This window comes from Nasonia vitripennis (genome assembly GCF_009193385.2).
Source record: "Nasonia vitripennis strain AsymCx chromosome 3 unlocalized genomic scaffold, Nvit_psr_1.1 chr3_random0006, whole genome shotgun sequence".
Taxonomy (NCBI): Eukaryota; Metazoa; Arthropoda; class Insecta; order Hymenoptera; family Pteromalidae; genus Nasonia; species Nasonia vitripennis.
In genome coordinates this window covers 4,047-292,404 of record NW_022279625.1, presented here as the reverse complement: position 1 = coordinate 292,404, position 288,358 = coordinate 4,047, and the positions used below count along the sequence as shown (strand labels likewise).

Sequence of the window (288,358 nt, the reverse complement as noted above, 5' to 3'; positions counted from 1 at the left end):
CATTAGCAAACAGGCAGTTAGCAATTGCGCAATTTTTACACAAAGTTGATTTTATTTTCTATTATGACAACGTCAGCAACAAATTTCTAAGGATATGGTACTTGATGTCTAGAAAAGCCTCCACAAAGACCATATCATTAGCAGCTGTAAACTTGTTTTTTTCTAGCTTAATACATCAATATCTAAGCTATAAGTCTATGGAAACTGTGGCTCGATAGTGCTTTTACACTAACCCTATTCTTAGCAGGCCCATTTAAGTTATTTATTGTAATTTATTACACAAACAATGATGATGACCCCTATAGACATTAGCAAACAGGCAGTTAGCAATTGCACAATTTTTACACAAAGTTGATTTTATTTTCTATTATGACTACGTCAGCAACAAATTTCTAAGGATATGGAACCTGATGTCTAGAAAAGCCTCCACAAAGACCATATCATTAGCAGCTGTAAACTTGTTTTTTTCTAGCTTAATACATCAATATCTAAGCTATAAGTCTATGGAAACTGTGGCTCGATAGTGCTTTTACACTAACCCTATTCTTAGCAGGCCCATTTGAGTTATTTATTGTAATTTATTACACAAACAACGATGATGATCCCTATAGACATTAGCAAACAGGCAGTTAGCAATTGCGCAATTTTTACACAAAGTTGATTTTATTTTCTATTATGACTACGTTAGCAACAAATTTCTAAGGATATGGTACTTGATGTCTAGAAAAGCCTCCACAAAGACCATATCATTAGCAGCTGTAAACTTGTTTTTTTCTAGCTTAATACATCAATATCTAAGCCCTAAGTCTATGGAAAATGTGGTTCAGAAGTGATTTTACACTAACCCTATTCTTAGCAGGCACATTTGAGTTATTTATTTTAATTTGATACACAAACAATGATGATGATCCCTATAGACATTAGCAAACAGCCAGTTAGCAATTGCACAATTTTTACACAAAGTTGATTTTATTTTCTATTATGACTACGTCAGCAACAAATTTCTAAGGATATGGAACCTGATGTCTAGAAAAGCCTCCACAAAGACCATATCATTAGCAGCTGTAAACTTGTTTTTTTTTCTAGCTTAATACATCAATATCTAAGCCCTAAGTCTATGGAAAATGTGGTTCAGAAGTGATTTTACACTAACCCTATTCTTAGCAGGCCCATTTGAGATATTTATTGTAATTTATTACACAAACAATGATGATGATCCCTATATACATTAGTAAACAGGCGGTTAGGAATTGCACAATTTTTGATTTTATTTTCTACTATGACTACGTTAGCAACAAATTTCTAAGGATATGGTACTTGATGTCTAGAAAAGCCTCCACAAAGACCATATCATTAGCAGCTGTAAACTTGTTTTTTTCTAGCTTAATACATCAATATCTAAGCTATAAGTCTATGGAAACTGTGGCTCGATAGTGCTTTTACACTAACCCTATTCTTAGCAGGCCCATTTAAGTTATTTATTGTAATTTATTACACAAACAATGATGATGACCCCTATAGACATTAGCAAACAGGCAGTTAGCAATTGCACACTTTTTACACAAAGTTGATTTTATTTTCTATTATGACTACGTTAGCAACAAATTTCTAAGGATATGGAACCTGATGTCTAGAAAAGCCTCCACAAAGACCATATCATTAGCAGCTGTAAACTTGTTTTTTTCTAGCTTAATACATCAATATCTAAGCTATAAGTCTATGGAAACTGTGGCTCGATAGTGCATTTACAGTAACCATACTCTTAGCAGGCTCATTTGAGTTATTTATTGTAATTTGATACACAAACAACGATGATGATCCCTATAGACATTAGCAAAGAGGCAGTTAGGAATTGCGCAATTTTTACACAGTGGTGAATATTTTGCATTATGACTATGTCAGGAACGAAATTATAAGGATACGGAACAAGATGTTTAGAAAAGCCTCACAAAGACCATATCATTAGCAGCTATAAACTTGTTTTTTTTCTAGCTTAATACTTCAATATCTAAGCCCTAAGTCTATGGAGACTGTGGTTCTCAAGCGATTTTACACTAACCCTATTCTTAGCAGGCTCATTTGAGTTATTTATTTTAATTTGATACACAAACAACGATGTTGATCCCTATAGACATTAGAAAACAGGCAATTAGCAATTGCGCAATTTTTACACAAAGTTGATTTTATTTTCTATTATGACAACGTCAGCAACAAATTTCTAAGGATATGGTACTTGATGTCTAGAAAAGCCTCCACAAAGACCATATCATTAGCAGCTGTAAACTTGTTTTTTTCTAGCTTAATACATCAATATCTAAGCTATAAGTCTATGGAAACTGTGGCTCGATAGTGCTTTTACACTAACCCTATTCTTAGCAGGCCCATTTAAGTTATTTATTGTAATTTATTACACAAACAATGATGATGACCCCTATAGACATTAGCAAACAGGCAGTTAGCAATTGCACAATTTTTACACAAAGTTGATTTTATTTTCTATTATGACAACGTCAGCAACAAATTTCTAAGGATATGGTACTTGATGTCTAGAAAAGCCTCCACAAAGACCATATCATTAGCAGCTGTAAACTTGTTTTTTTCTAGCTTAATACATCAATATCTAAGCCCTAAGTCTATGGAAAATGTGGTTCAGAAGTGATTTTACACTAACCCTATTCTTAGCAGGCCCATTTGAGTTATTTATTTTAATTTGATACACAAACAATGATGATGATCCCTATAGACATTAGCAAACAGCCAGTTAGCAATTGCACAATTTTTACACAAAGTTGATTTTATTTTCTATTATGACAACGTCAGCAACAAATTTCTAAGGATATGGTACTTGATGTCTAGAAAAGTCTCCACAAAGACCATATCATTAGCAGCTGTAAACTTGTTTTTTTTTCTAGCTTAATACATCAATATCTAAGCCCTAAGTCTATGGAAAATGTGGCTCGATAGTGCATTTACAGTAACCATACTCTTAGCAGGCTCATTTGAGTTATTTATTGTAATTTGATACACAAACAACGATGATGATCCCTATAGACATTAGCAAAGAGGCAGTTAGGAATTGCGCAATTTTTACACAGTGGTGAATATTTTGCATTATGACTATGTCATGAACGAAATTATAAGGATACGGAACAGGATGTTTAGAAAAGCCTCCACAAAGACCATATCATTAGCAGCTGTAAACTTGTTTTCTTTTCTAGCTTAATACTTCAATATCTAAGCCCTAAGTCTATGGAGACTGTGGTTCTGAAGTGATTTTACACTAACCCTATTCTTAGCAGGCCCATTTGAGTTATTTATTGTAATTTATTACACAAACAACGATGTTGATCCTTATAGACATTAGTAAACAGGCGGTTAGGAATTGCACAATTTTTGATTTTATTTTCTACTATGACTACGTTAGCAACAAATTTCTAAGGATATGGAACCTGAAGTCTAGAAAAGTCTCCACAAAGACCATATCATTAGCAGCTGTAAACTTGTTTTTTTTTCTAGCTTAATACTTGAATATCTAAGCCCTATGTCTATGGAGACTGTGGTTCTGAAGTGATTTTACACTAACCCTATTCTTAGCAGGCTCATTTGAGTTCTTTATTTTAATTTGATACACAAATAACGATGTTGATCCCTATAGAGATTAGCAAATAGGCAGTTGGGAATTGCGCAATTTTTACACAAAGTTGATTTTATTTTCTATTATGACTACGTTTTTACACAGAGGTGAATATTTTGCATTATGACTATGTCATGAACGAAATTATAAGGATACGGAACAGGATGTTTAGAAAAGCCTCCACAAAGACCATATCATTAGCAGCTGTAAACTTGTTTTCTTTTCTAGCTTAATACTTTCAATATCTAAGCCCTAAGTCTATGGAGACTGTGGTTCTGAAGTGATTTTACACTAACCCTATTCTTAGCAGGCCCATTTGAGTTATTTATTGTAATTTATTACACAAACAACGATGTTGATCCTTATAGAGATTAGCAAACAGGCGGTTAGGAATTGCACAATTTTTGATTTTATTTTCTACTATGACTACGTTAGCAACAAATTTCTAAGGATATGGAACCTGATGTCTAGAAAAGCCTCCACAAAGACCATATCATTAGCAGCTGTAAACTTGTTTTTTTTTCTAGCTTAATACATCAATATCTAAGCCCTAAGTCTATGGAAAATGTGGTTCAGAAGTGATTTTACACTAACCCTATTCTTAGCAGGCCCATTTGAGATATTTATTGTAATTTATTACACAAACAATGATGATGATCCCTATAGACATTAGTAAACAGGCGGTTAGGAATTGCACAATTTTTGATTTTATTTTCTACTATGACTACGTTAGCAACAAATTTCTAAGGATATGGAACCTGAAGTCTAGAAAAGTCTCCACAAAGACCATATCATTAGCAGCTGTAAACTTGTTTTTTTTTCTAGCTTAATACTTGAATATCTAAGCCCTATGTCTATGGAGACTGTGGTTCTGAAGTGATTTTACACTAACCCTATTCTTAGCAGGCTCATTTGAGTTCTTTATTTTAATTTGATACACAAACAACGATGTTGATCCCTATAGAGATTAGCAAATAGGCAGTTGGGAATTGCGCAATTTTTACACAAAGTTGATTTTATTTTCTATTATGACTACGTTTTTACACAGAGGTGAATATTTTGCATTATGACTATGTCATGAACGAAATTATAAGGATACGGAACAGGATGTTTAGAAAAGCCTCCACAAAGACCATATCATTAGCAGCTGTAAACATATTTTTTTCTAGCTTAATACATCAATATCTAAGCCCTAAGTCTATGGAAAATGTGGCTCGATAGTGCATTTACAGTAACCATACTCTTAGCAGGCTCATTTGAGTTATTTATTGTAATTTGATACACAAACAACGATGATGATCCCTATAGACATTAGCAAAGAGGCAGTTAGGAATTGCGCAATTTTTACACAGTGGTGAATATTTTGCATTATGACTATGCCAGGAACGAAATTATAAGGATACGGAACAGATGTTAGAAAAGCCTCCACAAAGACCATATCATTAGCAGCTGTAAACTATTTTTTTCTAGCTTAATACTTCAATATCTAAGCCCTAAGTCTATGGAGACTGTGGTTCTCAAGCGATTTTACACTAACCCTATTCTTAGCAGGCTCATTTGAGTTATTTATTGTAATTTATTACACAAACAACGATGTTGATCCCTATAGACATTAGCAAACAGGCAGTTAGCAATTGCACAATTTTTACACAAAGTTGATTTTATTTTCTATTATGACTACGTCAGCAACAAATTTCTAAGCATATGGAACCTGATGTCTAGAAAAGCCTCCACAAAGACCATATCATTGCAGCTGTAAACTTGTTTTTTTTTTCTAGCTTAATACTTCAATATCTAAGCCCTAAGTCTATGGAGACTGTGGTTCTGAAGTGATTTTACACTAACCCTATTCTTAGCAGTCTCATTTGAGTTATTTATTTAATTTGATACACAAACAACGATGTTGATCCCTATAGAGATTAGCAAATAGGCAGTTGTGAATTGCGCAATTTTTACACAAAGTTGATTTTATTTTCTATTATGACTACGTTTTACACAGAGGTGAATATTTTGCATTATGACTATGTCATGAACGAAATTATAAGGATACGGAACAGGATGTTTAGAAAAGCCTCCACAAAGACCATATCATTAGCAGCTGTAAACATATTTTTTTCTAGCTTAATACATCAATATCTAAGCCCTAAGTCTATGGAAAATGTGGCTCGATAGTGCATTTACAGTAACCATACTCTTAGCAGGCTCATTTGAGTTATTTATTGTAATTTGATACACAAACAACGATGATGATCCCTATAGACATTAGCAAAGAGGCAGTTAGGAATTGCGCAATTTTTACACAGTGGTGAATATTTTGCATTATGACTATGTCAGGAACGAAATTATAAGGATACGGAACAAGATGTTTAGAAAAGCCTCCACAAAGACCATATCATTAGCAGCTGTAAACATATTTTTTTCTAGCTTAATACTTCAATATCAAGCCCTAAGTCTATGGAGACTGTGGTTCTCAAGCGATTTTACACTAACCCTATTCTTAGCAGGCTCATTTGAGTTATTTATTTTAATTTGATACACAAACAACGATGTTGATCCCTATAGACATTAGAAAACAGGCAATTAGCAATTGCGCAATTTTTACACAAAGTTGATTTTATTTTCTATTATGACAACGTCAGCAACAAATTTCTAAGGATATGGTACTTGATGTCTAGGAAAGCCTCCACAAAGACCATATCATTAGCAGCTGTAAACTTGTTTTTTTCTAGCTTAATACATCAATATCTAAGCTATAAGTCTATGGAAACTGTGGCTCGATAGTGCTTTTACACTAACCCTATTCTTAGCAGGCCCATTTAAGTTATTTATTGTAATTTATTACACAAACAATGATGATGACCCCTATAGACATTAGCAAACAGGCAGTTAGCAATTGCACAATTTTTACACAAAGTTGATTTTATTTTCTATTATGACAACGTCAGCAACAAATTTCTAAGGATATGGTACTTGATGTCTAGAAAAGCCTCCACAAAGACCATATCATTAGCAGCTGTAAACTTGTTTTTTTCTAGCTTAATACATCAATATCTAAGCCCTAAGTCTATGGAAAATGTGGTTCAGAAGTGATTTTACACTAACCCTATTCTTAGCAGGCCCATTTGAGTTATTTATTTTAATTTGATACACAAACAATGATGATGATCCCTATAGACATTAGCAAACAGCCAGTTAGCAATTGCACAATTTTTACACAAAGTTGATTTTATTTTCTATTATGACTACGTCAGCAACAAATTTCTAAGGATATGGAACCTGATGTCTAGAAAAGCCTCCACAAAGACCATATCATTAGCAGCTGTAAACTTGTTTTCTTTTCTAGCTTAATACTTCAATATCTAAGCCCTAAGTCTATGGAGACTGTGGTTCTGAAGTGATTTTACACTAACCCTATTCTTAGCAGGCCCATTTGAGTTATTTATTGTAATTTATTACACAAACAACGATGTTGATCCTTATAGAGATTAGCAAACAGGCGGTTAGGAATTGCACAATTTTTGATTTTATTTTCTACTATGACTACGTTAGCAACAAATTTCTAAGGATATGGAACCTGAAGTCTAGAAAAGTCTCCACAAAGACCATATCATTAGCAGCTGTAAACTTGTTTTTTTTTCTAGCTTAATACATCAATATCTAAGCCCTAAGTCTATGGAAAATGTGGTTCAGAAGTGATTTTACACTAACCCTATTCTTAGCAGGCCCATTTGAGATATTTATTGTAATTTATTACACAAACAATGATGATGATCCCTATAGACATTAGTAAACAGGCGGTTAGGAATTGCACAATTTTTGATTTTATTTTCTACTATGACTACGTTAGCAACAAATTTCTAAGGATATGGAACCTGAAGTCTAGAAAAGTCTCCACAAAGACCATATCATTAGCAGCTGTAAACTTGTTTTTTTTTCTAGCTTAATACTTGAATATCTAAGCCCTAAGTCTATGGAGACTGTGGTTCTCAAGCGATTTTACACTAACCCTATTCTTAGCAGGCTCATTTGAGTTATTTATTTTAATTTGATACACAAACAACGATGTTGATCCCTATAGACATTAGAAAACAGGCAATTAGCAATTGCGCAATTTTTACACAAAGTTGATTTTATTTTCTATTATGACAACGTCAGCAACAAATTTCTAAGGATATGGTACTTGATGTTTAGAAAAGCCTCCACAAAGACCATATCATTAGCAGCTGTAAACATATTTTTTTCTAGCTTAATACATCAATATCTAAGCCCTAAGTCTATGGAAAATGTGGCTCGATAGTGCATTTACAGTAACCATACTCTTAGCAGGCTCATTTGAGTTATTTATTGTAATTTGATACACAAACAACGATGATGATCCCTATAGACATTAGCAAAGAGGCAGTTAGGAATTGCGCAATTTTTACACAGTGGTGAATATTTTGCATTATGACTATGTCAGGAACGAAATTATAAGGATACGGAACAAGATGTTTAGAAAAGCCTCCACAAAGACCATATCATTAGCAGCTATAAACTTGTTTTTTTTCTAGCTTAATACTTCAATATCTAAGCCCTAAGTCTATGGAGACTGTGGTTCTCAAGCGATTTTACACTAACCCTATTCTTAGCAGGCTCATTTGAGTTATTTATTTTAATTTGATACACAAACAACGATGTTGATCCCTATAGACATTAGAAAACAGGCAATTAGCAATTGCACAATTTTTACACAAAGTTGATTTTATTTTCTATTATGACGTCAGCAACAAATTTCTAAGGATATGGTACTTGATGTCTAGAAAAGCCTCCACAAAGACCATATCATTAGCAGCTGTAAACTTGTTTTTTTCTAGCTTAATACATCAATATCTAAGCTATAAGTCTATGGAAACTGTGGCTCGATAGTGCTTTTACACTAACCCTATTCTTAGCAGGCCCATTTAAGTTATTTATTGTAATTTATTACACAAACAACGATGTTGATCCCTATAGACATTAGCAAACAGGCAGTTAGCAATTGCACAATTTTTACACAAAGTTGATTTTATTTTCTATTATGACTACGTCAGCAACAAATTTCTAAGCATATGGAACCTGATGTCTAGAAAAGCCTCCACAAAGACCATATCATTTGCAGCTGTAAACTTGTTTTTTTTTTTCTAGCTTAATACTTCAATATCTAAGCCCTAAGTCTATGGAGACTGTGGTTCTGAAGTGATTTTACACTAACCCTATTCTTAGCAGTCTCATTTGAGTTATTTAATTTAATTTGATACACAAACAACGATGTTGATCCCTATAGAGATTAGCAAATAGGCAGTTGTGAATTGCGCAATTTTTACACAAAGTTGATTTTATTTTCTATTATGACTACGTTTTTACACAGAGGTGAATATTTTGCATTATGACTATGTCATGAACGAAATTATAAGGATACGGAACAGGATGTTTAGAAAAGCCTCCACAAAGACCATATCATTAGCAGCTGTAAACTATTTTTTTTCTAGCTTAATACATCAATATCTAAGCCCTAAGTCTATGGAAAATGTGGCTCGAAGTGCATTTACAGTAACCATACTCTTAGCAGGCTCATTTGAGTTATTTATTGTAATTTGATACACAAACAACGATGATGATCCCTATAGACATTAGCAAAGAGGCAGTTAGGAATTGCGCAATTTTTACACAGTGGTGAATATTTTGCATTATGACTATGTCAGGAACGAAATTATAAGGATACGGAACAAGATGTTTAGAAAAGCCTCCACAAAGACCATATCATTAGCAGCTGTAAACATATTTTTTTCTAGCTTAATACTTCAATATCCAAGCCCTAAGTCTATGGAGACTGTGGTTCTCAAGCGATTTTACACTAACCCTATTCTTAGCAGGCTCATTTGAGTTATTTATTTTAATTTGATACACAAACAACGATGTTGATCCCTATAGACATTAGAAAACAGGCAATTAGCAATTGCGCAATTTTTACACAAAGTTGATTTTATTTTCTATTATGACAACGTCAGCAACAAATTTCTAAGGATATGGTACTTGATGTCTAGGAAAGCCTCCACAAAGACCATATCATTAGCAGCTGTAAACTTGTTTTTTTCTAGCTTAATACATCAATATCTAAGCTATAAGTCTATGGAAACTGTGGCTCGATAGTGCTTTTACACTAACCCTATTCTTAGCAGGCCCATTTAAGTTATTTATTGTAATTTATTACACAAACAATGATGATGACCCCTATAGACATTAGCAAACAGGCAGTTAGCAATTGCACAATTTTTACACAAAGTTGATTTTATTTTCTATTATGACAACGTCAGCAACAAATTTCTAAGGATATGGTACTTGATGTCTAGAAAAGCCTCCACAAAGACCATATCATTAGCAGCTGTAAACTTGTTTTTTTCTAGCTTAATACATCAATATCTAAGCCCTAAGTCTATGGAAAATGTGGTTCAGAAGTGATTTTACACTAACCCTATTCTTAGCAGGCCCATTTGAGTTATTTATTTTAATTTGATACACAAACAATGATGATGATCCCTATAGACATTAGCAAACAGCCAGTTAGCAATTGCACAATTTTTACACAAAGTTGATTTTATTTTCTATTATGACTACGTCAGCAACAAATTTCTAAGGATATGGAACCTGATGTCTAGAAAAGCCTCCACAAAGACCATATCATTAGCAGCTGTAAACTTGTTTTCTTTTCTAGCTTAATACTTCAATATCTAAGCCCTAAGTCTATGGAGACTGTGGTTCTGAAGTGATTTTACACTAACCCTATTCTTAGCAGGCCCATTTGAGTTATTTATTGTAATTTATTACACAAACAACGATGTTGATCCTTATAGAGATTAGCAAACAGGCGGTTAGGAATTGCACAAGTTTTGATTTTATTTTCTACTATGACTACGTTAGCAACAAATTTCTAAGGATATGGAACCTGAAGTCTAGAAAAGTCTCCACAAAGACCATATCATTAGCAGCTGTAAACTTGTTTTTTTTTCTAGCTTAATACATCAATATCTAAGCCCTAAGTCTATGGAAAATGTGGTTCAGAAGTGATTTTACACTAACCCTATTCTTAGCAGGCCCATTTGAGATATTTATTGTAATTTATTACACAAACAACGATGATGATCCCTATAGACATTAGCAAAGAGGCAGTTAGGAATTGCGCAATTTTTACACAGTGGTGAATATTTTGCATTATGACTATGTCAGGAACGAAATTATAAGGATACGGAACAAGATGTTTAGAAAAGCCTCCACAAAGACCATATCATTAGCAGCTGTAAACATATTTTTTTCTAGCTTAATACTTCAATATCCAAGCCCTAAGTCTATGGAGACTGTGGTTCTCAAGCGATTTTACACTAACCCTATTCTTAGCAGGCTCATTTGAGTTATTTATTTTAATTTGATACACAAACAACGATGTTGATCCCTATAGACATTAGAAAACAGGCAATTAGCAATTGCGCAATTTTTACACAAAGTTGATTTTATTTTCTATTATGACAACGTCAGCAACAAATTTCTAAGGATATGGTACTTGATGTCTAGGAAAGCCTCCACAAAGACCATATCATTAGCAGCTGTAAACTTGTTTTTTTCTAGCTTAATACATCAATATCTAAGCTATAAGTCTATGGAAACTGTGGCTCGATAGTGCTTTTACACTAACCCTATTCTTAGCAGGCCCATTTAAGTTATTTATTGTAATTTATTACACAAACAATGATGATGACCCTATAGACATTAGCAAACAGGCAGTTAGCAATTGCACAATTTTTACACAAAGTTGATTTTATTTTCTATTATGACAACGTCAGCAACAAATTTCTAAGGATATGGTACTTGATGTCTAGAAAAGCCTCCACAAAGACCATATCATTAGCAGCTGTAAACTTGTTTTTTTCTAGCTTAATACATCAATATCTAAGCCCTAAGTCTATGGAAAATGTGGTTCAGAAGTGATTTTACACTAACCCTATTCTTAGCAGGCCCATTTGAGTTATTTATTTTAATTTGATACACAAACAATGATGATGATCCCTATAGACATTAGCAAACAGCCAGTTAGCAATTGCACAATTTTTACACAAAGTTGATTTTATTTTCTATTATGACTACGTCAGCAACAAATTTCTAAGGATATGGAACCTGATGTCTAGAAAAGCCTCCACAAAGACCATATCATTAGCAGCTGTAAACTTGTTTTCTTTTCTAGCTTAATACTTCAATATCTAAGCCCTAAGTCTATGGAGACTGTGGTTCTGAAGTGATTTTACACTAACCCTATTCTTAGCAGGCCCATTTGAGTTATTTATTGTAATTTATTACACAAACAACGATGTTGATCCTTATAGAGATTAGCAAACAGGCGGTTAGGAATTGCACAATTTTTGATTTTATTTTCTACTATGACTACGTTAGCAACAAATTTCTAAGGATATGGAACCTGAAGTCTAGAAAAGTCTCCACAAAGACCATATCATTAGCAGCTGTAAACTTGTTTTTTTTTCTAGCTTAATACATCAATATCTAAGCCCTAAGTCTATGGAAAATGTGGTTCAGAAGTGATTTTACACTAACCCTATTCTTAGCAGGCCCATTTGAGATATTTATTGTAATTTATTACACAAACAATGATGATGATCCCTATAGACATTAGTAAACAGGCGGTTAGGAATTGCACAATTTTTGATTTTATTTTCTACTATGACTACGTTAGCAACAAATTTCTAAGGATATGGAACCTGAAGTCTAGAAAAGTCTCCACAAAGACCATATCATTAGCAGCTGTAAACTTGTTTTTTTTTCTAGCTTAATACTTGAATATCTAAGCCCTAAGTCTATGGAGACTGTGGTTCTCAAGCGATTTTACACTAACCCTATTCTTAGCAGGCTCATTTGAGTTATTTATTTTAATTTGATACACAAACAACGATGTTGATCCCTATAGACATTAGAAAACAGGCAATTAGCAATTGCGCAATTTTTACACAAAGTTGATTTTATTTTCTATTATGACAACGTCAGCAACAAATTTCTAAGGATATGGTACTTGATGTTTAGAAAAGCCTCCACAAAGACCATATCATTAGCAGCTGTAAACATATTTTTTTTCTAGCTTAATACATCAATATCTAAGCCCTAAGTCTATGGAAAATGTGGCTCGATAGTGCATTTACAGTAACCATACTCTTAGCAGGCTCATTTGAGTTATTTATTGTAATTTGATACACAAACAACGATGATGATCCCTATAGACATTAGCAAAGAGGCAGTTAGGAATTGCGCAATTTTTACACAGTGGTGAATATTTTGCATTATGACTATGTCAGGAACGAAATTATAAGGATACGGAACAAGATGTTTAGAAAAGCCTCCACAAAGACCATATCATTAGCAGCTATAAACTTGTTTTTTTTCTAGCTTAATACTTCAATATCTAAGCCCTAAGTCTATGGAGACTGTGGTTCTCAAGCGATTTTACACTAACCCTATTCTTAGCAGGCTCATTTGAGTTATTTATTTTAATTTGATACACAAACAACGATGTTGATCCCTATAGACATTAGAAACAGGCAATTAGCAATTGCACAATTTTTACACAAAGTTGATTTTATTTTCTATTATGACGTCAGCAACAAATTTCTAAGGATATGGTACTTGATGTCTAGAAAAGCCTCCACAAAGACCATATCATTAGCAGCTGTAAACTTGTTTTTTTCTAGCTTAATACATCAATATCTAAGCCTTAAGTCTATGGAAAATGTGGTTCAGAAGTGATTTTACACTAACCCTATTCTTAGCAGGCCCATTTGAGTTATTTATTTTAATTTGATACACAAACAATGATGATGATCCCTATAGACATTAGCAAACAGCCAGTTAGCAATTGCACAATTTTTACACAAAGTTGATTTTATTTTCTATTATGACTACGTCAGCAACAAATTTCTAAGGATATGGAACCTGATGTCTAGAAAAGCCTCCACAAAGACCATATCATTAGCAGCTGTAAACTTGTTTTTTTTCTAGCTTAATACTTTCAATATCTAAGCCCTAAGTCTATGGAGACTGTGGTTCTGAAGTGATTTTACACTAACCCTATTCTTAGCAGGCCCATTTGAGTTATTTATTGTAATTTATTACACAAACAACGATGTTGATCCTTATAGAGATTAGCAAACAGGCAATTAGCAATTGCGCAATTTTTACACAAAGTTGATTTTATTTTCTATTATGACAACGTCAGCAACAAATTTCTAAGGATATGGTACTTGATGTTTAGAAAAGCCTCCACAAAGACCATATCATTAGCAGCTGTAAACATATTTTTTTCTAGCTTAATACATCAATATCTAAGCCCTAAGTCTATGGAAAATGTGGCTCGATAGTGCATTTACAGTAACCATACTCTTAGCAGGCTCATTTGAGTTATTTATTGTAATTTGATACACAAACAACGATGATGATCCCTATAGACATTAGCAAAGAGGCAGTTAGGAATTGCGCAATTTTTACACAGTGGTGAATATTTTGCATTATGACTATGTCAGGAACGAAATTATAAGGATACGGAACAAGATGTTTAGAAAAGCCTCCACAAAGACCATATCATTAGCAGCTATAAACTTGTTTTTTTTCTAGCTTAATACTTCAATATCTAAGCCCTAAGTCTATGGAGACTGTGGTTCTCAAGCGATTTTACACTAACCCTATTCTTAGCAGGCTCATTTGAGTTATTTATTTTAATTTGATACACAAACAACGATGTTGATCCCTATAGACATTAGAAAACAGGCAATTAGCAATTGCACAATTTTTACACAAAGTTGATTTTATTTTCTATTATGACAACGTCAGCAACAAATTTCTAAGGATATGGTACTTGATGTCTAGAAAAGCCTCCACAAAGACCATATCATTAGCAGCTGTAAACTTGTTTTTTTCTAGCTTAATACATCAATATCTAAGCCCTAAGTCTATGGAAAATGTGGTTCAGAAGTGATTTTACACTAACCCTATTCTTAGCAGGCCCATTTGAGTTATTTATTGTAATTTAATACACAAACAACGATGTTGATCCTTATAGAGATTAGCAAACAGGCGGTTAGGAATTGCACAATTTTTGATTTTATTTTCTACTATGACTACGTTAGCAACAAATTTCTAAGGATATGGAACCTGAAGTCTAGAAAAGTCTCCACAAAGACCATATCATTAGCAGCTGTAAACTTGTTTTTTTTTCTAGCTTAATACATCAATATCTAAGCCCTAAGTCTATGGAAAATGTGGTTCAGAAGTGATTTTACACTAACCCTATTCTTAGCAGGCCCATTTGAGATATTTATTGTAATTTATTACACAAACAATGATGATGATCCCTATAGACATTAGTAAACAGGCGGTTAGGAATTGCACAATTTTTGATTTTATTTTCTACTATGACTACGTTAGCAACAAATTTCTAAGGATATGGAACCTGAAGTCTAGAAAAGTCTCCACAAAGACCATATCATTAGCAGCTGTAAACTTGTTTTTTTTCTAGCTTAATACTTGAATATCTAAGCCCTATGTCTATGGAGACTGTGGTTCTGAAGTGATTTTACACTAACCCTATTCTTAGCAGGCTCATTTGAGTTCTTTATTTTAATTTGATACACAAACAACGAAGTTGATCCCTATAGAGATTAGCAAATAGGCAGTTGGGAATTGCGCAATTTTTACACAAAGTTGATTTTATTTTCTATTATGACTACGTTTTTACACAGAGGTGAATATTTTGCATTATGACTATGTCATGAACGAAATTATAAGGATACGGAACAGGATGTTTAGAAAAGCCTCCACAAAGACCATATCATTAGCAGCTGTAAACTTGTTTTCTTTTCTAGCTTAATACTTTCAATATCTAAGCCCTAAGTCTATGGAGACTGTGGTTCTGAAGTGATTTTACACTAACCCTATTCTTAGCAGGCCCATTTGAGTTATTTATTGTAATTTATTACACAAACAACGATGTTGATCCTTATAGAGATTAGCAAACAGGCGGTTAGGAATTGCACAATTTTTGATTTTATTTTCTACTATGACTACGTTAGCAACAAATTTCTAAGGATATGGAACCTGAAGTCTAGAAAAGTCTCCACAAAGACCATATCATTAGCAGCTGTAAACTTGTTTTTTTTTCTAGCTTAATACATCAATATCTAAGCCCTAAGTCTATGGAAAATGTGGTTCAGAAGTGATTTTACACTAACCCTATTCTTAGCAGGCCCATTTGAGATATTTATTGTAATTTATTACACAAACAATGATGATGATCCCTATAGACATTAGTAAACAGGCGGTTAGGAATTGCACAATTTTTGATTTTATTTTCTACTATGACTACGTTAGCAACAAATTTCTAAGGATATGGAACCTGAAGTCTAGAAAAGTCTCCACAAAGACCATATCATTAGCAGCTGTAAACTTGTTTTTTTCTAGCTTAATACATCAATATCTAAGCTATAAGTCTATGGAAACTGTGGCTCGATAGTGCTTTTACACTAACCCTATTCTTAGCAGGCCCATTTAAGTTATTTATTGTAATTTATTACACAAACAATGATGATGACCCCTATAGACATTAGCAAACAGGCAATTAGCAATTGCGCAATTTTTACACAAAGTTGATTTTATTTTCTATTATGACAACGTCAGCAACAAATTTCTAAGGATATGGTACTTGATGTCTAGAAAAGCCTCCACAAAGACCATATCATTAGCAGCTGTAAACTTGTTTTTTTCTAGCTTAATACTTGAATACCTAAGCCCTATGTCTATGGAGACTGTGGTTCTGAAGTGATTTTACACTAACCCTATTCTTAGCAGGCTCATTTGAGTTCTTTATTTTAATTTGATACACAAACAACGATGTTGATCCCTATAGAGATTAGCAAATAGGCAGTTGGGAATTGCGCAATTTTTACACAAAGTTGATTTTATTTTCTATTATGACTACGTTTTTACACAGAGGTGAATATTTTGCATTATGACTATGTCATGAACGAAATTATAAGGATACGGAACAGGATGTTTAGAAAAGCCTCCACAAAGACCATATCATTAGCAGCTGTAAACATATTTTTTTCTAGCTTAATACATCAATATCTAAGCCCTAAGTCTATGGAAAATGTGGTTCTCAAGCGATTTTACACTAACCCTATTCTTAGCAGGCTCATTTGAGTTATTTATTTTAATTTGATACACAAACAACGATGTTGATCCCTATAGACATTAGAAAATAGGCAATTAGCAATTGCGCAATTTTTACACAAAGTTGATTTTATTTTCTATTATGACAACGTCAGCAACAAATTTCTAAGGATATGGTACTTGATGTCTAGAAAAGCCTCCACAAAGACCATATCATTAGCAGCTGTAAACTTGTTTTTTTCTAGCTTAATACATCAATATCTAAGCTATAAGTCTATGGAAACTGTGGCTCGATAGTGCTTTTACACTAACCCTATTCTTAGCAGGCCCATTTAAGTTATTTATTGTAATTTATTACACAAACAATGATGATGACCCCTATAGACATTAGCAAACAGGCAGTTAGCAATTGCACAATTTTTACACAAAGTTGATTTTATTTTCTATTATGACAACGTCAGCAACAAATTTCTAAGGATATGGTACTTGATGTCTAGAAAAGCCTCCACAAAGACCATATCATTAGCAGCTGTAAACTTGTTTTTTTCTAGCTTAATACATCAATATCTAAGCCCTAAGTCTATGGAAAATGTGGTTCAGAAGTGATTTTACACTAACCCTATTCTTAGCAGGCCCATTTGAGTTATTTATTTTAATTTGATACACAAACAATGATGATGATCCCTATAGACATTAGCAAACAGCCAGTTAGCAATTGCACAATTTTTACACAAAGTTGATTTTATTTTCTATTATGACTACGTCAGCAACAAATTTCTAAGGATATGGAACCTGATGTCTAGAAAAGCCTCCACAAAGACCATATCATTAGCAGCTGTAAACTTGTTTTTTTTTCTAGCTTAATACATCAATATCTAAGCCCTAAGTCTATGGAAAATGTGGTTCAGAAGTGATTTTACACTAACCCTATTCTTAGCAGGCCCATTTGAGATATTTATTGTAATTTATTACACAAACAATGATGATGATCCCTATAGACATTAGTAAACAGGCGGTTAGGAATTGCACAATTTTTGATTTTATTTTCTACTATGACTACGTTAGCAACAAATTTCTAAGGATATGGAACCTGAAGTCTAGAAAAGTCTCCACAAAGACCATATCATTAGCAGCTGTAAACTTGTTTTTTTTTCTAGCTTAATACTTGAATATCTAAGCCCTATGTCTATGGAGACTGTGGTTCTGAAGTGATTTTACACTAACCCTATTCTTAGCAGGCTCATTTGAGTTCTTTATTTTAATTTGATACACAAACAACGATGTTGATCCCTATAGAGATTAGCAAATAGGCAGTTGGGAATTGCGCAATTTTTACACAAAGTTGATTTTATTTTCTATTATGACTACGTTTTTACACAGAGGTGAATATTTTGCATTATGACTATGTCATGAACGAAATTATAAGGATACGGAACAGGATGTTTAGAAAAGCCTCCACAAAGACCATATCATTAGCAGCTGTAAACTTGTTTTTTTTTCTAGCTTAATACATCAATATCTAAGCCCTAAGTCTATGGAAAATGTGGTTCTCAAGCGATTTTACACTAACCCTATTCTTAGCAGGCTCATTTGAGTTATTTATTTTAATTTGATACACAAACAACGATGTTGATCCCTATAGACATTAGAAAATAGGCAATTAGCAATTGCGCAATTTTTACACAAAGTTGATTTTATTTTCTATTATGACAACGTCAGCAACAAATTTCTAAGGATATGGTACTTGATGTCTAGAAAAGCCTCCACAAAGACCATATCATTAGCAGCTGTAAACTTGTTTTTTTCTAGCTTAATACATCAATATCTAAGCTATAAGTCTATGGAAACTGTGGCTCGATAGTGCTTTTACACTAACCCTATTCTTAGCAGGCCCATTTAAGTTATTTATTGTAATTTATTACACAAACAATGATGATGACCCCTATAGACATTAGCAAACAGGCAGTTAGCAATTGCACAATTTTTACACAAAGTTGATTTTATTTTCTATTATGACAACGTCAGCAACAAATTTCTAAGGATATGGTACTTGATGTCTAGAAAAGTCTCCACAAAGACCATATCATTAGCAGCTGTAAACTTGTTTTTTTTCTAGCTTAATACTTGAATATCTAAGCCCTATGTCTATGGAGACTGTGGTTCTGAAGTGATTTTACACTAACCCTATTCTTAGCAGGCTCATTTGAGTTCTTTATTTTAATTTGATACACAAACAACGATGTTGATCCCTATAGAGATTAGCAAATAGGCAGTTGGGAATTGCGCAATTTTTACACAAAGTTGATTTTATTTTCTATTATGACTACGTTTTTACACAGAGGTGAATATTTTGCATTATGACTATGTCATGAACGAAATTATAAGGATACGGAACAGGATGTTTAGAAAAGCCTCCACAAAGACCATATCATTAGCAGCTGTAAACTTGTTTTCTTTTCTAGCTTAATACTTTCAATATCTAAGCCCTAAGTCTATGGAGACTGTGGTTCTGAAGTGATTTTACACTAACCCTATTCTTAGCAGGCCCATTTGAGTTATTTATTGTAATTTATTACACAAACAACGATGTTGATCCTTATAGAGATTAGCAAACAGGCGGTTAGGAATTGCACAATTTTTGATTTTATTTTCTACTATGACTACGTTAGCAACAAATTTCTAAGGATATGGAACCTGAAGTCTAGAAAAGTCTCCACAAAGACCATATCATTAGCAGCTGTAAACTTGTTTTTTTTTCTAGCTTAATACATCAATATCTAAGCCCTAAGTCTATGGAAAATGTGGTTTAGAAGTGATTTTACACTAACCCTATTCTTAGCAGGCCCATTTGAGATATTTATTGTAATTTATTACACAAACAATGATGATGATCCCTATAGACATTAGTAAACAGGCGGTTAGGAATTGCACAATTTTTGATTTTATTTTCTACTATGACTACGTTAGCAACAAATTTCTAAGGATATGGAACCTGAAGTCTAGAAAAGTCTCCACAAAGACCATATCATTAGCAGCTGTAAACTTGTTTTTTTTCTAGCTTAATACTTGAATATCTAAGCCCTATGTCTATGGAGACTGTGGTTCTGAAGTGATTTTACACTAACCCTATTCTTAGCAGGCTCATTTGAGTTCTTTATTTTAATTTGATACACAAACAACGATGTTGATCCCTATAGAGATTAGCAAATAGGCAGTTGGGAATTGCGCAATTTTTACACAAAGTTGATTTTATTTTCTATTATGACTACGTTTTTACACAGAGGTGAATATTTTGCATTATGACTATGTCATGAACGAAATTATAAGGATACGGAACAGGATGTTTAGAAAAGCCTCCACAAAGACCATATCATTAGCAGCTGTAAACTTGTTTTCTTTTCTAGCTTAATACTTTCAATATCTAAGCCCTAAGTCTATGGAGACTGTGGTTCTGAAGTGATTTTACACTAACCCTATTCTTAGCAGGCCCATTTGAGTTATTTATTGTAATTTATTACACAAACAACGATGTTGATCCTTATAGACATTAGTAAACAGGCGGTTAGGAATTGCACAATTTTTGATTTTATTTTCTACTATGACTACGTTAGCAACAAATTTCTAAGGATATGGAACCTGAAGTCTAGAAAAGTCTCCACAAAGACCATATCATTAGCAGCTGTAAACTTGTTTTTTTTTCTAGCTTAATACTTGAATATCTAAGCCCTATGTCTATGGAGACTGTGGTTCTGAAGTGATTTTACACTAACCCTATTCTTAGCAGGCTCATTTGAGTTCTTTATTTTAATTTGATACACAAACAACGATGTTGATCCCTATAGAGATTAGCAAATAGGCAGTTGGGAATTGCGCAATTTTTACACAAAGTTGATTTTATTTTCTATTATGACTACGTTTTTACACAGAGGTGAATATTTTGCATTATGACTATGTCATGAACGAAATTATAAGGATACGGAACAGGATGTTTAGAAAAGCCTCCACAAAGACCATATCATTAGCAGCTGTAAACTTGTTTTCTTTTCTAGCTTAATACTTTCAATATCTAAGCCCTAAGTCTATGGAGACTGTGGTTCTGAAGTGATTTTACACTAACCCTATTCTTAGCAGGCCCATTTGAGTTATTTATTGTAATTTATTACACAAACAACGATGTTGATCCTTATAGAGATTAGCAAACAGGCGGTTAGGAATTGCACAATTTTTGATTTTATTTTCTACTATGACTACGTTAGCAACAAATTTCTAAGGATATGGAACCTGAAGTCTAGAAAAGTCTCCACAAAGACCATATCATTAGCAGCTGTAAACTTGTTTTTTTTTCTAGCTTAATACATCAATATCTAAGCCCTAAGTCTATGGAAAATGTGGTTCAGAAGTGATTTTACACTAACCCTATTCTTAGCAGGCCCATTTGAGATATTTATTGTAATTTATTACACAAACAATGATGATGATCCCTATAGACATTAGTAAACAGGCGGTTAGGAATTGCACAATTTTTGATTTTATTTTCTACTATGACTACGTTAGCAACAAATTTCTAAGGATATGGAACCTGAAGTCTAGAAAAGTCTCCACAAAGACCATATCATTAGCAGCTGTAAACTTGTTTTTTTTTCTAGCTTAATACTTGAATATCTAAGCCCTATGTCTATGGAGACTGTGGTTCTGAAGTGATTTTACACTAACCCTATTCTTAGCAGGCTCATTTGAGTTCTTTATTTTAATTTGATACACAAACAACGATGTTGATCCCTATAGAGATTAGCAAATAGGCAGTTGGGAATTGCGCAATTTTTACACAAAGTTGATTTTATTTTCTATTATGACTACGTTTTTACACAGAGGTGAATATTTTGCATTATGACTATGTCATGAACGAAATTATAAGGATACGGAACAGGATGTTTAGAAAAGCCTCCACAAAGACCATATCATTAGCAGCTGTAAACTTGTTTTCTTTTCTAGCTTAATACTTTCAATATCTAAGCCCTAAGTCTATGGAGACTGTGGTTCTGAAGTGATTTTACACTAACCCTATTCTTAGCAGGCCCATTTGAGTTATTTATTGTAATTTATTACACAAACAACGATGTTGATCCTTATAGACATTAGTAAACAGGCGGTTAGGAATTGCACAATTTTTGATTTTATTTTCTACTATGACTACGTTAGCAACAAATTTCTAAGGATATGGAACCTGAAGTCTAGAAAAGTCTCCACAAAGACCATATCATTAGCAGCTGTAAACTTGTTTTTTTTTCTAGCTTAATACTTGAATATCTAAGCCCTATGTCTATGGAGACTGTGGTTCTGAAGTGATTTTACACTAACCCTATTCTTAGCAGGCTCATTTGAGTTCTTTATTTTAATTTGATACACAAACAACGATGTTGATCCCTATAGAGATTAGCAAATAGGCAGTTGGGAATTGCGCAATTTTTACACAAAGTTGATTTTATTTTCTATTATGACTACGTTTTTACACAGAGGTGAATATTTTGCATTATGACTATGTCATGAACGAAATTATAAGGATACGGAACAGGATGTTTAGAAAAGCCTCCACAAAGACCATATCATTAGCAGCTGTAAACTTGTTTTCTTTTCTAGCTTAATACTTTCAATATCTAAGCCCTAAGTCTATGGAGACTGTGGTTCTGAAGTGATTTTACACTAACCCTATTCTTAGCAGGCCCATTTGAGTTATTTATTGTAATTTATTACACAAACAACGATGTTGATCCTTATAGAGATTAGCAAACAGGCGGTTAGGAATTGCACAATTTTTGATTTTATTTTCTACTATGACTACGTTAGCAACAAATTTCTAAGGATATGGAACCTGAAGTCTAGAAAAGTCTCCACAAAGACCATATCATTAGCAGCTGTAAACTTGTTTTTTTTCTAGCTTAATACTTGAATATCTAAGCCCTAAGTCTATGGAAATGTGGTTTAGAAGTGATTTTACACTAACCCTATTCTTAGCAGGCCCATTTGAGATATTTATTGTAATTTATTACACAAACAATGATGATGATCCCTATAGACATTAGTAAACAGGCGGTTAGGAATTGCACAATTTTTGATTTTATTTTCTACTATGACTACGTTAGCAACAAATTTCTAAGGATATGGAACCTGAAGTCTAGAAAAGTCTCCACAAAGACCATATCATTAGCAGCTGTAAACTTGTTTTTTTTCTAGCTTAATACTTGAATATCTAAGCCCTATGTCTATGGAGACTGTGGTTCTGAAGTGATTTTACACTAACCCTATTCTTAGCAGGCTCATTTGAGTTCTTTATTTTAATTTGATACACAAACAACGATGTTGATCCCTATAGAGATTAGCAAATAGGCAGTTGGGAATTGCGCAATTTTTACACAAAGTTGATTTTATTTTCTATTATGACTTTTTACAGGTGAATTTTGCATTATGACTATGTCATGAACAAATTATAAGGATACGGAACAGATGTTTAGAAAAGCCTCCACAAAGACCATATCATTAGCAGCTGTAAACTTGTTTTTTTCTAGCTTAATACTTCAATATCTAAGCCCTAAGTCTATGGAGACTGTGGTTCTGAAGTGATTTTACACTAACCCTATTCTTAGCAGGCCCATTTGAGTTATTTATTGTAATTTATTACACAAACAACGATGTTGATCCTATAGACATTAGTAAACAGGCGGTTAGGAATTGCACAATTTTTGATTTTATTTTCTACTATGACTACGTTAGCAACAAATTTCTAAGGATATGGAACCTGAAGTCTAGAAAAGTCTCCACAAAGACCATATCATTAGCAGCTGTAAACTTGTTTTTTTTCTAGCTTAATACTTGAATATCTAAGCCCTATGTCTATGGAGACTGTGGTTCTGAAGTGATTTTACACTAACCCTATTCTTAGCAGGCTCATTTGAGTTCTTTATTTTAATTTGATACACAAACAACGATGTTGATCCCTATAGAGATTAGCAAATAGGCAGTTGGGAATTGCGCAATTTTTACACAAAGTTGATTTTATTTTCTATTATGACTACGTTTTTACACAGAGGTGAATATTTTGCATTATGACTATGTCATGAACGAAATTATAAGGATACGGAACAGGATGTTTAGAAAAGCCTCCACAAAGACCATATCATTAGCAGCTGTAAACTTGTTTTTTTTCTAGCTTAATACTTCAATATCTAAGCCCTAAGTCTATGGAGACTGTGGTTCTGAAGTGATTTTACACTAACCCTATTCTTAGCAGGCTCATTTGAGTTATTTATTGTAATTTATTACACAAACAACGATGTTGATCCTATAGAGATTAGCAAACAGGCGTTAGGAATTGCACAATTTTTTGATTTTATTTTCTACTATGACTACGTTAGCAACAAATTTCTAAGGATATGGAACCTGAAGTCTAGAAAAGTCTCCACAAAGACCATATCATTAGCAGCTGTAAACTTGTTTTTTTTTCTAGCTTAATACATCAATATCTAAGCCCTAAGTCTATGGAAAATGTGGTTCAGAAGTGATTTTACACTAACCCTATTCTTAGCAGGCCCATTTGAGATATTTATTGTAATTTATTACACAAACAATGATGATGATCCCTATAGACATTAGTAAACAGGCGGTTAGGAATTGCACAATTTTTGATTTTATTTTCTACTATGACTACGTTAGCAACAAATTTCTAAGGATATGGAACCTGAAGTCTAGAAAAGTCTCCACAAAGACCATATCATTAGCAGCTGTAAACTTGTTTTTTTTCTAGCTTAATACTTGAATATCTAAGCCCTATGTCTATGGAGACTGTGGTTCTGAAGTGATTTTACACTAACCCTATTCTTAGCAGGCTCATTTGAGTTCTTTATTTAATTTGATACACAAACAACGATGTTGATCCCTATAGAGATTAGCAAATAGGCAGTTGGGAATTGCGCAATTTTTACACAAAGTTGATTTTATTTTCTATTATGACTACGTTTTTACACAGAGGTGAATATTTTGCATTATGACTATGTCATGAACGAAATTATAAGGATACGGAACAGGATGTTTAGAAAAGCCTCCACAAAGACCATATCATTAGCAGCTGTAAACTTGTTTTTTTTTCTAGCTTAATACATCAATATCTAAGCCTAAGTCTATGGAAATGTGGTTCTCAAGCGATTTTACACTAACCCTATTCTTAGCAGGCTCATTTGAGTTATTTATTTTAATTTGATACACAAACAACGATGTTGATCCCTATAGACATTAGAAAATAGGCAATTAGCAATTGCGCAATTTTTACACAAAGTTGATTTTATTTTCTATTATGACAACGTCAGCAACAAATTTCTAAGGATATGGTACTTGATGTCTAGAAAAGCCTCCACAAAGACCATATCATTAGCAGCTGTAAACTTGTTTTTTTCTAGCTTAATACATCAATATCTAAGCTATAAGTCTATGGAAACTGTGGCTCGATAGTGCTTTTACACTAACCCTATTCTTAGCAGGCCCATTTAAGTTATTTATTGTAATTTATTACACAAACAATGATGATGACCCTATAGACATTAGCAAACAGGCAGTTAGCAATTGCACAATTTTTACACAAAGTTGATTTTATTTTCTATTATGACTACGTCAGCAACAAATTTCTAAGGATATGGAACCTGATGTCTAGAAAAGCCTCCACAAAGACCATATCATTAGCAGCTGTAAACTTGTTTTTTTCTAGCTTAATACATCAATATCTAAGCTATAAGTCTATGGAAACTGTGGCTCGATAGTGCTTTTACACTAACCCTATTCTTAGCAGGCCCATTTGAGTTATTTATTGTAATTTATTACACAAACAATGATGATGATCCCTATAGACATTAGCAAACAGGCAGTTAGCAATTGCACAATTTTTACACAAAGTTGATTTTATTTTCTATTATGACTACGTTAGCAACAAATTTCTAAGGATATGGAACTGATGTCTAGAAAAGCCTCCACAAAGACCATATCATTAGCAGCTGTAAACTTGTTTTTTTTCTAGCTTAATACATCAATATCTAAGCCCTAAGTCTATGGAAACTGTGGTTCGAAGTGATTTTACACTAACCCTATTCTTAGCAGGCCCATTTGAGTTATTTATTGTAATTTATTACACAAACAATGATGATGATCCCTATAGACATTAGCAAACAGGCAGTTAGAATTGCACAATTTTACACAGTTGATTTTATTTTCTATTATGACTACGTTAGCAACAAATTTCTAAGGATATGGAACCTGAATGTCTAGAAAAGCTCCACAAAGACCATATCATTAGCAGCTGTAAACTTGTTTTTTTTCTAGCTTAATACATCAATATCTAAGCCCTAAGTCTATGGAAATGTGGTTCGAAGTGATTTTACACTAACCCTATTCTTAGCAGGCCATTTGAGTTATTTATTTAATTTGATACACAAACAACGATGATGATCCCTATAGACATTAGCAAAAGGCAGTTAGCAATTGCGCAATTTTTACACAAAGTTGATTTTATTTTCTATTATGACTACGTCAGCAACAAATTTCTAAGGATATGGAACCTGATGTCTAGAAAAGCCTCCACAAAGACCATATCATTAGCAGCTGTAAACTTGTTTTTTTTCTAGCTTAATACTTCAATATCTAAGCCCTAAGTCTATGGAGACTGTGGTTCTGAAGTGATTTTACACTAACCCTATTCTTAGCAGGCCCATTTGAGTTATTTATTGTAATTTATTACACAAACAACGATGTTGATCCTATAGAGATTAGCAAACAGGCGTTAGGAATTGCACAATTTTTGATTTTATTTTCTATTATGACAACGTCAGCAACAAATTTCTAAGGATATGGAACATGATGTCTAGAAAAGCCTCCACAAAGACCATATCATTAGCAGCTGTAAACTTGTTTTTTTCTAGCTTAATACATCAATATCTAAGCCCTATGTCTATGGAAACTGTGGTTCGAAGTGATTTTACACTAACCCTATTCTTAGCAGGCTCATTTGAGTTCTTTATTTTAATTTGATACACAAACAACGATGTTGATCCCTATAGACATTAGCAAACAGGCAGTTAGCAATTGCACAATTTTTACACAAAGTTGATTTTATTTTCTATTATGACTACGTCAGCAACAAATTTCTAAGGATATGGAACCTGATGTCTAGAAAAGCCTCCACAAAGACCATATCATTAGCAGCTGTAAACTTTTTTTTTTCTAGCTTAATACATCAATATCTAAGCTATAAGTCTATGGAAACTGTGGCTCGATAGTGCTTTTACACTAACCCCATTCTTAGCAGGCCCATTTCAGTTATTTATTGTAATTTATTACACAAACAACGATGATGATCCCTATAGACATTAGCAAACAGGCAGTTAGCAATTGCGCAATTTTTACACAAAGTTGATTTTATTTTCTATTATGACTACGTTAGCAACAAATTTCTAAGGATATGGTACTTGATGTCTAGAAAAGCCTCCACAAAGACCATATCATTAGCAGCTGTAAACTTGTTTTTTTCTAGCTTAATACATCAATATCTAAGCTATAAGTCTATGGAAACTGTGGCTCGATAGTGCTTTTACACTAACCCTATTCTTAGCAGGCCCATTTAAGTTATTTATTGTAATTTATTACACAAACAATGATGATGACCCCTATAGACATTAGCAAACAGGCAGTTAGCAATTGCACAATTTTTACACAAGTTGATTTTATTTTCTATTATGACTACGTCAGCAACAAATTTCTAAGGATATGGAACCTGATGTCTAGAAAAGCCTCCACAAAGACCATATCATTAGCAGCTGTAAACTTGTTTTTTTCTAGCTTAATACATCAATATCTAAGCTATAGTCTATGGAAACTGTGGCTCGATAGTGCATTTACAGTAACCATATCTTAGCAGGCTCATTTGAGTTATTTATTGTAATTTGATACACAAACAACGATGATGATCCCTATAGACATTAGCAAAGAGGCAGTTAGGAATTGCGCAATTTTTACACAGTGGTGAATATTTTGCATTATAACTATGTCAGGAACGAAATTATAAGGATACGGAACAAGATGTTTAGAAAAGCCTCCACAAAGACCATATCATTAGCAGCTATAAACTTGTTTTTTTTCTAGCTTAATACTTCAATATCTAAGCCCTAAGTCTATGGAGACTGTGGTTCTCAAGCGATTTTACACTAACCCTATTCTTAGCAGGCTCATTTGAGTTATTTATTTTAATTTGATACACAAACAACGATGTTGATCCCTATAGACATTAGAAAACAGGCAATTAGCAATTGCGCAATTTTTACACAAAGTTGATTTTATTTTCTATTATGACAACGTCAGCAACAAATTTCTAAGGATATGGTACTTGAAGTCTAGAAAAGCCTCCACAAAGACCATATCATTAGCAGCTGTAAACTTGTTTTTTTCTAGCTTAATACATCAATATCTAAGCTATAAGTCTATGGAAACTGTGGCTCGATAGTGCTTTTACACTAACCCTATTCTTAGCAGGCCCATTTAAGTTATTTATTGTAATTTATTACACAAACAATGATGATGACCCCTATAGACATTAGCAAACAGGCAGTTAGCAATTGCACAATTTTTACACAAAGTTGATTTTATTTTCTATTATGACAACGTCAGCAACAAATTTCTAAGGATATGGTACTTGATGTCTAGAAAAGCCTCCACAAAGACCATATCATTAGCAGCTGTAAACTTGTTTTTTTCTAGCTTAATACTTGAATATCTAAGCCCTATGTCTATGGAAAATGTGGTTCAGAAGTGATTTTACACTAACCCTATTCTTAGCAGGCACATTTGAGTTATTTATTTTAATTTATTACACAAACAATGATGATGATCCCTATAGACATTAGTAAACAGGCGGTTAGGAATTGCACAATTTTTGATTTTATTTTCTACTATGACTACGTTAGCAACAAATTTCTAAGGATATGGAACCTGAAGTCTAGAAAAGTCTCCACAAAGACCATATCATTAGCAGCTGTAAACTTGTTTTTTTTTCTAGCTTAATACTTGAATATCTAAGCCCTATGTCTATGGAGACTGTGGTTCTGAAGTGATTTTACACTAACCCTATTCTTAGCAGGCTCATTTGAGTTCTTTATTTTAATTTGATACACAAACAACGATGTTGATCCCTATAGAGATTAGCAAATAGGCAGTTGGGAATTGCGCAATTTTTACACAAAGTTGATTTTATTTTCTATTATGACTACGTTTTTACACAGAGGTGAATATTTTGCATTATGACTATGTCATGAACGAAATTATAAGGATACGGAACAGGATGTTTAGAAAAGCCTCCACAAAGACCATATCATTAGCAGCTGTAAACATATTTTTTTCTAGCTTAATACATCAATATCTAAGCCCTAAGTCTATGGAAAATGTGGTTCTCAAGCGATTTTACACTAACCCTATTCTTAGCAGGCTCATTTGAGTTATTTATTTTAATTTGATACACAAACAACGATGTTGATCCCTATAGACATTAGAAAATAGGCAATTAGCAATTGCGCAATTTTTACACAAAGTTGATTTTATTTTCTATTATGACAACGTCAGCAACAAATTTCTAAGGATATGGTACTTGATGTCTAGAAAAGCCTCCACAAAGACCATATCATTAGCAGATGTAAACTTGTTTTTTTCTAGCTTAATACATCAATATCTAAGCTATAAGTCTATGGAAACTGTGGCTCGATAGTGCTTTTACACTAACCCTATTCTTAGCAGGCCCATTTAAGTTATTTATTGTAATTTATTACACAAACAACGATGTTGATCCCTATAGACATTAGAAAATAGGCAATTAGCAATTGCGCAATTTTTACACAAAGTTGATTTTATTTTCTATTATGACAACGTCAGCAACAAATTTCTAAGGATATGGTACTTGATGTCTAGAAAAGCCTCCACAAAGACCATATCATTAGCAGATGTAAACTTGTTTTTTTCTAGCTTAATACATCAATATCTAAGCTATAAGTCTATGGAAACTGTGGCTCGATAGTGCTTTTACACTAACCCTATTCTTAGCAGGCCCATTTGAGTTATTTATTGTAATTTATTACACAAACAACGATGATGATCCCTATAGACATTAGCAAACAGGCAGTTAGCAATTGCGCAATTTTTACACAAAGTTGATTTTATTTTCTATTATGACTACGTTTTTTTCTAGCTTAATACATCAATATCTAAGCTATAAGTCTATGGAAACTGTGGCTCGATAGTGCATTTACAGTAACCATACTCTTAGCAGGCTCATTTGAGTTATTTATTGTAATTTGATACACAAACAACGATGATGATCCCTATAGACATTAGCAAAGAGGCAGTTAGGAATTGCGCAATTTTTACACAGTGGTGAATATTTTGCATTATGACTATGTCAGGAACGAAATTATAAGGATACGGAACAAGATGTTTAGAAAAGCCTCCACAAATACCATATCATTAGCAGCTATAAACTTGTTTTTTTTCTAGCTTAATACTTCAATATCTAAGCCCTAAGTCTATGGAGACTGTGGTTCTCAAGCGATTTTACACTAACCCTATTCTTAGCAGGCTCATTTGAGTTATTTATTTTAATTTGATACACAAACAACGATGTTGATCCCTATAGACATTAGAAAACAGGCAATTAGCAATTGCGCAATTTTTACACAAAGTTGATTTTATTTTCTATTATGACAACGTCAGCAACAAATTTCTAAGGATATGGTACTTGATGTCTAGAAAAGCCTCCACAAAGACCATATCATTAGCAGCTGTAAACTTGTTTTTTTTTCTAGCTTAATACATCAATATCTAAGCCCTAAGTCTATGGAAAATGTGGTTCAGAAGTGATTTTACACTAACCCTATTCTTAGCAGGCCCATTTGAGTTATTTATTTTAATTTGATACACAAACAATGATGATGATCCCTATAGACATTAGCAAACAGCCAGTTAGCAATTGCACAATTTTTACACAAAGTTGATTTTATTTTCTATTATGACTACGTCAGCAACAAATTTCTAAGGATATGGAACCTGATGTCTAGAAAAGCCTCCACAAAGACCATATCATTAGCAGCTGTAAACTTGTTTTCTTTTCTAGCTTAATACTTGAATATCTAAGCCCTAAGTCTATGGAGACTGTGGTTCTGAAGTGATTTTACACTAACCCTATTCTTAGCAGGCCCATTTGAGTTATTTATTGTAATTTATTACACAAACAACGATGTTGATCCTTATAGAGATTAGCAAACAGGCGGTTAGGAATTGCACAATTTTTGATTTTATTTTCTACTATGACTACGTTAGCAACAAATTTCTAAGGATATGGAACATGAATTCTAGAAAAGTCTCCACAAAGACCATATCATTAGCAGCTGTAAACTTGTTTTTTTTCTAGCTTAATACATCAATATCTAAGCCCTATGTCTATGGAGACTGTGGTTCTGAAGTGATTTTACACTAACCCTATTCTTAGCAGGCTCATTTGAGTTCTTTATTTTAATTTGATACACAAACAACGATGTTGATCCCTATAGACATTAGCAAACAGCCAGTTAGCAATTGCACAATTTTTACACAAAGTTGATTTTATTTTCTATTATGACTACGTCAGCAACAAATTTCTAAGGATATGGAACCTGATGTCTAGAAAAGCCTCCACAAAGACCATATCATTAGCAGCTGTAAACTTGTTTTTTTTTCTAGCTTAATACATCAATATCTAAGCCCTAAGTCTATGGAAAATGTGGTTCAGAAGTGATTTTACACTAACCCTATTCTTAGCAGGCCCATTTGAGATATTTATTGTAATTTATTACACAAACAACGATGTTGATCCCTATAGACATTAGAAAACAGGCAATTAGCAATTGCGCAATTTTTACACAAAGTTGATTTTATTTTCTATTATGACAACGTCAGCAACAAATTTCTAAGGATATGGTACTTGATGTCTAGAAAAGCCTCCACAAAGACCATATCATTAGCAGCTGTAAACTTGTTTTTTTTCTAGCTTAATACTTCAATATCTAAGCCCTAAGTCTATGGAGACTGTGGTTCTCAAGCGATTTTACACTAACCCTATTCTTAGCAGGCTCATTTGAGTTATTTATTTTAATTTGATACACAAACAACGATGTTGATCCCTATAGACATTAGAAAACAGGCAATTAGCAATTGCGCAATTTTTACACAAAGTTGATTTTATTTTCTATTATGACAACGTCAGCAACAAATTTCTAAGGATATGGTACTTGATGTCTAGAAAAGCCTCCACAAAGACCATATCATTAGCAGCTGTAAACTTGTTTTTTTCTAGCTTAATACATCAATATCTAAGCTATAAGTCTATGGAAACTGTGGCTCGATAGTGCTTTTACACTAACCCTATTCTTAGCAGGCCCATTGAAGTTATTTATTGTAATTTATTACACAAACAATGATGATGACCCCTATAGACATTAGCAAACAGGCAGTTAGCAATTGCACAATTTTTACACAATGTTGATTTTATTTTCTATTATGACAACGTCAGCAACAAATTTCTAAGGATATGGTACTTGATGTCTAGAAAAGCCTCCACAAAGACCATATCATTAGCAGCTGTAAACTTGTTTTTTTTTCTAGCTTAATACATCAATATCTAAGCCCTAAGTCTATGGAAAATGTGGTTCAGAAGTGATTTTACACTAACCCTATTCTTAGCAGGCTCATTTGAGTTCTTTATTTTAATTTGATACACAAACAATGATGATGATCCCTATAGACATTAGCAAACAGGCAGTTAGCAATTGCACAATTTTTACACAAAGTTGATTTTATTTTCTATTATGACTACGTTTTTACACAAAGTTGATTTTATTTTCTATTATGACAACGTCAGCAACAAATTTCTAAGGATATGGTACTTGATGTCTAGAAAAGCCTCCACAAAGACCATATCATTAGCAGCTGTAAACTTGTTTTTTTTTTAGCTTAATACATCAATATCTAAGCCCTAAGTCTATGGAGACTGTGGTTCTGACGTGATTTTACACTAACCCTATTCTTAGCAGGCTCATTTGAGTTCTTTATTTTAATTTGATACACAAACAACGATGTTGATCCCTATAGAGATTAGTAAACAGGCGGTTAGGAATTGCACAATTTTTGATTTTATTTTCTACTATGACTACGTTAGCAACAAATTTCTAAGGATATGGAACCTGAAGTCTAGAAAAGTCTCCACAAAGACCATATCATTAGCAGCTGTAAACTTGTTTTTTATTCTATCTTAATACATCAATATCTAAGCCCTAAGTCTATGGAAAATGTGGTTCAGAAGTGATTTTACACTAACCCTATTCTTAGCAGGCCCATTTGAGTTATTTATTGTAATTTATTACACAAACAACGATGTTGATCCCTATAGACATTAGCAAACAGGCAGTTAGCAATTGCACAATTTTTACACAAAGTTGATTTTATTTTCTATTATGACTACGTCAGCAACAAATTTCTAAGGATATGGAACCTGATGTCTAGAAAAGCCTCCACAAAGACCATATCATTAGCAGCTGTAAACTTGTTTTTTTTCTAGCTTAATACATCAATATCTAAGCCCTAAGTCTATGGAAAATGTGGTTCAGAAGTGATTTTACACTAACCCTATTCTTAGCAGGCCCATTTGAGTTATTTATTGTAATTTATTACACAAACAATGATGATGATCCCTATAGACATTAGTAAACAGGCGGTTAGGAATTGCACAATTTTTGATTTTATTTTCTACTATGACTACGTTAGCAACAAATTTCTAAGAATATGGAACCTGAAGTCTAGAAAAGTCTCCACAAAGACCATATCATTAGCAGCTGTAAACTTGTTTTTTTTCTAGCTTAATACATCAATATCTAAGCCCTAAGTCTATGGAAAATGTGGTTCAGAAGTGATTTTACACTAACCCTATTCTTAGCAGGCCCATTTGAGTTATTTATTGTAATTTATTACACAAACAATGATGATGATCCCTATAGACATTAGCAAACAGGCAGTTAGCAATTGCACAATTTTTACACAAAGTTGATTTTATTTTCTATTATGACTACGTCAGCAACAAATTTCTAAGGATATGGAACCTGATATCTAGAAAAGCCTCCACAAAGACCATATCATTAGCAGCTGTAAACTTGTTTTTTTTCTAGCTTAATACATCAATATCTAAGCCCTAAGTCTATGGAAAATGTGGTTCAGTAGTGATTTTACACTAACCCTATTCTTAGCAGGCCCATTTGAGATATTTATTGTAATTTATTACACAAACAATGATGATGATCCCTATAGACATTAGTAAACAGGCGGTTAGGAATTGCACAATTTTTGATTTTATTTTCTACTATGACTACGTTAGCAACAAATTTCTAAGAATATGGAACCTGAAGTCTAGAAAAGTCTCCACAAAGACCATATCATTAGCAGCTGTAAACTTGTTTTTTTTCTAGCTTAATACATCAATATCTAAGCCCTAAGTCTATGGAAAATGTGGTTCAGAAGTGATTTTACACTAACCCTATTCTTAGCAGGCCCATTTGAGTTATTTATTGTAATTTATTACACAAACAATGATGATGATCCCTATAGACATTAGCAAACAGGCAGTTAGCAATTGCACAATTTTTACACAAAGTTGATTTTATTTTCTATTATGACTACGTTAGCAACAAATTTCTAAGGATATGGAACCTGATGTCTAGAAAAGCCTCCACAAAGACCATATCATTAGCAGCTGTAAACTTGTTTTTTTTCTAGCTTAATACATCAATATCTAAGCCCTAAGTCTATGGAAAATGTGGTTCAGAAGTGATTTTACACTAACCCTATTCTTAGCAGGCCCATTTGAGATATTTATTGTAATTTATTACACAAACAATGATGATGATCCCTATAGACATTAGTAAACAGGCGGTTAGGAATTGCACAATTTTTGATTTTATTTTCTACTATGACTACGTTAGCAACAAATTTCTAAGAATATGGAACCTGAAGTCTAGAAAAGTCTCCACAAAGACCATATCATTAGCAGCTGTAAACTTGTTTTTTTTTTCTAGCTTAATACTTCAATATCTAAGCCCTAAGTCTATGGAGACTGTGGTTCTGAAGTGATTTTACACTAACCCTATTCTTAGCAGTCTCATTTGAGTTATTTAATTTAATTTGATACATAAACAACGATGTTGATCTCTATAGACATTAGCAAACAGGCAGTTAGCAATTGCACAATTTTTACACAAAGTTGATTTTATTTTCTATTATGACTACGTCAGCAACAAATTTCTAAGGATATGGAACCTGATGTCTAGAAAAGCCTCCACAAAGACCATATCATTAGCAGCTGTAAACTTGTTTTTTTTCTAGCTTAATACATCAATATCTAAGCCCTAAGTCTATGGAAAATGTGGTTCAGAAGTGATTTTACACTAACCCTATTCTTAGCAGGCCCATTTGAGATATTTATTGTAATTTATTACACAAACAATGATGATGATCCCTATAGACATTAGTAAACAGGCGGCTAGGAATTGCACAATTTTTGATTTTATTTTCTACTATGACTACGTTAGCAACAAATTTCTAAGAATATGGAACCTGAAGTCTAGAAAAGTCTCCACAAAGACCATATCATTAGCAGCTGTAAACTTGTTTTTTTTTTCTAGCTTAATACATCAATATCTAAGCCCTAAGTCTATGGAAAATGTGGTTCAGAAGTGATTTTACACTAACCCTATTCTTAGCAGGCCCATTTGAGTTATTTATTGTAATTTATTACACAAAAGATGATGATGATCCCTATAGACATTAGCAAACAGGCAGTTAGCAATTGCACAATTTTTACACAAAGTTGATTTTATTTTCTATTATGACTACGTTTTTACACAGAGGTGAATATTTTGCATTATGACTATGTCAGGAACGAAATTATAAGGATATGGAACCTGATGTCTAGAAAAGCCTCCACAAAGACCATATCATTAGCAGCTGTAAACATATTTTTTTCTAGCTTAATACATCAATATCTAAGCCCTAAGTCTATGGAAAATGTGGTTCAGAAGTGATTTTACACTAACCCTATTCTTAGCAGGCCCATTTATTTGAGTTATTTATTGTAATTTATTACACAAACAATGATGATGATCCCTATAGACATTAGCAAACAGGCAGTTAGCAATTGCACAATTTTTACACAAAGTTGATTTTATTTTCAATAATGACTACGTCAGCAACAAATTTCTAAGGATATGGAACCTGATGTCTAGAAAAGCCTCCACAAAGACCATATCATTAGCAGCTGTAAACTTGTTTTTTTTCTAGCTTAATACATCAATATCTAAGCCCTAAGTCTATGGAAAATGTGGTTCAGAAGTGATTTTACACTAACCCTATTCTTAGCAGGCCCATTTGAGATATTTATTGTAATTTATTACACAAACAATGATGATGATCCCTATAGACATTAGTAAACAGGCGGTTAGGAATTGCACAATTTTTGATTTTATTTTCTACTATGACTACGTTAGCAACAAATTTCTAAGGATATGGAACCTGAAGTCTAGAAAAGTCTCCACAAAGACCATATCATTAGCAGCTGTAAACTTGTTTTTTTTTTTCTAGCTTAATACTTCAATATCTAAGCCCTAAGTCTATGGAGACTGTGGTTCAGAAGTGATTTTACACTAACCCTATTCTTAGCAGTCTCATTTGAGTTATTTAATTTAATTTGATACATAAACAACGATGTTGATCCCTATAGAGATTAGCAAATAGGCAGTTGGGAATTGCGCAATTTTTACACAGAGATGATTTTTGTTGCATTATGAATATGCCAGCAACAAATTTATAAGGATATGGAACCTGATGTCTAGAAAAGCCTCCACAAAGACCATATCATTAGCAGCTGTAAACTTGTTTTTTTTTCTAGCTTAATACATCAATATCTAAGCCCTAAGTCTATGGAAAATGTGGTTCAGAAGTGATTTTACACTAACCCTATTCTTAGCAGGCTCATTTGAGTTCTTTATTTTAATTTGATACACAAACAATGATGATGATCCCTATAGACATTAGCAAACAGGCAGTTAGCAATTGCACAATTTTTACACAAAGTTGATTTTATTTTCTATTATGACTACGTTTTTACACAGAGGTGAATATTTTGCATTATGACTATGTCAGGAACGAAATTATAAGGATATGGAACCTGATGTCTAGAAAAGCCTCCACAAAGACCATATCATTAGCAGCTGTAAACTTGTTTTTTTTCTAGCTTAATACATCAATATCTAAGCCCTAAGTCTATGGAGACTGTGGTTCTGACGTGATTTTACACTAACCCTATTCTTAGCAGGCTCATTTGAGTTCTTTATTTTAATTTGATACACAAACAACGATGTTGATCCCTATAGAGATTAGTAAACAGGCTGTTAGGAATTGCACAATTTTTGATTTTATTTTCTACTATGACTACGTTAGCAACAAATTTCTAAGGATATGGAACCTGAAGTCTAGAAAAGTCTCCACAAAGACCATATCATTAGCAGCTGTAAACTTGTTTTCTTTTCTAGCTTAATACATCAATATCTAAGCCCTAAGTCTATGGAAAATGTGGTTCAGAAGTGATTTTACACTAACCCTATTCTTAGCAGGCCCATTTGAGTTATTTATTGTAATTTATTACACAAAAGATGATGATGATCCCTATAGACATTAGCAAACAGGCAGTTAGCAATTGCACAATTTTTACACAAAGTTGATTTTATTTTCTATTATGACTACGTCAGCAACAAATTTCTAAGGATATGGAACCTGATGTCTAGAAAAGCCTCCACAAAGACCATATCATTAGCAGCTGTAAACTTGTTTTTTTTTCTAGCTTAATAAATCAATATCTAAGTCCTAAGTCTATGGAAAATGTGGTTCAGAAGTGATTTTACACTAACCCTATTCTTAGCAGGCCCATTTGAGTTATTTATTGTAATTTATTACACAAACAACGATGTTGATCCCTATAGACATTAGCAAACAGGCAGTTAGCAATTGCACAATTTTTACACAAAGTTGATTTTATTTTCTATTATGACTACGTCAGCAACAAATTTCTAAGGATATGGAACCTGATGTCTAGAAAAGCCTCCACAAAGACCATATCATTAGCAGCTGTAAACTTGTTTTTTTTCTAGCTTAATACATCAATATCTAAGCCCTAAGTCTATGGAAAATGTGGTTCAGTAGTGATTTTACACTAACCCTATTCTTAGCAGGCCCATTTGAGATATTTATTGTAATTTATTACACAAACAATGATGATGATCCCTATAGACATTAGTAAACAGGCGGTTAGGAATTGCACAATTTTTGATTTTATTTTCTACTATGACTACGTTAGCAACAAATTTCTAAGAATATGGAACCTGAAGTCTAGAAAAGTCTCCACAAAGACCATATCATTAGCAGCTGTAAACTTGTTTTTTTTCTAGCTTAATACATCAATATCTAAGCCCTAAGTCTATGGAAAATGTGGTTCAGAAGTGATTTTACACTAACCCTATTCTTAGCAGGCCCATTTGAGTTATTTATTGTAATTTATTACACAAACAATGATGATGATCCCTATAGACATTAGTAAACAGGCGGTTAGGAATTGCACAATTTTTGATTTTATTTTCTACTATGACTACGTTAGCAACAAATTTCTAAGAATATGGAACCTGAAGTCTAGAAAAGTCTCCACAAAGACCATATCATTAGCAGCTGTAAACTTGTTTTTTTTCTAGCTTAATACATCAATATCTAAGCCCTAAGTCTATGGAAGATGTGGTTCAGAAGTGATTTTACACTAACCCTATTCTTAGCAGGCCCATTTGAGTTATTTATTGTAATTTATTACACAAACAATGATGATGATCCCTATAGACATTAGCAAACAGGCAGTTAGCAATTGCACAATTTTTACACAAAGTTGATTTTATTTTCTATTATGACTACGTTAGCAACAAATTTCTAAGGATATGGAACCTGATGTCTAGAAAAGCCTCCACAAAGACCATATCATTAGCAGCTGTAAACTTGTTTTCTTTTCTAGTTTAATACATCAATATCTAAGCCCTAAGTCTATGGAAAATGTGGTTCAGAAGTGATTTTACACTAACCCTATTCTTAGCAGGCCCATTTGAGTTATTTATTGTAATTTATTACACAAACAATGATGATGATCCCTATAGACATTAGCAAACAGGCAGTTAGCAATTGCACAATTTTTACACAAAGTTGATTTTATTTTCTATTATGACTACGTCAGCAACAAATTTCTAAGGATATGGAACCTGATGTCTAGAAAAGCCTCCACAAAGACCATATCATTAGCAGCTGTAAACTTGTTTTTTTTCTAGCTTAATACATCAATATCTAAGCCCTAAGTCTATGGAAAATGTGGTTCAGAAGTGATTTTACACTAACCCTATTCTTAGCAGGCCCATTTGAGATATTTATTGTAATTTATTACACAAACAATGATGATGATCCCTATAGACATTAGTAAACAGGCGGTTAGGAATTGCACAATTTTTGATTTTATTTTCTACTATGACTACGTTAGCAACAAATTTCTAAGAATATGGAACCTGAAGTCTAGAAAAGTCTCCACAAAGACCATATCATTAGCAGCTGTAAACTTGTTTTTTTTTTCTAGCTTAATACTTCAATATCTAAGCCCTAAGTCTATGGAGACTGTGGTTCTGAAGTGATTTTACACTAACCCTATTCTTAGCAGTCTCATTTGAGTTATTTAATTTAATTTGATACATAAACAACGATGTTGATCCCTATAGAGATTAGCAAATAGGCAGTTGGGAATTGCGCAATTTTTACACAGAGATGATTTTTGTTGCATTATGACTATGCCAGCAACAAATTTATAAGGATATGGAACCTGATGTCTAGAAAAGCCTCCACAAAGACCATATCATTAGCAGCTGTAAACATATTTTTTTCTAGCTTAATACATCAATATCTAAGCCCTAAGTCTATGGAAAATGTGGTTCAGAAGTGATTTTACACTAACCCTATTCTTAGCAGGCCCATTTATTTGAGTTATTTATTGTAATTTATTACACAAACAATGATGATGATCCCTATAGACATTAGCAAACAAGCAGTTAGCAATTGCACAATTTTTACACAAAGTTGATTTTATTTTCAATAATGACTACGTCAGCAACAAATTTCTAAGGATATGGAACCTGATGTCTAGAAAAGCCTCCACAAAGACCATATCATTAGCAGCTGTAAACTTGTTTTTTTTTCTAGCTTAATACATCAATATCTAAGCCCTAAGTCTATGGAAAATGTGGTTCAGAAGTGATTTTACACTAACCCTATTCTTAGCAGGCCCATTTGAGATATTTATTGTAATTTATTACACAAACAATGATGATGATCCCTATAGACATTAGTAAACAGGCGGTTAGGAATTGCACAATTTTTGATTTTATTTTCTACTATGACTACGTTAGCAACAAATTTCTAAGGATATGGAACCTGAAGTCTAGAAAAGTCTCCACAAAGACCATATCATTAGCAGCTGTAAACTTGTTTTTTTTTTTCTAGCTTAATACATCAATATCTAAGCCCTAAGTCTATGGAAAATGTGGTTCAGAAGTGATTTTACACTAACCCTATTCTTAGCAGGCCCATTTGAGTTATGTATTGTAATTTATTACACAAACAATGATGATGATCCCTATAGACATTAGCAAATAGGCAGTTGGGAATTGCGCAATTTGTACACAAAGTTGATTTTATTTTCTATTATGACTACGTTTTTACACAGAGGTGAATATTTTGCATTATGACTATGTCATGAACGAAATTATAAGGATACGGAACAGGATGTTTAGAAAAGCCTCCACAAAGACGATATCATTAGCAGCTGTAAACATATTTTTTTCTAGCTTAATACATCAATATCTAAGCCCTAAGTCTATGGAAAATGTGGCTCGATAGTGCATTTACAGTAACCATACTCTTAGCAGGCTCATTTGAGTTATTTATTGTAATTTGATACACAAACAACGATGATGATCCCTATAGACATTAGTAAACAGGCGGTTAGGAATTGCACAATTTTTGATTTTATTTTCTACTATGACTACGTTAGCAACAAATTTCTAAGGATATGGAACCTGAAGTCTAGAAAAGTCTCCACAAAGACCATATCATTAGCAGCTGTAAACTTGTTTTTTTTTTCTAGCTTAATACATCAATATCTAAGCCCTAAGTCTATGGAAAATGTGGCTCGATAGTGCTTTTACACTAACCCTATTCTTAGCAGGCCCATTTAAGTTATTTATTGTAATTTATTACACAAACAATGATGATGACCCCTATAGACATTAGCAAACAGGCAGTTAGCAATTGCACAATTATTACACAAAGTTGATTTTATTTTCTAATATGACTACGTCAGCAACAAATTTCTAAGGATATGGAACCTGATGTCTAGAAAAGCCTCCACAAAGACCATATCATTAGCAGCTGTAAACATGTTTTTTTCTAGCTTAATACATCAATATCTAAGCCCTAAGTCTATGGAAGATGTGGTTCAGAAGTGATTTTACACTAACCCTATTCTTAGCAGGCCCATTTGAGTTATTTATTGTAATTTATTACACAAACAATGATGATGATCCCTATAGACATTAGCAAACAGGCAGTTAGCAATTGCACAATTATTACACAAAGTTGATTTTATTTTCTAATATGACTACGTCAGCAACAAATTTCTAAGGATATGGAACCTGATGTCTAGAAAAGTCTCCACAAAGACCATATCATTAGCAGCTGTAAACATGTTTTTTTCTAGCTTAATACTTCAATATCTAAGCCCTAAGTCTATGGAGACTGTGGTTCTGAAGTGATTTTACACTAACCCTATTCTTAGCAGTCTCATTTGAGTTATTTAATTTAATTTGATACATAAACAACGATGTTGATCCCTATAGAGATTAGCAAATAGGCAGTTGGGAATTGCGCAATTTTTACACAGAGATGATTTTTGTTGCATTATGACTATGCCAGCAACAAATTTATAAGGATATGGAACCTGATGTCTAGAAAAGCCTCCACAAAGACCATATCATTAGCAGCTGTAAACATATTTTTTTCTAGCTTAATACATCAATATCTAAGCCCTAAGTCTAGGGAAAATGTGGTTCAGAAGTGATTTTACACTAACCCTATTCTTAGCAGGCCCATTTGAGATATTTATTGTAATTTATTACACAAACAATGATGATGATCCCTATAGACATTAGTAAACAGGCGGTTAGGAATTGCACAATTTTTGATTTTATTTTCTACTATGACTACGTTAGCAACAAATTTCTAAGGATATGGATCTGAAGTCTAGAAAAGTCTCCACAAAGACCATATCATTAGCAGCTGTAAACTTGTTTTTTTTTCTAGCTTAATACATCAATATCTAAGCCCTAAGTCTATGGAAAATGTGGTTCAGAAGTGATTTTACACTAACCCTATTCTTAGCAGGCTCATTTGAATTCTTTATTTTAATTTGATACACAAACAATGATGATGATCCCTATAGACATTAGCAAACAGGCAGTTAGCAATTGCACAATTTTTACACAAAGGTGATTTTATTTTCTATTATGACTACGTTTTTACACAGAGGTGAATATTTTGCATTATGACTATGTCAGGAACGAAATTATAAGGATACGGAACAAGATGTTTAGAAAAGCCTCCACAAAGACCATATCATTAGCATCTGTAAACATGTTTTTTTCTAGCTTAATACATCAATATCTAAGCCCTAAGTCTATGGAGACTGTGGTTCTGACGTGATTTTACACTAACCCTATTCTTAGCAGGCTCATTTGAGTTCTTTATTTTAATTTGATACACAAACAACGATGTTGATCCCTATAGACATTAGTAAACAGGCGGTTAGGAATTGCACAATTTTTGATTTTATTTTCTACTATGACTACGTTAGCAACAAATTTCTAAGGATATGGAACCTGAAGTCTAGAAAAGTCTCCACAAAGACCATATCATTAGCAGCTGTAAACTTGTTTTCTTTTCTAGCTTAATACATCAATATCTAAGCCCTAAGTCTATGGAGACTGTGGTTCTGAAGTGATTTTACACTAACCCTATTCATAGCAGGCCCATTTGAGATATTTATTGTAATTTATTACACAAACAATGATGATGATCCCTATAGACATTAGTAAACAGGCGGTTAGGAATTGCACAATTTTTGATTTTATTTTCTACTATGACTACGTTAGCAACAAATTTCTAAGGATATGGAACCTGAAGTCTAGAAAAGTCTCCACAAAGACCATATCATTAGCAGCTGTAAACTATTTTTTTTTTTCTAGCTTAATACATCAATATCTAAGCTATAAGTCTATGGAAACTGTGGCTCGATAGTGCTTTTACACTAACCCTATTCTTAGCAGGCCCATTTGAGTTATTTATTGTAATTTATTACACAAACAACGATGATGATCCCTATAGACATTAGCAAACAGGCAGTTAGCAATTGCACAATTTTTACACAAAGTTGATTTTATTTTCTATTATGACTACGTTAGTAACAAATTTCTAAGGATATGGAACCTGAAGTCTAGAAAAGTCTCCACAAAGACCATATCATTAGCAGCTGTAAACTTGCTTTTTTTTCTAGCTTAATACTTCAATATCTAAGCCCTAAGTCTATGGAAAATGTGGTTCTGACGTGATTTTACACTAACCCTATTCTTAGCAGGCTCATTTGAGTTCTTTATTTTAATTTGATACACAAACAACGATGTTGATCCCTATAGAGATTAGCAAATAGGCAGTTGGGAATTGCGCAATTTTTACACATAGTTGATTTTATTTTCTATTATGACTACGTTTTTACATAGAGGTGAATATTTTGCATTATGACTATGTCAGGAACGAAATTATAAGGATACGGAACAAGATGTTTAGAAAAGCCTCCACAAAGACCATATCATTGGCAGCTGTAAACATGTTTTTTTCTAGCTTAATACATCAATATCTAAGCCCTAAGTCTATGGAAAATGTGGTTCAGAAGTGATTTTACACTAACCCTATTCTTAGCAGGCCCATTTGAGTTATTTATTGTAATTTATTACACAAACAATGATGATGATCCCTATAGACATTAGCAAACAGGCAGTTAGCAATTGCACAATTTTTACACAAAGTTGATTTTATTTTCTATTATGACTACGTCAGCAACAAATTTCTAAGGATATGGAACCTGATGTCTAGAAAAGCCTCCACAAAGACCATATCATTATCAGCTGTAAACTTGTTTTTTTCTAGCTTAATACATCAATATCTAAGCTATAAGTCTATGGAAACTGTGGCTCGATAGTGCTTTTACACTAACCCTATTCTTAGCAGGCCCATTTGAGTTATTTATTGTAATTTATTACACAAACAACGATGATGATCCCTATAGACATTAGCAAACAGGCAGTTAGCAATTGCACAAATTTTTACACAAAGTTGATTTTATTTTCTATTATGACTACGTTAGTAACAAATTTCTAAGGATATGGAACCTGAAGGCTAGAAAAGTCTCCACAAAGACCATATCATTAGCAGCTGTAAACTTGCTTTTTTTTCTAGCTTAATACTTCAATATCTAAGCCCTAAGTCTATGGAAAATGTGGTTCTGACGTGATTTTACACTAACCCTATTCTTAGCAGGCTCATTTGAGTTCTTTATTTTAATTTGATACACAAACAACGATGTTGATCCCTATAGAGATTAGCAAATAGGCAGTTGGGAATTGCGCAATTTTTACACAAAGTTGATTTTATTTTCTATTATGACTACGTTTTACATAGAGGTGAATATTTGCATTATGACTAGTCAGGAACGAAATTATAAGGATACGGAACAAGATGTTTAGAAAAGCCTCCACAAAGACCATATCATTGGCAGCTGTAAACATGTTTTTTTCTAGCTTAATACATCAATATCTAAGCCCTAAGTCTATGGAAAATGTGGTTCAGAAGTGATTTTACACTAACCCTATTCTTAGCAGGCCCATTTGAGTTATTTATTGTAATTTATTACACAAACAATGATGATGATCCCTATAGACATTAGAAAACAGGCAGTTAGCAATTGCGCAATTTTTACACAAAGTTGATTTTATTTTCTATTATGACAACGTCAGCAACAAATTTCTAAGGATATGGAACCTGAAGTCTAGAAAAGTCTCCACAAAGACCATATCATTATCAGCTGTAAACATATTTTTTTCTAGCTTAATACATCAATATCTAAGCCCTAAGTCTATGGAAAATGTGGCTCGATGGTGCTTTTACACTAACCATATTCTTAGCAGGCTCATTTGAGTTATTTATTGTAAATTGATACACAAAAAACGATGATGATCCCTATAAGCATTAGCAAAAAGGCAGTTAGGAATTGCGCAATTTTTACACAGAGGTGAATATTTTGCATTATGACTATGTCAGGAACGAAATTATAAGGATACGGAACAAGATGTTTAGAAAAGCCTCCACAAAGACCATATCATTAGCAGCTATAAACTTGTTTTTTTTCTAGCTTAATACTTCAATATCTAAGCCCTAAGTCTATGGAAAATGTGGTTCTGAAGTGATTTTACACTAACACTATTCTTAGCAGGCTCATTTGAGTTATTTATTTTAATTTGATACACAAACAATGATGATGATCCCTATAGAGATTAGCAAACAGGCGGTTAGGAATTGCACAATTTTTGATTTTATTTTCTATTATGACTACGGTGGCAACAAATTTCTAAGGATATGGAACCTGATGTCTAGAAAAGCCTCCACAAAGACCATATTATTAGCAGCTGTAAATATGTTTTTTTCTGGCTTAATACATCAATATCTCAGGTATGAGTCTATGGAAACTGTGGCTCGGTAGTGCTTTTACACAAACCATATTCTTAGCAGGCTCATTTGAGTTATTTATTGTAATTTGATACAAAAACAACGATGAGGATCCCTATAAGCATTAGCAAAAAGGCAGTTAGGAATTGCGCAATTTTTACACAGAGGTTATTTTATTTCTATTATTACTACGTAAGCAACTAATTTCTAAGAATATGGAACCTGATGTCTAGAAAAGCCTCCACAAAAACCATATCATTAGCAGCTGTAAACATGTTTTTTTCTAGCTTAATACATCAATAACAATGCCCTAAGTCTATGGAGACTGTGGCTCGACAGTGCTTTTACACTAACCATATTCTTAGCAGGCTCATTTGAGTTATTTATTGTAAATTGATACACAAAAAACGATGATGATCCCTATAAGCATTAGCAAAAAGGCAGTTAGGAATTGCGCAATTTTTACACAGAGGTGATTTTATTACTATTATTACTACGTCAGCAACAAATTTCTAAGGATATGGAACCTGATGTCTAGAAAAGTCTCCACAAAGACCATCTCATTAGCAGCTGTAAACATGTTTTTTTCTAGCTTAACACATCAATATCTTAGCCCTAAGTCTATGGAAAATGTGGTTCAGAAGTGATTTTACACTAACCCTATTCTTAGCAGGCCCATTTGAGATATTTATTGTAATTTATTACACAAACAATGATGATGATCCCTATAGACATTAGTAAACAGGCGGTTAGGAATTGCACAATTTTTGATTTTATTTTCTACTATGACTACGTTAGCAACAAATTTCTAAGAATATGGAACCTGAAGTCTAGAAAAGTCTCCACAAAGACCATATCATTAGCAGCTGTAAACTTGTTTTTTTTTCTAGCTTAATACATCAATATCTAAGCCCTAAGTCTATGGAGACTGTGGTTCTGAAGTGATTTTACACTAACCCTATTCTTAGCAGTCTCATTTGAGTTATTTAATTTAAATTGATACATAAACAACGATGTTGATCCCTATAGAGATTAGCAAATAGGCAGTTGGGAATTGCGCAATTTTTACACAGAGATGATTTTTGTTGCATTATGACTATGCAGCAACAAATTTATAAGGATATGGAACCTGATCTCTAGAAAAGCCTCCACAAAGACCATATCATTAGCAGCTGTAAACTTGTTTTTTTCTAGCTTAATACATCAATATCTAAGCCCTAAGTCTATGGAAAATGTGGTTCAGAAGTGATTTTACACTAACCCTATTCTTAGCAGGCTCATTTGAGTTATTTATTTTAATTTGATACACAACCAACGATGTTGATCCCTATAGACATTAGAAAACAGGCAGTTAGCAATTGCGCAATTTTTACACAAAGTTGATTTTATTTTCTATTATGACTACGTTTTTACACAGAGGTGAATATTTGCATTATGACTATGTCAGGAACGAAATTATAAGGATACGGAACAAGATGTTTAGAAAAGCCTCCACAAAGACCATATCATTAGCAGCTGTAAACTTGTTTTTTTCTAGCTTAATACATCAATATCTAAGCCCTAAGTCTATGGAGACTGTGGTTCTGAAGTGATTTTGCACTATCCCTATTCTTAGCAGGCCCATTTGAGTTATTTATTGTAATTTATTACACAAACAACGATGTTGATCCTTATAGAGATTAGCAAACAGGCGGTTAGGAATTGCACAATTTTTGATTTTGTTTTCTATTATGACTACGTTAGCAACAAATTTCTAAGGATATGTAACCTGAAGTCTAGAAAAGTCTCCACAAAGACCATATCATTAGCAGCTGTAAACTTGTTTTTTTCTAGCTTAATACATCAATATCTAAGCCCTAAGTCTATGGAGACTGTGGTTCTGAAGTGATTTTACACTAACCCTATTCTTAGCAGGCTCATTTGAGTTCTTTATTTAATTTGATACACAAACAACGATGTTGATCCCTATAGAGATTAGCAAATAGGCAGTTGGGAATTGCGCAATTTTTACACAGAGATGATTTTTGTTGCATTATGACTATGCCAGCAACAAATTTATAAGGATATGGAACCTGATGTCTAGAATAGCCTCCACAAAGACCATATCATTAGCAGCTGTAAACTTTTTTTTTTTCTAGCTTAATACATCAATATCTAAGCCCTAAGTCTATGGAAAATGTGGTTCAGAAGTGATTTTACACTAACCCTATTCTTAGCAGGCTCATTTGAGTTCTTTATTTTAATTTGATACACAAACAATGATGATGATCCCTATAGACATTAGCAAACAGGCAGTTAGCAATTGCACAATTTTTATACAAAGTTGATTTTATTTTCTATTATGACTACGTCAGCAACAAATTTCTAAGGATATGGAACCTGATGTCTAGAAAAGCCTCCACAAAGACCATATCATTAGCAGCTGTAAACTTGTTTTTTTTCTAGCTTAATACATCAATATCTAAGCCCTAAGTCTATGGAAAATGTGGTTCAGAAGTGATTTTACACTAACCCTATTCTTAGCAGGCCCATTTGAGTTATTTATTGTAATTTATTACACAAACAATGATGATGATCCCTATAGTCATTAGTAAACAGGCGGTTAGGAATTGCACAATTTTTGATTTTATTTTCTACTATGACTACGTTAGCAACAAATTTCTAAGGATATGGAACCTGAAGTCTAGAAAAGTCTCCACAAAGACCATATCATTAGCAGCTGTAAACTTGTTTTTTTTCTAGCTTAATACATCAATATCTAAGCCCTAAGTCTATGGAAAATGTGGTTCAGAAGTGATTTTACACTAACCCTATTCTTAGCAGGCCCATTTGAGTTATTTATTGTAATTTATTACACAAACAACGATGTTGATCCCTATAGACATTAGCAAACAGGCAGTTAGCAAATGCACAATTTTTACACAAAGTTGATTTTATTTTCTATTGTGACTACGTTAGTAACAAATTTCTAAGGATATGGAACCTGAAGTCTAGAAAAGTCTCCACAAAGACCATATCATTAGCAGCTGTAAACTTGCTTTTTTTTCTAGCTTAATACTTCAATATCTAAGCCCTAAGTCTATGGAGACTGTGGTTCTGACGTGATTATACACTAACCCTATTCTTAGAAGGCCCATTTGAGTTATTTATTGTAATTTATTACACAAACAATGATGATGATCCCTATAGACATTAGCAAACAGGCAGTTAGCAATTGCACAATTTTTACACAAAGTTGATTTTATTTTCTATTATGACTACGTTAATAACAAATTTCTAAGGATATGGAACCTGAAGTCTAGAAAAGTCTCCACAAAGACCATATCATTAGCAGCTGTAAACTTGCTTTTTTTTCTAGCTTAATACTTCAATATCTAAGCCCTAAGTCTATGGAAAATGTGGTTCTGACGTGATTTTACACTAACCCTATTCTTAGCAGGCTCATTTGAGTTCTTTATTTTAATTTGATACACAAACAACGATGTTGATCCCTATAGAGATTAGCAAATAGGCAGTTGGGAATTGCGCAATTTTTACACAAAGTTGATTTTATTTTCTATTATGACTACGTTTTTACATAGAGGTGAATATTTTGCATTATGACTATGTCAGGAACGAAATTATAAGGATACGGAACAAGATGTTTAGAAAAGCCTCCACAAAGACCATATCATTGGCAGCTGTAAACATGTTTTTTTCTAGCTTAATACATCAATATCTAAGCCCTAAGTCTATGGAAAATGTGGCTCGATGGTGCTTTTACAGTAACCATACTCTTAGCAGGCTCATTTGAGTTATTTATTGTAATTTGATACACAAACAACGATGATGATCCCTATAGACATTAGCAAAGAGGCAGTTAGGAATTGCGCAATTTTTACACAGAGGTGAATATTTTGCATTATGACTATGTCAGGAACGAAATTATAAGGATACGGAACAAGATGTTTAGAAAAGCCTCCACAAAGACCATATCATTGGCAGCTGTAAACATGTTTTTTTCTAGCTTAATACATCAATATCTAAGCCCTAAGTCTATGGAAAATGTGGCTCGATGGTGCTTTTACAGTAACCATACTCTTAGCAGGCTCATTTGAGTTATTTATTGTAATTTGATACACAAACAACGATGTTGATCCCTATAGAGATTAGCAAATAGGCAGTTGGGAATTGCGCAATTTTTACACAAAGTTGATTTTATTTTCTATTATGACTACGTTTTTACATAGAGGTGAATATTTTGCATTATGACTATGTCAGGAACGAAATTATAAGGATACGGAACAAGATGTTTAGAAAAGCCTCCACAAAGACCATATCATTATCAGCTGTAAACTTGTTTTTTTCTAGCTTAATACTTCAATATCTAAGCCCTAAGTCTATGGAAAATGTGGTTCTGAAGTGATTTTACACTAACACTATTCTTAGCAGGCTCATTTGAGTTATTTATTTTAATTTGATACACAAACAATGATGATGATCCCTATAGAGATTAGCAAACAGGCGGTTAGGAATTGCACAATTTTTGATTTTATTTTCTATTATGACTACGGTGGCAACAAATTTCTAAGGATATGGAACCTGATGTCTAGAAAAGCCTCCACAAAGACCATATTATTAGCAGCTGTAAATATGTTTTTTTCTGGCTTAATACATCAATATCTCAGGTATGAGTCTATGGAAACTGTGGCTCGGTAGTGCTTTTACACAAACCATATTCTTAGCAGGCTCATTTGAGTTATTTATTTTAATTTGATACACAACCAACGATGTTGATCCCTATAGACATTAGAAAACAGGCAGTTAGCAATTGCGCAATTTTTACACAAAGTTGATTTTATTTCAATTATTACTACGTAAGCAACAAATTTCTAACGATATGGAACCTGATGTCTAGAAAAGCCTCCACAAAGACCATATCATTAGCAGTTGTAAACATGTTTATTTCTAGCTTAATACATCAATATCTAAGCCCTAAGTCTATGGAAAATGTGGTTCAGAAGTGATTTTACACTAACCCTATTCTTAGCAGGCCCATTTGAGATATTTATTGTAATTTATTACACAAACAATGATGATGATCCCTATAGACATTAGTAAACAGGCGGTTAGGAATTGCACAATTTTTGATTTTATTTTCTACTATGACTACGTTAGCAACAAATTTCTAAGAATATGGAACCTGAAGTCTAGAAAAGTCTCCACAAAGACCATATCATTAGCAGCTGTAAACTTGTTTTTTTTTCTAGCTTAATACATCAATATCTAAGCCCTAAGTCTATGGAGACTGTGGTTCTGAAGTGATTTTACACTAACCCTATTCTTAGCAGTCTCATTTGAGTTATTTAATTTAAATTGATACATAAACAACGATGTTGATCCCTATAGAGATTAGCAAATAGGCAGTTGGGAATTGCGCAATTTTTACACAGAGATGATTTTTGTTGCATTATGACTATGCCAGCAACAAATTTATAAGGATATGGAACCTGATCTCTAGAAAAGCCTCCACAAAGACCATATCATTAGCAGCTGTAAACTTGTTTTTTTTCTAGCTTAATACATCAATATCTAAGCCCTAAGTCTATGGAAAATGTGGTTCAGAAGTGATTTTACACTAACCCTATTCTTAGCAGGCTCATTTGAGTTATTTATTTTAATTTGATACACAACCAACGATGTTGATCCCTATAGACATTAGAAAACAGGCAGTTAGCAATTGCGCAATTTTTACACAAAGTTGATTTTATTTTCTATTATGACTACGTTTTTACACAGAGGTGAATATTTTGCATTATGACTATGTCAGGAACGAAATTATAAGGATACGGAACAAGATGTTTAGAAAAGCCTCCACAAAGACCATATCATTAGCAGCTGTAAACTTGTTTTTTTCTAGCTTAATACATCAATATCTAAGCCCTAAGTCTATGGAGACTGTGGTTCTGAAGTGATTTTGCACTATCCCTATTCTTAGCAGGCCCATTTGAGTTATTTATTGTAATTTATTACACAAACAACGATGTTGATCCTTATAGAGATTAGCAAACAGGCGGTTAGGAATTGCACAATTTTTGATTTTGTTTTCTATTATGACTACGTTAGCAACAAATTTCTAAGGATATGTAACCTGAAGTCTAGAAAAGTCTCCACAAAGACCATATCATTAGCAGCTGTAAACTTGTTTTTTTCTAGCTTAATACATCAATATCTAAGCCCTAAGTCTATGGAGACTGTGGTTCTGAAGTGATTTTACACTAACCCTATTCTTAGCAGGCTCATTTGAGTTCTTTATTTTAATTTGATACACAAACAACGATGTTGATCCCTATAGAGATTAGCAAATAGGCAGTTGGGAATTGCGCAATTTTTACACAGAGATGATTTTTGTTGCATTATGACTATGCCAGCAACAAATTTATAAGGATATGGAACCTGATGTCTAGAATAGCCTCCACAAAGACCATATCATTAGCAGCTGTAAACTTTTTTTTTTTCTAGCTTAATACATCAATATCTAAGCCCTAAGTCTATGGAAAATGTGGTTCAGAAGTGATTTTACACTAACCCTATTCTTAGCAGGCTCATTTGAGTTCTTTATTTTAATTTGATACACAAACAATGATGATGATCCCTATAGACATTAGCAAACAGGCAGTTAGCAATTGCACAATTTTTATACAAAGTTGATTTTATTTTCTATTATGACTACGTCAGCAACAAATTTCTAAGGATATGGAACCTGATGTCTAGAAAAGCCTCCACAAAGACCATATCATTAGCAGCTGTAAACTTGTTTTTTTTCTAGCTTAATACATCAATATCTAAGCCCTAAGTCTATGGAAAATGTGGTTCAGAAGTGATTTTACACTAACCCTATTCTTAGCAGGCCCATTTGAGTTATTTATTGTAATTTATTACACAAACAATGATGATGATCCCTATAGTCATTAGTAAACAGGCGGTTAGGAATTGCACAATTTTTGATTTTATTTTCTACTATGACTACGTTAGCAACAAATTTCTAAGGATATGGAACCTGAAGTCTAGAAAAGTCTCCACAAAGACCATATCATTAGCAGCTGTAAACTTGTTTTTTTTTCTAGCTTAATACATCAATATCTAAGCCCTAAGTCTATGGAAAATGTGGTTCAGAAGTGATTTTACACTAACCCTATTCTTAGCAGGCCCATTTGAGTTATTTATTGTAATTTATTACACAAACAACGATGTTGATCCCTATAGACATTAGCAAACAGGCAGTTAGCAAATGCACAATTTTTACACAAAGTTGATTTTATTTTCTATTGTGACTACGTTAGTAACAAATTTCTAAGGATATGGAACCTGAAGTCTAGAAAAGTCTCCACAAAGACCATATCATTAGCAGCTGTAAACTTGCTTTTTTTTCTAGCTTAATACTTCAATATCTAAGCCCTAAGTCTATGGAGACTGTGGTTCTGACGTGATTATACACTAACCCTATTCTTAGAAGGCCCATTTGAGTTATTTATTGTAATTTATTACACAAACAATGATGATGATCCCTATAGACATTAGCAAACAGGCAGTTAGCAATTGCACAATTTTTACACAAAGTTGATTTTATTTTCTATTATGACTACGTTAATAACAAATTTCTAAGGATATGGAACCTGAAGTCTAGAAAAGTCTCCACAAAGACCATATCATTAGCAGCTGTAAACTTGCTTTTTTTTCTAGCTTAATACTTCAATATCTAAGCCCTAAGTCTATGGAAAATGTGGTTCTGACGTGATTTTACACTAACCCTATTCTTAGCAGGCTCATTTGAGTTCTTTATTTTAATTTGATACACAAACAACGATGATGATCCCTATAGACATTAGCAAAGAGGCAGTTAGGAATTGCGCAATTTTTACACAGAGGTGAATATTTTGCATTATGACTATGTCAGGAACGAAATTATAAGGATACGGAACAAGATGTTTAGAAAAGCCTCCACAAAGACCATATCATTGGCAGCTGTAAACATGTTTTTTTCTAGCTTAATACATCAATATCTAAGCCCTAAGTCTATGGAAAATGTGGCTCGATGGTGCTTTTACAGTAACCATACTCTTAGCAGGCTCATTTGAGTTATTTATTGTAATTTGATACACAAACAACGATGTTGATCCCTATAGAGATTAGCAAATAGGCAGTTGGGAATTGCGCAATTTTTACACAAAGTTGATTTTATTTTCTATTTTGACTACGTTTTTACATAGAGGTGAATATTTTGCATTATGACTATGTCAGGAACGAAATTATAAGGATACGGAACAAGATGTTTAGAAAAGCCTCCACAAAGACCATATCATTATCAGCTGTAAACTTGTTTTTTTCTAGCTTAATACTTCAATATCTAAGCCCTAAGTCTATGGAAAATGTGGTTCTGAAGTGATTTTACACTAACACTATTCTTAGCAGGCTCATTTGAGTTATTTATTTCAATTTGATACACAAACAATGATGATGATCCCTATAGAGATTAGCAAACAGGCGGTTAGGAATTGCACAATTTTTGATTTTATTTTCTATTATGACTACGGTGGCAACAAATTTCTAAGGATATGGAACCTGATGTCTAGAAAAGCCTCCACAAAGACCATATTATTAGCAGCTGTAAATATGTTTTTTTCTGGCTTAATACATCAATATCTCAGGTATGAGTCTATGGAAACTGTGGCTCGGTAGTGCTTTTACACAAACCATATTCTTAGCAGGCTCATTTGAGTTATTTATTGTAATTTGATACAAAAACAACGATGAGGATCCCTATAAGCATTAGCAAACAGGCAGTTAGCAATTGCGCAATTTTTACACAAAGTTGATTTTATTTTCTATTATGACAACGTCAGCAACAAATTTCTAAGGATATGGAACCTGAAGTCTAGAAAAGTCTCCACAAAGACCATATCATTATCAGCTGTAAACATATTTTTTTCTAGCTTAATACATCAATATCTAAGCCCTAAGTCTATGGAAAATGTGGCTCGATGGTGCTTTTACAGTAACCATACTCTTAGCAGGCTCATTTGAGTTATTTATTGTAATTTGATACACAAACAACGATGATGATCCCTATAGACATTAGCAAAGAGGCAGTTAGGAATTGCGCAATTTTTACACAGAGGTGAATATTTTGCATTATGACTATGTCAGGAACGAAATTATAAGGATACGGAACAAGATGTTTAGAAAAGCCTCCACAAAGACCATATCATTATCAGCTGTAAACTTGTTTTTTTCTAGCTTAATACTTCAATATCTAAGCCCTAAGTCTATGGAAAATGTGGTTCTGAAGTGATTTTACACTAACCCTATTCTTAGCAGGCTCATTTGAGTTATTTATTTTAATTTGATACACAACCAACGATGTTGATCCCTATAGACATTAGAAAACAGGCAGTTAGCAATTGCGCAATTTTTACACAAAGTTGATTTTATTTTCTATTATGACTACGTTTTTACACAGAGGTGAATATTTTGCATTATGACTATGTCAGGAACGAAATTATAAGGATACGGAACAAGATGTTTAGAAAAGCCTCCACAAAGACCATATCATTAGCAGCTGTAAACTTGTTTTCTTTTCTAGCTTAATACTTTCAATATCTAAGCCCTAAGTCTATGGAGACTGTGGTTCTGAAGTGATTTTACACTAACCCTATTCTTAGCAGGCCCATTTGAGTTATTTATTGTAATTTATTACACAAACAACGATGAGGATCCCTATAAGCATTAGCAAAAAGGCAGTTAGGAATTGCGCAATTTTTACACAGAGGTTATTTTATTTCTATTATTACTACGTAAGCAACTAATTTCTAAGAATATGGAACCTGATGTCTAGAAAAGCCTCCACAAAGACCATATTATTAGCAGCTGTAAATATGTTTTTTTCTGGCTTAATACATCAATATCTCAGGTATGAGTCTATGGAAACTGTGGCTCGGTAGTGCTTTTACACAAACCATATTCTTAGCAGGCTCATTTGAGTTATTTATTGTAATTTGATTCAAAAACAACGATGAGGATCCCTATAAGCATTAGCAAAAAGGCAGTTAGGAATTGCGCAATTTTTACACAGAGGTTATTTTATTTCTATTATTACTACGTAAGCAACTAATTTCTAAGAATATGGAACCTGATGTCTAGAAAAGCCTCCACAAAGACCATATCATTAGCAGCTGTAAACATGTTTTTTTCTAGCTTAATACATCAATAACAATGCCCTAAGTCTATGGAGACTGTGGCTCGACAGTGCTTTTACACTAACCATATTCTTAGCAGGCTCATTTGAGTTATTTATTGTAAATTGATACACAAAAAACGATGATGATCCCTATAAGCATTAGCAAAAAGGCAGTTAGGAATTGCGCAATTTTTACACAGAGGTGATTTTATTACTATTATTACTACGTCAGCAACAAATTTCTAAGGATATGGAACCTGATGTCTTGAAAAGTCTCCACAAAGACCATCTCATTTATTTTCTATTATGACTACGGCAGTAACTAATTTCTAAGGTTATGGAACCAGATATTTAGAAAAGCCTCCACAAATACCATCTCATTAGCAGCTGTAAACATGTTTTCTCTAGCTTAACACATCAATATCTAAGCTTTAAGTCTATGGAAACTGTGGTTCGGCAGTGCTTTTACACTAACCATATTCTTAGCAGGCTCATGTGAGTTATTTATTTTAACCTGATACACAAACAACAATGAGGGTCGCTATAGACATTAGCAAAGAGGCAGTTAGGAAATGCACAGTTTTTACACAGGGTTGATTTTTTTTTTCTATTATGACTACGTCAGCAACAAATTTCTAAGGATATGGAACCTGATGTCTAGAAAAGTCTCCACAAAGACCATCTCATTAGCAGCTGTAAACATGTTTTTTCCTAGCTTAACACATCAATATCTTAGCCCTAAGTCTATGGAAACTGTGACTCGGCAGTGCTTTTACACTAACCCCATTCTTAGCAGGCTCACGTGAGTTATTTATTGTAATTTGATACACAAACAATGATGATGATCCCTATAGACATTAGCAAACAGGCAGTTAGCAATTGCACAATTTTTACACAAAGTTGATTTTATTTTCTATTATGACTACGTTTTTACACAGAGGTGAATATTTTGCATTATGACTATGTCAGGAACGAAATTATAAGGATACGGAACAAGATGTTTAGAAAAGCCTCCACAAAGACCATACCATTAGCAGCTGTAAACATGTTTTTTTCTAGCTTAATACATCAATATCTAAGCCCTAAGTCTATGGAGACTGTGGTTCTGACGTGATTTTACACTAACCCTATTCTTAGCAGGCTCATTTGAGTTCTTTATTTTAATTTGATACACAAACAACGATGTTGATCCCTATAGAGATTAGCAAATAGGCAGTTGGGAATTGCGCAATTTTTACACAAAGTTGATTTTATTTTCTATTATGACTACGTTTTTACACAGAGGTGAATATTTTGCATTATGACTATGTCAGGAACGAAATTATAAGGATACGGAACAAGATGTTTAGAAAACCCTCCACAAAGACCATATCATTAGCAGCTATAAACTTGTTTTTTTCTAGCTTAATACTTCAATATCTAAGCCCTAAGTCTATGGAGACTGTGGTTCTCAAGTGATTTTACACTAACCCTATTCTTAGCAGGCTCATTTGAGTTATTTATTTTAATTTGATACACAACCAACGATGTTGATCCCTATAGACATTAGAAAACAGGCAGTTAGCAATTGCGCAATTTTTACACAAAGTTGATTTTATTTCTATTAATACTACGTAAGCAACAAATTTCTAAGGATATGGAACCTGAAGTCTAGAAAAGTCTCCACAAAGACCATATCATTAGCAGCTGTAAACTTGTTTTTTTTCTAGCTTAATACATCAATATCTAAGCCCTAAGTCTATGGAGACTGTGGTTCTGAAGTGATTTTGCACTATCCCTATTCTTAGCAGGCCCATTTGAGTTATTTATTGTAATTTATTACACAAACAACGATGTTGATCCTTATAGAGATTAGCAAACAGGCGGTTAGGAATTGCACAATTTTTGATTTTATTTTCTATTATGACTACGTTAGCAACAAATTTCTAAGGATATGTAACCTGAAGTCTAGAAAAGTCTCCACAAAGACCATATCATTAGCAGCTGTAAACTTGTTTTTTTTCTAGCTTAATACATCAATATCTAAGCCCTAAGTCTATGGAGACTGTGGTTCTGAAGTGATTTTACACTAACCCTATTCTTAGCAGGCTCATTTGAGTTCTTTATTTTAATTTGATACACAAACAACGATGTTGATCCCTATAGAGATTAGCAAATAGGCAGTTGGGAATTGCGCAATTTTTACACAGAGATGATTTTTATTGCATTATGACTATGCCAGCAACAAATTTATAAGGATATGGAACCTGATGTCTAGAAAAGCCTCCACAAAGACCATATCATTAGCAGCTGTAAACTTGTTTTTTTTCTGGCTTAATACATCAATATCTCAGGTATGAGTCTATGGAAACTGTGGCTCGGTAGTGCTTTTACACAAACCATATTCTTAGCAGGCTCATTTGAGTTATTTATTGTAATTTATTACACAAACAATGATGATGATCCCTATAGACATTAGCAAACAGGCAGTTAGCAATTGCACAATTTTTACACAAAGTTGATTTTATTTTCTATTATGACTACTTTAGCAACAAATTTCTAAGGATATGGAACCTGAAGTCTAGAAAAGTCTCCACAAAGACCATATCATTAGCAGCTGTAAACTTGTTTTTTTTTTTCTAGCTTAATACTTCAATATCTAAGCCCTAAGTCTATGGAGACTGTGGTTCTGAAGTGATTTTACACTAACCCTATTCTTAGCAGGCCCATTTGAGTTATTTATTGTAATTTATTACACAAACAATGATGATGATCCCTATAGACATTAGCAAACAGGCAGTTAGCAATTGCACAATTTTTACACAAAGTTGATTTTATTTTCTATTATGACTACTTTAGCAACAAATTTCTAAGGATATGGAACCTGAAGTCTAGAAAAGTCTCCACAAAGACCATATCATTAGCAGCTGTAAACTTGTTTTTTTTTTTCTAGCTTAATACTTCAATATCTAAGCCCTAAGTCTATGGAGACTGTGGTTCTGAAGTGATTTTACACTAACCCTATTCTTAGCAGTCTCATTTGAGTTATTTAATTTAATTTGATACATAAACAACGATGTTGATCCCTATAGAGATTAGCAAATAGGCAGTTGGGAATTGCGCAATTTTTACACAGAGATGATTTTTGTTGCATTATGACTATGCCAGCAACAAATTTATAAGGATATGGAACCTGTTGTCTAGAAAAGCCTCCACAAAGACCATATCATTAGCAGCTGTAAACTTGTTTTTTTTTCTAGCTTAATACATCAATATCTAAGCCCTAAGTCTATGGAGACTGTGGTTCTGACGTGATTTTACACTAACCCTATTCTTAGCAGGCTCATTTGAGTTCTTTATTTTAATTTGATACACAAACAACGATGTTGATCCCTATAGAGATTAGTAAACAGGCGGTTAGGAATTGCAAAATTTTTGATTTTATTTTCTACTATGACTACGTTAGCAACAAATTTCTAAGGATATGGAACCTGAAGTCTAGAAAAGTCTCCACAAAGACCATATCATTAGCAGCTGTAAACTTGTTTTCTTTTCTAGCTTAATACATCAATATCTAAGCCCTAAGTCTATGGAAAATGTGGTTCAGAAGTGATTTTACACTAACCCTATTCTTAGCAGGCCCATTTGAGTTATTTATTGTAATTTATTACAAAAACAATGATGATGATCCCTATAGACATTAGCAAACAGGCAGTTAGCAATTGCACAATTTTTACACAAAGTTGATTTTATTTTCTATTATGACTACGTCAGCAACAAATTTCTAAGGATATGGAACCTGATGTCTAGAAAAGCCTCCACAAAGACCATATCATTAGCAGCTGTAAACTTGTTTTTTTTCTAGCTTAATACATCAATATCTAAGCCCTAAGTCTATGGAAAATGTGGTTAAGAAGTGATTTTACACTAACCCTATTCTTAGCAGGCCCATTTGAGATATTTATTGTAATTTATTACACAAACAATGATGATGATCCCTATAGACATTAGTAAACAGGCGGTTAGGAATTGCACAATTTTTGATTTTATTTTCTACTATGACTACGTTAGCAACAAATTTCTAAGAATATGGAACCTGAAGTCTAGAAAAGTCTCCACAAAGACCATATCATTAGCAGCTGTAAACTTGTTTTTTTTTCTAGCTTAATACATCAATATCTAAGCCCTAAGTCTATGGAAAATGTGGTTCAGAAGTGATTTTACACTAACCCTATTCTTAGCAGGCCCATTTGAGTTATTTATTGTAATTTATTACACAAACAATGATGATGATCCCTATAGACATTAGCAAACAGGCAGTTAGCAATTGCACAATTTTTACACAAAGTTGATTTTATTTTCTATTATGACTACGTTAGCAACAAATTTCTAAGGATATGGAACCTGATATCTAGAAAAGCCTCCACAAAGACCATATCATTAGCAGCTGTAAACTTGTTTTTTTTTTCTAGCTAACAAATTTATCAACGGAAAAAGAACTTGACCCTCTAAAAACACCAAAGATAACGAATAATCCAATCAGTGAAACCCCCATTGCCGACGGAAAAAGAGAAATTACCGAGGAAGAGATTATAAAAGAGACCGAAGAAATTGAAAATCGATTTGTCGGAAAATTAAAAGAGGAACTAAGCAATCACGTAGAAGAGGAAGTTTTAGACAATTATTTTATAAAACGAGAAAACGTTTTGGCACTAGGTGACAAATTATTAAGGAGCGGAAAAAAATTCTCGCATATTTTTAAATTTTTAAGAAATCAATTTTCTTCCATTTGGGTAAACCCGCCCGTAAAACAGAGTCCCGTCGAATATATACTCAACTCCTGCCGGAGAATTAGCCGACTCGGTTTTTGCCGACGCGAGAATCTCGAAAAGACGCCCGTTTTTTAACGTCGATTTAAATAAAAGCGACAGTGATCTATACGACCAAAACGACGACTCTAACGATTTGAAAAAGATGGCTCCGCAAATAAAAGGTATCTCGCTCAAAGACACATTAGAACTAATTCCCAGATTTAATGGCTCGAATATCTCAATTGAACAATTTATCGACGGCTGTACAGAAGCAAAAGAAATACTTCCGCCAGGCGTCGAAGAAGATTTTTTTCACGAGGGCAAAAATTTATAAATAGACTGCGAGATATAGAAAAAGAGATTCGTAAGACTGCGGCGCGCGAAAAAAGCATTACCGTACCAGACACACTCGACGCCGATCTCGAAAAAGATTATATTAAATTTTTCATACGAGTGACGAATATGATTACGAACCTGTATATTCATCACGAAATGCGAATCAGGAAGTCGTATCGGAGAGGCTTTCACAAGAAAACGCAACAATGAAGGTACAGCGGAAACATCAAGAAAATAATTACTCGAGCGATATAATTACAGTCGAGAAAACTAAACAAGGAATAAAGAGTCAAGGCTTAGATAATTTAAATGAAGTCACCTGTACGGCCGCTCCACGGGAGGTCGAGACCGACGGGAAAAGGTATACCGAGGCGGTGAAAATTGTAAAGGCCGAGCCTCTGCCACAAAGGAAGAGTCGGGAGGAACAATTTATAAGACAACCACAGCTCGAGAGTTGGACGGATTGTACGAGTGAGTCTGAGGATAAAGAAAAACCGGCGGAAAAATTATTTGAGATTGAAGGAAAAGGTGTCTCTAACAAATTAAAAGAAGACACGTTTTCGGGAGATATTACGAAAAACAAGTATACTCATCACCAAGGAAATAAGTCAAAAGTTGACGAGTTATATAAAAAGAAAAGTTCGGGAAGTGCTGTTGAAGACATAAAAAAGGATAAAGTACAAAAGGTTAATGATACTGTATATCGAGGAAAAATTACGAAGATATCTAAGGATAATGAAGCAAATGAAACCGAATTTTGTGTACTTACGCGTCAAGAAGACGACGTTTTTCAAATGGAAATAATCAGACAAATTAAGGAAATTGAATCACGCGCACTCGAACGCAAAGATAGCGATGATCGAGGCGTAGGTATAAATATTGAATTTTGCGCGCTCACACGCGAGGATAGCGATGGTCGAGGCGCAGGTATAAATGGTAAACTGTGTGCGCTTACACGCCAAGGGGGCGATGTTGAAGACACAAATACTTATATAGAATATAAAGAAAACGAGTTGTATACGCTCGATCGCCCAGAGTGCGATACACGAGGCGTATATACAAATAATGATTTTGAAAAGGATAAAAATTATGCAGTTACACGCCGAGAGAGCGTTAATCAAGGCACGGAAATTAGTAACAAGGTTCAAGATGAAAAATTTTGTATAATTATTTATCATAGAAATGACGTCAATAGCTCAAGCGAATAGTGTGTGAAAAATTCAAACGAGAGTAATTTTAATATTGTTGAAATCAAAGAAGAAAATCCAATCAAATCAATATATAACAAAGGAGAGGAAGAATGTATTTATATAGTTACACAGCCAGAAAGCGATACTGAAGATTATACCTTGTCTAATAATGATGTGAGAGAAGGAGATTATTGTAAAAATATATATCATGAAAAGAGAAAATTACTTGAAAACGAAGATATGAAGTCACCGAATTATTACTGTCCTAAACGAAACACAGGTAGTAAGTATACACCTGCAGCCGAGAACCAAGCGAAAAATTGTAAGGCAAAAGGCGAAGTATCGTACAGGAAAACGCCCAGTACTGACTCCTCGATCGATATACAGAGTAACAAGATCTCGAAGATCAATAAAACAGTTCGTTTTCGGGAGAAGGAGTTTCCCAAAATGTATGATATTAATCGAGATAATTTTTGTAAAAAGAATAACGAGTGTAATGAAGTTATGGATATAAAAATCGAAAACGTTAGTAACAATGATAACCGGAATATAGCACACAAGGGTGTCGTACCAAAAGTCAGAAAATAAAATGAGAGCACATAAAAGGAAAAACGACAGTTCCCCTACTAGCAGAAAAAAATGAAGTTTCGTTCGAAAATTTCGAAGATAACTCGATACAAGCAGACAAAGACGACAGGAGTGTAAAACGTACAAAAAAAGATAATAAGCCAAGTGAATATGATAAGTAGAAAAGCAAGTCTACTATATACACATTTGATACAATGCAAGAGGCATTAGATACGGTTCCTATAACAAAAAGGGTTGAAAACATAAACCGAGAGTTTCCGACGGAAAGCTCAAATGAGTTAAGCGAGGAAGAAAAATATACACGAGAGACTGATCGAGAATATTTACGTGAATGCGAGGAAATAAACAAATTACTACATAACTAAAAGAATTCGTATGGTATACGAAGTAATGGAGTACAGGGACTGTTCATAATTGTTGTAATATTGAGTAAATATTATAATCTCGATTCATGATCAAAATGGCACTTGTCGCGCCATCTATTGGTCGACGACGATTTTGTGCAACGAGACGAGCTCACGCGAGAGCGACCGTACCGCGCATGCCTCGCGTATACACTCTAAACGCTGATTATACTGTACACGCTGTTCTCCTTTTCTTGCCTGTAAGACTCCGAGCCGAGCGGACGTACTGCCGACTATGGCTATTGCCATATATAAATAAATTACTATTATTCATTTAACATTAACCTCAGTTTTCTCAATTTACCTACGGATTCCAACAATAATAACCAGCGACGTAGATTATGTATACACAGACGAGACATCTAAATGCGTCACGCTTATAGAAACGAACGAAGCCGAACTCCCTCGACCGGAGAGAGTCAAGGCGCTGCTACGGCTTAGTCATCTCGAACCCGAAGAGAGAGAGGCTATTGAAACTCTAATTGAGACCTATCACGAGCAGTTTCACCTGCCAGGGGAAAAACTCACGACCAAGCATTTAATACAACACCGAATCCCTACTATAAGCAATCGTCCAATAAATATTAAACCATACCGACCACCGAACGCATATCGAGAACCAATCAATAAACAAATTAAAGAATTTTTAGATCACGGATTAATTGTGCCTTCATGCTCCGATTATAATAGTCCGCTTTGGTGTCGCAGGAAAAAGGACGACAGTCATGGCAATCCGCGATACCGTATAGTCCTAGATTTTCGCGCATTAAACGAGGATACGTTAGCCGACAATTACCCATTACCAAATATCAATGATTTACTTGACAAGCTCGGCGGTTCGAAATATTTCACCATGCTAGATCCTGCATCCGGATTTTATCAAGCCCCCTTGCATCCGGCCGACCGCTATAAACAGCATTTACCACAACAATGGGATTTTTCGAGTGGACACGCTGTCCAATGGGACTCAAAGGAGCCCCTGCGACCTTTCAAAGGCTGGTTGACACAATTATTCATAATACGCCCATCAAAGAAGAAAGCGTCGTTTCACCTGAAGACGCGAAGGAATTAAACTCGGGACCATTAGAAGTATGTGTGTATCTCGATGACATAATAGTTTATGCTAAAGATATAAAAGAACATAATGACAAATTTGCAAAATTATTGAAACGTTTGAAGGCCGCGAATATTAAAATACAACCCGATAAATGCGATTTTTGACGTCGCGAGGTTGCATATTAGGTCAAGTAATTAGTGAGGAAGGAGTAGGACCGGATCCCAAAAAGCTCGAAGCTGTGCGAAAATTTCCGCAGGCCAAAACCATTAAAAATATACGCCAGTTTTTAGAACTAGCAGGGTATTATCGACGATTTATTGATAACTTTTCAAAAATCGCCAAGCCACTTAGTAACTTGCTCAAACAGAATGTTGCTTTTAAATGGGACTATCAAGCACAAAGGGCTTTTGATATTTAAAAAAAAAATTATGCGAAGAACCTGTGTTAATTTACCCAGACTTCTCAAAGCCATTTATATTAACAAGCGACAGCAGTGGATTCTGTATTGGGTGTGTTATCTCCCAAGGAGAAATAGAACAAGATCGCACGATCGCATATGCGTCACGAGTTCTCAACGACGCCGAGACTCGATACGATACATATACTAGAGAAGCGTTAGCCATCGTGTTCGGAATTCGGCATTTTCGACATTATTTATTAGGACGCAAATTTACAGTATGTACCGATCAACGATCGTTGATTTATTTTCGCAACTCCCGTGATCCAGATTCGAGAGTAAGCAAGTGGCGAGCCACAACGAGACAGAGAAATTTGCATTTCTCCGGAAACCCAGAACAACGTCCCGTCCGTAGACTCGGAGAAGAAAAGCAAAAATTATGGAAAAATTTTCGTCGAATGTAAAGAGCAATTATTCATGCGCAGACAACTATTTATATTTTTTAACTTCAACCGGCACACCGTGTGACATGGGAGCGCAGCTGTTAGACAAACGCAAGGAGCTGCCGCGCCTGAAAAATTTATCCGTAGGAAAATTACAAGTTATGCCGAAGAGCAATAAACATCATTTAATAATAACGCTACGAGGAGAAGAAAATGAAAGCATATCGACGGTAATCGAAAATTTAGTTGCCGGACTGAAAGAGTTAAAAACGTTTATTATTAAGAAAGAATTGCAGTCAATTAGTATAGCAAAAAGCAAAGTAATTGAGAATGTTTCCTGGGAAAGTATACTTGTAAAAATTTGAACAATACTCCAAGGTTTAAAAGTGAAAATAATTATCTGCCGAGGAACTATAATTTATCCAACTATAGATGAACGCATAAAAAAAATTATCGAGGAAGCACATGGCTCAGCGATCGGCGGCCATAAGGGCGTAACCAAGAGCAATAAGCGGATCAAGCAAAAATATTATTGGAAAAATATGAAAATCGACATGCAAATGTATATCCGAAAATGTTTGCCTTGCCAATTAAAAAAGCTCGTAAGAGTAAAAACAAAACAACCTATGGTGATAACAGATACACCTGTACAAGCATTCGATAAGATCGCAATGGATATCGTGGGGCGTTTCCAAAAACCGCAGACGGTCATGATAATATATTAACGATACAATGCTGTCTGACAAAATATTCATTAGCAATAGCACTTCAAGACGCTACTGCAAGGTCCGTCGCCGACGCGCTAATCAAACGTTTTATATGTATTTTCGGCGCGCCCACAGCGATCCTAACAGATCAAGGAATAAATTTTTTAAGTAAGCTTATGAAAAGAGTGGCAAAGAAATTTAGAATCACGCGGTTTAAGACGGCCGCTTTTCACCCGCAATCTAACGGATCCATCGAAAGAAGCCACCACGTACTTAGCGAATATCTGAAACAATTCATATCGCAAGACGAGCAATGGGTCTAATGGTTAGAGATGACCACCTTTTCATACAACAATTCGGTGCACGAGGGACTTTCTTATTCCCTCCATGAATTAGTGTTTGGGAGACTAGCACGCCTCCCGTCGAGCGATCCGCTCAGCCAGAGGATCGACTACCTACCTATGACGAATATATAGTCGAGCTTACTGCTCGACTCAACAATGTACAAGCGATCGCCAGAGAAAAGCTAATCGCAGCCAAGTGGTGAGCCAAATACTATTATGACCGAACCGCGAATCCACAAAATTTTAAAAGAGGTGACTACATATGGTTATTAAGAGGAGGAAAAATTCATAAATTAAAAAATCAATATGAAGGCCCTTATTTGGTCGTTGATATATTGCGCAACAGTAATATTAAAATCCAGATAGGACTAAATAAATTCAAGGTAGTACATGTCACTCGAGTAAGAATATCTTATATTGGACCGTCTAAATAAAACCATTTTTCTTTCTCATTCTTCCGTAAAATTATAATAATTTCAAGATTAAACATCCTAAATTGTAAGAATTTTTTTTAAAGATTTCCAATTCAATTAAAGTACCCCAACCTTCGGCATACAACTCGCTAAATAGAAATAACTGTGTATAACATTTATATTATTATCAGTAGTATATGTGCAAGGATAGGGATAAGATGGCGGCCAAAGAGGGGAGGTAAGAGCCTCAGTCGGCGTACAAGGATGGGGACAAAGATGGCCGCCATTGTAGGGAACAGCTGACGCTCGTACAAGGTTAGGTCCAAGATGGTGGACAGAGTGGTTGGTTTGTGTACCTCTCCCCTCTAGCCAGCGATATAGCGTGGCTGTAGCGTCTGTGGGAGTTACCCCCTCCCTTCAGCAGCTGTCAATGCATCGTGTACATGTGGCGTCCTTTTAACTATGTGTTGGTGAGGTAGATTTCTGTACCTTCTAACACGTATGCATACATATGTGTACACGTCCGTATGTATGCATATGTGTACACACATCTCCACATTCAGGCATATGTGTGTGTGCACGCGAGCACCTGCTCGAAAGCGTCTATACACGCTCATATGAATATTATAATAATAATAATAATAATTATTATAATAATAATAAATATCAATAATAATTACGTAAAACTAAATAAATAATAGGTGCAGGATATATGTTCAGTTTCGGTAAATAAGGAAAAATGTAATAATAAATAATTTTTAAACAATTGCAAATGTCTTTTACATTAATTTATTCAGAAAAGTAGTATAAAATTTTATAATATTTATTTTTAATAATAGTTATAATAGTGATAATTGGAATGTTACATACAAATTGTTTATAATATTTTAGGTTTACATGATTGAATACAATATTTCGAATGACGTTTATGACCACTACCTACATGATATTTATATTTACTACTATTTTTAAATTTGAATGTGAAACCACGAAGACGGTTATAAAAACGTTCTACAATTTTATCATTTCTCCTATAATCAGTAGTGAATAATTTACAAAATCTCTCTAATGAATAACCACGTTTCATATAGTCTAAAAACATCAGACAAAACTGACCACACACTTTAGAGTTTAGACTTTGTAATTGTAGAGTATTCCACTCATAAAAAATAGTATTACGCTGCACTGCTCTTATATGGTGTGGAAAAACAGGCGGTACTCCATAGCTGTCAAAAAAGACTCCGTGGCCCGTCTGTCAATGTATAAAGCGACCCAATGAGATCCAGGCTGTGTGTGTATATCTGTATTAAATATGCATCCCATCGGTCTCGTCAATGTCCGAGGAATCCTGTCGGCAGGGAATACACCCGCTGAAGGTATTCTTAATAAGCGTACAGCATCCCGTATTTGACTCGTGTTCATCTTGTATATACGTAGAGTTTGTTTTAGGCGACGGTACTGAGTTTGTATAATAGCCACTGTTCGAAACCTCGTCGTATATTGGTTCTTCTAATGTGCGGCCAGGTGTTGGAGGTCTTGTATATTTAATATTTTTCTTCTGTTGTTTTGAATAATAATAATCCAGAGTACTAGATGGTTCAACATGTATACTCGTTGAAGACCCGCTAGCTCCTGTACAATCAGCGGGTGTTCGATAAACGAGTCTTGGATCCGAATAACTGTAGTGAGCATCCAGGGCAGTCAAAAGAGCAATGTTCTTGTTAACCCATGCTTTAAGTCTGTAGGCATTATTTAAAGCACAATTATGAGTACCGTGATGTAGAGATCCGTGATAACAGCAGAAAATATCTCGTTTAAAATCTCGGTAAATAATATATGTAGATGGACAATTATAATCCTCTAAATTTTCTATATGGCGTGTAGTTATACTTTGTATAAGTTTTGTCTCTTCAGCACCACGAGCAAAAATCTGTCTTGCTGTTCTTGCTAATTCTCTAAGATTAGCGTGTAGCTGACGGTATGGAATATCTCCTTCGAACCACTCTATACCGTGAACGTTACTTGTAAGCCAATTATTGTGTACTTGTATTTTGATAGGTAAGTCTGAGAATGAATGGGGTGCAGTCGCGATCCAGTGAGTGATATACTCTTTATTTAAAGAAACAACAGCAACTTCTTTGATCATGAACTTGTCAGCACTGTCACGAAAACCCAAAACGTCGACTATATAATCCATAATCTCGAGCTGTTGTAGATGTGTAGAGTAGGAAGCACAAGACCTTTCTAACTGCTGGTCATATTAAGGAGTTGTAATTTATACCTAATGCCGTACAACGTAATGAGTTTTGTTATCAGTAGGAGGCCTAAGTTACGTAGTGAAAAGGGCTAATTAGTGGTCATTATATACAGTAAGTGAATCATAAAATTTCTAATAGCTAGCCTCCAAAATCAACGATGACTTGACGAGTTGAGTCAATCTCAAGAATATTGTCGTATTCGGCATATACAATGCAATTAACCGATTGTTGTAGAACACTTTCGAATCGTAATTCTAAACGAATGGTGCCATTTTTTATCAGATTCCAGTGTGTATTACAATTTGCAGATAGATCAGATGTGAGGTCAAACGCGTATAAACAATAACCGTGGGGATAATCTGTCCTCGATATATCGTTTCCATCGTTTGCAAAATGAATACCCGTGCCACTAAATAATGTATGATAAGCATCTACATATCTATCTGGATAGTTTGGCTGTATAGCTCTACTAGGTATTTGTATCCCGTCTACACTCATTGCCAAGTAGTTTAAGTTGAAATGTTGAAAATTGAACGGATTCTCTTTTTTACTGCCGTTAAAAGCTTTATTTGAAACTAAGCCTATTATTATACGTTTTGGTATTTGACCGAGAATAATGTTGTCTAAAGTTTCTCCGGTTATACCAGTGTGTAAAGTAAAGGATTTTACTTCAACACGCGTTAAAGGATATTTAGCTGTACCTTTAGATAAAGCTTTTGAGTGTGTAAGCAAAATCCCGGGATTAATCTTAGCACGCCGTACTCGTAATGAAGCATCCAGAATTTTCACTTTTACATTTTCAGCCTCGTAGTTTATTAAACAAAAAGCATCTTTGGAACGTATAAGACGAACTCTAACTTCTACTCCATTGAGGAGAAATTTCTCCTGATTGAAAACATCAGCGTGTAAATGGCCCAGTACATCAATAGTTTTATCAGCATTAGTGTAGTCACGACGAGCACCAGCCCCTAAATTAGTGGAAAAAACTGTTTTTCCATCACTGCTAGGTATCTGTAGAGCTGCATCCATATGGCCAGGTGTATCATTACACCATAGAGCACACGTCAAATGGGATTTTTTAGCTTCTTCTGAATAATTAAGTAATGTTTCTATGTATGCACGATAAGCGTACGCGGTACTCGGAGGTGAAACTGCTTTTTGATTAAAAAATACGTCCACTTGGTTAAAAATACTATGCAGGAAGTTGTTAACAGGAGCAACTAAAGTCTTATCTTCTATGGGTGAATCTCCTTTTTCAAGACGTACACTGAGATTTATCATAGTATGAGCCAAATCAATATAATCATCTGAGTTTCCAGGAATAAGAAATTCTAAATATGAATCTTCAGAAATACTAGTCACAGGTTTATACTCAATCCAATGAGTACCTTCTATAGACGTCTGAGTAGGCGGTAGAGTGAATAAATCAAGTTCTGATTTTGTACACTCGCAAGAGTGAGCGTGAAGAAAAGCCATTTTTCTTAAGCGGGACCAAAAATCACGTACTGAACGCGTTTTCTTCTTAATATTCCGTGTCTTTCTTTTCTTGCTTGATTTTTGACTGACTTTCTTTGTTTTCCTCGTCTTTGCTTTACGTGTAGTGTGCTTTCTACGCTGGTTAACTTTCGACTGACGTTTACGCCGTTGTTCTCTACTTTTATAACCAGATCCCTCCATGAGACTCTCTATTTTTTCTTCAGCTTTTCTTTTCAAATTTAGACCTGATTCACGGGCTCGCGAACGTAGAGCTTGTTTGAATGTGGATTTATTTTCACTTACATCATCTATTATATGCATGCCTGCTCTGAGTGCTTCTCTTCCTACTGCGCGAGCACCTCGTTTCAGAAATGGCAACGCCCTACGAAAGAGACCTCCGAGAAAACTACCTATACCACCATGACCCTTCTGATACGGGGCTCCTGTATATACATGCTCGACACCACCACTACCAACTTGCGCCTCATAATAATAATCGTAATGCGTCATGTTAAATAAAGTTATGTTATTTGTCTAAAATGAAGTGTCACCGTCGACGTTCCACACTCAAATGGTATTACAAGGCCCAGATGATCTCTTATATCTATTGTAATGGTTCGAAAGCAATTCCTTATTAAAGGTACGTAGTTTACAGGTGTAAAAGTTTGATACTGATTAGAAGCAAATACATAATCCTTGTAATTGACAGGGACTATACGCAGTAGAGCTGCTTGTACGTCACCAACAATCGTTGGTTCACATACATCTGTATAAATATACAATTGTCTTGGTAGTGCATTCAGAATACTAGCAGGGCGAGTTGCTATAGCAGGATTACTGTCTACTTTTATACGTTCAGAAACCTCAGCAAATCCTAGTATATCTAATGCAGCACGACTCATCTGCACTGAATGTTCAAAATTGCAGAGCTCATCACTGCATGTGCGTTCGGCAAAAACGTAGGTATTGTTATGTTCAATTAAAAATCTAAATATCATATGTGAATTGTTTATTAATAGAATTTCATTTAAATGCTCTAAAAATTCTATAAAATTATTATAAACGCCATAGGGAATAGATGCGGTTACTTCTAGGTTATGAGCCGGTTGGTTGCCGTATATATCTCTATATAAAGGTGATATAGTTGAAAACATTGTTATATCTCTATCTTCTTTTCTTAAATGTAAAAATGAGCGCGGGAAGTGTATTTCAGAAATTCCTACTTCCCACGAGCCGTGCAAATTGATTTCTTGAGGTAGCTTCGTGACATAACAGGCAGTGGTGTTCTCTGGATATACTTTCATACTACTATTACTAGGTAAAATCATATAAAACTGTTTTTTTTTTAATTTTGTTTAGATTTTTTTTATATCTTTAGCAGGTATCCAAGAATTAAATTTACTAGGGTAGCCAACCCAGCTAACAAAATATTTTTTTCTTTTTACCTTCACCACTTGATTTAATAATTTTATCTATTTTGTATTCTGTGTTGGTTAAATCTTTTTCTATGACTGTGAGTTCTTCCTCATAAAATATACCGTCTATGAACTCACCATTTAAATCCTCGAGCTCGTAAACCGGTGGCTTTCTATGTTTTAATACTTTGATAATTTTAAAAACTTCCTCTGACCAGTTAGCCTCATAACCTTTCTCGAAGGTTCCTTTTGTTTTGCTTATACGCACTATGTCACCAACTAAGTACTTGGGTTTTCTCTCCTGTGTTTTATACCTGAGATCCATGTTACGCTTAGCCTGTTGGGCATTATATATAGTAACAGCTGCTGGCGCCATCTTAATTGTAGAATGTCTAGAATTATTGTAACCATAAACTAGATCTTGCAGAATATCAATGTAACGTTTTGTGTTTTTATGTGTAAAATAACGCCACATCCGTTCTTTTAAAGTACGATTAAATCTTTCAACAATAGCTGCTTTAATGTCTGGATTTCTAGTTACCTGGTGAGTTATATTTTTTGATTTTAAGAAAGTTTGCATTTTAAGGCCTAAAAACTCACCACCTTTATCAGTTTGAAATATTATAGGCGTTCTATCATTACTTCTCGAAAGAATTTTTTTAAACGCCTCTGTAACGGTCAAACAAGTTTTGTCTTTAATAGGTTCGACAAAGACATATTTACTTAGTACGTCGATAACCACTAGTAAATATGAAAAATCATCGTTATAAGTTTTTAATTGTGTAAGCTCTATAAGATCACCCTCCCACACAGAATCTATAGTCGGTACATTATAATGAAGTCTTTGAAATTTTCGGTGCACTGGTTTATGCAATGTATATGGGGCATCTTGGGCTCTTAACCACTTGTAAATATTATTTTTATCTGCTTTATTCTTGATTTTATCGACAAGGCGATAGGCTCCTGCGTAGCCTGCTTCATCTTTTGGGTTATAATAAATTTTATTTAATAACTGATTAGCTTCATCCATATTTATTTATTTTACAAATTACAAATTACATAGGAAATTTTAACCAACCACCTGCTTGTATACTATTACTACCACTACTGTTTTTACCGATTTTTCTTCTAGCTCTTTTACTTCGTACTCTGTATGAACTGTTGACGGTATCGTTGTCGGAGGCCACGTTGTCTATTGCTGCATTTATTATTGTCGAAGCATCTGTATATGAACTATTATTCAAAGACGTTGAATCATTAGTTGATTTTCTATTAGGTATAGGTGTAGAAGTGTATGGCGAGTTTTGAAGAGCCGTTTGTTTAGACAAAAGACTACTGTTGTTAGACCTCGAATAAGGTAATGATAGTGGCGTAAATTGTTGTCCTTCTTTATATAATTCAGTGTTCCCGATAAATTCTAAAGGCATCCCGACATCGAGTAATAACCAACCGAAATGTTCACGTCCTGTAGCTCTCACGCCTTTTCTACTACGTACAGCATCATTTATAAGATCTATGATATTTGAATTTGGAAGAGTAACTCCATCTATCGTTACTGTCCCGCGATCATTCCAGGTTAATCTTGATGAGTTGTTTAAGTTTTTTAAAAATTGTAGCATTAACTCAGCTTTATGTCTATAGCTTACTGGTACTGACATAGCAATGGTTGCCATGTCAATGCCATACTCCTGCTCTTCTATTTTAACACTTGGCGTGTTTGCAATTTTAATATTCTTCTTTAGATCTTCTACAAAAAATAAATATCTTTGTAACACCTGTTTGTATTTTTGCCACTTTTCTCTCTCGTCTTTTTCAGAAGAATTTAAAATTTCATTCATTTCAAAATCTAATCGTGATAAATGGTTTCCAGGGGTTTGTACACTATTTGAGACCTTTACGACCTCGCTTTTGCTTAGTAACATGTCATTATTCAGGGGCTGCTGCTGCTGTTGTTGTAACTTAGTTATACTGTCATGAGGTACTAGTACCATCTTACGGGCGTGTTGCATTTTTACTGCCTACTTGGTATTAATGCCGAAATAATTGTACCTATAACAGGTGCTAGTAACGCACCTATAAACCCGTCACCTTTTTGAACAATCAAACGTTTTTTATTTTTCCAACCTTTCGATTTTTTGTCTGATAAACGACGTAAGATTGATTTATGTTTTTTGAGTTTGACTTTTTGTACTGCGTTTAAAGGTACGTTACCTTTCAATGTGTTTAAAGCACATTCGCAGACACCTTTTATTAGATTCCGGTTTGCTTTTTTCAGTACAGCTTTTCGCTGCTCCTTGTTTAAGTGATACAGAGCATGTAATATCCTCGCTGTTTTAGCATCGAGTGACGTTCTAGATGTTGACGGTGCCATTATATACGCAGGACTGGTAAATCAGTCTCACCTACGTTTCTTTTTATATTACGTGGAATATAGACATATTGATGCTTGTCATCAGGAAAAATGCATGTGCGCACTCTACATGATTCAGGAGTACTTTGTTTTAAATCTAACAGTAAATAACCGTGAGGAACCGACGTGGCATCGAAATAAGCTTCTTGTAAGAATTTCGAATTTTTAGGATAAACTTGACGCGCCATATGCTGGATTTGAGCACGATCTCGTGGATTTTTAAAAATAACAATATAGTTAGCATTTAACGAAATATCTCTTTGTTTCGGTCCTTGATGAAATAAATTCTGTGAGATTAAAATACATGATAAATTTCGATGATGAGAAGCTTTTGTAAAAAGATCACAAATCGTATTGTTGGAAGATTCACGCATAAGGTCGTCGATAACTATTAATTTCGGTCTAGAATCCGACACAAAATCATCATCCTGTGGAAGGCCTTCATGAAATTCGACGTCCTTACCGTATTCTAAGTAACCGTCTTGCCATTCTGAATAGTAAAGCATTTTACGGGCAAAAGGTGTGTCTGACATGACATCTATATTCCGAAAAAATCGTTTAACAAAGTGCGTCTTTCCGCAGCCTGTCGGGCCACATATCATAGAGGTCCAAGGGTGTTTCCATGGTAGACTCATTTTTATTTTTCAGAAAAAGCTTATTTGTCGAGCAGGTCACGCACGCGCTCCGTGTACACGACAAGCTATTATTTAGCTAATATACAAGTTCACTCCGAGGCCGCTACTCTAGCAATGACCGCTATCGTTTAGCTTCTTTCACTTTATAAGCTTGTTAGCGTATGTAATATTAATAATGTAATTCATAAGGTAAGCTATTGAATTTAGAAATAATTTACACATTAGAATTATTTAAAATTCTTATTTATTAAATTTAGCAAATACACAAAATATTACATTTTAATAACGATGTTTCTTCGAAAAAGGCATTATTATTTTTTCATATGATAAATCACCACAAGTTCTATACATATATCTTAATTTTTTTGATACGTGTATTGGACAGTAGGGATTATCTGTAAAACCATATATTTTTTCAACGTTGGAAACCATAAAGTCGATTGACGTTACATCATATATCTCGATCATTTTTAATAAATGACTAATATGTCTATTTTTGAATGAAAAAATACAATAACGTTTATCAAGAATTTCATCGCCCACCATGAAACTACAGTTGTGTATTATATACCGACATTGAAATGAAAATAAAATTTTAGTAAATTGTGAAAAGTATTTCAAGTTTTTTAACATATCAACGTATTTTTCCTTATTCTCTTTTTTATTTAGTAAAAGTGTATGTACAATACGATGCCATGCCAGCCCTTCCAATGATTGTTTATACTCAGGAAAGAAGCGACAGTTAGATACGCTACAGTTTATGCAGAATTTTTCCTCCAGGTTAATTTTTTTAGGTACTGGAAATAAGAATAAAACAAACACATTAAGACAAAAATAAAGTGCTAACTCTTTAAACTTTATTCAATTTTATTAAATATTAAAAATAATAATCTAAACTAAGTTTTGGGTCTCCTTTTCGATGATTACAAAAATACTTATCACTATTAACGTGTATAGGACATCTATGGTTATCTGTACATACTCCAATATCATATTTGTTATCTATAGTAAATTGAATAGATAGTACATCACAGTAAATGATCCATCTTAATAAATCGGTGACTTTGGCGTTGTTTGAGTAAGTACAAAAATATTCATAGTCTACTATTGTAACTCTTCGAGGACAATCATCGGTATTGCAAAATTTACTATTACATATAATACACCACTCACACTTGCTTTGATATTTGACTTGGGCACTAAACTTTACATTGCAGACCTCCGCAAATACACTTAATTCATCTAAATATTTTTTATAATAATTATTTTTCTCCAACTTTAACCTAAGTAAATAACCTATAACCTGTCTCCAGGCTATACCCTCCAAACTCTGCTTGAATGTAGGGAAATAATGACACGTCGTTACAAGTAGCAGTGCTCTCTGAATTTAAAGCTAAAACAAAAATGTTTTTAAATTAACATTATGTATATAACGAATAAAATAAATTTTTACATTCTTTAAAATGATTTCCGTATATTTCGACTTTTATTACAATTTTAGTTGATTTATATTTCTAAACAAAATATTTACAATATATACATTTTATAAATATTTCTTAAATTTTATTTACAATAAAAAGTTTATTAAACTTAATTATTTATACGTCTTTTTTTAAATCCATAAGGACTTGATGAATTAACGCTATTTGAGCGTCTTTTCATGCTGTTTAATTTACATGTTTTTGACTCGTTACATGTAACGACATCATGCATCGCCGTACGCCTGATTGAAGTAAAATTATGCACAATTCTATCACCCTTATTTAAAACTAAAGATTTTATTTTTTCATGGTTAATTTTACTATTTGTTGAATAATTTAAACTAATACCCTTAACTTTACACACCTCATGCGTGGAACCATCGGTTTTTTTAACTTTATACGAATAAAATTTGGGTCCTGCTGCAACGAATGATTCGATATAACTTTTCACACCATAACTTTCAAGCTTATCAGTCATATCACCTAAGAAACATCCTGTAGGTACCTTGTACTCTCCAGGGGTATTTTTATTTAAGTATATACAGGAGTCAGTGTCATAATACAGCACTCTCCTACCAAGTTTTTCTAAATAAGAGTATAGTTTTAACCTAGCCTGAGCCGTAGTATAAGCGGCTATACTAACGTTTGTTACAGCTGATGGTTTATAATTATCGTCTGTGTAAGCCCAGTTGATATAAAAAGTTTCCTGATTGACATGTAATACATTTTTCAAGGTTCTATCAGATGACTGTAAAATTTCCATAAGCTTAACCTGATCCTTTATAATTTCTGTAACGCCCATATTTTCTCGCTGGCCAAACTTACCCCAAAATGAATTTAAACAAAGTTTAGCTAAAAATCTTAAGCCAGGATTTTTAGCTATTTTTTCTTTATCTAATTTTATACCCTCTTTTCGCTCATATTCTGAAATATAGTTCTCACGTGATTGCGCGTCGTTACAGTCACTGGGGTATCCAGAAGCTTGCTGTTTTAATTTTAAAAAAGTATTTATATAATCAACAAACAGACCCGATTCATTCTTCTCTGGATTATACTGTTTAACTTTGTACTGCCATATTTCATATATGGCAGTAATTTTATAACCTAAACTAACGGCTTTTTTCAACTCCTCCGATACCCAAGTGCCTGTAAGCTCTTTATCTTTTAAACACTCGTGGTTACAATCCTCCTGCTCTAAATTCTCGCAGCATGTTCTACAAAGCGGAAACATTAGACGTTTGTGCATTCGCACAGGTAGTACAGGAAGAAATAAATCACGTGGAGGCAGAATTCGACATTTTACTAACCCCTCAACCCTACTTAAACAGTTATTATCCCCGGTTAATTGCCTACACTCGTCCCCCACAAAAATGTCAGGGTGGCCTATAGGAAATTTACCTGTTTTACAAATGTAAGGGTAAAGCGAACATATATCGACATAATGGATCGTTTCACCTTCCTTTACTTCTGCCAAATTTACGGTATTCTCCTTTCGACCACCATAAAAGGCATCGCGAGGATTCAAAGTGTCCGACCATAACAGAGGGTGATTGTCAATATATCTCTTTATGTCAGTTGGAAAATTACTTTTTATTTTTTTGAAATCACAACTCCAAATTTCAGTTAATATATACCCAGCCTTTACTATTCGAGCCGACATATTTAAAGTTCGCGTATATTTTTCTTCGAAATTCGTACCATGTACAGATATTAAGCGTTCGGTACCCTTATAACATGAAGTACAACCATGATAAAAACACCCATGATATTGAAAAACGTATCGATCACCGGTGACCGATTCATAGTAACCGTCAACCAAAATGTTTTCGGTGAGCCTAACCTCAGCTCCTTTACCAGCGTGTTGAATGTCGAATCCTGTCTCCTTCTCTTTGAAAAGCAACCATTCTAAAGATTCTTTAGAATGAGTATCTTTCTTCCTGTAACCACCAGGCGGTATTATGCCTATTTCGTCACGTTTGAGAAAGTTCTTACGAAAAACTTTCGAGCAAGCACTAGCAATTGTCGATGCTTCAACAAACGGACATGTACCACCTACTTCTACAAAACTGAACAAGCTTTTCTAAGAATGTCAACATCGGTTTTACAATATTTTAAAATTTCAGTTTGAAATTTGAAAACGTAATTAGATTCTCGCATCTCTTTATGCCACGATTGAAATTTTTCTCTCTCGTGAACACCCATGAAGTCTGGAGAGAAAAACTTCTCGTCAGGTATAGTACCTTCGTAGTTATAATATTCTTTTTTATTAAATAAATGCGGAAACGTACCTTTAATCAGATCATCGGAAAAACCAAAAGCTTTTGGTAAGTCAGATAATTTCATATGAAAATAATTTAAGCTGTCAACAAATTTGAGCCCTTCACCTATAGTCATAAGCATGATACTAGTACCATTCATTTTAACTTTAGGTGTAATGTTTGTTTTTTCAACAAAGTATTTTAATATAAATTGAGCGTCAAAGCTCTTACTATTGTGTGCTATACACACGAATTGTTTTATATTTTTTGGTTTTGACGCTTCTGCATTTATTATATATTCACTAAATAGTTTTACGGTGTTGGTGCCTTTGAACACAATAGTTACACCACCGCCACAAAACTTGCATTCTTGATTCATATTTGAATCAATACATTTTTCACAGCATAACTGCGCTACACCTAAATTTACATTATGTTTAAAAGAAGTTTTACTGAGACCTTCGAACTCTTCCTCTTGGGTAGTTTCAAAGTCATAAAAAAGAAAAGCATGCGCTGGTTTTTCTATGGCTTTGCTATCTACCGTATTCTCAACATTTTTTTTAATTTTGTTTCGTACAATCGGTACATAACACAAATGATTATACGGTCTTACGCATGTGCAAGTGGGACAGTATGATTTACCGCATTCATGAGCGTTCTGTTCAACGGATATGATATTATTACAAGTGTTGCACCTTTTCACGGCAGCGCAGATGCTGATATTTTTATTAAATGAGTTTATTTTTAAATGTCTATTGTAACACGTTTCACCGTAAAAATTAAGTGAGCAATCGCGACATTTTATTATTTCGGTATTTTTCGGGCACATAGGTGAAGTCATACACCGGTCACACGTATACGCGCATTTGTGCGTTGATTTACGATTTAATTTTTTGTTACAAAAGGGACAGTAATATCTACAAGCTGTTAAACCAGTTAAGCTGGTTATAACGTCAAAGTGACCTACCTCATTATCTATTTGCTTATATAGTATGTTTAAAAAACGTTTTGGAGTTATATTTTCAGATTTTACGTATTTATAACCATCAAAAAATATTGAGTTACCAGTACCTAATTGCTCTAACGTGTATATGTTAATTATAATCTCACCTAATTTTAAAAAATTCTGAAATTTTTTTATTTCGGGCAACCCACAACCAAGTGTTTCATTAATATCAACACCTGCGTTTCTACACAACTCTTCAGCTTTTTCCAGCTGAAATTTCAATTTACTTTTTCGTATCCGTTCCCACTCGCTCTTCACGATAGGCGAATCCTGCTCCTGTTTTGCACAGTGCGCTAAGGCTACGACTAACGCGCGCGGTAGACATTTAGCGTCTTTATTAACTATGCTAACTACGGATTTTGATTTTATAATATCATAATTTGTTAGGGATCCTCTACCCGTAGGCGGTGTGATGCTAATTATTCTAATACATAACGTGTCATCAACTTTCAATTCACACGAACTCTGAGTGATAAGATCTATCATCCTCCAGAGATCGTTGAATTGGTAGTCGGTCAACAATCTAAAATTATGTAACGGTCCGTTTGGTAGAAAATTACTAAATATTGTGATTCCTACGTAATCAGTCGACGCACAATTTTCAGTTATATAACTAAATAAATTCCGCATACATCTCTGTAAATCATTCTGTCTATCGCTAACTAAAACATCTTCATTTATTTTTAAATTAACTTCCCTAGCATTAGTCTTAAATCTAGGATAGTAATCTATACTATCCGAAACTACAGCAAAGTACTCACTATTTTCCGGGACGACTGGTTCAGATGCTCCTGGAAGGTCTGCAGCTGTTGGCGCGGAAGCCCCCGCTGCTGCGGCCTCTTGAAGCTCTGCTAGTACCTCTTGAACCTCAGCTGCTGCGGCTTCATTAGATTCCGCTGCTGCGGCCTCCTGGAGCTCCGCTGAGGTCACCTCAGGGTGATCTGCTGCGTTTCTTTCACTTAGTGAAAAATTTTCCTCAGCTGCTATGGCTGCTTCTTCCAATAGCGCGTCCGGAATCTCCATAGACTCTTCATACAGGTTCTCCACTGTACGTATTTTTTCGTACTCATTGAAGCAGCCACTCAAATCACTGGTCCAGCCACTGCCTAGAATTGAGCCGCCCTCACTAGAGTCACTATAATCACCTATGCTATTCACACATTCTTCTTGATTTTGACGATGATGATTAGAACTTGCGTCGTCAAACTCTTCCAAAACCATCAATTCGGCGTCCCGATGGTCCTCGTCATTTAAACCGAATGACACGTCTCCAGGTAGCTCTGCATTCACAGCGTCGAGAGCATCATTCTCGCGTTGTAGACCTAAAATAAGTAATAATATTAAAGTCGCAGTTTTAACTAATATATTACGAATTTTAATAATAAATATTTACCCTCTCTCAGTCGAAGTAAATGACCCATCAAGGCTCCTACTTCAGGTGCGTTTTCGGTTCCTCGTGCTCTAAGCACTATAGACACGGTTTCTAAAGAGTCTAAATCCTCTTTAAACACCCTGTATCTATGTAAGACACCGATACACACCGTGCTTTGCGCCTGGATAAATTCCCGGAACAACCTTCTCACATCCCTGACAGCATCCCTCAGCGCCGTGGTCAGGGTGCGGTTGGTCCGTTCTCCGCCACGAGGTTGATAGGCTCTCATATAGAGTTTCACTTCGTGAAGTTCATCCCGAAACCTACGTATTTCTTGAATACACCCGCTGTCACCTCCAGCGTGGAGGAATGCCACGTCCGGGGCATCCTTGAAGATTTTGAACAAAGACTCCGTCTTGAAATCTATTTTGTTCACTCAAGAAGTTCTCTGTGACTTAGATAGCTGCACAACACACTAGACACAATCCGCACTTGTAGACAGTAAGTTTGGAATAGTAAACTAAACTACTCCTTAGGACCTTATATACCGATAGTTTCCCCACTCTGAACCTCCTGACGATACCGTTCTTTAATAACAGCGGACCATCCTTAGCCATACGTATATCCACGAAAATTATTTTATTATATGTAGGCACTTTAATGCACCTGTAATAAAATAATTTTGAAGGATACTTTTCGGGCTACAAAGTGAATCTTTGGAAATTCAGACGTACGTTTGGCTGGGGCTGGAGAGCGCTGAACCGACCCGAGACCCTTAATGACCTACCGAAGTGACCGTTTAGGGAGTTTAATGGTCTACAACGTCGCGCTGTGTATGAGTCGTTAATGACGTGCTTAGGACGGACACAGGCTACCCCTGCATGATATTGCGACTTATGATCTAATAATAATAAAGTCATTTAGACAACCGATTCCTAACTAAAAGAACGATAACGACGCATCGTCATTACTGAGGCTGCGTTTGAACGACTGAGTTTATGAGACATTTTAAATGCATCAGTGAAGCGTCGCTGTCCGATACTATCAGCCGTAGTGGGCCGACGGTATAGCGTACTATCTAGGTAATTATATTTAAACACAAATTTCACCATACTCTAGTCATTAGAGTTATTATTCATACACGCTCTTTTCTCTTTCCCTCTCTTGTATAAACACGTATACTACCCTTTCACGCAAACGTATTTAAAGGATGGCTGTGACAGTCTTTGAGTATTCAAGTTGCTACGGCATTAAGTAACAGACGTACGTTTTCACATCAGTTTTCACAGTAGTATTACAAGTTTTGTTTAAAACATGAACAACACTCGTTTGTCAAGAGATACAAAGCGCATCGCAATGGCATCTTATAATTCACGAGAAGATGCTCTGCAATATTTACTATATTCAAGAGTTTATCCATTAAACACATCGTGTACTAAAAAAATTATCGTTGGTCTTAAGCCCCAAAGCAATAACGATTTTACTTGTATTGTAAAAATAATTAATCAAACATTTTTTGGTATAAATTTCACAACCGACACATGGACTACGTTCAAACTACATTTTGCTAAAATTAATAGCTATTTTAGTGACGAAGTACAGAATAATCCAGCAGCTTTTGACAAGATCTCGTTCAACGGAATTACACTGAGCTTTACAACTTCATATGGGACCAAAGCTATATTACTGGATAAAATCGAGGAGAAGACCACCACTAGCTACACATCAATAATCACTAATGAACGTGTAGAATATGAAGTGAGCAATAAGAAAAAAGCGTACTCTCCTGCAATTGTTCTACAGAAGACGACTTTTGAGGGCATTGTTAATATGCTTGAGTGTATCGACTATACGATTGAGGCATGTGTCAAAATAGCCTCTGCAGTGTCACAGTGCAGTAACGATATTATTAATAATGTTTACAAAAAATTTATTGAAAATACTGTACTCCCTCAAACTAAATCCTATGTCAAACAGTATTTACGCTCGAAAAATACTGAAATTAAAAATGCAATATCAACTAACTTTGACGAGAATTTTAATAAAAATTATTTTGACGTAATTTTTAGTGAACTGCTAACACTACATTGTAATATAATATCAGAAACTGTAATTGAAAAAATTACGATACCTAAGTGAATATTATTATTGTGAATTATTATTCCATAAATATTGAAAATACAGCACATGATTTTTATATATATATATATATATATATATATATATATATATATACATAAAATAAAAACCTGTTTTTCCTTATTTACAGAAACTGAACATATATCCTGCACCTATTATTTATTTAGTTTTACGTAATTATTATTGATATTTATTATTATTATAATTATTATTATTATTATTATTATTATTATATTCATATGAGCGTGTATAGACGCTTTCGAGCAGGTGCTCGCGTGCACACACACATATGCCTGAATGTGGAGATGTGTGTACACATATGCATACATACGGACGTGTACACATATGTATGCATACGTACGTGCATGTACACATATGTATGCATACGTGTTAGAAGGTACAGAAATCTACTCACCAACACATAGTTAAAAGGACGCCACATGTACACGATGCATTGACAGCTGCTGAAGGGAGGGGGTAACTCCCACAGACGCTACAGCCACGCTATATCGCTGGCTAGAGGGGGGAGGTACACAAACCAACCACTCTGTCCACCATCTTGGACCTAACCTTGTACGAGCGTCAGCTGTTTCCTACAACGGCGGCCATCTTTGTCCCCATCCTTGTACGCCGACTGAGGCTCTTACCTCCCCTCTTTGGCCGCCATCTTGTCCCTATCCTTGCACATATACTACTATTATCCACATTAAAGTAGGTGCAAGTATAAATTCCGGTAATATGCAGATAAATTTCGAACGACAAACAATTCAGAGCGATAACCTTCTCAATTAATCTGACAATGACAAATTATACGTTTATGAGCGGAAAAATAATGAGCAATTGTTTGTGTGTGTGAATTATATTAATGGGAAAGTGCAAGCAAAAGATTACTAATTTTAACATAGAAAAATCACTAACGCTTATACTATGCTATGCTATACTCACATAACAACATTTTTTTTTTTTTATAATAAAGATAAGAGACACAATTTTCTTGAGTATATTTTGCAATAATAATAAGGAAAATCCCACTCACATTATCGTTAACACATACAACACATCAAGGGAGTACCTTTTCCCTTTCAGTACACAAGAACAATGGACACAGGACTCTGTCTTCTCTTGTTGACCTGGAGTAATAAAGCCTGGTCACAGAAAGTCCCACCGCCCACTGTGACCGAAAAGATCGAATATAACGCTGGCCTATATTTCGAAAGAATGACCGACTTACGATTTATCCAAGACGATTGGACTTATGTAATTTACTTAGATTTACACGACAATTATTATAATCCGAAAAAATTTTCACAAATATTGAAAACATTAGAGACAAGATGCACTCCTCGGAAAACATGTGCAGAGCAAGAAAATGAGATATACCAGATAGAACGGCGTCTGAGTAAAACAGATTTATTATACGTCAATCTCAAATCATACCTAAACGAGGTAACGGAAGAATTAAGCGCCGCGGAAAAACTTGAATATAACAGCCACACCTTCAAATCCGATACGGCAGATACTTACTTTATACATCCGCAAAACACAAAAATGCATATTATACGAAGTAGCCTCGACGGATTCGAAGAAAGTAAACGAAGAGATGATATTTTTTGGTTTGACGCGTTCGATCGCGAAATAGAGGAGCTAGAAACTTTCGAAATATCTTATAATTACACAAAAACAATTATAAAATTAATTCGAACACAATAAGTTCATATAAATCTCTATAAAGAATTATTTGAAGGCGTTTGAGAAGCAGTCCGTACACTACAAAATCATCAAATATATCCCGGTCTCCTGAAACACAGAAATCTACAAGAAATAATAAAACACACCGAGGAAATAACCAAACTACACAAATTTCCTCTGTCGCAGTACTTCTCACACGTAGATTCATTAGGCGCTATATCAATAATAAGATACGGAAGAATAGATAGCCGTTTGATGTTCGTTTTGAATTTCCTATTAACAACAGACGATTTTTACTATTTATATCGACTCTATCCCCTACCAGCTCCGATAAAACTTAATTCAGCAAAAACAGCAACCATTTATATTCAACCGATAGCTCCGCTACTCGGGATCGGCGAAAATTTCACTTATCCGATCACTGAAAATCAATACGTTAAATGCTCACCAACACCCAAAAGTATGCTATGCGCACAGGAACAGCCTATGCATTCGGAAATCAACAAATTAAGTTGCGAATACTCACTACTCCATTATCCACGGAAATCAGATTACCCAAATTGCGATATTAAATTTCGTGAAAATTTTACACCATACTGGGCGCGCGCAGACAGAGCTCAAGTATGGATTTTCTCATTAGATGAACCAACAAAAGTAAAAATAAATTGTAAAAATACAACGAGAATTCTTAAAACTTAGCGGAACGGGAATTTTGAAACTAAGATCGGACTGCAAGGCTAATATCGACAATTATCAGCTATCATCTACTGCACACGCGCAACAAACTCACTTGATATTTCCCGATACAGACTTAAAAATTCAAGGAAAGAGCCCCTTGATTAATATATCCTCAAAATGGCTATCCAAGAAGAAATTTTCGATCAATATTTCTTGAATCATCGCCGCGGAAACACCAGTGCTCCACAGCTCCCATCTGTGCCTGTATAAAGAGAAGTGTTGAGAGTCCGAACACCACTTCAACACTCTTAACAATAGACACACATACTCACGAAACCCAAAGAACGCAAAAGAGTATGTTTTCTGTTCTAGGATACGGTACAACATGGATATAAAAATTAGCATAATACTGTGGATATCAATGATAGGCCAAAACTCAGGCGATCGCCTGACAGGGTTCGATTGCGGAGAACAACTAACCAATTTAACTACAATATCTCTTTTGGAAGTAGGAGTGTGCGACATCGAGCCACTATAATTAAATATTACTCAACAATATGTACAATTATTACAAACGAATGAATTCACCAAAACGCATGTAGTACAATGCGCTATAAAAATTACACGACACATCATGCATTGTGGCATGCACTCACATGCCGCGCGTGCGAAAAACGGAGAACTCAGTTATTATCAAGAGATTCAAAGAGAAGAGTGTATGAAAATGTATAACGGAGGATACATTAATATCGCTGGCACATCGATTCAAAATTTACCGAAAAAACAGCACATTATCCGTGCCCATGATTTTTGCCGGAAGTGTAGATTCAAGTTCGGGCTGTAAAGGAACTTCTTACGCCGACCCTTACGGAAATTGGGACGACGTACTTGTACAAGGCTATGTAGAAATCTCACTCACGAACTATTACGCTACAGTAAACTTAAATTCAAATAAAATTCAACTCCGATCGGGTACGAGCTGTAAGCTAACCGACACACAATGCAGATACATCTTAGAAGGATATGCCTATTGGAATCCTCTCCCCGACGATACCTGCGGAAGTAAGAAATATACAGTATTATACGAGGGATACGCAAAAAAAACCAGAGAATATGGCTCGGACCGCATAACTTATATACTCGAAACGCAAGAGATTACCTTCGCTCTCACCAGCATTGGCGAACACAAGGTATGCGGGCATACTCTCGCCCGGACAGAACACCCAAAATTATTCGTTTTAGAAAATTTAGATAAAGAAACATTTTTATCGAAAGAAAGTTCACCAGTAGAAAATTTAGATATTTTTACATACGTCAACTCCAATTTTGTATATGTAGAAAGACACTTTAAAAACCAAATCAGCCAAATGTATTACGATTTACTAAAACACAAATGCGAACTCGAAAGAAACCTATTGACCAACGCATTATCAATAGCAGTTCAATCACTAGACGAATTTGCATTTCGACTAATGAAAGAACCGGGTGACATGGCCGTCATAGCCGGCGAAGTAATACATCTCGTCAAGTGTCTGCAAGTCGAGGTAAAATACCGCGACACAAAAGAATGCTATAATCAGCTGCCCGTCTCCCGAGGACTAGAAGAACTCTTTCTCTCTCCCCGAACCAGAATATTGACGAAAACAGGTACACAGATTAGTTGTAGGGGGTAGCCAATATGGGCTCACACTGGCTACAATTTCTACCTGCTCCTTCGAGTGTCCTGTCGCCAGAGATTTTACACTCTCAAACAAAAAATACTTGGAAGTATACCGCACCTAAAGCCTTAGCTGTAAGGTATCTATACAGAGGCCGACTTAAACGACTTACGAGATCATATAATGTTTCCATTGGAAAAATCATCTGTACTAAATAATGTAGCAATGGGAATGACTGGTAAACCTATATAAGGGAAAGGGATATCGATAAATCAATTTTTAGACCCCGAGATATTAGAATCACTCGCCAATAACACTTGGGAACGCATGTGGGGAAAGTTTCTTACATTCGGAACTGCCAGTGCCGCTCTTATCGGATTAATACTAATAGCTCGTTTGATAAAGTTACTAATCGACACCATGGGTATGCAATAAATACATGGATATGCAATTTATAGTGTATATGGATTCTCTCTATTGGCAGTGTTTGGAATTCTATAACACAACTATTACTATATCTAGGAAACAGAAAGTCAGCAAAACCCCAGCCATACGAACAGCACACATTGGAAACAACTCAAAATCAACAAGGACAAGTAAACAGCCCTATATACGACGACGTAGAAGGACGGTCAACACGCGACGAATTCCAGTCATCACACCGAAGAACGATATAGAGCCATGTCTTTTCAAGAGGTATTAGAAAAAAGAATACATATTTTATGCATCAAGCAATATGATTACGAAAATGCTCGAGAATTTTATCAACGCTTACGAAAACTCCGAGACGACCATAGAGCCACTTTACGGAAAGCCCGCGAGAATTATAAAGAATTATTCGAGACTACACTCAACACAGAAGAAACTGCAGTAATAGGATATATATTGGGAATGAAATTAGACGTTCGGAGATATTTATATGCTCCGTGCGAGTATAAATGCCTTAGAGAAGCAACACAACATGCTATGAGAATCGAACACCGTCTAAAAAGGTTACGACTTCCTGCGATAAAAGAATGCGACGAACTGTCAAAGTAGAAATTTTGAGAGAAAGAAAGAGAGAGAAAAAAAAATGTTACTCGCGTCAGTATAAAAATAAATTATCTGATTTCTGGAAAAGAAAGAAAAAGTATGAAAGCCTCTTTAGAAACCATATTAGAGAAAACTTACGACGGAGTGATCCTCGCTGAATATCCGAGCACCTACGCCGATTTAAATGAATGGGGTTGTATAACAATACTACAGCCAAACGAGCCATTTTACAGCGGATATTATACTTTAAATCATACATGCGAAACTTGTACTCAAAATATATCTGAATTGTTTACACAACTAAAATAATTAATAATTATGAGTTATTTATGTTATTAAAGAGAAAGTAAATTATTTAATTTTTCAGATAAAGGTGTTTTGGATTCTTCATCATGTAGCCTTAAAGCACAAGTCAAAAACAAAATTAAATGGACTAATGAAGGAAAAAAAATAGCCTTTACACGATTGCAAAATTAAATACACCGGCGTGGACAAGCTCCAACTCTCAAAGAAATCGTAGAGATGCAAAACCAGCACAAACATCTTTTTAAGGGCAGAAATGCAAAATCCATAAAAACTTATCTGTATTTAAAGAGGGATAAACCTTAAGTTTAAGTCGTTACTTGTGATACAAACTAAAAAAAAAGCTGTTATGAAATGTAAATATTTATAGATGCATGTTATATAACCCTGTTATGAAATTTAATTTTTTTATTAAAATAAACGAAATATGGCTAAGGATCTTAAATCTTTTACATTAGTTTTTATCTACAAAAGCTCTCGGAAATTAATCTAAGATTTATAAAAGGTTTATATTATTTCAATGTTTAATAATAAATATAACTTACCCTACTATATTAAGCTATCAACCAGTTGGAATCCAAATGAAATTCTGGTGAGACCTAGGTAATTTCCAGATGAATAAGACCTGTGGTTTTGGTACTGATTAATCGTGCATTTCACCTGGACTTCAGGTGGATTTCAGCTGAATTTTATCTGGATTTCACCTGAATTCCACCTGATATCCAGGTGAGATTTTTTTAGTAAGGTAGTTACATAACCTTTATTTTGTAATATTATTCATGAAATACTTTCATTAGTGGTAACAAAAATATAAATAATACTATATAAATGTTTAACAGCGATTGGAATCTTAAGAGTAATTTATGATGTATTCTTACAATTAATTTACTGTACTGAGAAAGGTCAGATAGTTTTCAAGTTTTGAATTTCAAAGTAATTATATTAATTAAATTTAGTGCTCTAAAATATGATATGTAGTTATTAACATTGAATGACATTTTTACAATTATTAATATGTTTAAAATTAATTTTAATATAATTAATATATAATTAAAATACGCATCAATTAAATTATTAATTTAATTAGATTTAATTTTTAACAATTTAGAGGGCTAACAACATTTTTATTTTTTTTTGACTAATAACATTATTTTCAGATGATTACCAGCTAAAAATGAGGTAAAAATCAGGTGGAAACCGTACCAATTTGCCAGGGGGCTTATTCTATAACGATAATAAAGTGATATAAATACACTAATATCACAAAATCTTATGGCGATAAGCAAAATTGATAAACTTAGAATAACCCCTCTGGTAGAAATCAGCTAAAAACTATCCAACCTTTTCCAGTAGGGTAAATTCTTGAGCTTATGTATGATTGAAATCTTACCAGTGATGGTCATCATATATATTCTTTAGATTTGGTATTATATAGTATTATATATATTTTTTGTTAACACGAATGAAAGTATTTCATGAATAATATTTCGAAAAAAGGTTATGTAACTAAGTTATAGTCTCGGATACTTATCTAATGTAGTTTAAAAAGTGTAGAATTATTTGTTTGCTATAAATATTGCTGATAATTTATTATATCAGCAGAAAAACACTATCGCCACAAATAAAACACTATATATAGTTACTTGAATTTGAATAGCAGATAAAACAGCTGTTTGCTAGATACATAATATACTATATGTGGGGTCACAATTATCATTTGGGGCCATTCGTACCCTGTTGAAAATAACTACCTGGATTTCGACTCGATTTCCACCTGGATTTCCATCTGGATTTACAATTGATGTCCCACCGTTAGCCTGCCAGTCAAACGTGATCTCTAACACGGAAGGTTTTAAAAAAATATAAGCTCCTCTAATTGTAGCATGCAACACTAAGGTATTCCGCAGGTCTCCATCTAAGACGGATGAGAAGGATGATTTACATGTGAAAAGTTTGTTCCTGTTTTAGACTAACAAATTGAACTCTGACAAAAAAACGTTACATAGGTTTTTGTCGTGTTTTTGCCCGTAGAATCGATATCCGCATTCAGTTTTGTAAAATTACAACATTTTGGGTTATTTGTTTAAATAATTTGTTATAAACAATTGTGATCGACAAAAGAAAAAACACGGGTTTTTTTTTTGTTATGCAAAGGATGGCACAGTTCGTTTCTCGATATCTCTGCCAGGTTTTGCCTGGTTTTTAATGGGTTAAGCAGTCGCATATACTAACAGCAGCACTAAAAGATATTTAAAGATCATGTCTTAATGAAGACATGATCTTGTGACGAATACGCCAGCGCGTATATCGCACAGCGCGCCAATAGTTCGCCACCCGACCACTAGGTGGATACGAGAAACTCACAATATGACTGGACTCCGAGAGAGTACTAATAGGGGCGAACCACTCGAGATCGGCGCGCATAGATCACGGCTTTTGTTGTCTTGACTTACACTCGTAAGTCTTAAGTGATCCTTCGCCTTCGACTGGCAGGGTGCAATCTCCAGTCTCGGGTTAAGGGGTGCGACCCTTAGCTCCTAGGGACCTACTCGAGTTGGCCGTCGGCTAAGTAATTTCCTGCTTAATCGATTACCGATACCATACCGTCTTTACAGACCCGAAAGGGGTATTAACCGACGACGTCCAGCTGCGGTAGAAGAATCGCGATCCGTACATAATAAACATTTGCATTATTATATTCTAACATTAGTAATAATTAAGTAACGGTATCTAAGTAGCAATCCTCTTTCAGAGATCCGATCAATCACGTCGAGACCGACATTACCGGCTGAACACGTAACCTGTGTGTTTGTATTACTTATCTTTACAATATATTCAAACCTTTAATTATTAAACTGAATTGTGTTTCTCACTCAAACCCCTATATCATCCTACCGGGAAACGGTATAGTGATCCGAGTGCTTCACAGCTGTACGGTGTCACTCGCGTTTGGAGTACGCCGCACTACCGGCCACCTTTTAGTACGGCTTACCCACACCGTTACAATCTTTAATATAACGTCATAACTACGCTAAAATTGTCCAGAAAAATGATAATGTTCGTCTTTAATGTGCTTGTCAGGTATTTACGAAAATAGATATAATTTAAAAAATTTATCATTTTCAAAGCATAGCGATAGATTTAGTCATGATATGAAAACAATTTTATTGGATGATGATTTTTGGTGGAAAGTTGTGAAGTTAATTGATCTATTGAAGCCAGTAGTCATTCGGCTTAAGAAAATTGGAGATAACGAATCGTTAATTTTCGCTATGGTAGACATGTTTACAGAGCTTGAAGAGCACATTAGAAATACGTTATTTTCATTTTATCTTCAAAAGAAGCAGAAAATCTTTTAAATAAATTATTACAACGAGCTAAAAGTACTTTATCACCAATTCATTTTGCTGCAAATATTTTAAATCCGTCTTCACGGGGTAAAACACTAAGTGCAGACAATTATTTATTAGGTTATGATTTTATTTTAAAATTAAGCAAAAAATTTGACATTTCTGAAAATAAATTAGTGATTGAGCTCGTTGAGTATACCGCTCAAACTAAGTTTTGGAGCTTGGAATGTATCAAAAAAGGTTCTGAATTGGTGAATGCAATAGATGGTGGACTGGAACGTGTGGATACACATCTCTCAGTAAAGTATACCTATATTAAATTTATCCTGTTCTTCAGCCGCTACTGAAAGATCATTTAGCACGTGTGAATGGATTGATAATGTTAAGTGCAACCGATTATCTATTAATCGAGCAAGTAAAGTTGCTACGTAGCACAAAATTTGAAGCTCCTACATTCTGAAAAACGCGAATATTTAGATGATGATGATTCTGAGGATGAAAAGACAAGGCCAGAAGAAGAACAAAATGTACAAGAGAGCGCCATTGTTGAAAATAATACGTATTTACTCGATTCAATAAATGGTCAAAGAAATTTATTGACTTTATCAAGTCTGCCTTCGAATGTAGAAGAAGGTATTTACGTTGTTCAGCAAGATTCATTAATAGTATTGCAGAGTGGATTATAAATTTAAAAAAATACTGTTTCTTGTAGTTTTTATAAAATAAATGTATAATATATTTTTAAAATAAAATATTTTGATAAAATTTATATAATTTTCATTGCTGTGGTCACATGTCCAAAATTTTTGTGACGGACATTTTGCCGCTATATAGTGGAAGGGGTGTCTTGATTTTAAATGACGACATGACATGTTCTTTTTTTGGGATGTCCGTAATTTGAATAATAAAATTTTGATCACTGTCACGTGTCCGACACATGTCCGTCATATTTCGAGTCATTTGACCAATACCAAAATGTCCGGTCATTCTGCAACACTAGTCCTCTGATAGAAAAGCTATATTTAATTGTTTTTCAAGAGTTTCCACTGAAATATCTTCAACAATGAATTTGCTACGTCTACGAGAACTAGCCATATTGATCTTTTATTTATTATAAAAAATTTTTTTTCGACTAAGTATTATCAAACCGAGTAAACAAAATATAAGTTTTAAATTTATTGATTGAACGCGTGAATTTATCGCATAATAAAATTTTGTGTAACTCGATCAATTATTAATTTGATTAGACTGCGTACAATAATTGCAAGTCTGTAATTTTACAGATTGTACGTACGAACAATCTGCATTGATTGCTATAAATTGCAAATCATTTTATTGAACTGCCAAAAAATGCAAGTTCCTTTCTGCTTTTAAATTGCAGAAATTTAAATCAAGAAATATTTTTTACTGCTATTAATATTGCAGTTTAATTAAACAAAATTATTCTTATTATTCGCTTTATAAACCTGGTATCCTGGCAGGATCGCCATTGAAACGGTCGCGCTGCCTTTTGTATTTTTTATATAAAAAGATAATGATTTATTTGAAAGATGATGTTATTATCCGGTTCCAGAAGTTTTTTTCTTAAGGTGTTGAGGAAATTATTCGCTCCGGATTATCCGGAGCGAATAATTTCCTCAACACCTTAAGAAAAAAAAAGATAATGAATTTAGTCTGTATGCACAACGGAAGACAGTCGCGAATAGATTACTATATAAATTTAATATCTTGATTTTATCCGATTAAATAAATTTATATATATATATATATATATATATATATATATATATATATATATATACAGGGTGTTTCATTTTAATCCGACCACGACAAAAAACCATGGAAAAACTAATTTTAACGAAAAATGACCTTAACAAAAGTTGAAGGGGGTAAAGGGGGCCATCGAATGACACAAACACCTATGTCCTTGAACTCGATTTTCAAGGTCATTTGATGGTAATTGTGATTTTTTTAAATAGGAACCTCTATTTTAGACCTTGGAATTGGATAGAGCGGAAAAAATTACGTCGCAAAGGATATTTTAAGTTTGTTTTGGTGACCTTGAGAAGGTCAATTCAAGGTCAAATAACAAAAAATCTGATAAACAGCTGTTTGTCTGGTTTTATTTTACTGATGTCGAAAGATGACCTTGACAAAAGTTGAAGGGAGCAAAAGGGTCCATCTAATGACACCAACACCTTTGACCTTGAACTCGATTTTCAAGGTCATTTGATGGTCATTGTATTTTTTTAACGGCAACCCCTATTTTTGACCTCGGAATACGGAGCAGCGGAAAAAATTACGTCGGTAATGACATTTCAAGTTTGCCTTAGTTACCTTGAGAGGGTCAATTCAAGGTCAAATAAGAAGTATCAGCCTAAGATTGTTTTCCTTTCAATTTTTTCGTAGAATTATCATTTTGTTATTGTAATAAACATTAAGAGAATAATTGACTTAAAATGTGATTATGCTTTGCTGACTTCAAAGCCATTTTGTAAGGTCAAAAGTGTAATAATGCAATATCAAATGTTATGTGGAGTCCATATTTATATCCTAACTTTAGTGTTGCCCAGGAACAACGACGTGGACGTAATAGGATTGTGTTCCCTTTGGGGTGCTTGATTAGAGTGAGTCTCCTTGCCTCTCACTTTTATTATGTACAGATTTGAATGTAGGTGCCCAAAGACACCACCATTTTTTTGGATTCTATTCAGTTCTTGGGATGTTTTCGTAAGCGAATTTTTATCCTATCTTTAGCGTTACTCAGGAACGACGTTGACACAATTGGCTACTAATTTTCCTCATCGAATTTTGCCTGAATTTATTGTTGAAATAAATAATTTATTTTGTAAAGATGATTATAATAACGACGCGGACGTAATAGGATTGTGTTCCCTTTGGGGTGCTTGATTAGAGTGAGTCCCCTTGCCTCTCACTTTTCGGGGTGCTTGATTAGAGTGAGTCCCCTTGCCTCTCACTTTTCGGGGTGCTTAATTAGAGTGAGTCCCCTTGCTCTCACTTTTGCTCAAAATTCAACGCAGGTGCTCAAAGACACCACCATTTTGTTGGATACACAATTCAATTCGCTGCTGAAATGTTCTACTGTTCTGAGTAATACAGCTCTTGGGATGTTTTCACAAGCCTTTTGAATTCTGTGGATCATATCTTCCCTTGTTGTAGTTTCATGTTCATAAACAACATCTTTCAAATACCCCCACAAATAGAAATCGGGTGATGTCATATCTGGAGATCTCGGTGGCCATCGAACACCCAAATCTCCACGTCCAGTGCGTCCAATCCACCTGTCACGATAATTTTGATTAAGATATTGTCTAACTATTCGAGCATAGTGCGCAGGAGCTCCATCTAATTGAATCCACATTCTTGCTCTTGTGTATAAATCTACTTCTTCAAGAAGTACTGGAAGACGTTCTCTCAGGAACTGTAAAAAATTATGGCCATTTACATTTTCATCGAAAAAGTATGGGCCTATAAGGTATCCGTTAACAATTCCACACCAAACATCAAGACTCCAACGATTTTGGTTATCTATCTGCCTGTACCAATGCGGATTAACATTCGACCAATAATGACAGTTGTGTCGGTTATGCTCTCCATTGCTTTTGAATTTTGCTTCATCAGAAAACATTACGTATTGAAAAAAGTGACGATCATTAGCAATCATTTGTCGTGCCCATTGGCAAAACTGTAGCCTTAACCTCATATCAGCAGGTGTGAGATCCTGAGTCAAAGTAATATGATATGGATGATAACGTTGACTTCTCAGTATTCTCCAAGCAGTAGCCATATGTATACCACTTTGCCTTTGAGTTTCACGGGTACTAACGTGGGGATTCAAATGAACCATTGCTAAAACGACCATTACACGAAGATCATCTTCGTTGTAATTACGACGTTCTCTAACCCGTGCTATTTGCCCTTGTTGAGCTCTACGGTAAATCTCACGAATGGTTGTATGACTTGGATGTCTTCTATCGGGATATCGAATTCGATACAAGGCTGCAGCTTGTCGATAATTACGTCTAGATTCACCAAGAATCAATAAAATATCAACCCTTTCAGCGGCTGGATAATCAGCCATTGTTAAAAATGTATAACAAGTTCAATAAAAAAATTTGTTTTTACCAAACTGAACAAATTAGATAGCTTTCGATGAGTAATAAATTTTAATAGAAAAAATAAAGGTCAATGAATGAAAAAGAGAAAATGTAAAACAAATGATATTTGATTAGTTCGGCTAATCAATAACTATTCAATAACTAGTAAACTATTGAATACTAAGTGTAATTAACAATGAGTAGAGGATAAATTCATATGAAAAGAGATCTCTTATTAGAAAAATTGTCTATTTCCACAATGAGTCGCGGGAAAATTCAACATGAAAAATCATCTTTACAAAATAAATTATTTATTTCAACAATAAATTCAGGCAAAATTCGATGAGGAAAATTAGTAGCCAATTGTGTCAACGTCGTTCCTGAGTAACGCTAAAGATAGGATAAAAATTCGCTTACAAAAACATCCCAAGAACTGAATAGAATCCAAAAAAATGGTGGTGTCTTTGGGCACCTACATTCAAATCTGTACATAATAAAAGTGAGAAGCAAGGAGACTCACTCTAATCAAGCACCCCAAAGGGAACACAATCCTATTACGTCCACGTCGTTGTTCCTGGGCAACACTAAAGTTAGGATATAAATATGGACTCCACATAACATTTGATATTGCATTATTGCACTTTTGACCTTACAAAATGGCTTTGAAGTCAGCAAAGCATAATCACATTTTAAGTCAATTATTCTCTTAATGTTTATTACAATAACAAAATGATAATTCTACGAAAAAATTGAAAGGAAAACAATCTTAGGCTGATACTTCTTATTTGACCTTGAATTGACCCTCTCAAGGTAACTAAGGCAAACTTGAAATGTCATTACCGACGTAATTTTTTCCGCTGCTCCGTATTCCGAGGTCAAAAATAGGGGTTGCCGTTAAAAAAATACAATGACCATCAAATGACCTTGAAAATCGAGTTCAAGGTCAAAGGTGTTGGTGTCATTAGATGGACCCTTTTGCTCCCTTCATCTTTTGTCAAGGTCATCTTTCGACATCAGTAAAATAAAACCAGACAAACAGCTGTTTAGCAGATTTTTTGTTATTTGACCTTGAATTGACCTTTTCAAGGTCACCAAAGCAAACTTAAAATATCCTTTGCGACGTAATTTTTTCCGCTCTATCCGATTCCAAGGTCTAAAATAGAGGTTCCTATTTAAAAAAATCACAATTACCCTCAAATGACCTTGAAAATCGAATTCAAGGTCATAGGTGTTTGTGTCATTCGATGGCCCCCTTTACCCCCTTCAACTTTTCTTAAGGTCATTTTTCGTTAAAATTAGTTTTTCCATGGTTTTTTGTCGTGGTCGTATTAAAATGAAACACCCTGTATATATATATATATATATTGATTTTTTATAATGTAAATAGTTAATTGATTTTAATGAATATAAATATAGAATTTATAAGAATAAGGATATAGGTCCGGGATACCAGGTAGTAAAATCATAAGAATAATGTTGTCTAGAGAAATTATATATTATAAAAAGAAAATATATGCATAAGTTGCATATATATATATATATATATATATATATATAGAGCGCTGAAATTGCGTCTCGTATGCTCAGAGAGCGAGAGCTGGAGCGCCGAAGTTGCGCTTCCGCAAGAAGTGACCCCAGAGAGGCAGCGCAGGGCCTTTTATACGCTTTCGCGTGGGCGGGGCATCGAGCCGCCGCTTTCTCCCACGCCGCTGCCGCACGCACACATTCATTCTTATATACACACAGACATTCACACCTATATACAACATATACATACTGAGCGGGCGGGCGAATCGGACGACGCCGCCGCTGTGACGTCACCGCTCGCTCCGCTCCCCACACATTCAAATTTGCCGCCGGCGCTCGCTCTCGGCGCTCGCTGTAGTCGTTGCTGCTGCCGCTGCTGGCTAGTGGCGCTACTGCGGCGCTGTTGATGACTGCTCAGCTGTTCGTCGGAGTGATGGAAAAGTCAAATGCGGAGTCGCGCTTAAATTACGCGAATTATCTAAAATATAAGTCGTTGGATTTAGTATTTTTATAATTTTATTATTTAATTAATCGCGGAATGCTACGGAGCATCTGTGGGGCGTTACAGTCTTTACTGTTGAGTATACTCGTGGTTGCTGCCCACGTACTTCCTGTATGGGGTTTTTCTTACTTGATCTGACCTTATAGATTAGTCATGGCTTCCGCTTCTCATCGGTGCTCGTACTTACGGGCGCTCGCGTCCCTCTCGGTCCTTTGTGGGCCGTGGTTCTGGTCTTCCTGCTGGATCCAGACCTGTCTCCGTGGGTCCTCTTGGAGATGCTTTTGAACAGGTGCTTGGTCGCCTCTGCACCCGCAGCGATTCACTGGACCAGTTGCTTGATGACATGGAGTATCTCCGTTTTGCTTGTAACATGCTCGGCCGAGTTCACCCTGAAGGTTCATCTTGGAGTCGCCGCCGCGCCGTTCGTCTCATCGTCGAGCCGATCGTTTCCGGCAGTGTCTTGGTGTGCCGACTCCCTACGTTGCTACGCCTCTTGCTGTTGCTCCTGTTCGGACCCGTCGCCCTAATCTGTCGGCTGGTTCGGCTGTCGAGTCTGATGTTCCTGTCATGCGGCCCGTGATGGATGTTACGCCTTCACTGCCGTCTCGTCGGCCTGGGTGTGCGCATTCTTCCAGCTCACCTTATCGTGGTCCGCTGAGTGTTAATTTAAGTAAACGTGCAGTCTTTCCTTTTTTTTATTTGATTCGGTTGTAGTGTTCATGTCTATTTCTTTTCTTTTGTTGATTGTTCAAATTTTTCTTATAGATAGCCCCTCGCGTTACATGCACAAGGCGACGTCGGCGTCGCCGAGTGCCTCCTCGTGATCTCATCGAGGCCACGTCGAGCAACTCTCGATCCTTTCCTCGGCCAATTCCGTTCCTCCCAGTCCATTGCCACAGTGTCGCGAGCTTTTTCGCCTTATTTTCCGAATGGGCGAGTAGTATACAGGCTGTTATAGCGAGACACAACAAATGACGTCATCACTGTCGCCTCCTTATCTTATCATGTAAACAAGTAATTAAGATAAGGGTATCACGTTTATACATATGTATACATATCGACGCCTGTCATTTATAGTTAACAAATCATTTATAGTAAACAAAGTTACGAAAAAAAAACTTTAAAGTCAGTTCGAAATTATTTTTGGTGGAGTTTTTCCCGGAAACGCTACTACATAATGCGTGTTCGCGGAATTGGTCGTATAGCTATCTGTATATCTATAGTCACCTATACCTACACTGAGACTATACTGAGCGCTCTCGCTGTATTTAAGCGTAATTGTACTTAACACACATACACACACACTTCACACTATAATAAACCATACTACTTGGCTTGTTTGCAGCTTATTAATACCAACTGATCTAATTAATTAATAACTACTGATTTAAACTATCACAAAATCATCTGCAAGCAATCCATGAGATTCGTTCCGATCACACTTACAATTCACTCACATATGCGTAACGCTCTAATATTCCCACACTACGTCGCTGTACGTGCATCAAAAATTTACTTTTCAAAATTTTCCTCAAGTCGAGAAACAGCTAGACTTGAACGTATACCGTCTAGTATACAGCATTCGACCGCTCGACAAACGAGCCGACGCCGAGGCCGTTGCTGTTCTTGCGATTTCGCCGGTACTGTACAAAACTTTCTCGAATCTTCCAATATTTCCTTGCGACGCTTAGTTATTTCTTGTATTATTCTATTCGCGCTTCTTTTACAAAAAACTAAGTTCACAACATATGGGCGCCAATATAACGACGTCGGCAGCGATTAAAGGTGCGGCTGCGCGGACGTTAGCCGCGTGCAATGCAGCCGGGGACTCGCGTTATAATCGAGATTCGTGTCTCGTTTTCTCGCATATTTGCGAGACGTAGAGGACCTCGCACCAGGTCGGATGTGCGGCGGCTAACGCAGTTTTTCGCACGTGTAGTGAGAAGCGATACACGTGCCCGCGGAGGTGGCGGGGATCTTATGGGATAAGAGGCAGTGGAAACAAGCAACAAGCGGTGATTTGAGATGAACAATATGAACAGGTTTATTAACAAATTGGTGATACTGACATGCACTACCGAAGTGCGTTATCGTAGGCTCGTGTAGATGCGGTACAAGACGGAGAGCAAAGGTGAGAAAGAACAAAGAGGGAGAGCCTGCGTTTGAGAGTGCGTTGTCGCCTGTAACATAGACTGTAAGGTGTTATACAAGGCTTAGCTGGGCATGCTGGGGAGATTATGACGAGCTAACATGTTTACTCGTCATAAACTATTGAATATCATATAAAAAGATAACAAAATGTACAATATAAATGTAAGGAGGCATGTTAGCATATATAGATATACAGAGTGTATAGCACTACATCGTGAGCGCTTAGCAACTGTAGATATAGAGTGCTTATAGTCCACGCGCACAGTACGGCTCTCCACCGAGGTGTGTACGTCAGAGTCGTACGATAGTCGCGACGCGAGCGGCATGCGGTTTATATATTTGTGAATAATAAACATTCTTATTTAAATAATCCTCTACCACCTCATTCTATCAACAGTTTTATACATTGTTCATCAGTTGTAAATTAGCACTTGAATCGATATGATCGTACAAAAATCTCAGAAACGCTCAAAAGGAGGTTATGGATTGCTTGACAAAGTGATCAATAACTTACCGTTTTAAATGCATCTACCTGGATATCGATACTGTGGTCCAGGAACTAAATTAAAAAAACGATTGAAAAGAGGTGATCCGGCAATTAATCATCTTGACCAGGCGTGCAAACATGACATTGACTACCCTAATAAAAGTGGTGATCGTAGAGTAGCTGACATGAAGCTTGCTGAGAAAGCTTGGCAACGTGTTAGAGCCAAGGACGCAAGTTTGGGTGAAAAATCAGCTACTTTTGCTGTTGCAAATGCTATGAAATTAAAAGCCAAAACTAGAATGGGACTAAAGTTCAGTAAATTTGTGGCTGCAGCTAAAAAATCAATGAAAGCAAGTAAAAGTTCCCGCAAGGTTATTCAATCTGCGTTAAAAGGGGCACGTCAAGCTATTAAGGAGGCCGGCGGTAAGAAAAAAGTTATTATTCCACGCGTTCTTCCTATTCCATCAAAAATTGGTGGAGTTCTTCCTTTTCTCATACCGTTGTTCGCTGGATTAAATGCGACCGGTGCTCTGGCAGGAGGAGCTGTAGGAATAGCTAAAGCAGTGAATGGTGCAAAAGCTTCACAGAGAAATATGAAGGAAAGTAAGAGGCATAATAAGGCTATGGAAGCTATTGCTATAGGCGGCAAAGGTCTATATCTTAAACCACATAAAACTGGAATGGGATTATTCGTGAAACCTCATATATATGGGTCATGGTCTGAGAAGAAAAAAATACTTCGATTTAACTTTACCAAATAGTCCACTCACTGACTATAATCTTGTAAAATATGCTCGCAAGAAGCAAATTCCACATTTCCGAGGTGTTTTCATAAGAAATAATTTTCCTTTTGATGGTCCATGGCGAATGAATCTGCTATTGTGAACTTGGATGATTTTCAAAATAAAGGAACTCACTGAGTGTGTTATCGAAAACATGGATCTGAGGTCACTTATTTTGATAATTTTGGTGATCTCAAACTTCCCATAGATCTTATGTTATACTTCAATCTATAAAAAAAACTTTTTTCAAAAGTAAAAATCTTAGCAAGAAAAAGTAGTGAAATCTCTAAATATAAAAATGACAAGTAAATTTTTTTTGGCCATACACATTTAGGATTCATTTATGGGAAAACTAATTTTAACTTTAATTTTATCTTAATGCGAATCTCCTTGATATTGCATCTCTTGAAATCTTGATCTATCCGATAGACGATAAGCTACTATTTTAATTTTGACACCTCTTAATCGCTTCGTGTATCGCATGTGTGATAATATCGTACAGCAATATTACATGTATATGTACACAATGCGCGTGTCGCCGAGAAGTGTGTATAGGACAGATGTATAGTATGGATGTATATATGATATGAATGCATGATATGGATGTATGTATGAGATAGAAGTAAGGTATGGATGTGTGATATGAATGTATCTATAGGATTGATGTATAGTATGGATGTATGTATAATATGAATGTATGATATGAATGTATGATATTTATGTATGATATGAATGTACGGAAGCCCAGTAGTGACATCGACATATACATGCATACGCTGTATACATGCTTTCCTAAATTCATCACATTGTGTGTGTATAGACCTGACGGGGTCGGGTAAGGTTAGGCTTGGACTCCTTTTCCAATATGTCTATACCATTGTCTTTTTGTTGTAACAACATTTTGGAGTAACTCTTATTGTTGTAAAAATAGTATTAAAGTACGTTTTTAACTTCGCTATAATTATGCCTCTTAAAAACACCGAGTTTTGTACGTAATCGAGTGACTTCTTAATTATTATGTAATCTGATGATTGATATCTTATCTTAATACCTACTGCTATAGTTTTTATTTTTCCATAAGTGGTTTTTTTTTCAGATGATGAATAAAAGAGGTAACTTTAAATAAATCAAATATTATGTTTTACGCAACCTTAATATATCAATTACGTTTTTATATAAGAAGAATAGATTTTCACTGTTACTCTCCTGTAGTCCATAGTTAGAGTGCTACTTTTTGGATCAGCAGATTTAACTGTAAGTGTACTTTTATTTGGATCACATTCACCAATATTCACTAAACTATTTGCATTAGATGTCGTTTTACCAGAATTAGCTGTTTTTACTAGAATTATTCATACATTGTGGAAAAGTATAGAAGTAAATGTTAACGTTTATTGAAGATAATAGCATACGACTTCTTTGGTTCAAAGCATTCTTTTTTTTTTGAGATAATTGTATATATTCAACGTATTGTATTAATTATTATTTAGTATTACTGAATTATAGTTACTGATTATTATAATTTACTTAATTTATTTGCTCATACATAAAATGATGCGCCAGCAGCTGTAATTCTTGATAATAAATTAGTTGTATTTATAGGTTTTATATGATGGAGCAGAGAAATAGACAGATTGTAAATTATTTTAATAAAGGATATACATATCAAGAAATTGTTAATCTATTGTTAAAAAGGGATAGTATATCTATAAGTGTCCGACATTTAATCAGAATTTTACAATTCCTCGGTTTAAGAAGGAAAAATATTGAAGAAAGTTGCTTAGAAGATCTGTGTAGTATGATAGTGGAAGAATTAAATTCTAGTGGTTGTTGTTTAGGTTACAAAACCTTATGGCGGCGTTTGCAGCAAGTTTATGGCTTGACCGTAAAGCCAAACACCGTATTAGAAATTTTGCACATCTTGGATCCTGAAGGTATAGTTGATCGATTACGCCACAGATTAAAACGACGTACTTATAGTATACCTGGCCTTAATTTTTTATGGCATATACATGGTTACGACAAGTTGAAGCCCTTCGGATTTGCCATCCATGGTGGAATTGATGGTTATTCTAGAAAAATTTTATGGCTAGAGGTAGCTAGTAGTAACAATAAACCAGAAATTATTGCTTACTATTATTTGAAAACTCTAGAAAGATTAAATCTTATCCCAACTCTCATTCGATCTGATCATGGGACTGAGAATTGCGTGGTTGAAGCTCTGCAACGAAATCTACGGTTCAATCATGAGGATAGATTATCTGAACTTAATAGTTTTATTAAAGGAAGAAGCACTACAAACCAACGAATCGAAGCTTACTGGTACACTTTTGGATAAATCTATTCAAGGATTTAAGAGACAGTAACTTATTTAATGATTCTAATCCAATACATGTTGAAATGTTCAGATATTGTTTTGGTCCTCTTTTGAAGTATGATTTGGAAATCATTAAAAACGAATGGAATTCTCATAGAATACGTAAACAAAAATCTCGTGATTTAGTTCCAGGAAAACCAAATTGCTTATTTTATACTCCAGAACAATATGGTGCTAAAGATTATAAAAAAACAGTTGACCAGAGTGATATACATATATGTTTGGAACGATTCAGCACTAAACCATTTCTCTTTAATCATTTAACTGAAGAGTTAATACAACTTTTGAAGCCTAATCTGATCTTACCAACAACTATAGAAGAAGCGTTAAATCTGTTTGTGGAACTTACAGTTCTTGTTGAGGAATACCAACAGAATAATTAACTGCCTGTACAGAATTTCACAAGGTAAAATATAATTCCTGAATAACGATTACTTGGTGAAAATAAAATGTCAGTAACAATTTTTAATTTGTAGATTCTGTAAAGTTATTATGAGAATGGACTATGGCTTCAGCAAACCAGACTATTAACTCACTTCTACACGTCCATCCTCGCCTCTCCCTCTTGCCTTTGTACAAACAATGAACGATCTTATCTCTTTTTCGAGGGGTCTTTCTCTCTCGTACAGTGCGGCGAGAGAATCTTGGGAATACGAATCGCGACCCTCAACAATTTTTTGCAGACTGAAGTGTGGGGTGCTTCATTTTCCGGTAATATTGACGCTCCAGCTGGCTGTTTCGACGCTATAATGCAAGCGACTGTATGTCACGATGAGATTGATTGGCATGAAAAGGCGCTTAGCTTCTTCTATTTTCAACGGATGCAAGCTTCCATTATGCGGGTGACCGCAAGCTTTTGGCGGTATTGTCAAGCCAAATGATGGTTGGACCACATGGACGAGAGCGGATTGTACACCCACTCAACTCTTCAAGATTAGCCGAGCATTTTGCAAATAAACCTCAAAGTTTGTATTAAAAGAAATAAGTAATGTTGTACTCAATATAGATTTACTTGTACACAATTTTAATTTGATTTTGTTATTAGGTAAAAGAGAATTCAGTGAACATTCTTTGGGCCGTCACAGAAGAACAAATAAGGATTTATTCAAATTTAACAAAGCACATTCGAGGCTCATACGCAGCTAAGCTAAGTAATGATTCCAGTAATATTGTCGACTTGGTTTGTGAACAGTACAATGCTATTTCGAGTTCTCTAAAGATGAAAGGTGCAGCAAGCAACTACATTGATTTGAAATACTATTCCAATTACCTGAATGGTCCAATAAGTTTTCACTGAAGGCTGTCTGAGCGCCTCCGCGCCACGAGCCTATGCCTTCGCCAACGGCGCTAAGTCCGAGAACAACAATACAAAATAAACGCAGAAAATGTAGCAGTAAAGACAATTCTGGTTAGTAAAATGTAGCAGCAAAATTCTACTTTGAACTCTCGTTGCTCTGATTGAACTATATTGCGCTCGAGTATGGGTGCGTGTTTTTTTCGATTTCGAGTATTATATAATTATATTATTCGAGAAATTATGTTTATTAGGGGATGAGTGTGAGTACGTCAGTAGGGTCGTCCCTTGACGCTCTAGCCTCGAGGTTCAACGGTCTGGCTGTAAAACTCGGGGACTTTGAAGATTGCCACTCGCTTCTTCAACTGTTGTCGCACCCGATAACAAGGTACATCGTATCTTCATATTTTTTGTTTATCGCAGCAATAATCCATGAAAGAACAAAAATACACGCATTGTTTCGCGCTGAGATTAGATTAAAACAAAATGCAGAGATCTCTGCAGTGATCTCTGGAACGATCACTACGTAGCTCTTGAAAATTCTTAAAATCTTTAAAATTTACATAATTAGTGCCTGTATAGAAATCCATTAGTGTTATCATCCCGATGATACAATCTTTAGAGCACTAATAATATGAATTTTTTGGATCTTGAGAATTCTCAAGAGCTGAACAAATTGGTCGTTGAATTTTTTCGAGATTGCTGTACAGCACCTCAGACAGGACACACCTCTGCAGCATTCTCAAACTTCGTAGATTACTTTTTCGAGATCAGATTTACTTAATTATTGTATTGCATAATATTTTTATGAATACAGAATAATCTATAAAAGAACAAAAATACACGCATTGTTTCGCACTGATTAGATTTAAACAAATACTGGTTTGAGTTAGCATTTTAAATGCAGTTATAATACCTCACAAAAATTATCTGCAAGTCTTTGCATAAAATCCCGCAGAGCTCTCTGCAGTCATCTCTGTAACGATCCCTACGTAGTTCTTGAAAATTCTTAAAATCTTTAAAATTTACATAATTAGTGCCTGTATAGGAATCCATTAGTTAGTGTTATCATCCCGATGATACAATCTTTACAGCAATAATAATATGAATTTTTTAGATCTTAAGAATTCTCAAGAACTGAAAAAATTAGTAATTAAATCTTATTTTCCGAGATCGCTGTACAGCACCTCAGACAGCTCTGCAACACTCCATGTGAGAACTTTGTAGATTTTGTTATAACATTTTTCTAGAAATGTTTATTTGTTACGTTACTAGTGACTTTTTATTTACTAACTAAAATCGCACATATTTCTGGCAACGTATCGACATCCCTCTAGGCTCACTTTTTTCGTAGGCGTTTTATCGCGCATGACAAAACAATTGTATGCTTATGCTTAGCAATCTACTTTATAAGTATATACTCCATTAGTAATACTTTTTATCACGGTTTAATTAAATCTTTTTTCAACTCAGCCTTATGAGTTTGTTATTACTCTTAACATTTGTCTATAAACGCTTATTTATAATTAATCTACGATAAATTTTTCTTGAATATTTTAATTGAGGATGTGCCAAACAACGACATAGATGAGAGTACAACTTATTTACTAAGTAACAAACATCTCAAAATCTGAAATCGAGTAAAAATGTATGTCGTGATTCGGCACAACTCTTACAGCACGTGTCATTGGTCAATCACAGTCACAAATTAAAACGGTAATGCAATACAAGAACGTATACGGAAAAAAGTGCTAATAAAACAATGAAACGCTTTATACTTAATAAGTACAAGTATAATACTTAGTCAAAAAATCAAATGAAACCAATTATGTTAAAACAGCGAGATTTGACATATTTAAAATGCTTCGAAAAACAAGTCTTAATTAACGTCGTGGGAACCACTGCAAGTGACTGTACAACCCCATGCGGCATTGTCATCGTTTAGCAAAGCCTTGTCGTCGAACCAGTACAAAAACTTTCTTTGTCGAAAGATGACGCCGTTTCTTGTCCAGGTGAATAGTGGTTGGCAATTATCGTCGCAATAAGGAATGACACCTAGTCCATACTGCTTGTCGGCAATTCCATGCAGTAAACTTGAATCACATAATATACTATGTGGATCTGGATTAAAAATTGTCAAACCTTCGGAATATTCGAACTGTCTGGACAAATCATTTTGAACGTCTATTCTTAAGAGCGTAAAGCCTTCCTTTTCAATTCGGCATATCTCGTACCCATAATCAAGAGGATCGAAATCTTCGTAACTTGGCAAGGAATCCCTTAATTCATATTCAAGTTCTGAATATATACCTAATTTAGTTCCTTGTGAGATTGACGGGTACTTCGAGTATTTGGAAACTCTTACTTTGTGGTATAATACCACGACGTCGTTATCAGCTTGTATCTCGTATTTAGAAATGTTTGTTAACGAAAACTCATCTGCTTCTTGTTTTGACAAATTTTTATAAACAGGATATTTCGTTTCTATGTTGTCTCCAAATTGTTTTTGGCTCTCCGAGCAACAAAAATCAGAAACGTCATTTTCGTCCACACTTGAGTCTGCAGAATTCTTATCAGCTACAGAGTCACCACTATTTTCATTATTTGCTGATGCAGGTGTGGCAGGAATCTTCTCTGCTTCATTCAGATCTTCAGTAATTAAATATATTTTCATGTTGTAAGCCAATGTAGAAACTGACCGGCAGTATTCCCAAAAATCACATTTTTCATAGTTGCTATCTTGAAATTCTGAAATTATAGTGCCATCGAATAGTCCAAGGTTAATTTTGCACTTTTTCAACAACATTTCGCATGTTGAATTCTTTGAAAACTCCGCAACTGCCAGGCGAATCAAATCATCTACACTGTATGAAATGGACTGCCGCAAATTTAAAATTTTGATACCAGCCAGCGGTGCTTTTAATTGCACGTATTTTTGCATACTATAGGCCCTGTGTATCCATCCAATGTGTATTTTCTTTTCTTTCTATAGAAAATGCGTATTTTCTTTTCTCTCTCTACAAAATGTCAATTATTGAGTTAATCTTATTCATACCTTTTTTGGTTTTTTGACTGCAGGTTCTTCTACATTTGCAGACGCTGACTGGTTTTCCTTTCTTGATCGCAACGTATCCATGATTTCAATAATTCTTTTTCTTTTGTTATTAGGTAGATCAGAAACTGTGTTTAACCCACAGGAGGAAGCTTTTTTTGACTCGCAGGCAGAAGCTAGATTTGACCCAGACGTACAAACATTTCTCGTAGAGGAAATTGCAGCTGGACCCTGTACATCAGCTGATGTAACGAAAACTTCATAGTCCTGTACATGCGGATCAATTTCAATTTTCCCGAGTATCGGGGACCTCCTATGCATTCTTCCATCTTTTCTGTATATAAGTCTTTCCGCATTTGGGAAAAAAGACTTGAGCACTGAAAGGAGCAGATTGCCATTCTAGTTCAGTGGCAATGCGATTGAGAATTCGCCAAAAGTAACGTTGACCTCACGCATCTGAAATGTACAAATAATTTAGAAACAAATAAAAGAACAAAATTATCAACAATCAAGCATATAATACCTATAACACGTAGCAAAGGTTTTAGTAATATCCTAGTGATCGTTTTCAGCTATTAACAGAGTTAAAGTTTAAATTTGAAAAAGGGTGCTAGTACAGTGATGTTCACTGGGATATTACTAGAAATTATGTTAAGTGTTATAGGTGCTATGTATGCAATTCGTGAAGGTCTATACGTTGGCTTCAGTAAGGATAAGTAATTTTCTTGTCGCGTTTTTCATTACCTATATGTTATAAATATTCTATTTTAATTGTTAAATAAAGTGAGAAACCTTAAAACTAAACAATATATAAACAACCGAACTGGTAGTTTAATGAAACCTAGAGAGTGATTGATAACTAAACTAAATAAGTAATCCCCAGGAGCATCCATACAAAAAATCAGAGTGAATAGGAATTATGAGATTCATATTTTTATTCAAGAACATCCAGTACTCTATGACTCGCTTGCTTTCTAAGGGAAGCTTCTACTAAAATAAAGTGTACATGAATGTTAGAGCATCTACATAAAATTTGTTTTTCTGGAATACACATGAGTCACTTGTGTTAATTAATTTGATTTTTATTCATAAAAATAGCTGCATAAATGCTTCAGTTGCTTAGGCTAAAGTTCATATTCCAAGCTTTTACGTCCAGCCATCCATCAATATTGATTAAATTCATCATATAGCTAAATTAACTACTAATCCTCTGATACCTATATAGCATTTCCAAATCATTGAAGGAAAACTCTTTCAACAAAAACTATTTACTTTTACAAACTGTTAACATGAAAATTATTATCATATTCCATAAAAACAACACCTTTGATCCTAATACTATATGCACAAGAACTTCATTAATCCAACTTTTAAAATGTTTCAAACTGTGATATTTAGATCAAGGCTGAACAATAAATGCCTCGCTCATCCTTTCAGATGTCTTTATGTTAAGCACATGTGCTATTATGACAGAAAGCATTTCCGGCTCAAATTGGAAATCCAATTTCTTCTATGGTAAACCAGCAGCTCTCATTCTCCTCGAAGCCTCTCAAAAGAATAACCTCATTGTAAAATATTAATCCTTGCCATGACACAAAGTAGAGCAACAAAAAAAAATGCATCCACAGGAAGAAAAGAGACTCCTTTAAAAAGTTCCTATAAACGAGAGCCTAGAACCAGTTCCCTTTACCCAACCCACGAAAAATACACCCACCGGTTCCCAAAGCCACAAGCCCACAGCAAGCCCTCGTCTCCCCCATAAAAGAGTTTGATGCTACTTGATGCTATTTGATTTACTAGATACTTTTTGTAGAAGGCAGAAAATACTGATCTTAAAGAGCTGGAGCAGCCAGCAGCCCAGCAGTTGAACACGATGATTTGCAAAGGGACAAATCCACGATAGTGTAGCCTTGAAGCTTGATCAGCTCGGCGAAAGCAGCAGGTTATCCTAGGTCAGCAGCTCAACGAAAGAAGGAGATCAGGCTGGATTGCAATCGATTACTAACAAATATTTTAAAAACATGTTTAGTTTAAGAATCTGTCTGATATTTTCGCTTACGCGCTGTCGGGCGCGGAGTCAGACTTTTAGTACGATGCAAGAGATATTTGCAGAGAAATTTGTAATCTGCAAATATCTCATTCATCGTACGTTATATAATATAAATTTGCTCTTAAAATAGTTTAAATGAATATTAAATATATTATTATTATTGTATATTTATTATTTAATATGTAAAATATCGATTTTCAGCAACAAAAAAATACCTACTTGAAATGCACGTGCGACACAGATCGTAGCCATGTTCGAAAAGGAGCCTAACCTTACCCCACCTTGTCGGGTATATACGCACACACTATGTGAGGACTTTAAGGAAGCATGCATACAGCGTATGCATGTATATGTCGATGTCACTACCGGGCTTCCGTATGAATGTATGATATGGATATATTATCTGTGACATGTATGTATGATATGAATGTATGTATGGTATAAATATATGATATGATAAGTATAAGATGAATGAGATGAATTTATAAACGAATGTGAGGGGTGTAATGATGTAAGTAGAAGATGTATGAAATAATATGTAAAGAATAAAAAGATGTAAACATTGGCTGTATAGATCTGAGTATAAGATAAATGAAATGTATGCACAGAACGAATATATATATATATATATATATATATATATATATATATATATATATATATATATAAGATGTATAATATCAATGCATCGGATGTTTAATTCTTAGTATGAGATGAATAAGTTGTATGCATAGAATGTAGGTTTAGAATGTATACATGTATACATGTCAGAGTGATATCAATGAGTTGCAGACATAGAATGTACAGGCTGCATAGACGTGAATATGAGATGAATGAGACGTATGCATAGAATGTATGTATAGGATGTTTATCCAAGTATAGATCGTATGAATGCACAGAATGCAAGTAAAAGATATACGTATGACGTATATAGATGTGAGCTCAATGACTTGTATGCATGTATTGTATACACGACAATCCGGCAACCATAGAGGCAGACAGGTGTCAATCCAAGGTGCCCCTACGCTACTGCCGCCCGACATGCACGAGCCTTACCGCTACATACGAGCAACGTGCAAAAACGTGTTTTTGCTTTTCTTTTATTTACAATAAATAAATGATTTAAACTTAGAAACATAATATTAGTTGTCAATGCGTAAATTTCTCTTACTTCTGGTACAATCAGGCTTCTCTTGCATTTTAGATTTTAATTATTCACTATAATTATCCAAGCAGTAACTTTATTTAACAAGATAATTTTTTTCTTAATAGAAAACTTGTTTTTTTATTTAAAGCATCTTTCATATTACTTATATTTTAATCAAAGGATTGTTCCAGCAAAATCTATGGCATTAAGTATAAATATTATCTTTCAGTAATTAAAAATTAATGACAATAAATTTTGTAATAGTGTTTTCAAGCTGGATTTGATCGCAATATAAGACTGCTAAATGAATGCATTGTTTTAATAACAATTCTAAGACAATTCTAAATTTCTAAAATATTGCTTTATCTGTATTCACGATAATCTTAGATACGGAAATTCGCGCACCTATTCTCTCCCCATGCGCGAACTTGTTTACATTTCTTGGAAACTCCCTCGTAGCGCACTCGCCGCCGAACTAGATGACGGCGAATTAATCTGTTTTTGAAAAACAAAACCGCTCGCACGCGCCGAAATTCGCCAGTTTTTCAGTGCTCTTCTGGATTCAGCTCAGTAAAATCCAAAGAGGGAAGTCATCACCAACGGACAGAACAGCAACGGCATATAATCCTCGTATCAAGAGCGGACGTATCTTAACTCGATAAGTACGAATTTTATATGCGTATACGGCATCAGGATTACTCCGTAAAGATAAACTGGTGGAGATTATATCTCCTTTAGCCATATAGCGACTCAAGTGCGCTTGTAAAAGAAAAAGAATTTTTAATTCTCCTTAATGTCATGCGAGCTGTGTCGTGCTACGCACGCACCCGCAAATAGACTGAAGGATTGACGCTCTTGTTAGCTATCGCGCTTCCGCGATTCCGCCGCGTTACTAGAAAACTCGCGTTTTCCGCGAAATTTAACATCGAGATAAATTTTGTAATACCTGCACCTTCTATGCGCTACACGAATTCTATCTCGTGTTTTTTCACTTACTTATACTTTGTGTTCATTCGTTTACGCAATTAATTTGATAAAAAGATAAAAAGGAGGAAAGTGTTATTGAAGAATAATTCAACATAGTAAAAGTTTAGATTAGTTAGGACGCGTCTATTCCAAATACGTAGAAAAATCAACATTCGATTTCTCATGTATACTAAAATCAAAATAAATAGTATTCCAATTAAGTCAAACAACAAATAAGTATATTATTTCATGACAGTGATTCCTTTCCTATACTTCTGGGGCCTAATTTATTTTTCGTAGACGATAAGTTCGATAATGTATGTAACAAATCTATAAGATTTATTTTGTCGTTCTGACTATTAAGTCATCAAAAAGAAAAATTCAACTATTGTGGAGATCTTCAATCATCAAGGCAAATAACTAAACTAAGGTAAAGAAGACGAGAGATTGAAATTACATGTTCAATAAATAATTTTTTTTTTCTTTGAAACCCACATGTCGCAAGACGTATAGATAGAACGTATGTATAGGATGCATCGATATAAGTATAAAAAGACAGAGATTTCTGAATAGAATATATAGGATGTATAGATGCAAGTATAAGATATATTATATAAATGCATAAAATGTTTAAATGTAAGTCAAAGATGCGTGTTGAGTTGCATATATCTAATCATAACTTGAATTAACTGTATGTGTAGGATGTATACATGTAAGTATAAGATAAATGAGTTGTATGGAAAAAATATATATAAGATGTATAGCATGTAATACATGAATGCATAGAATGTATGTATAGATGTAACTTTAAGTGGAATACGTTGCAAGAATACAATTTATGTATACGTTGTACAGATCTAAGTATGAGACTAATGAAATGCATAGCATATATGTAAGGGAATTGTAAATGTAAGTAAAGAAATATATGTATAGAATGTATAAATATAAGTATCAAATGAATGAGATGTATGTATAGGATACAATAATATAAGTATAAGATGAATGAGATGTATGCATAGAATATGTAGATGTTAGCATAAGATATGAAATAAGGTATGAAATGTATGCTTTAAATGTTTATATATATTGTATAGGTGAATAAGATGTATGCATAGAACGTATAGATGTAAGTATAAGTTGTATGTATAGTCTCTGACCGATGTGATGTAAAATGATTGTATGAGATGAATATATGAGATAGATGTATGTATACAATGTACGACTAGGTGTATGTATATCTACGCATAATATGGATAGATGCTAATATAAGAAGAATGAGTTGTTCATGCATATAATGTACGTATACGATGTACAGGATGTGTGTATAGGATATGAAGATATCACTATAAGATAAAAATATAAAATGAATAGGTCGTATGAATAAAATTTATGCATACGATGGGTAGATGTAAGTATTAAATGTAAGAGATGTATGCTTAGAATGTAGAGATGCAAGCAACAAATATATGTTTAAATGTCTGTAAAAGATTATTGTGATTTGTGCTTAGAATGTAAGTGTGTATAATATACAGATGTAAGTATACGATAAATGTGATGTATTTATAAAATGTGTAGGATGTATAGATGTAGGTACAACATGTACATGTCTATACGACAAATAAGATCTATATAAGTATAATATATATAAGTATAATATATATGTACATGATGTATAGATGAATGAGATGGAACCTATGCAAGAAAAGACTAGATGTAAAAGAAAAGGTATGAATAGACTGCAAGTATAAGTGGAATGAGTTACATGAATCAATGCATGATTAGGCTGTGATGTGAGTGGAAGATAAATGAAACGTTGTTGCTCTTTTAATAAAAGTTGTGACTCTTTCAATAAAATGTGTTAGTCTTTCAAGTAAAGGTGTGACTCTTTCAATAAAATGTGTTAGTCTTTTAAGTAAAGGTTTTACTCTTTCAATAAAATGTGTTACCTTTCAGGAAAAGGTGTTACTCTTTCATTAAAAAGTGTTACTCTTTCTATAAAATGTGTTACTCTTTCTAGAAAAGGTGTTACTCTGCTAAATTTATGAAGATCTCAAACTTTTCGATCAAGTGTCGATCAAGTCTCAAATATAAATTTTGTCGACCAAGTGTCGTACCAATATAAGTTTGTGGACCAAGTGTCTGTCAAGTGTCGATCAAGTGTCGATCAAATATAGTTTTGTCGAACAAGTGTTGATCACATATCGATCAAGTGTCAATCAAATATCGATCAAATACAGATTTGGTTGATGAAGTATGGCTTTTTGTCAATAAAGTATATTGATCAAATATAGATTAGAAGTTCATAGGTATGATATTGTTAAAATATCCCGAGAAGTTAATGAAGACATTCGCTCTATAAAAGAAGCTTTTACAGAAATTGCTGAAGGTAATCACTTGCTAACCGTCTAAGTGCTGAGACGGCAGGCCCCGGCCGAGTATACAAGAGAGCAGCAATGGGTAACTTACCTGGCGTAGGCAAGTTACCGACCGAGGGGCGCTAGTAGCTACATGTAAATAGTCTATCTACGCGCTGGTAGATGGCGTGCGCGCATGTAACACAGGAGAGAGGGAGCAACTCGGGTATATAAGGAGCCCCGGAGCCAACAGCGAGCATTCATGATCTGGCTCTCAACTGAGCAACGTGCGAATGGTAGTACTCGCTGCTTGCTCCGGTTTCTACCATACCCAGTAGTCCATGAGCCCCAGGCTCTCGAAAAGTATGTATGCAGTCTACTCCCTCTCCTTGTAGATTGAGATCCAGCATCGCTTATAATTGAATATTGAATGATTAAATAAATGAAAGACATTTAAAACATATAAACTATTTCAACCCTTGTTTAGCATTACCCACTCCCATCCCCCCATCAGTTGTGTCACCGGTGTAGGATGGTAGTACCCTGCATTTAGGTGGCGCATCTGGTTCTAGACTCATGGTGAGATGGTAGTACCTCACACATCAGTCTAATAGCTGCGTGGTTTACCTAAGTGTGCGGGAAATGCTTAGTGGGAATACCCTACTCATCTCCCTCTACACACGAGCAGCTCTCATCTGGTGGCTCGGCCATTACAGAGGATAGGGAGGTCTTTTGTCCACTCAATAGATATTACCGGGTGGATCAGACTGCTATCGCTCTTCGAATGTGCTTCTCTCCCGCTTTACTAACCTCGGGTCTCGAATCCTTCGCGTTCGCGAATTAACCCTTCGGGGACCGTTTCAGTGCTAACAACATCAACATAGTTGCGAACATTGAAAAATGGAGCATAAAAAATAATAGTGAAGAACTTCACAAACCACCTCGACACATTTACCGTCATCATAGTTTTGATATGAGGAGATTGAATGAAACTTAACAGGCTGATTTAGTAGAAATCCAACCATATGCTTAGGAGAACAAGGATTATACATATCTTCTTACAATTCTTGATATATTATCTTAATTTGCATGGGCTATTCCAGTATAGAGAAAGACTGATGAGGAAGTTTCAGCAGCTATGAAGTCTGTATTACATCAAGGTAGAGTACAAAAAACTTGGCATACAGATAGAATGTGATTCTTTTTGGGAGGCGGCGAAGGCTTCGCCCCCACCTGAGGTACAACCATCTTGAAATTACCTCCTCATTGATTTCCCATTCAATATTGTTTGAAATTTAATCCAATACTTTGTGCAACTGCTAGTATCTTGTTAAACAAATCTTCATCATTCACTATACTTCAGAATGTCTCAACTTTATATGGATATATGAGAAGTCTTTTATCAGCTTTGTAAGTTAGATTCAACTTAATCTGATTTGCAGCTGATATCATCTCATCTAACAATGCATCCTCAATCATCAAACATCTAGATATATGATCTGGAAGGAACATTGGAAACTTCTCATCGAGAACTGCAACGATCTTTGAACCACATCTGGATTTCACACGTTTAAAGGATAACACCATGTAAGGGTAATCTTGCAATGTTGATGATGATGGAAATCTCTCACTTAGGACAGACCAGTTGAGGACTTCCATTTCGAATGATCTTCAACATCTACATCACTGCTATTTAATAACTCAATCGACCAAAGCAACAAACTTGTTGTTTTGGTGTGGTGGGCCCCCCCCCCCCCAGCCACGCCCCCACCCGTGAGGTATAACCAACTTCATGTACTACCTCTCCGTTATCTCCACACACTTACACATTACCCAAACTGCACACCGTTGTTACCAAGATAAGTAATGTTTAACTTCAGCTTATTGGCAGCTTCAGTCAGCTGGTTGAACATACCCTCATCATTGTTGAGAGCGTTAGATACCCGTCCTGGGAGGAGTATCTGGAACTATTCATCCAGTCTAGCTACAAGCTTCGGACCATATCTGGTTTTTGGAGAATACTTGGTGATTGATACCTGTAGATGTTCGCTCGATTGAATAATCTCCTCAGTCCGCCTCATCGTCTTATGTACCAGTCTCCCCACTACAACTACTCGTGCCGCCGCCACTGCTCGACCAATTGGAGAGCTTCGTGTTGGAACGTGTAGAGAGCTTGAGCAAGTAACAACTTGTTGTTTTGGTGTGGTGGGGGCCCCAACCACGCCCCCACCCGTGAGATACAACCAACTTGAAATTATCCCTCCGTTTCTTCTTCTTCTCCTAAGGCTGCGTCTGAAACAAGAGATAAGGTTAGTATCGAACTACAGTCGGTAAAGTAGATTACGACTTACCTATGCTAGCCTCGGTCTCTTGCTTGCCTGCTCCCCATCCTCCTCGTTGCAGGGGCAGATCTTGGCGCCCTCTGATAATGCCACCTCGCACGCTTGGAGACTGTAGTGCCCACACGGCAGGGTATCGGTCTGACCGAACACTAGCTCGCGCTTGTCGTCGTGGGGGCTGAGCGCAACCTTCTTCTGCTTCTCCGCTGTGACATGGTGTTTCCTTGAGCGGATATTCTGCTGTTGGCGGACGAGTATCTCCTGGTCGAATAGGCAGTGATGGTAGTCCTCGTGCTCGATCCGGTTTTTCACCACGGGATACTTGACGACCTTCGCCTTCTTGATGGAGCCCTGATTGGCCGTCAACGCGCACGCAGTACATTTTACTGCGCAGGCCGAAGAACTCCACCATCACGCTGCCAGCACACTCGTCCTTCATTACGTCTAGAACCTTCTTGTTCTGGCGTGGCATCCCGAATTATTTATCCTCGGGGTAGTCGCTGATGTCGAATCTCGCCATGTCCTCCTTCATCGCCTCGTAGACGTCGCTACCTCGGACCTCGTAGATGAGGCTATCGGTGTCGGTGTAGAGGAGTTTACACCCCACACCGTAGTGCTCGCACATTTATGAGTAGTGAAACTCGTACACGTTGATCTTTGATAGATCAAGGACGCAGAGACCCACATAGATGGGCTTGCGGATCTTGATCTCCGTCCTGGTGAGCAGGATCGCTACGAGGTTCTCCGAGATGATCGAGCTGCTGTGGAAGTTCGGCTTGGCTATCAGCGCCATACCGACCCTCCCACTTGTTGATGAGTTTCACGTCGACTCGCTTGCGCTCGTTCTCCATGGTCCCGCAGACCGCGTTAATGAGAAGCTTGAAGAAGAGCTTCTCGAACTCATTCTTCGCTTGTTTGCGCTTCTCAGTATTGAGGTCTATGTATGGCTTGATCCATGGTTTCTGGTTGAAACGCAGGGTCCTGCGGATCTTGCGTAGGACCAGCCCATGACTCAGAGCCTGCTTCAAGACACGGTAGTGTATCACATACCGCTCCTTGTTATGTAAGGTGGCCATGAGCTTCTGCTTTTTCGAACCAGGCGCAGCTCGGTGTTCGGGGCAGAGTGGCTGGTCTGTTGTGATCGATGCTGGAGATGGCACGAGTGTCCATGTTGTCAACCCATTGGAAACCTCTATAGGGTAAGGACTGCGTCATTGCCCGACCATAGAGGTTATTAACATCATAGTACATGAGGTACTTTGACTCCTCCAGTGGGTTGTAGCCCTCGCTCATGTATTGGTTGTTCGCTTTTCCATAGCGATTGCAACACTGGCTTACACCACCCCGAATACCTCCCTCAACGAACGAGAGCATGTCTATGTCCGTGAGGAGTTCCAACTCAGGGGTCGAGACCTTACGCTTCGAGACATGTTGAGCGGAATTTCTCGAACACACCAGCCAACAGTACATCCGTCTTCAGGTAGAGATCGGAGTAGTCGCCGAGGCTTGGGATGTCGAAGCGCTGCCAGACGTTCTGCGCATGCACATAGTCGGCGTCCTCTATACCGCTTTGAAAAAGTCGGCTTGCGAGGGGAGCTCTGTCTCCTTTATCTTGTCAAAGCTGGAGACGTAATCGTAGGGAAATACTCTCTTACGTGTGAGAAGCTCCATCTGCTCGCTTGAGTAGCCATCTTCCTCGAATACTTGCTTAGCGATATCGAGATGGTCGAGGTAAGAGGCTAGCTTCTGGAGGGATGACGCCATGAAGAGTCCAGGAAGCGGAAGCTGATCTCGCTTCCGTCCACAAACTTCGTGAAGGAGATGTAGCGATCCTTGAAGTTTGCAGCGGTGGCGATCTCCTTGGTGATGAAGTGCGAGTCGTATCCGGTGAGGTTGTGGAAGATGACCGGGATGAAGCGTGAGTCCTTGAAGTTCATGTTGCATCCCTGATGGCCAGCTCCATGGTAACGTCCAGTTAAGTGGCAGTGGTCGCGCACCTTCGTCTGCTGCTCAGAGAATGGCTTCTTGCAGATATGGTAAGAGGTAGCCTGTTGGAACTGACGTTCTTCAGCCTCGGCGAGCACCAACGGTTTAGGCTTACCGTAAACTTCCTCCATCTTGAATCTCACAGCTTCAAGCTCAGCCACAAACCACTGAGCAGGGGTTTGTCCATCTTCCTCCTCTTGTCTGTAGCTTCGATAACCAGAGGGGTTGTGATCAAAGCTACTCTTCAAATGGTAGCCTATGCTGTAAGCTTGGTGTTCTTGGTAAGCATACTTATCTTGCGTAGGCTTCAAGAGACACTCAAAGTCAGTATAGATGGCGTAGGGACCACGCTCACCATGCTTGAAATTCTCAAATTTGAGAATTTTCTCTTTCTCGGTCGGTAATTTGACCTTGCACTTGTTAACCTAAACACAGTCAAGTTCATGCGCATTTAACATTTCTTTACTGCGGAAATAGTGCAAACAGCGACCACAAATATGATGTTTTGAATTCGTCAGCGATAATTGACTATATACCAACCGGGAAAGGTTCTTAATCCAGACGTAGTGGAACTTGGGTAAAGGGCGCTCCTGCTCTTGTTCTCTTCCGCCTCATTCTCATCCACGTAGTAGTCCTGGATTAGAAGCAGATTCACATGTTTCTCCTTCTTCTCTGCACTCACATGGCATAGTGACACTTCATACCTCTCCCTCCTCTTCTTCAGGATGTAGAGGTTGACTGAGATATTGTTCTGTCTCTCGAACTTAGCAATGTCCTTGGGTTGCATTGGGAACTCGATACCTTTGAAATTTAACTCACTTTCAAATTTCTTATAGCATGAAACACGTTTAGCAATGTCGTTAGAATGAGGGGGATATAATGCAGACAAGATGGCTCACTTAAAGCACTGGTTATTCTGGTTTTGTACATTTACACAAGCTTGCTTCTTCTTATAACTTCCGGTAGTTCAATATATGAGCTTCCCTTGGGGTTGAACTTGTTTATGTTGACTGCTAGACTTAGCCGAAGGGTCCAACTGGAATCTTTCTCCTGGAATTCCTCCATTCCAGTCTGGACAGGTTGTTGCACGTTCTCTTCGAATCACTTCTGCAAGTCAGTCGTCTCATGAATAGAAGCGTTCTTCGTATTGAACTATTTCACTTCGAGGCTTTCCGTATCATTTTTCAGAATAGCATACTCGGCTGCAAGCTCAGTGTTGACTTTGAGAGCGTTGTATGTAGAGAGCGCCACCTTGATCTTTTCCTCGAAGAGAGGAACAACATCGTTGAAGAATGAAACGATGTCAAGATGGCCGAGGTTGGTGATCACACCTGATCTGATACGTGTTTCGAAAGCTGATTGAAAATCGTCCCATTTAACTTAAGGGAGGATCAGCTGATCGATCAACGCGAAGATCACCACCCCTCTTCGAAAGCTCAGAGAGTTTATCTTGAATGGTATGCAAATGTCTCAAGATCGTTTGACACTTTTGCTTTTCCTCTCTGGTCAAGGCTGGACCACTCGATATCTCCTCAGCTCTTTGCAGAGCTTTGGAGGTTAGGAATGACCACCTCTATATATCCTCTACATCAGCATCACCATTGTATGCATGGCGTAGGGATCCGAATAACCACTTGATAGTTTGCTGGTAGTACTCGATGGTGGCCATCTGTAATAAAAGTTTGAATTAGTATTTATCGAAAGGTTGAAATGAATCTAATGAAACTATCATACTCACCCTGGAGTGTTGAGGAGTCCTGGATCATCTTCTTCGAGAATTCGTTTGCACTAGGTACAATGTTCACTCGTCGATCGACTGGTGAGAATTATTTTCCGAGACCGGAGCAGCTCCCTTTATACCCCCCCGAACAGCTGTACAGGTTCGAACCCGTCGAACCCCCCAGAGACAGTGTTGCCAGTTCGAACATGTTTGATGATCGTATACTAGACTTCTACAAGTGTTATATTAGAGAGATCTTATCCCCACCAGTGGACTCTCCGAGCGGCGGCTCGTTCGATGCGCAGAAGGCGTCCACTGAGGTTGCGCAGTAGCCGACGAAGTAGTGGGGGGAGCGCAGCCCTCGAGGAAGATGCGACTCCTTCTGTATTCTTGTTCAAACTATATTACAAATAGAGTAGTCTATAATCCGGGAGTCAAACATCCATATCATACATCCAGATTATACATTCATGTCATAATTGAAATATTTATATCATACATATATTCATATCAGGCATATATTCATATCATACATTTAGCCATATCATACATATATTCATACCATACATACATAGACGCATACTAGACGCAGTGAACTTAGTGATTGACACTGCGCGCATAGCGATAGAGGGAAAGAGATGGAAAGGAGGAGCAAAGGAGTACTGTGCTGTCGTCACTCTGGACGTCAAATATGCATTCAACTCTGCCAACTGGAGCAAAATACACGAGACACTTAGTAAGCAAGAAGTACCTCTATATATAAGAAGGATGATGTCCGACTATTTGAAGGACAGACTCTTATTATATGACACCGAGAATGGCACCAAGATCTATGAAGTAATAGGAGGCGTACCCCAAGGATCAGTACTTGGCCCACCGACTTGGAACATCATGTATGACGGGGTACTAAAGCTGCAGTTACCCAAAGGGACAACAGTGGTAGGATTCCCTGACGACATAGCAGTAGTCGTAGTAGCAAAAAAGACAGAAGATATAACAGAGATAGCTGACGAGGCTATTTGTATAATACACGAATGGCTGACGGAGACAGGCCTAGAATTGTCCAGCCATAAAACCGAAGTTCTTCTTATTTCTAGTAGGAAGAAAATAGAGCAAATAACACTGACGGTGGATGGGCACGAGATTGTTTCTCAACCAACCATTTCCAAGGTTGGTGCGGCTTTATCTCGATTAATGCCAAATAAAGGAGGTCCAACCCAAAGCAGACGGTTACTCTCGGTCAGCGTAATCACATCGATTATGCTGTACGGGGCTCCAATATGAGCAGATGGCATGTTGATAAAATCCTACGCACGGAAGTTGTCGACTGTGTATAGAAAATGTGCATTAAGGGTAGTATCCACTTACCGAACGGTATCGGACGAGGCGGTCTGCATTATAGCAGGCATGACGCCTATTGATCTTTTAGCGATAGAGAGGAAAGACGTATTCGAGGCGAAGAATCGGAGTAACGAAAACACTCAGAAGTAAATTTGGGATTCCGCAAGGAAACAAACAATGACTGAGTGGCAAAAAAGATGAGACGCCAGCGTCAAGGGGCGATGGATCATCGCCTTATACCGAGAATAGAAGACTGGATGAAAAGAAGACGCAGGGAAGTCAATTACTACCTCACGCAGTTTTTGACGGACATGGATGCTTTCGGGCTTACCTACACCGATTCAAACTAGAAGACAGTCCGAACTAACTGCCCGGTATGTTCAGACGCGAAGGAGGATGCGGAGCATGTCTTTTGCGACTGCTCAAGCTATCAACAGGAGCGACAAGAACTCGAGGGCTACCTTCAAACGAGCAGCAATCCCTGAGTCAATTATGACGGCTATGCTGACTTCAAAGGATGAATGGTGCGCGGTCAGCAACTATGCAACAGATATCCTCAAAAAAGTCAGGAAGGACGAAGAAGATAGAAGAATTTCGTCACTTTTCTTTATTTTTATCATCTGAATGTAACATTTTTTCTGTGACAACGGCTTTGAAAAAAATTCGGGTCATTGGCCACATGTCAACTTCTAATAATTCCTTTTACATTATGTGGTTGTAATCCCTGCAGAAAACATGGTATTAAAATTAGTTTATTTATCTTGCTCATCATCGTTCAAAAATAACATTTGTACTTGTTATTAATTTATTGTTAATTTTCCTGTATGCGTTAAAGACTACTGAGTTCACTACTGGGACACCAATGCATTATTAAGGCCTCACGTATATGTTATCATTTCAAACTCCTCAAAATGCCGTTTAAATATACAGCACTTTGAGGAGCTCTTCAAATTGCCTAATACAATGCTAGCAGTTTGGGGAGCTCCTCATACTGACGGATTTCTCCTCACACTGCCCAATACGTCAAAAATGTCTCCTCATTGTGCCCAATTGTAATACACACACACACACACACACACACACATATATATATATATATATATATATATATATATATATTGTAACGGGGTTCACTTTCGGGGGAAAACTCGGTGATATTCAAGTGGATCACAATCGCTCGGTGCGACGGAGAACTCTCTCAACATCCGTGATTTACCCGCGTTGAAACGCAGCTCGTCGCTAGAGCTGCTTCGCGAACGTCGTGTTCGCACGTGTGCTACCTCTCCGCACTCTCCTGTGCGGAGCCGGCTTCTCAGTTTTGCGTTGAAACCGCTTGTTGCAACGCCCGCGGAGGCGGCGGTATTCGCGATGAGGACGTAGGGAACGGGAGAGAACAAGCCGGGAAAATAAATCTAATTCCGATTAAAATCAAATAAAATAATGATATATTGTGCGGCCAATGTTTTCTCTATACAAACGTGCGCCGAGTCACCTCAATGTCAACTCGGCGTGGAGAGTATCTCGCGAAGTTTACGCGCGCGAACGAGAAGGCCGTTACTCGGTGCCGCTGCACCAAGTAGTAAAGCTGTAGCCGCTGCTACCGCTAACGCGATACAGAAAAAAGGTTTCGCCCTACTTACTCGCAGTCGCCGTTCTCGGTAGGCGCGCACCATACACTCACACACACTCTGCGCCGGTGGTGTTGTTGGCTCACTCGCTGGAGCCGACGTCCTCTCGTTTGGCCGCTGATCGACAGGCCGGGTCGTCCTTGCTTCTCGTAGCTGGAGTTGACTTGGAAGTCTTCTTCTCGCGATCTCACACACACTCTCACTCTCTCGCACGCTATCGGTCGTCGCTCGATGCCGTCAGTCTCACACACGAGAGCTGACGCCTTCGCACCTATGGCCGGAAGCTATCTCCTTGTCCGACGGACCGCGACTTATACGCGAGGCCCCGAATCTTGCCTCGCACTTGCGCAACGTCGCGTTTCAACGATGCGCGAATCTACCCGATCTTGGACCTCGTTGCAACCCCCTCCTAGAATCGAACAATCGTCCCGAGTTCGGTTCTACACTCTAGGAAAAACGCGACGTGTATCGTTCGGACAGTTAAACCTTTTCTACAACGCACCTGTTTTTTCTCTGGTTTACTCAGAGGCTTGCAGGTCGTGTCGCTACCTCCAGGAACGTATCCTAGATCGATCTTCACATTGATCGCAAGGTTCCTTTTGGCACGTTCACGAACCGTACGCTAAGTGGCTTCGTTTAGCCCGGACGCCGCATCTCTCTGTTCGCCTACAGAGGTTCGCTCGTTAATCAGCGGTGCGTCGCTCGCATCCGTTTGTCCGCTCGCTTCCCTCGGCGGTTGAGCGATGTCGTCCTCTTCACTCTTCAGCGACTTTTGCTTGACCGTAAGCTCGTGCTACTCTTTAAGCCACAACTTCCTCTTCCACGATCCTCCGACAAATTCTCGTCTTTAAGGCGGCGTCTACTAGGTCATGCTTTGCTTCGCATCCGCCGTTCGTGACTCTATTTCGTCGCGAAATCGCCAGCCTTGCTCGCTACCGGTCCATGTCGTGCATTTTAGTAACGCGCTTGGCACGCTGACGCATTACTCGCACGTTGCGATACCATCTTGTCGTTCTATCTCGAGATCTTCTCGCGATGGTGCCAGGCACAGATCGCTCACCCTCTTTATCGAGTTTTCTAAGGGTGATAGGGTGGCGCTACCATGTATCTCTGCCGCTGACTAGACTTCTCTTCGTCATAGTCATCACTATGCAGCTTTTCGCGGACCCACGCCTGAACTCCAGGCAAACCTTGAATCCGTCTCGTCCTTAGTCCTTTGTGACGCGAGCTTGACTTACTTCCCGCTGATCGTAAGGATTCCAAACGTCTTGTTGAGGTCTAACGTTGGTACGTCTCTCGTTATCTGCAGTTCGCGGAGACCACCGTCCATGTTGGGTAATGGAGAGGCGTAATAGCCTCAGAAGCTCCGATTGACCTTCGCGCTATGCTGGTTTTTCCTCTTATGCGATCGGCCAACTTGAGCTGCTTTGCGTCTGCTTGCCGTGGGACAAGTGGCCTTTCTGGACCGCGGGTTTCCGTTCAATGTTGTGCCTTCGCTCGACTCGCTCGACGAGGCGTGATCCACTGGACGAAGGAACGCTTTCCCTTGCTTCCTCTTTGCTCTGGCTTTTAAGGCGCTTGCGCGGGCTATTGCGTCGTACTTCGTTTATCTGCTTGGTTTTGCTCTTCTGCGAAGTACTGGACGCTGACGCTGTCTTCCGCTGTGGTTTCGCCCTTGGCGTGCGTCTTTGCTCCGCGCCGGCGAGTGGACTTCTCGTCTGACTCGCCTCTGGCTTCTCGAGACGTTTCACCTTCTCTTCTAACTGTCGCAACTGGTGACGCATTCTCCTCATTTCCTCTAGAAGTCGCGTGTACGTGAGGGTCTTAGAATCTCTCTCACGCAACTCGTTGCATGACGAACAAAGCTCCGAAGTCCTCTGTGACTCTGTGTCCGAACTGAGCTCTTCGTTGAGAGATATTTCGCTGTCCAGCGTTGGTGACGTCTCGCTCGTCGTTGAGGTTATGACAGCGTTTTCACTTGGTCTTTTCTTCTTATCGACCATCGGATGATGAGAGTCCTCCCTCCCCCAAACGCTGTCTATCCTCGAACTGGCTCGCAGTTCTCGGCTGGTCTTGGCTCTCGGCTGCTTTCTTCAACAGTCTGTGCGCACTCTTCGTCGGCACCGTCGAATCCGCTATCCTGCGCGATTCGTGCCGCGACTGTTTTGTAGACACTGGGCAAAGCGATTTCTACAAAGGTGAGTAGCCTTACGTCTTTCTCGTCTTGAATGACGTCTCTGCCAAGCTCTTCAGCGGTGACGAAATCTTCCTGGATATTGTCGCCTACTAGACGTGCCTTTAGATGCCGTATCTTGCTCCTATGGTCGTCTGAGGTCTTCAACATCAGCATTTCTAGGACGCGATTTACGTCCTCTCTTGAAAGTCTCAGTACCAATTTGTCGACTTCAGTCTCTACCCTAGACTGCGGTGTGCTGAGATCGGTACGCGTTTCCACTGAGCAGTTCGCCTGCATCGCACGGCGCAACTGCACTATTGGATGTGCCTCGCCGGCGTCATCATCGGCTCCTAACACTGAGCACTTTGAGCGTCCTAAGGCCTCTTCGGACGTACGCTCGATGAACGCCACGCGCAACCCTTCTCGCTTGGTGCGCGTTTCCTCTGCTGACATACTAGAGGATGACACAAAGTCTGCTGGTGCGTACTCGCCTAATAACCATCTCTGTAGTCTTGCAGCTTGACTTATACGTCCGCCGTTCTGACGCAACTCTAGCGACTCCAGCGATATTCTGAGCTCGTCGCTTTTCAGGCTTAAGCACCATGGCTCGCTGACTTTTTCTAGATCTAGTATCATCTTCGATCTTGATTCTGGAGGATGCTTGTGCGTGCTTTGTATCGTTGCGTATCTTGAACGCGATATCGCTAACAACGTCGTAGCAGCTCGCAAACCGTCACACTTATTCACACACTAGAGATAGCTCCTAGGTTGTATTTTCGTTGCTACAACGTAAGCTACGAAATTACAGCCTGTCTACTCGCACAAATATACTTGTTGACGTGTCGATGTAGCGTAACTGAATCTTGAAATTTTCGTTAATTCCGATAAACAAATCCCAAACTGAATTAACGTGAGAAAAACGTCAGAGAAGCTCGTCTTACTCTTGACGCGCGCACACTCTGCACTTTAGTGCTACAGGCATATATATATACACATTCACTCAATTTACTTTCGCGCAAACCCGAAAAAATAATAATTTATTCGACGCAAACGTCGCAAAAGTCCCCGTGAATCGTGGTCGAGTACGATTCTTGCGCGTGTGGTATCGCGGTTGTCGCGTCTTACTCACACACACACACGCTCGACTGCGCAGCTGTGCGTTCTTCTATCAAAATCTTGATTTTTGAGTCTGCACGCAAGTTCGAATCCTGGACTCACGTTCGATTCCTGGTCTCGCGTTCGATTCCTGGACTCGTGTTCGATTCCTGAATGTCTAGATCGATCGCGCGTTCACTGTTGTGCGCTCAGTTTCTTCGCACGGTTTTTATACGTACTGAGTCGCTCACTGGTACGATAATGCCATTCAAAAAAAAAAATCGCACGACAAAAAAACAATTTCGAACTAATTCACAGTTCGCTACGTATATTGGAATTTTACCGAACAATCAACGCAACTTATCCCAACTAAAGTGCCTCGAACAAATTCATCCGTCAAAAAAAATCCGAATCGGAGAGCACTTGACAAACTGGTGTCAGCTCCAACTGCCGCCACTCCGATTCGTCAACTTTAATTTTGTGTGATAGTGTCAGCTAGGGCCTATCCTCCGGCCTGGAGATATTCACTGCTGGCTTTCCACAAAAATTCCAATATATCTGCGTGTATTTAAACTCTCCGTTCGAGTATACACGCGCACGTATAATATACTTTCGGTTCGAGTATAGAATACGCCGTAGAGCTCGCACAGCTCGACTGCGACGTAAACACAGAGTCGCGCTTCTCGTATCTATGCGATCTACCGCGGCCGTGTACTATGTACACGCTATAGCGACGCTACCGAAATCTTACTGTTCTCTCTCTCTCTCGCGAATATTTCGCGCTCGCGAATATTATATGGCGTTCCCGCGCGCGTTTTCTTCTACGATTTTGTGGAGAGTATCTCGCGTAGCTTACGCGCGCGAACGAGAAGGCCGTTACTCGGTGCCGCTGCACCAAGTAGCAAAGCTGTAGCCGCTGCTACCGCTGACGCGATACAGAAAAAATGCTCCGCCCTACTTACTCGCAGTCGCCGTTCTCGGTAGGCGTGCACCACACACTCACACACACTCTGCGCCGGTGGTGTTGTTGGCTCACTCGCTGGAGCCGACGTCCTCTCGTTTGGCCCCTGATCGACAGGCCGGGTCGTCCTTGCTTCTCGTAGCAGGAGTTGACTTGAAGCTATCTCCTTGTCCGACGGACCGCAACTTATACGCGAGGCCCCGAATCTTGCCTCGCGCTTGCGCAACGTCGCATTTCAACGATGCGCGAATCTACCCGATTTCGCACCTCGTTACAATATATATATATATATTGTAACGAGGTGACCCAATTTAAACGGGCACCGCTCATAACTCGTCAGGGACAGCCACAATCGAAAAAATGGTAGAGACGAAAGTTGTAGGATATCGAAGGGGCAACCCGATGGTGAACTTGGATTTGACCTTGAACGCGTTTTTCAAGGTCATTTGAAGGTCAACTTTGGATTTTTAAATATGAACCCCATTCTTTTATTGCGGGAATGGAAAGAGCGGTAAATTTTACGTTCAGAATGGTATGTTCGGTTGCGGCACTGAAGGTCATCGCAAGGTCATGCAGCCAGAATGAAACCCCGCCTACGTAATTCCTCTAGCAACGCCAAATTAAAAAAATTGGTAGAGATTAAAGTTGTAGGATATCGAGGGGACAACCCGATGGTGACCTTGGATTTGACCTTGAACGCGTTTTTCAAGGTCATTTGAAGGTCAACTTTGGATTTTTAAATAGGAACCCCATTCTTTTATTGCGGGAATGGAAAGAGCGGTAAATTTTACGTTCAGAATGGTATGTTCGGTTGCGGCACTGAAGGTCATCTCAATGTCCTGCAGCCAGAATGAAACCCCGCCTACGTAATTCCTCTAGCAACGCCAAATTAAAAAAAAGTGGTAGAGACCAAGGTTCTTGTATAGGGGGGGGGGGGAGAATTGTGACCTCGAATTTGAGCCAGTCCTACAAGGTCATTTCAAGGTCAAATTATTTTTTTTCAAACTTTACTTTTACTTTGTATCCGAGATGAAATCCCTTCTTAGATGTTCTCTGTCCAGCGGCCAAGACGCAAATGAGCCCTCGCTAGCGTCCAAACATAAGTCTCGCTATTCCCCGAATGATCCCTTCCGACGGTTAACTTGCGAATGACTCCTCTAGGTGGTCGCCACCTACCTACCCGAACTCCTGATGTGCGAAAAATAAAAATGGCTCCCGAAATAAGCCTTTTAAAATAAGTCCCGCGCTCAGTCTTGCCACCGCGACTCCGTCGAACCTTCCCCTACGACGCTTAACTCACGAATGATTTTCAAGCAGGCGCCCCGGCCCCGCGCCGTACCTGCCGCCCGAACTTTCGATTTGCAAAAATAAAAATAGCCTCCGAAAATTGTCGAAAGAGTCTCACACTCGGCCTTCCGCCAAAAATATTATTTTTTTAATTTGGCGTTGCTAGAGGAATTACGTAGGCGGGGTTTCATTCTGGCTGCAGGACATTGAGATGACCTTCAGTGCCGCAACCGAACATACCATTCTGAACGTAAAATGTACCGCTCTTTCCATTCCCGCAATAAAAGAATGGGGTTCCTATTTAAAAATCCAAAGTTGACCTTCAAATGACCTTGAAAAACGCGTTCAAGGTCAAATCCAAGGTCACCATCGGGTTGTCCCCTCGATATCCTACAACTTTAATCTCTACCAATTTTTTTAATTTGGCGTTGCTAGAGGAATTACGTAGGCGGGGTTTCATTCTGGCTGCATGACCTTGCGATGACCTTCAGTGCCGCAACCGAACATACCATTCTGAACGTAAAATTTACCGCTCTTTCCATTCCCGCAATAAAAGAATGGGGTTCCTATTTAAAAATCCAAAGTTGACCTTCAAATGACCTTGAAAAACGCGTTCAAGGTCAAATCCAAGGTCACCATCGGGTTGCCCCTTCGATATCCTACAACTTTGGTCTCTACCATTTTTTCGATTGTGGCTGTCCCTGACGAGTTATGAGCGGTGCCCGTTTAAATTGGGTCACCCTGTGTATATATATATATATATATATATATATATATATATATATATATATATATATATATATATATATATATAATATATATATATATATATATATATATATATATATATATATAATATATATATATATATATATATATATATATATATATATATATATATATATATATATATATATATATATATATATATATATATATATATATAATATATATATATATATATATATATATATATATATATATATATATATATATATATATATATATATATATATATATATATACACACACATACACACACACCCACACCCACATACACTTTTACTTCTGCGGGATTTTAAAGTACCGTATCCAATACTTTGTAAATTTTTTCTGGTTGAATGAATAATAATAAATAAATTATAATACTCTATGAATGTATTAGTGTAAATAAATAAATAAACACATCGTGCTAAAAATCATGTTTTTTTATTAAAATCAATTATTTATATGTGTAATATTTAATAAACCATGTAATAGAGTAGCTATGCATATTAAATAGATACACTATACACAATTTTTAAATAAATTATTTTTAAGCAAAAGAGAGTATCTTTACTGTAGTCACGCTCAAACATTTCGATATCTTGTAAATTCATACTTCTGTTATAAAAGCTATTTAAGTATTTTCGTGTGCATTGCATTTTGGTAAGAAGTGATTAGTATCTAAAAGCCATCCAGATGTAAGTGCACAACAATAATGGGCAACAGATTTACATCCTCGTTTAATACAGCCAATATTTGCACCCGTTAAACCGCAAGTATCACATATCGATTTTGCTGCATCCCAAACAGCATCTTGCAAGCCACATATTCTACCACCTGCAATGAGAAAAATTGAAATTTCATTATAATCCTTCGATAAAAAAGTGATGGGCTTTATTGTGAAGCATTTTATTGATAATCGGTCGCCTGGTACAAGAATTTAGGAATGCGAATTAGAAATATGAACTTTATTACATAACCTACAAACGTTTTAAACTGTTGGTGCTCAGAAGGCGGCAAAATTTAAATTGTATTTATGACATGACAAGGAATGCGCGAAGCGTACTTAGATTTCCTAGTAAGGAAAAAAATGTGTCTGACATAATATCAAGGAAAAGAATATGTCTGACATAATATTAAGGAAAAGAATGTGTCCGTGGATATGTGCCAAAAATAATGTAATAAATTTTCAAAAAATAATACGTAATAAGCTGATTCATAATTTTTCATTTTTCGAGTTTTATATTTATAACCCAACCCTTTTATTCAATTTATAACCCTTTTAAAAGCTTCAATATCACAAAAAAGTATCGTAACCACAAAAAGTGCACCAAACGATTCAAAGAATTTCAGAAATAATAGTACATTATGCAACAAGGGAGTAAAGTCGTTGTTATTATATTATTCAACAAGGGAGTAAACTCGCTTTGCTCGGGCAGTAAGCGCTCACCCGCGAGAATAATCGACTTTACTCTCGTGTTGCATATAGTGCTTTATTCACGACTAAACTGTGTAGCCACCTTATTTCTTGAAAAGTGGGATATACAACAGCTTAATTGACTAAATTAATACAATTATTTTTAAATATTCAAAATATTCTTTTTTGGCATATTTTTTGTAGAATATGAAAAGAAAACGTTTATTTTGACCTATATAGCTTGTTTCATATTGCTATATTAAAATATAAGCTATACAGGCCAAGTGCTCAGTTTTGGCAAAGGCAATTTTGGGTTAAAGTGATGACAAGAGCTTCGAGCATGCCAAATTTGGTAATGGGATAGACTTTGCAGTAAAAGTTTCATGATTTTAAACAAAATAAGTTGTATTGCTGTAAGTCATTCATGGGTTATAGTGCTATGTGCACAAGTTCTTTACAGTACATACATGTTCAGTACATAGTATGCTATAAGCGCACTGAATGCACTTTTTATATATTATAGCGTTACATTTATTGCGTTAATTTATAACTAGCAAAGAACGCTCGCTTCGCTCGCGATTTACATATTGATTAAAATGATATTCAATCATTCGATATGTTATTATTAAATATACTGTTAAATATTAGATGTATCTTCGATGATAATTAATTTTTGTATAACATTTTTGAAATAGTTCAATTAGATTGTCGGATTGAAAAATTTCAATTAATCAAAAAGCACGATTTCAAAATTGTTTCATAAGAATCAAGTGGCGCGGCAGCGCCACGAAGGCCAGTTTGAGAAGCAGACAAAGCCGCGGCGCCCGCGCTACTATTTACTTCTATGTAGGAGTTCGCATTTTTCATTACAAAAAAATAAATGCGTTTCTTTTTTGTCTCTAATATATTTTGACTTATATCATGTTTTATTATGCCTAACTATGATTTTCAACAAGAATATTGATAAAAACAGCTGCCTTTGATATAATACACGAGCGTGTCATTCACAAAATGCACAAATCAAATAAAAAAATGTTAGAACCGTTAAGTTAAGCCGCAACAAATGTTAGGACCGTAAAGTTGGTTGCACAGCTATATACAGATGGATATTGCTTTCTTATCGGTTTTCTGCATGCTCGCACACATGTTGTTTTTAGTGTCTAGGTGTAAAAGTAATTCGAAGTCGGTGTTTAGGTGTACAGGGTGGCTGATGACGACGTCCAGGTAGTTCACATCGTGGTTTTTGGTGTATAGGTGTAAAAATCATTCGAGGGCGTTGTCTAGATGTACAAGGTGGCCGATGACAAGGTCCAGGTGGCGCGCTCCGTTGTTTTTTGTGTCTAGTTGTAAAAATCATTCGAACGCGGTGTTCAGGTGTACAGGGTTGCCGACGACGACGTCCAGGTAGTTCGCACCGTGGTTTTTGGTGTGTAGGTGTAAAAATCATTTGAACAGATGTTGAGGTGTACAGGGTGGCCGATGACGACGTCTGGGTACGTAACTTACTATGCTCTTTTTATTGTACTTATAGTGTTTGTATCACGTTCTAATAAATACAAAGAAAGTTGTAGATTACCAGAAAACAAAATAAAACGAACATGGCAAGTTACATAGTAAGATCTTGAGTTGTTTCTAATTGATTATTATGTAACTTGACTTTAAATTAAGTAAGCCCTTGACTAACAAAACATTTTTTTGCGTTATTATGATTAAATATAATAAACTTGACTTTGTTTGATTGATCTCAGTTCTTATCTCATTCTTATCTTATCTGTAATTTTACTTTTTTATCTTATCTGTAACCTTTTACTTTTTTAAAAGACAATTTTTTTATATTACTTTTCTATTGATCGGCTAAATTATCTCCACTAATAGTACATTACTAAAATTTGAATTACATCAAGTCAAGAAGGAGTTGTACGTCGACGATTTCCTCAGCGGCGCTGACGACGTAGAGACCGCTCGCAGACATCGAAATCAACTCATCGGACTGCTCAAGGCAGATTGTTCCGCCGCCGGAGAGATCCTCAGACTCCAGCCCCACTCACACCTCTTTCAACCGTCGAGCTACAGCAGGCGTTCTCTGTCTGCTCACGACTAGCGCAGCGCCAGTATTATGCGTCAGAGATCGTAGATTTGGAGCGAGGCCAACATATTCGACGTGACAGCCCCCTGACACGGCTGGATCCCTTTCTCGACGAGGAAAAGGTACTTCGAGTCGGCGGGCGGCTCCAACAATCCTTATTTCCTTACGAAGAGCGCCACCCGATAATTCTCCACGGAAGTTGTTATCTCGCCCGGCTCGTGATTAACTGGGCGCATCATCGGGCTCTTCAAGGTGGATACTTACGCTCACGCCATCCGTCGCGCCTGGATCGTTGGAGGGAAGAACCGAGTCAAAGCACAGATCCATGCGTGCATTGTTTGTGCCAGATCTGCCAACCGCCTTATGACCCAGCTTATGGCTGCTCTGCCTGCCACACGAGTAGCGTCATTGAGACCATTCAGCCGATATGGTGTTGACTGTGCGGGACCCTTCTCCATTCTTCGGTGCAAGGGACGAGGAATGGTCTCGACTAAAGGCTAAGTCGCGTCGTTCATCTGCTTCACAACCAAGGCCGTCCATTTGGAGCTAGCGGGCGATCTTACCACCGAAAGCTTCCTCGGGGCTCTGACACGCTTCATTGCGCGACGAGGTCGACCTTCAAAGATTTGGAGCGACAACGGCACTAATTTCCGCGGTGCAGATGCTGAACTTCGATGCCTTCTCCGTGACGCTGAAATGAACTGTCAGTTAGTGGCTGGAACGCTAGTTGATGACGGCACTTTGCGGTTTATACCCCCATCAGCCCCGCATTTTGGAGGGATTTGGGAGGCTGGCGTCAAATCAGCCAAGACCCACCTGCGGCGAGTGGCCGAACCAAAGAAACTCACGTACGAAGAATTTTCCACGCTGCTCGCTGAAGTTGAGACGGTCCTGAATTGCCGTCTGATCTCCCCTTTCTCGGGCGACGTCGATGAAGCTGATCTTCACAGACTGTCCCATTGGGAACTTGTTCGAGGACTCCGAGACAGCTGTTGGACCCGCTGGAGCCGAGAATACCTCAACACCTTAGAACAGCGCACTAAGTGGACCAGGGCCCGAGCCAACTTGTCTGTGGGAGATCTTGTCGTCATCATCGATGCCTCGCTTCTGCGACCGAGCGGCAAGTGGCCACTCGCCCGCGTGATCGACGTTCATCCCGGTCAGGACGGCCGTGTCCGAGTCGCCACCGTAAAAACGGCTGATAGTCAATACACCAGGCCGATCGCCAAGCTCATTTGCCTACCCATCATTTTGTCTCCGAGAGCCCCCGCCGCTGATTGATCTGCGGAAAACCGCTCAACTTACCCCGTTACGGCGGGCGGCCTTTCAAACAACTTCAGGCTCATCGTTCCCGGAACGAGGCGGGCGGATTGTACGGGAGTTTTGCAAAAGTTCCTTCAATCGCCAAGAGATGGCGCTTGGTCCGCGCGCTCCCCCCCCCTCTCTCTCTCTCTCTCTCGAGCGCGGCCGCTCCGAGTCAGACGTCAGCCAGCCGCCGCCGAAGACAGTCGTTCACAGTGCAAATTGAAATACACATGTAATCGAACCAAGTGGCACGAATAAAGACGAATCAACCCATAGCGCTTTATATTCCTGCACCACGCCTACCTAGCCCGCCAATCCTCCGATACAGAGAGAATACAACAAAGGTCGTGAGGTAGTGACTTTTCAGGTGGGAAGTTGGGTGGATCGGCGCACTCATCTACTTTCGAACGCAGCGAAAAAGTTCTCCGCAAAACTAGCACCGAAGTGAAAAGGGCCGTTCGTGATCGAGGAGGTGCTTGGCCCGACGGTGTAAAAGCTGGGCACTGCGCCGGGGCAGGATGCGAGTCGGAGGGTAGCGAAGGCCGATATTACAGAATTGCGGCGACATATACCGAGCAGAGAAGCTCGGAAGGTAACGAACCTCGCCTGATTTTCTTTATGGTTTTCAGGGGAACGAGATGTCGTGGAAGATGCCGCGACTCTGTGGCCACAGCAGCCCCGACAATGTTTGAATTATTCAAATTATTCAGCTTACGCCTAAATATTAATAATTTTGTATTTTACATCCGAAAAATTAATTGATTTATCGATATTTTTATGAAATATAATTCTCAGCTATAAAAAATGTCTAAGATATCGCTACTTTTAGGAAATTTAAAATGTCCAGTTTTCATATTTTACTTAACCAGTTTTTGCCGTTACGGCCATTTTAAATGGGTGATTTTATACCAGGGTAGCCAGTCTACTTTTGTGAAATAACCTTTTTGTAAAAAATTGCTCAAAAAGAATTGGCAAAAAACAAATTTTGTGGTCAAATCCAATAGGCGTTTGTCCGGGGTATAAGAGATTTCTTCGAAAATCTTTATACCGGGCGAGTGCTAAAAAAACAAATTAATAAAATTTGGTACGTGAAAAATCGGTTATTGAACAAAAAGTTCTACTAATTTTTAATCTAAAAACTGATTTTTTACGTACGAAATTTTATTAATTGGCTTTTTTGAAAATCGTGTCACTCTGTAATTTTATTCTTGGCTTACGTCCTGAACACCGATTTAAAATCAGTATAAAGGGCGTACTAATATAGCCTAGTCGATAGGCTCTATATTTCAATAAATCCGCGTTTTAGGAATGATAAATATTTATAGTAGCTCGACCTACCTTTCGTTGACACTGGACAACTACTCGCTTTCGTACTGTGTTGAGAAAGTGCTCGTGTGGAAGGAGGTTTTCGTATAAATAACTTTAAGAACACAAATTGCAATAGGAAATAATGGTTTAATTCAGCTACTACGCGAACTTATGTATTTTAGATATGATTATGATTTTCAACAATTGGATTGAATGTAATGAAAGATGAGATTCGCGATATAGCGACGTTTGGGTTTTATAATATTTGTCACCGATTATCGGACCGGCGCGATACGGAGTTCGTGACTAACGATGAACTGTCGAATAAAGCCGTGCAAAGCATATTTAAAACTTCGCATCCTTTCCAAATTTCGATCATTTGTTTCGCAAGGTACAAAAGTGATTATCTTGCATTTTGCGAACTCGACTCATAAGCGACACTGACACACTGAAAACGATTTGACTGCAATGAACGCTCAGCAGTTTAATTTAGGCCATATCTAGTTATAATAATAGGTATACGTCGTACAAACATTTGAATAAATGTAAACATTGGCCATAAGAATTTTGGTTTTAGTTGAAAAAAAATGCGCAAGAGACCTTTGCAAGTAATCCCAATTTTTAACTATTTTTTGCAATAATTCGAGTAATATACTATATATATATATATATGGCTCAAAATTTACATAATTTCCTCTTTTTTTGTACCGAATATGAGTACAAAATTTAAGAAAATGTGACTACGATATAAAAAGTTAGAAAATTCACCAGAACCCCACCTTAAAATACTTCAAAACACACTCCCAACATATTTTGAGACAAACTTTAAAAATCACTATGACAAAGCTTCCTTAGGAAGGAAGCAAAAAAGTCAACGCGCCTAAAGTACGTTGTATTATTGCTTTAATATAATGTGCTTGTGATGGTACCTTTTGAAAAGTGCGAAAAACTGTCATTCAAAATTTTAAACTTTAAACATATACAGGATGTCCCATTTCAATCTATAGACCCAATTTTTTTCTTTTTTAAGGAATTGCACGAAAAAATGATTCGGACAAATTTTCTTCAAGGCCAAGGGTGCCTGTCAGACTGATTTTTTTAAATAGGAAACCCCTACTTTTGCCACTGGGTTCGAAAAGATTGGACAATTTTACATCCTAAATGATGCTGCAAATGATTTTCAGTAGGTCAAATATAGGACGAATTTTTCGAAACATTTGGACTAATAATATTAGAAAAGACTTGGGACTTATAATCTTGGCTATCTTTACATTGAAAGCTAAGTCAAAGGTCAAAGTGCTTTTTGGAACGCCCTATTATAATTGATCAACTAAAAAATTCATGAAGTTCAGAAATCTGGGCAAAAGAATTATTTAAACAGAAACTGTTCAGAACTTTCGAGATCATCTTTCTGCTATATTGGTTTTGGACTTATGATTAAATGTTTAGATTATTTAACCATCTTCATCTTTAACTTGAAAGTTCAATCACTGAATAATGTAGTATTGATAAATAATGCAAAGCTTGACACAACGATAAACAATTCTTTTAACTTCTAGTATTCTTGAGAAGGTTAGATGAAGAAAAGTCGTTTGAAGATTATCACCTTCAAGTGAGAGAATTTATAAACGAATCAGTGTTCCAAAATGTTTGTAATAACGAATACTTTTAGCGTCATCCAAAAACAACAACGTGGACGTAGTAAGTTCTGTTTTCTTTGAAGACTTATTTCTTTGAAGAGAAGCTCTCCGAATTCTATGATATCTTCTCTTGTGGTATGTCGCTGTTTAAAATCAGGTGATGTAAGATCTAGAGAGTTTGGGAGGCATTCAACCGAACCTCTTCATCCTACCCGCCTGCTATTGTAATTATCGTTTAAAAATTGACGTACGATGAGTTCAAAATGTGGTGCAGCACTATTTTGTTGAAGCCACATTCTTACCCGCGATGCTAAGTCAACATTTTCCAATCGTACAGGTAAATGGTTCCTAATCGACTCTAGATAAGAGTCTCGATCAACATTTCTATCAAAGAAGTAGGGTCCAATCAAATACCCATTCACTATTCCGCACCATACCATAAGACTCCACTGATGTTGGTAATCCAAAGCTCTGTACCAATGGAAATTTTTGTTCGACTAGTAGTGACAGTTATGCCTATTAAGTTGACCATCGTTGAAATGAGTGTTTTGAAGCATTCGCAAAGCCCATTGACAAAAATTTATGCGTGCTATAATGTGATTTGGCCTTGCTTGCATTAGGGTAATGTGGTACGGATGGTAGTTAAGAGCTGTTAAAATTCTAGAAACAGTACTTTTTGGGAAACCTGTTTCTCTTTCAATTTGCCGAGTACTGATATGAGGATCCATATGAACACACGCTAAAATAGTTAGAACTTGTGCATCATTTTTGTCATTTTCGTGATGTTGCCGTTGAAGAACAAGACGTCCATGGCGAGCTCTATTGGTTGAACTTTTTAGTTGGACGTCTTCTATCTGGATATCGTTGAGAATAGAGCCTTGTTGCAGTTGCATAATTGTTGTGACATTCCCCTAAAACTAATATTATATCAACAATTTCCGCAAGTGGATAATCAGCCATGTTTCAAAATTTACTCAAAAATGAGCAAAATTAAATTAAACCATAAATTAAATTTTACAAATTTAAGTCAATTTAAATAAAAAATAAAATGTTCTGCAAAAATATAAATATTTAAAGCAATTTTTTTATTTTGAATGCTTTTTAACTTTGCTTCCAAAATAGTTTTTCGAATACGTAGATGAGCTACGAAGCAAAGAATAACACTTATCAGTTTTTTAATCTTAGTTTGAAATCATTCATATAAAACAATTTATTATTCATGAATTTATTTCAAAAATAGCGAGAAAAATCTGAACCATAAATTATTTTTAATAATTGAAGTAAGGTCTAAAATAAAAAAAAATGTTGAAGTAAAAAAGAAATGTCTAAAGGAATGGGGACCGCAAAATTAGTTAAAAATCCGCTTCATTTCGTATCTGATGTGGTTTTTGAGTAAATCAACTAAACCCAATGTTCTATAAAACACCAACAACGTTGTTCGCAGAAAAGGAAAAAAGATACAAAATTTTAGCATTTAGCCACTGGTTAAATTTTCAAGTATTCACTTCGAGGCTGATTATAATAATTGCAGCATTTGTGTCAAGAATAAGGATTCCCAATAAAAAAACACTTTGACCCTCAAATGACCTTGAGTAAGGTCATTCAATAAAGGTCAAGGTAAAAAATAATTGTACCAAAGGACGGCCCCCTTGGCCCTGAACAACTTTTGTTCAAAACATTTTTTTGAACGATGCCTTAAAAAACAAGCGCGCCACACGCGGCCTTACGGCCTTACGTTTCGCGTTTTGCGCGAGCGTCAAGCAATCAATTAAAGCTTTTGGGCCAGATAGGGCGTGTCACACCAAAATTGTTATTCAATTATATGTACCAAAAATAGTTTCTAGGGTTGTTGTTTATGTATAAGCGTTTTGAAAAAATGTTTGTCATGGTAAAAAGTTGTGATTTAAAAATATCTACAACTTTTACATTCAAGGTTTTTATGTTAAATGTATAGCCTCAAAGTTTTATGATAAATACTGGTTTATTGCTATAAAAAATCGATTTTGGCCTGTTAACTCGAATAAAAGCATTTTCACGCCTAAGTGTCAAAAGGATAAAGTTGTATTTTCTCGAGATCTACAACTTTTCAATTTAACTTTTTTTTGTAGAATGCATAGAATTCGAGTGAGAGCCAAAAAACCGTTTTTATCGATTTTTGGATGTGATCGCATTCTGCGTATACAAGCAGGATCAAGCCCAAAATAAATTTGGCACCTTAATATTACAAGGGGAGTTCGCACACAAATTTTTAGCACGATTGATAAAAGTATCTCAGAGATAATCGTGTAACACCAACATTTTTATTCACAAAACACGCAAAAATTGAACAAATTATGCCCGCATTTTAAAAAAACGTAGACGATCAGGATAAAAAAAAATAGTTTTTAGGCTTGTGCGAGAAAAGACTCCTCCCAAAATTTCAGCCCGATCAGTCTAAAATTGCGTGAGATATCGCATCTCACACATTTTTCGATGACAAAACTATAAGGCACTTCTGTGTCGTGGTCGTGCCTAAAAAGTTGGATCTATAGATTAAAATGGGAAGCTCGTCTGGTTTTCGATATCCATACAGAAAGTAGTTCTTATAACACTTTACTATTCAATATCTGTGCATACATCTGTGGTATTCTATAAGTACTGTTATATAAATCTGTAAAAGCTGTGAAGCTATGGAGGGAGAGTGTAAGTGGGGGGGGGGGCAGCTGTGGGAATGCTTTCATATTTCTAAAAATAACGTAAAATGAATAATTTTTATGTTATTTTGTAGAGAGGGGGGCTGTGGAATGCAGGGTGCACGGGGGGAGTATCTCTAGAATGATTATATAATATAGTTAGATTTATATCCAATCAGTGTCGTTTTTCACTTTTAAAATTAGAAGTTAATAGTAATTACCTGTGATAAAAACGCCAGCTGTCCAAATGATACATTGCTCATGAAGCCAAACTTCCCACTGGCGATCATCATCACCTAATGTAATCATGCCCATGTAAAGATTTTTAGAATTATCATGTATTTTCGTTTTTTTTCTTTTGCATTTTGATAATAATTGATCTTCAACTGCAGAATATTCTAAACTATGTGCATTTATACTTTCTCCTTTTGATAGAATTGCTGTTTCTTGCTCATTTACAAACGTACTATCCTCATTCCAATTTTTTTCGATTAAGTATGGACCAAATAAATCACTTAGAATTGTAGGTGTCACCTAAAAGTTGAAAGCAAAATATTCTTCTGTATTATTTATTCGCTAATTTAACAAGAATAGGTTATTCCATTTGAAAAATCGACGATTTAATCGAAATAATGAATTAAATATTTAGGTCTGCGCCATCGAAATTTCAAAATTTATGTTGATAGTGTATATATATATATATATGCTTCCTTCCTAAGGAAGCCTTGTAATAGTATTTTTTGGAGTTTGTGTAAAAACATGTAGGAAGTATGTTTTGATGTATTTTTAGCCGAAAAATAATGTTTTTAGAAAATGTCCGTACGGATGCATGTGTGTGTAAGTGTTCGATCGTATACGCCTGTATCTCAGCTTCTACTTAGTGGATTTTAACCCACGAAGTCTCATTTTCTTAGTTTTGACAAGAACATAGTGGGAAAATAATCCGTTTTTACATTTTGTGTACGCATTTTTTTTTTATAGTGATTTTTTAGTTTTGATATTTTAGTTTTTTCTAATAAAGTTATTGGAAAAGTTGATAAAAGTAAATTGCTTAATGTGTACCTGAAAGAGAATAAAATTATCTATCTTTGTACTGTGGAAAATTGATATTATCGTTCGTCATTCTTTTATTGTACACCATGAAGCGCAATTTTTTTAAATTGTTTTAACTTGAAAACTAAATGTTGAATCTTTAAAAAAAAACATGATTATTGAAAATTATTACGACTATATTCCATTTAAATTTTAAGTTATTTTATGGGACAGATCCCAAGAAAAACATCAAAAACTGAAAAAAGTCATTTTCTACGTCGCAATATCTGTTTAATCTTTTGTAAAAAATAAAATTTTGCTCCGTCATTTCAAAAGAATAAACATCACAATTTATTCTTTTGTAAAGAATAAATTTCAAAGCTTAATCTTTTGTGACGAATAAAATTTCGCTCTGCCATTTTAAAAGAATAAATGCCGAGTTTTATTCTTTACCAAGTGATTTAATCTTTATAGAGTGTTTATACGATAATACTGAAGGAATAAATTTTGGTTTTTATTCTTCACGGAGAGAATAGTTATAAATAAGTACATATTAAACACATTCATTGTTGTGTATAATTTTATTATTTTCTAAAGATTTAATTGTGAGATTAAATCTTTGGAAAAGAATAAATTGTGCGATTTATTCTTTTAAAATGACGGAGCAAAATTTTATTTTTTACAAAAGATTAAACTGCGATATTTATTCTTTAAGGGGACGGATACACCGTAAATAGTCAAAACATGGAAAATTCAAATTTTTGTTTATATTTTTCCCAAATTGTTTAAAAAATGATTTAAACTATTAAATATATTCAGGTATAATGTAAGAAACATAAAACCATGTTTATATGTGCCATATTATCAGGTATGACATTTCTTCTAATGCCAAAATTCAGAATTTCCATTTTTCAGCTACCGCAGACTTACGCTACTTAAGATTTGGGCAAAGGGCACTTTTATACTAATAGATATGATTTAAACATACATAGTTTCCAGATGAATGTGGGGTTTTACAAACAAATATTATTGAAAAAAGTTTTCTGAAAATAATCAACAAAAATTGTTTAAACACTTTAAAAAGTAACTAATTTTATGTTAATGTTCACTCTAAAGTGGAAGATCTACTAGAGGAGAGCTGCTTGTGTGTTTATGGAGATGAGTAGGGGATATCCACTACGCATGCTCCACACACTTAGGTAAACCACGCAGATTCAGACTAATATGTGAGGTACTACCATCTGACTATGAGCCTGGAACCAGATAGCTCCACCTAGAAGCAGGAAACTACCTTTCCCGTCCGGTAGAACATCTGATGGGAGAAAGGAGGGGACGACAATATTCAATAATAATCATAGGGTTTTTCTACAATCATTATTATGTTCATTAATTATATAATTTATTTTTTCAATTAATTTCACATACGATTCGGGATTTCTAAATCTACAGGAGGAGGGAGTGGACTGCACGCATACTGTTCGAGAACCTTGGACTCATAGACTACTGAGTATAGAGGAGACCGGAGCAAGCGGCGAGAACTACCCTTCGTCAAGTGCTCAGTTTGAGAGCCAGATCATTAATGCTCGCAGTTGGTCCGGGGATCCTTATATATCCGTGTCGTTCCATCTCTCTCCCATGCTATATGCTCGCACGCCATCTACCTGCGCTTAGATAGGCTATTTACATGATGGCTACTAGCGACACTCAGTCGGTAACTTGCCTACGCTGGCAAGTTATCCATTGCTGTTCTCTTATCTCCAAGGTGGAGCCTGCTGTCTCAATAGCCTACATCATTGCGTAATATATGGACTTGTTACAGGCCAGCAGCGGGCGAGAGAGAACACTTATGATAAGTAGGATTTTAGATTTAGATTTAGATTTATTTATTCTTTATTATTGTACATTAAGTTATACATATTGATTAAAAGAGAAAACAAAGAAGAATAAATTATTGTGTAAGTGTACTAGATGTAAAAAGTGTGGAATGGAATAAACTGAAAGGAGATGAATGAGTGTGTATGTTTGTGTCATGATTACGTGTTTTCCAATTCAAAGAAGTATGTTTTAGCTGCGTGTTTAAAGTGTGATATGAATAGTGTGTTGCGAAGGTGAGATGAAAGACTGTTTCAGAGGTAGGAAGCACCGATGAAAAATGAATTCTTCAGCGTTTCCGTCTTGAAGGAAGGGATATCCAGGGGGTTCACCTCACCTCTTACAGACCTGAAGGCGACGTGGAAATAAAAAAAGGCTAATATGTAGGTAGGAACTGAAGTGTTGAAAATTTTTCTTAGAAATCAGACCATGAAGTATTTTCTACGCCCGGCGGTGGTAAGCCATTGAAACTCACACCTGTAAGGGGAGATGTGCTTGTCCCTCCGTACACCGTAGATATAACGGATCCCCGTGTTGACAAGTCTCTGCAGTTTCGTGTCCAGTTCTTGTGTCAGGTCACAGTAAGCCAGTGCGCAATAGTCGATGATGGGAAGTAGGTGTGTTTGCACTAGGTGTTAGCGTAGCCTAAAGTTAGTTATCTTCCGAAATAAATAGAGCCGGTACATCAAAGAGTGAGCACGGTTACATATTTGTGTAACGTGCTCTTTCCACGTAAGTTTGGAGTCTAGCACCAACCCCAGATTGCGCACAGATGATTCATAGTCGACCCGGGCTTTCCCTATATTTATGTAGGTGTTAGCAGTAGAAGGTAGAGCGTTTATATAGTAGGGGGAACCCAGGACGATGGCCTTAGTTTTAGTTACATTTAGTTTAAGTCTATTCAGCGCAGCCCAGCACGTTATCCTTTCAGCGTTAGCACTCATCCTGACAGAACAGGAATCAAGCTCCTCAAGGTGGCATTGGCTGTAAATCTGCAGGTCATCCGCGTAGATTAAAAGGGACACATCTGAATCTAGACCGGAACCAATATCATTGATGTACAATGCGAACAACAGAGGGCCTAAAACTGACCCCTGTGGGAGACTGGTGTTTAATGGTAGAAAGGTGGAGAGTTCGTTGTTGTCACCAATGATGGCCTGTTCTCTTCTCGAGAGGTAAGATGCAAGACAGCGGATAACCTGCTTAGAAAAGCCGGAAGAGGATAGCTATCCGAGTAGCCTGACGTGACACACAGTATCAAACGCCTTGCTAAAATCAAATATAAGTAGCAGAGTGACTTTCTTCCAGAGTAGAGAGATCGGACGGTAGTCTGTCAAAGCTGTTGGAGAGTTAACTTTGTTTAGTGCTCGTACAAGCGACGACTTCCAGACGGAGGGAAAGCGTACCTCGCTCAGAGACAGGTTGAATATTTGACATAGTAGAGGAGCAATTATTGGCAGTGCTTTGGAGATTACAACCTGTGGGATGCCATCACTTCCCCTGGCCTGGGTGTTAAAGTGTGATACAGCAGCCGTCATATCCAACTCTGTGATAGTCCTGAAGACAAAATGTTCAGGGAGGTCCAGACTCTCCAGGGTTCGCAGATACTCCTTAACAGATAGAGCTTGAGGGTCATTAGAGATGGAACTGAAGTGTTTTTTGAGAGCATCTAAAGACAACCGAGCAGGTGAAGGTGATTTAGAGGTGGTAATGCCAACATTTTCAAGCTCTCTCTAGATCTCTGCAACGTCGGTCAAGGTAGACGAGCGTGAATAATAGTACTTTAGTTATTTGTAGTAATTCTTCTTCGTTGACTCTATCCCTTGGTGGTTATTCAAAATAGAATGATCTTGGCTCTGTCCCGTCTATACAAAATCTAATCATCTAGTTAAGGGATGGATGTTATCTTGTCGCTTAGCCAGATCTTAGTTACAGTTATTACGTGAAAAAGCCAGACCATCTTAATGTGACCCGTAAGGGAATTCGCATTGAAATGACAGACTCTCAGACCCTCAGACAGATACGCTTTAGAGGCAGATAAGGATGAGTTAGATGATTTAGATAGTGATTTTGGTGGGATGATAGGAGTGTGTTTTAATGTGCGATGTCCATATTGGCTGTTGGCGGCGTACGGGATAAAAAGCCTCAAGTTCTGCATCAGTAGAAATAATGATGGTCCGTCCGCTGTCCTGGCCAGAGCGGATGTAGATCCTCCCGTCCCTCACAAAGGAGCGGCATCCCCTTCTCTTCTTTGCCACCAGCCCAGCTTTGATGCGCAGCTTGTGCATGTCTGGAGGAAGCAGCTCATTGCTGTTGATAAGTCCCTGATGGTCTGGGCAGAGAGCTCTCGCTTCCTCCAGCAGGTCAGTATCCAGTTCACTAGTGTGAAGCTTGCGTTTCTTGGCTTTGGCTACGACGATGGAGCGGGCCAACGCACTGTAAGAGAGAGTGACAATTAAAGGTGGAAATCTGCTGTCACCTTGCGCGTTGGTGTTAGTTGCGTCAAGTCTTCCCATGGTCAGCCGGGACGGTGAAAGCCAGGAGTGCTGTTTCCTGTGCATAGGCCAGGCCAAAGATCACCACCACATTATTCGCTGAACACTCCTGCCTCCTCTTAACCTCAGCCAGCTCGCTGCGGAGGTTGTTGATTTCCTCAGTGGCAGGAGCAATGCTGCTGTTCTGCTGCTCTGCGGGGCTCCTTGACGACAGCTCTTGATATTGTACCTGCAGCTCAGAGATGGAGGACTCAACATTGTTTAGTCGAGTCTTGAGCGCAGGCAGGTCGTCAAGGGCTTTGAGGAGGCTTTCAAGAGGTCCAAGCCTTTTCTCAATTCGCGGTCTTGGGCGTCATCCGCACAAGCAGCAGAGGCGAGTGTGGCAACATTCCTCACCATTATAGATCTAAAAGCGACACATATGGTGTGGAATTGGTGGTCACACAACTCGCAAGTCTTCATTTTTCCTCTTGGTGTTTTTCTGCAGTGAGCACACATGACGAGCGACTCGGCGTTCTTCTCACCAATTCCGCTCATTTTCGATGATGTCTCCGAGTCTCCGTCGACAACTTACTGGCAGTCGACAACGTAGAGAATGTTGTAGGATAGTAGTGGGTGATAAGGTATCAACAGAGCCAGAGACTTAATACTCCCTAAGCCAAATGGAGTGCTAATTGAGAAGGTGAGATTTGACCGACCTGAGATTGATGGTGGAGACGTTGCTGGTGGTGTTCCATCGACCCAACAGGTGGCGCCACGTGGATCACTTTGAGAAAAAAGAGACGCCGTACAGCGAGGAAAAAAGCCGTGCGAGTTTGCAGGTTAGGTCTTAGCGAGATGTTGAAGCAGGAAAATAGTGTTGAAAGAAATTGCAGCCTCCAGTGATTATTATATCACGCTGAAGATTTCAAAAAGGCGCATGCAACGATCTACAAAACAACAGACTCGAAGGCAACGTGCGAAAGTAAGAGTGCTATGAAATACAAGCGAAGCAGAAAGGAACTTTTGTACTCATATGAGAGAGAGAGAGAGAGAGAGAGAGAGAGAGAGAGAGAGAGAGGGAGAGCTTCGCGCGCGACTAAATCTGTGTACGAGTAATTGTGCGAGTGTGTGAGTTTCACGTGCGAAAGCTCGAGATAACGACTGTGACTTCGCAAAACCATGATATGTTCTTTCGGACCGAGACTGGCTAAGACAGCGTCAACGAGGAGTGCCTTCTAAGTACTGGCTCATTTATGTCTCTCTCTCTCTCTCTCTCTCTCTCTCTCTCTCTCTCTCTCTCTCTCTCTCTCTCTCTCTCTCTCTCTCTCTCTCTCTCACCAGCAATCTCCCCCGTCTTCTCCATCTACCGCAGTCACCTGCGCGTCGCGCAATCGAGTGCGTCTATACGAGAACACGTGCAAGACAATATATCATTCATTTCAATACGCGCTTTGCGTTTTGCCGTGAGGCATTTTACTACGCGAACCCGCTTAACTTTTTCCGCACAACATTTTATTGATTTATTCATTCATTTAACTCCATATTATTTATATAATAACGCACTATAACGCTGCAAATACTGCAAAGGAAAACAGTATTTCCTGTTTGTAGGTTTGAATGAAAAGGTAAGGGTAAAAATTTTGAAAAATGAAAATAAGCAAGTGATAAATTACGGAAGTCAAGAATTTTAAAACCAAGATTTTGAAATCATATCATTTTGTAAAAAGAAAATATGAATTGAAATACTACGAAATAGAAAATATTATGAGTTCAAAATATATTTTCTTTATGCACTGATTTATAATGAAACGTAAAATTTTGAAATCTCACATATTAGAAAGTTAAAATTGTTAAAAAAATAAATTTTGAATTAAAGATTTAAAGAAAATATATTTTGAACTCATAATATTTTCTATTTCCTCATTACAAATCTTTATTTTTCAAAATTTTTATCCCCATCCCTAATTAACAATAACAATATAAAAACCGCTGCCGATTCTTTGGCTCGTAGCTTCTTTCAATAATATGTATTGCTTCAATATCGAAATTGCTTTTGATTGTTTTTTTAATATTATGTATTGCTTTACTATCAAAAAGGTTTTCACTTAACATATGATTGTATAAAGTTTTTGTATAAAGTGGTGATTTGAAGAGTAAGGGTAGCATCCCCTATTTTTTAGGGGTTGAAAACATATATTTTTTGGCATAATTTTATAATAAAAATGTTTAAACCGACTAAAAAAAATTGGAAAAAATGTTTAAACATCCTTAATAACAAAATTTAGTTGACGTCTTTCGGTGTTTTCATAAATATTATCCCTAAGGGGGTAAACCACCCCTAACACAAAATAACTGTAAATATGTAATTCAATACATAATATTTCGTAGAAAGTTTGTATATAGAGGTTTTCGAGGTCACTGATTACAAATCTGTATCAGATTTTGAAAATTCAAAATGGCGGATCCAATATGGCGGACGGAAATATCGAAAAAAAATTTTATATAATAAAAAAGTTTTAAACGACTAAAAAAATTGGAAAAAATTTGTAAACATCTATAATAAACAAATTAAGTTTTTCGATTTTTTCATAGATACTACCCTTTAGGGGGTAAACCACCCCTAACACAAAATAACTATAAGTATACTTCAATCCATAATATTGTGTAGAAGGTTAGTATATAAGGGTTTTCGAGATCGCTCTTTGCAAATCTGATATCAGATTTTGAAAATTCAAAATGGCGGAACCAATGTGGTGGACGAAAATGTCGAAAAAAAATTTTAACTTTCATAAAAACTTGTTATAAATGTGTGATCTTTGTAGCCTGTACATGTGAACTAAAGAGCCTTAAACCCTAAACCCCTAAAGAACAAATAGGCTAAATGGTTGTGCTTTCTAACCAAACCACCTCAAATTCCTAAATTTGTAAACAAGAAAATTCTGTGTGTGAAGCAGTTTTATAATTTCCGTAGAAATTGTTATCAGAATGTTATTGAAATTCCTTTATTGTAAATTCAACTTATAATGTATTTTTGTTTATAATATTAGAGTATAATAATAATCTACAATCTTTTATCTTTTGCCATAGTGCATTTTTTGTATTGAGCATAAAATATATTATTTTACGATGTTTTTACAATAATGGTAGTCCTCATAAAAGTGTTTAAAGCACAATGCTTTTTTGCACCAACCACATCGTACAATTGCAATGTTTGTGCACCCTTCTATTTCACAATGTGTTGCACAAGACTTTCCAAAACTGAAATCTATAGGATTATCAAATTTATCTGGTTTTTCATTGACGTAACCGCTTTTATACCAGGAATATTTAAACAAATCTATATATCTCGGTGAAGACAGTTGGTTGTGAACCAATGATTGAAGTTTAATTATATTATTTCTAACATGTAAATTCATATCATGATCCATTAACATTACATTATCAGAAAATGTTCGGACAAAGTTTTTCCAAATACGGAATCCATAGACATCAAGTGGTTGTATTTTTCCTGTGGTTCCAGTTGGAATTTTTTTTATGTTAATAATTTTATTTTGTGGCATTGTTTCTTCTATAACTTTGTCACAATGACCACTCCAAGAATCAAGTAATAGTATTGAGTGATGGCCTACATAGGGATAAAATATTTTTTCCAACCAGATTTTGAAGTGATCTGCAATTAAACGACTTACTAATTAACTGATCAACGATATTACAATGTAAAAATTGTTATTAGTTCCCTTACTTGTTGTTAATTTTCCAGATTTGGATGCTTTCACGTACACGTTTTCTGGTCTAAATATGTTTTGTTCTACAATAGGGCCAAACTTGCCACTTGGTTCCTTTAAAACAAGAAATAGCGGTGACAACAGTTGTCCAGTAGCTGATATTAGTGGCTGTATAGTATAACTATGCGTTGTTGCTGAAATTGACTGTACCAGACATTGCACTTGCTTTTCTCCTTCTACTGCTAATGTTCTTCCAGAATGCATTTCTAGCTGAAATCCGCTCTGATCTGTATTATACAAATTTTCGAGTCCAATCCTTGGTATACACGATTTAACGTCATCGATAAATGCTTCAGCTTTAGCCGTAAGTTCTGCACTACTTTCTAGTTTTTTTCTTGTTATGAACTTATTTATTTTCCTAGAAACTATTCGGTGTGCTTGCTTAAATTTGAGTAACCAATGTTTAGAAGCTTTGAATCTAATATCATCAAAACCAATTTCTTTTTTAGCTTGTAAGGCCCATCGAATTATATCTTCTTCATGGATAATTGAACCACTGTCGAGAGCTGCTTGAAAATTATCCAGGGTATACTGACAAATTTGTGCTACTTTTTCTCTATACGTGCCACCTTTATTAATTGAATGAGCCCAACGACGTAGCTGACTAATAGATGATACTTTTTTGAATCTGTTTTGCACTGTTTTGAGACTTAAATTTTGCTTCGTTTCGCTACTTCTCCAAAATTCTACAGCTCTTTTTTTGTATTCAAAATCTAGTTCTTCATTATCTGCTGTACATTGATTTGTTGGTGCTATATCCGGATCAGGAAAATGATGTTGCACTTCATCTTCAATTATTTCAGCAGTATGGTCTTTATACTCTTCTTGGAAATCCAAAGAGTCATCAGTAATCATTTCTACATCGTTGAAATCATGTGTTGCATCTATTAAAATTTCTTTTATTTTTTCGGCCAACTCTGTTTCGTGATAATTCGTGACACTATCTAGTATGTTTAACGCTTGAAAGTATGCTAATAATAAGTTTAGAACGTTTAACGGATTAATTTTCATTTTTCAATTTAAAATGAAAACAAGCGGTAAAATTTATACAAGCTGTGTTTTTGCATGTAAGGCACGACTGCTACATTTCTACCAGAATAAAACGAGTGAATGTAAATTGAATCAAATCATTAATTTATGCATTGGAGAAGAATTCTCGTTCCACTTTGTGATGTTCGGAAAACTCTATTTTTGGTTTTATTCAACTTTTATTCACTTTGAAATTGAATAATGTAAATCTATATAAAATCACTAAAGAAAATTTTCTACAACTGTATGATACCACTGACAAACAAAAAGACGTACTATTCGTACTTTCCGGCATCGAACTAGAATACCCACAAAACTCACTCACTGCCTAAAAAATAACACAGGCAGCTGAGGTAAACACTCGATGAAAACAATCTAAAAAAAGAACATACTGATTCGCACATATTGTCAACAACTTTTATGAGTGAAAGACATTTATCTGTGGAATTATCATTGAATGTACGATAACATTCATTAAACTAATGAATGTATATAAAATTCCCTTTCAATAACAACGTGTTCTTTAATTGCAAATGAAGTTCGAGTATTAATATTCTTTTATGTATTTTTACCAATAACAAAAATTATCATAGTAATATAATAATAATAAGAAGAAGAAGAAGAATAAGCATAATTGCAATAGCAATAATAACAGTAATACTGATAATAGCAATGATAATGAAAAATAATAATAATAATTAGAATAATATTTATTATTAAATTTAGATTTTTTGATAAATTCATTAAATCGTAGCAAATAGTATTATTATGGAATTCCAGACTGTAAATATTTTACTATAGATACAATAATCATTACTTCGAGAATTCATCTAAAAAACTTTCGGCTTACGAAATAATTGTAACAATGAAAAACTCCCAAGTTTGACAACATTAAATTTTATTACAAAACGCAAAAGAGTTTGATAAACTAATTTTATTAACCTATGTTTTTTCATTTGCAAAAAAGTGTGGACTTTTTGAATTTATAAAATTATATAATTATGCAATTTATGAAATACTTTATAATTTATGAAATTACTTTTGAAATTATGCTAATTTATAAAAGTAGAAAAATAAATAATCTTTGATTGAAACATAAAACGAGACGTTATTTGTTACATACAAAATGATAGAATAAAATATCGGTAATATGTCTATACTCGTGTCTACGGTAAAGCATAGGCCTTCGGCTTGTCTGGAGGTTAGGGGTTTGGAGTCGTTTGGTTAAAAAGCACAACCATTTAGCCTATTTGTTCTTTAGGGGTTTAGGGTTTAAGGCTCTTTAGTTCACATGTACAGGCTACAAAGATCACACATTTATAACAAGTTTTTATGAAAGTTAAAATTTTTTTTCGACATTTTCGTCCACCACATTGGTTTCGCCATTTTGAATTTTCAAAATCTGATATCAGATTTGCAAAGAGCGATCTCGAAAACCCTTATATACTAACCTTCTACAAAATATTATGGATTGAAGTATACTTATAGTTATTTTGTGTTAGGGGTGGTTTACCCCCTTAGGGATAATATTTATGAAAACACCGAAAGACGTCAACTAAATATTGTTATTAAGGATGTTTAAACATTTTTTCCAATTTTTTTTAGTCGGTTTAAACATTTTTATTATAAAATTATGCCAAAAAATATATGTTTTCAACCCCTAAAAAATAGGGGATGCTACCCTTACTCTTCAAATCATCATGAAATACTTGCTCTTTTTGTAAGAAATAACCTCCAATTTGTTTCATTGAAAAATATTAATTTTAAGCCGAGATATTTAAAAAAAACGCTTTTTGGGGATTAACTTTAGGGGAGGTTTTTACCCCTTAAAAGTGAAAATTAGCCGATAAAAAAAATACGTGTCTCTTATTTTTTTATGTTCTACAACATATATGAAAATCATCAAAATCGGTGAGTTCGGGTTGGGTACCTTTCCTTGTCAGTCATCCACATCGATCCTGCAAAACATAAACCGGATCCATTTTAGTAATTTAAATTAGTGCAAAACTGCATTGTCGTGAGTAAGAGTGAAATCGTGCAGTGTTTTTAATCTGCGAGAGTATAGCTGTAGCTATATGTTTATCTCTCTCTCTATCTGTACAATTTTGCCAGTCACGGTGGTTGCCAAGCCGGAACATTTTATTTTTGACACCAGAGTGCAGCACACTTTGAGCTAGCGAATCACAGTACCGATTATTCAAAATTTCGCACCTCCAATCACCGGAAGCCATGTGACCAGACGAGCTGAAAAATTTCACGAGAGAAAATGATGACCATGATTTAAGGAAAACAAGGTGTGTTCCCTAGGCAGACGCATTTTTGACTTGTTTTGCGCATCCCACTTTCGGCCATATTGTAATATGGCGGCGTAATGTTTACATCGAAAACTTTAGTGTATCGAAGTTATACGAAGATTAGTGTCGACATTTACAAAATGCCATCGTGTTCTGTAAAATCATGCCGAAATTGAAATGGAAATACGACCAACAAGGGTATAAAATTTTACAGATTTCCAGTGGATGACGAAAATGCGAATATTTGAATAGAAGCTTGCATAAATAAAAAAATGAACCTAAAGACTAGATAGATAAATTATATATACTAATATTCATGCATATACTAATAAATAAATGAATAAATAAATGTATATAACTGTTGAGATTATAATGTGCTCGGGCCATGCATGACTGGGAGGAAATAATGCGTATACAGGATTTTACAATGAATCACTATTTATTGATAACACGTCAAGCTAATCATCTATTGATGATGATACAAACGTAGTCAAGCTATAATAAGATAATGTAATTAGAATAACAAAATAATCGAACAGACAAGCTAAAACGCGTGTTAACCACTCGAGTGCATAAGGCGAAGTCTCACGGCATAGAGAGAGGAGCGTTGAGCCGCGTAGCTCTGCGTTGGGCCTGCCGTCTCTTGCAAGCAGGCATCTCCTCGTTCATACCGAACAATAACTATAGTTATTTATATAACAATTTAATAGTCTTGTAAATATTTTGAACAACTCGTATCTGCTCAATTCATTTCGCAGAAGATTGTTTTAAAGGTAAGCCAGAACATCTAATATTGCCAGAAAATACAAACATTGTTCGTCGTTCCAAAACAGCAATTCCAACTCTACATTTGCACGACAACGATAACAGTATAAAGTAAAATTATGTATATTACTTCTGATTGTGAAAATATATAAAATTAAATAAAATTACAGTTTCTTATAAAAATATTTTAGCTGTAAAAGGAAACAGAAAGTTTCAAAAGACTAACAATAAAATAATGAGCCACCTTTGCAGAAGTCAACAAATAACTTGGAGAATTTTACATTAGCTCACTCTACGGAGGACCAAAAAAATACTATAAGCCAGAGTATCAGCAGCAATACTGGACCATGTTACAGACACGTGAGTAAGTTAGAATTGTTGCTCGCGTTATATATTCATACCGAATATTGTATCTTATCTCTGTTGAAGTAGTAAATTAATAAAGACACTGTGAGGTTAATAATTATTGTAAATATATTGTTGAAAGTAAGTAGCATAAGCCACGAGTCGGCAGTACATCCGTTCAGCTCGGAGTCTAACATGCAAGAGGGAGAGTATAGTACAGTATCGCATAGTCTGACTCCACGGAGTCGAGTATACAGTATAGTATGCGCTTAGAGTATATACGCGAGGCATGCGCACTTTGCGCGCGTTTGCTCGAGCTTGTCTTATTGCACGAAATCGTCGTCAACGAGTAGATGGCGCGACGAGTACCTTTTTATGTATTACGGTTGTATAAATTCACATATTACAACACGCCTCCTGAATTTTACAGTCGTGATATTTTTACGTTATAATTCGATACATTTGTGTTACATGAGTTCTCAATTTCACATACAATTTGTCATCGCATTTTAGATTAATTGAATTAAGAGCATTTCAAGTGAACTTGAGTTTTACAACTGAACTTGGCGATTATTACTTTGAACTTATATTTTACAGTTGAATTTGGCGATTATTATTTTGAACTTGGGTTTTACAGTTGAACTTGGGATTTTGTATAAACGCTTTAGATTAATCTTAAACCTTTTCTATTGTTTAGGAACTTTGTTTTATCCATACTCTTTGTGAAGATGTCTGCTAGATTACATTTTGAATCAACTTTTACAATGTTGATTTCGCCCATTTCGTAACTTTCGTTTATATAATGATATTACACTTCGATGTGTTTTAAGTTTGGAGTGAAATTTCCGAATTTAGCGATCGCGGTTGCTCCAGAATTATCTTCATATATAGTCGTAGGATCATATAAATCTATATCGAAAGATTCAGTTAACAAGTTTCTTATAAACAATATTTCAGAGACTGCTTCGGATAGAGCAACGTACACTGCAAATGTCGAACATTTTGTTACCGCACCTTGTTTGTGGGTTTTCCAAAAGATTACATTTCCAAATAATCTAATTACGTATCCGGTTGTGGATTCTCTATCTATATTGTCACCTGCGAAATTGGAATCTACCATACAATCTAGTATTTCGCTTTTTACATTATCACAATATGTTAGTTTTAAGTTTTTAGGCTTGTACAATTATTTAAGACTCGCATTGCATACATATAGTGAGTTGGATCAAATCAACTTTGATATCGACTTAAATAATTTATGTTGTATGATTTGGCCTTGTGCCTGAGCTTATATATAATAATTCGCTAATCAGATTTCTATACTTAATTGTTTCATCTATTTCGCTAGCTTGACCTAATTTTAAGTTTGTCTCCATTGGAGTATCATATAGTTTGGCATTTTCTAGATTATATTTAGCAGCTAAAGATTCAATATACTTAGTCTGACTCAAAGTCAATTTATCTCTATTATCACTGTAATGAATATCAATACCAATGTATTGACTAACTTTTTCCATATCTTTCATTGCAAATCTTTTCATTAGACTAGATTTTACTTGTTTTATTTTGTTTTTATCTTTGCAGCAAATTAAAAGATCATCTACGAAGACTAGTATGTATATTGTATCTTTAGTTGTATTATTTATAAATAAACAATAATCATAATTACTTCTAAGAAAGTTTAAACTTTCCATGAATTTATTGAAGCAATTATACCAAGCTCTTGGGCTTTCACTGAATCCATAGAGTACCTTATGCAATTTGCAAACTTTATTGTCTCCTGTTTCATAACCTTTAGGTTCATTGATATATACTTCTGTTTTAACATAGCCATTCAGAAAGGCTGTTTCTACATCAATTTGTTCTGTGTACAAATTATTTTTGCAGCTGTATGACAATAAAATTTTCAAAGTTTACATTTTACCTACAGGTGAATAGATATTATCAATGTATTCTTTTTGTTGGAAACCTCTAGCAACTAGTCTTGCTTTATATACATTGTTGATTTTCTTTTAAAAACCCATTTAACATCAATTACCTTTTTATCTTTTGGTCTTTCAACAATTTGCTAAGTATTATTTTTCTTTAGACTATTAATTTCGGAGACTATCGCAATTTTTCATTGTTTATATTCATTTGAGTTCAACGCCTTCTTAAATGTATTCGGTAAATTTGCATCAATGTGATTTATATAAATGAAATGAGTTACTCGATTTCCATATCTGTTTACAGGACTTTTCTTTCTATTGGATTTTCTTTGCACTTTTAAGCTTGAATTATCATTTTCGGCAATATCAGAATTTAATTCGTTATCTCTACTTTCCCCGAAGGTCTGAGTAGAGATAAGAGTTCGATTTGAATTTACATCATATTCATTAATTTCGGATTCATTTTCCAATATCTTATTTTCTACCTTTATAGATTTGCTATCTTCCAAATCTCTGTCTTTTTCATCATTAAGTTTTTCTAAGCAAATAATTTTAGTATTTTCTTCAACTACTTGTACATGTCTAGCATGAATAACTCTGCCGTTGACTAGAACTTTATAGCCATTTTCTACATAACCTACAAGTACTCCTAATTGGGCTTTATCATCCCATTTGATTTATCGCAACGCTTCTGGCATCTCTTAGAACTCTTACAAAGACTTGACTTTTATAAATTTTCAAATTTTCTATGTTAGGTTTGCTAACAAAAAATATTTCATAAGGAGTTTTGTTTTCCGCTGTATTGGCAATTGTACGATTTTTTAGATAAGCAACAGTTTTCATAATCTCTGGCCAATATCGCCTGTGTATTTTTGCTTCTCGCATCAAGCATCTACCTATATCCATAGCTGACCTATTGTATCTTTCCGCTACTCCATTCAATTCATGGACGTACGTTTGACATGTTACTAGTTCTATTCCATTAGACTTTACAAAATCATAAATCTCACGGTTTAAATATTCTTTACCGTTATCACATTGCAACCTTTTTACCTTTTTATTGAATTTATTTTCTACTAAATTCACGAATTCTTCCAGACAACTGGCAGTTTCTGATCTATTTTTAATGCTAAAGATTCTAGTACATTTACTGTAATCATCAACAAATGTTACAAAATATTTTTCTCCATCATAACCAGTTTTGTTATGTGGGCCGTTCAAATCAGTATGAATGAGTTCAAAGATTTCGGTAGTTTTTGTTCTATTATTTTCAAACGGTACATTAGCCATTTTGCTTTTAATGCAATTTGCACATTTCATTTCAGTACTTTCCATCTTTTCCGGCAGGCCTTCGACTAATTTGTTATTTACTAATTTTGATAAATATTGAAAATTCACATGGCCAAGTGCCCTATGCCATTTCTCTTTATCAGTCAGTTTGACCGAATTAACATACATTGATTTAGTACTTTTTTTAACTACGAAGCTTTTCATGAAATATAGATTGTCTTTTTTATTAGCAACTGCTATTAATTCTCTACGTCTATTGTAAATTTTGGCATCATCATTTTGGCTACTACTGTATAACTTTCAGTGACTTTTGATAAACTCAATATATTTTGTCTGATACCTTGAACATAATAAACATTTTTTACTTCTACTTGTTTTTCATTATAATAATTTTTGAAAAATAATTTTACAGTTCCGATTTTAGTAGCTTTCAAATTTTTAATATTTTAATTATAATGTTAACTGTAAACAAATTTTTATGCAATTTTTGACTATAATGAAATATAAATGACATTATACTTTGCAATAAAATACAACAAAATCATTTGTATACAAGATAAATAATAATTTCAATAAATTAAAAATAATATACTTTACTAGTCAAGAGGTTGATAGAAAAATTCATTTGCTACAAACATCATAAACATTGAAGAACCTGCAACAATAAAATAAGCATTCGCAGTTTCTGTTAATGTGGCCAAAACCTAGACATTTGTAACACCTAAGCGGCACGTTTTTTGCGGTAAGCCACTCGGATCCTACAGTTAAAACCCATCCTATTGTGATCTTCTGCAGCTTAGTGATCTTAGCCGCTATCTGAGCTGGTACCCGTATCACTGCATTCTGCGTGTCACTGTACGTCTTTCGCAGAGATCTTATCGCAGAGTCTTCTATGATGTTCTCTTCGCCAATATGTTCCTGAAGTGCTTCTAGTACCTCCTTTTTTGAGGTTAGCATGTCTAGATCTCTTACTTCAATAGTTTCTTCTTGCTAAAGTGCTTTTATTGTGGCGCCTTCCACTAGTACTGCTTTAACTGCTTCTTGGAAGTCCGAGGTTTTGACTTCTCTTATGCGTGTAAGCTCTATCAGAAGATCTCCTGCAACTGTTCTGCGTATTTTATTTACGCTATTTCCCAGCGTGTTAAGTGACGGAGCCGCTTTTATTTTTGACAAAACGCCTGCATAGCTCTTTCTTTCTGCATCCTTGATGATTAAAGCATCCGCCTGAGAGGTCTTACCTGCTTCAGTCCATCCTTGCTGATCCTTTTCTGGTTTGTAATGCCAAGGACACTTTCACCCTCTGTGTGCGTGTGCGTGTGTTATTTTTTCTTTATGTGGCGTAGGCAGAGCAAGCTCTACACAAGTGGCCCTCCGACACCGGATTCCCACAGGTACTATCGTTGAACAATACTTCCGTGGGGCCTGTTAACTAGCATTATTTGGCTCCTCCTTGGAAGTTTGACATTTCCAGACATCCCCCATCCACCAAAGTGATAAGAAGTTTAAGATCAAACTCGTCTTCTTCATTCTGCATCGTCCTGCTGTCTTCATTTATTCTGCATCGTCCTGCCGTCTTCCTCATTCTGCATCGTCCTGTCGTCTTCCTCATTCTGCATCGTCCAGCCGTCTGCTTCCTGCAGCATTGTCCGGTTGTCTACTTTAAGCAGCATCGACCGGCCATCCTCTGGACAGACTCAACCCCGACACCTACGTTTCTCTGCATCGAGTGAGGGAGTCTGGGCTCAACTCAGTTACCTACATTCCTAAGCATCGATCTGAGAAGCACTTAGAGGTACTCAACCCTAGCTCCTACGTTCCTCTGCATCGGACAGGGAAGTGAAAGCTCAACTCTGTGACCTACGTTCCTCTGCATCAGTCCGAGGAGCGTTTCGTATCTATTACCTAGTATCCTTCGTCTAGCAACAGTTTTACTCAGCTGTTTCGCCTTGTCCTTTCGTTCTATTCTCTTCGTCATTTCTAACCTTCTTGAAAATGGTCTTTACGTAGTTGTTTACTGCGCACCAGCCATCCTTCGGTGCTGGCATAGATGTCATCATTGACTCAGGGGTCACCCTAGTCTGAAGGTAACGCTCGAGTTCTTCTTGTTCCATTTCGTATCGCGAACAGTTACAGAAGACATGCTCTGCATCTTCGTTTGCTTCAAAACATACTGATCAATTTGAATTATCCTCTATCTTGAAGCGGTGTAGGTAGGTTCGAAAGCACCCATGTCCGCTCAAAAACTGTGTAAGGTAGTAACTCACTTCCCCGTGTCGTCTATTGGTCCAGCCAATAATACGTGTTATGAGGCACTGCGACCATCGCCCCTTTCCACTGGAGTCCTATCGTATTTGCCACTTAGCTAGGATTTGTTCCTTTGCGGATTTCCAAACTTCCTTTTGAGTATTGTCACCACGCCAGTTTTTTTCGTATGTATTCTTTTGTTCTGTTGCTAGAATATCAATAGGCGGCATGTGTGTGTGTTTTTTCTCTCTGAGAAAGAGGTATTAAGGAAAATCTTAGAAAGACGATAGCATGACCTTGTTAATGGGGTCGTCGAAACAGCCCTATTCAGAATGTCAGCCGTGTGTCGGATTCCCACCGACTAAACCCATCCCCTCTACGGCCAGGTGAAAAAACACCCAGCCGTAAAAAGGAACGCCCTCTTTTCTTTATCGACTCTCGGTAAAGGTGCCTAGCTCCATCTTATATGCCCCTGAACCCCGTGATACCACCGTCAAGCAATGCTTCGCGGGGGAAGGGGGCGAGAGGCTTTCGCCCGCTTCTGGTTGATGTGGTCCTCATCACTATAGTCATCCTTCATTTTCTGCGTCGCACATACACACGTACGTACTCAGCCTCTTTGTCTTCTCCGTCTTTCCTGACTTTCTTGAGAATGTCTGCTGCATAGTTGCTGACTGCGCACAATCTATCCTCTAAGGTCAGCATGGCCGTTATAATCGACTCAGGAGTTACTCTGATCTGAAGATAACTCTCAAGTTCCTCTCGCTCCTGATGATATCGTGAGCAGTCGCAAAAGACGTGCCCAACATCCTCTGTTGCATCCGAACATACTGGGCAGTTCGCATAGTCGTCTAGTTTGAACCTATCCAATTACGTCCGGAAACATCCGTGCCCGGTCAAAAACTGCGTCAGGTAGTAGTTAACTTCCCCATGTCTTCTTTCAATCCAGTCTTCTATCCTTGGTATAAGGCGATGAGTTTATCGTCCTTTGCTACTAGCGTCCCATCTTGTTTGCCATTCAGCCATCGTCTTCTTTCTTGCGGCATCCCAGATCTTCTTCTGGCTTTTGTTACTCTATCGTTTCCTAGCTTCGAATACGTCCTTTCTTTTCAACGCTAAGAGGTTAATGGGTGGCATACATGCTATAGTGCAGGCAGCATCGCATCCTAAGTATCCTAAGTATTCGAAATTTTGTACTACCTCTATCTCCTTCTCTTCCCAGAAAAAACTATTCCCCTTTTTTCTCCTTCCCGCATTTTTGAACACTATTATCATTCATTTTTCCGTGTTCAATTCTAGCCCTTTCCTTTCTATTATTTTCTTAAATTTCCTTAGCACCTGTTTTAACCCTGTAGCATTGTTTGCCAACATCACTACATCGTCCGCGTATGAAATTGACCAAAATTTCTTTCTTTTTAGAACTATCCTTTTTTCCTGTACCTTACTTAATTCTTTTTCCGTGTCTGCTATTAGTCAGGCTTAGCGGGAACCCTTGCCTAACCCCATTGTGTGGCTTAAACCCACCTATTTTATCCTCCACTATCCTGATTTCACTCCTGGTCTCTCTATATAACTCTTGGACCCTATTCCTTATTCTGGCTTCTAGCCATAGTTTCTCCATCATTTACCACACCTCTCTTCTATTCACCTTATCCGCAAAAAACGCGTAGACTTTACCTCCCTTCTTATCCAGTTCAGTTTCTATTGCTTAACTCAAAATATAAATTGCGCCCGCCGTGCCTCTCTCTCCCTTTTTAAAACCCATTTAGGTATCGTCAAGCATCTCTTTTCCCTCTAGCTCCCTTTTCATCTTTCCTTATTATTTCTGCGTATAATTTATACCTTGCGCCCATAAGAGTTATCCCTCTATAATTCTTTGCTTCCTCCCTCTACCTTTTCTTGAATAGCGGGGTTATTAGTCCCGTTTTCCATTCCTCTAGTACTTTCCCCCCTTTCCATATGCTATTTAGTATCTTAGTTATTTCTCCTATTACCTTTTCCTCCCCGTGTATCCATACCTCATATGGAGTCCGTCTGCTCCTGGCGCTTTTCCCTTCTTTATTTTTCTAATTGCCTTCCTCACCTCGTTTTCGGTAATGTGTTCTTCTTCTCTCGAACTCTCTGTCTTTTCTCCTCCTCCCCGTATATACATGTTCCCACCTCTTTCTCTTCCTCTTCTCCCAGTTGTTCTTTTAAATACTTTAACCATTCCTCGTTCTTAATCGCACTGCTACATCTTGTTCTCCTCTTTCTTCTCCTGCATTTTACCACTTCTCAGAATTTTCTCCAGGTTGTGTCTTCTCCTGCTTTTATTACCCTCTTTTCCATTTCCGACTCCTTTTTCTTTTACACTAAAATTCCCCATTCTCTTTTCGCTTTGACGTATTCTTTTCTTCCTGCTCCTTCCTCTCTAGCCTTACCTCGCTTTCTTACATCTGCTATCTTGATTCTGCATTCCTTATCCCACCACGAGTTTTTCTTTATTTTTCTGCTACTTCCGTTTTTCTTTTTAATTGCTTATTCTAATTTTCTTTTTATTTCTATCCATTCTGTTTTCTCTTCCCCTTTTTTCAGTTCTTCTCGAAATTGATTTATTGCCCTTTCTGTATTTTTTCCTCCTCTTTCTCGTTTCCCCAGTACGTGTTGCCTGCCTCTATTTCCACTGCGTTGTGATCTGATTCTAGCCTGTAATTAATATTTATTTTACTCACCCCTCTTTTTCCTCCCTCATTAGCTATTACCTAATCTATTACTGAGTATCTTGCCCCTCCTATGTACGTGTATTCTCCTGTTTCGTCTCAATCTGTATTTCCGTTAATTATAATTAGGCTTATCTCTCTTATTTTTTCTAGTAGTTCTTCCCCTTCTCTGTTTTTCTTTTCGTCTTTTGATTCTCTCGTCTCTTCGTTTCCTTCTTCGTCTACTCCTCCTCCTTCGTATCCCGTTCTCGCATTCATGTCTCACCATATCATCTTCTCACCTCTGGCGTTCTCCGCCATCCTTTCTATCTCCTTAAAGTTTTCTTGTTTTTCCTCTCTCATGTATTCTGTACCTATCCACCATATATCTCCACCTCTTTTTATCCATGCTCCTATAAATTCATTTGTCTTTTCTTCTATCCACTCTATTCTCTCTGTTTTCACTCCTAATCTTACCGCCACCACCATTCCCCCTTTTACTCTCCCTCTTTCTCTCCCTTTTTTTTACGTACGTAGTTTTCTGCCCCTTGCCCTTTTAGTCCCTTTCTCTACCTGCTCCCGCCTTCTCCCTCTTTCCTTTCCCCCTATTCTGTTTCCTACACACCCTCATAAATCAATCCAATATGATGAAGCAAACAGCATTTAAAAGAAAATAACGACTAATATGAGCATGATCAAAACAACCATGATAGGGAATGCAGCTACAGGATGAAATAAGGAAACAGCCGAGAAGCATGGAACAACAGAAGAAATCGAGTATATAAGGAAAATAACCGTGATAACAGCAATGAAAATAGACAGAAATGACTGGAAAGCCTGGAATAGTAAACAGCAACAGAAAACAAAGTAGATAGAGGACAAGTTTTCAGACAGGAAGATAGTATCTACCAAGATTTGAAATAACAGCAGCCATATTATGAAAGTGACATCAATAATTTAAACTCCGAAGAGACTCCTTACGAACTCGAGTTGACGAGCAAGAAATACGGCCAAACAAATATCTAAAAAAGAGTACTTTAGATATTTGTTTGTATATACTTATGACGGATATAAAATGCCTTTTATGCAGATAGTATCAAAGAGATAGCTCGAAACACACCCGATCATCTTTATGAATAATTTCTAGACACAATTTGGAATTGTTTGAGAAAAGAAGTGAAATACATTGCTGAAACTGACAGATTCGACGACCATTTTAAATTATTAGGATTTTTGGAGTAGCATTTTTGTTCTAATAATAATAATAATAAAAATAAAATTACAGATAAAGAATAAATGGCGGCAAACATAAACAAATTTTTCTGTGGGATAGTTGAGTGATATTATTGTAAAACTTAATAATGCCAAACTCAAACTGTCTGAATTAAACGAAAATTATATTTTTCTGTAGCCTACAAATTCGATAGACGTAAAAACAATAATAAATAATTTATAACTCAAAAATGGTGGCATTTACAAAGTAAATGCTAAGACGCTACAGGTAATTTGCAACTATATTGCGAAACCATTAAAACATATATTCAATCTATGTATCGAAAGAGCAAGTTGGCCTAATTCGCTCAACCATACCGATTTACAAATCTGCTAAAAAGCACATCATAACTGATTACCGACCAATCTCCATCATTTTAAACACCCCAAAGATTTTCGAGAGAATCATTTATAATCGAATATATAATTTTGTTAAAAAAACACAATGTTATATCTAAGCAACAATTTGGTTTTATAAGGATGATCGGCACAAAAAATGCACTCAATAATTTAATGAGCACTCTGTATAATAATGTGGATCGGCAAATACCAACAATTGTAACCTTTTTAGATCTAGCGAAAGCCTTTGATACGGTTAAGCACCATATTATACTAGACAAGTTGTATCGTATCGAGATTAAAGGCCAGGGGTTAGATCTTCTCGCAAGCTATATCTACTTTTACTCTTTGGTATCTATAGTTAGATCTTCTTCTAAACTATAGATACCAAAGAGTAAAAGTAGATGAAAAAGAGAGCGAATTCTTATTAGTAAACACAGGTGTTCCATAAGGTACTATCCTAGGAACACTGCTATTTATCCTGTACATTAATGATATCTTGGGGGAGATCCTACATAAGGCACTTATGTGATACGCTGACGATACGGCAATAATAGCATCGGAGGAAAATTGGAAAGATGCCAAAAATAACATAAACAATTACATATGAGTTATATCTAAGTGGTTATCACTAAATAAATTATAATTAAATGCTAATAAAACAGTATGTATGACTTTCGGTAGTTACTTTGATAGTGTACCAACGTAAACAAATATTAAAATAAGAGACAAAACAATTAACAGGGTCGAAAGCTTTAAATATTTAGGAAATGTCATCAATTACAATTTAAAATGGAACAAGCACATTCAATACATAGTTCAATACAGATTTTTACAAATTTTCTAAAATATATATACCAGATAAAATATCTGGTATATATATTTTAGAAAATTTGTAAAAATCTGATAGTTACGGGTTTCAAGAGACAGAGAGAAAATTCGATATGAACAATCTATGAAATTTATTTCGGACATTCGATTCACATGCCAAGCGTTTCTAAGTATTTAATCACACACACATACATCCATCCACACTCATACTCGGTCGTCTTCGACAATGTCGTTGGAAATAATTATTTATGATGACTTCTAAGCTTCGCTTTTCTCGGTCAATTACTAAAATGCAATTCACGCAAAAGATTGCTTCTTGAGAGAGCAAACCTCACCAGTAGCTAACGTAATTTCTTGTACACTGGTCACAGAGCGTAGACGTAGATTTAGCGTGTAAATCTAATGTATACAGAGTAGTCGTGCCGTAGATCTCGGTTTTCTATTTGCTTTCTCCGAAAGAAGTGGCGATCCCACAAATGGCTGTAATCGGAATAGCTTTTAATATCGCGCGGGTTCTGAAATCATAATTTACGTATGTTTTTCAACTGCTTACCCCGATTGGGCGTGAATACGGCTTCGTCCGCGTGACAGAGTTTTTTCCAATTTGTTAGTCGATCTATAAATGGAGTGATATCAATTTCCGTTATTGATGATAGCGCGACGCAGATATATGTTGTTTATGATGCTTACCTGCTGCTGCTTGGTGAGGAACGGCAGAGAGCCCTCGGCTTCGCGCTATGACTCACGTCGCCGGCTGGCTCGCTTTTGCCGAAAAATTTAGTATATAATGTAACGAGCGCTGAGATTTCGGATCTCGCGAGCTCGTATGTCGCGCGATTAGGACTAGACTCTAACAGACAACGTCAGCGGCGGCGCTGACAAAGGATTTTTCCCGCAAAGAGCGAGAGCTCGCTCAAACTCGATTTCGCTTCGGCCGTGAATACATCCACGCAACGAACCGTCAGAATCCGCGAGCCGATAACTGCACCCGGCGCACAAGTGTGTTTATCAAGCTTCGGGTGTCTGGAGGGGCGCCTCTAAAACCACTGCAGCCCGCATCTATTCCTGGGAGCCGTCACCGGTCGTGAGGACGAGTAAGTAAGATTCTTTTCGATACCCGGGACGAAGCCGCCGAAGGCCGACATTCGTCGCCACTAAATCATTGGCCGAACTTCGCCTGTGAAACGGTGCGCGTTCCTCTCGCATTCGCGCGTGCAAGTGTCGTTATTAGAATATTGTCACCTTTTGTACCACAACTTTGATTTTGACAATATACTTTATTCTTTTCCATCCATACGCGAGGTTTCTTTCTGTGTCTGATACCCGATTATCCCGATTGACCGTCTACCCACGAATACGCGGAGGAAAGCATGATGCTTTGAGCGCACAACGCATTTATATCGAGCATCGGCAGGCCAAAGCACTGGTAATAGCGCTACACACAGCGGCTAACGTCCACTAGCTATCACTCGGCCGTCATCGAGGGAAAGCCGAGCGGGAAAAGGACCTTCTCGAGGTGACGTGCGGCATCTTCGCAGCCGCACGAATTGTATGTCGAACGCCCCGTTACAATAAGTACTTGTCAGAAAGCATAAATACAAGATGAAACTACTGAAGCACGCAAAAATTATGGAAACAAACATAGGTATTTCTTTAAACATAATATAAGCAGAAAGGCACGTAATTCAAAGTCTTAGAAAAAACAATTAGGATACACACCAATGGGTGAAAATATCTTAAAATATGCCAAAATATCTGATTTCAATTCAGATGATTTTTATCATTGCAAAAAGTTTGTATGCACAATAGTTACACAAGAAAAGGTAGAAACAACTATAGTTAACTCAGAGACTACTTTAAGATCGACCTCAAAATTGGAACCAAAATATTTCGCAAACCGACAAAAAATATATGTAATATAATGACGCGAGTCAATTTTTAAAGAAAACCATATTCATCATCGAGAAATCAATCATAATACTCAAGTTGGCGAAAAATTTAAGATTCGAAGCTATTTATACTACGTATAGTGACATAATTTTCACAGAAATCCTAAAAGCACCCTCGCCGGTAATCAACGAATCAAGTACAACACTGCATTTGTCAAAAAATTAAAACACATCACACAAACTTTTGATCACTCGCATATCATCACGAACACGATAAAATTATTTTTCAAATTGTCTGAACTGATATCTAGACCCAAATGGCCGATGAAGATCAAAATTCAAAATTTTGAACTTACGTCATTCCAAAGTCACTCTGCAAGATCTACTTGAGCAACTCTATTTTATGATAGAATTTAATAAGAAAGAGATTTCATTCACTCTATTAGTTTCATATCTTGTTTATTCGTAATCATAGCTCTTGATTGTAATTTTAAGTACATCTACTTGACATATCACTTAATCATTGAATTTTAATCGCAATGATATTTCAAAATTATTTTAGAGAAGACAAAATTTGTGCTCAATTATAAAATCCAATGCATTTTCAAACTTTTTCACACTTTGTTTAATAACTTTTATAATGAATGAGATAAAATATTCTTAAACTCAGCTAAAATCTTTAGAAATTAAAAATAAGAGTTGTGTTTCATAAATTAATAGATACTTTGCTTATACGGGGTTATATTACAATATCAAAAATAGTTTGGCTACACTAAGTAAGATGAATTCTTGTTTTTTTTTTTCAATTTTCAACAAAATCACACCAAACAAGACTAGGAATGATAAAATTTAGACGAAAGACTGGCTTCCTGCAACTAAAATTACTAATGCACATGACCTGCAATATTAAAAAATTGTTATTTGCACCTTGTGGTATTATTAATGACTATCTAATCGGGTCTTATTTCTTTGAAAATAATGTTAACAGAGCTAGATACCTTTATTTTCTGACATATAAATTACCAAATCTGTTAGCTAATATCGATCTAGAAACAAGAGTGCCTATATGATTTTAACATGATGGTTCTCTGGCTCATAGAAGTTTAGATATTCAACAATTTCTAAATCAAGTAAACCGTAATCGATGGATAGGTATTGGACGTGGTGAAGATTATTTTAATGCCCCCCCCCCCCTAAATCCGCAGATCTCACGAGCCCCGATTTTTATTCTATTTATACGCCCCCCGATTTATACCAATAGAGAAAATATGATGTATCAAATTACTAATGCTTGCAGAGGTATACCAAGGGATGTTCTTTTGTATACTGTTGAAAGCTTCGAACGACGAATTCAACTGTGTATTAGAAATCATGGAGGAATTTTCGAACACTTTATTAGGTAAAGTATAAAGTCCGCATACCTTTTCTATGGTCTTAACTTCATCGGCCGCTACCATAACATGCTTACATTTATGGGCCAAGTAAATATACTTGCACTCATTGGCCGGTATCTTCACGGTTCTGCCTTTATCGGTCAGTATCATCACGGTCTTGCCTTTATTAATTCTTGCCTTCATAGGCTGGGCTAAGATTCTTGCCTTTATTGGTCAGAATCTTTGGGGTCTTTTCATCATCGGTAGGATCCCAATCGGACCTGAAAACCCACCCTACTACGTCCTCGTCTTGGGTCCTGGACATAAAGTTTCATAATGATAACTAAATGCAGGAAATAGTATTCGAGGCGCTAGATGTTAAAAATATCTTCTTCTGTTTTTGTTCTGGACAGAATCGAGCGAAGGAGCGCGACGGGAACCGAGAGCGGAGAGCTAGTGTAACAGACGTCCCTCCGCAGCTAAGTCGGAATCTGTATGGATCAGCAATGCTATCCATGGCTACCAGGCTATCAGTTGAGGGTGGTCTGACCACAAAAATGAGGGATTTTTTATTTATTTATAAAATACGCAAAAATCAAAAATTTTGTTTAGAGCTGTTTTTTTTTAGGTTTCTTTGCCTCTTCTCCTGAACCTTTGCTCACTATTTTCAGTGCCTAAAGCACTGTCAGCGATATATTTGCATTCTTTAATCAGTCTGCCACAAAAGTCTGCAGATGGCACTGCGGAATTCTACGGACTTGGTCTATGTTCATGTTTTTCTATAGACTGATTCCGCGACCATTGTGACGTCTGCTAATCTGTAGACTTGTTGCATATAGTTTAAGCATTTATTATTTCGTTTGATATATTGTCCAAACTATCAATGATATTCGGATATGTACTTATCGCTTTTTCTATAATTTTAAATGGAGATACGACAATGTTTGCAAATTTTATGCGAGTTACATTTTCCCTTTGCGCAAATATAAGTTCTGATATCTAATAATACAGAGCTTACTTCAGTTCCTTGTTCATTATTTTTCATTTGATTTCTTTGCTGCATTAAACTCTGTATTTCTAAAGATATTTCACACCATCGCTCACATTGGTCTTGGTTGAACATAATAAGTTGAAAGCCATATTTTAAATTGCTGGCAGGTTATCGTCACGGAAGTATTTATTACACTCATTGATCCTCAACAAATCTTGTATCTTTTTGATATTTGTTTTCCTTCGCAAGTCAAGATTTTGATATTGTTTGGCAGTTTATTGTAGATGTTGATTGCTTTGACAAAACTATTTTTAGTATTAACATTTTTATTATACCTTGGTCGAATTTTGTATTTTAACTTATTTATTTAGATCATATAAATATGCCCTATAACGTAGTTTGTCTCTATAGGATGCCGTAACGTATTTATCTGAACATAGAAATGCTACAAAACTTGAAAGCCAAACTTAATTACTCAAAAGTTAAGTAACAATGCTATGCAGTTTTCTCTTTAATATATACCAAACTTTCTCTTATAAATATTTTTCGTCTCTTTATGATTTTATACGTTATTACTGTTCAGTCCTTTCGGTAATAGGTTAAATGCATAAAGAGCTACAAAATAATTGTTTTGACTCACAGTTTTACCTATTTTTGGTAGTCTTACTCCTAGTATTGCTAGTGCTTGAGTTGTACATATTTCTTAAATTTGGATAATGATACAAAACAGCTTCCAATTAGAATAATTACCTTAAAGTATGAAGAGCATCTTGTATTTAAAACTGATTTTTGTTTATAATTTTCAATTATTTATTTTGTAATCCTTGCATCAAGCTTAAACAATTATTATACGCTCCTTCCATGGCGATTATGCCATAATTAACTAAACTTTGGAAAAATTCATAGTATATCATCAGCGATATTTTTTTGTTCATTTCTAATTTTTGCATAATTAAAAATTAAATATCTAATTTGTTCAATTATATTATTCACGTTTTAGTCTATTTCATATTACAATCGAATAGTACTTGTAGACATTTATGGCTCTTTTTTTTATAGCATTATTACCTATCTTAATATCTAAAGTTTTGGGAACGCTATCACAATAGCTACCAAACGTTATATACACTGTTTTGCTAACCTTGAATGATAATTTATTAAGATTAAACCACTTTGAAACTTTTCTAAGATGATTGTCCATTTTGTCTTGCGCAGAATTCTCATGTAAATTAGTGAAGTAAAAATCAGCTATGCGTTAAAAAAACGCATAATTCAACTCGTACAAAAGTCGGATGCACCTTATTATTGTTACTGTTACGTCCTGAGACGTAATGTAATATTTAGCAATTATCCAGTAAGCACAAAATTGATGAGTGCGTACAATAAGTAGATCAGCGGAGTTAATGAATACACCCAAATACGAGATGCGATCAGTTAGTCAGTCGATATTATTCACTCAAACTGGACTCTGCTACGACACTCTCGGCTGATGACAGAGCTACCAGGATAAAGTCGCAATTTGGTTTAAATAAATAGCGAAGTATATAATTTATATGTGTTCATCATTAATCCCATCCTGCACACGACTGTCCCAGATACAGCAGTAGAGTTCCAGCCCAAATCAAGTAAGTACAATTATTCAATAAATAAATAAAAAAAGATCGGGTCGTGACTTAGAATTACCATCCGACTAATTCAGAATTGAAAAATGAATTGAAAAATTACCAAAAAATTTAAATACAGTCGTTAAATATGCAAAATACAAATTTGAGAATAATGAGATAAAAAGAAACATTGAAAATCCAAAACAGTTATGGAATATTATCAATAATAAACTTAGCAAAAACATTAAAAAAATTAAGTCACTTGACCATTTAATCTACACTATATTGTAAGTTTCTCCATTAGCTATTACTGGCAATTTTCTGGCATATTCGTCAGCAAGTCATTCGCGTAAAGTATAAATGTATAGAGCCAAGTATCGGCCCTTGTGGGACACCAGTATCTACGTTTTCGAAATCACTAGTATGTAAACCTATTCCTGTTTTTTGTTTCTTATTGTTGAAGTAACTTATAATAAATTGATGCCTCTTACCTCTTATACCATATGCGTAAAGCTTGTCTAACAGTATTTTATGATTAACAGTGCCAAATGCTTGATAGGTCTAGAAAAGTAATAGCTACCGGTTCACTTTTAAGTAGGTTTTAGAAATTATGTCCAACGCGTTTTTGGTTCTAATTTTTCAGATAAATCTATAATAGTTTTTACTTATTATTTTACTTTGACTTATAAAGTATATAATTCTATTGTGGATAATGTTTTCAAAAAATTTAGCACTATTTGATATTGACATTAGGTATATAATTACTTATTTCGTTTTTCTCCCAGCTTTGTATATTGGATATCCCTTCAGCTGTCTTTAACATATCTGGCCTAATTGCCAATTCAAAACTTTGATTAATCACATGGGCCAAGGAATCTGCAATGATTTTATCAATACCACCTTTTTTAATTCCATGCTGTCTATTATTTTTATAATTTCAAATTTGTAGTTTGGTTTAATGTAAATTGTTTTTGGATTGCTTTTCGGTAGTTCTAGTTTTTTATTACTTTGTGCAGTTATTTTATTACTCAATATTTTTCCAAGGTTGTTATAATACTCATTCTTTTTTTTCGCGATTTCATCCCAAGTCTTGTTTATTATATTAGTTTCAATTTTTAATTGGTCAATAGTAGTCTAATTTTTATTTTGTTTTCGCCTATTTTGCTATTTATGCAGGCTCAGAGTTTTCTTGAAAGATTATTCATATTTTTTCTCAATTGCTTTCTTTTCATTTTTGATTATACCTGATTTAATAACTTCATCTGAAATTTCAACAAATTATTTGTAATTATCTTTATTATCGAAATTATGAGATCTTGTTTAGGAGTTATTTTGGATTCATGCAAGCTTGAGTTTTTTTTATACTTTGATATTTAACACGCTATTAAATTTCTTTTATTATTTCACGTATATTTTCATTTGGATATTTTGAATTTGTCTAGCAGTGTTAAATAGTTTTTTGCAAGTTTAATTATATATGTCTCCTGACTATTTGTTATCTTAAATGAAAAAGTTGTAGTTCTTTGAAAAATACAACTTTTTTTGTTGACATCAAATCATGAAAATGCTTGTAACTCGAGTTTACAGGCCAAAATTGATTTTTTACAGCGAAAAAATCGGTGATTGTCATAGCGGTGATGGGCATGGCGAGTGCTAAGCTGGTGCTTATTGGCGTCTATGTGCACTTCAGCAACATTCATACGATCTTAGAGCTGGATTTACGTGATTTCGACAGTAATACTTTGTGTTTCTGGCTGATTTAACCAACCAGAGACTACCTTAAAGCTATACTTGAACTTCTTGAATGTGCTGGATGGCGTTTCTAGCATGAACTGCTTGGAATAGACCATAGAGCTGTTTTTACACTTTTTGTCAATTTTAGTTAGCGTTGCTGGCAGCTAGAACCATTTTGAAATAATCGTAAAGCTGGGTTTATACTGTTTGGAAGTATTGGTGAGCGTTTTGTAGGGTGATTCGGCGCGAAATTCAGCTATCAATCATCGGTCACTTACATGCTCGGAGAACTCTTTCTCTCGCGTATTTTATTAATTATTTGTTCTGTTTAATACATTATTACAATAACTTCCATAATACGAATAAACTACCACCATCTATTTTGATCTCGCACTGGGTCCGTCAGGCGAATGCTTTTCGCGCATCGTCTGGTAGTCCTTGTTTGAAGGTAGTGTTGATGCTGCAGGAGCTTCTTTATTTTTTTCTCTTCTAATGAATATCGACAAATATTATAAATAATATTAGTTTCCTAGTTGTAACGACACAAGCGAAGGCGAGAGTGAAAGAGAGAATTCTGCCTCTGGGACAGACGACCATTCTATATATATGTATGTATGTATGTATATATATATACACACACACACACACACACACACACACATATATATACATATAGCGCACATACCTCTATTAGCAAAAAATCGTTTTTATCGATTTTTGAAGGTAACCGCATTCTACGTAAATGTGCTGGGTCAATCCGAAATAAGACCATCACGTTGTTATTTATACAAAAAGTTTCCAAAAAAATTATGCATGATCCTCCAGTCTCACAGAGATAATGGTGTAAACACGTAAAACAAATCAAGATGAATAAAATTTAATTTTATATTGTTTGCGAGAAAACTTTTCATAGAATTTCAGACTGGTCAGTCAAAAATTGCTTGAAATATCTTAAAAAAATGAATCTAAGACGAAATAAAGTACCATAAAATTAAATTTGTCAGGGTTTTTATAAATGAAGCAGCCTATTTCATTATTTAAAAGAAAGCCAAATTAAACAAATTTTGAATATTAGCTTACCTTACAACTTTCTGAAAAATCCTGTACATCGCATATAGTTGTTAATATATTACTTGAATGTTTTGACACCAAGAAATGAGGACCTCTTTTACAAAAAACACATACCCATGTTAAATCTGCTGTCTGAGCATCATAGCGTATTGACAGTGTGGAATTGAACAAACTTGTATTTGATGCTTTTCCTACAAGTAAAATAGAGCAGTTTATTATTATATTGATTCAAATTACCCTTCTGAAAAATCATTTAAATAATGCATTATTTTATGCAATATCCTTCTATCCCGTTCAATCTTAAAAATGTTTGAAATACAAAGTTATAGATGACTGGACATCAATTGCACGAAACGTAAGTCATAGAACCAAATTCGTGACCTCTTTGTAAGAATTTCAAAAAGGTCTCTCTAATTCTAATCTCTCTATATTATAAAAAAGTTTCACCGCCGCACAGTGGGAGAAAATGGACAAAATTCGAGCCACGCGTCATTTTTAATCGTAGAGCCATGATTTTTTTTAAACTCTTTAAAAAAGCATCAAGTTTAAGCTACAGGTGCGGAAATTATTGTATCACCCTCCCCTAAACCCATGCGACCCCTAGAAGCCACCCTACCAAACTACAAGCAATCTAACTCATCTATCCCAGGGAACAGCGAGTTAAATCGTTTTATTTTTTCTTAAAATAATTAAGCCACACACCATAAGCCAGCTAATAACCTAAATACCTACCCCTAACCCGCTTAACCCCTAGAAACCATCCCTACCAAACCACAAGCAGGCTAACTAGCCTAACCCTGGGAACAGCGAGTTAAATCGCTTTATTTTTTCTCAAAATAATTAAGCCACACACCAGAAGCCAGCTAATCACCTAAATACCTACTCCTAACCTGCATAACCCCTAGAAACCCCCCTTAGCAAACCACAAGCAATAAAACATGGTTTAAAAAAAAATCTTTATTCATGTCGATTTTTCACATTGAAATCATTTAAGATTTAATGTTTAGAGCGAAGAAATCGTGTCCTCGAGACTTAAACTTCAGTGTCAAAGTTTAAATTTTGAAAAAAAAGGTAAAAGCACATAAAATGGCGGCTAACGCGGGAAAATCGTGAAAAATTTCCAGAATTTTTTACTTGAGAATGATAGACTTTAGAAAAAAATTTACTGAAGAAAAAGTTCTTAGATTAAATAAAAAAATACGTTGAAATCAGAATTTTTTGAAGATTTCTCGAATTTATTATATTATAGTATAATTTAATATAATTAAATCTATTGATTATACGAGTGTTCGATGGCTAAATGGCAACCTTGACGTGGTAAAGGGACTTAAATCTGTTTCAACGCCGATGACTAATAGCAGTTCATTCAACAATTACAGCTAACAAATAATGTGACTAATTTACTTGTAATAATGTCTTGAATTACATGGTTATACGATTCTGCGTGTTTCCGGTCTGGCCTGTGGAATGGGTTTTTATTATTTTTAGAAAAAATAAAGCGATTTAACTTTCTGTTCCCAGGATTAGGTTAGTTAGCCTGCTTGTGGTTTGGTAGGAGTGGTTTCTAGGGGTAGGGGGGTGAGTGGTTAGGTGGTTAGCTGGCTTATGGTGTGTAGCTTTATTATTTTAAGAAAAAATTAAGCGATTTAACTCGCTGTTCCCAGGGTTAGGCTAGTTAGCCTGCTTGTGGTTTGGTAGGGGTGGTTTCTAGGGGTTAAGCGGCTTAGGGGTAGGTATTTAGGTTATTAGCTGGCTTATAGTGTGTGGCTTAATTATTTTAAGAAAAAATAAAGCAATTTAACTCGCTGTTCCCTGGGATAGATGAGTTAGACTGCTTGTGGTTTGGTAGGGGTGGCTTCTAGGGGTCGCATGGGTTTAGGGGAAGGTGATATAATAATTTCCGCACTTGTAGCTTAAACTTGATGCTTTTTTAAAGAGTTTAAAAAAAATCATGGCTCTACGATTAAAAATGATGCGTGGCTCGAATTTTGTCCATTTTCTCCCACTGTGCGCCGCCACCGCCGCCGCTGATTCAGAAATTTTCCCCCTAATTTCCCCCCTAATTTTCCTTAGCGGCTTGGAAAGTTAAGTGCGCGCGTCCGAGGTTTTTATAACCCTTTTACCCTCTCCTACGCCCGTATAAACATAATTATTATGATCTTTGTGTTTATCCGAAAACTCCCCCAAAAGGAATAGGTCCAACTTCTATTTTGAATAAATGATCTTTTCATATAGATCCTATGATTTTCCCTATAATGTTTCCTTATGGAGATATATATATAAGATATAATATAAGATGAAGTCCAATGTTGAAACAAAATCATAACAATGATACAAATTTATTATACTAATAATGTTATCGAAAAACTTGATAAAAGTAAATTGTTACATGTGTACCTGAAAGAGAATGAAATTACCTATCTTTTTACAGCGAGCAATTTATATTATCGTTTATCGTTCTTTTATTATATACCGTAGAGCGCAATTTTTTTAAATCATTTTAACTCCAAAACTAAATGTCAAATCTTTCTAAAAATTAACATTATTAAAGGTTATTAGAACTATACACCACTTTTATTTTAAATCATTTCGCGGGGCAAATCCTAAGAAAAACATCAAAAACTAAACAAGTTTTTTGTAGCAAGAGTACGATTTTCGCGTTTTTCTTTCTTCTTAAGCGGGACTAAAGTAACTTCTTTTCAGACCGGCGGGCAAACAAAAATCTTAGCAAGAGTTTTTTATGCAAAAAAAATTAAAAACGCTTGCTTAGATATTTTAAAGAAAACGGTTAATAGTTCACATCAAATATACGTATGTATGAGCGTGCGTGCGTGTGTCTGTGTGTGCATGCGTTATAAAAAATACTGTGTGCATGCGTTATAAAAAATACTGTGTGCACCAAGGGCTAAGTGGGCTTTTTGGCCTCGGTTACTGTACTCGTCTGCGGCTTTGCGTATTTTTAATCACATGCCATTTTTTGTTTTGCTGGCGATTTCAGCTCACAAAGTCTCAAAATGTTAGCCTTGGATAGAGCTAAGATTCATTTTGTGAAGAGCTTAAATTCATTCTTCCAAGGCTCTAACTTTATAGACCAGCTAACAACCCACATGCACAACTATTCCACATAGGTTATAATGGGTGACTTCAACTTAGACCAGCTTTCCTCATCTGAAGATGCAAATTTCATCAGGGCCTTCATTGATGTAAACTCTCTTTCGTCAGTTCCCTATGGTGCCACTCACCACAAACAGGGTTCTGATACCTGGCTCGACGTGTGTCTAATTGATAAGCAGGATCGCCTGCTATCACACTGGAAAATAGACGTACCTTTCATCAACGGATATGACCTTATCACGGCTACTCTCTACGTACAGATTTCACGTTACGTATCTAACACCTACTCTTACAGAAACTTCATAGGAATCAGCGCCGAGAAGCTAAGGGATTTTCTTAGCGCATGTGACTGGTTATCCTTCACTTCTTCTTCTTCATCACTCGACAAATGTATATCTACGCTTGACGCTAACCTTACGAACGCCATTAATCATCTCGCCCCATTGCGGACTGTGACACTAAGACCGAAGCGTCACCCGTGGTTCACCACGGCTCTTCGTGACCTCGTATCTGAGAGGGATAGACTTTACAGGTGTTTCAAACACTCTAGGCTCGATTCAGATCTCCGCGTATATAGACTAGCTAGAGACGATGCTCACAGACAGGTCGAGGAAGCCAGGCTGAATTACTATTATTCACGCTTGTCCAACCTTAACTGATGTTGCCGAGATCTGAAGGGAACTGGAGAAACTTGGATTTTCCACCTCTAAGGCCCCTTTGCCATCTCGCTTCACCACAGACGAACTCAACAAAGATTTCAGCTCGATCTCCAACGATTCGCTTGCTTCTGCTGTTAAGGATTATCTTCTCACCCTGGAAAGTCTAGACCTCCTGGAACATTAAAGTTCTGCACTATAACAGAATCGGATGTGTTGGCTGCGATATCGCATTTCGACACTCAGGCTAGGGGGAGTGACGGCATCCCACAGGTCGAAAATCATGCTGCTGAGCCCGTCAAGCATATCACCGCTGCTGTTGTCGTGAGGTTCTGCTCGACTGCAGTAAGGAACACGGTTCTGTCTAGTGCGCATCTGCTTGACAAACTAAGTCTAAAAGGCATTAATGGCTGCCCCATTTCAGGGAAGATCTATATGAGCCCGCTCTACTCGAAGCCTGTGTACCTACTAAACAAGAAGGCGAGGAAGGTAGCGAAAAGCTTAGGTTACGCACTTCCTATCGTAAAGAATCTCGTCGTCTTCATGTGACAGACTAGAGACGCGCCCTTGACCGCTATTCACTCCGATGCAGATCTTGCAGCACTCCCTCCGCGCGCAAACAGATTCTGACGCTCGGGAAATCGGTCGGCTCACTGCGTTGAGAGGCGGAACATGGTATTCGGGCACATAAATGTCAATCGACTTGCGACCCATTTCTCATTAATCGAAGAGCTCTGTGAAAATATGGAGACCTTCTTGACCGTCGATCAATCGGACGATCACTTAGCTTTAGACGGATACAATTGCTTCAGGGTTGATCGAGAAGGTCAAAGGGGAGGTGGAGTAGGCATTTACGCTCGCAACTATTTTAAAGTTAAAATCTTGTGTCACTAAGAGGGTGAAATCCCTGGTTCCTCATAGCTGAGTTAATAAACTGCAATCGCAGACCAGGCGCTGCCTATCCATTTCACTTCTTCCGATGCCTCTCTCTCCTCCTGCCGCACTTTACTGATGTAATAGACACGGGAGACTTTAACACCAACATGTGCATACGAAATTCTGCTTCAGCTACCCTATTGGACCTTATTGAATTGCATTCACTTAACCTAGTACCGTCCGGCCCGACGCACTATGTTTTTCGGATCAACCGCGATCCTACGCACACGCTGATCGATCTTTTTATCACAAACAACCCAGTATTAGTCACAAATCACAAGAAATCAGAAGCCCCATGCATAGCAGGACACGTTCTCATAGAAATAGTTACAAGCTATCTAAACCACCTCCGCAGAAAAAGTAGATCAAATCCCGCTGTCTCAAGCGCGTCAATACTGCGGCTTTAGCAGCGGAGCTACGCGCCAAACTCTCGCCCCTGGCCCCAGTGCCTCAAGCGGCAAATACCTTCCTTATCGCCACTTCACAACCGATCTCCGGAGTAACGCTGGGACCCTGTCCAGCTGACGCAAACCGGCTTTAGGACCAACTAACGAGAGCGCTCATCTCCGCTTACGATTCAGTGGCGCCACTCCGAGCTCCCTAACGTCTAAGAGCAAGCCGTGGATCAATCCAGGCATTCGGGCGCTCATGAAAAAACGTGACTCGGTCTACAAGATCACCAAGGACTCAGGATTGGACGAAGATGTGACAAGATTTAGACTGGCAGAAGCTGGAGACAAGAAGGATGTTTGAGACTAACTGAACCGCTTACGAGACGCTAAGCGAAGACAATTTCCAGCTTCCTCGTGACCAGCCCCTAAGAAATGCCCTGCAGGGCACCTTCGACTTCAGAACAGTAGCAGCGGCAGAAGTACGTGGAGCTGTCCTCGACGCCTCGTCAAAATCATGCCGAATGTGCTCAGATCTACACTCAGATCTACTGTCACAGTTTCCCAAATAGACTGAATCAGGCTCTGTCGGCTGTTCAGGCGGTCGCCCAGGCTATATCCGACTGGGCTACTGAAAATAGATTATCATTAAATGCAAGGTCATGATCCTTGGGAGCTAATCTTACGTCAGTAGAATCGATAATAACAATCTCCAGAAAATAACAGTCGACAACGTGCCCCTCTTTGTCACTGAAGCGTGCAACCTTGGAGTGTAGATTACGCCGAGCCTGGAATCGAAACTGATCGCAAAACACGTGCGGACCAAAGTTTTTCGCTCTCTTTACTCGCTCAAGTTCTATTGGCACTCGCTCTAAAGGAATCTGAGAAAATCACTAGTAAAAAACCTCGTTTTTCTCCGGTTCGACTACGCCTGTGCGGTTTATTACGACCGTGACGCTACACGTAACCTGAAGCTGCAACGTGCACAAAACGCTTGCGTACGTTTCGTCTGCGGGAACATTTCCTATCGAGCGCATGTGCTACCCATCGACTTGCGCTGGAGTTGGCTATCGGTGGTACGTAGACGAGACTATCTTCTGGGGTCCCTCGCCTACTCTGTAATAGCCCTGGAAAATTCGCAATACCTTGCAAATATTTTTTTCGCGATTGGACGTCGACGTGATCGCGAGAAGGTCAGAGCGAAATCCCCCCAGGCTCTAGTTTACGCTGCTCCTAGGACGGAAGCACTCAAACAATCTTTCAAAATTCAGGCATCTATGCTACTAAACTCGCTTAGCACAGTCGCGTTCGCACCTTGGAACGGAAACAATTTTAAACAACTTCTGCGAATGTCACTAGCGGATCGGGATAAACGCGACTGGGAAACGAGAATTGTCAACGCGAGGTTGGCCGTATTAATTAAATAGCTTTAGACTAAACACGTATTATATCTCTGCGTATCGATAGGCACTTATTATTATCACGTCTTCGCGGCTGTACGGGAAACTGAATATTTAATGCGCTTATACGTTTGCAACGTCGCAATTATAATTAATAATCTTAAATATAAAATAATTAAAAATATCAATATAAACGAATTAAAAATATTAAATCAAAACAATTTATACAGGCACGCAAGGTATAGTAATAGATTGTTTCTTAGAATAAATAACCTAAAAAAGTCATCAAGGATTAAAATTTAGTAATTATAAAAATATGTAATAATAGTATTTACAATAATAATTAACTAGCAGGGTCACCTTACTCCTAACGCCGCTCACCCTAAAAAATAGGGGATGCTACTCTTACTCTTCAAATCACCATGAAATACTTGCTCTTTTTGTAAGAAATAACCTCCAATTTGTTTCATTGAAAAATATTAATTTTAAGCCGAGATATTTAAAAAAAAAACGCTTTTTGGGGGTTAACTTTAGGGGAGGTTTTTACCCCTTAAAAGTGAAAATTAGCCGATAAAAAAAAATACGTGTCTCTTATTTTTTTATGTTCTACAACATATATAAAAATCATCAAAATCGGTGAGTTCGGGTTGGGTACCTTTCCTTGTAAGAGTGGCGTCCGCTTACCGTACGGTATCGGACGATGCTGTCTGCATTATAGCAGGCATGCCACCCATTGACCTTTTAGAGTTGGAAAAAAGGACGTATTCGAAGCTAGGAGACGATCGAATGACAAAAGCCAGAGAAAGATCTAGGATGCCGCAAGAAAGAAGACGATGACTGAATAACAAACAAGATGGGACGCTATTGGTAAGGGGCGATGGACTCATCGCCTTATACCAAGGATAGAAGACTGGATTGAAAGAAGATACGGGGAAATTAACTACTACCTCACGCAGTTTTTGACAGGGCACGGATGTTTTCGGGCGTACCTGCATCGGTTCAAACTAGGGGTGTGTGAGTCAAACTCGAACTTTTTTAATTTTGATTGCAAAATAAATCTGTAGTGTTAAAAATCTACTTAAATACCACGATTGTCAAGTTTTTACATATATCTAACGAATACTATGGTTTTTCCTTGTTTTATAACAGTGATATGTTACTTAAAGATTTAAGTACTTTTTCGAGTTTTTTTCGAGCTTTTGCCTAAGCAATAACTCAATTGGTTGTTTGGACTGATTTTTCAGCCTATCAACATTTCTTTGCTTTTGTAATCTATTGAATCTGTTCAATCCGTATGTTAACTTAAAATCTAAACACTTACAATATATTATTATGTCTTTGGTTTAATTATTTGCAATATAATGTCGTAACCAAATGTAAAACTCAACTTTTGACTCGCACACCTCTAGTTTAAACTAGACGACCGTCCGAACTGCCCAATATGTTCGGATGCAACAGAGGATGTCGAGCACGTCTTTTGCGAGTGCTCACGATATAATCAGGAGCGAGAAGAACTTGAGAGTTATCTTCAGACCAGAGTAACTCCTGAGTCGATTATGACGGCCATGCTGACTTCAAAGGATGGATGGTGCGCAGTCAGCAATTATGCAGCAGACATTCTCAAGAAAGTCAGAAAGGGCGAAGAAGACAGAAGAAGACGAAGAGGCTGAGTATGTACGTGTGTGTGTGCGACGCAGAAAATGAAGGATGACTATAGTGATGACGACCACATCAACCAGCAGTGGGCGAAAGCCTTTCGCCCCCCCCCCCCCCCCCCTCCCGCGAAGCATTGCTTGACGGTGGTACCGCGGGGTCTAGGGGCATAGAAGATGGAGCTAGGCACCTTTACCGATCTCGATTATCGTCTCGACGCACAACACACGCACACACGATTGCACGTAGTGCATATTGTTATTTTAAGTGAATAAATGTTCTGAGGGAAGATGAAGCCCGAAGGTTCTCTTAGTATAAATGATTAGAGTGTCATTATTGTGCATGCTAAAACCCTTGCTTCCATTCATGAATAAGCCATGCATTCATAATAAGAGCACAGAAGGACTCCGCCACTCTGCGCGGTCCGTCAAGACGGAGATGCTGAGTAGCCGAGGCGAGTTCCTGGTCGTCACCCGACGATCCTTTTGTTAACGTAATAGCTTTGCGCATCGGTCCCTAAGCTCGGTGGGACACATTTTGCCCGATTTCGCGCTAGCAAAGCCGCAACGTTACAGGTTTTTCTAAGATTTTCTCTAATACCTCTTTCTCAGAGAGAGAAACAAAAACACACACAGATACTGTGACGAACAGACGCAAATTCGTATTTCGAGCGCTCGCCGCGTCGCGCGGTAGCGCCATGCGCGAGAGCAACATTGCCAGCTCGGCGATACCCAGGAGGCGCGCTACTCAGATAGACAGGAGCGCTAACGCGACTTAGACGTGCGAACGATACCGGTACAACACGCGCGATTATCTACAACGCGTGACGCGAGCCCCAAAACACCCCGAGGTCATCTGCTGGACGATTCAGCCCCACGCGAACACCACCGAGAGCACTAGGGTACCCTAGCAGCATCACCGCATCGACCAGGAGGGACGCCTCCTACTCAGCCAGAACCAACCCCGTCAGCGACCGGCAGACACGCGGAGGCCGAGTGATCGGCTCGTCTTTAGCTCAAGCCGCGAGTGCGAAAGCGTCCTCTCACGCTAAGCGGTACTTGTAATATCATCGGAGGAGAATATAGAATTTCATTACAGAATACAGATGCATGCCTTGTTATCCTGCGACCTTATCACGTCCTTCTGACGAACCCGGTAGAGCAAAGTCGGTAAAATCGAGGCGCGTGCCTGGCCGGAAGACTGCACGAGCTTCGCACGCCGCGATGTTTTACATCGAGGCGACCCGGCTGCATTGAACGGAGTCGGCATTGCACCGACGGCTAACGTCTGTCGCCGACTCCAGCATCAACGAGGGATAGCCGTGTGGAATCAAGAATTGAGTAATCTTCCTCGTTGACGCGGCAGCATCTTCGCGGCTGTCGTGCTAAATCTCAGTTGCCCCGTGACAATACATTTTAGTGTTAAAATATTTAAAATTATGTACAATTCTAATTGTATCTAATACTAAAAGTAACATCATCATTTTCAAAAAAGTACATTTGAATAAATATTTAAAGGAGTATTCAGTTGAACACAAATTGAACGTTAATGTGACAGTTAAATTTCAATAATAAGTATGGGCTATATGAAAAAACAAATCAATTATCTATTGATCTATTATCAATAAGGTATTATAAAATACTATACTGTTTTAATCAAATTTTTTTTACATACCATAAGTACAATGAATCGAGCATGGCAAGTTAAATAGTAATTATCTTGAGAGTTGCTCCTTGCTTCATTACGATTAAATATGATAAACTTGACTTTGTTTGATTGATCTCAGTTCTTTTCTATCTGTAATTTCGTTGCGGAATATATCAAACTCGCCTAACCTTTTACTTTTTCAAAAGTTAATTTTTTTTTAGAGATTTTAATCTTTTTTTGTAATTTTTTTTTGAGTATTTCATATTCAACATCCTAAAAATAAAATATAAGCATCTTTAACCCCTTGACCACAGCTTTTTTGTAACATTTTTATCACTAACATGAAATCACTAATTGTTCTGATATACACCCCTTTTGAATTATTTCTACACCTAGACACCAAAAACCACGGTGCAAACCACCTAGACCCCGTCATCGGCCACCATGTACACCTAGACACCGCGTTCAAATAATTTGTACACCTAGACACCAAAAACCACGGGGCAAACTACCTCGATGTCATCATCGGCCACCCTGTACACCTAGACACTGCTGTTGAATGACTTTCACACCTATACACCAAAAACCACGGAGAATTTCACCTAGACCTCGTCATCGGCTACCCTGTACACCTGGACACCGCGTTCAAATGATTTTTACACCTAAACACCAAAAACCATGGGGCGAACTACCTAGACCTCATCACCGGCAACCTTGTACACCTAGACACCGCTCTGAATGATTTTTATACCTATAATATAAACTCTTAATTTAATAGGACGCCGCACTAATATTTTTTTATATGTAACTCCGCAATGATATGAGGAAAGCAATTCCCTATCATGTTTGATGCGCAGCTAACTTCACCGTCCTTTCACACTGGAGGCGGCTAACTTCACCGTCCTTTCACACTGGAGAAAAATATAATGATTTGAGCAAATCATATACAAGATTTTTTATATTATATAAATGACAGCGTTTTTTTTTTTTTTTTTTTTGACAACTTCTATTAAAAATCACTGATTAGCACACGAATGTAATAATATATAAAAATTACCTTGAAACAATTAGGAAAGTGTCGTTTTTCTTAAAAGTAAAATCTCAGATACCAATATAGAAGTAAATAGTGTCGCGGGCGCCACAGCTTCATCTGCATCTCAAACTCGCCTTAGTGGCGCTAGGGCGCCACTTCATAATAAAATCGCTAATATAATAATTAATCTATAAAGAAAAATTTTTATTTACAAAAGTAAGTACTATCTAACATTACGTTATATAGTTCACTTAATACATTCGTTTAGCAAAATACATTTTAATACTTGCAAAAGACGATTTTGCTTAAGTCTACGCTTACAGCGTATTATGTGCTGTATCGTTCTTTTGTTGTCAGTGATTCTAAGTATTTACAAAATTATTTTTAATACAAAATGTATACATGTATATATTCATTCATATATGTAATATATAAAATTATCAAAACTTTACAAAAGTAAATATTAGGTTTAACGCAGATTTATCTGTTGCGGTTAGTTTTAAGCCGACGTATTTAGAGTTTAGTTAGTGAGAAAAGTTATTCTAAGCAAGTTGAATATGAGTTGGTATACCACAAAGGTAAAGGATTTGGTAGAAATATTAAAAAATAATCAGAATTTAGATTTTTTATTACAAAAAGATTCTGTAGTGCTGTATGTTTTGGACAAGTTTCATTTAGATAGAAGTCAGCACATCAACGTTGATATGAAAGAAAAACTTAGAAGATCTTTTTTCAATAATTATACGAAAAAAATTTAATGAATTGCCCAAAAACAGAAGAAATATTACAGAGTATCAAAAAGAGTATGTTAGTTGGTTGGAAACTGATATTTGGTTTCATTTAGGTTGTTATAAACATATTCAAACAGGTAATGGTTTTGTTTATTAATTAAAATTTTGTTTTGTTGTGCACAATACGTTTTATACATATATAATTTTATAATCTGTATAAGATAAGATTTTATATAAGAGCCTGACTCATTAAAATTTGTTAATGACGCAAATTAACAATTTGGCCTATTAGTATGGGAAAGTGGAGTATAATTGGACAGACGTCAAGTTTTTACTTTGAATATTATTTAAAATGTAAAAAGTGCACAATCTTTTGTCCTTTAGTAATTATTTATCTTTTTTTTTTGTCGAAAGTTTAGATGTGCGACAATCTTTCTGATCACAAGCAATTACAACTGTCTTATTCAATTATTCTTTGTAGGTTGTAACAGAGGTCGACCACAAATACCATTGGAGTCGGCTTCTGAGAAAACTTGAAAAAGAAGATTGACTGATCTCAGCAATCAAATAAGTACTGATGAGTTGTGTGATTTATCTAATAAAAACTAAAATTAGATGGAAATAAAAGTAGAGTACAGTTAGTGGATAAAATTTGTAATCCTGAGTCCGCTTATGAACTGTTAAATATAAATAAAAAGATTGAAGAAACCAAAATGACTCTACAAGAAGCATTATCTTTAATAATTGAGGCAAACCTGACAAAGAAGTCATATATTTTATTGAGAAAAAATGCTTTGAAACATAAGTGTAATATTTACCCACCTTATAAAAAGGTAAGTTATTAATTTTATCGGCATGCGAACATAGAAAAAGATTGAACGTGTTTAAGCGTGTAGAAAGTAATTTTGGCAGCTTGTTTAAATTTCCTGATGAAAATGAGTCATGAGGAAATTAACGAATAATTATTTTGGTCCTTAAGGTGAATAGCACAACCTTAATAGATAGGCGTGAATAAACGGTTCATTCATTAAAATTTAAGTACAAGAAAAAATTATAAAAATATTGTTTTACAATGAAATTAAGTTATTTTTTAACTTTTTTTTTGTTAAGCTTTTAATATCAATATGCATTGTTATAGTTAAAGTTTATTAGAACACACTATAATGAGATTATTTGAATATTTGAAATGAGATTTCAATGAAGATGCAAACACAGAATGAGTACTTCTAGTAAAATACGGCTTCGACGGCACTAATGCTAATAGATACAAGCAAAAGTCTATGTCTGAAAGTAGTGTGATTGACTATATTTTTTGCTCTTCTTTAGTTCCATTACAGTTGCTCGACAAAAGTACTGGACAAATTTTTTGGCATAACGAAAGGCCATCATCAATTCGATTCTGTCGGCCTATAAAAATTCTATACGAAAAAGAGACTGATGAGCTATGTAAAAAAATAGAAGGAGATCTAAAATTAGAAAAAGATCAGTTAGATAATATTAAAATTGCAGGATGTAAAGTAGGCTTTGAAATGATGCTAACAATCATAGATGGGAAGGTGCATACATAATAATAATAATAATCATAATAATAATAATAATAATCCCATCGAAATGTTCGCTCCTTGTCGAAGGCAGCTGCCTTAACACCTTAGCAGCTGACCGGGTGATGGGCTTATGAAATCAGTACTCCCCATAAACGAGCGGAACGCTGCTCTCTAACTAATCAAGCGAACCGCCGTGTTGGCCGTGCGGTGCGACCCATGAGCCGCCAAAAGGAGAACCTGGGTGGCGAGGCGATCTGAAGTTGCATGCGGAAGTGACCTGATCCATCTTTGGCTTCTGCTGACGTGCGAGACGGGAGGCCGGAATCTAGCCAATTCTGGTCAATCGGCTTAGGCGAGTGCGTGATATAGAATGACGTCTGCCGGAAACTCTCCAGAGAGCCGAGGTGGACTAGTTAGATAGCGCGTGCTATACCCCGGTATGATGTGCCCAGTCTGGTACCGCCTTCAGTCATGTGTTGGGGCCGTGCCAGCTGCCCCTATAGACAGGGGGATCCGGGTGGTCGGACACATGCCGGGAAAAAGAAAACTACTAAACATGGAGACCAATAACGAACATCAAGAAAATACACAGGAATATCCATCATAGCCAGCATAGCCAGCGCCATGAGCGCAGCAGAGTACCGGTTCGAGAAGAAGGCACCGGTAGATAAAGAGAGCCAGACCATAAAATAATGGCTAAAAGATCATGCCAGCCTGCGAGACAAGCTACTGGAAATAAGGCGCACGACCAGAGAAATGATGAAAACTGGACAAGCAGAAGAATGTGAATATTACGATTAAGGATGGATTACCTATTACAGGATCCACCATAATCAAAGCTCTCACGACCCTCGACAAGATGGAAGATGCTGCAAAGAGGCAGTCCCCCCAGCAACCTAGAGCGGACAATCAAAAGCCTCAGAGGATGACAAAGTCGAAGAAGAGGGAACGGGCATCATCCGACGGAGGAAATGGTACCCCCGCCAAAAAAGACAAGAAAGAGGACAGAAGGGCACCCTCCACGAGCAACAAAACTGCAGAAGCACAAGAGCCTTGGCAACTAGCGGTAGGGAGAAAGGCAAAGAAGAAGGAGAAGAAAAATCAGGAGCAAGACCAGCGTCAACAACTGAGGAAAAAGGCAGAGAGGACCCCGCAGCGGAGAGGAGATCAATCGTCGTAAGACCGGAACCGGGAAAAACCTACGCCGAGATCTTGGGATAGTTCAAGGCAAGGGTAAAGCCGGAGGAGCTGAATCGCAGAATCAGGGACGGGGGGTGACTACGTACGGGTAAGGGTGGGCCGCATCACTTACTTCAGCGTATATCTCTCACCGAACCATACTGTGGCGGATTTTGCGATACGACTAGGGGTGCTAGAGGACGCAATAAGAGACGTATCCGGGGAACTCCTCATTGGGGGCGACTTCAACGCGAGGGCCACGGAATGGGGTATAACGATAACGAATTGCACAGGCAGGGCCATCCTCGAGATGGCAGCTCGACTAAGCTTAGTGGTAGCAAACGAGGGAAACACCACTAACTATCGCAGACCAGGTATTAGGGATTCTATACCGGACGTAACTTTCGCAAGCGAAACGACAATCCGCAAAATCAGGGATTGGCATGTCATGGAGGAATATACTGCAAGTGACCACCAGTATATACTTTTTGGCATCCAGGACGGCCACAAAAACAGGACCAGAGAAAGAAAAAAGCAGACACCACGGTGGAATACCCTGCGCATGAACCGGGACAGACTTGCTGAAGAGATGCAAAGGGCGGAGCTCCTATCAATTGGGCTCCCTCAGCAACTGAGCGGACGCGAAAAAGCCGAAGCACTAGTAGAACTTACAACAGGTCCCATCACGGAGTTGTGCGACGCAGCTATGCCAAGGGTGTGTTGCGGCCATATAAGACACCCGGTATACTGGTGGACGGAGGAAATTCCAAAACTCAGAAAAGATTGCTTTCACGCTAGGAGGGAGGCTCAAAAAGCTCTGAAAAGACAAAGGCCTGAAGCCCAGGACTTGTACGAGAGACACGACCGGGCGCGAAAAAGGCTGAGGGACGCGATAAAGGAAAGTAAGCGACGCTGTTGGGCAAAGATCGTCCATGAAGTGGAAAAAGATCCGTTTGGCGACGGATATGCAATCGTTACCCGAAAGATAGACGAAATGAAACAAACGGAGCCCATGGAGGCAGAAGTGATGTATTCAGCTCGAGATGGAAAAGGGCAAGATTAGTCTTTATCGAAAAACCGAAAAAAGAAGCGGACGCGGGCACTTCTTATAGATCATTGATTCTATTGGATAGGATGGAAAAGACGGAGGAAGCGCTGATTAAACCTCGAATACTTAGCGCCGTACGCGAAGCGGGAGACCTCTCTGATAAGCAGTATGGCTTTAGAAAAGGACGATCGACCATAGGGGCCATCAGAGAGGTAACAGACACGGTAAAGAGGGTAGAAGAGGTTAGACACGCGACTAGAGACATCGTAGTTTTGGTAACGTTAGATGTAAAATACGCGTTCAACTCAGCAAGATGGGCCGACATACATGATGCCTTAGAGTCTTTCGGTGTGCCGCAATACATTATGCGTCTTACGAAAGATTATCTGAGGGATCGGGTTATAGAGTATGACACGAAGCAGGGACGTAGAAGAAGACCTATAACTGCAGGAGTAGCACAGGGTTCGATCTTAGGGCCGGACTTCTGGGGCATCTTGTACGACGGGCTTCTAAAACTCGAAATGCCGGGAGGCGTGATGCTTGTGGGATACGCAGACGACGTAGCCGCGGTTATAACGGCACGTAACGTGGATATCGCGCAAGCGAAACTAAACGCGATTATGAGTAGAGTGCTATGGTGGATGTCGAAGCACGGCTTGACTTTAGCGCTTAATAAGACCGAAATAGTCCTCCTGACAGGAAAGCGGATACCTACCATCATACCGATGAAGGTAGGCGGCACGGAGTTACTACGGAGAACATCTAAATCGCGTCTGTAAAAAATTCATGACTAGGATAGGTCAACTTAGCCGACTCATGGCCAACGTGCGCGGGCCTAGACCACCAACTCTATTCTATTATACGGAGCAGAGGTGTGGGCCGACGCGATGAGTATGAATAAGTGTCGGAACAAGACAACGGCTGTACAGCGAAGGGGGCCCTTAGAATAGGTCGAATAGCATCTCGATCGCCACGGAAGAAAGAGAAAAAACAATGCGCAATTGGCAGACTAGGTGGACCGAATGTCCAAAGGCTAGGTGGACTAGGATCCTTATTAAAGATGTAGGCCCGTGGGTGGACAGGAAGTGGGGGGAGGTTAACTTTTACCTTACCCAGTTTCTCTCCGGTCACGGATACTTTAGGAGCTACCTGTTCGCAACGAACAGGGTTGCATCACCGGGGTGTAAGTAACGAACGGGACGACGTGAGACACACATTTTTTGACTGCCCCCGCTGGGCCAAGAAACGTAGAGTACTGGAGCTGACGATAAGGGCGTTCACACCCGAGACTGTAGTTGAAACGATGCTTGATAGTAAGCAGAACTGGGATGAGATAACGGCGTACGTGGAGACGGTTCTCCGCGCGAAGAACAATGACGGTTGCTTGCAAGACTAGTTGACGGCTAGAATAGCTTAAGACAGGCGACCCTCCGAAGGAATGCGAAAGCGGTTACCGGGGGGGTTTTCGCGGCCTTCTGAGAGCGGAAGTTTTAGTGAGTATGCCTGGTGTTGTCCCACACCAGGAGAGCCTCACACACGGAGAGTCTCGCACGGCTCCTGTCATGGTGCATTATGCATTTCTCCAACTCTCCGGATAAAAAAAAATAATAATAATAATATATATTTTATAGTCTAAAGCCATACTGAAAATAATCATTTCATATGATTTATGCCATGATCATTCATATGCTTTATCATATAAAAGATTATTCATCTGATTAGATCTGATTATTATCCCGAAAGTACGTTATATGTTTTTAGATATGATTATTTCCAGTAGGGATGCTCATTTTAAATATTTGTATTTCTGCAGAGAAAAGATATCGAAATTATTGGTGTTAGTTTTCTGAAAGATTTACTGATTATTAATATCTAACTAATAAGCAGATTTTATTTTTTTTCAAATTTTTTTCAGGTGTGCAATGCCATGAATGAGACCTCTCGAAGTTGTTTTCTATGTAAAGCTACGATATCAGAGATTAATAAAATTCATAATCTCTTTGATAAGCAAAAAGAAATACTAAGTATACAACATGGATTCTCAGTTTTATATACAAGAATTCATTTTATAGAGCTTGTATTATATATTTCTTATCGTATGCAGCTTAAAATCTGAAGAGTTAGTATATTGAAAAGAGTCGCCGAGGCGTAATGTCGACGATCTTGGTCTTAACGAAAATTGATGCGTTAAGACTATTCAAATAAGTTGCACACGTAACAAACAAATATATTTTTTCTTATTTATTTAATATATTTGGCAAAACTTAATATAATTCACAGATATAAAAGTAAACTTAGAAGAAAATAGTACAAGTGTAGCGCTAAAATGTATAAGTGTTGCTTGCACTTGAACGAAGTGTTCAAGATGCTCTTTGCGCGGCGGTCAAGTCGAATCTGGTCTTGTCCTCGTCGTCTTTCGAGCAAGTTGATGTGACAAGAGGGATGAGTGATGCGGGAGGGGGTGTAGGCGGTGCATCGAAATAGGTAGGAAGGTTCCTCTAGGACAAATATTTTATTACAGGTACGATGGAGGGAGAGCTAGAGACGCAGTAGTTTAGGCTGCAGGAGTGCGATAGAAAAATCCAGGTAAAGTAGGATGCGGGAAAAGGTCCGTCAATAAAGTCATTAGTGTGAAGGATCAGCGCATTCTGTTGAGCTGGTGCAATAAAATTGATAATATGAAGCGCGTCTGCGCCTAATCCTTAATCGCGGTCGTCTTGCAGTCCACGTTCGTACGTCATCATGTCGTTCATAGCAGTTCGGATTTGTAAAAATACGAAGCGCTGATATCTGCGCAGCAGATGTACAGTTTTATGATTATGGTTTCTGGATTTTCCTGAGGGACAGACGTTCTATAATATTATATTTAAATATGCAAACATTTTTAAAATAAGAATATTAATAAACTTATATCCATACGTCTGGAGACGGAACACACACACACACACACACACACACTCACACACACCACAGCCAACTCGTAGCGGCATGAGTACCGCTACGCCGCGCCGAATCAGCGTAGAGTCGCGCGCGCGATAATAAACACGTGCGAATTCGGTAATAGGCGTGAAAGAGAGAGAGAGAGAGAGAGAGAGAGAGAGAGAGAGAGAGAGAGAGAGAGAGTGCGGGCTAATCCTTCAGGTGCGCGCTCAGATAGCTCTCGGCCTTCGGAAGGTAAACACGGGACTTCGCTTATACAAATCTAAAAACTCGTGATACCGCGTGCTGTGCTGTATCCAGCGGATCGAAGTGTACCTTGTGTGTGAGTGCGACGCGAAGTCCGGGTATTCCTGATCTTGCCTAGCGGTCCAGCGTAGTGACCAAGTCTTGCGGCCTGTCCAGGATTAGGAACGTCGTCGACGAGAGAGAGAGAGAGAAGGTTTGTGTGGCGCGCAGTGCATGGGAGAGAGTGCATGTGTGAGTGTGTATCACACATGCGAGGGTGATCCAGCGCGCGCGACCTTCACAACGATACACATATATTAGTACATATTTAACGCAGTTGAGCAGCCGAGCACGCGCCAGGCGGCGCGTAGACCCAGCAAAACAGCTGCATGCAACGGAGGTGTTTCGCGGGCGGAGAGGAGTCCTCCGCCGCATTGAGGGAACGCGATCCAGTCGTTTAACGAGTTATTCGTTGATCAAATTTACACCCCGTTACATTCGCGCCCAGTTCGTGGGTTACTTAGGAAGGAGCGCGCAAATATTAACGTAAACACGAGCACCCCCATGTTGTTTATGTCGCGCTAAAATCAGGCGGATTTGAGCGACGTTCGAATTTATTCGTGCGGCGTATGCGAATAATTCGAACGCAATTTACACGAGAAGTCTGTGAATAATAATCGGCGATTTTTTTTGCCAAGCCGAGAACAAATATCTACCGATATTATCACACGACGTAGAATTAAACGACTCGGATCAGCGAAACTTGAAGCTGACACTAGTATCGCATGCTATCCGAGTCGAATAATTTTCTATTTGTTGTCGGGAAAATTTTAAAGCACTCTCGTTAGGATAGAGAGTAGCATAATTATTTTTTCGTGACGTCTCGTGTGAAAGCAGAGCGTATATGCGAAATTGTAAGTTGTTTAATTATTAACAATTAAACAACAAAAGGCAGCAAAGCGGCAACACAAACGCGTGTAGCCGCAAAATATAGTCCACGCACGCTATAGTGGAGCGAAGTGCGCAGCGGCACGAGTGTGTGAGAAAGAGTGCGAGCGCTTGCGGCGCTACATAGAGGAAATTCTACGAGAACGCGACGGGCGTGAGGTATATGGTCACTTCCACGAGAAGACGCGGAACAGTATACGCCCAGTTTTCAGCCAAGAACACCTCAAGATTTCTCAAGAAGAGAACACACTCGACTCGCAGATCGAGATATACGCGTAATTCCACGAAAAATATTTTCGTCTTTTTTTCGGATTTTTTTTCGGGTGTATGAGTGCGCATATGCCTGTAGCATAAACTGTGCGTTGCAAGTGAGAGCACAGCGGTGCTACGAGTGCGCGCGCCAGAAGCAATTCGTGCTTATCTGGCGTAATTAAAATTTTTTTTTACGGATTTCGCTCCGATTATACGAATTCGATTTTTTGTTTTATTCGATTTCGCGTAATAACCTACGTCACAGCGACGCGCTTAGGTGTGCAAGTGTGTGAATAGAAAGATTGTATTTTTGTAGCTTACGTTGTAGCAACAAGAATACAATCTAGGGGCTATCTGGAGTGAGTGCGTAGGATAGGGAACTGCCATGTCGTTTTTGCGCAACCGCGAAACGTCGTTAGACGCAGAAGACCCACCAACATGGCGAAGAAAGTAGAGAAGGTCGTCGAGAATTGGTGCTTGGGCATCGACGAAGAAGAGATGAACGTTGCCCTCGAGAGTATGCAGTTGAAGCGAGACGGCAATCGATTAGATCGCGTTGCTAGGCTAAACAGATGGCTCCTCGGAGAGTATACCGAGTCAGATTTTAGAGAGAGCCTGGACACCTCGACAGTAATGGCGCGATTAAAGAGAGAAGAACTGCGTAAGTCATTCGTCGACGCAACGGCTGAACAAGTATCGACACGCTCGATTTATACAGGCGATTATGACGCCGAACAGCCGCACCCTCTGAAGCTGTCACAACAAGAGATCGAGGCTAACGAAGTCGTGGTGACGCCGGCGATCGAGATGAACTACGGTCAACCGGCGCAAGGATTAGGCCAACCAACAGGGCCTAATCTACAACTGCAAAATGCGATGACAATGCGAGACGCGTTCGCAGAAATGCCAGTCACTGAGGAGAGTGGACAGGCACAAGCGTCAGTGTCGACGCCGGAAGTCCAAGCCGTAGAAAAGGTCACATTGCCCGAGAATGTCCCTTGGGTAAGGGAAACGGTAAAAAGGGGGAGTAGGCGGGGTTACTGCTCCTCTTGAACCGTCGCGCGAGGAGTCTTCCTGAGAGGAGAGGCACATGAAGGACTGTTGTCCAGCGAGTCTCGCCAGCCGACGCTATCGCCAAATGAAGACGAGTCGCGCTGGTGGGTACAAGTGGGTATCAGAGGGTTCAGAGTAAGGGCTCTCTACGACCCAGGCGCCGCTATGACCGTGATGGGGTCATTAGGACTTCAGATCGATAGCGTCTACGGTCGACCTTTGCGACAACGCGATGGCCATCAAGCACAGTGTGCAAATGGTCAGACGTCGCCGATCGTGGGATTTGTAACGGTGGCGATCATTCCCGAAGCGACCAACGAATGTCCAGTTGGGACGAATTTCGGACGCCTGTTCGGCGCAGTCCACAATCCAAATGAAAACGTCTTGTATCTGGAGACGGAGCGAAAGATCGTCCAACTTCAGGTGGCTACGATAGCTACAGCAGGGGCGATAGATATCGCCGCGGTTAGACTCGCATACGTCAGTGACGACGAGCACGCGCAGATTCGCAGAATGCTGGAAAGCATCCTACCTAAATCCAACTGTACGATTGGACGGACGCAGTTGATTGAGCACGGGATAGACGTTGGATCGGCCAGGCCGATAAAACAGAAGTATTATCCTGTGTCGCCAAAAATAGAGGAGGAGATGTATCAACAAATACGAGAGTTGCTTACTGCGGGAATCATCGAACCCTCTGACAGTGCTTGGTCAAGCCCAGTAGTGATGGTGCGCAAAGCGAACGGGCAATATCGTTTTTGCGTCGGCTTCCGGAAAGTTAATGCGCTGTCAAAGGCTGACGCATATCCATTACCTAACATGGATGATATCCTTCGTAAACTGCAGAAAGCGAAGTACATATCGACGTTGGACCTTAACAGCGCGTCCCCTCAAATACCTTTGAAACCGGAGGCGAGACCTCTGATGGCCTTTACAGTTCCTGGGCTAGGTTTATTCCAATTCACGCGTATGCCGTTTGATTTAGCCTACGCTGGAGCGACCTTCCAGCGTATGATCGACAAAGTGATCAGCCCAGAACTCCAGCCATACGCGTACTCGTATCTCGATGATATCATCATCGCGACAGAGACGTTCGAAGAGCATCTCAAGTACTCAGAGAAAGTGCTCCAGCGAGTGAACGCGGCTGGATTGACGATCATTCGGGACAAAAGTGTCTTTTGCCGAGAAGAGGTGAAGTACCTCGGCGTCCTGGTTATTCAAGATGGTTTTCGGTCAGATCCAGAAAAGATAGCGCCCATTGTGACGTATCCAGTGCCGAAAAAAAAAGTTTCCTAGGAATGGCGTCGTGGTATCGCAAATTCTTGCAAGAATTCGCGACCGTCGCTGAACCGCTCCATCGCCTGACGAAGAAAGGCAGAAAATACGAGTGGGGGACGGAATAATAAGACGCTTTCCAACAAGTGAAAGCGCTGATAGCATCTGCACCGATTCTTCGTCGCCCAGATTTCGAATCACAGTTCATGTTGCAGACGGACACTAGTGACACCGGGCTCGGCGCGGTACTTTTCCAAGTAATCAACGGAGAAGAGCGGGTTTTTAAAATTCGCGAGCCGCACGATGTCGAAAGCCAAGAGAAATTACAGTATCACGGAGAGAGAATGTCTCGCTGTCATCTGGGCAATACGGAAGTTCAGACCTTATATTGAGGGATATCAATTTAAGGTCGTAACGGGCCACAGTAGTTTTCCGTGGCTATGCAACTTGCATAATCCCACCGGACGCTTAGCAAGATGGGCACTAGAAATGCTGGGCCACGTCTACACTGAGGAGCATAGAAAAGGCCTGTTAAATGCCGTACCCGACGCATTGTCGCGTATGTACGAAGAAGACGCAGTACCAGTCGAGGTAGTCAGATGGGCAAGCGAAACCCACGACGAATGGTACTGCGAAAAGGAGATACAGCTGCATCCGAGTAAAGATCCGCTGTATAAGATGTACGGCGGGCAGCTGTACTACTTCTGCCCGGATGAGAAATTGCCAGCGTCTATGAATGACGATACGGCATGGAAAATCGTCGTGCCAAAAGAAAAGCGAGCAGAGATCTTGAGAGAGTGTCACGACGAGCCATCAGCCGGTCACCAGGGGCGTGAGAAAACTTGTGCGCGCGTCGCAATATACTATTACTGGCCCGGTATGTACACCGACGTCGCTGAGTATGTTCGCCAAGCGGCCTGATAGGAAAACGAGTGATTACTCGGCCATGGCAGATCATAGCGGGAGATGTCATGGGGCCGAAACCAAAGACCGCTCGAGGAAACGAATATATTCTCATATTCTAAGACTTGTTCACCCGCTGGATAGAGTGCATTCCGATTAAGTGGGCGAACGCGAAGACAATCCTGCAGCATCTCCGAGAGCGAGTCTTCTTGCGGTACGGTGCGCCAGAGGTATTCCTGTCGGACAATGACACAGAATTAAAAAATAAGGCCATTGATCAATACCTCAGAGAACGAGGCGTGCGACATGAGTTGATGCTACCTTATCACCCCCAGGCGAACCCAGTGGAGAGGGTGAATCGCACCATAAACAACATGGTGCGCGCGCTCATCGAGGAGAACCATAACACATGGGACGAGCGGTTGAGCTACATCGCCTTCGGGTATAATACCGTGCCCCATTCCTCGACAGGTGAGAGTCCGGCGATCCTAATGTACGGGACTCAACCGAGGAAGCCTTCTGCAGCGAGGCGCGAGCAGGACGCCGCCGCAGAAGAAGAATTGCAGCGACGCGCGATCGATGCATGGCATTATCGCATGAGGAATTTATCCCAGCTGCGCGAGCAAGCGTCGCAGAGGACGCAGGACGGGCAAGATCGCCAGAAGCGCTACTATGACGCCAAGCACAAACCGGCGTCATACAAAGTCGGAGACTTAGTAATGAGACGAAATCACGTGTTGTCTTCTGGAGCAGAGCAACGCTCCGCGAAGTTAGCACCACCAGATATTGGGCCGTATAAAATAGTAGAAATACGCGGCACCAATACTTATCGACTTGTCGATGAGGTGGGCGAGCAACTAGATCTTGCACCAGCTGCACAGCTGAAGCCTTTCTATCCGTCAGCGACGGACGAAGAGTCGCAGAAGAGCGAAGAAGATGGCGACGCTCAACCTCCGAGGGCAACCCGCAGACGCGGGTACTAACAAAGTACCAGCGCAAAGCGAGCGAGACTCTGTGTGCGAACAGAGCGATATTGCGTCCGAAGCGAGCGAAGTCGCCGACCGTCCAAAGCGAGCGGAAAAGACGAGCGTGATCGTAGTAAACCCTGCGACCAAGAAGAGAGGCCGTCCGGGAAAAAAGGTGTACACGGCTAGGCGCGTGAGACCTACGCCAAAGACCTCTAGAGCGGAAGTCGACACCTAGAAGAGGAGGCCTGGTCGCCCGAAGGGTTCGCGCAACCGCGGGCATGCAACTACGATTACTAACCCGTCGACGTCACCGCGAAAAACGAGCGCACAAAGAGCTGCGGACCTAAGATAGAAATTTTATATGCTTAGGTATGAGTCCCGAGGAGCTGCAAGCAGCTTTCGAGCGCGTGATGGCAGCATTAACCCGCGAAGAAGAGCGGCCTCACGTTGTCATCCGGGAGGTAGGTGAGGGAGAAGACCCCTGGAACGTCTTCCATCCCGATGTCTAGGTGGAGGCGTACCTCGCCCCAGAGACGGAAAAAGAAGAAGAGGGGGCGTTGGTGATACGCCGCCAAGAACCACCTGCGCTGGTTGCTGGCGTGGGCGAAACCACCTCGACGGGTCTGCGCCGCACACGTGCGCCACAACCAGCGTCGCCGCGGATCGGGCGACCTATTGCTGCACGCTTGGAACGCGAGCCCATCCGACGAGAAACCAACACCGCGGAGAGGCGAGCGCCGCCAGCTGGCTCGAAAGCAATGGAGGAACACCGGGGGCGCAGACAGGACGTCTCAGAAATCCTGTTACGTCTGCGGGCACCCCAATGTGGCGAGGAGCAACAAGTGCCCTAATGTGCGGCTGCATAAGGCCAAATAAAGCCTAGGCACGAGTACACCCAAAATAACGTGTTTTTTTTACTACCCCAGCATTTCCAGATCCATGGTCGCGACGCACGATACGACGCTTCGTCGCGGACGAACGAGGGTAGAATCACCATCTGATCGATAGATCGATTCTAGCGGGGGGGGGGGGGGGTTTGTAACGAGTTCAGCACCACAGCCAACTCGTAGCGGTATGAGTACCTCTACGCCGCACAGTGGGAGAAAATGGACAAAATTGGAGCCACGTGTCATTTTTAATCGTAGAGCCATGATTTTTTTTAAACTCTTTAAAAAAGCATCAAGTTTAAGCTACAGGTGCGAAAATTATTGTATCACCTTCCCATAAACCCATGCGACCCCTAGAAGCCACCCCTACCAAACCATAAGCAATAAAACATGGTTTAAAAAAAAATCTTTATTCATGTCGATTTTTCACATTGAAATCATTTAAGATTTAATGTTCAGTGTCACAGTTTAAAATTTGTAGAAAAAGGTAAAAGCACATAAAATGGCTAACACGGGAAAATTGTGAAAAATTTCCAGAATTTTTTACTTGAGAATGATAGACTTTAGAAAAAAATTTACTGAAGATAAAGTTCTTAGATTAAATAAAAAAATACGTTGAAATTCTATCAGAATTTTTTCTCGAATTTATTATATTATAGTATAATTTAATATAATTAAATCTATTGATCATACGAGTGTTTGATGGTTAAATGTTTATTTTTGAATTTATTAGATTATAGTATAATACATACAAATATTGATCATACGATTTTTCGATGGCTAAATGTTTACTTTTTGAATTTATTAGATTATAGTATAATACGTACAAACGTTTATTTTATCATATTGAAAAAAAAAAAAGTTTAAATTTAAATTAAGTTTTCTTCCGTCAAATCTAAGAATATTTCTCTTCAGTAAAATTTGTTCTATTACGTCTGTTATAACATAAGGCATACGTGCGTTCTGTTGATTCTAACTCTATGTATTTAGTTTTTGTTAATTAATACAGCTGTGACTAAAGAATCAATCAACTTATATTTCATATTTTCTGTTTCTACATTAATAAACACATGGACTTAACTTTTTAAAAACAAAGTACTCAACTTTTTTCTTAAATTTCATATCAGCAGTAGTGATTTTTGAGATTTATTTAGAAATGAAATAATGGATACAGACATCATATTGATTTTCTTAATAAAATAAATACTTAGGTGAAAACGAAATGGTATTTACTTTGTCAATAATAATTTTCTGAAGGGGTATAAAATTTATTAAATAACTACAACGTAGAATTATTTAAGAGCTAAAATAATGTTACTCAATATAGAACATTCATATTTATGTGAATTAATATGGAATCATCCTAATGAGCAAAATTGTATTCTCGACATAGTTGTAAATGATTTAAAAATAAAGTATGCATTTTCTGAAAGACATACACAGCATCTAAGAAACCAACTAACCAAATGATTTTTTCCAAAATATAAACTAAAATGGCAAGATGTTTCTCGAAAGAAAGATGTTTTTAAATCGAAACACAAAGAATTCTTTGAAAATTCTTTTGTGATTCAGTTACTTGACGAAGCTTAAACGTCAAATATAAATACTTCAACATCAAATATGAATACTTCAATATCAATCATGAATAATGAAGCTTTAACATCATTTACTAGTAATACTTCTGAAAAATACGTACTTCTGAAAAATTTTCTAATGTTCGTAATATAGATCGACCTCATATAAGTTATGACAAAGGATGTTCAAAAACAAACAATAGACGAGCTCGTGAAATCTCTGTAAAGCATTCTAAAGAGGAGCTATGGTTGGCGCTAAAATTAAAAGAACAAACATCTTCAGCAGATAATACTACGGATACTATAGACAATTTATTTAGTACCGAATATACAAATAAAGTATTAGCGATTTTTATGGACTTAGATTTAACAAAACAAACATATGAGAAATTAAGGAACCACACTTACAATGTGCATGGAAATAAATTATATCCACCTTATCCTGTAATCGTAGAAGCTAAGAAAGCTTGTTACCCTGAGCATATCACTTGTTCTAATAGTGGAGCGAAAGTTCATTTTATATCTTTGCTAGAACATACTATAAAACGGATTCTAATGACTTTAGATAAAGAAGTATTAACAAATGCAACGAAAAGTTTAATATTTGTGGGCAAGTGGGGAATGGATGGAGCTTCAGGACAACAGACGACAAGACAAAAATGGAATTTTGGTGACGTCGACTCCACCGATCTTGAATCAAGCGATGATAATTCTGTTTATCAAACTACAGCCACTGACGCATCTGTATTTATTTGTAATTTTGTACCTCTGCAGCTAAGGACTACAAAAAACAAAATTTTATTGGTTAACAAAAAACCTTCATCCGTGTTTTATTGTCGTCCAATAAATTTAAAATTGCTTAAAGAAAGCGATAAAGTAACCGAGAAACATTACGAAAATATTTCAGCATTGCTAAAGAAAATAAAAAATTATAACTTTGAATGTCTGGAGATGGCATTTGACGTAGCATTTGACATAAAATGTACCATGATAGATGGCAAAGTATGCAATGTTTTAACTAAACAAAAGGCTTCTTCTCGCTGCAACATTTGTGGAGTTAGTCATAAAGATATTAATGATATGAATTTTGTCTTAAAACTTCAGGGCAATACCGAGTTTTACCAATGGGGATTTCCTATCTTACACACCTGGATTCGATCCATGGAATATATTTTACATATTTCTTACAATCTAGATTTTAAGAAAGGATCAGCAAGAGGTTGAGATAAAGATTTGAAAAAAGAGAAAAAATCGTTAGTTCAGCAGTCTTTAAAGAGCAAACTTGGTTTAACGGTATATGTAGTCAAGCAAGGTACTGGAACAACTAACACAGGAAATGTGGCACGTTCTTTTTTTGCCAAATCTAAAGCAGCATCTCAAATTATCGGTGTAGACGAAGAGTTATTAATTAGAATGCATGTAATTCTGCAAATTATATCTTGCACAAAAGAAGTTAATTTAAACGCATTTAAAAAATGTTGCTTGGAAACTGCTAAAAAATGCACAGAAATTTACCCGTGGTATAAGATGCCACCTTCTGTGCATAAAGTGCTAATACATGGATGTGACATTATGAGGACATTTGATGGACCTATTGGGTATTTTTCAGAAGAAGCCCAGGAATCCAACAACAAAATATTTCGCCATGCTCGAGTTCGACATAGCAGAATGTATGAAAGAAGAAAGACGAATGAAGATATAATTTATTATTGCTTAGTTTTATCAGATCCAGTCATAAGCAGCTTGCGAGATGTTGAAGAAAAAAAAACTAAAGAATTAACTTCACAAGCTCAAACATTTCTGATGAAATGATAATTCAGTAATTCTAATCCTCAATAAATGTCTCAACTTTGCTATGTAAAAATTATAAAACATTACAGATATAAAAACTAAAAAAAATTAAAAACTAAAACAAAAAAACAACAGAAAAACCTCTTTGAAGACTGCAACCTTGACGTGGTAAAGGGGCTTAAATCTGTTTCAACGCAGATGACTAATAGCAGTTCATTCAACAATTACAGCTAACAAATAATGTGACTAATTTACTTGTAATAATGTCTTGAATTACGTGGTTATACGATTCTGCGTGTTTCCGGTCTGGCGTGTGGAGTGGGTTTTTATTATTTTTAGAAAAAATAAAGCGATTTAACTTTCTGTTCCCAGGGTTAGGTTAGTTAGCCTGCTTGTGGTTTGGTAGGGGTGTTTTCTAGGGGTAGGGGGTAAGTGGTTAGGTGGTTAGCTGGCTTATGGTGTGCGGCTTTCTTATTTTAAGAAAAAATTAAGCGATTTAACTCGCTGTTCCCTGGGATAGATGAGTTAGACTGCTTGTGGTTTGGTAGGGGTGGCTTCTAGGGGTCGCATGGGTTTAGGGGAAGGTGATACAATAATTTCCGCACCTGTAGCTTAAACTTGATGCTTTTTTAAAGAGTTTAAAAAAAATCATGGCTCTACGAATAAAAATGACGCGTGGCTCGAATTTTGTCCATTTTTTCCCACTGTGCGCCGCGCCGAAACAGCGTAGAGTCGCGCGCGCGATAATAAATACGTGCGAATGCGGCAATAGGCGCGAATGAGATCTCAACCTTCGGAAGGTAAACACGGGACTTCGCTTATACAAATCGAAAAACTTCGTGATACCGTGTGCTGTGCTGTGTCCAGCGGATCAAAGTGTACCTCGTGTGTGAGTGCGACGCGGAGTCCGGGTATTCCAAATCTTGCCTAGCGGTCCAGCGCAGTGACCAAGTCTTGCGGCCTGTCCAGGATTAGGAACGTCGTCGATGAGAGAGAGAAGGTTTGTGTGGCGCGCAGTGCATGGGAGAGAGTGCATGTGTGAGTATGTATCACCCATGCGAGGGTGATCCGGTGCGCGCGACCTTCACGACGATACACGCGTGCGAGCGCGATTATTCTGGCGCCGCGGTGAGTCGCAAAGTTGTTGGCGACTCGCATATTATTATTTGATGATTGTAAATTCACGTTTATTTCGCGACTAGCAAATATAATCATAGTCTTATTATTTTACGTGATTTGTCGTTATTTCTAAACCTCGCTCGCTTACTTCCGAGTCCTGTTCCTTCCTGCGAATACCGCGGGCGTTATTTATTAGTACTTATTTAACGCAGTTGAGCAGCCGAGCACGCGCCAGGCGGCGCGTAGACCCGGAAAAACAGAAGCAGCTGAAACAGCTGCATGCAACGGAGGTGTTTCGCGGGCGGAGAGGAGTCCTTCGCCGCATCGAGGGAACGCGATCCAGTCGTTATTCGTTGATCGAATTTACACCCCATTACAATATATATATATATATATATATATATTTTTTTTTTTTATTCCAATTGGAAATAACGCGTATTTGTGAATATCTATGCATGTTTGTTTTAATTATAATAATCTTTTTCTTAATTGATATTGTTACATTGGAGGTACCAAAAGATAAAGAATCTGAAACCGCTTTGATAAAGAAACAAATACAAGATCATCGTTATGAAAAATTAGGAATATTAGTGGATGCACTAACTCAAGGTTCTGGCAATACCAATGATGGTAATACAGCCAGAACATTTTTTAACAACGTGGATATCGTTGCCGAAGCCACAGGTAATCAATTTAACTTTCTTCCATTATGCTCCACTTAAAAAATTTAATTATGAATTTGCTTAAAAAATAGTAAACGGATTGGAAATAGAATGAGTTAAATGTGAGTAATAATGACGAAGTGATTTCTTAGATACTACGGTACGCACAACATGCACAAACACACACACACATACACACACATGGATAACTTATATGAATAATTTTTTTAAAATACAAAATTTAAACTCTAAATATTACCTAAATACTACGTCCTTTTACAAAATTTTCTCAACATTTTACTATTTTATAGGTTTTGACCAGAGTTTATTATATCGTTTTCGAGTGATTCATGATGTGACATCTTCTGGAAAAAGAATTGATAATGAAGCTTTTCGAGATTACTGCAGAGAGACAGTAAGACAGTATGTTAGTTTGTACAATTGGTACTATATGCCTCCATCAACACACGTCATCCTATTGCATGGATATCAGGTGCTTGATGGATTGTGTTTGCCTATTGGGATGCTCTCTAAAGAGGCACAGGAGGCAAAAAATAAAAATGTTAAAAGATTTAATGATAAATTTTCCAGAAAAACGTCTAGGTTGATACTTTTAATGTATTCAAAATATTTAAACAACATAACTATATAATAATAACTATCAATATATTATTAGGATTGACACTAATACAGATATGTTTGAGAGGTTACTACTCTGATCTGTATTTGTCATCTATAGAGGAACTTCCAAAAAAGACAAATGAATTTTTAACAGATGATGATAAGGTTGCTATCCCTGGATGATGATCATTATGATAATGATGATGATGATGATGATGATGATGATGATGATGATGATGATGATAATGATGATGATGATAATGATGATGATGATAATGATGATGATAATGATAATAGTGAACATCATGATTCTTCGAGTAATGAAGATAACTGTTAATGTTGGTGCGTGCATTAAATAAAATGTTATGATATACGACAGACTACTTAAGTTTATTTTGATGAACCTCTATGTCGAAATTGTCTAAGCAAAAAATATAATACAAATCATACACTTATAAATTTTTCATATTGACATGATATGTTCTAGTTATTTAAAGAAATTTAATTAATAATATCAAACAAATCAATTGTTTGATAATATTTGACTTAACGAGGGTTATTTGTAATAAAAATTTAAAGCAGTACGATTTTATAAGCAATAGTACATGTAACGCAATCGATTTCTATAAAAAGCACGTATTTAAATAATTTAGAAGATTATCTGCATTTTCACCTTATCTAATTTTTTGCTTACTTTTGCGAGTCTTAACAGCGTAATACTGCTTTTTGAAGTATTTTTTGAGGTTATGGAAGAACGTGGGCTTCATAGGACAAAAACAATGGTGGATTCGTGCCTTTTTATAATTTTTTTGCCTAATGTTTTCCACATTTTTCTAAGTTTTGACCGCATAATACTGATTTTCGGAGTAATTTGTGCGGTTATGGAAGAACAGGGGGTTATGTAGGTCAAAAACAATGGTGGATTCGTGTTCAGCAAAAAGTTTACTAAAAAACGAAGATTTTCACCAAGTTTCAGTTTATTCCTCTGTAATCCCAATTGAATCAAGATTTTTGTCCAAACTCTTTCAAATGGCCCCACTGTCCGTCGCCGCCTTTCCTGTGCCGCCGACTCACACTCTCGCCTATTGGCTGCCGCCACGCGGGACTACTATCTCACTCTCGCTCGCTACCTACAGGTTTACGCGCGCTGTTCTCGTTCGTTGCGCGGCGGCGCATGCGCTGCGCGATTCTACTCATGATCTGTTGGAGCTGATGCCCGGAAAATTTAAACTCTCGCGTTTCTTACATTAGTCAGCCATACGCTCACAGATAATACAGAGTTTTGCAAATCTGAATAATGGAACCTGAAACAACAAAATGTCACTGACGCCTTATGATGCGCGTGCCGTTACTTGTGCGACCTGTCAAGTCATTGGCTTCTTTGTTATCGCGCCAACCTGGTCTGTCGTCCTCTCTCGCACCTCCTTGACCTCTGCGGAAGCTGGCGACGGCCGTTGTATTTTTATCCTTTCTTGAGCAACTCTTCTTCTCCGGCATCGTTTTGCTCAAAACAAACGGACGCTAATAGCCACATACACTCAGACTCATTCACTCGACCTTGGGACACTCTGCCCTGGCTTCTTCTAAACTTTGTCAAAATTCCACCATGTTACAAGTTATAAGGATATCTTTAGTGGCAAACGTAGGCTTTGTGTTAAAATTATGACCCATGGAAACAACCTCAATAACCAACGGAATATCCGAATCAGATAAGTTTTTAATCTACTCTTCATTCTTAAAATTACCACATTAATTATTATTAACATCATCATGAATCGTATTATTTTTATTGTCATTTTATCTAATAATATTATTAAATTTAGCATTCACGAACTCGATAATTTATCATAAATATTTGAACATTTAATTTCTCACTATTGCTCTGTCTAAGCGCAGCTTCTCCCTCTACAGCTCAGAGTTTTGATCAGGCTTTTACACAGAGCACGTACATTGAATGCTTCAAATTAATAAGTGAGAGACTCGCACGTATTCATAGGCAGCGCTAGTGTGCGTGCGCGCGCGGCTGACGACCGCCTGCATGGAATTGCAGTAACTTGGAAGCAAAAAATTAAATGATACAAATATATTAGAGACAACAAAGAAACGCATTTTATTTCTTTGTAATGAAAAATGCGAACCCCAACATAAAATTAATGGTAGCGCGAGCGCCGCAGCTTCATCTGATTCTCAAACTCGCCTTCGTGACGCTGCCGCGCCACTTGATTTTTAAAATACTTTCAATCTTAATTATTTTACATAAGGAGCACCCGTCACAATATCAAATCATATAATTTTCATGAAAAAATTTAAACCTCAATATTTTAAATACCATAGGGTCCTCATAACCTCAAAAAATCATGAATTGTCTTAAAACATTCAAAACTTTAGTTATAAGCTTTAACTGAAATAGTAATTTTCACTTATACAGGGTATACAGGGTGAGAGACAGAGAATTTAAATCCTGATATCTTTTAAACTAAACGGTTTTATAAGTTGCAAAATGAACCTAGCCGAGGTGATTGAAAGATCAATATTTTCCCAAAATTTCAACTTAAAATAAAAGCATTTTTACTCCCGTAATCGCACAACAAAGAAAACACGTTTTTTTTATTTTTCGATTTTTAGCTTGAAAACTAGTCATTAAAATGGGTTTTTAATTTTTACAAAAAATAGATATAATCGTTTTTTATTGTCATAAATTTTTTCAAAAAGTTTGACGATTTAGTTTAGGAGATAGTAAATTTTCTTTAAAAATTACCTTTTTTATCATAAAAATTGAACGGAACAGTCAATCTGAAAAAACTTGCGGAAAAAACTAGGTAATTTTATGCTCTTTTAGATACACTAATGTTGAATATATTGTATAGATCATATTATTAAAAAAAAGCAAAAATATTTTTTTCAAAAATCAACAAATGGCTATAATATGGCCTTAAAATGGCCAGAAGCATAAAAAGAAAATATTCCCGAATTAAAAATCAGGAAACATATGTGCATGCCGAATTTTATATCGATTGATCGCGTGGTTCCTGAATTATGATGGTATACGTACACACACACACACACGCACAGACACGCACACCACACACCACACACTAGTGCGGAGTTTTGCTGTTTTCTCCCATCTGGCGCCTCCCCAGGTTGCGGATAGGGGAACGCTCGCCACTAGTGGCGGGTATCGTGGAAATAAAATACACGAGGTGGACAAAAAAAGCGGCTAGGGGAAGGAACCCCGAAAATAAACCAAATATGAAAAGGGTATTGAAGGAGAATACCATTACGGTGCAGGGGAGGGATACCTCAGTACTGCCTACAGGGAGTGAGCAAGCGGGCTCACAAGCGTCGTCATCCGGCGACCGCAATGCTGCTGAAGGAGGACCGCGAGGAGGAGGCTGACAAAGCCTTTACCCTCCTCAGCGAACGGATTAAGACCCCTGTGGACTTTGTTCTGCCAAGGAACAATGTCCACAAGGAGATTAAGATGATGGCTAGGGCTACTAGCAAGGCGCTAGGCGAGTATGCCAAACTGCGCCATCTTAGCCCAGCCTTGTAAACACCGACAGTCAAGAGGAAGGATGGGGGATGCCAAACCTCCCCCATCTTCCGCCAGAACACCGGGGAACATGAGCTGCCATCGCCGCCACTACCACCGGCGGCGAAAAAGAGGAAGGCGGAAGGCGACACGCAAGGCCAGTTAAAAGCCCCTGACTGGGCCACCGTACTAAAGAAGGGCAAGAAGAGGACAAAGGGCAGCCAGCCGCAGCAGCAACAACAATAGCAGAGAGGTGCCAACAAACCGGCCAAACGCACGTCAGAGTCTAAGGCCGGAGTGAGACCCCCGCACCCAGATGCCATAAAAATTAAGGCATCAAGCGGGGGCTCCTCCTACGCTGACATCCTCCGGAAGGTCAAGTCCGCACCGAAGCTTAAAACCCTAGGAGATCGGGTCATCCGTATCAGGCGCACCAGGGCTGGGGAGCTTCTCCTCGAACTGGGGCGACCGGGTACGGAAACAGCAGACCTGAAGACAGTGGTCTCGTCCACCCTGAGCGGGTCAGCAGAGGTCCGGCTGCTGACTCACCAAGAGTCCATCACTATCAAGGACATGGACGAGTCGACGACAGCACTGGAGGTAGCCGCGGCGATTGCAGCAAAGATCAGGCCAAATGTGCTGCCCCCTGACAGCATTAAAATCAGAGGGTCCTATAGCGGCACTCTAGCGGCGACCATCCAACTCCCGGCAGCAGCTGCTAAAAAGCTGCTACAAAACGGGAAAATAAGGATCGGATGGGTCAACTGCAGAGTTCGACTGCGAGAAGGATCCTCGCGGTGTTACAGGTGTCACGAAGCTGGACACATCGCGAGGGACTGCAAAAGCGCAGTCGACCGGTCGGCGCAATGCTACCGGTGCGGCCGAGAGGGCCACAAAGTAGTGGACTGCGGGGCCATATTAAAGGCCCCGCAGGAGGCGGGAGTACCTATTAGAAATGACTAAAGTACTCCAGATCAACCTGAACCACTGCAAGATGGCCCAGGATCTCCTGCCTCAGTTGGTCAGGGAGGAGAAGGCAGACATCGTCATCATCAGCGAGGAGTATAGGGATCTCGAGGACCCAAGCTGGGTGAGGGACAGTACTAGCAAAGCGGCCATCTGAGTATGTGGAAGCCTCCACATATCCCGCAAGACGGCCGCCCTCCTCCCCAACTTTACTTGGGTGGAGGTAGCCGGGGTACGCATTTACAGCTGCTATCTTCCGCCCGGCGACACCATCGAGGATTTCACGAGGTCCCTGGACGCCATCGTCACCAGCGCCCAATCATCCCGGTTGCCTGTTGTAATCGGGGGGGACTTCAACGCCTGGGCAACGGAATGGGGCAGTGCGAAGACCACCGTTCGCGGACGCATACTCCTCGACGCCTTCTCCACACTGGAGCTGGAGATCGCTAACAGAGGGACGACTCCTACCTACGCTAAGGGTAGCAAGTCGTCCATAGTTGACCTGACCTTCATCGATCTAATCATGGTGGGGGAAGGGCACGACTGGAAAGTTAGCGATCGATACACGGGTAGCAACCACCAAGCTATCGTGTATCGGCTCCAGCTGACCAACAGAAGATCCGGGGCAAAGCTGCGATCTGTGAAGAAGAGGTGGTCACCAGCTTCCTTTGACCGAGAAGTGTTCCTCTGCTCCCTGGAGGGAGCAGTGGTGGGAGGGACACCCACCGAGAGAGCCCGAGACCTCGCTACGGCCACAACAGCGGCCTGTAATGCGTCCATGGCCACAAAATCAAACTCCCGTGGCCGACCACCAGTCTATTGGTGGTCAGAGGAAATCGCGGAGTTGCGCCGCGAGTGTCTGCGGGCCAGAAGGCTGCACCAGAGAGCGAGGAATAGGCTGCGGTTTGAGGAGCTGACCGCGTAATAGGAGGCTAAACGGAAGAGGCTCAAAGCTGCCATCAAGGCTGCGAAGAGAAAGTGCTTGCGCGACTTCTGTGAGAAAGTAGAAAACGACCCCTGGGGCAGGCCGTACAAAACGGTCATGAACAAGATCAACCCCAGGAGTGCGGCAACGCCCACCTGCCCCGACTTCCTCGACAGGGTCGTTCGCCACCTTTTCCCACAACAACGGGAAAGGGCACCAAATACGGGCCTGATGGTAGCGGACGGTGCAGCCGAGCCGCCAGACGTATCAGAAACCGAGTTGAGGATGGCTGCTCAGAAGATCATCCCCAGAAAAGCCCCAGGGCCGGACGGTATACCTGGCCTGGCAGTCAAGACCGCAGCGTTGGAGGTCCCTAGCCTTTTTAGAGACACCTTCAACGCATGCTTAAAGGAAGGGTGCTTCCCGGATCAGTGGAAGGTACAAAGGTTGGTACTCCTACCGAAGGGAAGTAAACCCCCCGAGAAGCCATCCTCTTACCGACCACTTTGTATGCTGGATATACCCGGGAAGCTATTTGAGCGGATAATAAGTGCCAGGCTGGAGGCAGCCATCCTATCGGAAGGAGATGTTTCCGAAAACCAGTTCGGCTTTCGGAAGGGTCGCTCAACCATCGACGCCATAAGCCGAGTTGTCGAGCTCGCCACCAACGCCATCGGTGGCAGTAGAAGTGCCGCAGTCATTGCCCTGGACATCAGGAACGCCTTCAACTCGGTTAGATGGGACAGCATCATGCTGTCCCTAGAACATCTCAAGGTGCCGCTCTACCTACGAAGAGTCGTTTCGAGCTATCTGAGGGACCGGATCCTGCTCTACGACACCGATCCAGGTGTGCGCTCATACAACATTATTGGGGGCGCACCACAGGGTTCGGTCTTGGGGCCGCTGTACTGGAACGTCGTGTACGACGGTCTGTTAAGACAGCAGCTACCCCAGGGGGTTTCAATGGTGGCTTTCGCCGACGACTTAGCTCTTGTTATCGTTGCGAAAAGCATTGAGGAGGTGCAATACCTCGGAGACGTCTCCATTCAGGTAGTAGCGGACTGGTTGAGCGACCATGGATTAAGTTTGGCGGCAGAAAAGACGGAAACGGTGCTCATATCTCGCACGAAGAAGAGGATGTACGCTACCTTCACGGTTGGTAACAAGGAAGTCCGATCGGTAGACTCCATCCGATATCTTGGGGTCACGCTAGACGCGCGACTATCGTTCAAAGAACATCTTCAGAATGCAGGCTTAAAGGCAACAAAGGTAGCTCGTGCGCTTGCTTGTATCATGCCCAATATCGGGGGACCAAAACAGCCTCGAAGGTCCCTCCTCGCATCGGTGGTGAGATCCGTCATTTTATACGGAGCCCCAATCTGGGCTGATGCATTGATGAGGAATGCGAGCTTTGGAGCTCTCTGTCGGCGGGCCTGCAAGGTCTACGCGTGGCCCGAGCCTACTGCACCGTGTCGGATGCCGCTCTCTCGGCAGTCGCTTGTCTACCTTCCATCGACCTCCTAGCATCCGAGAGAGCTGAAAAATATCGTGAAGCGTCGCGTACAGAACGAGAAGAACAGGACAACTTGGGCTCAAGATGGGCCGTCAACGCATATCGGCAGTGGCAGCAACGGTGGGATTCAGCCAGCGAGGGTCGCTGGACCCACCGCATCATACCGGACATCAGCAGGTGGTCGAGCAGGAAACACGGCTTCGTCACGTTCCATCTCACCCAGGTGCTAACCGGACACGGATGCTTCCGCAGCTACCTGTATCGTATTAAAGTGTACAGGAGCGCGGAGTGTCCAATATGCCCTGGAGTAGACGAAGACGTGGAGCACGTCGTATTCCATTGCCCAAGATTCTTGGAAGAACGACAGCAATTCCAGGAGTATTGGAGCGGCCCTTTAACACCCGAGGGCCTAGGGGCATGCTTGCTCGAGTCGCAGAGTGGGTGGGATGTCGTGGTTACCCTCGCCACTAACATCATCGAGCGGTTGAATCTCATCAGAAGAGAAGAAGAAAGAAGTGGAAACGTCAGCAATAACACCAGCCAGACATAAAATGTGACGGCCCAGACGAGGCATGACTGCCCCCCCCCCCCCCCCCCGCCGAAGTAAAGCTTTACGGTAGCTCCCGGGGGGGAGTAACAGTCGTATGGAGGAACCCTGCCGGTGCGATCTGGCAGGGGGTTTTTAGTGGGTATTCCTGTGTTATACGGTGCAGCACCGGCGAGTCCCACACTTCGTGCGTAAAGGCATTTTTACCCCTCCGCCCAATGAAAAAAAAAAAAAAAAAAAAAAAACCACACACACATCTAGCTGAGGCAAGATACACGAGGCACTACGGAAAAAGAGGTACCCGCATATATAAAAAGGATTATGTCTGACTACATGAAAGAGCCTTTTGTATGACGCAGAGAGCGGCACGAAAACCTATCAAGTAATCAGAGGGGTACCACAAGGGTCAGTGCTCGACCCACTATTGTGGAACATCATGTACGATGGTGTACTTAGGCTAGAGCTACCCAAAGGAGCAACAGTTGGAGGGTTTGCAGATGACATTGCAGTAGTGGTAGTAGCAAAGCAAAAGGAAGAGGTGACGGAAATCGCTAACGAGGCAGTAAGTATAATCCACGATTAGCTAAAGCAGACTAGACTTGAGCTTGCTAGCCATGAAACGGAGTCTATTCCTATATCCAATAGAAAGAAAATAGAGACAATAACGCTGTCAGTGGACGGACACGGAATAAACTCTCAGCCGACAATTAAGTACCTGGGAATCACCATAGACGCCAGACTAACGTTTAAGTAGCATCTTGAGAGGGCGAGCAATAAGGCAACAAAAGTCGGTGCTGCACTATCGCGACTAATGCCAAATGTAGGTGGGATTACGCAGGGCCGAAGGTTACTCTTAGCCTTTGTAACGATATCAATTATGCTATATGGTGCCCCAATATGGGCGGACGCTATGTTGGTGAAGTCATATTCACGAAAGCTGTCAACAGTTTATAAGGGAAGTGTATTGCGGTTCGCTTCTGCCTACTGAACAGTATCAGAGTGTGTCGCAGTGTGCGTTATTTCAAGTATGCCGCCTATTGACCTCCTAGCAACAGAACGAAAGAATATATACGAAGAAAACCGGCGTGGTGACAATACTCAAAAGGAAGTTCGGAAAACCGCAAACGAACAAACCCTAGCTGAGTGGCAAAGACGATGGGACTCTAGTGGAAATGGGCGATGGACGCACTGCCTCATACCATGTCTTGTTGGCTGGACCAATAGACGACACGGGGAAGTAAATTACTACCTTACGCAGTTTTTGAGCGGACATGGGTGCTTTCGAGCCTACCTACACCACTTCAAGATAGAGGATAATTCAAATTGCCCAGCATGTTGGGAAACAAACAAAGAAGCGGAACATGTCTTCTACAACTGTTCGCGATACGAACTGGAACGAGAGGGACTCGAGCGGTACCTTCAGGCTAGGGTGACCCCCGAGTCAATGATGACAGCTATGCTAGCGTCGAAAGATGGCTGGTGCGCAGTAAACAACTACGTAAGGACTATTATCAAGAAGGTTAGAAATGACGAAGAGAATAGAAGGGAAGAACATGGGGAAACAGCTGAGTAAAACTGTTGCTAGACGAAGGTCACTAGGTAATATATACAAAACACTCCTCGAACTGATGCAGAGGAACGTAGGTCACAGAGTTGAGCTCTCACTCCCCTGCCCGATGCAGAGGAACGTAGGAGCTAGGGCTGAGTACCTCTAAGTGCTCCTCAGACCGATGCTGAGGAACGTAGGTCACAGAGTTGAGCCCAGACTCCCTCACCCGATGCAGAGGAACGTAGGTGTCGGGGTGGAGTCTGTCCAGAAGATGGCCGGTCGATGCTGCTTGAAGTAGACGACCGGACGATGCGACAGGAAGCATACGGCTGGACGATGCAGAAGGAAGAAGACAGCAGGACGATACAGAATGAAGAAGACGAGTTTGATCCTGAACCCCTAATCACCTTGGTGGATGGGGGATGTACGGAAATGTCACACTTCAAAGAAGAAGCCAAAAAAGGCTAGTTACCGGACCCCACGGAAGTAGTGTTCAACGATAGTACCTGTGGGGATCCGGTGTCGGAGGGCCACTTGTGCAGAGCTTGCTCTGCCTACGCCACAAAAAAAAACACATAGACAAACACATACACAGCCATCCGCACGGACATTTTCTAAAAACGCATGATTCGTACTCCAAACACCTTTAAATGCGTTTCTACAAAGTTTTAGCGAAACTGAAAATTTTACTATTACAAAGCTTCCTCTTAGGAGGAAGCAATACGTTGAATCTACTAGGGGGGAATCGCGGCAGCCCAGTAGGGACGGAAGAGTTTTACCGTCTGCGCATCTGATGCGCGAATACCGCGCAAATTTTTAATTTACTCGAGTAGTCGAGTAGATCCTACCGAAGTTTTCAGTGCACGCAACGTTTGTTTTTTCTCCGTGCGAGGGCTCAGATTATTCATAATATCGTTTTAACCTTACATTAGTCTGTCAATTGCAATTACTTACCCCTATAATCTGCATTACTTTGAAAAGTTTTGCTACTTCTTCCTATTATTCCAATACTGGGAATTTTTCGTTTATCTTTATTTTTTTCTTCGTCATCTTCTTTAGGAGCATTAATGATTTGTATATAAGATGGTATCTTCTGAAATCCCTTCATCTGTATGATCGGACCTTTGCATTTTATTGCGTTACTATTAATAGTAGATTCATGAGCTAATTCGTTAAAAGTCATATTACATTTTTTCTTCAATAATTTTTTTTTTAATAACTTTGGTTTGACTGTTTGATTTTTGTTGTTTCGTTTTATATTTATGCATCTATTATTAGAGATTTTATTTGTCACGCCTGTTTTTTTTGTGCTCATTTTTAACAATGTTTTTGGTTGATGTTTCATATTTTCATTTTTTGTATTTAATAATGTCTTATTTAATGAATTGTGAATGAAAAATGTTTTTTCTTCGGAATTTGCTTCATCGGATTTGTCTAAATCTACTAGTGCCATTGCTGTTTTGGAAACATTTTTATCGATTTCTATTATACCCGCAAACATTTTCTCTAATTGCGACTCAACCTCATAAAATGCAGTGGTCTGATTTGAAACATTAATTTTTGGGGCTGATTCACTGAGTAACTTTTGTAAATCATCGCAAGATTTTCTACGCATTTTTTGATTATTTTTGCAAACATCAAAAACACATTCACTGTTTCGACGTTGTTTAGTGCTTTCTGAATTTTTTAATGTATCTAATAAGTGTCTACTCATATCTAGAATACTTAACTTTTCGCATTGATTGCGCTTTTTCTCGTCCATCTCATTTAATTCAATTTTTTTCTCATGCATATCTTTCAAATTTATTCCCTTCTTTTGACACACTTCAAAATCTCTCTCCTTGTCCTCACTTTTTATTTTTTTTGAATTTTCACTATCTTTTTGGGGCATGGAAGAAGTAAATAAGCTGTATGAATTTTCATCAGAATTAGATTTTGAAATTATTTGAGACTTGAAGTCTTTAAATGTTGAATGAACTTTTGTAAATTTTAATTCTTTCGCTAATCTAACTGGCTTTCCTAGCTTTCTTTTTCTTCTTTGCTTCATATCATTTGAATCATCATAACTGAGACTTGGGGATATTACGTCATCTTCTCTGCTATTTGGAGATCTTGATTTATCATGATCGGGTGACATACTCTTAAATCTATAGGCAACTCTTTCATTTATTTGGGAGTTTGTTAATGGCGATTCTTGATTATCTAAATTAACGAATTTTTTACAACGTTCCAACTTTTCTAACAAAAAGTCAACACCTTTTTTTCCTTTTCTTGTAGCATTTTTATTATAATTACTATTCAATTCGGAAGAATTTTGTTTATATTCATGAGATTGATCTTTCATATAACCATTAATACTTTTATCAAATTTCATAATTGCATTAGATATATCAAGAATTGAATTCTTTGAATCCAAATTTGTGTCTCGTTTACGCCCCTTTTCAGGAGTTCTTAATTGATTTAAATACGTAATAGATCGTAGTATTTAAAGCTAATACGATTACTTTTTAATATTGCAGAACTATCTTGAGCAGTACCTCTACGACTATTTTTTAATAGGACAGCGGATGATTTGCAGAAATCTAGAAAAAGAATTGAATACATAAAAAGTATTTGTCTAGAATAAATTATATGTTTTACTATCATTTAATATTTAGCACGATGAAGGTACGGAACTGCGTCAACCATCTATGAAAAAGAGATACTGATTAGTATCGAACGAAGTTGATGATTGTTTTATTATAACAACTTAGGGCTACAGAAAACCAAGATAAGATATTATTTTTTAAATATTCTTTTAGTCTTGAAAAATCATGACATGCAAGGTCTTGTGCTTATCTGGTTTTGTCTTTTTTTCTTTCAAAGTTTCGATATTTTTTAAGATACAGAGCTTAAACAAAGAAAAGTATGAAATAGTGTTTTATGGGCAAGAATGCTCCAACATGGAGAATACTCGATGATTAATTATTTTTTGGATATAGTTGGGATCGAGGTAAATAAGCAAATATTTTAGAGCCACAAAGAAGATATTTATTTGGGCTCTGAGAGAGAAAAGCCTTGCGGCATAAGACCTTTCTCGAAGATAATCTTATAAATTGAAATAAGCTGTGGATCGTGTAAGTGTAAGTGTGTAAAAGTATTTAGCGAGTGTGTATAAGGAGCACGGGGAGCGTCTTCTACGGGCCTTGCGACCGCGTCGTACGATTGGGAAGCACGTGAAGTGTCTCCCGCTGGTCTCGGCGACCGCGTGATAGAATATTCGGGATAAGAAAGTCTAGATCTCCCGTTGCGTCGGGAAACCTTAACTGTGACAGGCGTCTCAGTGTTCGTTGTAGCAAAATTTAACTGTGTCAAGCGCGCGTGATTCGACAAGAACGAAAGAACGAGTAAAAAACACAAGGACTTGCTTAAATTCGCAATATTCTAGTCAATCTCTAAACTAGACTGATTTAAGGTTCTTCTGTCGAAAGAAAAAAATCTCGGTTTTCCACCCCCGCTTTCTTCTCTCCAGTTCCACAGCTGTCGAAAGAGAGAAGCCGAAGTGATGGAAAAACTAATTGTAAAGTACTCAACTAGGCTTAAATTGGGGGCGTGGGCACGGTCGCTGCTGAACCGTAGCGCCCTCCGTAACGGAGAGCGATTTTTCACAGACCCAGGTTTTTTCCCGGGCCCTCATTAGCGCTCTGTCTTTGCACTGACGTTTTATGATTCAACGGTTAGATTTTTAAGACAATGCCGATATTTCGATTTCCCTGCTTTCGGCGGAATAAATAGAGATACTAATAGATTCCAATACAGAGGTTGGAAACGAGGGGATTTCAAACATATATTTATGAGACTGATGGAATCAATCTTAAAGGCACTTAAAAAACCATAGAAATTTAAATCCAGTAAGACACGCAGGTAATAAGCAAATAAAAAAAAAAGATAAGTGACGCGTTAATAAAGTGCAAAACACTGCAGATTTAAGATTATGGAAGTTAAAAGAGAATCTAACATGAAAATCGCTGCTAATTTATTGCTAACAGTAAAAGTTAATAAGTTTTATAATTTTTTGATGAAGCAAATTCTGGTTGTACATAATTTGTTTATATACTTAAAGCTACTTGACCTTCCTGCGTTTCAGATATTACTACAAAAATTGCTTTTAGTAGAGAATTTCCTGAAAATATTTCTTAAACGGATTTACTATGAGACGGCAGGCTCCACCCAGTAGGTAAGAAAGTAGCAACGGATAACTTGCCGGCGTCGCATAGTGGGAAATTTTGGTACATTTATGGACAAAACTTTTGTTACAAGAAAATTCTTAAGAAATCGCAACAATTTTTTGTTAGAAATACTCGAAAACAGTTGTACTTTAGGTAGGAATGGAGGAAATTAGGATTTCTTGAACCATAAATGATGACAAGTCATTTTATGCCAAATTACGAAACCCTATATTTCCCGACAGATCTTTGAAATCCATAATTTTCATGCAATCCTTGCAAAAAATTTTTTCAGTACTTATAAACATATATACTATAAGAAGGAATTCCGGAAATTTCAATGTCGAACCATACTTCTTGAACCATTTGAAAAGTGTGATTTACGTATTTTGGCTCTATGTGATAGGTCATATTTAGCGGTCGCAAGATATAGAAAATTCCGCAATTTATATGTAAAGTACAGCCATTTTCAAGTATTTCTACCGAAAAATTGTTACGATTTGTTAAGACTTCTCTTGTAACAAAAGTTTGTCTATAAATATACTAAAATTTCCCACTGTGCGTCCACAGGTTACCGACTATGTGGCGCTAGTAGTCAACATGTAAATAGTCTACCTAAGCGTAGGTAGATGGTATGCGAGCATATGCCATTGGAGAGATGGGTGGCCACGAGTGTATAAGAAGCTCTAGAGCCGGCAGCATGCACTCATAATCAGGCTCTCTTACTAGGCAGTTGATGAAGGGTAGTTCTCGTCCTCGGCTTCGGTCTCCTTCCTACTCAGTCGTCTATGAGCCCTAGGCTCTCGAACGGTATCCATGGCGTCCACTTCCTCTTCCAGTAGATTCACCGAGCCAGATCATGTTGTAAAATCAAATAAATATTAAACACCATTTGTTAAATATATTTATCCACTCTCCCCTATCAGGTATTCTACCGGATCAGGTACTCTACCGGATCAGGATAGTTGTTCCCTGTTCTTAGGTGGGGCTATCTGGTTATAGATTAGTAGTGAGACCGTTGATTCTCATATATTAGTCTAAAGCTGCGTGGTATACCTAAGTTTGTGGAGCTTGCGTAGTAGATTTCCTACTCCAGAGGAAAGGGAAAGCTTGCGCTAACAGATGCGGGCTGGTCGCGGGTCCGTTATCGTTTTTCGAGTGTGTTTCACCCATCCTTACTAACTCCGGGTCACGAATCTCACGCGGCTCCATACTGTCAAATGTCGAATGTCGAATGTCGAATTGTGTATATAGGGAACAGACGTGCTATTGAAATCACCAATGATTTTATTTCATACGAGAGATGATAGCTTAGTAATGTAATCCGCAATCAAATTTTAATCACACGCCGTATCTATTATACTTTATAATTAATTGAAAGTTTAGTAATTTAAACGTAAAGCCATTTAAACTGCGCACACAAGACAATTAACGTAATTGTCTGCAAAATAAATATGGTGGCGTTTACTTTGTGCAATACATAAGTACAAAATTTCATATTAAACCTCGTGATCAACCATTGTTTCCGTTTCCGTACGACAATAAGAATATTTAATTTTAAAAAATGAATTCCTCGAATTTTATGCATAAGTTTAATTATATTTTATTGTAAAACTAAGTTAAAAATTTATGTCTGTCCCCTGTTGGATTTCTGTGTTGAGATACATTTTATGGATCTATCCCCGATGTCGCAATAAACACATCATATGAATATTTTAACGGCCTCAGCTGACCGTATAGATACGATGGAGAAATCAATAGGTTAAAAAACCACCATCATGAATAACAGCAAACAAAGAAAGAATATCGACAGAAACTGAAAACTCTGGAAACCCAAGAGAAAGAAAACGACGAGTCGTAGTTTACACCGAGAGTACGGGTCCAGATAATTCCTCAGATGACGAATGGCAACCCAAGGCAGGAACGAGAATCGGTAAAAAGAGAGTCTACAAGAAGGTGCATGGCGAGAAAACCGGGAAAATATACCCTACATGCCACAAATTACCCGACTCACGTGAAACATCCGAGCCGATTCTAAGTCAGGCGGACCCGAACAGGGTTTTGGGTACACAGCGAATTCGGGGGACGAATTACAACAACAACCCTAAGAGGCCACTACAAAAGCAGACCCTTAACAGAAGTCCGCCGAAGTTTGACAGAAACGACATGGAAATCAGCAAAGACAGCAACAGTAGCTTAGGTAGTGACGCCGAAGATGAACCTCCAAGAGCCGGTCAAGTAGAGCGGGAACAAGAGGTAGAAATATCACGCAACCTCATCGAGAAAGAACCTTCACGGAATTGCCACGACTTATCACAACCACTAACGCCGAAAGTGACACCAAGCAGTAACAACAGTCATGAAATATCCAGTAAGTCCATGGAGTCAATGGAAGGCTTGTTTAACGATCAATCAGCAACTGATCGGATGGCAGCAACTATGGGCACGTCACCCAGGGCTCAGCCTACCCCGACACCATACACGGGAACAGATTTGGATGCAATGGTCCAACGGTATTGCGTATACTCACAGCATGAAAATTGTGCGGAACCATCCAAACGTTTAGCGCACGATAGAAACATACCCATGGAGCCACCGTGAAACTGCCTGTTCAACTCAATAATAAAAATCTTAAACCTACAAATGACTCCGAGTCAACTGAGATATAAACTCTTGTGCAGCCCGCATGTGAAAACCTGTGAAAACCATCTTGCTATCAGAAGTGGAGAAAGGAAACGCAGATTGCATATATGTATTCACGAGGGAGTTCGGAAACAACGTATATGTACATTTCCAAACGAATAACCGAAATAATTACTGTCACTTTAATCTAAACGAGGATAAGGAATTTATACATTTGCACCTAGTGGGCAATCACTTTACACCGTGTATGATAACAGAGGACGAATCCGACGAAGAATCTGAATCTGAATCAGAGCAGGAAGAACAACTGGCAAACCTCCAAAGAAACCCTCACGTAAGAGAAGCTATGGCACGCTATTTAATAGCTGAGGCGCGGCCAGAAAAAGATTCACCAGAGTGGGAAAGAGATCCTAATGACAAAGAGCTATTCACTGGGGTACAAAGCCTGAATGATCACCCGTTCGCGCATAAATGCAACCTTGCCTATATCTTGACAGAATACATGATCCTCGATACTGAAGTACTAAACGCTTTGATAGAAAGGCGCTACATACACGCAGAGGAGCTTCTAGGAACACAACGTTTCGTAGGCGAAATCATCGTAACAAAATACAGGGAGGCGTACATGTTCGGTATCGTTTTAAAGAAACACCTGCACGACAAACCCTGAAAACCGGATATTGCTGGATGCATAAAAACACTACAGTTACTGACTGAAATAATTACGCTCGCAGGCTGGGAGCACGTAATTGAGCAGTATAACAAGTCCTTTAAAGGAAAAGCAATATCAATCGTGTTATTTAAAAATAACTTATCAGTACCAAAGGTCGAGGACAGATACAGACTCATCAATCGGCGGTCATAAGGGAACGAACAAAAAATACAACAGAATAGCCAGTGTGTACTATTGGCGAAATATACAGGCAGACGTTAGACAGTTCGTTCGAGGATGCGCAGGGTGCCAAGAAAAGAAACTAATGCGGGTAAAAACAAAGCTGCCAATGCTTATCACGGATACTCCATCTCACCCATTTGACAAAATATCAATTGGTTTCTGCGGACCAATGCCCCAAACCGAACGAGGGAACCGATACATATTAATAATCCAAGATATCTTGCCGACGTGCACGCACACTGTCAAGCTTCCCACCACGGGAATACTTACAAACGTACGACGACTATCTCGCTAAGACAACAGAAGCTTACGCTCAACTTAGAACGATGGCAGCGATGAATCTAGTACAATCAAAACACCGCTCGAAATACTATTACGACAGGAAACATGTGCAACACTTTAGAACAGAAGAAATGGTCTATGTTCTGTTCTTAAAGAACCCAAAATCGGTCAGTTTAAATCCGAATATAAGGGTCCGTGCGAAATTATTGCGATTGACTACTTAACACACAATGCGAAAATACAAAAAGGGGATAAAACACGGATATTAAATATAAATGAACTTAAGCGATATATACCGGAAATCGAACAGAAAAAGGGTACAGATATAAGTATGAACAAAAAATAATAATAAAAATTAAACAAAAAACAGCATACTACTAAGGTTAAAGGGTATAATTCAATAAAATAATAAAATAATGAAAATTTAAATAAAATAATAAAATAACTAATATTTGAATAAAATAATAAAATAATTATATTTGAGTGAAATAATAAAATAATTATATAGGAATAGTAAGATAAGGGAATAGAATACTGGAAACGTTTAAATTAAACAATAGTGACATTTAGGGAAATAATTATATTGAATTAATAAATGACAGTAAGAAAAGCTCGAACATCTAGTGACCCCCAGACGCCGCATAAAATAAAGTAACATTTAATCGAACATCAAATTTAACAAGAGAACCAGGAGAGATACTGCTTGGATCAGGACTAGGGTTTCAATAAATAATGGAATTCCCAGTAAAACCACACACAGACACACACACACACACACACACAAATATATATATATATATATATATATATATATATATATATATATATATATATATATATATATATATATATATATATAAATCGTATACAAATCACGAGAAAATTTAAGCATTGTAAGTACATTAAACAAGCACTTCACCACGGAAGAATTGTAGAACGGTCGTCAGAATCCTTGGAGGCGCGCCAGTCAATAGATCGATGGGTCCCAGGCGACAGAGGCCGCGGACGATAAGCACAGGAGTCACTATGCCTAGACCAGGCATTGGCCGCTGGCACCTCAGGGCAACCTAAGTGATGATGACGGCAAGGGAAGCGCATCCTGGATCCGATTCCTTGAAGTAGACGGTTCCTCCAGACCGGAGCAGACCTCCGACATACAGGGAAAACCCTACAGCGGGACAGGCAGCTCTCACAAACGGCGTGACCATTATCGCACTGCCGAAAGTCTGGATAGATAAAATCATCACAGATAGGACAAGTGAACAAATCACGAAGCAGCGCATCTGCTTCGTCAGGGTTCTCAGCCGGAAGAGCCGGGGAAGTTGACTGAGGGGCAGCTCGCACGACTTAGCAACTGCAACGCCTCCAGGAACATCGTCCGAAACACCATTCTCATCCGAATCCAGGAACAGATTTCCCAATAGATCGTCCGGCACAGAAGAAGTTGGGCTAAACGGCACCTGAGCCAAAGGATGATCGACGTCCTAGGGCGAAGCAGGCGGAGTGATACCGACCCAAGTATCAACGGGTTCTGGGTTGAGCCGCACAGGGACTAGCATCCTACCAGGCTCATAAGGAATTCAGAAACTTGGTCGAACCTGCAATACGGAGAGGGATTATATATAAACAAGTAAGAGGAGCGCAAAATAGGAGCTAATTCATGTAACAGTAACAAAAGATGCATAAAAGATACGCTAGAAGAGACTGTCGCAATCGCTATCAGCTACAATTCGACGAGGATTAGCAGAACGTACCGCCGACCCAGAAGAAACAGCTAATATAGGCGAAGGCGACCCGCGGACGAGAGTATTCACGGGAGCAAAGGTGTAACGCCCCGTACCAGCTTCGCAAAAAACTATACAGAATAAAAACTAAAACATATTGAATACATTTTTAGATTTTACGTGAGTATCGCGCTCCCCCATTTTCAACTAGGATAAGCCCGCGCTACAGCTGACAGCGCAACTTCAGCAGCGCCACGAGCCAGCGAGCGGCGGTAGCAGCAAAACCGAAAGAAGAGGGAGAGCGCGCAACACACCATGTATATATGTATATAGAAGCGGCGAGCGCAACGGCGCAAGAGAAGGAGAAGCGGCGGCGGCGGCGTAGCGCGCGCATATTATAAATTATTTGTATGAATGGGTTTTGTACATAGGTGTGAATGTCTGTGTGAAAGTGTGAATGTGAAAGTATTTTCGGCGGCACGATCCCCGCTCGCTCCGAGGCCTATAAAAGGACCCGCACGGCCAGTATGAGCTCACTAGCCGAAGCGCAACTTAAGCGTCAGCGCAACTAAAGCGCCTAGTCCCTGCTCTTGAGCAACTTATGCCTTGAGCAGGTAAAAGACTTAGAATATTTTCAAATATTTCTACACGTATAAAATTTCGAGTTAGGCAGGATATCGCATCATAAAGCGTACCAGTCCTAGACTTAAAAAAATTCTAATTCTTGTCAAAATAATTAAGAAAAATTTCGTTACCTAATTTAAACTTGTAAAATTTCGAATACAATCAGATAACGCAAATTTAAGCGTATCTGCATAAAATCTCTTCTTGTAACAATACGATTCAAATCAGATTACGCAACTTAAACGCGTATCTATTTATTTTTGTTTGTAAAAATCAAAGCGGATTTACCCATTTAATTTTTGTGATACTTAGAATATATGCAAGATATACGCAATATTCTATTATTTATTTATTTGAATATATTTATTTTTGTTATAAAGAACAAAAATCTCTTTATAGCGTTAAACCTCCACTACCTGGTATTCCGGACCTGAACTATCATAATTGAGAATTATTATAAAAATTTAAAATCTTTCTATTTAATCTGTTGTCAGAATCACGACGCAGATTAGTAAATGTTCGCGACTTTTCAGATACTAAAATCAATAGATTTTGTATTCTTACATAAATTTAATTACTACAGGACCGAGATAAGTCGTGACCGTTTCAAAGGAGCAACGCCTAGCGTGACTAGTCCAATCATCCGGCTTTAGAAATTGTCGGCAGCCCAGATATTGATACCGACAAGCCTGCGTTTGCTCACCGGCTAGAGATTCCAACACTAAGTTTCGCACACTGCCACGCGGACCGCGGCAAATAGCACACACCGTGGTATTATCCCAACAAAAACTACATACCGAGTGACATTTAAACATTGATAAATAGGCGTGAACATGTAATCGCAACAAATCGGGCAGGGTACTAATACGGGCCCAGAATTATTCGAAATCGATAACCGGAAAGACGGACGCGCCACTACCTCGGCACTATGGGATGAGCTGAACGAATCATTCGATAGCATAGAAAAGAAAGGGTTGACGAATCATTAATGAGATCAACCTCAACCACAGGTCGCACGGGCGGCGCGCCAAGCGCTGGCATTAAGGAAGGAGGTAAGGCGTCCTGAGACAAAGATTTGCGTGGAGGCACCGCGCGGGAGACCTCAAATGACGGCAGGGAGCCGAAAGGCGGCAGCAAGCCTCCGGCAGACGGAAACACCGACTTGTAACAGTCGGCGCGGGAACTGCCTCGGGCGCAGAAACCGGAACACTATTGTACCTGTAACCGGCCCACCCTGATATGTTCTCTCGCGTCAAATCCGACCCACCATTGCAAACAGACGTAGCGACCAAATCGCAAGTAGTAGCGCACGGATACACGGCGGGTGTATGAGACATCTCGGAATCGGAGCGCTCCTCGCTAATCCCAGCCGGAAAGGAAGGCAGATAGGTACTCGTTATCGGGGGCAATGAAATCGTTGTCTTCACTATTTCCGCGATGAAAATCAATTGAAAGCTCACACAGTCCACTGTTCACAAGTGAATAATTGCAAAGTCCTGTTACCTCAAGAGAAAGACAGCGTACTGAAATTCAAAAATGTCAACAACAAAGAACGAGTTCCATTAGTTGTTTAGGCAGACTTTGAATGTATTCTTAAGCCTGTTGACGATAATCGTGCCACCAAGAGCATGAATCCTTCAGCATTGGCTACTATGTTCAATACACTCATAATGAATTCAAGTGCAAGTTCATCAGCTACAGAAGAGAAACAGAGCAAAACGAAGATCCTGCAAAATGGTTTGTTTCACAACTCTATATGCTAGCCGAAGAACTCACCAACATGTACGAGAATCCCTTACCAATGAAGGATGTGGATCAGAGATCTTTTGTTTCTGATACGATTTGCACATCTGTGGAGGACCGTTCAACGCGACGGATGTCAAAGTCTGAGATCATTGCCACCTTACGGGACAGTAAGTTGTTATTATTCTTATTATTCTCATTCGTTATCTAATCATTATGCTTTTTTCCAGATATCGTGGAGCGGCTCACAACGGTTGTAACCTCAACTACAATAACTCAAGAAGTATCCCAGTTGTATTCCACAACTTGAGCGGATAGGACTCCCATCTATTTATAAAGGAACTTCCCAACAATTTCAAGAGTCGATTCTCTATCATACTGCAAAATAAAGAGAAGTACATCTCGTTCACGAAGCACATTGATGGAAGCGACATCAACTTCAAGTTCATCGACTCTTTTCGATTCATGTCATCTTCGCTTGATAAACTAGCTTCTTACTTGGACAAGTTGGAAATAGCCGACAAAGAGTTTAAGAAGGAGTTTACTGATGTTCAAATTGAGTTGCTCAGAAGAAAGGGTGTGTTCCCATACGATCACATAAAATCATTTGAGAACCTGAACGAGACCTCGCTTCCAGATAAAAAGAGTTTCTGTAGTAGCCTCTATGATAGTGGAATATCAGACGAGAACTACAACTATGCTCAGACGGTCTGGAAAGCTTTCAATATCAAAACTCTTGGCCAGTACTCTGGACTTGACCACTATCTAAAAACTGACGTACTGGCCAACGTGTTTGAAGACTTCAGATCCAAGTGTCTTCATACCTATGAGCTAGATCCTGCTCATTACTATACCACCCCTGGATTTACATGGGATGCCATGTTGAAGTATACTGGCATCAAGCTTCAGCTAATGACCGATATTGATATGCTGCTCTTCGTCGACCGAGGCATCCGAGGTGGTATTAACCAATGCTGTAATAAGTATGCCAAGGCTAATAATCGATACATGGAGTCTGAATACGATGAGGATGAATGGTCAAAGTACCTGATGTACTATGATGTCAACAACCTATACGGATGGTAAGATTACATTAGAATATTTATATAAAACAATATACTGATGAATAGATATTCTTATAAATCATATCTTTCTAGGGTAATGACTCAATCCCTGCCTTGTGACGGCGTTAAATGGGTGGGAGACCTGAATAACGACTTCTTTAACGTCTGTGACGATACTCTAGTAGGATACATCTTGGAAGTAGACCTCAAGAATCCGAAAAGTGTTCCTGATACTCACAAAGACCTTCCACTCTGTCCAGAGCATGCAGCACCACCAGAATCAAACCAAGAGAAGTTGGTAACCACTCTGAACAACAAGGAGCGCTATGTCCTGCATTACGTCGCTCTCAAACAAGCTCTTAAGTACGGTCTTCGATTGAAGCATATCCATCGTGCTCTCCAATTTAACCAGAAGCCATGGTTGAAGCCAAAAATTGACTTAAACAGCGAGATGAGAAAGAATGTGAAGAATAAGTTCAAGAAGATGCTCTTCAAACTCTTTAACAACGCAGTGTATGGTAAGATCATGGAGAATGATCGAAAGAGAGTCGACGGGAAGCTGGTAAACCAGTGGGAAGGTCGCTATGGCTGCGAGGCATACATTGCTCAGCCCAACTTGCACAGCTGTGCGATTTTCAACGAGAATCTCGTGGCTGTACAACTTGCACGCACTGAGATCTCTGTCCGCAAGCCCATCTACATTAGATTGGCAGTGTTGGACTTGTCAAAGAGCCTTGTTTACTGCTTCCACTACGAATACATGCAGGAGCGAGTGGGAGACAACGCTAAGTTGCTTTACACGGGCACAGACAGTCTCATCTATGAGGTCAGCGATGTAGGTATGTATGCTGTGATGAAGACTGACCTTCATGAGTCCGACACTTCTAATTATCCTGCTGATAATCAGTTTAACATCCCTCTAGTCAACAAGAAGTAAGTCGGACTTATGAAGGATGAGTGTAACGACAACATCATGACGGACTTTGCCGGCCTCCGTAGCAAGATGTACTCGGTCAAGGTACAAGGTCAGCAACCTATTAAGAAGGTAAAGTGTGTAAAGTCCTCAGTCGTCAAGACGACTATCGAGTTTGACGACTACATCCATTGTCTTCGAGACAAGGCAACAATCACCAGACAGCAGAAGAACATCCGCAGTCGCCTCCACGTCATCAGAACTGAGAAGGAGCGGAAGATTGCCCTTAGTCCACATGACGATAAGCGGTACTTGATCCCCGGTCAGACGAATACTCTACCGTGGGGTCATTACATGATCGATGGGTATCATCTTATCGAGGAAGATGAGCCTTCTGCTAAGAGAACAAGATTAAATTAGGTTAGTTATGCCGTTTATAAATAACGTCATGAAATTAATCAAAAACTTTCTATTTCAGAGTGTACTGCGCAGACTCTCTGACAGCCAATTAGGTATGTGAGCCGCCGTCACTACTGGTAGCGGTTGTAGTGATGGGCAGCCATATACTTTAGGAAGCCTGACACTCTCGAAATCATTCTCGATCAACGAGCTAAAGAGCAAAGACCTCAAAGATGGACGCTATCAACAAGATTACCAGTGGAGGATCCCTTCCCACGAAGAAGATGTCTGAGCTACAGGCCTGACAGAAGCACATGGTGACATCCCTATATCTAGTCAAGACCAGATATAAACTGAGAATTGTGGCTACTCTAGACGATGAATGCTAGGTGTTCCTCTCTTTCCGTATATCAGCTGCATTGGAGAAGGACAAAGAGACCTTTGAGAGTATGTCTAGTCAAGCCAAGGAGATGAAGCTGTTCCTGACCTCAAAAGGCGAAAATAACATTGAATTTTGTATTGTCTAAATGTTAACCATTGTAAATAAATGTTTGAATAAATAAAGAAAGTTAATGGAGAGATAGTTAACTATGGTTGTATCTCACAGGTGAGAGCGAAGGTGGGGCTATCATCACTTCCAGAAAAAAAAAAAAATTATGTTTCAGTCATCAATCCAACTATTATGTTAACTATCAAACCCTAACCATTTAACGTATACTTGTTTTCCACGCTTCTTATAGACTTTCTCTACAAGATAAACATCTGGATACTCCGCCTTCAAGAGCTCTTGTTCATGGAATCCGCCTGTGATTGGATTATCTTGATAGTATTTAAGATGATACGTAACTGGATTCGTTGCAGCAACTCTAATTATAGTAAAAATCTCAGTTGACCAGTAAGGTGTATAGCTTTCTCGAAAACTTGCTTTACTTTGCTCAAACGTACCTTCTCGCCAATCTCAAACTTAGGCTTCTTCATTGATCTACGCTCATGAGTACTTTTTTTTTTAAATCTGAGATTAAGTAGACACTTCATTAGGCTTCATTCCAATAGTTTGATGCTTGGTATCGTTGTACTTTGCAATCAAATCAGGTAGAATATTAAACGATTTATAGTTACCTTGCAAACTAAATTGAATCCACATCTTGTGCATGTTGCATTTTAAACGGTTGCAGAATTAATGTTGCTTGTGATCTGTGACACAGCTTCTTTTATAGTATCGATTTCTAGCTTGTAGGTAAGTAATTTTAAATCAAATTGCTCTCTGTATGCTTGCAAAAGAGAATCTAAATTGTTTAACTCTCTTTCTTGTCGGGAAATAAAATCTAGAATTTTTTGGTATGTTTTGTGCATCTCCCACGTTGCATAACCTCTTTTTATCTATGTCGTTTTGACCATTTGTGTTGATTTTGAAACCCAAACCAGGAGGGCCACGACTTCCCTCACTCTTTTTCAAATTACGTCCGAACACGTCAACACTTATTTTGATAACGATGTTTATAAATAAAACAGCTGAGTATATATACCCTCCTTCGCTAAGTTCTTCTATGATTGAGTGGATTTCGTTGATATGACTAGGATTTCCAGCTGATTGTTCAGCTATAAGTAAGCGTAAACGATCAACTAGCTCATTTGGATCGTCCTAGTACACATAATCCATTCGAGTATCTCTTCTAGCAATTTTATAACGAGGTAATCCTTTTCCACTGTTCCCACTAAACATAGGATTGATAATGTCAGTATATTTTCTACTGTTATGAACACGAATTGATTGTATGCTCAAATATTGTTTGAGCATTTGTCGCTTCGAGAATACTTCGATAATTCTGCAAATCACACACATCATAAATCTTAGGTTGTTTCGCAATGAGCAATTACACCAAACCAGCTGTTTTTGGATATCTTCCATCTTTTAATTTAATGCTTCGATATCCAAACAGTCACCTAACATCCATTCTGAACCTTCTTTTCGAACTCCATAAATTTTATCATTATCCTGCTGATGCTTCAACATAGTCATATACATGTCAGCTACGTTACTGTACTCTTGAATTATCATCATCTCGTATCATTCAAATCATCATCCTCACTAGCTGTAGTTTCAAAATCAGATTCATGATAAGGTTCAATTGTATCATCATCAAAGCTGTCATTAGAACTTTCACTTTTGACCATTTCATACTTAACCTCTTTCTTTATTGCTTTACTACATTTAGATACTTTATTTTTCAACTGTCTTAACTAGTTTCTCGAGAGGATCAACAATAGGTTTAAAAGTTTCTCCTATTGACTGTTCAAATTTATCTTTTTCAAATTTCAACAGACTATACTTGCGTTTTACAGCATTTTGCGCGTTCACAAGCTGATGAATTATATTCTTTTGTCTCTGAATATCAGCCATGTTGATACTTTGTAACGTGTTGAGCACCGCGGGTAACACGAAGCGGTATGAGTACCGCTGCGCCGCGACGAGAGTACGTAGAGTCGCGCGCGCGATAGAAAAACACGTGCGAAATTCGAAGGCGCGAGAGGGACGGAACGAGCGAGCGCGCGGGCTAGTCCAGCGAGGAGGACAGATAGCTTTCGGCTCCCGAATTATAAACACGCGGCTTCACTCGTATCGCGAAAGTGCGTCCATCGGTGTTTCGCGGTACGTGCGGCGTAGAGAAAGGAGTGTGTGTGAGTGTGTTAGGCCGATCCAGGTCCTGCCGAGCGGTCCAGCGCTAGACCTCGACAATTGGCGACGGCGTCATCGAGAAGACCAGCAGAAGATTAGTGTGGATGCGCGCAGTGCTTGAGAGAGAGAGAGAGAGAGAGAGATTGTGCGCGAGGATACCACCTGCGTGGTGCGAGACGCGCGACCTTCGCGGCGAAACACGCGTCGAGCGCAAATACTCCGGCTTCGCGACGAGTCGCAAAGTTGTTGCGACTCGTGCATTATTATTATTTTGTCTCTCGACGTATTGTAAATTCACGTTTATCTCGCGAACCTAAATATAACCTTAGTCTTTTTATTTTACGACTTTTTGTTATTATTTAACGACCACCACCTTGCTAATTCCTTCCCGCGATTACCGCCGCCTACGAGGGCGTTGAACAAGCAACTTCAACGCACCTGAGTAGCCGAGCACGCACTAGAAGGTGTGGGATCCACGAGAAGAAGCAGCGGGATAAGCTGCATTGCAACGCGGGTTAATCGCTGGCGTTAAGGTGCTATCCGCCGCAACGTGGGATAGCGATCTCATTCAACATCGTTTAGGCGAATAAAAGTCTCACCCCGTTACATTGGCGCCCAATTCGTGGGTTAATCGGGAAGGAACGCGAATAAAAATTGTAATTTTCGCGACTTGCGGTGCGAGCGAGAAACCGTTGCGAATCTAAGCATTTCGCGCGTGCGACGTAAACACGAGCATCCCCTTGTTTACGTCGCGTTCGAATCAAGCGGATTCGAGCGACGTTTGAGTATATTCGTGCGGCGTATACGAATATTTCGAACGTAATTCACTCGAGAGGTCTGTGAATAATAATCGGAGATTTTTGCTGCCGAGCCGAGAGCAAATACCTACCGATATTATCACACGACTTAGTATTAAACGACTCGGAGCAGCGAAACTTGAAGCTGACACTAGTATCGCATGCTCTCCGAGTTGAATAATTTTCTATTTGTTGTCGGGAGAATTTTAAAGCACTCTCGTTAGGATTGAGAGTGGCACTATTATTTTTCCGTGACATCTCGGGTGAAAATAGAGCATAAAGGCGAAATTGTAAATTGTTTATTTTTTTTTTACAACGAATAAACAATAAAAGGCAGCAAAGCGGCAACAGAAGCACGTGTAGCCGCATAGTGCAGTCCACGCACGCTATAGTGGAGCGAAGCGCGCAGCGGCGCGAGTGTGTTAGTGTGAGTGCGAGCGCTTGCGGCGCTATATAGGGTCAATTCTACGAGAACGCGGCGGGCGCGAGATATATAGTCACTTCCACGAGAAGACGCGAAATAGTAGACGCCCAGTTTTCAGCAAAGAAGACCTCAAGAACTTTCAAGAGAACGACACACTCGACTCGTAGTTCGAATTATACGCGCAATTCCGCGATTTGAAGTAGACGTAAACATTTTCAAACCTAACTCCATTAAGATGTGTTATGACAGCTAGCAAACTGTTGGTTATACCACAATTAGAGGGACCACAAAATACTGTTTGAATACTATCTGGAAGTAAATAACCATGTCGTTTATTTTTATTTTTCGGCTCTGCTATAGTATCAAAGTTTACTACCGGAAGTTTAACAGACTGTTTCTTGAACATGTTTACATGTAGAGAACTGTTGAACAACTGTTGTGAGACTATAAAATAGAGCTCCATTAGACTTTGCCTGCAAGGAACACGATATAGTATATTCTCAGAATCGAGAAAATATTGCAGTTAGGAACGCTGCTGATAGAGTCCTCGCCGATAAAAATTGGCAAAGAATTGTCTCAGAAGATTCAGGAGTGAAAGAAAAAGCAGCGCTTTTGCTATCACAAGGGCCATGAAGTTCAAGTCTAAATTTGGAATGGGAGTTCCATTCAAGAAGATAGTGGAAGCTGCATCAAAGTCAATCGTTCCCAGCAAATCTGCTCGTAAAGTCATCCTTTCAGCATTGAAGGGGGCTCGAAAAGCTGTTAAAGATGCTAGTGGTAAGCGAAACATTGGTATTCCTTGTATTCTACTAGTCCCATCGAAAGTAGGAGGTTTATTCCTGATACCTATATTCGCTGGTTTAAGTGCGACTGATGCTATAGCAGGAGGAGCTGCTGGTATACCGAAAGCAGTTAACGATGCAAAATCAGCTAAACTTGCTCTTGAAGGAAGTCATAGACATAATAAGAAAATGGAGGATATAGCTCTAGGTAAAGAGCTCTATTTGAAACTGCATAAAACAGGACTCGGTCTTCGTCTTAAGCCTGGAAATGAATTAAGGAAAAAAAAAGATCGACGAAGTAAGGTTACCTCAGAGAGCTCTCACTAATATTGATCTCTTAAAGTATGCTAAAATCTTAAAAATCTCATACTTCCGCGGTGCCTTTATGCGTAATGCTCTTCCTATTAATAGACCTCATTATCGTGAATCTGCTATTGTTAATTTAGATGATGCTACTGGTCCTAGCACACATTGGGCAGCATACCAAAAGAGAGCTAGCGATGTTGTGTATTTTGATAGCTTTGGCGACCTTCAACCACCTCTAGATTTGATGTTGTATTTGGGAGTTGATCAAATAAAGTACAACGCTGAACGATATCAGGACTATAATACATTCAATTGCGGTCATCTTTGTCTTGATTTCTTAAGCTCCAGGCTACATAAAAGAGTAGAGAAATGATTATCACTACATTACCATTTTAACTATCATAAGTGATACATTGACATTGAGTCTTTCGAGGACATCTTCTACCCTTGACGCTCAATTCTTTCCACCGATTAAACTCTCAACGCATAAGGACTACGTTCTTGGATTGGTTGAACTTTTAACCTTTAATTCGATTCCGAATATTGACATAGATAACAACAAGTTTTACGTTGATAATGAAGTAATCTTATCACCTTTAAATTCTGATGTATTAAAAATTAATGAAAATATAGTTGAAAAAATTGATAGAAAGAGTTTTTTATTTTATAGTAATGATAGAGTTGAAAGTGAAAATGATGACAATTTGACAGACTCAATACCAACTAAATTTCTAAATTCGTACCCCGAATAGATTACCACCACATAAATTAATATTGGAAGAAAGTAAGATAGTTAGTTGTTTAAGAAATTTGAATATCGATGGCGATCTTTGTAATGAAACAATGTTTATTAAAGATTACAAAAAACAAATATTAGTTGGAGAAATCATTACTGGTGAATATTCTGGTAAAATCGTCATATTGCCGCGGCTTGATATAAGACCATCATGTAACGGAGCACTCCTTGCTTGTTCCCGCAGCGCCGTAAAATAGACATCACACCCAACACACACTCGAGAAAGAGAGAGAAAGCGGTGCTGCGACGCAATAGAACAGATACTGATTTAGATAGATATAAATATTGATTTTTGCTTTTTCTTTTAAACAGCGCGCACATTCGTCGGTCTGCGACCGAAATAGAATTTTTATTTTGTCATTCGCCTAATAATAATGCGGCGGATCAGCTATTGCGCACTACTATAGTTTTAAGATGTTACTGTTATAATATTCCTAGGGTATTTAATAATGCGCTTTCCCAAAATCACACAGCGTTATGCTATAATAAAACAATCAATTGTGATATGTGAGTAGTAGTAGGGGCTAGGCTGCTACTGCACCAGGCGACTGCCGCGCCACTGAATACCGGCCTATGGTAACAGAGTTCTGTTTTATCAATGAAGAGCACTGTTTTACCCGCTGTATGGGGGCAGCCCGCGTCTAGCTGTACGTCGCCGTTGGGCCTTTGTACGCAGCTTGCGACTAGCTGCGTGTGTGTGTATGTGCATGTGTGTGGGACTACGGAAAAGTGCGAAAAAGTACGAGGGTGGAGGAAGTGAATCGCTCGATGCATCGGTGGTGCATGCAGACAGAATAAGAGAGAGAAAGAGAGAGAGAGAGAGAGAGAGAGAGAGAGAGAGAGAGAGAGAGAGAGAGAGATGGGATTTTGTATTAGTAGAAATAGGAATTATTAATTCAATAATCATTCATATATAGATGTACATACATTTTTATTGATTCATAAAAGAACCTTATTTATTGAATGAGTACACAATATATTGTATGAAAACTAAAAGACACACAAAAAAGTCTTTATTATTATAGTCTTATAAGTAAAACACATCTAAAAAACTAAATGCATCGATCGATCCATTGTTAATATAATGGGAATATAAATTTTCTCCATACAAATTTAACTTAATAGTACACTAAATGCATAGTAACTTAAAGTTATAAAAAGCAAATATAAGGGAAGCTAGAACTTGCACACACTCATCCATTGCGCTCGCAATAAGAAAAGCCGCTGCCAATTCATTGGCACGTAGCTTCCTCCAACTAAATTTATAGGTCCAATAAATAAAATATTGTTTTAATATATCTATATATCCCCTGCTAAAAATAGTCAATAGGGATCAATCGGAATCGATTGAATTAACAACGAATTCTATGCTAATTCTGAAATTTTTTGTATAAGGACTCGATTAAAACAGATAAAAAAGAACTGAGATTAATCAACCAAAGTCAAGTGTTGGAATACGTGGATATAAGGTGAAGATAGAGAGCACAATGAAATAAATTTATAAGTCCATTTATTATGTGCTCTCTCTCTAGTGCGGCCAGACTCGAACTGATGCGATCGGCTGAAAGCCTTATGCTCAAAAGGCCCTACTCCTGTAATGGAATCCCCGATATGTTCTGAAAAAATGTATTAAATACAAAATATTTGAATAGCCTATTTTAGACTTTCTAATTTTTGAAATTCTTCTGGTTGTCCTGAAAAACTCTCGCCCAGGCGATTAAACAGTTCAGGCAAATTTTCAGTGTTTAACAGTATTGAATTCTCATTATCTTTACACGCATTGAAAACCCATCGTATTTCTTGTGCTCTTCGTACGTACATGATACGCATAATATCTTGTTTCAAAGCCCTAGGGTACTTATCGAATCCTTCAAGACCACGTCGAATAACTTAAATAATATTTTATTTCAAGAAAGATGTATATTTAAATACAGTATTATACTTACGTACATTTATTTGACGATCTCTTGGATTTCCCTGGTTTAAAAAATGCTCAGTGACCAATCCTTCAGAGCTTCTTCTTGTGTAACGCATTTCTTCGGGTTCTACTGGTCGGGCCAGAAAGTCGAGGATTTGTTGCCATCTTTTGGCACATGGATGCTGTGAATAGTCAATAATAGTCTCGCTTTCATCAGCTGCACGTTCCATCAAGCGCTGTAGAATATTATTAACTGTTAGCTCTTTACATGTGGCAAGGAGGTGCTCAACGTTGGACATGCGGTGAGAATCACTATTGACAGGTACATCTTCAACCTCTTGCGCTCTAGCATTCGGTGCTCTCTCTTCTGCTTCGTCTCCCCCCTCCTCCTCCTCCATCGCCTCATTCACCTGAAGATGCACCGCCGCAAGCACTGCAGCCGCCGCTACTGCTGGTTGTTCCCCCTCCGCTGCTTCTCTCCTTTCGGCTTCACTCTCCTCCTCCGCCTGCAACTCTTCTTCGCGTGCATCGTCAGCGCCAGCCGCCACCACCATTTCAGCCGACACAAACTGTACATCGGCTACAGCATTTCCCGCTTGCGCTGTGTCTTCCTCCTCCGTCTCCCTTGCCTCTCTTTCTTCTTCTTCTTCTTCCCGCTCCCCCTCTTCACCTTCATCCGATAACATAGCTTTAACATTTTGGCTTGATGAATACTCCGTAATATCATCATCTTCATCAGAGGTTATGTCGTCTAATAAATTTTCTAACGCTAAAATGTAAAACAATTTTATGTTAAAAATACCTGTGCAAGCGAAAACCACACCGATTCTCACACAAGAAGTATCATGTATACGACTCCAAGAATCCACGTGTTAATTACTTTTGAGATTATTCTGAAGCGTTGTTCTGTCACACACTGGTCCGATTTCGTTGCATAGGTATTGACTGCAAAGGCTCATGCCGCCGAGAGGATACTAAAAAATATCAAGTTCATACGTAGAGCACTCGAGAGTCAAAGATTATGCTCTCTCTTGAGCTCGTAAAAAATATCCCGTGTCCGACGAGCAGCAAGCAGTATCAAGTATACGTGACCGAGAATCCACGTGTTAATTACTTTTTAGATTACTCTGAAACGTATAGTTGTTTTGTCACATTGATTCATCTCCGCTGTATAGGTATAGCCTGCTATGACTCATGGCGACAAGTGGATACTAAAAAATATCAACTTCCTGCGAAGAGCACTTGGGAGTCAAAGGTTATGCTCTCTCGCGCTCGTAAAAAGTATCCAGTGTCCATCGAGCATTTCGCTGCACAACGAGTCAGCCAGCTTATTCGGGTGTTCGAGCATACGTACGCTATCGAACAATGATCGACATAAGTCGAAATTTTTCTCCTTCGTTCCTCCTCCTAGGCCCTACAGTCGTCAGTTCCGAGTCGCAACTTCTACAGCAAACATGTCTGTACAAAGTGCCCAAGTCAAAGTGTTAGAAGAAAGATAATCTTTCCTAACAAGCCAAATGAAGAGAGCATCGCGGCTTATTCAACAGTACCGCGATAACTTCGATGCGTTGCATGAGAAGCGTTCGCAAGTAAAGCGTGTACTTACGCGGTGCACGCAGGCTTCACCGTCAATCGGGCCGGTCGTGGTGTTCATTCCAAAACCCAGTGATAATTGCAGCATGCGCGGTCGTACATTCAAGAGAATGACGATACGCTGTGGACAGTGTGCAACGAATGCACACACAGCGCTGCACTTCTTCTCACTTGCTTCATCATCTAATCCTGATGACCGAGGAAGAAATGTGAACATCAAGAGGCGAGTAAAGAAGATGAGGACATTAAAATCGAAGTATAAGTGTGAGCGTGCGTGTTTGCAGGTGTTGTGGGATAAGAGTAAGTTTTTATAGTTTTGTTTTATACATTTTGTAATGTAATTGTGTGTGTGCGTGTGAGTGTGAGAGAGAGCTTATGTGTGGGTGTGCGTGAGAGAGCATATGTGTGGGTGTGTGTGTGTGTGAGAGAGAGAGAGCGAGAGAGAGAGAGAGCAAGAGCGTATGTGTGTGAGAGAGAACATGTGCGTGAGTGAGGAAACGAGAGAGAGAGAGAGAGAGAGAGAGAGAGAGAGAGAGAGAGAGAGAGAGAGAGAGATTAGATTAGATTAGATTAGATTAGATTAGATTAGATTAGATTATTAGGGCACCGATTTGAGGGAGTTCTCTTCTATGAGGGCCTTGATGAACTTGGCATCTTCTGAGGAAGAGAGTTGATCTGCATTAAAATCTCCCATTATAACTTTCGTGGAGTAGTTGTGCATGTGACTATTGAGCTGTTCAATGAAATTGTTTCCGTGTAAGAAGGGCGCGTGTGGTGGCCGATACACAACCGCCATGAAAATAGGTGGGACTCCCTCCGCAGTGATCTCACAGAAGAGATACTCCGGGTAGCCTGGCTTTCCCGTCCAGATCCCGTCGGATGAAGATATTATTGTAGCAGTCGGCGTGTTGTGGATGTAGAGGGCCACTCCTCCACCGTTTCTGTTTCTGTCTCGTCTGTGTAGCGTATAGTTAGTCAGTGTGGGAATCGAGGTTAGTTGTCGTTGAGGCGGATGTAGAGCTTGCCATTCCTCACGTATGTACGAAATCCTTCCCTCCTCTTGACCTCCATCCGCGCTCTGACCCTCAGCTTGTGCACCTCTGGGGGAAGGAGCGGATTGATGTTGATTAGCCACTGGTGGTCTGGAGCTGGGGCTCGCGCTTCCTCCAGCAGGTCTGCATCCAGCTCCGCTGTGTGGAGCTTGCGCTTTCTGGCCTTCGCAGCTATTATTGAGCAGGCGAGGGCATGTGACGCCAGAGTCACAGCAAGAGGTGGCATTCTGGCTGAGTTGTCAGCGGCTGTGTCCAGTCTTCCCATAACCCTCGCTCTTACTACGTCCCGTTGGAGAACTGTGGGGTCCAGCGCAGTGAGCACCGCATAAGCCAGCAGCCGCAATGAGGATTCCTCAGTGTATCGGAGCCCCGTAATCACAACGACATTGTCGTTGTTGGTGAGCTCCTGCTGCCTTTTGATGACGGATATTTCCCTGCGGAGGTGGGCCAGTTCGTCGTAGATGCCGTCGTGAGGTGTGCCGTTACTGCTGTTGGTTGGCTGCGGGATAGCAAGATTCCTCGATGCCAGGTCTTCTAGCTTTGCCTGCAGCTCACTGATTTTTTCTCAGCATCATTAATGCGAGAAGTAAGCTGCGGCAGGTCATCAAGGGCCTTGAGCCTCTGCTCTAGGGGAGCCAGCCTTTGCTCAATCTCGGTCATCCTCTTCGACATCTCGTTTTGAGTCTTCAGGGATGCCTCCTGTTTCTTGCGGATGTCAGCTAGAGTCTCTAGGATGTTTTTAAGGGAGCTCTCGATCGTCGAGGGTGTTGTTTGACGAGCAGCAGATCCATTTCGAGATGGAGCGCGAGATTGTGGTGCAGAACTGTAGGGCTAGAGAGAGAGAGAGAGATCATACACGTTTAATTTGACTTTGAAATAGTCACGACTTTTTTAGGTCCTGGGTGCAATTTGTTATGTAAAAATAGACTTAATTGATCAATATAACTGTAGAAAAGCAGTGAACATTTTCTGACCTACGTCGTAATTCTGACGACAGACTAAGTAGAATGAATTCAATTAATGATTTTAAATAGTTAAATGTCCGGAATACCAGGTAGTGGAGGTTTATCACAATAATGAGATTTTGTTGTAGGATTTGATAACAAAATTAATATATTCAATAATTTAGAAACAATGAGACTGTTGCGTAAACTTTTGCATACATTCTAGTTAACAAAAAAAATATGTAAATCCGCTTTGATTTTTACAGTATACGCATGAACTTGCGTTATCTATTCGGATTCGAAATTTTTATAAGTTTTTGACAAATATTTGTAAAGTTGTGGTTAATTGCTAACAAAGAAAGGGAATCAACGTAAAATAACTTCACCTAATAAATGACCAGATTTTATATGGGCGCCAGGTCGTATTGTTTGCTCGACTGGAAGACTTGCTACCTGTGTTTCGATGAATTACTTCACTTCTTCGCATTGGGGTGTTGGCTCGTGCTCTGGAAAGACGACGCATAAACTGTACAGAAAATTCTGTAAAACCGGAGGGCTTGGGCGAGTGGTCTGATCGATGGTCAATACTCTTGTGTCTCGTTCTCACTACAATACTTTAATATTCCACTCTCTTTACAAAACTCTCATGCCTCGTTTTACATACTTTGTTACTTAGATCGTTTTTTACCGACTTTTCTACATATCTTTTTACACCTAAACACTTTTTCGTCAGTTTACTTCGCACCCTCTCCTAGTATACATAATTCGACTGGTAATTAATACATTTTATCATCACGGGTAATAAAAATACATTCATTCTGCATCACACATACACGGGCGCTCGGGCTTATCAGTGCGCCACGAGCGGTTCCGTACTCCGCTTCACCCTCCCAGCCGTCCGCTCTCGCCCTAACATATGAGTCCTCGTATGTGATAATCATATGATACTTTCGACTGAATTTTCATATGAGAGTCATAAAAATAATGATATTGTGTACTCTCTTATATTTATTAGATGTGTTTCCCCTGGCGAACAAAATCACGTGATTTATCACACAATCAATCACGTGATAGATCACTTGACTATTTGGCATGATTTCTCACGTAATAAATCACGTTAAAAAATTACGTCAGAAATCATGAAATTGAAGTATTTGTTTTAATTGAAATAAATTATTTTGTTTTTACCAAACAATTATGAAAAATATATATTTGTGGATGCTAATCCAAACAAATTAACCGCGAAAAAGTGAAAAAAATTTTGCCCTAACCGAGACTTGAACCCTGGTCCTCAACTTCACAATCCATTATCTTGCTCACTGAGCCATTTTTACTTGTCCTAATAATGATGACTTGCAGATCATTTATGAATCTTAGTAATATATAATTTACGTGTATAGACTATCTGCTGTTATTTCATAAAATAAAAACAATTTTATTACATGATAAAAAACCGCTGCCAATTCATTGGCACGTAGCTTCCTCCAACTAAATTTGTAGGTCTAATGAATAAAATATTGTTTTAATATACACTATAATCTGCCTGCTAATGTATTAGGCGGTTTTTGATACATAATTTAATATATAAGTTTTGGATAATTCATTGTACAAAAACCTTGCAGACCCCTCTGTTTTTTTTTTGTTACAGAATACACACACACACACACACACACACACACACACACACACACACACACATATATATATATATATATATATATATATATATATATATATATATATATATATATATATATATATATATATATATATATATATATATATATATAATATATATATATATATATATATATATATATATATATATATATATATATATATATATATATATATATATATATATATATATATATATATATATATATATAGGCAAAAACTGCACAGTAACACAGGATCGAAGTAACCACTGTTACAAGTGTGCGCACGGCCTTACTTATTTGACCTCGTGCAGGGTGTGGTAGTAATTGTATACGTAGCTAATAAATTTAATTAATGCTCCTACGTTGACTTGATCCCTCGGTGGATATTTAAAATTTTAATTAAATTAATATTTTTCAAACTGTACTTGTTGCTTACAACATTTAATTAATATTTTTTGGAAATGTCTCTCATTAGGTCTGAGGGGGCATGTTTAAGGTACATTTTAAGCCCGGGTAGAGTAAAGAAGATGGTCCGGATCTTTCACAAAGCCATAGCAAGTGACTAAAAACACTTATTTATATAGTAAAATGTCATAAATTTTGGTCAGTGATTTTGTATGGTATATATATGATATTTTTTTAGTAGGAATAGTATGTATTGTAAATATTTTTAGTATATATTTTTTGATTTTTAACCCATTAAAGCCCATGCTAAGACTGGTTGAGATAGCGACAAACAAACTGTGCTATCCTTTGCATAAGTGAAAAATAAAATATACGTATTGTTACTTACACTTAGTATTCAATAGTTTACTAGTTATTGAATAGTATTTGATTAATTTCGAATTCGATATCCCGATAGAAGACATCCAAGTCATACAACCATTCGTGAGATTTACCGTAGAGCTCAACAAGGGCAACTAGCACGGGTTAGAGAACGTCGTAATTACAACGAAGATGTTCTTCGTGTAATGGTCGTTTTAGCAATGGTTCATTTGAATCCCCACGTTAGTACCCGTGAAATTCAAAGGCAAAGTGGTATACCTATGGCTACTACTTGGAGAATACTGAAAAGTCAACGTTATCATCCATATTATATTACTTTGACTCAGGATCTCACACCTGCTGATATGAGGTTAAGGCTACAGTTTTGCCAATGGGCACGACAAATGATTGCTAATGATCGTCACTTTTTTCAATACGTAATGTTTTCTGATGAAGCAAAATTCAAAAGCAATGGAGAGCTTAACCGACACAACTGTCATTGTTGGTCGAATGTTAATCCGCATTGGTATAGGCAGATAGATAACCAAAATCGTTGGAGTCTTGATGTTTGGTGTGGAATTGTTAACGGATACCTTGTAGGCCCATACTTTTTCGATGAAAATGTAAATGGCCATAATTTTTTACAGTTCCTGAGAGAACGTCTTCCAGTACTTCTTGAAGAAGTAGATTTATACACAAGAGCAAGAATGTGGATTCAATTAGATAGAGCTCCTGCGCACTATGCTCGAATAGTTAGACAATATCTTAATCAAAATTACCGTGACAGGTGGATTAGACGCACTGGACGTGGAGATTTGGGTGTTCGATGGCCACCGAGATCTCCAGATATGACACCACCCGATTTCTATTTGTGGGGGTATTTGAAAGATGTTGTTTATGAACATGACACTACAACAAGATATGATCCACAGAATTCAAACCGCTTGTGAAAACATCCCAAGAGCTGTATTACTCAGAACAGTAGAACATTTTCAGCAGCGAATTGAATTGTGTATCCAACAAAATGGTGGTGTCTTTGAGCACCTGCGTTGAATTTTGAGCAAAAGTGAGAGGCAAGGGGACTCACTCTAATCAAGCACCCCGAAAAGTGAGAGGCAAGGGGACTCACTCTAATCAAGCACCCCGAAAAGTGAGAGGCAAGGGGACTCACTATAGTCAAGCACCCCAAAGGGAACACAATCCTATTACGTCCACGTCGTTGTTCCTGGGTAACGCTAAAGTTAGGATATAAATATGGACTTCACATAACATTTGATATTACATTTTTGCACTTTTGACCTTACAAAATGGCTTTAAAGTCAGCAAAGCATAATCACATTTTAAGTCAATTATTCTCTTAATGTTTATTACAATAACAAAATGATAATTCTACGAAAAAATTGAAAGGAAAACAATCTTAGGCTGATACTTCTTATTTGACCTTCTCAAGGTCACTAAGGCAAACTTGAAATGTCATTTCCGACGTAATTTTTTCCGCTGCTCCGTATTCCGAGGTCAAAAATAGGGGTTCCCGTTAAAAAAATACAAAGACCTTCAAATGACCTTGAAAATCAAGTTCAAGGTCAAAGGTGTTGGTGTCATTAGATGGCCCCTTTTGCTCCCTTCAACTTTTGTCAAGGTCATCTTTCGACATCAGTAAAATAAAAACAGACAAACAGCTGTTTAGCAGATTTTTTGTTATTTGACCTTGAATTGACCTTCTCAAGGTCACCAAAGCAAACTTAAAATATCCTTTGCGACGTAATTTTTTCCGCTCTATCCGATTCCAAGGTCTAAAATAGAGATTCCTATTTTGAAAAATCACAATTACCCTCAAATGACCTTGAAAATCGAGTTCAAGGTCATAGGTGTTTGTGTCATTCGATGGCCCCCTTTACCCCCTTCAACTTTTGTTAAGGTCATTTTTCGTTAAAATTAGTTTTTCCATGGTTTTTTGTCGTGGTCGGATTAAAATGAAACACCCTGTATATCTCTCTCTTTCTCTCTCTCTCTCTCTCTCTCTCTCTCTCTCTCTCTCTCTCTCTCTCTCTCTCTCTCTCGAGCACGTATCCCAATACTGCATACTGTATTGTGCGTAATATTGGGAGCTCTCTCTCTCTCTCTCTCTCTCTCACATGCTGCATCACAGGTCAGACAGCATCTACGCAATGCATACCAGCAGTAGCTAGCCGCATGGATCAAGTTAGACGTGAGCACCTTTATCTGTACGCATCGACGGCATAATAAGCTCGACTGCAAAGTGTGACGAGAGCCGTGCGACGGGGGTGATTGCGTCAGTGGTTAGCTGCAGGGTGGCTTCGGACGGCATACTTCCTGCTGACTCCAGGAGGCTGCTCAAGGTGTGCATCTGACAACGGGAGTCAGCTGCTGTTGCAGGCTCCAGGGGCAGCATATTTCGGTATACTCCGGGTAGCTTACGAGGGATCCGCTCAAGCTCAGAGGCTACGCATTACAGAATTTTCTGGGAGCATGGGATCAGGTTGCATGTGTTTTTCCTTGCCAAACGTCAGCCCGGTGAGCGGTAGCTGACAGTCGCTGCAGTATCGGGTTACCCAGCATTGTTTTTTCGCAGATCCGTATATCCAGCGTAGTATGTAGCCGTGGATATTTTGTCAAGTGGTGTCTTATTGTCACTGCTGCGAATCACTTTCGATCAAGTCATCTTTCGCTAGTGATATTCTTCTTCTACGAATGCGCGGCTCTTTTGAAGACGATTCGCATGAACGTCGCAGTGAATATTATTATTTTCTGCGATAACGATGTATTTTTCACTTACATTGCGGCTCTTTTAAGATGATCTCCCATGAACGTCGCAGCGTATATTATTATGTTTATGCGTGTGCCTTATTTTTTTCACCGCTGTGAATTTGTGCTTCACGCAGTCGAATCATCTTTCACAACGGATATTATCTTTCTTTGAAATAGTCTTACGAGCGCGCTTGGATATAAGCATTTTGTTATTATTCAATTGGATAGTTTTACATTTTTCTAAATAGAGGGGGATCCATTAACGGGTTGCTATAAAAGCCAGCGGATTGACAGAAAATGAGCAGTTCGACTTTTGAGTAAATACCTTACACATCGTACTATATCAAGCTTACTTTAAGTTGAAGTATACGAACTATGGATTTTGAAGAATTAAATAAAGTTGGTCAACACGCGTATCTGCCAACGAAAAAAATTTCTGAATTAGAAGTAGAAAAAAAGTTTAAAATAACTAAAATAAAACAGTTGAAAACAAAATTTGGAAATAAAATTTACGTTGAATTAGATGATTGTTTCGGTATTTTTGTACTATCAAGAATTTCAAAATACTTAACAGATAATCAAGATTATTTAAACAAGTTATTAGCTCAGTCTCAAGAAGGAAAATTTTATTTACAATATTTTGGTGGTGATACAAATAAAGTACAATTCGGAAATTTTTAAAATAATCATAAGAGCTATACTAGTATATACTCATATGTCATCTCGAACGCGAAGAGAGATGAAACGGCGTGGCGTGTCGAATTAAAAAAGAGGAACGCACAACGCTGCACTGCATATTGTTTATGAAAACTTATCCTCTACCGTATACTACCATAATACTGTCTACGTGACCCTTCGAGTATATAAAGCCTAAGGATCATCAGAGAGACCATAGTTCCAGCTCATCCACTCAAGCTAAGACATCTTGTCAGTTCTTCTGTTAGCTGCATTCTCTCTCATCGTATCCGAGTTTCTACGTTTCCATCGTATTTAACAGTAAGTATCAAGATATTGTTTTATTTTAAAGATTTTTGAACTATCTTATAGTAAACAAAAAGTTATGCCGATATTAGCGCAGCTTGTTTGCTTTAACGAAATGATACTCGGAAAAAAATTATTATACACAGATTTTATTATGTGCAATGTGATAAAGCAAGCTGACTCCGCTGCGTGCATCCATATTTCATTTTAAAATCATAGAAAACGGATATCTTTTTTAGCTGTCATTTTTAGTAAATACCTTAAACTTAATTAATACTTATAAATAATATTTTTATTGCAGGAATTAGAAAAATGAGCAGCAGCAGTGGCTATGGAAGTAACAGCAATGCTAGCGGGGACAGCGGCGGCTCATCCAACGGAGAGTATATTTTTATACTTCCAAGAGTTCGAGCACCTGCAGAATGGATTAACCCTACTCCAGCTGAACTGCGCTCTATTAATTTGGCTATAGACCAGTACGATGATGACACGTTTGAAATTTTCATGGTCATGAGATCCATACCAACGCATCTGATGAAAGTATTCAACATTTTTTACTTTCAAAAAGTGTCAAGTTTACCAAATAACTTCTAAATTAAATATATTCAATAATGTAGTGCAACGTTTTGAAATGTTAAGTGTAGTGCCTTTTGTAGCAATATAACCACTCTTGGAAAGTATTACAGTGGTTAAATAAAAATAAAAGAAAAAATAAATAACAATTTTTGTACACTCGCTGGTAGTGGATTCTCGTGGAATGTTTGTGAAATGAAGTAGCCTTATTGGTTAGTTTTTTTTTTTTTTTTTTGTTAAGTCAAACCCTCTGATTGGAGCATAATTAAAAAAAAAAAACTTTCCGTAAGAATCCGCTACTACCGAGTGTACATAAATCCTATGATTATTCCTTCTCCTAATGCACGTATTTTTATTTTTAATTATTCAATTATTTGAAATTTTTAAAAAAAATTTTGATGTTAAATTTTTAATTTTAATTGTAATTATTTTTAATTATACTTATGCTATTTAAATTTAAGTTATGATTTTTTTAATTTTAATGTTGACTTCAAATTTTTAAATTTAGGTTTTTTAATCGTTTAAAATCTTTTATAGCTATCGGTGGCATAAATCCGCTATCACAACTATCCGTGGTATAAATAGTCTATCATTCTACTGTGCTGATCATCCTCGCAAATATTGAGACAATTGTTACATAAACGTGATACAAATGTTCATGAGAAACAAAAGTTTTTATCCACTATTGAGCGCTAACTGCACGGTGGAAAAATGGACTGTTTAGGACACGGATAGGCCTAACAGCGGATTTATGTTAGTCAGTGCTATAAAATAGCGTACGATACTCGTAGCATAAATAGTCTGATACGGCGCGGCGTTTCAGCTCCCTCGCTACGCTCGGATGCTAATACACACCGTACCGTAATAGGTTATTTATGATACTTGTATCATAATATACTATTGTATCTAAAACGTAAATGATTCAAGAAGTATAATACGCTCTCTATATTTATATATTTTTCTTTTGCTTATTTTACAGCATGTAGAGGGATTAGGTACAGGTTTATAAAATAGTAGTCACAATTAAAATAAATACATTTATTTTATAGACAACATCTCAAGTTTTTTCATAAGTACTGGTACAATAATTTTGTCCGTTCTTTCAATACTTAATTTAAAACGCTCTCGATCTCGGGCTGCTTGCTCCCACTGTCCACGACGTGCCTTTTTATATGCATACACCCATGTACACATTAAATGAACTGTTGGATTTTCTTGAAAACGCACCTCCTTCTTCATGTTGCTATTCATTTTGAGCATTTTGTTTACACTGCACACAATGAACTATGGCAAGTTCCTTGACGACAAATTCGTTCACAGGCTTTCTGAATCCTTGTACATCGAGCACGTACTCCATTTTGACTGAATGCCTACCACAAGCTGCTTCTCAATTTATACCATCTTCTCCCACCACCTTTAAACAATTTTTTTCACGTCTCCACTCATAGGGTTGTATTCGACTATGCGATCGTGTAGGATGAGACAGTATGCAGAGGTGCCAACTGGAATATTTGCCCTAGCCTCAAATTCGAGACGTACATCAACTGATGCTTGCTTAAGTGACTCATTTTGTTTTGAGCAGTCAATGACAATGAGAGGGGCATACGACAGATAGTCGGCTTTTTTCAGCATTGGTTCTACCTCTTTGTTGTAGTAAGCATTTTGAAAGTTGGCATACATATCGTAGAGTAGAGCATACTGATTATTAGTAATATTGAGATTGAGATTTCCATAGGGATAGTGTTGAGAGTTGAGAAAAAGTGTAACGTTGCTTATATTGCAATGATCAAAGCGACTAGCATTGGCTGTTTTGCGTCCTTTACGATTTGTCTGGAAGCCAAGAATAACAAAGCGAGGCTTCTCCAGCTGATTGGCAGTCTTGACAGTCCACACGTGTTTCGATTTACTGGGCAACAATGGATACTCGTATAGCTCCCAGCTACAAAAACTCATGGTGATAGGTCTATCCTTTTCCAGATGATTGAGCAATTTAATTTTATGTTTATCCGAGAGCACCACATATGGCATTAGCCATTCAATTTTGGTGATTTCAACTTGGTAATCCTCGTAAACATTCTGACCAGCCACGGCTACTTGCGTCTGCACAATAGAATTCACATCAGAATTTGATCTTGTGAGAATAAGCTCGTGTTTGGCATTCACATCAATTTTGCGATAATCTTCGGCAAAACCCAGAATCATACTAAGTGGAATTGATACGTCAAAGTAGCCATTATCGTCAAGCCGTTGAGTCTCTGCAATGTCAAGTCAGCCTGCATTTTCAATCGCTGAGCTCTGACTAGGGTTAAATGATACGAATCCTTTCATGAGACTTGTCAAGCCCACATTCTTGCATCGATCAATCTCTATGGCATTGAGCTCGTAACGAATTTCCTCAAATAGATGACATATGGCGTTGTTTACAAATCGCGTGCCCTCGATAGCAGTGCCATCTGGCTTTTGCAATTTTCCATATATAGGTAATGAACTGCGCAAAGGCAGCACACATAGATCTTGATGTTGTATACCAATGCGAATTTCATCGCTGTTATTGAAATTCGATAAAGTATAGGGCTGATGCGCAACAGATTCGTCAAATACGACAGGTGACTGTATGCTTAGCACCTCTTCATTTCGCTGAAAGCAGCAAAATATTACACAACTTATTTTTTTCCAAGGACAACTCTTAAACCTAGACTTTTTAGAAACTGTATGTTTTGACGTGTTAGCGCTTTGAGCACTCGTCGACGACTGATCGCTCGACGGCATGGCACGTTACTATTATAACCTTTACCAACTTTAGTATTGTACACAATACCCATAATGCTCAGACGGATTTGATGTGTAATCTAATTGTTATGACTTCACCACGAAAATTAACTAAATGACCGTCTTGATCGACGATGTGGAGCTGCAAGTTATTTATAGTCTTGACGGTGACTGGTAGATAAATAATTGGTGATGGTACTTCGATAATCTTGTAGCCTGGTGAGACAGCTGGAAAGAATTCGTGTATGGTGTATACCTTATGCTCATTTATGTATGGCCCAGATGTAATATTACACTCGACGCGTAAAGCGTTGATCTTGAGAATGGTTACTGGCAAGTCGGATTCGTAATCAGTATTTGGTGACAATACGCGAGTCGTGAAACCCAACAATTTGCCGATAGAATCGTCTGGCTGGAAATTAATCGATCGATTACACTTGATCATGCAACGAAGGGTGTTGTTATTCGGCTTGAGTTTGAGGGTTATGCCTTTTGGTGTAAGCGCCTCTTTCAGACTCTTCTCAATGTCTTCAATCTCGTAGCTACCTGTAGCCAAAATTATCACTTCTCCTCCCACCTAAAACTTGTTATTGCCTGTATCGATGTTTGGTATTGAATTGAATGTCAACAACTCAACAAGTCCGAGAACGTAACTTTTGTTAGCTGAAAGTTCAAGCGGTGGAAAATATTGAGCTTCCAATACAGCTGAAGTTCCAGACAGGCTCAGTCTTAGTGAATCTTCCATGACTACTCGAACTAAACTGACTGAAGCCGAAATAGAACCAACACTTATATATCATTCAGAAGAAATTTTAGGCAAAGATGCCCACAGTTGTAGCTATTGTAATCTTGATAATGCTCCTGATTTTACTTAACTCTGCTCACATTCCAGTATTTCATGAGATCCTGAGGGGGCTGCAAATCTCCAAAACTGTCAAAATACACTACATGGTTGCCTTGTTTTCGATAGGCGACCCAATGCGTGCTTGGTCCGCTTTTATCGTCAAGATTGACGATTGCTGATTCACGATAGTGTGGTCCACTCGCTGGTAGTGCATTTCGCATGTAAACACCCCGAAAATATGGGATTTTCAGGATGCTGGCATATTTGAGAAGGTCAGCGTCAGTTAGTGCGCGTTGCGGCAATTTGAAGTTTTTTTTTTCTTAAACCTTGCCCACGTTTCAGGTACATACCATAGCCCTCTTTGTAAGGTTTCAGATAGAGACCTCGGCCACCGAGCGCAATAGCTTCCATTGTTTTGTTATGTCTTTGGCTTTCGTCAAGCTGTCGTTTAGCGGCGCTAGCATCGTTCACTGCTTTAGCGATACCAGCGGCGCCACCTGCTAATGCACCTGTTGCACTCAAACCGGCAAATATCGGAATGAGAAATGGTAGGAATCCTCCGATTTTGGATGGGACTGACAGCATACGTGGAATGCGTATATTTTGCTTGCCCCCAGCCTTGTTTACAGCTTGGCGAGCAGCCTTCAAAGCGCTACGAATGACTGCGTGAGAGTTGTTGATTGGAACAGCAGAAGTGGAAGCAGCTTTGATCACTTTAGCCAGTGAAATAGATGGCTTCTTTTTAATCCGTTTAAGGCCCATTCCAAACTTAGATTTTGCTTTCATGGTGCCTGCTATGGCGAGAGCAGCTACTTTTTCACCAACTTCTGCATCTGCCGCTCGGATTCGCTCCCAGGCTTTTGCGGCCAAAACCTTATCTGCAGCGTTTCTTGCTTCAACGTTTTCTCGATTCTGTGAGTAGACAATATTCGAGCAGTATTTTGTGGACCATCAAATTGTGGTAAAACCAATACACTGCTCGCTCTCATAACGCATCCCAATGGACTCAAGTTTGAGAACGTGTACATCTATTCAAAGTCGCTGAAACAGCCCAAGTACAAATTTCTCGAGAAGCTTTTGCGACCTCTACCTGGTATACAGTACTTCCCCTACAGTGAACATGATACAGTTGTACCACCTGACGATGTACTCCCTAATTCAATCATGGTTTTCGATGACGTCGCCTGTGAGAGACAATACAACGTCAGGGCTTTCTTTTGCATGGGAAGACACAAAAATGTAGACTGTTTCTATCTCTGTCAGTCATACGCTCACATTCCGAAACATTTGGTGCGCGATAACGTAAATATGCTAGTAGTTTTTCGTCAAGATGACGTAAATCTCAAACACATATACGATGATCATGTGAATCCCGATATGACATATACAAACTTCAAAGCTTTCTGCTCAGCATGCTGGAAAGAGGGTAAACATGGATTTCTTTTTATCAACAAGGAGCGACCCATCAATGATGGACGATATAGAAAAGGTTTTGATTGCTTCGCCACAAATATATAACGTATAGCAGGTGTGAGTAGATGCAGTAGACTCTGATTCATCAAAGAGTCAACATGGCAGACTTTCGACGTGAAAAGGCAGTTCTTCAGCAAATTGACAAAGCTAGAAAAGCAATTAGACGCAAACATAGATTATTGAAGCAAAGTAAAGCTAGCATGGAAAAAGCTCTGGGCGACACTTTTAAGCCCATAGTAGATCCACTACAGAAACTGGTGAGAGTGAAAGAAGAGGTTAAGCCAGATATTAAACAAGAGTTAAAAAATAAAAAAGTTTCGACGATGATGTTAAACATCACGAAGATAATGAGGATGATACGCTACTGAATGAAACAGCTGATACTTCATTTGAAAGTGCTCAAGAGGATAGTGAGGACGAGAAGACCGAGAAAGACAGTAAAATAAAGAACAAGCATTCACTATCGTTAAAAGAAAATCGTCATGAGAAAGACACGGAAATGAACAATAAGTATCTGTCGGCGTTAATGCAAAATCACCAACGATATCTCGATCACGTGTTTGGAATTCGTCAAGATGGTCAAATACTCAAGATTGGTGATTCACCTATAGAAATCACCAGAAATAATATAATTGTTTTGAATAGAAAATATCCAAAAACTGAAGGACTGCAAGAGCTGCTTTTTAGACTACATCCAAATGAGGCCTTGATTAAGTCAGATGATTTGCAAAATTATAAAAATATTCTACAAACGCACACAGAAAATATTACAGTTACAACCAGCCTATACGTCAACAGAACAGTAAGAAATATAATAACATCATTGCTCCACTTTTCAAAGTGCAAAGCAAGACCGGTGGTGGGCTTCTACCAAGATATAAAGTTGCAAGAAAAGGAACTCTCATGGACTACATATATTGGGATGATCCCAACGAACTAGTTGATCGTCTACGCTTGCTCATGGCTGAATGATTAGCTGGAAATAATAGTCATTTGAACGAAATCCATTCCATCATCGAAGAGTTGCGAGAAGCTAAAATTATATATTAACCGTAGACGTGAGCACGTTGAAGTCAGTAGCAAGATGAGCGTCGATGTGTTTGGACGTCAGTCGAATCGCTCTAAAGGTCGTCGTGGTCCACCTGGTGTTGGCTACAAACTAACTGCCGACGGACACTTCGACATTGGAAGCAGAAGATTGTGTAACGTAGCAGAACCCCTAGAGCTCAACGATGCAGTTAATTTAGCAGTCCTTCAGCGATCAATCAATTCGGAAATACGCAGCGTTTACGAGATCACAAGTGATCTGAGACAATCGATTGATGCTGTAGAATTAGCTGCACAAATCGCAAAGGATGAGAATGCGGAAAAACTGAGAAAAATAGATTTAGCTATAAGTGAATTGTATGAGATTCTGCTTAAAAATTCTCAGAATAATAATGACTCATCAAAAGGCTAGACTAGTGGAACTTCATAAGCCAGCTCGGCGTAATTATCAGCGTCGACGGTTTATAATGCGTGGCTTGGACGATACCTGGCAAGCTGATCTAGTGGAAATGCAGCCATATGCACAAGAGAACAAAGGCTACAAGTACCTGCTGACGGTTATCGATGTCTTCTCAAAGTACGCTTGGGCCGTACCTCTAAAGCAGAAAACTGGAAACGAAGTTGCAGCAGCAATGAAGTCTATTCTGCAACAGGGTCGTGTGCCAAAAAACTTGCATACCGATCGAGGCAAAGAATTTTACAACTCCTCGTTTGAAAGTCTTATGAAACAATATGGCATTAATCTCTACTCGACATATAGCAATCTCAAAGCTTCAATCTGTGAGCGCTTTAATCGCGATGTGGATGCAATTTAGTTTACGAGGTAATTATAAATGACTCGATATCTTACCTGATTTACTGACGGAGTACAATAACAGCAAGCACCGCACCATCGGTATGAAACCTAAAGATGTCAGCAGAGAGAATGAAGCTAAAGTCCTTAAACGTTTCCCTCACCAAGAAAGCAGAAAAAAAGCCAAATTTAAGGTTGGAGATAAGGTGCGAGTGAGCAAAATGAAGCAAGTATTTGAAAAAGGTTATACACCCAACTGGTCGACAGAGATTTTCACCATTAGTCAAGTTGTGCCAACGTATCCAGTGCCAACGTACAAGCTGAAGGACTATCGAGATCAACCCATCGCTGGAGGTTTTTACGAACAGGAATTGCTTAAAGCCAAATATCCAGATGTTTATCTCGTGGAGAAAGTATTGAAAAAACGAGGAAATAAGCTTTATGTAAAATGGTTAGGGTTCGATAATACGCACAATAGTTGGATAAATAAATCAGATTTATAAATAAATGTTTACAAATTGTCTTTTTATTCTAACATTGTATACAATTTATTCTTAATCTGTCTGCATAATCTTATAATGGCCCCAAGGTAAAGTATCAGTTTCACCTCGTAGCAAGTACCTTTTATCATCGTGTGGGCTTAAAGCTAATTTTACTTGTTTTTCACTAAATACATTATGCGTGTGAGAACGAATAATGCATTGTTCACGAGTCTGTGTAAACATGTTCTGTAAACACTGTATGTAATCGTCAAAAGTTATTGAATTTTGTACTACAGCAGTTTTCACGCCTTTTACTTTTTTCACCTTGTCCTGACCTTCCACTCGAATACTGTACATTTTACTGCGCAAACCAACAAATTCAGTCATTATGCGTCCGTTGCACTCATCTTTCATTAAGCCAACTACTTTCTTGTTTGCCACTGGAATTCCAAAGGTATTGTTCTCCTAATAGTCCGAAGTGTCAAAATGTTCAATATCCCGCTGCATAACTTCATATATATCTATATTACGTAATTCGTATATTAAACTATCCGTGTGTGTATACAGTAGCTTACAATCATCACCGAACTGTTTTTTCATATAATCATAGTGAAAGCTATATACTAACGTTTTTGATAAATCAAGTACACAGAGTCCAGTTCTATAATTGTCAATTTTCATCTAGTATGCTGCGACTGTGAAAATTAGGTTGACTAATAAGAGCTTCAGTACCGTACCTACCGTCCTATTTGGTAACTATTTTCAGGTCAACTCGCTTTCTCACGTTTTCCATAGTTTTACCAAATACTGCATTATTCATTAACTTGTAAAGATTTTTTTCAAATTCATTTTTTGCTTCTTTTCTCATGCTACTATATAATCTATATACGCTTTTAGCCATGGCCTCTGATTAAACTGTAAGACTCTATGTATTCGTTGAAGTTGCAATCCATTAGCCAAAGCTTGCTTTAAATTTCGATAATGCAAAACATATCGCTCCTTAGAGTGTAAAGTCGTCATGAGCTTCGAGTACGTTGAACCTAGTGGCTTCATGTGCTGAGGACATAGAGGCAAGTCTCTATGATCGTCGTGAAGCTGCTCTGGATACTCCAAGTCCACTTCAAGAATGTAGCCAATTGCTGATTCATCATCTACGCTGGAAAAGTCGGTTTGACTGATTGCTGTCTCTGTCATCCACTTAAAGCCTCCATATGGTAGTGATTGTTGCATTGCCCATCCATACAGATTATTAACATTATAATAGATTAAATATTTGGAATATTGATCAGCATCATAGTCGGTACCCATGTAAATGTTATTCGCTCGAGAATAGCGGTTACAGCATTGACTTATTCCACCACTTATTCCACGCTCTAGTTCAATATTTGTATATTTGAGCATTGCGTCCCAAGTTAAGCCTGATGCTGTATAATAGTGTGCTGGATCTAATCCGTATGCTTTCAGACAGCTGGTGCGAAAATTTTCAAAAACTTCAGCTAGCAGCAGTACATCTGTTTTCAAATAGAGGTCTGAATATTGACCCAAGTTTGAAATATTGAATTTATTCCAAATATTTTGTGCATGTTTATAATCTTGAAATGTGACAGTTGTTTAATTTATTGTAGTATGCATCTTTTGGCGGAGCTCGGAAACGTTGAGTTTTTCCAATGAATTCACATAATCGTAAGGGAAAACGCCTTTTCTCCTTAGCAATTGATATTTCTCTTCAGTCAGCTGGTTATCTTTGTTAAACTCTTGCTTGAGGATATTTACATCTTCGAGGTAAGATGACAACTTGTCTAGTGACGATGCCATAAATCGAAAAGAGTCGATAAATTTGAAATTGATATCACTACCATCAATGTGTTTCGTAAATGATATAAATTTCTCCTTATTTATAGGCAGTAGGTTTGTAGGTATACATTGAGCAATATCTCTGATTAAAAAGTGTGAATCATATCCAGTCAGGTTGTGAAAGATCACTGGAACAGAGCGAGAATCTTGATAGTTCAAGTTACACTTCTCATGGGCTGCTCCTCGATATCTGAAACACATTTAAGTATAGTACTTGTCATCGGGGCGCTATTGTTGTTGTTATTATTATTACGTGAAAATATTACCTTCCAGTGAGATGGCAGTGATCACGTACTCTATCAAGCTCCAGAACTTTCTCACAAATGTGACAAGATGTAGCTCGCTGGAAAGACTGCTCTTGCTCCCAAGTCAATGTCTCAATAGGTATGGGACACCAAAATACTGTTTCAATGTTTTCAGCAAGTTGTAAAAGCTCGTCAACAAACCATTTTGCAGGATTAGGTCCTCTATAGCTACGATAATACGAGAGTGAATTATCGTAACTGCATTTCATATAATATCCTATGCTAAAAGCTTCATGCTGCTGATAAGCATTTCCAACTTTTATATCTTTAAGGATACATTCGAAATCAGCGTAAACTGCAAATGGTACTCTTTCTTTGTTATTGAAATTTTTAAATTGCAGAATCGAATTTTTGGTATTTGGCAAGTTTACTCGACATTTATTTAGTAGTGAGCAATCACGTTCATGTGCCTGTAATTGTGATTCAGTTCGGAAATAATGTAAGCATCGATTACAGATGTGTAGTTTAACGTGTTGTCTTGATACTAAGCAGGACAAATCCTTAATCCAAACGTAATGATAAACTATAAGATTGTCATCAACCTCCTCTTTCTCATCTGCATAATAATTTTGTGCCAGTAAGAGGTTAATATGAGTTTCTTTTTTACATGATGTCAAGTGCGTTGGTACAACTTTGAATGCTCCTCCATTTTTTTTAAAGTGTAAACATTAACCGAAATACCACTTTGTTTTTCAAACTTAGGTATATGTTTTGGCAGCACAGGGTATTGTAGATCTCTGAAAATCGTGTCGTTTTCACAAGCTTTATATGATGATACCCTATCAGAATGTTTCTTTGCTGGATGTAATGCTGAAAGAATAGCCCATTTGAAACAGGCATCATCGAAATTCTTCACGTTGACACAAGCTTCTTTCCTTTTTATTGTGTATGGTAGTTCTACATATGAACTACCTCTCAATGCGTTATATTTATTAATGTGCACACATAGATTAAGAATTGCTCGAAGTGTCCATCCTGAGTCACGTTCCTGGAATTCTTCCATATCTCGCTGGATAGGCTGCTGAACATTCAAACTAAACCACTGCTTGAGATTGGTATTTTGAAAAATAGCTTCAGCCTTTGTGTTGAAATATTTTATCTCCGTAATTTCTTTGTCAGCTTTGGTGATGACGTATTCAGCTGCCAATATAGTATACACTTTCACAGCAGTCTCTTTCTTAAGAGCAATCTTGATTCGGCTTTGAAATAAAATTTGAGAGTCTTTCATAAATGCTGCTATATCTAACTGTTTCAAGTTTGTAATCACTCCAGATCTCATACAATTGTTGAATGCTACCTCTAAATCCTGCCATTTTACTCTATCACTTCGTCGTTCACGCACACCTTCACCACGTTTCAGTAAACACTTTAGCTTGTCCTTAAAGCCCTTGAGAAACGCGATTGCTGATAGGAACTTTTGTTTTTCGGGGGCACTTGCAGCACTTTGAAGCAATAGTCTCAAATGTCTTAAATTTTTATTATTAAGCTTTACCCACTTATCCACTTTTTCAGGGACGTTTCTAGAACTTTGAGCTATAAGCCCATAGGCTTCTAGCATAATATTCACAAGCTCCTTGCAATCGTACGCAGACATGATGATCACTCTCTAAATGGTATGAATAGAATGAAAAACAATGAAGTCGCTTTCCTTTTATAAGGGCAGCAAAACAAGCGAAAATCCAATGTAAATAAGTTTTATTATACACGCACTTATTATTCAGAAAAATAATTCGTAGAAAATGAATCATCTTGAAAAATAATTGAGGGTGTATGTCTGATTCATACTATGTGAAATGTACGCACGAATTTTCTAGAGTATACGCAATACGACACCCCCGACTGATGTCTGCGCATCGTGATCAACATGTACATAGTTGTATTTAATACAAGCAATAATGCATCGTCTTAAAAAATAAGCGTGAAACTAGAAACCCTTTGATATTAGCCGCTGCGATACAAAGTCATCGAACTAATTCATAGCGCGCATAAAGAGAGAATAACAGGTGTAATGTGATCCGCGAGTCGACGAAAAGATGCGACGAGTTGCACGTCGGCCGGTGACGTCAGCCTGACAAGAATATTCCACGCATTGACTCGACCTTGAGCGCGGACTCCTGGAGCACTGGAGTTTACCGCCCGGAGCTCCAACGAGCCTCCCGGGTACCCTGCAGTGACCTTCTTTATCGATTCTCACCTGCACAGGTGAGTGGCTTCACCTGCACAGGGGGGTGGTAGGCCTAGCAATGACGTCAAAAGCTTCTAGAACATTCCATGAGGGCGAGGCCTATTCTCACCTGCACAGGTGTGCTGAGGGTGGCGTGGTGGGGGGTCCCGTATCCGCGTTGTTATACAACTGAAATTATAATTTATAACCATGTACGTGAAGGTGTAAGTTCTGCTCGAAGATGATGATCGAGTGATCCGGTATTCTTGTAGACGATGTCCAGGAGTTCATTGGAGGAATAAAATGAAAACTATGTATGGAGCGCAGTCGATTAGCTGTATTGAAAAAGTTCAAAGTCGATTAATCTTTGATCGAATTCAATCGATTTCAATCCGTGATTTTCAGCAAGGTGAAGCGAATTTAACTTTAAGCTGATAATTTTATGTAAATAATTAACATTAAAAACATTACAATAAGAATTATTATTTTGATTATTAAAATCGATTAAACTATTTTAAGCGTTAATTATCAATAAACTCATTGGGATCGATTTATGGTTGTAAACATGAATAGCCATTCAAATCAATTCAAATGTATTCACAAAACTACAATTAAAAACATTATATTAAGCATTAAACTCTTAATTATTAAAATCGATTAAAGTATTTTAATAGTAAATTGTCAATAAACGCATTAGGGTCGATACTACAACAATCAACTTATATTCAAATCGATTGAAATTTAATGTCAAAAATGCAGATAAATAACATTTCACAAAATGGTTACATAAATGTCGATAAAAATGTATTCAATTCAATGCCTGATTGGTATATAAACCGGAATTTCGATTGAAAGCAATTCAATTTGATAAAATTTTAATCTGTGGATTTAGAGCAGTCGATTGGTTGTATTGAAAGTGATTAAAGTAAATTAAATGTCAATCGAATTTAATCGATTTTAATCAGTGATTTTCAGCATCAGGGCTATTAAAGAGACCATAGACCAGAACTATATGATATAATATGTTTTTAGAAATGTTAAATACTGAAAAATTAATTGAAATTAAACTTATCCTTTTTTACTGAAATAGCTGATATTATATTTTTGGCCAATTTCCGGTCAAAGCAAACATTTTTAATTTTTATAATAACTGATTCTAAATCATCATTTTAAATAATATTATGGGTATGTGGTAAGATTTTTTTGTAAAGCAATCCTCAAACAATACACATACATACACAAAAACAAATATAACAGCTATACTTGATTTTGTTTAAAGATCCCTCTCCACACTCAATATGGGTATACTAATATATAGTAAACGGAGAAAAACTATGGTCTCGTTGTTCCATTAAATCTCGGCGAGGAAATGATTGGCTGCAATTCTTTATCAATAATATTATTCAGGCAAGAACCGTGTAACCTCTCTCATGATATTCAATGCATAGGCCAATCTTTTCAACGATGCGCAGTTTTATTGTTGTTGACAGTTACCCTAAAAGTCCTATGATGATGCAAATTTCAATGATTTTTCCTGGATTATTGTTAAAGAATTGCAGCTGGAGCTCGCATGCATGGTATCTACGCATCATAATCTATCATTGGTCATTCTTAAGGTCGAATTATCATTTCCTTCCCAAAATTTAATGAAGCAACAAGACCATAGTTTTTTTCCGTTTACTATATATATTAGTATATCTATATCGAGTATGGAGAGGGACCTTAGTACACTCGATAGAATTTCCATTCATTGAGAACAAAACATTTATCTTCTAAACTGCTATTGGTTTTATTAGCCCTATAAAATAAAGGAAATAAAAAATGTAAGAAAATGTTAACAATGGTCAGATTTTGACATTCTGTTATGTGGGTCTTGGACCTATTTTACTTTTTATTAAAATTTTTTACATTTTTTTCCACAATAGCAACAAAAGTAAATAATGCTATGTTTTTGTTATAAGGTTATAACCTAAACTAAAAATATAAACACAATATACAATTAAAACTATAATTAACAGCAAAATTTAATATTTATTTTCGTGCTATTTTAATCTCAACGGATACAAATTATATTACAATAATAGCAAAATAAACAAATCGGATGGTGTAGTGATGTATATTGAGAATTCCATTATTGAAAGTACTGAAATTATTGAAATAGGTAAACTTAAAATAATTAATTCAATCATTGAAACTGATAATGGCAATATAGAGATATCAGCACTATACAGATCACATGACATTCCAAAAATTATTAAGCACAGTAACAGATCATTACCCATTATTTACAGAATTAAGTAAATTTAAGAAGAAAAAAAATATAGAAGAATCAATAACTCAAATAAATTATGATAAATTAAGTAGCATAGCCAGTAGAGAAAAATGGAGTACAGTATTCTCAATACATGATCCTAATGTAGCTGTGAATACATTGTTAGAAAAAATAAATAATTGTGTACAACGGGCTACTTTCATAAAGAAATTGAACAATAAACATAATAACAAAGTACCCAGAAGTAAATGGATCACTAAGGCAATACTAAATTCTTGCGAAAGAAAACAAATACTATACAAGTTATGGAAAACTGAACCAAATAATGTGAATCTAAAGATAGAATATCGGAATTATATTAATATTTTAAATATGGTAATTAAAGAAGCAAAAATAATATATGATAGAGATCAGGTTGTAAAAAATAGTGATAATCCCAGAAACCTGTGGAGAGTAATCAAACAAAAACTAGGTAAAAATGCGAAAAAACATAGAAATATAAACCAGATTTATGATGATAGGAAAAATTTAATAAATAATCATACAGATATTGCTAACCATTTCAACTCTTACTTTAGTAGCATCGGCAAAACATTGAGTGATCAAATAGTGCAACCAATGAATGTAAACGTCAAATTACCAAAGATAAATAATAATTCTATTTTTATTACGCCTACTAATTACTTTGAAATTACTGGCATAATTAAAAATATGAAATTAAAGGAGGAGTAGACAACATAAACTCTAAATCACAAAAACTCTAACACAGTAGATAGTAGACCCACTGGTACATATTATAAATATATGCATAGAAAAATCTATATGGCCGACTGTATTAAAAAATGCTGATATAATACCGATACATAAAACTGGAAACAAGAGGAATATAACTAATTATAGACCAATATCTTTAATATCCAATGTAGCAAAGATCTTCGAAAAAATCATTTATAATAGAATATTGAGTTTTATTAGTACATTTAATATTTTATCCAGTAATCAATATGGTTTTGTTAAAAATAGAGGTGCGAAAGATGCTCTGGCAGAAATAACTAACAAGGAAAGGTACCCAACCCGAACTCACCGATTTTGATGATTTTCATATATGTTGTAGAACATAAAAAAAATAAGAAACACGTATTTTTTTTTATCGGCTAATTTTCACTTTTAAGGGGTAAAAACCTCCCCTAAAGTTAACCCCCAAAAAGCGTTTTTTTTTAATATCTCGGCTTAAAATTAATATTTTTCAATGAAACAAATTGGAGGTTACTTCTTACAAAAAGAGCAAGTATTTCATGGTGATTTGAAGAGTAAGGGTAGCATCCCCTATTTTTTAGGGGTTGAAAACATATATTTTTTGGCATAATTTTATAATAAAAATGTTTAAACCGACTAAAAAAAATTGGAAAAAATGTTTAAACATCCTTAATAACAAAATTTAGTTGACGTCTTTCGGTGTTTTCATAAATATTATCCCTAAGGGGGTAAACCACCCCTAACACAAAATAACTGTAAATATGTAATTCAATACATAATATTTCGTAGAAAGTTTGTATATAGAGGTTTTCAAGGTCGCTGATTACAAATCTGTTATCAGATTTTGAAAATTCAAAATGGCGGAACCAATATGGCGAACGGAAATATCGAAAAAAAATTTTATATAATAAAAAAGTTTTAAACGACTAAAAAAATTGGAAAAAATTTGTAAACATCTATAATAAACAAATTAAGTTTTTCGATTTTTTCATAGATACTACCCTTTAGGGGGTAAACCACCCCTAACACAAAATAACTATAAGTATACTTCAATCCATAATATTTTGTAGAAGGTTTGTATATAAGGGTTTTCGAGATCGCTCTTTGCAAATCTGATATCAGATTTTGAAAATTCAAAATGGCTGAACCAATGTGGTGGACGAAAATGTCGAAAAAAAATTTTAACTTTCATAAAAACTTGTTATAAATGTGTGATCTTTGTAGCCTGTACATGTGAACTAAAGAGCCTTAAACCCTAAACCCCTAAAGAACAAATAGGCTAAATGGATGTGCTTTTTAACCAAACCACCTCAAATTCCTAAATTTGTAAACAAGAAAATTCTGTGTGTGAAGCAGTTTTATAATTTCCGTAGAAATTGTTATCAGAATGTTATTGAAATTCCTTTATTGTAAATTCAACTTATAATGTATTTTTGTTTATAATATTAGAGTATAATAATAATCTACAATCTTTTATCTTTTGCCATAGTGCATTTTTTGTATTGAGCATAAAATATATTATTTTACGATGTTTTTACAATAATGGTAGTCCTCATAAAAGTGTTTAAAGCACAATGCTTTTTTGCACCAACCACATCGTACAATTGCAATGTTTGTGCACCCTTCTATTTCACAATGTGTTGCACAAGACTTTCCAAAACTGAAATCTATAGGATTATCAAATTTATCTGGTTTTTCATTGACGTAACCGCTTTTATACCAGGAATATTTAAACAAAACTATATATCTCGGTGAAGACAGTTGGTTGTGAACCAATGATTGAAGTTTAATTATATTATTTCTCACATGTAAATTCATATCATGATCCATTAACATTACATTATCAGAAAATGTTCGGACAAAGTTTTTCCAAATACGGAATCCATAGACATCAAGTGGTTGTATTTTTCCTGTGGTTCCAGTTGGAATTTTTTTTATGTTAATAATTTTATTTTGTGGCATTGTTTCTTCTATAACTTTGTCACAATGACCACTCCAAGAATCAAGTAATAGTATTGAGTGATGGCCTACATAGGGATAAAATATTGTTTCCAACCAGATTTTGAAGTGATCTGCAATTAAACGACTTACTAATTAACTGATCAACGATATTACAATGTAAAAATTGTTATTAGTTCCCTTACTTGTTGTTAATTTTCCAGATTTGGATGCTTCCACGTACACGTTTTCTGGTCTAAATATGTTTTGTTCTACAATAGGGCCAAACTTGCCACTTGGTTCCTTTAAAACAAGAAATAGCGGTGACAACAGTTGTCCAGTAGCTGATATTAGTGGCTGTATAGTATAACTTATAAATAGTTATGCGTTGTTGCTGAAATTGACTGTACCAGACATTGCACTTGCTTTTCTCCTTCTACTGCTAATGTTCTTCCAGAATGCATTTCTAGCTGAAATCCGCTCTGATCTGTATTATACAAATTTTCGAGTCCAATCCTTGGTATACACGATTTAACGTCATCGATAAATGCTTCAGCTTTAGCCGTAAGTTCTGCACTACTTTCTAGTGTTTTTCTTGTTATGAACTTATTTATTTTCCTAGAAACTATTCGGTGTGCTTGCTTAAATTTGAGTAACCAATGTTTAGAAGCTTTGAATCTAATATCATCAAAACCAATTTCTTTTTTAGCTTGTAAGGCCCAACGAATTATATCTTCATCATGGATAATTGAACCACTGTCGAGAGCTGCTTGAAAATTATCCAGGGTATACTGACAAATTTGTGCTACTTTTTCTCTATACGTGCCACCTTTATTAATTGAATGAGCCCAACGACGTAGCTGACTAATAGATGATACTTTTTTGAATCTGTTTTGCACTGTTTTGAGACTTAAATTTTGCTTCGTTTTGCTACTTCTCCAAAATTCTACAGCTCTTTTTTTGTATTCAAAATCTAGTTCTTCATTATCTGCTGTACATTGATTTGTTGGTGCTATATCCGGATCAGGAAAATGATGTTGCACTTCATCTTCAATTATTTCCGCATTATGGTCTTTATACTCTTCTTGAAAATCCAAAGAGTCATCAGTAATCATTTCTACATCGTTGAAATCATGTGTTGCATCTATTAAAATTTCTTTTATTTTTTCGGCCAACTCTGTTTCGTGATAATTCGTGACACTATCTGGTATGTTTAACGCTTGAAAGTATGCTAATAATAAGTTTAGAACGTTTAACGGATTAATTTTCATTTTTCAATCTAAAATGAAAACAAGCGGTAAAATTTATACAAGCTGTGTTTTTGCATGTAAGGCACGACTGCTACATTTCTACCAGAATAAAACGAGTGAATGTAAATTGAATCAAATCATTAATTTATGCATTGGAGAAGAATTCTCGTTCCACTTTGTGATGTTCGGAAAACTCTATTTTTGGTTTTATTCAACTTGTATTCACTTTGAAATTGAATAATGTAAATCTATATAAAATCACTAAAGAAAATTTTCTACAATGATACCACTGACAAACAAAAAGACGTACTATTCGTACTTTCCGGCATCGAACTAGAATACCCACAAAACTCACTCACTGCCTAAAAAATAACACAGGCAGCTGAGGTAAACACTCGATGAAAACAATCTAAAAAAAGAACATACTGATTCGCACATATTGTCAACAACATTTATGAGTGAAAGACATTTATCTGTGGAATTATCATTGAATGTACGATAACATTCATTAAACTAATGAATGCATATAAAATTCCCTTTCAATAACAACGTGTTCTTTAATTGCAAATGAAGTTCGAGTATTAATATTCTTTTATGTATTTTTACCAATAACAAAAATTATCATAGTAATATAATAATAATAATAATAAGAAGAAGAATAAGCATAATTGCAATAGCAATAATAACAGTAATACTGATAATAGCAATGATAATGAAAAATAATAATAATAATTAGAATAATATTTATTATTAAATTTAGATTTTTTGATAAATTCATTAAATCGTAGCAAATAGTATTATTATGGAATTCCAGACTGTAAATATTTTACTATAGATACAATAATCATTACTTCGAGAATTCATCTAAAAAACTTTCGGCTTACGAAATAATTGTAACAATGAAAAACTCCCAAGTTTGACAACATTAAATTTTATTACAAAACGCAAAAGAGTTTGATAAACTAATTTTATTAACCTATGTTTTTTCATTTGCAAAAAAGTGTGGACTTTCTGAATTTATAAAATTATATAATTATGCAATTTATGAAATACTTTATAATTTATGAAATTACTTTTGAAATTATGCTAATTTATAAAAGCAGAAAAATAAATAATCTTTGATTGAAACATAAAACGAGACGTTATTTGTTACATACAAAATGATAGAATAAAATATCGGTAATATGTCTATACTCGTGTCTACGCTAAAGCATAGGCCTTCGGCTTGTCTGGAGATTAGGGGTTTGGAGTCGTTTGGTTAAAAAGCACAACCATTTAGCCTATTTGTTCTTTAGGGATTTAGGGTTTAAGGCTCTTTAGTTCACATGTACAGGCTACAAAGATCACACATTTGTAAACAAGTTTTTTTGAAAGTTAAAATTTTTTTTCGACATTTTCGTCCACCACATTGGTTTCGCCATTTTGTATTTTTAAAATCTGATATCAGATTTGTAAAGAGCGATCTCGAAAACCCCTATATACAAACCTTCTACAAAATATTATGGATTGAAGTATACTTATAGTTATTTTGTGTTAGGGGTGGTTTACCCCCCTAAGGGGAAGTATCTATGAAAAAACCGAAAAACTTAATTTGTTTATTATAGATGTTTACAAATTTTTTCCAAATTTTTTAGTCGTTTAAAACTTTTTTATTATATAAAATTTTTTTTCGATATTTCCGTCCGCCATATTGGATCCGCCATTTTGAATTTTCAAAATCTGATAACAGATTTGTAATCAGCGACCTCGAAAACCTCTATATACAAACTTTCTACGAAATATTATGTATTGAATTACATATTTACAGTTATTTTGTGTTAGGGGTGGTTTACCCCCTTAGGGATAATATTTATGAAAACACCGAAAGACGTCAACTAAATTTTGTTATTCAGGATGTTTAAACATTTTTTCCAATTTTTTTTTAGTCGGTTTAAACATTTTTATTATAAAATTATGCCAAAAAATATATGTTTTCAACCCCTAAAAAATAGGGGATGCTACCCTTACTCTTCAAATCACCATGAAATACTTGCTCTTTTTGTAAGAAGTAACCTCCAATTTGTTTCATTGAAAAATATTAATTTTAAGCCGAGATATTAAAAAAAAACGCTTTTTGGGGGTTAACTTTAGGGGAGGTTTTTACCCCTTAAAAGTGAAAATTAGCCGATAAAAAAAAATACGTGTTTCTTATTTTTTTTATGTTCTACAACATATATGAAAATCATCAAAATCGGTGAGTTCGGGTTGGGTACCTTTCCTTGTAAGATTATTTATGAGAAATTAGACAATAGTACCCCGATTGCAATCAATTTTCTTGATCTTGCGAAAGCTTTTGATACGGTAGATCATAAGATACTACTTGATTAACTTTACAATTATGGAATCAGAGGCACGGCACACAAACTTATAACAAGTTATCTGGAAGGTAGAAATCAAAGAGTAAAAATTAATGACTGTATAAGCGAATCCAAAACAATTACTACGGGTGTACCACTAGGTACTATCTTAGGTCCACTGTTTTTTATTATATATGTTAATGATCTCTTGCAAAATATACCTGTAAATTCAATAATATCATATGCGGATGATACAGCAATTATTTCGACGGATAGTTCTTGGACAGGAGTAGAGGAAAAAATGACTAACTACCTGTATAAAGTATCTAACTGGCTTGCACTAAATAAGCTATCACTAAAGATTGACAAAACAGTTTGTATGACTATCGGGAACTACTCTGATAGCGTACCTAAAGATTTTTTAATACAAATTGATGGCAAAGACATCAAAAGAGTTGAAAATACCAAGTATTTAGGAATTACTTTTGATTACAATATGAAATGAATAAATCATATACAGTATTTAATAAATAAGTTGAAATATATGGTATTTATTTTTAGAAAGATTAATAGATTTATGCAAATTAAAACTTAAAAATGATATATTATGCATTTTTTCATAGTGTTATAAATTATGGTATAATAGCTTGGGATCGTGCTTACTCGACTGCTACCAATCTATTATAAAGGCTACAAAACAGAATTTTGAAAATCATAAACAAAAATAATTTTGCTGAGGATAATCCATTGAGTATTGGGCAACTATTTGCATATCAATCACTAATATACCACTACAACACATTAAAAGTTAAATTTTTAAATTCAGAAAGCAAAACTAAGAATAAAAGCATTCAGATACCTAGGAGACTTAAGACTATAAGTAATAAGAATAGTTATATTAAAGCCACAGGAGTTTATAATGATCTTCCAAATAACCTAAAAACTTTATGCTCTAAGAATTATACTTATAAACCATAGACATAAGAGAGATAGATTGCGTGTGTAGGTTAACATAAGTGGCACCCTGTTAGAGAAAGACAGACTCTCTTATGTCAATGTGTAAGACAAAGACACCATACCTTCTATTAGTGCTTGGTATATGGAAAGAAGGTATGTTGTCTTTCTCTAATAGGGTGCCACTTTTGCAAACCTACACACGCAGTCTATCTCTCTTATGTCTATGTTATAAACTAAGAGAATAGGTTAAGTTTCACATGTAATAAAAAAAAAAATTCTTTTTTTTTAACAAAATTAATAAGAAATATTGATAATGTATTTATAAATTGCTATGTATTCTGTATACAAATTTTATTAAAATGTTATTAATCAATCTTTCATATTGTAAAACTGTTAAAGTGTAAGTTAGATACTACATATCTTGAAATAGATTTTTATTTTAGTTATAAGGAACTATACCGGCCGGAAGTATACCGGCGGAAGTATACTGGCCTCACGAACAGGTAACTGCATTTACCTCTGCGGGAATTTTACTATTATGTAAATAATATGTAATTTTTTGTCTGGTTAATAAATAAATAAATAAATAAATAAATGCATGTCTTTTTAATTTAATAGTAATAACAATTAAGAACACAATAACGTCTTTTTTTTATTTCTGAAAGAAATTCCCATTAAACCCTAGTGTAAAAAAAAATGTAAAAAAAGTTAACAAATCTGAAAATGTAAGAAAGTGTACAAAAACATATGAGAAAAAAGGTCCGAAATCGAACAAAAAGGTACAGTTTCTTACATTTTCTTACATTTTTTTACGTTTTATTACAATTTATTACATTTTTTTTCCACTAGGGAAAATCTAAAATTTAAAATTTTGAACATACATGAATTTTAAACCTCAAAAATGGATCTATTAAAGATATAATAAATCAAATATTTTAATCCTACCCTTAAACTAAAAAATTATAACTGGAAAAGTAAAAATTTAGTATAGTATTAAATATTGCTAGTATAGTATTAATAATTAGATTCAAAATCAATAAGAAACTTTATTAATTCCTATTAACTTTTTTTGACAATTTTTATCAGGGTTGTCACATGGATCTAATGCATCAATATTTTAAAATTTTGTTGTACACATAATTTTGAATGCCAACTCTGGAGTATCGTAGTGATGCTACTTCATCATACAATTTAATATATTACTAGAGGTATAATACAGATGATATTCGCTTACAGCTATACCTGTACATATGTAGTTTATTCGCAGCCATAAAGTATTTCTTTACTAAAAAACAACTGTTGAATAGCTGAATAATTATTAAATTGAATATTAAGTTAAACCTATATGCCAAGTTTAATAATCAATTAGACTGTATATGAGTCTTGTGAAATTTATATATCCAAATCTACTTTCATAGAGCCAAACATAATAAACTTCGAAAAACATATTTACAGTGGAAATAGGTTATATTTATACCAGAATACCCAAAGTAACAATCTGCCATAAATATAGCAGTGGTCTATTGTATGCTATGGGAAATAATACAATTTTGAAAGCAAACATAGTATTAACAATCAGTAAAAAAACATCATTATCTAAACTAAGAATCTTGCAATATAATTCGGTAACACAAGCATTGAAATGTATAATTCCACATTGAAAAAAATATATTATTAGAGAACAAATATTATTTCTACAGCAATAATTATAAAATAAAAATTCTTTGGTTGTTCATACCTTAAATCGGCAAAAATTCAGAAAAAAGGAAAGTTTGTAATCCTACTCATATTTCAAGTATATTTTCATGATATATTCTAATCATTTTGTTTAATGACATGATATGACACCATTTATAAATAATTAACGGAAATATATTGTTTTTACTTGATACCGTTTGGTTTATATTTCAGACAGTAATCACCATCATGCTAATTGTAATTGACTTAACAGTAAACAAAATATTGTTGTGATCTAAGACAACGAATATAGACTTGGTATAGAAGGACGGCAGAGATTAGAGGAGAGATTGCCGATGCCGTGTTAAAAATGTGTGGCGAATTCGATCATGACGCCACTTGCGGCCTGCGATCGAACTATACGCATCTAGAAAAGGAGCGTACAGGCAGGGATGGCAACCGGAAGTGCAGAAAGTTGCACCGAATGGCTAACTTCAGACCACTGCGCGTAGAAAATAAATTTCTATAGTCCGTAGCGCGAGAGTCGCTCTTCTGCAGTGCGTTCTGCTAGGCGCATGTAAACAGCTGTGCATAAATCCTCGCAGTGTACGCGTTGCTCAAACCCCTTCTCGTGCTGCTAATAGTAGTAATAGTGTAGTGTTGTAAAATGTGCGAACAAAAGCAGGGATTCCAGCAGTTGTGGGTGTACGGGAGATGCTGCTGTTTTGTGAATTGCCAAGTTGTAAAATGTGTGCTGCAGCAGTCGAGCTCATTGTTTCAGATGTTCTGGACCATCGCTGTACTTATTCTCTTGTACAGAAGCTATTGCACACTTGAACAAAACTGGCGAGTGAACAGTCTACCTTTCACACAGAGCTCCAAAATCAAGATGTTAGGTTAGGATGCATTTAATATTTGCAACGGTTGAGGTGATGACTGAGAAGAGTTTATCGTTTATGTTGTGACTGCCAAAGTTTCATTAGACGCTGGTGCAACCTGATGCCATACCTGGTGTCACCGAGACTTCATGCGAGACCAGAATCCAGAAAAAAACAACGTTGGATTAGTCATTCATCAGCCAAGCGTATGATACATGTATAGCTGGATATTTTTCTATTTTGACATAAATTTTGCTTGTTTAATATGAAATATTTATTGCAGTCATGTATGCACCTACCCTATCTGACTCTGTTAAAAAAATTTTGTCTGGAAATCCAATTATTATACGCATAAAATGGTTCACCACTGCCTTGAATCGCTCATTAATGAGATGGGGCATGAGTTGTTCAAAATTCTGGTCACTGTGGTACAATGTAGGAATGGTCTCAACAATTCTACTGTTTCCAATATCGATAGTAGTCATTTTAAAAGTGACACTTAACATTTGGCTGCACAATTCAGCATCGCCAAATGAAAAGAAAGAACAAGTATTGGAACTTATGGTAAATTTAATTGTATTTTTATTACCATTCTATTATTAGCGTTCTTGAAAGTTATAAAAATAATTTAATCGTCACCAGGTTCCAGGAGTTGACATTCCTTACAATGAAATGGGATACTACGTGCTCTCATTAATATTATGCAGTGCTGTGCATGAGATGGGACGTGCTATGGCAGCAGTTAGAGAAGATATTATGAATACAATTTATTATTACACATAATAAACATAAAAAATCCACTGTATACTCAATGCTTGTAATAGCGTTGACGGTTTCTTTTTACTTCCCGCGCAGCATCTAAAAAATAAATTTCATTATAATTAACATATTAATGTTCGTACCCTGTTGGAAAAGGACGATTGAAGTCGATTAGATCACTTATCGACTTGAATAGTAATTCTTAGCGCACGAGATAAATCAATATTATTATTTATGAACCTACCCTATCTAAAACGATTCCTCCTTACTTGCGGAAATAATCTCCATAAGAATTTTCACTTGCAGATTTCCCGTTTTCCATTTACCAAGAAAAGAAAATCGCTGATCCAGGTGCGGCGCTAAATTTGTATTTTCCTATAACTATACAAAAAAATCGTTAATATTAATATTTTTGACACGAATCGATTTCTCCTCATTTGCGGATTATGTAGAAATTATCATTATATGGATTACCTGTCAGAATAAATCAAAAATAATGTTATAAATTTTCACTCTTTCCGAGTGTATCTCCGCGGCCGATATCGCGTACGCGAAAGAAAATTTAGCGTGCGTAAAACTTTTGTAGCGTTTGCGAAATCAACAAACAAATTTTCTAGAAAGTTTTTGCATCGCTACTGATTAACTTTTCTACCTGACTATAACTAAAAAAGGGGTTTGAGCAACAAGTACGCGTACACTGCGAGGATTTATGCACAGCTGTTTACATGCGCCTAGCAGAACGCACTGCAGAAGAGCGACTCTCGCGCTACGGACTATAGAAATTTATTTTCTACGCGCCGTGGTCTGAAGTTAGCCATTCGGTGCAACTTTCTGCACTTACGGTTGCCATCCCTGCGTAGAGGAAGTATACGCATCCAGCGGCAGTGGAGGAGAAGTTAGAGGCGCTATATATATTCATAGGTCCACCGCGCCTGACGCGGCGGAGGAAAAGTGACAAACGGCGACTGTCGAATTTGCGCATCCATACCTCGCGGTAGTTTCAACCAACGCCAAATAACTATTCGGGCATATTATTGGACTAAAAAGAATGTTTAAACAACAACATAAGTGTAAAAAAATTCGAATCGAAAACTTTTGAAAACTCATGATTGAAAACTTTAATTTTTTTAAGGGATTATGGTTAAACCGACACAAACAAGTTAAGCTTAAGCTTAAACAAAGCTAAATTAAACTAATAAGCCACCCCAGCCTCCCGATAAACATACGCTACTTTCAGTTTTCATATGCCAACGATGATCGTGGTGGTGCGGTCTACGTTGTTGCTTGGTATTCTTATGCACTCGGGTTCGAGTCCAAGTCTCAGCAAATTTTTTTTTCTACTTGCTGATAAAATATATAGTATACAATAATAACGCAATATGCCATTCAGCAGTGCTTAATTCAATCGCGATGAGCATGTCGGGCAGAAGCTCTAGAATGTATGGGCTATCAGTCACGAGACTGTTCGATGAGAACACTATGGCGAGACTCGCGGAATCAACGTGGAGTAGAATATAGGGAAAGTTTTTGACATTCGGCTCGGCTTCGACGGGGATAATTGGCTTGTTTATGATAGCGAGACTCGTTAAATTCGTGGCTGACACAATAATTCACGGTTATGCTCTACACTCTATATACGGATTCTCAATTTACATTTTAGGAAGTTTCTGGAACTCGGTAACGCAATTATTGTTGCATTTGGGATCGCGAAAGGAGAAATCAAACAAGCAAGGCAAGGAGGGGGAAAAGGACCCGGACCCTATGTTAATCTTATGTACAGTATTGCCCTGTACCTGATGTACAAACTAGCTCCAAGGGTTTTTAAAATTCAATTGTTAATATGTAGCCTTAAAACTTACGTATAGCATAAGCGACCTGGCGTCAGTCACCCTTTTAACTGTACTTTTTGATCTTACAGACCAAAAATATTAATTTTTAGACACACTGGCGTAATCACATTTTTCCTAACTTTCAAAAGTTGCAGAAAGTGTTCGAGAATTTTTGATTCACTGGCCCTTAAAATTCGGTTGCCAATGCTGGACGTCGCCAACCCTGCGATTTCTTAGCCATGAGCATTCTTCTATTTGGGCCGTTTCCCGTTGGGCGTTGGGCGTCCGACTTGGTTTATGGTATAACTCTCAGCAGTACCAAGCTCAGTCGCTACGTGTGCCACGTGTGTCTATTCATCGATGTCACTCTGCTTTGATTCTTAGACAACGAATATAGACTTGGTATAGAAGAACGATCACGGATTAAATTGAAGGGACGAAAACTTGGGGGACAGGTATAATGCGTTATAGGTCTCTCCTATGTAGTCTTGGGGGGCAGCTATAGTATAGTATAGGCTCTACGTTTATTTCAAAATGGGACCCCGGCGCCAATACTGACCGTCCTCAGAGATGAGAGGAGAGATTGCCGATGAGCATGGGCGAAAGCATGCCGTGCGATATGCAGTCGTAAGCTAGCGCCGCCCTGCGGTTTTCGCTCCGAACTATACGCATCTAGAAGCAGCGGAGGAGAAGTAGGGGCGGCCGTACGCTACTAGCTTCCCCACCAGCAGCAGCGGCGAAGAGGGAAGTAGAGAGTAAACAATCACATCGCGGCGCGGCAGAGCATAGAGGAGAAATAATATAAGCGGCGGTAACTGTCAAGGATTCAGGCTTACGCGGTGAATATGATTCATAAACAATGATATATTTATAAACAATCACCGCTAAACTCTATTACAGACTAAACTCTAAGCCCTTAATGTCAGTGGCCATGATCGTCTTTATGCAATCAACCCTCATAATTAAAAACTTTAATTTTTTAGACGGATTATGGTTAAACCAACACAAGTACGTTAAGCTTAAGCTTAAACAAAGCTAAATTAAACTAACAAGCCACCCCAGCCTCCCGATAAACATACGCTACTTTCAGTTTTCATATGCCAACGATGATCGTGGTGGTGCGGTCTACGTTGTTGCTTGGTATTCTTATGCACTCGGGTTCGAGTCCAAGTCTCAGCAAATTTTTTTTTCTACTTGCTGATAAAATATATAGTATACAATAATAACGCAATATGCCATTCTACTTCTGCAATTATATTTCAATTTAGGTAAGTATACGGTGGGCCTGCGATAAATATAGGTACACTGAGAGAAATAGTGCGTAAATTTTACTATATGTACATGATAATTTACTGGAAAGTTGGGTAATCTCGTCACAGACTGACAAAACTGACCTTTTTACTAGATTTATATCAATTTTTACTAAACTTCCATATCAAATTTACCATACTCAATAGGAAAAATTAACAGAAACTATAGTGAAAATCGCCAATGTATGAATTTTTACCTGACAGTATAGTAATTTTTAATAGAACGTATAGTACTTTTCATCTGAAAATCGGAACTGATGCGTATTGACGCGTTATGCGCATGCGCGTTTAGCAAACATGGCGGCCGCGAGAGGAAGCCAGTGCATCAGCGGTATATATATAGGTATAGTATACGGATGATGTGCGCAGTGCGGCGAGCGAAAACCTATTCACGACGATGAACTTCTGGATCAAATAAGTACCAGATTACAAGGAAATCACAATCGGTCAAAGAATATCGCTTAACTCTCGCGTGCGTGTGTGGAAGGCGTACTCGAAGAAAGTTATATTCCAAGAATAAGGACTCATTTTTTAGCAATCTAACCTGAAAATAAGCATCATGGCAAGACACGACTTCAGAACAGCAGTTTGAAGCCGGTGCATCGGCAGTATAAAGGTGTATGTATAGTACACGGCTGATACGGCGTACGGCACTCGGCAGTGTATACGCGATGTAGATCGAGACGCTTCTATGACGTCTGTATCAAAAAAGTACAAGATTCCAAGCAATATACGATCTGATAAAGAATACCGCCTAAATCTCGCTTGCATGTGTGGCAAGATTAATCGAAGAAAGTTCGATCTCAAGAACGAGGACTTGTTTTTGTAAAGATCTAACCTGAAAACAACCATCACGGCGAGACTCGATTTCAGAGCCGCGGTTTGTGCGCTAGAGTCGGAGAAGCCGGTGCATCGTGTATGGATATATGTGTATAGATACATGGCTGATACTGCGTGCGGCGCTCAGCAGTGTATTCGCGACAGCGAACGTGCGAGCGGGACTTCGCTATAGGAGTCTGTATCGAAAAAGTACAAGATTCCAAGTATATTACGATCTGCCAAAGACTATCGTTGAACTCTCGTGTATGATTACAGCAAACTTGATGTTTGCGTGTTGTATAAAAATGATATTGAAGCTTGTATTATCACTTACATGACCTTTTTACCTAATCAATATTATTTTATACCGAAATCTTGGATGTAAAAAAGTTAATAAAAATTAAAAAAACTATAATATACAAACTGTAATTACTTACTTTTTATTCCTTTTTATCTTTATAAAGAATAGAACAACTTCATTATTTATTTATTTATATTAAATAGTAACAATGCACAGATTTTTATTTAACTCAGTTATTTTCAGTACTATAATTTAAATATGTCTTATTATAAGTATAAAGGCTATAGCCGGGTTACTATGGTGAAATGGCCCCCTTGGAAAATGTATATATGTTATATACCATTCGATGGGGGATAAAAAAAAACTCCCATAGCCAAATTTTTAGCTCTCTGCCTAGTGCGCATGCGCAGTAACGTCGATAAACGTGTTTTTTTGATTTTATTTTTTTCTGAAGTCCCTATAGGATAAAAATTTTTTTAAAAATTCACATTGGTGTATTTTTATGTCATGAATAACTGCAATTTTTTTGGGATTACATAACCTCAAATATCGGATCTAAAAAAATTATTAAAGTTTTCAATCGATATTTTGACCCCCTTGTTTTTGAGGTGCAACTTTTTAAGTAGACTTTTTTTGTGTACTTTTTCCCGTTCTTTACGATGGCACTAACGTTTTTTCCTTAAAAATGGTGGCACAACTCGATTTGAGCCAAAAACTGATTTTTTTGCCATTTTTTCACGTTTTTAGCTGGTTATGTTACAATTTAGTTACTAAAGTGACTCCTTTTGAGTAGTTTTGCATATCTTCCCATGAAAACATAATCAAATGAAATATTTTGTTCGCTCCAAGCCGTATTTTTTATATTATCTTACGTTTTCAATGATGGTCTTATCAGAATTGTGATATCACCTTATTATAAAACTAATGGCTAATGTTATGTTCTTTTTAAACGTTCTGTGATTGGTCGAAAGTATTGTCTCTGTCGCACTTTTTTGTTTATTGTTTATTTTTATTTATAATAAAAGGTTATGCTTGGCCGCGCGGTTGACGCGGCGGCTGCAATGCAGACGATCTGCGTAGTGAATGGTCAATCATAAAATTAAGAATTATCAGGAGCATAAACAAATAAAGTATTTTGATTTCTTAATTAATTAAACGATGCGCAAACCAATGGCAACATTGTTTTTTTCAAAACTAATTTTTTTTTTCTTACAATTGTCTATATAAGGGAGAAAGTACAATACGTCCCGTCCCGTCCCGTACCGACCCCGGGACATACCGTCTGAAATAAGTCACTTTTATATTATTGGCTAATTCTGTTCGATAACCCAATCGACGGTACAGAATTAGCCAATCCCGTAAAAACAGCTTATTTCAGACGGTATGTCCCGAGGTCGGTACGGGACGACGGACTCAATTGTACTTTCTCCATAATATACTAATACAAGTGAATGGTGAAAACGCTGTTAGTATAAGTTTATAACTTTTAAAGTAAATTAAAATCTAGCAAATAAAAATTGTTTCGATTTTTCTTTTTACTATTTCGGCTTTTGACTGATAATTGATAGCAATACTAGAAAAAATAATAAAGTAGTTAAGTATTTATTTTCAAATACATTGGAGTTAGTTGGAACCGAAGGCTGATGCGGCTACTTTAAATCTTTCTGCTGTTTACTTCAAAACTAACAATCTTGTATATTTAAAGTGAGTACTATATATTTTACATATCTTTTAAAAAAATGAAGATTTAACAAAGTTTTTCAAAAGTTTTGACATCACAGATTATATGCTTTGATATTAGGGTTATATGTATTTCTAATACATATTACACAATAAATTAATATTTTGTTAAATAACTTCTTTAAAATCAAAACCTATTATTAATATCTAAAATGTTATTTTTATGCCGACACTTTGAGTTTTGAAAAAAATACTGTAACCAACCTACTGATAAATAAAAAATCTCCCATGTATTTATAATAAATACACTTGTATTTTACCGGTATATGCAGAGTAAGACTTATTAATGGGTAGAAAAATAAAATTTTTATTATAAATTCTGTAGTATTAAGAGTAATTGTATCAAAAATAATGACAGATAATATAGTAATATAATAATATGATATAATAATATAATAATATGATATAATAATATAATAATATAATATAATAATATAATAATGTAATAATAATAACAGATAATTATTAGACCTTTTTATACGCTAAATAAGAAAAACATGTTGTGTACGTTATTAAATTCTTGCATAAAATCAAAAGTTTAAACCAACATTAAATTATAAACTGTTTTAGTACTCGCATAAAGATCCGATCTTATCCTAAAACAAAAATAGCAATCAGATTTTAAATCAATAAGCTAACAAAAAAGTAATTAATAAAAATGAATTTTCAATCCTATAGATATAGATATACGTACAATGCATGTAAGGGGAACGAGTCTTTATCTATTTAACTTAACCAATTTAGGCTAATCACATAAAGTAAAATGAGAAATTAGTTAAACATAAAGTTGTTGAAACTATTAACTAAATAAAATTAAGAAGGAAAAACATTTGAATAAAATATGACAATAAACTTTTGCTAGAAACGGATTTGACGATTGATGAGTTGCATGTTTTGATGTAATGCGGTATATTAATTATACAAGTATGATTAAATTGATAAAATATAGAAAGTCTTGAACAATAATTAATTTGTTTATGTATAAAATACTGTCAAATTAATAAAAAATGCACATAAATATCTGCATATGACTATATATGATGTGATTTTTACTATAGTTAATTATTATGAGATGAGAAAAAATATTTGGTTTTACATAAAAACAATACATGAGAAATAATAAAAATGAAAAATAGAACTAATAGGATGCGAACTTATTAATTGTCAATTAACTTTTAAGTTAAAAAAATGTAAAATGAATAAAGTAAACACAAGCTAACCTATGCTTTATTTACATCCATGATGTAATTTGTGATTCATGTAGAAAGCGATTAGCCAAATACATATCAAGCTCTAAACCTAAAAAGGTTAATGTTCCAGCAACTGCTTCGTCTCAAGATTCAAATGTTTCTGAATCATTTTCTCAGCTAACTGTCACTTCATCATCTCAGGAAAGTACACAATCATCTGTATACACAATAAAGGAACAAAAAGTACGAGCAACCACGGAATTACTTATTCAAAGGACGATTGCGGCACATAAATATTGCTTTCTTTGTGGGTACCAAAAACAGACTAATAATATATTAGTTCCTTTAGAGGCCCGAATTCAAGTTTATAGTAAAATGAATGTTTTTATTCCACATGGCAATAGATGCTGTTGCACACATTTAATTAAAAAAAGATTTTATGAAGATGAACTAAATAAAATTAATATTTTTTCCACTACAAGTACGGTATATATTGATGAATTACTACAATTTTTGAGTCAATTATCAATGAAAGCAGACGAAACTTTATTAGATACAGTAGCTGAATTTTCCATGCCTGAAAAAAATTGAAAGTTTTTACGGGATTAACGTGGGAAAATATTAATTATCTTAAAGATCAACTCACTTCTCTGAAGAATTCCTGTGTAAGGACAGCGACACAAGCCATTGTCGTATTTTTATTCAAAATGCGCTCTGGGAATTCTAACTCGCTCATCTCTACAATATTTGACATTGAAAGCGAACAACAAGTATCTCGTTTTTGTCAATCAGTATTATTATCTTTCGAAAAAGATTTACTACCAAAACACTTTGGATTAGAAAATGTAGACAGAAATGAATTGATTGAAAATCAAACTTCTAATATGGCAAAGAAATTACATCCTGGTAAACAACTTATTTTGATTGCTGATGGTACTTATATAAGGCATGAAAAAAACTCTAATAACGAGTACCAAAGAAAATCTTATTCAGGCCAAAAAAAAGTTCCTCTGACTAAACCATTTACTATATGTACTACTAATGGTTATGTTGTTGACCAGTTAGGTCCATATCTTGCAAATAAAAATGATGCTACAATACTGATTGAAATATTGGAAGAGAAGCAGAATATTTTACAGAAACTTCTTCGCCAAGGGGACATTTTTATACTGGATAGAGGTTTCAGGGACATTAAACAAAAATTAGAAAATATGGGTTATATTGTTTTGATGCCTGCACTCAAAGGTTCAAAATCTCAACTTTCTACGCAAGAATCAAATGAAACAAGATTCACGACAAAACTGCGATGGGTTGTTGAAGCAGTGCACGGAGTTCAAAAGAAAAAATATAGGTTATTAGATCACAAACTTGATAATAAAATGATGAAAAATACTGGATCTTATTGTAAAATTTCTTGCTACTTAAATAACTTGTTTGGCAAACGCCTAGATTCTGATGAAGACATGCAAGATGAAATATTTAGTGCTATGCAATCTAGAAAAAATGTTGAAAATACATTAGCAGTTTTAGTAGCAGACAAAAGATGGAGTCGTCGGAAACTACCATTTAAAATAATAACTTCGGATGATTTACCAGACTTTCCTGAATTAACAATAAAAGATTTGAAAATTCTGTTTACAGGAACATATCAGCTTAAAGAGACAATATGTTACTTAGCGGAAATGCTTGACGCAGATAATAATTTGAAGATTGGATATTCAAAAGAGACTAACAATATTCTCAAACTTGAAGTTCAATCCAGGCATATTAACAGAAAACAATACAAATGTTTCGTTGAGTATAAACCAAATGGTATTGGTTATTCTAGCATCTTAAGACACTGTTGTGATTGTGCTAACGGTAACCGTACTATAGGATGTTGTGCGCATATTGCTGCCATAATCTATTATCTTTCACATGGAAGATATTTATCAAAAATCATACGACCAGCTGAAATTCTGTCTAAAATGTTTCTTAATGATCAAATTGAAGTGTGTATTGATGAAGATAGTGACAATGATGAGTGAATCATTTTTTCTATTGTGAACATTCGTTATTTTTAAAAAGCTACTTGTATACGTTCCATAATTTATTTTAAATAGCCTATGAAGATAATAAATTATACTTTGTACGAATTGAACATACTTAACTTCAATTCCTTTTTACCTGATAATTATTACTGTCAATAGATTTTGAATAATCAATTAAGTAGAGGCAGATAAGCCAAATATGGCCTTTTTAAGACCACAAGACGCCAAAAGTACCCTCAAACGATCGATTTCAAGGCTATGTTTAGCTAAAAACAGGCTTTTTTGCGTGAAAACCCTTGCATTATGACATTTTTAGGTTAGTTTTGGGTTACATGGTACCAAAAATGGCCTTTTTCGGCGTTAAATCACTCAAATGAGGGCATTTTTAGGTTAAAGAGAAAAGCAGACACTGACAGCGGCGATATTCTTTTTATATATAGAGAGAAACCCTTTATTACCTCAAATTCTGATAAGACCATCATTGAAAACGTAAGATAATATAAAAAATACGGCTTGGAGCGAACAAAATATTTCATTTGATTATGTTTTCATGGGAAGATATGCAAAACTACTCAAAAGGAGTCACTTTAGTAACTAAATTGTAACATAACCAGCTAAAAACGTGAAAAAATGGCAAAAAAATCAGTTTTTGGCTCAAATCGAGTTGTGCCACCATTTTTAAGGAAAAAACGTTAGTGCCATCGTAAAGAACGGGAAAAAGTACACAAAAAAAGTCTACTTAAAAAGTTGCACCTCAAAAACAAGGGGGTCAAAATATCGATTGAAAACTTTAATAATTTTTTTAGATCCGATATTTGAGGTTATGTAATCCCAAAAAAATTGCAGTTATTCATGACATAAAAATACACCAATGTGAATTTTTAAAAAAATTTTTATCCTATAGGGACTTCAGAAAAAAATAAAATCAAAAAAACACGTTTATCGACGTTACTGCGCATGCGCACTAGGCAGAGAGCTAAAAATTTGGCTATGGGAGTTTTTTTTATCCCCCATCGAATGGTATATAACATATATACATTTTCCAAGGGGGCCATTTCACCATAGTAACCCGGCTATAGCCTTTTCTTCTTCATCCTTACTTCTTTTCAAAAATAATTTAACTGTTTCAAATAAAGTCAAACTGTTTTGTGTGTTGCCGCTAGGGGGTGCACGGGAAATAAAACCCGCAAGCGGTAAGAAGTTAGCTCAGTTAGTATATAAGTCCGTTTAGCAACCTTGTTGTAACAATTGCGAGCGTATAAGCATATGTACTGCGAATTGCGAATATGTATAATAATTAAGTGTTTAGTTGTAGCAAATGTATCTAGGTTAGTTTAAGGTCTCTAAAAATCAACTGCGGCGAGTGAATTGAACATGTTCTCTGAATGAAGTGCGTTAGAAGAGTAACCCTCCATAACCATAAAAATTTAGAGCCATATAATAATTGAAAATAATTTTTCCACTATGTGCATTTTTATATTTAATTTAGTCAGGGTAAAAATTACTACTCAGTATAGTAAAATTTATAGTTTTATTATTAGACTGTCAGTCTGTGAGTGGATTGCCAAACTTTTTAGTAAAATTTACTATAAATTTCTCTCAGTGTATAATTTACTTCCTAATCGTTTATGAAAAAAAAGTATACAATGAAACTTCTTGAATTTTAGGAATACAAATTAATAATTTTTTTTGTTGGTACTAATAAGATAATTTAAATTTATTTAAAATTGTATTTTTTCTTTACGTAAAATCTATAAATAATGGTAGTTATACATTGCAGGTCCCCTCTGTACCGTAAACTTACCTAAATTGAAATATAATTGCAGAAGTAGAATGGCATATTGCGTTATTATTGTATACTATATATTTTATCAGCAAGTAGACAAAAAAATTTGCTGAGACTTGGACTCGAACCCGAGTGCATAAGAATACCAAGCAACAACGTAGACCTCACCACCACGATCATCGTTGGCATATGAAAACTGAAAGTAGCGTATGTTTATCGGGAGGCTGGGGTGGCTTGTTAGTTTAATTTAGCTTTGTTTAAGCTTAAGCTTAACGTACTTGTGTTGGTTTAACCATAATCCGTCTAAAAAATTAAAGTTTTTAATTATGAGGGTTGATTGCATAAAGACGATCATGGCCACTGACATTAAGGGCTTAGAGTTTAGTCTGTAATAGAGTTTAGCGGTGATTGTTTATAAATATATCATTGTTTATGAATCATATTCACCGCGTAAGCCTGAATCCTTGACAGTTACCGCCGCTTATATTATTTCTTCTCTATGCTCTGCCGCGCCGCGATGTGATTGTTTACTCTCTACTTCCCTCTTCGCCGCTGCTGCTGGTGGGGAAGCTAGTAGCGTACGGCCGCCCCTACTTCTCCTCCGCTGCTTCTAGATGCGTATAGTTCGGAGCGAAAACCGCAGGGCGGCGCTAGCTTACGACTGCATATCGCACGGCATGCTTTCGCCCATGCTCATCGGCAATCTCTCCTCTCATCTCTGAGGACGGTCAGTATTGGCGCCGGGGTCCCATTTTGAAATAAACGTAGAGCCTATACTATACTATAGCTGCCCCCCAAGACTACATAGGAGAGACCTATAACGCATTATACCTGTCCCCCAAGTTTTCGTCCCTTCAATTTAATCCGTGATCGTTCTTCTATACCAAGTCTATATTCGTTGTCTAAGAATCAAAGCAGAGTGACATCGATGAATAGACACACGTGGCACACGTAGCGACTGAGCTTGGTACTGCTGAGAGTTATACCATAAACCAAGTCGGACGCCCAACGCCCAACGGGAAACGGCCCAAATAGAAGAATGCTCATGGCTAAGAAATCGCAGGGTTGGCGACGTCCAGCATTGGCAACCGAATTTTAAGGGCCAGTGAATCAAAAATTCTCGAACACTTTCTGCAACTTTTGAAAGTTAGGAAAAATGTGATTACGCCAGTGTGTCTAAAAATTAATATTTTTGGTCTGTAAGATCAAAAAGTACAGTTAAAAGGGTGACTGACGCCAGGTCGCTTATGCTATACGTAAGTTTTAAGGCTACATATTAACAATTGAATTTTAAAAACCCTTGGAGCTAGTTTGTACATCAGGTACAGGGCAATACTGTACATAAGATTAACATAGGGTCCGGGTCCTTTTCCCCCTCCTTGCCTTGCTTGTTTGATTTCTCCTTTCGCGATCCCAAATGCAACAATAATTGCGTTACCGAGTTCCAGAAACTTCCTAAAATGTAAATTGAGAATCCGTATATAGAGTGTAGAGCATAACCGTGAATTATTGTGTCAGCCACGAATTTAACGAGTCTCGCTATCATAAACAAGCCAATTATCCCCGTCGAAGCCGAGCCGAATGTCAAAAACTTTCCCTATATTCTACTCCACGTTGATTCCGCGAGTCTCGCCATAGTGTTCTCATCGAACAGTCTCGTGACTGATAGCCCATACATTCTAGAGCTTCTGCCCGACATGCTCATCGCGATTGAATTAAGCACTGCTGGCTTTTCGACCGGAAACATTAGGTGATGTCGCAGCGCTTGTATTTGCGCCGGCGTATATATTCCATTTTTCGCGAGGTTCGCTGGGTCCGTGTAATTCCACGTTGGTTTCGTTTTCGGTTTTAGCGTGTTTGGTGTTATTCCCTTTGTTATCGACCCTGGTAGCACCGTGTACCATTCGTTTTCTGGTTGGAACATAGGCGGGATTAGCGGATTACATGTAGTTTCTGTCCCGAACGTTTTAAGTATGTGCGTTCGCGGCGTCAAAAAGTATTTTTTGTCATATTTCATTACGGGCAGCTCTTGATAGCAAGTGCTTTCTTCCCTCCGGTGTACTTCGACTTGCACACATTTCATTAAGTGAACTACTTCGCCTGCTACTAACCCTATGTAGCCGCTCTTTTTTGTGATTTGATATGCGAATAAATCTGGTGCCGCTGCCGCTATGCTTAGCGCGTTTGCTATTACTCTTTTTTCGAGTTCGCATTTTTGTAATATTAAATCGTGGTACAGCTGTTTAATCTGCCCCTTTATATGTTTTTCTACGTACACAAATTTTGAATTTACATACGCAAATATGTCTAAATTATTGACTGACGGCGCTTTTACAGTTCGAAAGTATTCAGTTTGCAAGCCTTCTAAAAATAATAATTTCGGGTGTTCTGTACGCACGAGGTCGTAACCGCATACGTTTACTGTGCCGACCGCTGTAAACGCGAACGCGACTTGCGATGATTCCATAATATACACCGGCCTTTGCGCGTTTCCTTCCTCCGTGACTTTATTTACTTCGCCTGCGTACAACTCCGCGTATTTATTGAACTCGCACGTTGTTGGCGGTACCGGGTCCCAAAACGCGTACCCGTCTTCCGAGTCTATGCATTGGTCCTGCGTAAGTGTGCACCTCGTTCCTGATCTCAGAACAATTTCGTTCATATTTAAATTAACTAATGCTTCGTATTCTTTTAACGTTATTTGAGATATCCTGAAACTACTACTTTGTCGTATATCCTTTATGGGTCCATGTACGTGCCCGCTTGTTCGCAATTCCCTGAATGATCTATTTTTCCCGCGAAGGTCATCGGGTGCACCGTAGTCGCGTTTATTTTCAGGTTAGTAATCATCTCGTCGCGAAACCTGTGTGTTTGATTCCTATGCATTGTTTTGCACTCTTCTCCCGTTATCTCGTCGAGAAACTTGACCTCGCCTCTAAACACGTCACTCGAGTGCGAAAACGCGCCGCAGGTTCTTGCCGTTCTCTTTATTTCGACTTTACAGAATCTTACGTGCGTGTTCGTAAATTCATTTATTTGCAACAGTTTTACGAATACTCGCGTCGTGTTTACTACCGGCATTTCTATATCGCATTCTCGGACGTTAATTAGCGAGAAAGTTGTTAAATTAGAGACTTGCTGCGAACAGTCGTATGCTATTATCGCGACACCCCCGATGAAAAGTTGAGCTATCGTTGTTAGCCACAAAATCCACATGTTTATCATCTGTAATCATTGTACTTAGTTCATTAAACGTCATACGTTCTCTATTTTTTTATCTAACAAACATTTATGTGTATTTTTTAGCATGTTTGTCTGTTGTTTGCATGTACCGCTTGCTGGTTCTTGTTTTTATTTGTCGTCGTTTTATGGTTATTGTGAGCGGGTAGATAGCAGGAAAAGAAAAAGAAATTTTGAAGCTTGTGTTTGTTGGTGATCGCGTACTTCTAGAGTACGCGTATTCGTGTCAGCCATAATGGCGCGTGTATGCGTGTTGGCCTGTAGCGTGTTTGAAAAAAATTTTACAACTTGCACTGAATGTGATTGAATTTTTTTTACTATGCTTTTCATGCATTGTTTACGATGTGCGTACGGTTATGTTATAGTTCTATTTCTACGTAGTCTTATCTTTTTCATTCTCCACATGCGACATTCGTATTAGTACGTTTGCGACTGTCGCTGCCGTAACGTCCCCCATTGGTTCGGCTATCGCGAATTTTGTCGAATTATCGTGGAACGTTAGTACGTATTCGTTGCCACTATCCGTCGGAGGTAGCGGGCCTACTACGTCCATGGCTAATTTTTCCATGCTTACTGTTGGTGTGTCTGTAATCACCATAGGGAGTTTTGTTTTTACTCTAACTAATTTCTTTAATTGGCAGTCTAAACATTTTCGCACGAAAGCTTGTATCTCTTCCTTTAAATTTTCCCAATAATAGTTTTGTTTGTCTTTCCGTTTTTGCTATACTTATCGATTTCAAGTCTGCTTGATTTAAAAATGGAATTAAATTGGTGCACAAAATCTTGATGTTGTGTCGTGCCAGGGTCGGCCCGATTCGCGACTCATCTCGTAATAGAAGCGCTATATGCGTTTTATTATTGACGCGTATCGACGCTGGAACTCCGACCTGTAGCCGTGCGAACATCAGTAACTTTCCCATAATTTTTAATTGTCTTGCCCCTTCATCGCAAGGCTCTCCCTTTGTCGAGATAAAGTATATAAAGTTGTCTTTACGCATAAACATCTGTTCTCGGCAGGTAATGGCTTCCTCTGAGTTTTGAATATCCCGTTGGCTTCCATTTTCAGTCGTGTTCGGGGGTTCCGCCCCTTCTCCCAGGTCGTCGCTTTCCCCCTCATCGATCCCCTGTTGCGTTTCTCTAATGTCGCTTTCCGATTGTACCTCCCTCTCGTTTGAGTCCTGTCGCGTCTCCGTTGTCTCGGTTCCGGGCTCCTCCGCTCCCGGCTGCTCGTCATATATATATATATATATATATATATATATATATATATATATATATATATAAATATTAAATAATTTCTTTTTTTTAATTATTTATATATTTAATTAATATTATATTAAAATTAATATATATAATATATATATATATATATATATATATATATAATTATATATTTACACTGAATTATTTAAATATTTATATTAATATATTAATATATATATATATATACTAGCAACGACAAATTTAAAAAACAGATTTATTAAATTATCAATTTAGCATAATTTGATTAAATAATGTTAAAATTAATAATAATTCTAAATTTATAATTTTATTTATTTAATTTATTATTCTCATTGTTGAAGGGGGGCTATCCTATAATTTATTCTTTATTTATAATTAAATTAAATATATTAATAGTACTATATTTATTAAATAAAACATTTGAAACTAATTTCCAAAAAACCTTCACTCCTTTTTTTTCTTTTTTTAAAACAATTTCTAAACATAAAATTATTTCAATATCTTTTTAAAATAAACTTTTAAAAAACTAATTTTTTATATAAATATAAACTCTTTAAAGAACCCTTTAATTTTATGGTTTACCCACTAATCCGGTCGTGAGTGTAGGTTGAAGGAAATAAGTGAATTTAAATTTGACATCAATCTCATGGTTACACAAATCTACCTGCAGGTTTTGATGGAATAACATTTGATACTACTTCCGAATCCGTTAAACCTGGACATTCCTTCGATTGTGATCAAAATTGAAGGTGTTTCGAGGTTAGTGCGGAAATTCAGCATCGTGGTTTACTCGCTAATCCCGGTAGTGAGTGTAGGTTGAAGGAAATAAGTAAAGTTAAATTTGACATCAATCTCATGGTTCACAAAACTACCTGCAGGTTTTGATGGAATAACATTTGATACTACTTCCAAATCCGTTAAACCTGGATATTCCTTCGATTGTGATCAAAATTGAAGCTGTTTCGAGGTTAGTGCGGAAATTCAGCATCGTGGTTTACTCGTTAATCCGGTAGTGAGTGTAGGTTGAAGGAAATAAGTAAAGTTAAATTTGACATCAATCTCATGGTTTCACAAAACTACCTGCAGGTTTGATGGAATAACATTTGATACTACTTCCAAATCCGTTAAACCTGGATATTCCTTCGATTGTGATCAAAATTGAAGGTGTTTCGAGGTTAGTGCGGAAATTCAGCGTCGTGGTTTACTCGCTAATCCGGTCGTGAGTGTGGGTTGAAGGAAATAAGTAAAGTTGAATTTGACATCAATCTCATGGTTCACAAAACTGCCTGCAGGTTTTATGGAATAACATTTGATACTACTTCCGAATCCGTTAAACCTGGACATTCCTTCGATTGTGATCAAAATTGAAGCTGTTTCGAGGTTAGTGCGGAAATTCAGTTTCGTGGTTTACTCGCTAATCCGGTCTTGAGTGTAGGTTTAAGGAAATAAGTAAATTTAAATTTGACATCAATCTCATGGTTTCACAAAACTACCTGCAGGTTTTGATGGAATAACATTTGATACTACTTCCGAATCCGTTAAACCTGGACATTCCTTCGATTGTGATCAAAATGAAGGTGTTTCGAGGTTAGTGCGGAAATTCAGCGTCGTGGTTTACTCGCTAATCCGGTAGTGAGTGTAGGTTGAAGGAAATAAGTAAATTTAAATTGACATCAATCTCATGGTTTCACAAAACTACCTGCAGGTTTTGATGGAATAACATTTGATACTACTTCCAAATCCGTCAAACCTGGATATTCCTTCGATTGTGATCAAAATTGAAGGTGTTTCGAGTTAGTGCGGAAATTCAGCGTCGTGGTTACTCGCTAATCCGGACGTGAGTGTAGGTTGAAGGAAATAAGTAAAGTTAAATTTGACATCAATCTCATGGTTTCACAAAAATACCTGCAGGTTTGATGGAATACATTTGATACTACTTCCGAATCCGTTAAACCTGGACATTCCTTCGATTGTGATCAAAATTGAAGGTGTTTCGAGGTTAGTGCGGAAATTCAGCATCGTGGTTTACTCGCTAATCCGGTAGTGAGTGTAGGTTGAAGGAAATAAGTAAAGTTAAATTTGACATCAATCTCATGGTTTCACAAAACTACCTGCAGGTTTTGATGGAATAACATTTGATACTACTTCCAAATCCGTTAAACCTGGACATTCCTTCGATTGTGATCAAAATTGAAGGTGTTTCGAGGTTAGTGCGGAAATCAGCATCGTGGTTTACTCGCTAATCCGGTAGTGAGTGTAGGTTGAAGGAAATAAGTAAAGTTAAATTTGACATCAAATCTCATGGTTCACAAAACTACCTGCAGGTTTTGATGGAATAATATTTGAACTACTTCCGAATCCGTTAAACCTGGATATTCCTTCGATTGTGATCAAATTGAAGGTGTTTCGAGGTTAGTGCGAAATTCAGCGTCGTGGTTTACTCGCTAATCGGTAGTGAGTGTAGGTTGAAGGAAATAAGTAAATTTAAATTGACATCAATCTCATGGTTTCACAAAACTACCTGCAGGTTTTGATGGAATAACATTTGATACTACTTCCAAATCCGTCAAACCTGGATATTCCTTCGATTGTGATCAAAATTGAAGGTGTTTCGAGGTTAGTGCGGAAATTCAGCGTGCGGTTTACTCGCTAATCCGGACGTGAGTGTAGGTTGAAGGAAATAAGTAAAGTTAATTGACATCAATCTCATGGTGTCACAAAACTACCTGCAGGTTTTGATGGAAATAACATTTGATACTACTTCCAAATCCGTTAAACCTGGATATTCCTTCGATTGTGATCAAAATTGAAGGTGTTTCGAGGTTAGTGCGGGAAATTCAGCGTCGTGGTTACGCGCTAATCCGGTC

General features: G+C 37.2%; 5 protein-coding genes across 10 annotated transcripts; 2 read left to right on the top strand and 3 right to left on the bottom strand.

Moving 5' to 3' along the window:
• Positions 1 to 116,996: 116,996 nt before the first annotated feature.
• On the bottom strand, positions 116,997 to 117,661 carry LOC116738657. The gene is made up of 2 exons (XM_032601819.1): positions 117,123 to 117,661; positions 116,997 to 117,063 (listed from the first exon to the last, which is right to left on the bottom strand). Exons 1-2 carry the CDS (start codon positions 117,580 to 117,582, stop codon positions 117,026 to 117,028), a joined length of 498 nt encoding a protein of 165 aa, XP_032457710.1. The 5' UTR covers positions 117,583 to 117,661; the 3' UTR covers positions 116,997 to 117,025.
• A 12,836-nt stretch (positions 117,662 to 130,497) lies between these two features.
• Positions 130,498 to 268,706, bottom strand: LOC100680449. Of its 6 annotated transcripts, none has more exons than XM_032601816.1 (6): positions 268,429 to 268,678; positions 221,847 to 222,543; positions 213,875 to 215,502; positions 173,350 to 173,531; positions 140,719 to 141,031; positions 130,498 to 130,906 (listed from the first exon to the last, which is right to left on the bottom strand). In XM_032601816.1, exons 3-6 carry the CDS (start codon positions 215,292 to 215,294, stop codon positions 130,704 to 130,706), a joined length of 2,118 nt encoding a protein of 705 aa, XP_032457707.1. In that variant the 5' UTR covers positions 215,295 to 215,502; positions 221,847 to 222,543; positions 268,429 to 268,678; the 3' UTR covers positions 130,498 to 130,703. The 6 variants fall into 6 exon arrangements, with proteins under 6 accessions (XP_032457707.1, XP_032457708.1, XP_031781830.1 ...); XM_032601817.1 differs by having other exon boundaries at positions 221,865 to 222,543; XM_031925970.2 differs by lacking the exon at positions 221,847 to 222,543 and having other exon boundaries at positions 268,429 to 268,706.
• Positions 220,990 to 227,037, top strand: LOC100115555. Its single transcript, XM_008214698.1, has 5 exons — positions 220,990 to 221,112; positions 224,921 to 225,206; positions 225,267 to 225,319; positions 225,397 to 226,118; positions 226,194 to 227,037. The coding sequence occupies exons 1-5, from the start codon at positions 220,990 to 220,992 to the stop codon at positions 227,035 to 227,037; spliced, it is 2,028 nt and encodes a 675-aa protein (XP_008212920.1).
• Positions 246,867 to 247,729, bottom strand: LOC116416723. Its single transcript, XM_031925973.1, has 2 exons — positions 247,655 to 247,729; positions 246,867 to 247,550 (listed from the first exon to the last, which is right to left on the bottom strand). The coding sequence occupies exons 1-2, from the start codon at positions 247,727 to 247,729 to the stop codon at positions 246,867 to 246,869; spliced, it is 759 nt and encodes a 252-aa protein (XP_031781833.1).
• Positions 268,707 to 268,865: 159 nt separating the features above from the next.
• LOC116416726 (membrane-bound transcription factor site-2 protease-like) lies at positions 268,866 to 270,075 on the top strand. Its single transcript, XM_031925978.1, has 3 exons — positions 268,866 to 269,451; positions 269,529 to 269,809; positions 269,888 to 270,075. The coding sequence occupies exons 1-3, from the start codon at positions 269,367 to 269,369 to the stop codon at positions 270,026 to 270,028; spliced, it is 507 nt and encodes a 168-aa protein (XP_031781838.1). The 5' UTR covers positions 268,866 to 269,366; the 3' UTR covers positions 270,029 to 270,075.
• Positions 270,076 to 288,358: the final 18,283 nt, after the last annotated feature.

Excerpts from the sequence above, each read along its gene's own strand:
- LOC100680449 (XM_031925970.2), bottom strand. The coding sequence starts at position 215,294 with ATGAAATTTGATAAAAGTATTAATGGTTATATGAAAGATCAATCTCAT. Across the intron at positions 141,032-173,349 it reads ATTTTTCAGAAAGTTGTAAG|GTGACACCTACAATTCTAAG; the intron begins GTAAGCTAATAT and ends TTCAACTTTTAG. Across the intron at positions 130,907-140,718 it reads AGCTGGCGTTTTTATCACAG|GTGGTAGAATATGTGGCTTG; the intron begins GTAATTACTATT and ends TTCTCATTGCAG.
- LOC100115555 (XM_008214698.1), top strand. The coding sequence starts at position 220,990 with ATGGCAGCGATGAATCTAGTACAATCAAAACACCGCTCGAAATACTAT. Across the intron at positions 225,207-225,266 it reads CATTGCCACCTTACGGGACA|ATATCGTGGAGCGGCTCACA; the intron begins GTAAGTTGTTAT and ends GCTTTTTTCCAG. Across the intron at positions 226,119-226,193 it reads GTCAACAACCTATACGGATG|GGTAATGACTCAATCCCTGC; the intron begins GTAAGATTACAT and ends ATATCTTTCTAG.
- LOC116738657 (XM_032601819.1), bottom strand. The coding sequence starts at position 117,582 with ATGCCACGCCAGAACAAGAAGGTTCTAGACGTAATGAAGGACGAGTGT. Across the intron at positions 117,064-117,122 it reads AGAGACCGAGGCTAGCATAG|ACGCAGCCTTAGGAGAAGAA; the intron begins GTAAGTCGTAAT and ends CTCTTGTTTCAG.
- LOC116416726 (XM_031925978.1), top strand. The coding sequence starts at position 269,367 with ATGCCATACCTGGTGTCACCGAGACTTCATGCGAGACCAGAATCCAGA. Across the intron at positions 269,452-269,528 it reads TAGTCATTCATCAGCCAAGC|TCATGTATGCACCTACCCTA; the intron begins GTATGATACATG and ends TATTTATTGCAG. Across the intron at positions 269,810-269,887 it reads AACAAGTATTGGAACTTATG|GTTCCAGGAGTTGACATTCC; the intron begins GTAAATTTAATT and ends AATCGTCACCAG.
- LOC116416723 (XM_031925973.1), bottom strand. The coding sequence starts at position 247,729 with ATGCAGGCTGACTTGACATTGCAGAGACTCAACGGCTTGACGATAATG. Across the intron at positions 247,551-247,654 it reads TGACGTATCAATTCCACTTA|ACGCAAGTAGCCGTGGCTGG; the intron begins GTATGATTCTGG and ends TCTATTGTGCAG.